The sequence below is a fragment of the Salmo salar genome, chromosome 03 (assembly GCF_965601325.2).
Source record: "Salmo salar chromosome 03, fSalSal1, whole genome shotgun sequence".
NCBI classification, from domain to species: domain Eukaryota; kingdom Metazoa; phylum Chordata; class Actinopteri; order Salmoniformes; family Salmonidae; genus Salmo; species Salmo salar.
The window spans coordinates 68,479,596-68,692,422 of record NC_138293.1 but is presented as its reverse complement, the minus strand read 5'-3'; the positions used below and the strand labels follow the sequence as shown (position 1 = coordinate 68,692,422).

The following is a 212,827-nucleotide window of genomic DNA, read 5'->3' as shown; positions in this document are numbered from 1 at the left end:
GCTCTATCCTCTTCTCTATCCCCTACTCTATCCTCTTCTCTATCCCCCTGCTCTATCCTCTTCTCTATCCTCTGCTCTATCCTCTTCTCTATCCCCCTGCTCTATCCTCTTCTCTATCCCCCTGCTCTATCCTCTTCTCTATCCCCCTGCTCTATCCTCTTCTCTATCCCCCTGCTCTATCCTCTTCTCTATCCCCTGCTCTATCCTCTTCTCTATCCCCTGCTCTATCCTCTTCTCTATCCCCCTGCTCTATCCTCTTCTCTATCCCCCTGCTCTATCCTCTTCTCTATCCCCCTGCTCTATCCTCTTCTCTATCCCCTGCTCTATCCTCTTCTCTATCCCCTGCTCTATCCTCTTCTCTATCCCCTGCTCTATCCTCTTCTCTATCCCCTACTCTATCCTCTTCTCTATCCCCTGCTCTATCCTCTTCTCTATCCCCCTGCTCTATTCTCTTCTCTATTCCCTTCTCTATCATCTTCTCTATCATCTTCTCTATTCTCTTCTCTATCATCTTCTCTATTCTCTTCTCTATCATCTTCTCTATTCTCTTCTCTATCACCTTCTCTATTCCCTTCTCTATCATCTTCTCTATCATCTTCTCTATCATCTTCTCTATTCCCTTCTCTATCATCTTCTCTATCATCTTCTCTATTCTCTTCTCTATTATCTTCTCTATTCTCTTCTCTATCATCTTCTCTATCCTCTTCTCTATCATCTTCTCTATCATCTTCTCTATTCCCTTCTCTATCATCTTCTCTATCATCTTCTCTATTCTCTTCTCTATCATCTTCTCTATTCTCTTCTCTATCATCTTCTCTATCCTCTTCTCTATTCTCTTCTCTATCATCTTCTCTATTCCCTTCTCTATCATCTTCTCTATCATCTTCTCTATTCTCTTCTCTATCATCTTCTCTATCATCTTCTCTATCATCTTCTCTATTCTCTTCTCTATCATCTTCTCTATCCTCTTCTCTATCCTCTTCTCTATCCTCTTCTCTATCCTCTTCTCTATCATCTTCTCTATCCTCTTCTCTATCATCTTCTCTATCCTCTTCTCTATTCTCTTCTCTATCATCTTCTCTATCATCTTCTCTATTCTCTTCTCTATCATCTGCTCTTCTCAGAATACACAGTCTATTTACAGTATCTATACAAATGGGCACAATTTGGACCTCTTAACCTTAGAGAAGTGGTCAGGCATTTTGCTCAGCAGATGAAAAGGTTCAGAGTGGGGAGGACTGGTTTGTAGCTTCAAGCCCTGAGGCAATACCACTTTATTAGTTAGAGAGTGTGTTCTCTGGGGTGGTAAAAGTGAGGGGGTGGGCTACATTCTGGCTATAAGAGTGGTTTGGGGCTCATACCAACTCTATTGTGCATTGTCTCCAAATGGAAAAACTTGGACTCAACAGTGACCCATTGTGTGGCCTTTAACTCTCCATTACTATGCTAATTATGGGATGTGCCTGCCTCCATCATCCCCTTCCCCTCCTTTCTCATTCTCCATCTCTCCTTCCTGACCGTCCTCATCTCTCCTTCCTGACCGTCCTCATCTCTCCTTCCTGACCGTCCTCATCTCTCCTTCCTGACCGTCCTCATCTTTCCTTCCTGACCGTCCTCATCTCTCCTTCCCGACCGTCCTCATCTCTCCTTCCTGACCGTCCTCATCTTTCCTTCCTGACCGTCCTCATCTCTCCTTCCTGACCGTCCTCATCTCTCCTTCCTGACCGTCCTCATCTTTCCTTCCTGATCTCTTCTTCCTCTAACCTCCTTCATCCCTCACCCATCACCATGTGCCGTATTTTCATGACCCTATTCAAGCGCTTCCTGCTGTTCCTCTCTGTCTTTACTTCTTTCCGGGCGTTCTGTCATTCCTCGTCTCTCTATAAAAGTATTTTTGCCTCTCTTCAGTCAGTATTTACATTGTATTTTCAAACACATTAGACTTTTAATCTGTCCATTTATCTCACTCTTGCATCATTCACTTTTCATATTCCCTCTTCCTCTCTCCCATACATTGTCTTAAAATGTCAAGCTTGGATAAGAGCGTCTGCTAAATGACGTAAATGTAAAAATGTAAATGTTAATAAGATGTATGTTCAGGCATGCCTTTCACTAAGAACTATTTTGGCACATTTCCCATCTGTCTCAATCTTGCTATCCTCTTTCACTTGCCTCGTCCTTTCACCTGAGGTACTCGGTTAGAGGTGTAAGGTTACAGATTCCCAAAAGAATTCCTCCCAGGGGGGAACTAGCTTTTTCCCAGATGAAAACGACAAGTCTAAAGCTTCTCTTTTTCTTATTAGTCAGTCACTAATACACTACTACTGAAGCTGATGTTACAAAACATATTTCAAATAAAAAACATGAGCTGGCGCGCACCCAGAGAAAATGATTTAGTGTAGAGGTGCTGACTAACGGAGAATAAACTGGAAGCTACAAAAACAAAGAGAGTCGCACACTCCATATATATAACCTCCCAGTAATATATTAGGTAAAAAACATCACTGGTAGCGAGACATTGGTGGTATCATAACCAGTGGACTACTGGTAGGTACATAACATATTTCAACCAACTGATGTGACTTGGTGTGAAATCTAACCTATCCCCACTGTGTTTCCTGATCTAACACAATGTCACAGCCAGCTGGCAACCAACAAATCACTCATCTGTTTTCTCCATGATTCAACAAGCGCGTCCAAATGATCCAAGAGACGGAGTAGAATAATAACCCCTCTCTGGTACATAATGACCAGGATGCACTGCATTAAGTGGGCTTCGTACAAACTGGGTTTTGATTGCAATGGGATTTCAATGTCATAACACATTTGTTCGTGTTACATCGGGGTGTTACATGTTTCTGTCCCCGGTCTGCATACACAACAACGTCACATTTGAAGACAGCCTGTAGTATAAACGTTACTACCCCAAGGGAATCAATCTAATATTGATTGATGATGAACACATACAACCTGCTGTAGCAGCACATTTCTCCCTTTCCCTTGTACAAGGAGTCTTGTGTCCAGCATGAGTTCATCGAAATGGATTCACACTGATGTTATTTGACTCCGGCTCTGGTCTGTTTACATGTAATGGGATTACATCCAGTGTGCCAGTAACGGAAGTTAAACTGACGAGACCTCAATCACACATGACTTCATCAACTAACACAACTCATCACCTGGGAAACTGAGTGTTGCTGTCTATCAGCTGCTGTATCAGTAGATCATCTGTATCTAGGTTGCATCATATGGACACATGGTTTGGAGGGAGTCTAAGACTATGTCTGTCTGTGTCTGTGAGTATGTAGCTCTGCTGTGTGTGTGTGTGTGTGTGTGTGTGTGTGTGTGTGTGTGTGTGTGTGTGTGTGTGTGTGTGTGTGTGTGTGTGTGTGTGTGTGTGTGTGTGTGTGTGTGTGTGTGCGTATGTGTGCGTGTGTGCGTGTGTGCGTGTGTGCGTGTGTGTGTGCGTGTGTGTGTGTGTGTGTGTGTGTATGTGTGTGTGTGCGTGCGTGCGTGCGTGCGTGCGTGCGTGCGTGCGTGCGTGCGTGTGTGTGTGTGTGTGTGTGTGTGTGTATGTGTGCGTGTGTGTGCGTGTGTGTGCGTGTGCGTGTGTGTGCGTATGTGTGTGCGTAGTGTGTGTGTGTGTGTGTGTGTGTGTGTGTGTGTGTGTGTGTGTGTGTGTGTGTGTGTGTGTGTGTGTGTGTGTGTGCATGTGTGTGCGTATGTGTGTGCGTATGTGTGTGCGTATGTGTGTGTGTGTGTGTGTGTGTGTGTGTGTGTGTGTGTGTGTGGGTTTCGTGTTTGAACCCTAGCTCACATGGGCAGAGTGAGGGAGGGCCGCAGGGTGAGGAGGCTGCTCCCCATCTCCCTCTCCTCTTTCATCTCTCTCTCCCGGCCTCCAACAACGAAGTCTTTCATTCGGGCATCTCTATGGTCGCCCTCAGACCCCCCCGAGGCCCCCACCCTTTCACGCTGCTTAATTCAATGTTCCGAGAAAAACTCATGATTGGAAAGTGACTCTCTTTTTTCTGTATCCACCCCACCATCCTCATCTCCCTGCTCTTCTACTTTCTGTGTTTTCGCCATCAAAACAACATCTGCCCTGATGCACAGGAAGGAATGGGACACATCATCACCGGTGGCAACAGTATTGTCATGTGGTCAGAGAGTGTGAGAGCATGGAGTCAATGACACAAGGGTTAAGAATAGGTAGCCAAAACACAGGTCAGATATGTGTCTAAGGAGGGGGAGAGGGCAGAAGGGGAGGGGGGAGGGAGAGAGGGTAGAAGGGGAGGGTGAGGGGGGAGGTAGAGTGACATGCCGGGTGATTGATCAAAGGGATGGATAAAGACGACTCAAAACGAAAGATGAAGAGGGAAGACCCGAGGGAGGAAGGGGAGGGTGAGGGAGAGATTGGCATCTGCCCTCACTACCTGAGAGTCTTCCAACAAATCACGCAGTAGACCCAAGACCACTGCTGCTGGCACCACAGGCGATGCATGATCACATGAGCAAACAACCTGGCTTCTGTCTGTGTGTTCTACACGGAATACAAATCAACACTCTTTGCAATTATTTTTATGGTATAATAACACATAACTTAAGACTGAAGAACACCAATGATTAAGAGGGGGGACGCCTTTCCTCGTCCACCTCATGCACTATGCTCCAAATATATTTTTAACTACACATGTAGTACGACCAAATAAGAGCAAAACAAGAACTTCAAAAGAAAAGTGACCAAGCCAATCGCTCCGGCTGACCAAGATGAACCTGCAGTAGCGGTGCCTGGGTAAAGTCACTGGGGATGTCACGTCCTGACCATAGAGTGGTCTTATTTTCTATGGTAGAGATGGTCAGGACGTGACTAGGGGGTTTATCTAGTTTATTTTTCTATGTTCTAGGTCCTTTTTTCTATGTTGGGGTTTTGGTATGATTCCCAATTAGAGGCAGCTGGTCATCGTTGTCTTGGGGATCATATTTAAGTAGTTGTTTTTCCCACCTTTATTTTGTGGGAGATTGTTTTGAGTTAGTACATGTTGCACCTCTTCGTCACGGTTTGTTATTTTGTTTTATGGTTTATTGTATGTCTTGCATAGTTTCACATTTAAATAAAATATGTGGAACGATACCCACGCTGCGCTTTGGTCCATTCCTACACACAAGCGTGACAGGGGAAGGACTAAGCTAAATATCATGTGGCTGTCCATGGTACTGATTTATGTGTGTCTGCGTGAGGACAAAAAAACACGTTGAATTGGATTGCCAATGAATTGGATGCCAATGCCATCCTCCTCTCTTTCATGTTGCCGAAACAATCCATGACTCTGTCATACAGTACACGTTTAAATTTTCCTACGCTATCTGGCTAAAATGCTTGCTCGCTAGCCCAACTTCTTCTCATGGCCAACGTTAGCTAGTAAACATTAGCCTTCTACATCTAGCTACATATTGAACTTCCATCCTCTCAAGCCAGAGGCACAATGTATGAATTTATGGTTGGATCAGAATCTCTATTATAATCATTGACCAGTAAAGAGAATGAAGTAAAACCATAAGTCCAAATCACAATCCTTGTCCATGGCTAATTTAGGAAAGGAACAATTTTAGCTAGCTAACTAGCCACCACAGGACAACAACACAAGGAGATGCAACAATAACAAATGTTTTCTGTCAATGACGTTTGACGTGATGTGATTGGTGTGAAGCCATATCCAAACTGGCTTCCCTTGACACTTTTTTTGGTGCGCCAGGACCATTCACAGTTGAGCTCACTCAGTTTAACTCAACGCTGATTGGCTATTATTGTATATTTTTTTAATCATGGGAGGTCAAATGCTCGCTGGCTTCTCTTGCATCCAATGCTGTGGGGGCGGCAACAATATCATACCCTTTTTGACCAGACAGCATCAGATAGATGGGCTACACATACAGAGACAGAGGGGCGCTGTTTTGCTCTCTCGGATGCCTTCTATCCAGTCAGATACGTTCAGCCTCTTGCAAATTAAAGGAAAATTATGAAACACTGAGAGATGAAAGATAAATTATTTTTTCTTTTTTTCTTAGTACATTTTTTGGGGAAGCCTGGTTTCCCTTGGCAACCATGAATACACACCACTATGAACATGAGCACATCTTAGGCCATAAAAGATGTTGCTTTTCCACTGCCATGATTGATCGACTATTAACTGCACGAACTTCAACTAATTGGGAATAAACGACTGCTTGAATGTCCTTTGTCAGAGCCTTTATCTTAATTATCGTGTTAGAGGCTTCCTTGAAAGAGGTGGTTTCATCCCCACAATGTCAGAACAGTAGTCGTTCAAGGCAGAGACAGATGCAACCCCTGCTACTTGTGCATGGGCCACGGCAATCAAAGTTTAATTCCCTGCTCGAGGCGTGTTAATTACGCGAGGTCGCGAGGATCACAGCGGGCGAGTAATTACCAAAATGGATGTGAAGCTTGTAGTCTAGGCAGAGGATCAGTCAAACACACAGACTCCTTCTCACACAGTTTACACTGTTATTAAGCGGCCCCTCCAGACCCTATCTGTTCACCTCTGTCTCTCGCCCCTCTTCGTCTCCCTGGAGTCACAGTCACTTCAAAGCTGTCGTCGTGCTTGATGACTTTGATTGACTTTTGACTTTGTATTGTCATTAGTTTAACATTAGCCTTAAAATCAAGTGTCAACTTTCTCCATCCAGGACATACAGCAAATCAAACACACCTTTAAAAGCACAATCCAGGACATACAGCAAATCAAACACACCTTTAAAAGCACAATCCACAAATGCACCATCTGCTACTGATTAAATACAGGCCTCAATACCTCCAAAGGTAATTGCTCATTAACAGCAATAACTTCTGTAAACAATATGACAGCTCATAGATGAGCAATTGCAGATTGATAATCACTTGTCTGTACACCAGCTTGTGAAACACATAGTATGCTTTTACACATGTAAATATTTTGTGTATGGTTTGTGATTTGCAGGCACACGCAACAATTCAGCAAAACTACAAACATTTCCCCTGATACTCTCCTAGTTGGCTGGAAGATATGTGGTAGGAATATTGATCTTGTATAGGGACCAAATGGCCACGCCTGAGGGAAGCCAAGACCATACACAACTGAATATTTTCAGTGATGCAAATGACTCTGACCCCGTTCCAGCCAGCACCCAGACAGCGACATGGCGACAAAGGACACTTTTGTTCTCTTCCAAATTCTTGTGCATCATTTTCTGCAAATTACTGAATTTCCTCATCCCTCGCCTCTCATTCCACTCAATTAGCATGTTTGTGTCTTACGCCCCTCACTCAGGGATGGATAAAACTTTCCAAATGTTATCACATAATACACACACACTATGTTATGTGGCACTGAGGTGACGCAGAGAGATGGAGATAGTGGTGACAGGAGGTAAAGAATAGGTGATTGGTTTTTCTCCAGGAGACAGGGGGAATGGTTAGGAAGGACACAAGGCTCCATTGAATGCTTTCTCACTTCCTCCTCATGCGTCTCCCCCAGTTCTCTTGCATCTCCTCCTTTCTCCCACAGCTGCAGCAGTCCTCATGCTTTTGTATTAGAGGAGGGGAGAGAGAGCATACTGACAGAGAGAGGGAGTAAGACTGAAAAGAAAGAGCGAGGGAAAGATGTGGAACGGGATAGCGGCCGTGGAGTGAACTGAAATTCAAGGAATAAAGAAAGTAACAGTTAACCTCAAGTCTGTTGTTTGTAAAGATGTGTATAAAGATGGCAGAATTTAGATACGATGTCATTGTTTTAGCACTACCCACTGAGTTTGGAAACTACGGCACGTGACATGGTTCAATTTGCCAATAAATCAACACAATCTACCTTTTCGGTTTTTCAAATTGCCGGCGTCTTGAAACTAAAATTGGGATCATGTATACGGTGGTAATTACCAAAAATTGTAGTGGAGAGCAATGAACAATACGTTGAACAATGTACGGCGAACTTAGCAAAACAAGGAATTTGTGGTAAGTGCATTGGGGCCACCATCTTTATGCACCTCTGCTGTTGATCAATCTTTCCCAATTACACCTGTTTCATGGTAAATACTGGGACTTTGTCACGACTCCCACCGAAGGTGGCTCCCCCTCGGCTGGTCGTCGTCACCGGCCTACTAGCTGCCACTGATTCCCTTTTGTTTTCCCCTTTCCGTTATTGTTTGCACCTGTTCTGTGTTGGGTTGATTAGCGGGGCTATATTAGCCAGTAGGCACGCATGCTCTTTGCGCAGGATTGTTTCTCTATTGTATTGCTTGTGTACACGCTGTTGGTGTTTTGCGCTAGTGCGTGTTTTTGCGCCGACTGTGTTTGCCCCCTGTGTTTGGGGCACTTTGTTTTGTGTGCGCTCATATTGCTATTTTGGGTGGCTTGTTTTTTCGCCGTTGGGCTCATTAAAAGCCATTACCCTATATCGCTGCTTCCTGCGTCTGATTCCTCTCCCACAACGCTCAAGCCTTACAGAATCCCACACCACTATGGAGTCAGCAGGAGCAGCTGCCAACCCCCTTCCCTCGATGGAGGAACGCGTGCTCCATCACACCTCAGTCCTCCATCGGATTGGATTCGCGATGGACCAAATGATGGAGAGGATGGACCGATGGGAGAGGAGTGGTCTCCTCTCTCCACCTCCGGCTCCTCCGACTCAGCCACATCCTCCTGCGTCTAGCTCCGGCGCGCTGCGTCTTGCGCTCCCGAGGGAGTATGATGGAGCGGCGGCTGGGTGCCAGGGATTTCTGCTCCAGCTCGAGCTGTACCTTGCCACCGTAAGACCTGCTTCCTCGGGGGAGGAGAGTGTGAGTGTCCTCGTTTCCTGCCTGACGGGCCGAGCTCTGGAGTGGGCCAACGCAGTCTGGAATGGTCCGGACTCGGCGAGGGATCACTATCCGGAGTTCACAGGTGAGCGGCTGTTCCACCTCAGGCAGGAGACGAGGAGCGCGCAGGACTTCGCGCTGGAGTTCAGGACCTTGGCCGCTGGGGCGGGGTGGAACGACAGGGCCCTGATAGACCATTACAGGTGTAGTCTCCGGGCGGACGTCCACAGGGAGCTAGCGGGTCGGGACACCGCTCTCTCCCTCGATGAGCTGATCGACATGTCTATCCGACTGGACGATCTGCTGGCTGCCCGCGGGCGTTCGGAAAGGGTCCTGTCCGTTCCACCTCCGCGCACTCCCGCCCGTACTCCTATGGAGTTAGGGGGGGGGCCGTGCCGAGGGGTACCGGAGGAGGTGGCTCCTCCTGCACCAGCTGTGGTCGGAGAGGACACACGGCCGACCGGTGCTGGAGGAGTCAGTCTGGGAGTCGAGAGGGCAGGCAGAACACTTCTCGGTCACCCCAGGTGTCAGCAACAAACTCACCCAGAACCCCCTGTTGGTCACATGTTCGTATTAATTTTGTTTTCTGATTTTTCTCCCTCTTCCCAGCATAAGGCGCTAGTCGATTCAGGCGCAGCTGGGTACTTTATGGATTGCGGACTCGCCATCAAGCTGGGCATTCCGCTAGTGCCGATAGATCCCCCCTTCCCCGTGCACTCCCTAGATAGCCGGCCATTAGGGTCAGGGCTGGTCAGGGAGGCCACGGTTCCACTGGACATGGTAACGCAGGGGAATCATAAGGAACGGATTAGTCTCTTCCTTATCGATTCGCCTGCATTTCCGGTGGTGTTGGGTGTTCCCTGGCTGGCTGATCACAAACTCCGGATTTCGTGGAAACAGGGGGTTCTCCAGGGGTGGTCAGAGGAGTGTTCAGGGAGGTGTATAGGAGTTTCCATAGGTGCCACGTCGGTGGAGAGTCCAGACCAGGTTCCCACCGTGCGCATTCCCCCTGAATACGCAGACTTGGCGATCGCTTTTTGTAAAAAGAGGGCGACCAAATTACCACCTCATCGACAGGGGGATTGTGCGATAGATCTCCAGGTTAACGCTGCGCTTCCCAAGAGTCACGTGTACCCATTGTCACAGGAGGAGACGGTGGCTATGGAGACATATGTCACGGAATCTCTGGGACAGGGGTACATTCGGCCCTCCATTTCACCCGTCTCCTCGAGTTTCTTTTTTGTGAAGAAAAAGGAGTGAGGTCTGCGTCCGTGCATTGATTACAGAGGTCTAAATGCTATCACGGTGGGGTTTAGTTACCCGCTACCTCTCATCGCTACGGCGGTGGAATCATTTCACGGAGCAAGATTCTTCACAAAACTGGACCTCAGGAGCACGTATAACCTGGTGCATATTAAGGATGGAGACGAGTGGAAAACCGCATTTAGTTCCACATCGGGCCATTATGAGTACCTCGTCATGCCGTATGGGTTAAAGAATGCTCCAGCCGTCTTTCAATCCTTTGTAGATGAGATTCTCAGGGACCTGCACGGGCAAGGCGTGGTCGTCTATATCGATGATAATCTGATATATTGCACCACCCGCGCCGCGCATGTGTCCCTGGTGCGCAAGGTGCTTGGGAGACTGCTGGAGCATGACCTATACGTCAAGGCTGAGAAGTGTGTGTTCTCCAAATGAGCCGTCTCCTTCCTGGGTTATCGCATTTCCACCATGGGGGTGGTGATGGAGTGTGACCGCGTTAAGTCTGTGCGTAATTGGCCGACTCCAACCACGGTGAAGGAGGTGCAGCGATTCTTACGGTTTGCCAATTACTACCGGAGGTTTATCCGGGGTTTTGGCCAGATAGCGGCTCGCATTACCTCACTGCTGAAGGGCGGGCCCGTGCGTTTGCGATGGTCGACTGAGGCAGATGGAGCCTTCAAAAGGTTGAAGGTGCTGTTCACCGAGGCACCCGTGTTGGCGCACCCGGACCCCTCTCTAGCATTCATAGTGTTGGTGGACGCATCCGAGGCGGCGGTGGGTGCCGTGCTATCACAGCGCTCGGGTACGCCACTGAAACTCCGCCCCTGCGCTTTCTTTTCGAAGAAGCTCAGTTCGGCGGAGCGCAACTATGATGTGGGGGACAGGGAGTTGCTAGCGGTGGTAAAAGCCTTGAGGGTGTGGAGACACTGGCTTGAGGGGGCTAAGCACCCCTTTCTCATCTGGACCGACCATCAGAATCTGGAGTATATCCGGGTAGCTAGGAGACTGAATCCACGTCAGGCAAGGTGGGCCATGTTCTTCACCCGTTTCAGGTTTACTATTTCCTATAGACCAGGCTCCCTGAACACGAGGGCTAACACGCTGTCCCGTCTCTATGACACTGAGGACCGGCCCATCGATCCTACTCCCATCATTCCAGCTTCTAGGCTGGTGGCACCGGTGGTATGTGAGGTGGACTCGGACATCGAGCGGGCGTTAAGGGTGGAACCTGCGCCTTCACAGTATCCCGTGGGTCGCATTTACGTGCCGCTCGATGTCCGTGATCAATTGATTCGATGGGCCCACACACTTCCCTCTTCGGGTCATCCTGGTGTGGTGAGGACAGTGCGGGGTCTCAGGGGGAAGCACTGGTGGCCCACCGTGGCTAAGGACGTGAGGTTTTACGTCTCTTCCTGTTCGGTGTGCGCCCAGAGTAAGTCTCCTAGGCATCTCCCGAGAGGGAAGTTACAGCCCCTCCCCGTTCCACAATGGCCATGGTCTCACCTGTCAGTAGACTTCCTGACAGTCCTCCCCCCGTCTCAGGGGAGCACTACGGTTCTGGTTGTTGTGGATCGGTTTTCAAAGTCCTGCCGTCTCCTCCCGTTGCCCGGTCTCCCTACGGCCCTGCAGACTGCGGAGGCTCTATTTAGCCACGTCTTCCGCCATTACGGGGTGCCGGAGGACATTGTCTCTGATCGAGCTTCCCAGTTCACGTCCAGGATATGGAAGGCGTTTATGGAGCGTCTGGGGGTCTCGGTCAGCTTGACCTCTGGTTATCACCCCGAGAGTAATGGGCAGGCGGAGAGGGTGAACCAGGAGGTGGGCAGGTTTCTGCGGTCGTATTGCCAGGACTGGCCAGGGGAGTGAGGTACATTCCATGGGCGGAGTTGGCCCAGAACTCACTTCGTCACTCCTCCACTAACCTGTCACCCTTTCAGTGTGTTTTGGGTTACCAGCCGGTTCTGGCACCTGGCACCAGAGCCAGACCGAGGCTCCTGCGGTGGAGGAATGGGTGCAGCGCTCCAAGGAGACTCATCAAGGAATCTCTGAAGCAAGCCAGTGGACGGCAGAAGAGGAGTGCTGACCGCCACCGCAGTGAGGCCCCCGTGTTCGTACCGGGGGACAGGGTCTGGCTCTCGACCCGGAACCTGTCCCTCCGTTTGCCCTGCCGGAAGCTGGGGCCGCAGTGTGTGGGGCCCTTCAAAGTCCTGAGGAGGATAAACGAGGTGTGTTATAGGTTACAACTCCCTTCCTATTACCGTATTAACCCCTCGTTTCATGTGTCTCTCCTCAGGCCGGTGGATGCTGGTCCCCTGCAGGAAGGTGAGGTGCAGGAGGTCCCTCCGCCCCCTCTGGACATCGGGTCCCCGGCGTACAGCATACGGAGGAGAGGTGCTGGGTACCAGTGGAGGACGTCTTTGACCCGTCCCTGTTGAGGGATTTCCATCGCCTCCACCCGGATTGCCCTGCGCCTCGCCCTCCGGGTCGCCCTCGAGGCCGGTGTCGGCGCGCTGCGGGAGCCGCGTGTCGGGGGGGTACTGTTACGACTCCCACCGAAGGTGGCTCCCCCTCCTGCTCGGGTGGCGCTCGGCGGTCGTAGTCACCGGCCTACTAACTGCCACTGATTCCCTTTTGTTTTCCCCCTTTCCGTTATTGTTTGCACCTGTTCTGTGTTGGGTTGATTAGCGGGGCTATATTAGCCAGTAGGCACGCCTGCTCTTTGTGCGGGATTGTTTGCGCTAGTGCGTGTTTTTGCGCCGACTGTGTTTGCCCTCTGTGTTTGGGGCACTTTGTTTTGTGTGCGCTCATATTGCTATTTGGGGTGGCTTGTGTTTTCGCCGTTGGGCTCATTAAAAGCCATTACCCTATATCGCTGCTTCCTGCGTCTGATTCCTCTCCCACAACGCTCAAGCCTTACAGACTTTCAAAGGGTGCCTGATTTTTGGAGGAGGTCAGTGTGGTGGAAAACAATGGCTCCATTCACACTGATATATGCAAAGTCTTTATTGATAACAAATCATCTCAGCATGATTGTACTTGGCTCATTCTGAATCCATTGTCACTTCATGGTCATTATTGCCTACAATTGACCCTTGGTCTGGCAAGACTGACTTTACATCAATATATAGATAATAAAAGACTGACTTTACATCAATATATAGATAATAAAAGACTGACTTTACATCACTATATAGTTAATAAAAGACTGACTTTACATCACTATATAGTTAATAAAAGACTGACTTTACATCACTATATAGATAATAAAAGACTGACTTTACATCAATATATAGATAATAAAAGCACACCTGTGCGTTACTGTTTAGTTAGTTGCCTGGAAATCTTAGCCACAGGAAAAACAAGGATAGCAAAACATAGATCCATGCACATTATCATCAAAACTTTACAAGCAATCTGCAGAATATTATAATAAAGTATTTGTTTATGGTTGAAATGCTATTGATAACGGCAGGATTCTCAAAATGGCTGCAATGGCAAATGAAAGGTTATAGAATGCCACCGAAGATCAGGCAGGTAACTAAACTCTCGCTATTTTTACCTCAGACTCTAACTCCACAACCCCTTATCAATTTCCTTTAGATGTCCCCTCACACAATTGAAGTAACTAGATTCTTCCCTTTGGCTAGCTAGTGTAGATATGAACCAGGACATACAATGGGCCATTCATGGTGCTTGCAATACATTGACCCATACCCCTTCCCAGCACCACCACACCCCATCCCCTATTGCCTCCTCGCCCCATCTCTCTCTAGCATTTTCTCCTGCTAAACCCCCGCCCCACCCCACCCCACCCTGCTCCCCAGCTGCATTGAAAGCCTGTCCAAGTTCTATCCCCCCTCCACTATTACCACCCAACCAACCTACTCCTCCCCCCATCACCACCAGCAACATTGAAAAAAAAATAACACAAAAGAATAGGAAATTCAGTGGTAGGAACACAAAGACAGGATTCATGGCAAGCCACAGACACTCAAGAGGGGGACCTATTTAAGCGCCGCGCAGCTGCATCAATTTATTAAAAAGATGGCTGAAAAGAAAGGTCAGAAGGTCTCATGGAATGCTGAATTATTTTTATTAAGCCTTTGAAGATTGCCTGACATTTTAATGGGCTTTAATCATTATTTATCACAATCAGTGAGGCATTTCTGTGAAGGATTCCATTCAGTCATTGTGATAGCGTAAATGTAAGGAATCTTAAAGAGTTCAACTCTAGGAGTGCTGAGTGTCTGTGAACTTTGGTTCTATGACGCGTAAGTGTTAATGTAAGGTAGTTGACAACAGATACACTGGGAGTCTACGTTCGAAGTGAAGAGGGACTGTGTGATATCCTTGTGCTCACCTGTCAATAACTACATACAAGAATGGCGGTTCCATTTGTAATCAAACTGGACTTGGGGGGGGGGGGGGGGGGGGGGGATCTCCAGCTCTTCAAATGATCACAGCCCACAGGATGATTGCAGCAGCTTTAACTGACCTGCTGCAATGGGAAATATTTGTGCACCTGTTCGATTTTGTACAGGTGCAAAATCTGTTACCGCCTAACAGCTTTGAGCAGATCCCATATTTAAGAGTGGGTAAACTGAATGTCTGGTCTGTGGGCCATATCAGAAATGAAAAGCAAACCCCAAGAAGAGTATGGTAAAGTTTGCAGTCTGTAACTTTTCAAGTGGATTCCAAAATATCCATAACAAAGCCAGAGATACATTTAAATTAAAGTAAATTACTTATTGTTCTGTAATGGACCTCTGCGTTGTTTGCCTAGTCCATCTTGTCCACTGCAATCCATCTCAGCTGCCATTGCTCAGTGCCAAAATTAGGATTATGATGAGGAAGGGTTTGGGTGTTTACTGGGCACCTTATTCAAGTGATGGATGGCAGCAGAATTCTCCCCATCCCAACAGAAATATGAGATCATTACACTAAGTCCAGTCATTTTTACCACTGCCCTCTCTCTCCCTCTCCAGCTCTTTCTCTCCCCCTATCAGATTGCATCCTGCATTCTCTCCTTTTGTGAGAATGCAGGAATTCCCCCAGGAATTTTCTCTGCCAGCACACAGACAAAAGGTCAACCCTTCCCTCACAGACACAAAATGATAAATACATTTGCTCTAGAAAAGTCTGGTCTTTCTCTCTTCTTCTTGTTCTTCTTCTATCCCTTAAGTGTTCTTGAAATAAATTTGATCCAGTCTAGTGCCACCTGATGTTGTTGATATCTGTCCCTGTTGTGACCAGGTTAATGGAAGAGCCCCCTCAGGTAGTGTCACAGTCACAGAACCATGAATCCCACATTAGCAGTCTCCCCCTGGTCACAGGCCTGAGTTCCAACTGTTAACCGTCACAACTGTCTATGGCTGCACAACAAACAGCATCATCAGTGTCACATGTCAGGTCGCTGCCACCACAGCGGATTTATGGGAAACTCAGAAACTAAAGAGACAGTTTCAACATTAACCACATTTCTATGTTGAAGGAAACAATTAGCAACATAAGTCACAGTAAAAAGCACTAAGTTCAACGTTTGTACTTTCCATTTTTTTCTACTTTCAGATAGTGATTTAAAATGATATGATGAAGGTTTGTGAGTAGAAAATGTCCCAATACTGCTACATATTCCATTCTAAATGAACAAAGCTAAACAAATAGCAAATAAATCCTCATTATGAATCAACATATAATAAATGAATATTCAATAAGTAAGAGAAGTCTCATTCTAATAAGTGTTCTTATTCCTTTGTCTCTTAATATTTATTTCAATCAATACCATAATTTTAATGATTTGTTCTATTGATAACTAAATAATTTTACCCTATTTTTAATTCTCTACCTCTGTAAATGTCAAGACATTACATACAGTTTAGCACAATATTAAAATATTGGTTCTAAGGACACAAAAACAAAACAGAGCAAATATATTCACCATTTTACATTTTTAAAAGGTTTACCACAAAGTTGGACGCTGTTTTATCATATAGAAAAAAACATATTTATTAATTAACAAGCGAAGTCAGAGGGTGAAGGAATTAGGCTTCTGAAATAAAATATATATTTAAAAAATGTGTCTGACATTTTGGGCTTTCGAATTTGGGCTTTCGACATAAATGACATGTTAGTCGTTGTATGGAACCAAAATTGAAAAGCCAAATGTGCATGACTTTATAAATATTTTCGTTACATCAATGCTTCCTCTAATATTCTGATAAATTAGTCCTAATGTAAAATTGAGGAAAATGTATTTATCGTCTTATTCTGTCACGTTTGCTGCCTTTAACAAAAACAATAGTCTGACCATTTTGTCCTACAACAAACTCAGTAAATGACGCTCTCCACACATCAGCGTTCAGGTGGAGAGGTTAGGAGGGATGTATGCCAATTAGGAATGAGGTTGATGATTAGACGGATTAGACGCGGAGTTTTCATAAGAGTTTATCTAATAGTGAAATTACTTATTGTTAGGCCTAAAAGCAAACCAACTAAAAAACATTTTAAAAAATCGCATTGATAATAGTTAACCTGATGTTATAAGCGAATCGATTATAACGATATAACCATGTCTAACTGTTGAGTTATTTTGAACTACGACCTTCTATTAACCTACTCCAATCGTCTAGGCTACTAAATGTTTACACAATTGAGAAATCAGCTAAATTAAACTTTAATGTTAGGCTAATCAACCAAGTTGCATGGAAGCATATTATTTGTTAAATACCTAATTGAATACATTTTTCCTTTCGATAAAAGATTATAATTTGCCTAGAGGAGAACATAAAAGGTAATGTCATGACCGTGCAGTTAAAAAAAATATTTAAACAACAACGATTCGACACATGCGACCACAGATATGTTCATCTGGCTTTTCTCTCCCTCTTAATTAACTTCAATAAATCACAACACAATCATACACAAATGCTGGGCCCTTACGGGATATTGATTTCGATAAAGAAACACTAACCACGTACATGAAGTGTATCTTTCTGAACTTTTTGCATTACAATATCCTTAGCTTATAACAAAAAAACGTATAATACATAATAGACATACCAAACACTGAGGCTCAGAAATGATACGAATCACACTTATTTCTCAAATATTCGCGCCTTACAAAATGTAGGCTAAATATTGACATGAAAAGAGCAGTAATAGGCTTGTCTTTCCCCCCCAAACACCATTAATTCCTGATGTTCTCCCAACCTTCTTTACTGCACACTCACAAAAACTCACTTCAATGTTGCGGCCAGGCCACAAATCCTGAAGGACCAGCCAGTCCACCGGAGTTGCATTTTTAAGTTTCCCCCTCTCAAGAGCTGGACAGTGGGACAGAGATCCATAAGCAAAGTAGAGGTCCTGGAGCATTTTCCCCTATATGTGAGCGTTTGCTGAGACCCAGACAAAGAGACGCACTCTCTTTTTCATATACACAGAACTGTTTTTTGTTCTCATTTTTTCATTTAAGGGGATAATGGAAGGGGGGTGTTCGTTTGATCACATGATTACAATTCACCTGAGATAAAACAAAGGGCGCAAAGAGAAGAGGAGAGAGGGAATGAAAGGGCGAGAGAGGGAGAGAGAACCAGACAGAGAGATTCACTCATGGTTAGGATTCCCTTATCACAGTCAACATTAATGGATAATGAACAAATGAGTGATTTTTTGGGATGAGGGGGTAGTGTCGGGAGAAGGAAATACAAGGGGTCATTGTTGAAAAGAACAGCGCATGTATTTGTGTGCGTTCGACATATGATATCCCCCCATCTCTGCTTTCTATATTTTCTCCAAATGCTGTTTGGTTTTAAAAGTGTGCTCTGTGTATCTAAGTGACTGCGCACTGATGCAATTATAAAACTCACACATAGGATGAAGTAGCGCAGTGTTCGCCTTGGAATTATATTTAATTCCGACAGTCAGTGGCCTGCACTGGATAGTCTACTGTAGGCCTACTTTGATGCTCTATCCAACAAACCAGTGTCAGTGCAATTTAAATTAATCTACAACAAAATATCGAGAGATAAATGCCTATAGGCCAACTGTTCACTTAGCCTAGTTTATGTGCGTAAAACGTGCGTAAAATCGATATCTAAATTAGATAAATATTTAAAAATATATACATAACACATGTAATAAACTTGGACTGTATTGAAAGAGACAATAACGATGTCTGGTAGTTGCTCATAGCAGGTGCAGCAATATAGCCAAGAATATAGGGGATATCTAAGAATGTGGAGTTATGTTCGTGCGCCCCCCCCTCTCGTCTCCAAGTGACAGAGAGGGACTCTGATATGAGCGTGCAAAAACAAAGCATCAGTGTGTTCTCCTGAGACCTCGCTGCTAATTTAGATGATGTCCCCGGACATCACTTCAAACAGGATAAAACGAGACACATCAAAGTCAGTTGTTGACGCGTGTATCCAGTGATGCGAGTGACTGGCTGCTGGACAAGATCATGTTGGCCACACTACATCAAGTAGCCTATCATTCAAATCAAATGCAAATTCACACCACCAACAGGAAATGCAGAAACAGGCAAATATATTCAATTTGATAACATCAGAGAATAGGCCTAAGCTTCTTCTATAGAAAAAATATGGCTTATAATAATAATAATAATAATAATAATATCAATAAGACGAAAACATTTCTCCATGGGAACGCGTTCAAGCATATTGTGGAGTTTAGTACATATCAATGTTGTGATTGCGTTCACATTACGCTATGTTTACCTCATGCTTAAAAGCACATAAGGCTAGCCGGTAGACCTGTTTATAATACAGGCCTTATGAATTATTCAGAAACCCAAATCATTTTAATTTGAAATTGAGTGATGGCTTATGTTTTTAAGGTCTCTTTTTGGTGTGGCCCTATAAGAGTTTGCAAATGAAAAGCTCTCAGTAAAGGATTGCGCATGCCGCTAATATCACTCTCCAATACATTTAACATGAAAAATATCATAGTCAACATTGCTCTTTTATGATTTGAGCATTATATAGATATTTAGGCTATGCCTACATTTAGAGATGGAATCCCTAATTCTAAATCAATAATATAAAACATCCAGCACATTAAATCATTAAATCAAAATCTGCTACCCAATCTGTAATGGCTATAATTACGTATGAGAATAACATGGATCAGAAAAATCACAACGTAGACAAAATTATATTTCTTACGGAATTATAGTTTTTAATCTTAATAAATGTTCATAGAAAACTGATATTTTTCTGTTCCACATTGGAATTGCCCTACTCTGATCACCACAAGAGGGTCAAAAAGTAGCACACCCCAAATATGGATGATATCACATACATTTTCCCAAAAGAAATAATTTTCCATAGGCTAGATATTGCTTTTGAGAAGTCTGAAATACCCAAACCCAAATGCAGCATCTCATTCCACAGAATCTGATGGCACTGCTGCCTAGAAATAGATCAGTAGCCTACCTAACCAAAACAATCGAGGCGTCTCCACATTATTCAGGTAGGCATAATATTGATGCTAATTTTGACAGTGAGATCCTGCCCTGCAGGAAACTGAGAAAAAATAATAATCGACCAATCACATTGATTGCCGGTGTTGCATGCGTGTAAGTTTGCTGCTCCTTTAAGACTTTTCCCCCCACTTTTTTCTCTTTCCTCACACAACGGAGCTCTTTAAGCCCCGGCGCGCGACACAGAGCAGGCATTCATAGAAGGGCGAGCGAGGGGGCTAGGGAGTGAGCGCGAGCGTCACTTTGGAAACTCGGGAACACACGGACTCTCGTGCTAAACGGGCGACCTCATTTTTCATTACTGAAGTAAGGCGCTTAGCATTTGAAATACTTTCCTGTCTCTGCTGTTCTCTCTCTCTTTCTTTCATTTGTCAAATAACCAAGCCATAAAGTTCATCTAAATTGTGTAGTTAGAAATTATGTATTACACCTGCATCTTTCTAAATCATTGTTTTATTTAAATTATTAGACTATTATTATTAGGCTATTATCATTATAACTATTATCATATTATTATTGTTACATTTAAAATGTCTCTTAGGATAATCCTGCTGTGTAAAGTGGGCATCGCCTGCTCTGTTATAGGAGGAAATGATTATCGTGACTGGCAGGAGAAATACATGTTTAATACGCATCACAGCAAGATGTTATATATATTTGTTGCAAGTGTATGCTACAGACTATATAGGTTAATACAAATAGGCCCACTGACATACAATTTCAATTATGAACCAGCTTCAAAGTTATGCATTCCGTTTAGATTTGCCTTGTCGTAAACGGTCCTTTCGAAGTTATACAATTATTTCTAGACCAGTGAAAAATATAGTTTTAGATATAACGTCAGGGATTGATCGAGTTCAAGTTGAAATCAACGAAACTTTTCCCATTAAACAGCAAACTTTGACTCCGTAATTACATCTACTATCCCAACATTCATGACGCATGGAACTATTTTCAACGAGATGAGGCATTTGACAGTATTATGCCTATTTATTCGTGAGTATTTACAGGTTGACTGATATACTCATTCATTGAGAGAAAGTTAGTCAACAAGATCATCCATTTCATAATGCGTTAAAAGCTGGACGTGTTCTCGTCATCTCTGATCAGTGGTTAGTGCCAACAACCTGTTCAATGCATACAATATTCTAGACCTGCATCAGAACTCAAACTCAAAGGCCAAATTCACGATAAAACTCAAATAGGTCATAGAATTGTCACGTTTTAGTCAACTGTTTAGAGACAATTGTTTTGGAATAAAAAAAAATCGCACATTCAGATAGGCTATTTCACATGTCTGGATATGTTCAAGTTTTTTATTTTATTATAATAAATGAACACGTTATAACTAACTAAGGGAAAGAGACTACAGCATCAATCATGGGAAAATATTTTCGTAAATCAAGGGCAATTTATTGTTAGGTCAAACGATAAGAAGGGCTTTGGAGTCCACTTCTTTCATGTAAATTAATGACGGTTGCTATAGAAAAAGCCTAATTGATGGAAAGTTAGACATCATAAACACAATTTAAGAGGAATGTAGAGAACAATCAATATACTGTAGGCTACATAATATATATATATATATATATATATATATATATATATATATATATATATATATATATATATATATATATATATATATATACAGTAGAGCCTATATTGACAATAAATTAGATACGAGTTTTCAATGTGGACGAGCATAAATTGGCATTTAACTCCTGTTTTAATAATCACAGGACAGACAAACCGTGTGTCTTTCATAGTTCTGAACTAATCTTAACAACCTGATGAAAATACTTTCTTTGTAAAGAAATGTGCTAATTGAAAAACAATTGTAGCGATTGAATCACATTGGAACTCTGTTCTGGCTGCAACCAACTCGAATGGGCGAGCGCACCAAGACCGGAGTTGTCATCAATTATTGTCGCCTTATATGTCCATCACAAACCCGTTATTAGCCTATACATACACTACATGACCAAAAGTATGTGGGCACCCGCTCTTCAAACATCTCATTTCAAAATCATGGGCATTAATATGGAATTGGTCCCCACTTTGCTGCTATAACAGCCTCCATTCTTCTGGGAAGGCTTTCCACTAGATGTTTGAACATTGCTGCGGGGACTTGCTTCCATTCAGCCTGGCTCGCAGTCGTAGTTCCAATTCATCCCAAAGGTGTTCGATGGGGTTGAGGTCAGGGTTCTGTGCAGGTCAGTCAAGTTCTTCCACACCGATCTCGACAAACCATTTCTGTATGGACTTCACTTTGTGCGCAGAGACATTGTCATGCTGAAACAGGAAAGGGACTTCCCCAAACTGCTGCCACAAAATTGGAAGCATAGAATCATCTAGAATGTCATTGTATGCTGTAGCGTTAAGATGTCCCTTCACTGTAATTAAGGGGCATAGCCCGAACCATGAAAAACAGCCCCAGACCATTATTCCTCTTCCACCAAACTTTACAGTTGTCACTATGCATTCGGGCATCTTCCAAACCCAGTCCATCGGGCTGCCAGATGGTGAAGCGTGATTCATCACTCCAGAGAACACATTTCCACTGCTCCAGAGTCCAATGGCGGAGATCTTTACACCCCTCCGCCTATGCTTGGCATTGTGCATGGTGATCTTAGGCTTGTGTGTGGCTGCTCAGACATGGAAACCCATTTCATGAAGCTCCCAAAAAACAGTCCTTGTGCTGACATTGCTTCATGAGGCAGTTTAGAACCCCGTAGTGAGTGTTGCAAATAAGGACAAACGATTTTTACCCATTCTGTGAGCTTGTGTGGTCTACTACTACTTCACCAATGAGCCGTTGTTGCTCCTATATGTTTCAATTCCACAATAACAACACTTTCAGTTGATGACCTGGCAGAGCAGACATTTGAGGAACTGACTTGTTGGAAAGGTGGCATCCGACGACGGTGCCACGTTGAAAGTCACTGAGATCTTCAGTAAGGTCATTCTACTGCCAATGTTTGTCTATGGGGATTGCATTGCTGTGTGCTCGATTGTATACACCTGTCAGCAACAGGTGTGGCTAAAATAGTGAATCCACTAAATTGATGGGGTGTCCTCAACCTTTTGTATATATAGTGTATAAAGCTTCAATATTTTATTCTAAGTAGCCTGTGTGAGTGTCCTCCTGTCATATGAAAAGTAGGCCCATAGCCTCATATGCGGACGCGCAATTGGAGATCGTTTGTTGCGAGCGCAGTTACCCATACGGACATAGGCCTATTCAGATTAACATCCGTGCCAGAGACTTGTTAATAAGCTTCAACGTAACAGACATATGGTCCAACTATTCGAGAAAATACTAGGAGGCGCGCTATTGCTGGATGAGAGCCACGAAAGGCAACGTCTAACCTGCATTGTGGTATTATTCAAAACCTTATTGACTAAAACGCACCAGTCAAATCTCTTTGCAAGATCACGGCGTTGCAATGCGATCCATTAGGCCTAATACGGCTGTAATTAAACACTGTTGGGCCGTGGCAAAGGAAGCATCATCACCCCACCCCACGCTGTTCTCCCTACTGACCAATGTAACACTATCATGGGGGCAACAGCTATGTGCGTGGACAGGATAACAAATCGGGTACAGAAAGGAGAGGGGGGGGGGGGGTAATTGTTACCACCAGGTGCACAACAGGACGTGGTTGAGGTACAAGATGAGATGGCTCAGTCCCGCCAATGCTCTGATAATTCACCACCATTGCAGTGCGCATGTCAGTGGCATCCAAATGTTACAAATGATCAACTGGGTACCAGAGAGACAAGCATTATGAATTTAACTTCTACAATATGACTGATTCAACGATTAAATCAATTCCAAAACAAATAGCCTATAGTTTGTTATTACAGTTCACAAGTTCACTCAATCAAAACGTTAAGGTCGTGTTGGCCTACATAGGGCGTTGATTCTATGGACAAAACTACACATTTGACCCCAATAGGCCGCATACAGACCCATAGCCTATACTTTTTCAAACAGACAGTGTCCAATTCACACGCGCATACACACGTACCCACTCGTTTTATATTTCCAGCGCCAGCCCATGTTTATCTAAGAGCTCCGAGGTATAAATCGAAGCCCTGTGCTGGTGCGGGCTCATATTATTCCAACACTTTCTCCCTGGGGAGCTTGCAATAAGTGCCTAACCTTAAACAGTAGCTTGTTAGCAGGAGTCGAGGCCTGGGCTAGAATAACAGACCGTTTGCACTAACTGTATGGGCTTCAGATTCGCTTCTATATGATTGCAATTTTGCACTTTTCCTAATCATTTCTATTACATCCTTTATATGCTAATTAAATGTAAGTATTCTGAGCAAACAAGCTACAGCCTAGCCCTATTAGCTACCTGCCTGTTCATATCCCACCTACACAGGCTTAGCAGCCAACAGGCTATAATTAAGCAATATCTTATGAGGGGCTGTGGTATATGGTGAATATACAACAGCTAAGGGCTCTTCTTGCGCATAACGCAACGAGGAGTGCCTGGATACAGCCCTTAACGTGGTATATTGGCCCTGTACCACAAACCCCGAGGTGCCTTATTGCTATTATAAACTGGTTACCAATGTAATTAGAGCAGTACAAATACATGTTTTGTCATACCTGTGGTGGCATATGGTCTGATATACCAAGGCTGTCAGCCAATCAGTACCCAGTTTAATAATATGTTCTATATTTCACTCACTCACTAGGGTATTGTTTTCTAATACATACTCTACTTAATGTCCTTTGCAGTATTTAGCTCAAGGACTACAATTTCAAAGACTGCAAGGGGGAGGACACTGTTCTACTGGAGCAAGAGGTGGGAATCAACAGGTAAACTGGGATCCACAATACGCGCTCAGCGGAAGATACCAGCATCACGGATGGAAAGAACTTTGATGAGGAATCCTAACAGAATTTTAGAACGTAGACTGAGAGTTGAGACTGACTGGGAGTTTATATAAAGGAGACCTCGAGTGACAGAAGCAATCCTTTAGTTTTAAACAGGTATAGTTTATATTCCTGAAAAAGGGGTGAACTTCTTCATTAGGTCAGATATAGGGATAGGCCTAGGCTTAGTAGAACACCCATAGGCCAAGAAACTATACCCTGTACACTTTCTGTTACTCACCTGAGGGAGGAAGCTTTCTTGGAAGAGGGGAAAGATGTCGGGAGAGGAGCAGAGTTTATCTGAGTTAGAAATGAGTCCGGGGGTCTCGGACGACGGTCACTCCTTGTCACCGGGTCACTCCTCCAGTGCCGCAGGCGGAGGAGACTCACCCCTGTCCGGTCCGCAGCCCCAGCTGACAGGGGTCGGCGACGACGCCCTATCCGATGTAGCTGGCGGGATTTCCATCAAGTCCGATGAAGACGACGATCGCTTTCCCATTGGTATCCGCGAGGCAGTGAGCCAGGTGCTGAACGGCTACGACTGGACGCTCGTGCCTATGCCTGTGCGTGTAAACTCCGGCAGCAAAAGCAAGCCGCACGTGAAAAGGCCTATGAACGCCTTCATGGTGTGGGCACAGGCCGCACGGAGGAAACTGGCAGACCAGTATCCCCACCTCCACAACGCTGAGCTCAGCAAAACCCTCGGGAAACTATGGAGGTAAGGGAAAGCGTTTATTACAGCGTCGGTCCGCTTTGATAAACAACAATAAACATCCAGGGTTACACAAGTTCAAATGCGTTCTTAGTCACATCCTGGGTAAAAAGTTCAAAGGACACTTCATGCTACAGTAGACTTGAATTATGGACCCATAAAACATAAAAACAACTTAAAAAGTCATAGATTTTATATTTTTCAAGGCAGGTTCCCTTCTTTACAGCAATACGTTTCTCAATCAAATTAGCTGAGATATGTTAAAATAATATTCTACCAGCTCACAATAAAGCTTGTTAGAGAGTTGCCCCACCAAGGAATGTTGATTAAAGCCCTATAACCTAAAACAATTGAAATAATTATGTTGATTATGTAGCCTACAGAAAACAAAAAACATGTAGTTATGCGTTTTTTTGTATTCACATTATAGTGACTGGATATGCCCAATTTCATAACCCACTTTATTCATGGTGGTTTAGGAGGGAGATGGCTGCAGTGGGAATTACTGAGGTTTTTGTAATCCCCTCGTCTATATGTTTTAAAGCACAGACCATTATGGCAGATATACACTTTTACAGCACTCTCATTTGTAATTGAGAGTGCCATATTAAAGAACCTACTATGTAAAAAGATATCCAAGAGTTTACTGGTCAACGGGTTGAATGACTAGTTCAGTCAGCCTTTAAAACACAGATATGGAGGACTGTTGCTAGGTCAGACAAGTGCGTGCTGATGGGAAGGCCCAGAGAGGCTAATTCATTAACCTTATAAGGAGGCAACATTAATTAGATAAAGACTTGACCTTGAGCCCGCGCATGATTGTATAATTGGCCAAGAAACATGCTGAACTGGGAGTCTCAAAGGTCAGTGTTTTCTCATGCCAGTCCCCCTGACTCCACCATCAGTAATATGGATTTATGTTACGTGCACAGGATGCATCTTTAGCCTGTGTCTTAATTTCATTTCAGTCCAGCTGAAAATCCCCTAGTGTGGGCAGGTTTTCTGATGCAGCTGTACAGACGGTGGATCTGGTTTAGAACGAGATGAAAATCCAGTGAATGGTTCAGAGGCAAAACTGACGGTAGAAATAATCTCCACAGTAGATATAGTCAATTGTTGTTTTCTAAAAATGTTTTAATGCTTAACAAGGGGAATAGCAGCATTTCCAATGAGTGTGTTGCCATTACACCAGTTAGACGTTTTTTAAAAAGTAAAATACTAGAATACTTCGTAGGTTGAATATAAAAGGTGATATGTCCCAGTTGACACAGACCACCTGCTAAATAAAATGTAATTATTCTTCTATTGGAGTTGGACAAGGTTATTGACCTCTGGGATGTGGAGGTGTCAAAGGAATCAGCACTGTGTCACTGTTATCTTAACACATATTATGGTCATCATGTTAACAAAATACATGCTGTAAAATGTTCTCAGACTACTGTAATTTCCTCATTCAAACAGAATGGAGTTTGGAGCATTAAAGTTCGACACATGCATCAAATCAGCAGCACAAAACACCTCTACTTTAAGTTCCTCCTGGCTGAAATTAAAATGTTCTATCATTGTTATTTCAAAAACGATTTTCTCCCTCATAGGCTCTTGAATGAGAGCGATAAGAAGCCTTTCATCGAGGAGGCGGAGAGGCTGAGGAAGCAGCACAAGAAGGACTACCCGGAGTACAAGTACCAACCACGCCGCCGCAAGAACGGCAAACCCGGCTCGGGCTCTGAAGCTGACGGCCACTCTGAGGGTGAGGTCAGCCATAGCCAATCGCACTACAAGAGCCTCCACCTGGACGTGGCTGCCCACGTCGGGGGGGCGGGGTCTCCTCTGGCTGATGGACACCACCCACATACTGCAGGTATGCCACAGGGTCTGACCAGCCCTATCGATGCAGTTTGTCACACATCCCCATTCTAAATAATATACCACAAGCCAGGCTGACAATAACTCTGACATCTCTGCTTTGTGTCTCCCCACAGGCCAGAGCCACAGCCCTCCTACACCACCCACCACCCCCAAGACGGAGCTCCAGTCTGGGAAGTCGGGTGATGGGAAGCGGGAGGGCGGTGGAGTAGGGGGCTCCCGTGGGGGAATGGGGGTAGGAGCGGAGGGTGGCTCTGGGTCAGGGTCAGGCAAACCACACATTGATTTCGGCAACGTGGACATCGGTGAGATCAGCCACGAGGTGATGGCCAACATGGAGCCCTTTGATGTGAACGAGTTTGACCAGTACCTGCCCCCCAATGGGCACCCGGGGATTGGACAGAGTGCTGGGTCAGCGGCAGCAGCAGGGTCCTCTGCATCTCCCTATTCCTATGGTATCTCCTCTGTCCTGGCCGCGGCCAGTGGACACTCTGCAGCGTGGCTATCCAAACAGCACCAGCAGCATCATGCCTCACCTCTGGGCTCCGACCCCTCCAAGGCCCAGATTAAGAGTGAGGCCGGCTCGGGGGGACACTTTGCCGAAGCATCCTCAGGGGGTTCCCATGTCACCTACACTCCCCTCAGCCTGCCCCACTACAGCTCTGCTTTCCCCTCGCTGGCCTCCAGGGCCCAGTTTGCAGAGTATGCTGACCACCAGGCCTCGGGATCCTACTACGCCCACTCCAGCCAGGCCTCAGGGCTGTACTCTGCCTTCTCCTACATGGGGCCCTCGCAGAGGCCCCTGTACACAGCCATCACTGACCCGTCCAGCGTGCCACAGTCACACAGCCCCACGCACTGGGAGCAGCCTGTCTACACCACCCTGTCGCGGCCCTGACAAAGACCGGGAGCAGAGGGCTCTGGTGCAGATTTGGCCCCAACGGCAGACCCACAGAGCGGAGGAGACCTGGGTTGGAGGCAGTGGGGAGATGGAATCCCCTTCTGGTCTGGCCCAGATGCAGGAAGGCCAGTAGGGTCCAAGGAGGAATGGAGATCAGATGATTTTATGGGGTAACGTGTGGTGTATAACTTCAATGTTGAGTACTCAGAGGGTTGGATAAGAGAGAATAAATCAAATCTGTATTCAAATCTAGAGGCTTATCGTTGAAATAGTTTTATGATGTAAAGATGTCAACAGTACAGAGTGCCACTGTTTGGCTAGCCCATCCATCTACATCTCAGGCATGTTGAAAACAGATTAATTACATGATGTAACACAATATCCAATATATAATCAATGGCATATTCTGTGATTGGCCTAGAGGCATATTTCTTAGAATTTCTTGTATCGACAGAACCGCGTGCATGTGTGCATACGTAAAATGTATGCTCACATGACTGTAAGTCGCTTTGGATACATGTGTCTGCTAAATGACATAAAGAATGCGCTTATAAGTTGCCTATGTTGTAATTGGAATATACTGTATGTGTATAACAAAGTGCATACAGTCCAGAAAATCTGTTTCTACAAATGTTTTATAAATGAAAATGACCAAAGTTTTGAAACCAAAACTTTACAGACAGAAAAATATTATTTAAGTTGTTTCTCTCCGTATGACACTGTATTACAGTACTACATTGATGTTGAATTAAGTACAACACATTTTTTCTGACCTGATTACAGCTCTTTGGTGACATACCTTCAACACTATATTGATTTATCAACCTCAATATTTTTTTCCATGGCACTGACTATTATGTTGATTCAGCATTGTCTCTTCAACACAGAACATTTCAAAACTGAATAGCGAATAAGAAGACAATACTACATAATGATTTTATATAATAATCTTTTATTAACCAAAATTGAGGTCATTAAGTATGTATCTTCAGTAGACATAATACATTATTTTCATTGTTATAATCTTTACTATTAATGTCATTATATTGTCAATGTTTTGCCATTACTACACTGAAAAGTCTGCACCACTGCCCTTACATTTTTCTTAATTGTTTGACATTCAAAACGTGTCTATACACTGAGTTTACAAAACATTAGGAACACTTGCTCGTTCCATGACATAGACTGACCAGGTGAAATCTATGATCCCTTATTGATGTCACCTGTTAAATACACTTCAATCAGTGTAGATGAAGGGAAGGAGACAGGTTTAAGAAGGATTTTTAAGCCTTGAGACAATTGAGACATGGTTTGTGTATCTGTACCATTCAGAGGGTGAATGGGCAAGACAAAATATTTAAGTGCCTTTGAACGGGGTATGGTACTAGGTGCCAGGCGTGCCAGTTTGAATGTGTCAAGAACTGCAACGCTGCTGGGTTTTTCATGCTCAACAGTTTCAGTTTCTCGTGTGTATCCAGCCAACTTGACACAACTGTGGGAAGCGTTGGAGTCAACATGGGCCAGCATCCCTGTGGAATGCTTTCGACACCTTGTAGTCCATGCCCCAGCGAATTGAGGTTGCTCTGAGGGCAAAAGGGGTTGCAACTTAATATTAGGAAGGTGTTCCTTATGTTTTGTCCACTCAGTGTACCGTGTTCAGTGTAAAATGTTAGATTTGTAGATAGTTGTTGTAACATTTTTTGCTACCTGTTTATGGCTTTTCTGAAATGCCATCATAGAAACACGTTGCCTGAGATTGAGTGAGTAATAGCATGCATGAATGAGTTGTCGAGTCTACAGAGGGTAATATCTCAAACTGGCCTTTATGTAATGAAATACCAACCCCTTTTTGCAACAGAATAGCAACAATCCAAGGGGTTATTTTCTAAAGAGAGGTACCAAGAGACAACTCCAAAATAACAGTACCTGTTGTTAAAGTTGGATGCCCCTTCATCTTGTAATGTGAAATAATACCTTGTATGTTTACTTTATTCTAATATATGTGATTTCAATGTTATTATTTTAAATAATGGTAGTGCTTCCTTTTGGCCCAGAACTACTTTTGGGACGTTTTTGTACATTATGTCTTGAGTGTTAGAAGCACATGACATTTCATTTTAAATCCTACGTCTTGCTTTAGGAATTGCTTGTTCTTATGAATATTACAATTATTATTTATATTTGCTGGTATTATGTTTTTATGTGCTGTTAACAGGTTTTCTTCACCGTGTTGAAAACTCTTGACTGTTATTGTTTTCTCAGTAAGTGTTGCCAGCCGAACAAAACAACCTGTAAATACTAGCGGAAACAAGACCTTAGCGACGTGATGACTAATGAATTTCTCTCACACTAAATAAAACTGTATTCTTTCTGCTTTTGTAAATGTCTGTCTCTACTAATGTTTTTATACCGGCTGCTTTGACAAAGGTAAGATGACATTGGACAACAAACAGTGAATTCCAATATACCATAAATGCTACTTGCCAAAGTGAATTATTTTCAAATTTTCCTCACATTACATAATTAGGCCAGGGTCAGGGCTTGGGCTAGGCGATGCAACAACAGCAGTTATGCACAGCTTGCAGTGACTCATTCATTGTTTCATACACTTGACAAAAGCAATTTCAGCGAATGGATCATGGCTAATTCAGTTAGGCTGAGTATGATTACAGAATATTGAAAACCATGGCAGCCCTCATCCATGAACTCTAGGCACAGAACCCTTTTTCTGGATATTGCTGTTCTTTGCACAGGCTACACAGCACCATACAGACAACACTGAACCCCATTATGGTCCACTGCTCTGACTGGTCCCACTACATGCACTCCAGCAGTTTAAATCATGTGTGTATATGCCTATGTCCATGCTTGTGTGTGATTGTGTGTTGTGGGTTAAGCCTGACTCTAATTCCCTCTATTTAATCGGCTGTGTGATACTTTGGTAAGACAAAGAGAGCCATTGAGAGGGAGCAGGGAGTGGAGGGAAACGGGGCAATGAGGGAGCCATACCCGTAACTGCCTGGCCTGTAGCTCGCTGGGATACAAAGGGACTCTCATACTGGCTGCACAGTCTCTGCACCCCCACCCATCCCCAAACTCCCCTCCCTGCTCAGGTTGGGACTGTAATGGGATTAAAACATTCCAAAACTGGAGAGAGATAGAGATGTGGGCAAAATGCTTGTATGATGGAGGAAAAGAGGGAGGCTGCAGGATATTCAAATGGTGTCGTTTCGTGGAATGGGTATAAAAATGGACAGAAGTTTCCAAGCAGAGGTGAATGGGGAGACAAGAGAACACAGAAGGAGGGTGTTAGATAAGTGTAGGCCCAGGGCAGAGGACAGACATTAGGCACATACACAATCATCAGAGTGGATCTACCCTAGTGATGCCCCCTTTTCTGTGGTTGAGGAAATGGTCATGTGAAGATCTTGGGTCCCACATGAAAGGAATGCCATGTCATCCTCAGGCAGGGGATTCATTGCGACCCAAAAAAACAAGCAAAAAAAGATACCGCCAATGCCATTCCCCATTGTGGACCTCTTAAATCACGCTAAATATAGCTAAGAAATTAAATGTGGATGGTTGAGCGAGGCTAAAATTAAATGGTTTCCTATAAAAAGCGTCACAGGCCAGAAACTCCACAGCACTGGTTGACTAAGGTAGAGAAGATCTATTTTCTTCCTGCTTGACCTGGTCATATCCCTCATCCGCTTTCCAACAGCTTTCCTTCTTTCTACTCCTTCGGCCTGTAGGAGAATGTCGGCCCACTGTAAGGACTAGAGTAAAACTAGACTGGGGTGTCACGGCCCCTTACACCAAATCTGCTAATTGGGCAAGGGTCCCTCTTCAGCCCCCTCTCCCAACCTTGGATAGGGATCGTTGCCTCAGTAACAACCCATTTCCACTAAAACAATGAACTGACTGTGCTTGTCTGTTTGAGTGTGTGTAGATAGAACAAGTAAGAGGGTGAGAGCTATGTCAGTTTCAGTATCTGTCCCTCATTGGGAGGTATGGGTACAACTTTCATGATAATATAAAAGAGCTGTTTGACTGTGGAACTCAAACTGGAGAAAGAACACTGACTGTTGTGAAAACATACCCATGCAATTAGGGGTGTTGAGTTGGATAGGTGTTTTATCTGTACTAAGTGTACAATTCAGAAGAACTAGGTGCAAGAGCTTTGTACGGTACAAAGTAAAGGACACAACTGATACAGTAAAATCCAGCGCAACACACATTCCTTCAGTCTATAATTGTGTTTGGGTCATGTCAGTGTGACTAAGTACTTCAGCCTCCAAGAAAAACATATGATGTTAATATCTCAGAAATAGGACACAGATTTCTTAGAAATCTCAGTTCTTGGGAGGATTATTTAAAGACGTTTTGCTCAGAGCATCGTTGAAATTGTTTCAGCAAGTTATTCACTCAAATTCATTTGTGAATTGCACCATTTGTAGCAGATATTTAATTAGATGTTTCGCAATTAACACTGCATGGAAAAAAATTGAAAATACTTTTTTTGTTCTAAACCTTATAAAAACAGTCACATATTGAGACCTGCATGCAATAAATCAATTGTGTTGGTAAGAAAAATAATATAAGTACTTTCTTACAAAACAATTTAAATCACAACAATAAAACAAAGAGCTCTTTCACAACAACTGCTCTCCCCCGTCATAAAACTATTCATAATCACAATTAAATTTTTACCTAACACAATGTAAATGTAGACATGAGTTACAATTCTCCCTTGTGAATGACAGCTGTAATAACAGTACATAGCTTTTAGAAGCCCTACTTTCACTTCATAGTGTGTATATGCTTCAATGCTTTCAAAATAAATGGAGATACAGTGGGAGAGGTCACAGGCCTAAAATGTAAAAAGTCTTATTAATTGATGACTTCACTCTGCAGGTTGCCTGTAGAGCTGGTTGGCCCAGTGCAGATGTAGGTGAGGTTATAGCAAAGGACCAGTATGTATGCAGGCTTTTGTTCCAGCCAAGCAGTAACACACAAGATTTGACTAATCAATGAATCATAGTCTTAAATAGACCCTGACTAGTTAAATAAGGTGTGTTAATGCTTTCTGGAACAAAAGCTTGCACTCACACCAGCCTAGTGGGTTGCGAGGTGGTCTGGCCCTGCCAGTCCGGTTTGGTCTGGCCCTGCCAGTCCGGTTTGGTCTGGCTCAGTCTGTGATGATGAGCTCGTCACAGCCCCAATCTTCATAACTGCCATCAGGAAGGTACCGCCGGATGATGATGGGGATCTTCCTGCACCTGTAACGGTCACAGAAAAAAAAAAAACACACTCAATCATATACTGAAGAGTAACAGGCACTCTCCAAGTATCAAACTGTACAGACTCCTTCCATCAGAAACTAGGAAAAACTATGAGATTAAGCATAGCTTACTTTAGCTCTTTCATGGCAATTTGCAGAGGGTCTGTCTCTCCCTCCAGCTCCACCATGACTGGGGCACACATCCTATATCACAGAGAAAGTTATGAATAGTGACAGAGACAACATGACAGAGAGACTATACATTCCTCCACATACTCAGCAGATCACCGGTCTCCAACTAAAGCAGCAGTTGACACCTGAGGTAGAGAATATGGCAAGAGCACAAGGTGAGTGGTATCTGTAGTAGTGGCAAAAAGAAATATCTGTTGTAATACTCTGGGAACGTGGCATCCACATGGGAGATTCATCGTCCGTGTCCACTGCTGTCATTTTTTCCCTTTGTTGTACATCTTGTCAGCCATGCTGTAGGCACCAAGCTCCTTCAAACATTACGGTGTAATGTGATTCACGTTGGCTTTGGAATGTTTTGTTGTAATTCTTTATCAAAACAGCTAGCTTTATCTTCGTATTTGATCACTTAGAATGCAGTCAGTTGTCATGTGTATTATTGTTGTTTTCTTAGCTAGTTGAGTTCTAGTTTCTCTGTTTCAATATTGATATTCACCTTTAGACAAATGACTGTCTTGAGTAAAGGCAAGACATGGGTGGAATCATACATATGCATTACATCCATGTAAGAGACAAAGGTCATCTCTGTATCATATTTGAATTAACTTCCGAAATGCTCATTTGAGAAACCCATAGACGGTTACTTGCTCTCAGCTAAGAGGCTTGACACGGGCTCTTTTTAATAGACCATATTCACAGGGACTCAAGGGCAGAAAGACATTTCTGGAAAGAAGCGGAAGTTTCACTTTCCTAGCATATTGCAACACTGCTGAGGTGTACTCACGCTATCTGGAGGGCGCGTGTCCCCAGCACCCTGGCCCTTTCATATTTGGTCATGTATTGGGTTGTGATCCTCTTCTGGTTGGCCTGCGATCCCTCCCCTGCAGGCAGGATCTTCACATTCTCTTGGTCCTCCTAGTAACAGATCAGGACAACAGGAAACAGACAGAGCGAGCGAAGAGGTTGGGAGAATTTTTATAAATTGAGTTTGAATTGGTGAACATTGAATAGGTTACAGACAGTAATGGATTGATTGTAGTGAAATAAAAAGCATCAGAGGAATATGACAGATCACAAGAGATCACTAAAACACTATAAATCTGTCCAGATACAATGATGCGTACTATATAACGTTAAGAGTTAATACCTTGCTAACTAGGAAGAACAAATAGGTGGCAAACTCACATCTTCAACGTTTTCCAGGTCATCCAATCCCTCATCCTCTTCGGCGTCATCAAAGTCTCCATCATCAAAACTGCAGAGGTAACAAGAGGAGTAAAGTGTAAAGAATAATACACGAAAAAAATTAACAGTGGAGTGTTGAGGCAACGTGAGCTAACTTAACCAGTTAGATTGGTTAAGTACAATAAATGTGGGTCGTATGTCTTTTTAGGCTCTCAACGTGGGAACCTTTCATGTTCTCCCAGTGATTCATGTTCTCACTGGGAGAAAAATGAAAAGGTCACCACGTTGACCTAAAATCACTGGGAGAACATGGAAGGTCCCTACGTTGAGTCTAAAAAAAACATGGGACATACATCGCTGTGCTTTTCTTTTTTTTTTTAGATAACAATATTCTATATACTTACTCTCCTTCGTTGTCGGACATGTTCCCTTACTTTAGTTTGGTAAAAAAAAAACGAGTGTTTTTTTATAGCGAATTTCAAGACGCTGTTGTTAACATCTAGACATAATCCGTTTAACCGACTTCCGGTCGAGTAGTGCGTCGACTTAATTGGTAGACTATCAACTGCACTATATTATATAGTTCCGCAGAGCGACTCAACACATGAACGAGATATACAAAAAAATAAAAAATATAAAAAATATATATATATATAGTTAAAATATATATATATATATATATATATATATATATATATATATTATATATAGTTACAAATATATATTTAGGTTTATTTTTCCAAATGTATTATACTAACTAAACATGTATTTTTTTTAGATCGTATAATGTAGTTTTGAGCATGATAAAATACCTATCATCAAGAAGTGGTTAATTCCCACATTGGCGAGACATAAATAACAAAGATCTGAATACAGTGTGAATCTCAATCTCACAAAGACCTTGCCCAATAAATCAGACGGAGTAGCAAAGACCCTGTTTAGCCTGTACTATTTTCTTGAAATATACATTAGACAAGTGTATGAGGTACATTTGAAAAAAACACATTAAAATTACATTTAAAATCGAAACATTATCAAAAGATTATGATCATACAAATGCATTCTGTTCATACAAAGTACAATGTTTTATTAAATATAATTTAACAAAGTTGAACTACAAAAATAAATCCCATTAGTGAATGATTCTATGCAGCAACTCATCATAGGCTGACTACGGCTTTACTGAATGCAGGAGCAATCACATCTTGTGCAAAAAGTGCAGTGTAATGGGGAGGTATAATGGGGATATTTTTTTTCACTTGGGAAGAAAATCCATATACTCTGCATCAGAGGCTTCTCTTAATTCTTATCCACTCTCATCCACAGTCCAAGAGTCTTCATCTCTTACCCGTAATCTTCATTAATTTATTTGTACAATTATGAGACATTCCATTGTGGCTCAATGTGTATTTGTTAACAAATATAAACCTATTTGTTCCTTCCTTATAGGGTGAGCCCGAGTCCAACTCAGTTCTTCTTTAGAGAGCCTTTGCTCTTAGAGTCTTTATGACTCAGCATCTTCAGCATCTTCATGGGCTTGAACTTTGCTCTTAACGTCTTCAGGTCTTTCCCAGACTCTTTTTTTAAATCTGAGGAGGGAGAAATAGTGATACCATGATCAAATTCTGAGAAATGAAGGAGTCTGAGGTGTAGTATTGAGGGAATAGGAATGAAAGAGAGTGTGAACAGACATGAGAAAACAGGAAAGACAACAACAAAATAAACACTCTAGGAAAATACTTTCCCTCACCTTTCTTCTTGATCATGGAAAACAAAACATCTTCTTTTTCCCTGAAAAAGACAAACCATTGGTAGGTATGAGCAAGAGCATCAATTATCTGCTTAATGAAATTTGTCTGAATAAATGGCCCTCGGTATTCATCTATGAGTGTTTCATGCACCTTTGCCTGTCCTGATCCAAGCTGTTGATGATGTGGTTCCTCTGTTCAATGATGGTGACAAGCTCCTCCATCAACTGCTGGTCCCTATAACGGTCATCCTTACTCCACTTACACTCTGGGGGGGGGGATGATGATTGAGGAGGAGATGAGGAGAGACAAACAATTAGATTAGTCAAATAACAACACATAATTAATAATAGCAGACTGATAATTGCTGAGGAGTAGTAAATAATTGCGGGAGGGTCGTGTGAAAACTGGCCCCTCACCTGGTTTGTTGAGGAGACATCTCAGTTCATATTCCACGTCTGCCTGTTTCTCCTCTAAATTCTGTTGCTTGGCCCTTGGAGTGCACATACAAATACATCAGGTCCATAAATATTTCATTTACAACACCGTCCATATGTTGGGAATGATAAAAGAAGCAGAGATAATAAAGGTGTTATGAAGGTGCTGTCTTGCTTTGATATTATTTCAGGTCAGTGCACTTACATGTATACCAGCTCTGCGTCCCTGCGCACAAGCATGTGTTTGTCATGTATTAGAGTGAACCAGTCCACCAACATGTCCTCCTCTTCCTGGTCTGAAACAAACAGGTGAATGACACTAGTCTTCTCAATAACAATTCATCTCTAACAACAACACTTTATATCATAACCGGAATAATTACTTGGATGTTAATAACAAGCACACTACAGACACTCACCATTCTGGCAGTCTCTCAAGCTTCTCTCCATCTCCACCCCTCTCAGCTCCAGCCTTTCCATTTGTTTCTCCAGCTCCCCCAGCTCCACCTGCAGCTCCTCCACTGGAACATAGTTGTCTGTCTGCACCTGAGGAGACATGCATGTGTACTAGGGTACTATTCTGATTTGGAGAAAACACTGGATAATGGGTTAATTTCATTATACTGAGATATCCTCTCACCTTCCTCTTGATGAGGGGGAAGCCATGTCCAGGGGCAGCCTTGGATTTAGGGAACTCAGAGGGGGAGACTTACATACCTGCTAAATTGGAGATTGAAGACATTTCTGGGAAATCCACAATTGTAATATTCAAGCACACACAGTCCAAGCAGCTATCTCGAGTAGGCTATAACCTACAGTATAGGGACGATGTTGTTATGCAGGAATCTTAGAAAAACATGTCTTTTATGTTAACATGTTGGAAAATAGTTTCAGTCTGAAACTCACTTAACCTGATATCTTTGCATAATATGTATGTGTTGTGTAATACAAGCTTATATGTTCTGTATTTTGGGCAGGTTGAGCAGTGACATAGATATCATTGTAGACTAAAGAGCAGCATTATACCTTACTGTGAGAGGGGGTGGGCACCAGGCCAGAGTCACTCACTTCAGACACACTAGGGAGCGATGTGGGTCTGAGCAGGGAGGGACTGGCTGCTGCTCCATTGGTTGACAAGGTTGGTGGGGGGTGGCTTTGAGTACAGACTGAACTAGTGGAGATTGCTGGCACAGACACACTTTTGGGCAAAGAGAGGCTCTGGGCTATATCTGATTTGCCAAGAGCACTTGGTGCTCCAGTTACCCTGCATATGCTATCAGCTCCAGCTAAATTAGACACACTAAGTGAACCGGCAGAAGCTTCAGAAACACCATATGAACTAGCTTCTTCAGTTAAATTAGATATGTTAGGTGCACTAACTGCTCCAACTAAACCTCCTAACCCATTAGCTCCAGCTAGATCAAATACACCGTGTGATCTGGCTACTTCAGCTAGATTAGATACATCAAGGGAACTAGCAGCCTCAGCCAAGTAAGATGAACTTGTGGTTTTAGCTACAGTCAAATTAGACAAACCAAGTGAACTAGCTGCTTTGGACAAGTTGGTTGATTCTCCAACTCCAACATCTGCTAAATTACATACATCAAGTGCGCCAGCTGATTCAGCCATGTTAGCTATCCCACCAACATCAGCTGGCTCAGATATACCAATTGAACAAGGTTCTTCTGCTAAATTAGATACAGGAAGTGAGCATCCTGCTTCAGCTAAACTTTCTACCTTTGGTGCATTAGCAATTTCAGGTACATTTACTGCGTCATCCACTCCAGCAATACTAGACTTGTCAACTTCTCTGGATGTGTCCTCTAAATTAGCTTGGCAATGTGAGCTGGCTGCTTCAGCTAACTGACTGGTACCACACCATGTCTGGCTGGTTACCATTGAGGGCTGTGCTTGGCCTTCAGCATCACTCATTGTGTTCCCTTCCCCAGTGTAATCATCATCAGCCTCCTCATCCTCAAACTCCACAAAGGGGTTGGGAGGGGGTTCTCTCGCTCTGTAACAACTCCCTCTGAGGGAGGGTATAGAGCCTGAGCGTGGGGGCTTGGGCATACTAGGGGGCGGGGCAGGGGGCAGCTTTGGCCAGGGCCCTGGCTGGACAAGCTCCAGCCACGGTGGGTCTTTGGGTTTACGGGGCCCACTGGGTTGGCCAAACCTGATGTCAAAAGTTAAAGAAATAAATAGGCATTCATTGGACAATTCTACTCAAAGTTACATAATGTGTTATGTCTGATACATAATGTGTTATGTCTAACTTACCTGTGAGAAGGATTGGGTAAAGTTTTATTATCAACTGGGTAACCTGCAGAGAGAGGGAGATGGACAGAGAAACATTTAGTGGATATGTTTCAAATGAGGAGAAGATGGGGAGTCTACACAGAATTGAGTGTACTGAAATATTCTGATAACAATGACATATTCTTCATACAGTCGTAACGTGAGGTCAGAATTGAGAATCTGGAGTGGGTGGTTTTGTCTTACTCACCAGAAACAAGGGGGCTGTCCATGGCTTTAGGTGGACGGGTTCTGGGTGCAGGACGAGGAGGGGTGGAGTCTAACACCCGTCTGGGTGCAGGAACTGGCCGTCCAGGGCTTGCAGAAGCCGAACCGCTGTCTGGTGTTACAGTGAGTGTTTCTGTTGTCTGAATGGGCCGTGTCCCTGCTTCTTCAAGCTTTCCCTCTTCTACAGTGGGCCTTGGAGGACAGGGTGGCCTTGGCTTCTTAAGTGTGTCATGCCTTGTCTTTCTCTCACCTCCCTCTGTCTCTGTCTGTCCTCTTCCAAAAATAACTGTCTCACCTGAGTCTGTTTTTCCAATAAAATCAGAGAGATCGGGGTTGTCTGTTAATCCACCCTGAGATAGTGTCACCTCCTGCTCATCTAATTTGGGCAGATTCTCTATTGATCCAGTTTGTTTACTGTAGTCGGGGTGGGCATTCTGACTGGCTGTCAAGTGGTGGGTGCAGACCAAGGAGCCAACTTCACTCCCCTCTTTGTAACACCCTGGTAAGAGAGTGCTGCTGCACACACTGCATCTGAAAGAGAAACACAGGATGACATGAGAGGGACACAAATCACAGATTATATTTCACTGTCTGCAGATAAGGATAAGCTAGCGTTGCCTTCTGAGCAGTGGTGTTACCTGAAGCAGCTGCGGTGGTAGAGTTTCCCCTCAGTGACATGTCTCTGCACCAGGTGGACGTGCTTCGTGCAGGAGGTACAAATGCTGCATGGCCTGCCACTGTTGGATCGCTCCTCTGTCCTTGACTGTTGAGCAGGGGAGGTCAGCCAATGGCAACAGTAAAGAGGAAGAAATATGAGAATTTGGGATGAAAGAGGAGATTGAGATAAATAACTTTGAGTTGAGATTAAGTAATAAAAAATTCAAAATAAAAATGGCTTCATAACAACTTTATTACATTACCTTGGCTGGCTGCAAACTTCCAAGAGAGTCAGGTTGTGTCTTGGAGTGACTGGAGCACTGTGCGACACATGGCGTCTTCAAACTGGCTGGACTGGCTGCTTAGTAAAGATGAACACTTTGAATACACACACATTTGACCAACAAAGAAAGGTGGAATCAACCATGTGCTGTTTTCCCAATTTGACTATGACACAATTTAGCCACACACCATGAGACTTCTTGTTGAAGCAGTGGTAGTAATGGGAGAGGTAAGTGATGACACTTAGCCGGTCTGGCAGCTCTGTGGACACCATGTCCTTAGCATCCAGCAATTCAGGGATGCCCAGCTTTGACTGTGCGACCTCAAATGCCTGGTAGGAGACAGGGATCAATAATGAAATGCCAGACAGATAGGACAATATAAATAGATGTAGTGCAATGTATTAGAGGTCGACCGATTAATCGGAATGGCCGATTAACTAGGGCCGATTTCAAGTTTTCATAACAATCAGAAATCGGTATTTCTGGATGCCGATTTGGCATTTTTTTACACCTTTATTTAACTAGGCAAGTCAATTAAGAACACATTCTTATTTTCAATGACGGCCTAGGAATGGTGGGTTAACTGCCTTGTTCAGGGGCAGAACGAAATATTTTTACCTTGTCAGCTCGGGGATTCAATCTTGCAACCTTACGGTTAACTAGTCCAACGCTCTAACCACCTGCTTTACATTGCACTCCACGAGGAGCCTGCCTGTTACGCGAATGCAGTAAGAAGCCATGGTAAGTTGCTAGCTAGCATTAAACTTATCTTATAAAAAACAATCAATCATAATCACTAGTTAACTACACATGGTTGATGATATTACTAGTTTATCTAGCCTGTCCTGCGTTGCATATAATCGCTTAGGTACACGTTGCTCCAATGTGTACCTAACCATAAACATCAATGCCTTTCTTAAAATCAGTACACAAGTATATATTTTTAAACCTGCATATTTAGTTAATATTGCCTGCTAACATGATTTCTTTTAACTAGGGAAAATGTGTCACTTCTCTTGCAACAGAGTCAGGGTACATGCAGCAGTTTGGGCCGCCTGGCTCGTTGCGAACTGTGAAGACTATTTTTTCCTAACAAAGACAGCCGACTTCGCCAAACGGGGGATGATTTAACAAAAGCGCATTTGCGAAAAAAGCACAATCGTTGCACGACTGTACCTAACCATAAACATCAATGCCTTTCTTAAAATCAATACATAGAAGTATATATTTTTAACCTGCATATTTAGCTAAAAGAAATCCAGGTTAGCAGGCAATATTAATCAGGTGAAATTGTGTCACCTCTCTTGTGTTCATTGCACGCAGAGTCAGGGTATATGCAACAGTTTGGGCCGCCTGGCTCGTTGCGAACTAATTTGCCAGAATGTTACGTAATTATGACATAACATTGAAGGTTGTGCAATGTAACAGGAATATTTAGACTTAGGGATGCCACCCGTTAGATAAAATACGGAACGGTTCCGTATTTCACTGAAAGGAAAAACATTTTGTTTTCGAGATGATAGTGTCAATGGCGTCGTAAGGATTGGACCAAAGCGCAGCGGGTAAAGTGCTCATCATCTTAATTTATTTAAAGAAAACACTTAAACAAAATAAAATAAAACAACCACCCACAAAACACAAGTGAAACAAACCTCAACTAAATATGGCCTCCAATTAGAGTCAACGACAACCAGCTGCCTCTAATTGGAGGTCCTACCAAAAACCCAACATAGAAATAGAAAACTAGATTTAAACATAGAAATAGAAAACATAGAACCTAAACCAAAAACACACAAAACAAACACCCCCTGCCATGCCCTGACCAAACTACAATGACACATAACCCCTTTTACTGGTCAGGACGTGACAGTACCCCCCCCCCAAAGGTGCAGACCCCGAATGCACCTCAAAAACAAAAACCCCACAAAAACAACCCCAAACTTAAAGGGAGGGAAGGGAGGGTGGCCATCGTCAATGACGGTCCCTGTGCTACACCCCCCCCTTCCCAATCCTCCCACTACGGAGGTGGCTCTGGGCGTAGCTCCCGTTCAGATGACCCTAGGCTGGGGAGCGTCGCTGGAGGCTCCTGGCTGAGGGGCGTCGCTGGAGGCTCCGGGCTGAGGGGCGTCGCTGGAGTCTCCGGGCTGAGGGGCGTCGCTGGAGGCACCGGGCTGAGAGGGCGTCGCTGGAGGCCCCGGGCTGAGGGGGGGCGTTGCTGGAGGCTCCGGGCTGAGGGGTGTCGCTGGAGGCCCCGGGCTGAGGGGCGTCGCTGGAGGCCCCGGGCTGAGGGGCGTCGCTGGAGGCCCAGGGCTGAGGGGCGTCGCTGGAGGCCCTGGGCTGGGGAGCGTCGCTGGAGGCCCAGGGCTGAGGAGCGTCGCTGGAGGCCTCCTGCGTGGAGCTGGGACCGGTTTCCCCGGACTGGGGATACTTACAGGAGATTGGGTGCGCAGAGCGGCACAGGGCACACTGGGCCGTGGAGGCGCACCGGCGGTCTGGAACTCAGGGCTGGCACACCCCGTCCTGGCTGAGTGGTCACTGTAGCCCGGCACGGGCGGAGCGCTGGCACAGGGTGAACTGGGCTGTGCTGGAGAGTGAGGCCTGCCGTGCGTAGAGCAGGCGTAGGGTAAGCTGGACCGAGGAGACGCACTGGCGGTCTGGAACTCAGGGTTGGCACACCCCGTCCTGGCTGAGTGGTCACTGTAGCCCGGCACGGGCGGAGCACTGGCACAGGGCGAACTAGGCTGTGCTGGAGAGTGAGGGTTGCCGTGCGTAGAGCAGGGGCAGGGTAAGCTGGACCGAGGAGACGCACTGGTGGCCAGATGCGCTGCGCCGGTGCACTTCTCCCTGGCTGCCGGCCAACTCTCGCCCGGCAACGCTGCGGAGCACTTACTGCCCGCACCGGACTGTGCGTGCTTATGGGCGACACCGTGCACATTTCTGCATAGCTTGGTGCTCTCCTCGTCACCCGCTCCCCACGGTAAGCACAGGGAGTTGGGCAGAGTCAGGGTGGAGTCCTGAGCCAACTCCCCGTGCTTACCGTGGGGGGGGGCTGCCTCTCGCACTTGCCTTTGGGCCTATACAGCACCTCATAATAGCGCCGCTCTGCCTTTGCTGGCTCCAGTTCCTCCTTCGGTCGCCGGTACTCCCCAGCCTGCCTCCAGGGTCCCTTTCCGTCTAAAATCTCCTCCCATGTCCACGACTCCAAATATTTCTCCTGCTGCTCCTTCTTCCGCTGCTTGGTCCTTTTTTGGTGGGTGGTTCTGTCATAGGCGTCGTAAGGATTGGACCAAGGCACAGCGGGTAAAGTGCTCATCTTCTTAATTTATTAGAAATAACACTTAAACAAAAGAGACAAACAACGAAACACTCCCATAAGGTGCACAGACTATACAGGAAATAACCACCCACCAAAAAACAAGTGAAACAAACCTCAACTAAATATGGCCTCCAATTAGAGGAAACGACAACCAGCTGACTCTAATTGGAGGTCCTACCAAAAACCCAACATAGAAATAGAAAACGAGATTTAAACATAGAACCTAAACCAAAAACACCGAAACACACAAAACAAACACCCCCTACCACGCCCTGACCAAACTACAATGACAAATAACCCCTTTTACTGGTCAGGACGTGACAGATAGTTTCCGGATTCGACCATATTAATGACCTAAGGCTCGTATTTCTGTGTGTTTATTATATTATAATTAAGTCTATGATTTCATAGAGCAGTCTGACTGAGCGGTGGTAGGCAATGGCAGGCTTGTAAGCATTCATTCAAACAGCACTTTTGTGCGTTTTGCCAGCAGCTCTTCGCTGTGCTTCAAGCATTGCGCTGTTTATGACTTCAAGCCTATCAACTCCCAAGATTAGGCTGGTGTAACCGATGTGAAATGGCTAGCTAGTTAGCGGGGTGCGCGCTAATAGCGTTTCAAACGTCACTCGCTCTGAGACTTGGAGTAGTTGTTCCCCTTGCACTGCATGGGTAACGCTGCTTCGAGGGTGGCTGTTGTCGATGTGTTCCTGGTTCGAGCCCAGGTAGGAGCGAGGAGAGGGACGGAAGCTATACTGTTACACTGGCAATACTAAAGTGCCTATAAGAACATCCAATAGTCAAAGGTATATGAAATACAAATCGTATAGAGAGAAATAGTCCTATAATTCCTATAATAACTACAACCTAAAACTTCTTACCTGGGAATATTGAAGACTCATGTTAAAAGGAACCACCAGCTTTCATATGTTCTCATGTTCTGAACAAGGAACTTAAACGTTAGCTTTCTTACATGGCACATATTGCACTTTTACTTTCTTCTCCAACACTTTGTTTTTGCATTATTTAAACCAAATTGAACATGTTTCATTATTTATTTGAGGCTAAATTGATTTTATTGATGTATTATATTAAGTTAAAATAAGTGTTCATTCAGTATTGTTGTAATTGTCATTTTTACAAATCCCCCAAAAATCGGCTGATTAATCGGTATCGGCTTTTTTGGTCATCCAATAATCGGTATCGGCGTTGAAAAATCATAATCGGTCGACCTCTACAATGTATGAACATAAACATACATTGAGACAGTTATGCATGCATGCAGGTAAAACATAATTACGTAAAACTCACCATATGGTTGTTTTCATAAACATTATCTTTGGAGAGGGAGTTGAAGTCTCTGGAGCAAAAGCAGAATAGTACTACGTGATACAAATGATGGGCCATCACAGACCCCTTAATAATAATTTGACCAACAACATTGGGATGTAATGAAGAGGAGGGAGGGAGGGATTGTTTTTTTTATTAGGATCCCCATTAGCAGTTGCGATAGCAGCAGCTACTCTTCCTGGGGTCCACACAAAACATGAAATATTACACAATACAGAACATTAGACAAGAACAGCTCAAGAACAGAACTACATAAATGTAAAACATCACACACAGCCTACATAAAAATACATACACAATATCTAAGTCAAATAGAGGAGAGGCGTTGCGTCGTGAGGTGTTGCTTTATCTGCTGTTGTTTTTATAAAAACAAGTTTGCTGTTCACTTGAACAATCTGTGATGGGAGTTCCATGCAATCATGGCACTATATAATTCTGTACATATTCTTGAATTTGTTATGGATTTGGGGCTGTGAAAAGACCCCTGGTGGCATGTCTGGTGGGGTAAGTGTGTGTGTCAGTGCTGTGTGTAAGTGAACTATGTAAACAATTTGTAATTTTCAACACAATGTTTCTTATGAATACAAGAAAGTGTCTCTCCTCTCCTTTTAGCCAAGAGAGACTGCCATGCATAGTATTGATATTAGCCCTCTGATTACAGTTTAGAGCAATGTTCTGGGCCAGCTGCAGTTTTTCTAGGTCCTTCTTTGCAGAACCTGACCATATGACCGGGCAATAATCAAGATAAGATAAAACTTGAGCCTGCAGGACTTGCTATGTGGAGTGTGGTGTAAAAAAGTAAAACATCTCTTTATCGCGGACAGACCTCTCCCCACCTTCACAACCATTGAATCAATGTGTTTTGACCATGATCAGTTTACAATCCAAGGTAACTCCAAGTAATTGAGTCATTATCAGATTCAGCTGAGGTCTAGAATTTATGGAGTGATTTGTACCAGATACAATGCTCTTAGTTTTAGAGATGTTCAGGACTAGTTTATTACTGGCCAACCATTCTAAAACTGACTGCAAATCTCTGTTCAGGGTTCCAGTGATTTCACTAGCTGCGGTTGCTGAAGCATGAAGGGTTCAATCATCCGCATACATAGACACACAGGCTTTGTTTAACGCCAGTGACAGGTCATTAGTAAAAATAGAAAAAAGAACAGGGCCAAGAGAGCTGCCCTGCGGCACACCACACTTTACATGTTTAACGTTAGCGACATTTCCATTAAAGAATGGAGGAGGGAGAGGAAAAGATAGAGAGGCAGATTAAGGAGAGTTAACTTGGAGCTTAGGCCATGCTGTGGTTCCGTGTATCAGGGCAGACAAACCCACTGTGACAGGATTCAGGTCCCTGCTACAGCTACAGATTAGAGTTGGCCAGCCGCTCTGGATCAGCATAAGGACAGGCAGGAACTGAGTCTGACTGTGCGTGCTATAGGCCTACTGTCAACAATGTACTCACATACAACACACTGACTGGGGCAGAGTAACAGAGGTAGGATTGTGTGGGAGACTTGGGTGCCAGTGATGGCCCACAGTAGTAGAGAGGATGGGGAAGCTCACAGGAGAGTTCACATTCCTATTCTAATTTATTTTATATACTTACATCAAATCAGGTCGGTGTTTGTGGATAATGGCACAAAACGCCAATCCATCTCTGAATGAAGAAGACATGTTCCTTATCTCCACATTGGGGTAATTTTCGCATTTTATGCCACACCATTCTTGTAAAGCGTTCAATGTCCCCATGATAGAATTTCATTCTCCCATGTTAAATTGAGAAAGTCAACAACCACTTCAACCTCAACCTGTCAGATCCTGGATATTCAAACCTGTTTAGCACACCCACTAGCTACGTTAGCTTGTTGGCTATATTTGTCGACCAAGTCAAACCAAGTTCAACATTGTTTTTACTGAGAAAACCTATGTGACTTCACTGTCACTTGCTTCCAATGTGTTGTTCCCCAAAATTCTCTAATATCAGCGAAGTAGATCCTTGATGTAAAAAATAGCGAGCAACGTCCACTTTCGCGGGATGATTTGCTGTAAAATGTTGACACAACAATAAATCTCTTTACTCAAGTATTTTTTTTCGTTCGAATCACTTTTGGGTTACATTTTAATAAATGTGTTACGTTGTTTAGCGATCGTGGCTTTCCGAGATAATGTTCTATCCCGAAGAGGTGCTCACACAGAATAAACACCAAAACAAACCCGTTACTGTACCACACGGTAACTGTACTGACTACACACATGTACAGCAGTACACCTTTGTGCCGCTAGAGGGTAGAGAAAACCGGTAGAAATCTGAAACTGGTTGCACTGTCTGCACAGGTTTGCAATAAACAACTTCAGTGTGATCGAGAAGGTTCATTAGAAAGTATGATAACCTTTTTTCTGTGTTATATATTCTTATGCGCCGGTGCCAGCTGCCATTGCGTTCATCATCCACCCATCACTGTTTGAGAGGTGAGAAGGGGAGCTCTCACATTTGTTCCTCGCGAGCAGTGGCGGTTCTAGACCATTTCAACTGGGGGGGGGGGGGGGCAAGCTGGGGGCCAGTTGTACTGTTAGAGGGGCCAGTTACATTAGACGTTATTGTTGTCATATCGTTTTGCATGTGGTACGATACTGTTGTGTTCCGCCTAAAGCCGTCCCTCTAGAAAATGTGTGGGTTAAATTAGTGTTCCGCGTTGCCACTGTCTAATAACGGATGTAAAAAAAAAGGAACGATAGCAAAAATTATTTCATACTCCACATTTAGGGGGCCCAAAATTGTTGTCATCCGGGCACTCCCCTCTCCCCCCCCCCCAGAACCGCTAGTGCTCGCGAGACACGTTCATGGTAAAGATAATTCTCGTAGTGATGGCGGCGCCGCCTGACACGGAGAGTTTGGAGTCACGTATCAGTAAGTATTTTTAAAAGTTATTTAGGTTGTATTGAGAGCTATTGGAGCATGCATCCTTGGAAAAATAACCGTGTCGCAGTCGACCGAGATGACAGTTTAAGCAAAATCAAGGTGCAAACTGAGAGGGACTATGACGTTAGACCTCTCATAAACAGCAAGCTAGCCAGCTGTGAAGCTAACGTGAGATAACTAGCTATCCAGATAGATTCCCAGAACCATCTAGACTAGAGAGAATGCATCGAACTCTTGCTAGATACGGGAACCAGCAAGCCGCCTATCGTGAATTCATATCCTGCCAGTGACTATACGCTTAGCTATGTGACAGTGACAGTGCTGTGAAATGCAGGAAGCCTAGCTCACTAGGTCAGTGGGAGAACTGGAGTTGGAGTCCCTTACAAAGGCGTGTCCAAAGTACTGTTGGAAGGCTAAAGTATTCAGATGAACCTTTATTTCCCCTTTTCCCAATTTCCTTCATTCTCCCATTAGACAAGGCCACAAACCCACTAAACAGAGACACAGATTGGGACAGCATCCAGGCCTTCTGTGACCAGCTCAACAATGATTTGGAGGGGTATGTGAATGTCATAACATGTACACATCTTAGCACTTTCACCTCTCAGGAGTAGCTGTACTGAGTACATGCTTGTTACTTAAAGCTACAATATAGAACTTTTTGGGCTATGTCCAAATTCACATAGGAATGTGAGTTCTAGAAATCTGTCATTCTCATTGAAAACAAGTCTAAGAAGCGGTAGATTTGTTCTTTGTGTGTTATTTCTATGCGGCCCATTCCCAATTTTCGTTTTTGCGTCTTACTTTTGGTTTTGTACGCCAGCTTCATACAACTGAAAATACAGTATTTGTAGTTATTTATAATATATTTCAGAGGTTTAGATGGTACAATGATTGCCTATACTACACATTGCTTGTTTTTCCACATAAACTGAAATTAGGTAAACTATTCAAATTTTTGCAAAAGGAAATGGGGGAGCGATTTCTTCATATTCCCCATTTTAAGATTTCTGACACTGACCCTGTGCTGACATCTGTGTCAGTCAATAAAAAACATGGTGTTGTCTAGAGTAGAGGGAGAGGTAAAATTGCATGTCATACAATAGTCAATGGTAGATTGATGTGGCTGAAGTTGGCAGCAAATCAAACTCTTTATGTTCCATTTCAGACCCCAGCTGGCCACCAGGCTACTGGCTCACAAGATCCAATCACCTCAGGAGTGGGAGGCCATGCAGGCACTCGTGGTGAGTTGAGTGATGGCAGTGTGTTGTAATAGGAATCAGAGCCAATACAATTGACAGCCTTCTGTCTAGTGTGTGTACCTACAGTCATATTGAATAACTTAATTGTTTGACTCACTTGTGATGTGTGTACAATCAGGTGCTGGAGATGTGCATGAAGAGCTGTGGGGAAAGGTTCCACAGTGAGGTGGGCAAGTTTCGCTTCCTCAACGAGCTCATCAAAGTGGTCTCTCCAAAGGTAATGATCGGCTCTGTCTGTGCCTTTCACTGAGCAAGTATGTTAAAATTGGATAAGCTCTCACTCAGCATGCTCCTGCTCTCTCCCTCAGTACCTCGGCACCCGGGCTCCAGAGCCAGTGAAGAAGAAGGTGTTGGAGCTCATCTATAGTTGGACACTGGGGCTGCCTGACGAGGCAAAGATCGCTGATGCCTACCAGATGCTTAAAAAACAGGGTGAGCTGCAGTGAAGCTATGATAGTGATGGACGCACAGTTGTTGTTTAGGTAGTTGTTCATGTTTTTTATTTTTAACCAGGCATTGTCAAACAGGACCCTGTTATTCCAGCTGACAAACTCCTCCTGCTTCCACCTCCCAGACCAAAAAATGCCATATTTGAGGACGAGGAGAAGTCAAAGGTAAGGCATTGTTAAACAAAAGAAACATACAACTATTTTTTTCTTCTTCAAATTTTGCATTACAAATGTGATTCACCATGCATTCTCCACTCCATTTACCTCCCCTCTCCCTAACTTTAAATTCTTCCTCCTCCCTGGTGTCTTGGTAGACACTGACTCGCCTGTTGAACAGCACTCACCCTGAGGACCTGAAAGCAGCCAACAAACTGATCCAGGAAATGGTGCAGGAGGTAGTCTCTTTTCTGAAGCTCACCTAAATGTATGAATAAAGTGTATTATATATATATATTATAGGCTGTTACATTACAGTAATACAGATATGTACATCGCACAGTGTGAACAGTATTATCTGGTCTGTGTGTGTTAGTATGGGAGAGAAAGTGAATGCCTAAGTGCTTTAGTATTATACTGTCATGTAAGGGGACTGAGTGAGAAAGTGGGTGCTCTGCCCTGAGGGTTGTCTCCTTGTCAGAATCATTCAGTGCTTTCATGACTCCTTTAGTTTAGGGACAAAGGATCCTTTTCTTCCCCCTCCTCCCTCCCTGGTTTCTTCTTCCTGACCTGTGTGTGTGTTTCAGGACCAGAAGCGGGCGGAGAAATTGTCCAAGCGTGTGAACGCCATCCAGGATGTGAACGAGAGTGTCAGCCTACTGACTCAGCTGCTGGAGGACTATGACAGGACCACCAACCCACAGAGCAATGCAGAGCTCATCCAGGTCTGTGGCACCTTTACACAAGCAACACCATGCTATGACAAACCAGAGACAACTCCCACAGTGCCATAACCGCATCACCTATATATGATGTATACAAAGCACTGCATGCAGATACAGACATTTGATAGTGTGTATTTGTGTGTTAGGACTTGTACCAGCGCTGTGAGAAGATGAGACCCACATTGTTCAGACTGGCCAGTGATACAGAGGACAATGATGAGACTCTGGGTGAGGTTTCAGACACTCCTCAATGTGTTTAAGTGTATGGTACACAGAGAGAAGAATATGTGGGTGACGATATACGGTATATTACAATTGTGTGTGTGGGCGGGCAGCGGAGATCCTCCAGGCCAACGACAACCTGACTCAGGTCATCAACCTGTACAGGCAGCAGGTGAAGGGAGAGGTGGTGAACGGGAACAACTCAGCTAATACACAAAGGCTCACAGGTGAGCAACAATGGGTCAATGACACATGCATCCATAGGGACGATAGGGTCACTTGACACAAGCTTGGTAGGAGGGGACTAGAGTATATGATTACATGCATGGGCTAAAGATTTCCTCTCACTGTACACTTATCTCTTCCAGGAAGTAGTGCGGCGCTACTTGATCTATCGGGATTGGACACGTCACCTCCTTCCTACCCAGAATTCCCCACTCCAACAGACAGCCTAAATGCTCCCTCTCAGGAGATGGGCATCAGTCTCCTTGACGATGAGCTAATGTCACTGGGTAAGGGCAGACAGCATTTTACATCAAGTCTTCCAAGACCTCTGCTACTTCCATGTTGTGTGTGTTAATTGTGGGTGACTTTGTGCCTATCTTTCCCAGGTTTGAGTGAGGGGACACATGCCTCCAACCTGGCCTCCCAGCCTGAGGACTTTACCGCATGGGACTCTTTCCAGGTGAGGGGAGAACTGAGCACTTCACACAGGGAGACATGATGCAAAACAATGCATAATATTCACAGTTAACACCAAATCCATTGAGTCCCTTTTAGCTTCTCTACCAAGAGAATTCTCTTGGATTATGATCACAGTCGTGTACATTCCCACCCAAGCAGACACCTCGACGGCCCTGAAAGAACTTCATTAGACTCCATGTAAACTGGAAACCACATATCCTGAGGCTGCATTTATTGTAGCTGGGGAATTTAACAAGGCTAATCTGAAAACAAGGCTCAGTAAATTTTATCAGCATATTGAATGCGCGACCTGGGCTGGAAAGATTCTGGATAATTGTTACTCTAACGTCCGCGACGCATACAAAGCCCTCCCTCGCCCTCCTTTTGGCAAATCTGACCACGACTCCATTTTGTTGTTCGCAGCCTATAGACAGAAACTAAAACAGGAAACGCCCGTGCTCAGGTCTCTTCAACGCTGGTCCGACCAATCTGATTCCACGCTTCAAGATTGCTTCAATCACGTGGACTGGGATATGTTCCAGATAGCGTCGAACAACACTGATTCGGTGAGCGAGTTTATTAGCAAGTGCATCGGTGATGTTGTACCCACGGCGACAATTAAAACCTTCCCTAACCAGAAACTGTGGATTGATGACAGCATTCGCGCAAAACTGAAAGCACGAACCACTGCTTTTAATCATGGCAAGGTGACCAGAAACATGACCGAATACAAACAGTGTAGCTATTCCCTCCGCAAGGCAATCAAACAAGCTAAGCGTCAGTGTAGAGACAAAGTAGAGTCGCAATTCAACGGCTCAGACACAAGACGTATGTGGCAGGGTCTACAGTCAATCATGGATTACAAAAAGAAAACCAGCCCCGTCGCAGACCCCGATGTCTTGCTCCCAGACAAACTAAACAACAACTTTGCTCGCTTTGAGGACAACACAGTGCCACCGTCATGGCCTGCTACCAAAACCTGCGGACTCTCCTTCACCGCAGCCAACGTGAGTAAAACATTTAATCGTGTTAACCCTCGCAAGGCTGCCGGCCCAGAAAGGCATGCCTAGCCGCATCCTCAGAGCATGTGCAGACCTGGTGGGTTACGGACATATTTAAACAATACGTATCCTAGTCTGCTGTTCCCACATGCTTCAAGAGGGCCACCATTGTTCCTGTTCCCAAGAAAGCTAAGGTAACTGAGCTAAACGACTATCTCCCCGTAGCGCTCACTTCCGTCATCATGAAGTGCTTTGAGAGACTAGTCAAGTATCATATCACTTCCACCCTACCTGACACCCTAGACCCACTCCAATTTGCTTACCGCCCCAATAGGTCCACAGACGACGCAATCACACTGCACACTGCCCTAACCCATCTGGACAAGAGGAATTACCCTCCAAACTCATCATTAAGCTCAAGACCCTGGGTCTCGACCCCGCCCTGTACAACTGGGTCCTGGACTTTCTGACGGGCCGCCCCCAGGTGGTGAAGGTAGGAAACAACATCTCCACCCCTCTGAGCCTCAACACTGGGGCCCCACAAGGGTGCGTTTTCAGCCCTCTCATGTACTCCCTGTTCACTCATGACTGTGTGGCCATGCACGCCTCCAACTCAATCAACTCTGCAGATGACACTACAGTGGTAGGCTTGATTACCAACAACGACGAGACGGCCTACAGGGAGGAGTGAGGGCCCTCGGAGTGTGGTGTCAGGAAAATAACCACTCAACGTCAACAAAACCAAGGAAATGATCGTGGACTTCAGGAAACAGCAGAGGGAGCACCCCCCTATCCACATCGACGGGACAGTAGTGGAGAAGGTGGAAAGTTTTAAGTTCCTCTGCGTACACATCATGGACAAACTGAAATGGTCCACCCACACAGACAGCGTGGTGAAGAAGGCGCAACAGCGCCTCTTCAACCTCAGGAGGCTGAAGGAATTTGGCTTGTCACCAAAAACACTCACAAACTTTTACAGATGCACAATTGAGAGTATCCTGTCGTGCTGTATCACCGGCCTGGTACGGCAACTGCTCTGCCCACAACCGCAAGGCTCTCCAGAGGGTAGTGAGGTCTGCACAACGCATCACCGGGGGAAAACTACCTGCCCTCCATGACACCTACACCACCCGATGTCACAGGAAGGCCAAAAAGATCATCAAGGACAACAACCACCCGAGCCACTGCCTGTTCACCCCGTTATCATCCAGAAGGTGAGGTCAGTGCAGGTGCATCAAAGCTGGGACCGAGAGACTGAAAAACAGCTTCTATCTCAAGGCCATCAGACTGTTAAACAGCCATCACTAACATTGAGTGGCTGCTGCCAACATATTGACTCAAATCTCTAGCCACTTTAATAATTAAAAATCGGATATAATAAATGTATCACTAGTCACTTTAAATAACGCCACTTTATATAATGTTTACATACCCTACATTACTCATCTCATATTTATATACTGTACTCTATACCATCTACTGCATCTTGCCTATGCCGTTCGGCCATCGCTCATCCATATATTTATATGTACATGTTCTTATTCATTCCTTTACACTTGCGTGTATAAGGTAGTTGTTGTGAAATTGTTAGATTACTTGTTAGATATTACTGCATGGTTGGAACTAGAAGCACAAGCATTTCCCTACACTCGCATTACCATCTGTTAACCATGTGTATGTGACCAATAGAATTTGATTTGATAGATTGCCATTACTTAGGCAGGTTCATGATTTTACCTTAACGACAAGTGTCACAACTGTGTCTTACACATGGTATCGCTTTCTTTGCAACAGTCTTCCGATAGTGTGGATATTACTGATATCCCAGCAGCGCCTAGTGTACTACTGAGTCCAGATCCGCTCCCCTACACCCAGCCTCTTTCTGCTGGAGCCACGTCTGGAAGCTCAGCCTTAGATGAGTTGGATCTGCTGGGGAAGACGCTGCTGCAGCAGTCCCTACCTCCAGAGGGCCTGCAGGTCAAATGGTAACTAACCCTTCACTATGGGATGGTTTTACAGCGCAGGAGATGTTTGTGTCAAGTATTCGTGTTAGTCTGCCAGTTATGTTGCTGCTTAGTACAGTATTGATGGACCACTGTGTTCATTACGATTTGAAGTCACTTCAAGTGCTGTATAAGCAAAACAATATATGAAGAAGCTAAACCATATATGAAGGACCATGAGGCGCTGACCATGAGGCGCTGACCATGAGGCGCTGACCATGAGGCGCTGACCATGAGGCGCTGACCATGAGGCGCTGACCATGAGGCGCTGACCATGAGGCGCTGACCATGAGGCGCTGACCATGCCAACTTGTTATAACAACATGACAGACACTCAGCAATATTATTCAACCTTTTATGTAGTACCTTTTATATATTTTCAGGGACAAGCAACCGTTCAAACCTACTCTACGAGATCTCCAGAACAAATCTGGAACTAATCCTACCCCGGCCTTCTCCCCTGAGCACCCGGTGGCTCTCCTAGGTGATAGGTTGTTAGACGCCTCTCCGGTTCACACAGTCATTCCCCCTATAGAAACGACCCTGACAGATGTTTTTGTGCCGCTTGAGTCCATTAAGCCCAGTAAGTATCTATAATATTTCTAGTATCTACTTGCTATGCTAATAGTGCATCACAATTGAACAGTGTTTTAAACTCTGTTGTATCCAGGCAGCCTGTTGCCTGTGACGGTGTTTGATAGCCACAGTTTGCGGGTGCTCTTCCACTTTGCACGTGACTCTCCGCCCTCTCTTGCTGATGTGCTGGTGGTGATCATCTCCATGCTCTCCTCTGCCCCGGTTCCCGTCAGCAACATCCTCTTCCAGGCCTCTGTCCCTGACGTAAGACCTCTTCTCTCTTCATCTGCCTTTTTCACCTTCAGTTCCATTGTCAGTGTAGGGTTGACATCATGACCTCTGTTGTAGACAATGAGAGTGAAGCTACAGCCCCCATCAGGAACGGAGCTTCCAGCCTTCAACCCAATCCTCCCACCTGCAGCCATCACACAGATCCTGCTGCTGGCCAACCCTCACAAGGTACTAGACTGTGTAGACACTCATTTAAGGCTTGTTATATACCCCTGTGGCATCCCCAACATTAACATTTTCTTGTAACTATGAAGCCAAATAGACTTCTGCAACCCTCAATTCTCTTCTTTTCCAGGAGAAGGTGCAGTTGCAATACAAGCTAACCTTCACGCTAGGAGAGGAAGACCATGATGAAAGAGCAGTTGTAGAACAGTTTCCACCTTCAGACACATGGGGCAATCTTTAACATTCAACAGATTGACAAGATTTGGCATCTCACTCAGACACTGCATAAACCTTGCTTTTTAAAAATGCTTCTATTTCCTTGCTTAGCCAATCTCAACTGTGTGTTCCCTTTATGCTTTGGAGTAATGTTCTCTGTGCAGCTTTACAGAACTTTATTTGGCTGCTTTCAAACATACATAGTACTATTGCACAGCAGACAGTGTGTCACAGCCATGTCTTGTTTTTAACAAATAGGTTGTCCTTCATTCATAGAATTTGTTTCCTTTCATGCAATGGGCCCTTTGGGAAGTTGTCTTTATCTTTGAGTCTTTTTTTTGTTTAAATAGCTGTAGACTATGCTGTTGAATTAGTTGACGTTGCGTTTACCCCACCATGCTCCCAGGTTTGCTGACTGTGATAATGAAGGATCATTCTTCCTCTCCTGCACGGAGAATGGTTTGCCTGATATCCTTGTCATGTAGAATTAGACATTCTAACACTGAAGTCCTATTTAATCTGCCATTTGTGCCTATTTAAGGATTGTTTTCACTATCAAGTCCCTTTGGATGGTTTGTTGGTTTTACCTGTTACTCGGTTGATCCATAAATCTTTTACTCCTCGCTGCTTCATAGATTATCTTTCCCGGGAAGAAATGTTTTAAAGAAAGATGAATGTATATCAAGTTGTCTTGCTGAATCACTATTTCCTCAAAGGCTTGAGTCTCCCAAGCTCATTCCACCAATGGAACTTATGTACATTTGCAAAGAGAACGTTATTTTTCTTGGGGTTTAAACTGTAGGAGTCTGACAATCTTAACCAAGCTCATTCACACTGGTAGTTTTAACAGCACTAGTTGGAGCACCATCAATACCTCACCTAGTGGAGTACAGAAACAAAATGTTAAGACACACTTTAAACATTCAAAAGCTTTATTGAAACCTGAAAAACAAAACCAGACAGTAAAAAATTGATTTTACAGGTTGGTCTTGTCTACATACTAGAATGGACAGAGAAGCACAAACCTATACATCCCTACACTAGGAAGAAACAAGCATGTGTGACAGGTTTACAGAGTTCAATAGAGAAACAATATCCCAAGACCATGAAACAAAAATGAAATCATATGGTTCGGCTACCGAGGGGTTGGAATGATCCCACAAAATAAACAATTAAAATAATGTAACCTACATAAGTCAAATAACTACCTCATGACAGGAAATGTCAACCCATATTTCAAAATACTGTCCTGGAACTGAATTACTGATCACCTTTAACAGAGAAATTCTAAATGGGAAAATAATCACGTATGTACAAACTAACTAAAGCTGAAAAACAACATGAAACAAATTTGACGGCACTTCAAAAATGCTTTCATCACCTTTCAGCACAAACGTGGTCGACCTACTCAAAGGACAATCTGCATTTGTACAGCTATTTTAATGCTTTAAAAAATCCTTTCAAAGCACTAACTACTTGTTAGTCAGGCAAGTTCATTATTGGAATGTTGAACGTCCACAACAAATCGGCTGACTTTATTTTTAACGCTCACCAATCTAACACCTCTGGATTTATGTCAGCTAAGGCCAAGATTTCAAGCACAGTACTCCAGAATCTCAAAACAACTGACTTTTCTGGTTGATGTTGGGGATTGTATGCATGTGTGGTGAGGGCTAGCCCCAGCTTTACTTCCTCTGTGAGGTTGGAGTGGGTGGGGGAGCAAACTGGAAAGGCGAGTGCCCCATTAATCCCATCATGGGCTGGGTTGGGGTAAACTTCTGGGCCATGAGGGGCTGCGGCCCTGAGGGGGGTGGAGGGGGCTGACTGGACCTGCTGACTGAACTAAACTGTCCCGCTGACTGGTCTTGCCCCCCATTGCTGCTCCCGGACTTGTACTGGTTGTAGGAGGAGCTGGAGCCATAGCTGCGGCTGTCCCTCCTGTCCCTGTAGGAAGAGGACGACCTGTCCCCGGCGCGGCTGCTCCCTCCATCTCGGCTGTCGCGGCTGAAGCTGCCGCTGCTCCCCCGGCTGTCCTTGCTGCCTACGGTGCGCATGCTCCGGTTGCACTCATCCTGATACATCAGGTTGGGGTTGTTTGCGTTGGAGCCGTTGCCATGGAAACGTGACCTGCCTCCTGCATTCCAAAGAGAGATTAAGTCTGAGTTATAAAATTCTGCAAATACCTGGACACACACTATAAAAAACTAGCTTGTTCAACGTACAATGAAGAAACCTCAAGTCAACAGCCCACTGTCAATCACTTCAAAAAAATCTAGAGGGGCAACTCTTTCCCCCCCAGACATTTCCCTTGAAGGCTCTCCCTCATTCTCCCACCTCCTCCACGGCCAGTGTTGACCAGTTGCAGCAGCTTGGGGTTTATGGCCTGCCGGGCCTCCTCTAGCACACGGATCAGCTCACGGGCCTGACGAAGGTTGCCCGGGGTGAAGAATGTGTAGGCCGTACCCTTGTTGGTGCTACGGGCCGTACGGCCGATACGGTGGATGTAGTCCTCAGAGGAGTTTGGGTAGTCATAATTGATGACAAATTTGACATCCTCCACATCTTGGGTTAGGAGTTGGGTAGGGAGGGTTAGTCAATGGGGAGGGAGAAGAGACAAGGACAAGTTAGGAAAAGCAGCATTGATTGATAGAAACATTTCACAACAATATGCCACCTGTGGAAAGGTCGGGGAGAGGAATGGAGAGTTCATTCATTCCCATTTTAAGATGTTTGCTTTGTGCACCAAGCAAAACTAGAAATGTACTTGGTACAGACAATAACCATAAGACACAGATCAAACTCTGAAACCTCACTTACCTGTCTAGTGAACACTGTAATTCGTACATAATGCAGAAAAACTTAAATCCTACTTACCCCAACATAACTACAATACTGTTAATATTATTTGTTAACCAATACACTATGTTCCTTGAAAAATACAATGGGCTCCTCAGTATCCCAGCCAGTATATATTTCAAATGCTTTTGGTCAAGCACTGAATATACTGCTTCTTCGTGACCAAAACGTTACAATAACAGCCAATCAATACCAGATAGACTAAATAATTACAAATAGGGTTTGAACATCCCCATTTTGAGTGGGGCTGAAACTCCAAATAAATAAATGGGGTATATCTGTATCCATTGACAAAACTGGCAAATGGTAAGATTTCTTTAAAGGGTGGAATTTAACTTTTTTTAAAGTCTGTTTCTCATTACAGTTGACATAGGGCTCTGAAAACACTGCTGTGGGTTAAAAATGTCTCCTTTTTCTTACAGACCGATGAGGTGGATGGGAACAGGGAAGGTGGGGTGAGGTACTTACCCCGTATTAGAGATGACTTACAAGGTTAGTGCCCTCTGTCCCCCCTGACCAGTCCTGGGAGGTCTGTCGGGGTAGGAGAGTGAGGAGGACAACATGGGTCCTCCCCCCTCCCATCACTCCTCCACACATCCCTCCCAACTGGAGTGGCAGAGCCAGAACCCAGGCTGGACTGGATTTGACACTACACCCTTGCTCTGCCTCTTCACGTCATCAGGGGCATGAATAGGGGAATTTGGGCTACTGTTTCTGTACTGTTGGGTACTTCAATGTGACTTCAGGGGTCTAAATATGGACTTACTGTAACTACCTGTATGGTAAGCATCCTCTCCTGTTTCTAGCGAATACCTGATGTTTAATTCTAGTTTGGGGGATATTTTCTGGGGTTGTTGTTGAGATTATCCAAGGTCTTTGGTAGAAATCTGTGCAGAGGAGACAAATGGAAGAGACCCAGGGAAGTCCCCCCAGGTCCTTCCCAGACTGACAGCATGTCCAGGAGCCCAGGGGTTCAAGTGCAGTAACAAGAAACAGACACTGGGATGGCGATGTAGAGGTTTTGGGGAGCTAAAAATACTCAACATTAAGGGACTTTGCCAGGGAACAGTGAGCATTTGAAGAGGGGTGAATATAGAGATGTTGTCAGGACATGATTCTGACTGGGGTTTGCTGAGCACAGGTAGAACGTTTCCATTTTTCTGAATCTACAGGTCTGGGTTGTCTTTGCATGATGCACACAAAGAGTCATTCGATATTTGAAGTAAAGAGATGAAAGCATGAAAGATTTGGGAAGAAGGCCAAGGTAAGAATAAGCATAGGGCGAGGTAGAAAGAGAATGTATCTCTAAACAGTGGACTATAAACAGGTAAATGGACAGTGTAAAGTGTGAGAGATTAAGGGGTGGGCAGAGAGAAGGAGGGATAGACAGAGAGAGGGGGGAAATATAGAGAGGCTCCTTCAGGCCAGGACTCCTGCCAGCCAGGACCAGACATGACGCCCGCAGAGGGAGAGGCCGGCACAGCCAGTGGTGGGGGTGTCAGGCTGCATAGGGGGCTGCAGGGGCAGTTTAGAGGGGAGCCTCCAGCAAAGCGACAAATACTTGGCCTGCCGCCTTTTCCTGTCTTCTTGTAACGCACCACTGTATCTATTAACCTCTGGGGAAATGATTTGTCTACATTTAAGACTAGCTCTACTGTATGGTAGAATTACTTTAAGAATGTTTATGGCAAACTACTTATCAATCAATTGATCTCAAATGATGCCAAACCTCATTTAGTATCTTCAAAGATGTCTAACTAGGGCTTTTTGAAAATACTCCATATTAGCAAAGGGCATGGGGAAATCCTTTGAAAACTTTAAAGCTGTTTCGCGAAACAAACCTGCTTAGCATTGTGTAGCTATATTAGTGGAATTTATGAAAGGAACTACATATGGTGCGTTACTGTTGGAGGCTGATGGCATAGCCTGTGGGAGGCCGCCCCCCTCTTGGCCCTCTGAGCTGATCGCCCCGCCCCAGTTTAAAATTTGGAATCCCAGCAGAACCCCCACCCCCCCCACCCCCCCCCCCCCTGTCATCCAGGCAGTCAGTTTGCTGGAAGGGGGAGAGTTTTTTTGAGGGGTCTGTTCTGGGTTTTCTGAGAGATGTCTGTGTCTGGGATTGATAAATCAGGCCTCCTCTCCCCTGTGTTTCTCTCCGCAACTCAGGCTCGATTAGTCATGCCTAGGTCCGGCTGCAGGCTCCAGTGGGCCTGTGCGCTTCTAGTGCCGGAAGAGAGACTTGGAAACAAAACAAAAACAAAATGAAAGAAAATAAATGAACACAGAAACAAAACAAAATTTGGTTATAAAAAGGTATTGCCATAAGGGGGTGCATCACTCTCCATACCCATTATTTTAAGTTAATATTTCACACACTGATAAAAGGTAGCTCAAATTACTATATGCTTTTAGATCTACTCAATGGTTGGATGTTTCCATTAGTCAAGGGACCTGGCATTCCACAAAGGAAAATTAGTTCCAGAAATAAGGCATACTTCTTAAATACATACTCTGTATCTAAGAAGTACTACTGACAAGAAGCCACACTTCATATTAAACAAAGTGGCAACAGTACTCACAGAAATCTGCTTCAATGTGTTTTGTGGAGGTCATTTCATGAATTCAATAAATCTATACATTTCTTGGGTTTCTTACATGCAATGTGGCTAGTATACTGTACATCTAAGCACAATTAGGTGTCCTACTCATAGCCCATTGAAGGAATATGTCTGTGTTTGTATTCATGCCGAGGGACTGTGCTTTTATTCTGAGCACACAGTACATACCCAAACCACGTGAGGCCACATCAGTAGCAATAAGAATAGGAGCCTTGCCACTACGGAACTCTATAGAAGGAGAGAGGAAATGCCAAGAGATCAGCTGAGGGACACAAAGGAAGGCGTCACGACAACAACCAATACCAATTAGCCCTATACTAGCCCATATAATACTCGTAATAAACCACGTCTTACCTGTCAGCACCCAGTCTCTCTCCGGCTGAGTCTTGTCACCATGGATACACATCGCTGGCCACCTGAGGAGCAAACCAACCTGTCAGCTTGATCAGAGAACTGGGAATTGTTATGAAGTAGTACAACCCAATGACCAGAAGTATTTTATATTCAATAAATTCAATTCATTACTCCCAGTGTGTGTGTGTGTGTGTGTGTGTGTGTGTGTGTTCCTTTCCCTCGCTCACCCATCGCGTCTCATTCTGCGGGTCAGATCATCGCAGCGTTTCTTGGTCTCCACAAAGATGATGGTCTTGTTCTCCTTCTCAGCCATGATCTCCTCCATCAGCTGGAGCAGCCTGGGGAGAAGGAGAGCGAACATGTTAGCCAATGAAAGCTCTTTGGAGAGTTAGTTACATCGGTCTACGACCAAGCCTCATCAGTTTACATCAACACAGTCCCATTCACTAACGCTAATGTTTCAGCGGAGTAGAGTGAAGTATTAGCCTCACTTGTTGTCCTTCTCAATCTCCGTGCACACGTCCACAATCTGCAGGATGTTGTGGTTGGCGCTCAGCTCCAGGGCTCCCACGTTGATCTGGACATAGTCCTTCAGGAAGTCCTCTGCTAGCTGCCGCACGTCCTTGGGCCAGGTGGCACTCCACATCAGGGTCTGCCTGTCAGGCTGGGATGAGAGCAGCATTAGAAACTCTTGATAAAAAACGTAAGCACATTTTGCAGTAGCTAGCAGCAGTATCAGATGTTTTATTACAGTATAGCAGCAGTTTGGGGATATAGACTAGAAACCACTAGCCATTTGGAATAAAGAATTTGTAGTAGTCCATCTACTGAAATATACACCGAGTGTACAAAACATTAGGAACACCATCCTAATATTGAGTGGCAACCCTTTTGCCCTCAGAACAGCCACAATTCATCGGGGCATGGACTCAAGGTGACGAAAGCCTTCCACATAGAATCTAATGTGTTAAGTTGGCTGGATGTCCTTTGGGTGGTGGATCATTGTTGATAGACATGGGAAATGGTTGAGCGTGAAAAACTCTACAGCATTGCAGTTCTTGACACACTCAAACCGGTGTGGCTGGCACCTACTACCATACCCCATTCAAAGGCACTTAAATATTTTGTCTTGCCCATTCACCCTCTGAATGGTACACATACACAATCCATGTCGCAATTGTCTCAAGGCTGAAAAATCCTTCTTAAACCTGTCTCCTCCCCTTCATCTACACTGATTATAGTGGATGACATCAATAAGGGGTCATAGACTGACCAGGTGAAAACTATGTCATGGAAAGAGCACACTCCATCACTGTAAGATGTGATACTGAAATTGTATATGGTTATATTATGTAAAAGATAATAGTGCAACACTAATAAATCTATTATTTTTTTTATAACAAATGCGCTTTCTCCCGTGTTGGCTACAGTTACTGTCCACGGTTCTGAAACGATCTTCAGTGCGCTGTAGAATCAGCACCTTTCCCTATGTTGCTATGTGCATAATAGCAAAGTTAACCAGCATATTGGGATTGAGAACAATGCGGCAGATGCAGCAGCAGCAGCAACGAGGAAACAGCCTTAACCTGATTGTCTAAGAAAATTGAGGAAACCCCAACTTAATTAGGTCTATAATCAATAGCCTAACTGTTAAATGTGCCGGGCTTTATAAATCATCCATACATATCTACAGAAATAAGACCGATCTTGCTTCTGTTGCCTGTTGGAGTGTTTGTTTCATAGCCTAATGATTCCATTAGCACCAAGCCTCATGCAATGGCAAAATGCCAGATAAAGCAATTTCACAGATTCGGCTGTTTTTAATCTTTGCTATGCTATAATAAAGGCGTTACATTTTCCCCCCATTAGAACAGACTGGTATTACTTATTTAGTGTTGTTTACACTGTTCCGAAACAGGCAGAAAAATGTGATTGTAATCTAAAAGCACCTGTTTGTCACATAATATGCACGCAGCTCTCACCTCGATACCCTTCTTTTTATTGATCTTCTTATTGATATTACAATTATTAGTAATGTCGTTATCATTAGTAGGATTTGTATAACCACTATCGAACTGTAGGCTTAAGAGCGCATCCTGTTTAGTCTTAACACCGTAACTTACTTAGGCCTATATTTCAATATATAGGCTACTGTATCAATCAATCATTCATGCCATCACACAGCATATGATACACTCCTTTTTTGAAATGCAATCAAGCATTTTAGTTTTCAAATTAAATAACAAAGGGAGCTTTGAATAATTAGCCTAAACAAGAAATAAAACGCAATTTACGAATGCATGAAACTTGTTTTAGTCTGCTGTAATAAAGGCTTTATATATTTTTCCCCCGTTAGAACAGTTTCTGTTTACACTGTTCCAAATGGTCAGAAAAGGTAAAAATATTGTAATTTAACAGCAACTGTTATAATCAATTTATTGATGTGAATATGATAGGCTATAGGTCAGGCCCTATTGGTCACATGCATGCGATGCTTACATGTTTCACTTAAATAAATCTTCTTAGGGATCGGCATCATGCAGCACCTTGTGTCACCATCGCAAATTTTAGAGAGACAACAAATGTCGGTACATATAAGTGTCTTATATCAGCTGAAAGCTTAAATTCTTGTCAATATAACCGCACTGTCCAATTTACAGTAGCTATTACTGCAAAGGAATGCCATGCTATTGTTTGAGGAGAGCTCCTAACAACAAAACACTTTTCACAGCGAAAGGTTTGATAAATTCATCTCTGAAGGTGTAATGTGTACTTACATTCTGAAATCTTGCTCTGATTTATCATCCAAAGGGTCCCAGAGATAACATGAAATGTCGTTTTGTTAGATAAAATCCTTTTCCATATCCTAAAAAGGTCCATATAGCATGCACGATCGAGTTTGTATTTCCACTCGTTCAATTTGCAAAGAAAGGAATCTGAAAATCTCAACCTAAATGTTGTTTCAACCAGTCAAATCGCGTTTGTATGTATTCCTCAGAGATCCTAGAATGTAACGAAACTTCACTAAATAATTAGGGGTGTAGTATATCCTATAGGACACCATATTTGGTCAGAGAGCGATGCCTTCATGGCATGTCGATGACGCAGGCGGTCTTCACTTGAACGACTCTAACTTTGTCAAATAAATATACAACAAAAAAAATACAAAACAGAAAAGTGGTGTGTGCATATATACTCACCCCCTTTGCTATGAAGCCCCTAAATAAGATCTGGTGCAACAAATTACCTTCAGAAGTCACATAATTAGTTGAATAAAGTCCACCTGTGTGCAATCTAAGTGTCACATGATCTCTGTATATATACACTTGTTCTGAAAGGCTCCAGAGTCAACACCACTAAGCATGGGGCACCACCAAGCAAGCGGCACCATAAAGACCAAGGAGCTCTCTAAACAGGTCAGGGACAAAGTTGTGGAGAAGTACAGATCAGGGTTGGGTTATAAAAAAATATCCAAAACTTTGAACATTCCACAGAGCACCATTAAATCCATTATTAAAAAATTGGAAGAATATGGCACCAGATCAAACCTGCCAAGAGAGGGTCGCCCACCAAATCTCACAGACCAGGCAAGGAGGGCATTAATCAGAGGCAACAAATAGACCAAAGATAACCCTGAAGGAGCTGCAACGCTCCACAGCAGAGACTGGAGTATCTGTCCATAGGACCACTTTAAGGAGTACACTCCACAGAGCTGGGCTTTACGGAAGAGTGGCCAGAAAAAAGCCATTGCTTAAAGAAAAAATAAGCAAACACGTTTGGTGTTCGCCAAATGGCATGTGGGAGACTCCCCAAACATATGGAAGAAGGTATTCTGGTCAGATGAGACTAAAATTTAGCTTTTTGGAAAATCAAGGAAAACGTTATGTCTAGCGCAAACCCAACACCTCGCATCACCCCGAGAACACCATCCCCACAGTGAAGCATGGTGGCAGCATCATGTTGTGGGGATGTTTTTCATCAGCAGGGACTGGGAAACTGGTCAAAATTGAAGGAATGATGGATGGTACTAAATACAGGGAAATTGTTGAGGGAAACCTGTTTCAGTCTTCCAGAGATTTGAGACTGGGACAGAGGTTCACCTTCCAGCAGGACAATGACCCTAAGCATACTGCTAAAGCAACACTCAAGTTGTTTAAGGGTTAACATTTAAATGCCTTGGAATGGCCTAGTCAAAGCCCAGACCTCAATCCAATTGAGAATCTGTGGTATGACTTAGATTGCTGTACACCAGCGGAACCCATCCAACTTGAAGGAGCTGTAGCAGTTTTTCCTTGAAGAATGGGCAGAAATCCCAATGGCTAGATGTGCCAAGCTTATAGAGACATACCTCAAGAGACTTGCAGCTGTAATTGCTGCAAACGGTGGTTCTTAAAAGTATTGACTTTGTGAATAGTTATGCACGCTCAAGTTCTGTTTATTTGTCTTATTTCTTGTTTGTTTCACAAAAAAATATATTTTGCATCTCCAAAGTGGTAGGCATGTTGTGTAAATCAAATGATACAATCCCCCCAAAAATCTATTTTAATTCCAGGTTGTAAGGCAACAAAATAGGAAAAATGCCAAGGGGGCGAATACTTCACAAGGCACTGTATGTAGTAGATTTTTTTTCAAACAAATAGGGTGTGTGTGTCTATATATGGAAAAATAAGTTTAAACATTTCAACCAATCGATTGGTCGAAGGAACAGGACGACTCTCGTCAACCAATATTTTTTTTTTGTGAGGGACAGCCCTACTCAGTGTATATGGTCTTAAGCAGGCCTGAAATGCATCAATGTGTAGCTAATGCATTGGAAAGAGATAAGGTTATAACAGCTGTAAAATGAGGGTCACTTTGCTTGAGTGACTAGAGAACCCTGCTCACCCTAATCTGGTCAACAATCTTGCGAATCTGTGGCTCAAAGCCCATGTCCAGCATTCTGTCAGCCTCGTCCAGCACCAAGTAGGTGCAGCGCCGTAGGTTGGTCTTCCCTGCCTCCAGGAAGTCAATGAGACGACCCGGGGTGGCGATGCAGATCTCAACACCTGGGAGGGAGAAAGAAAGCAGTGTAGGTTTCTCTGGTTTAGACAGACATGCGTAATGGAAAAAGAGTATGGATTTTCTTCAGCATATAGGTTATAGTGACTAGTGTGTAGGCCTTTTTCCAGAGGAGCCTCCTTACCTCTCTCCAGGTCCCGGATCTGGGGTCCCTTGGGCGCTCCCCCGTAGACACAGGTGCTCTTGATGCGTGATGACTTTCCGTATTCATGCGCCACTTGCTGAACCTGCTGGGCCAGCTCTCGAGTTGGTGCCAGAACCAAACACTGCACAGGGATAGAAAAAAAACACTCCCTGAATATAATACATTTTGGAAGTGGCTGATATCCATTCATATGAACAATTATAGGAAACATGCTGTAAGATTCATCCAAAATGGATTACTTACGATTGGTCCGTCTCCTCTTTCTAGGTAGGGCTGGTGGTTAATGTGCACAATGGCAGGCAGGAGATACTGAGGAGATACAACAACAAGGGGATAAACACCCCACATCAAGCAGGAGAGATTAATAATAGAAGGAAGTAGAGCCCGATCAATTCCACTATAACACATATTCAATGAATAGGATGAAAAAAGGGACACTTGTGGACATTCTCATGATGTGCCATTACTGTCACAATGTAAGAAATCAACATTTGCAGCATATTTCTTAGACAATTGCTCTCTTGGATGGCAATTTCTGAAGTCAGTGTGGAAAATGTTCACATTAATTTGTCCACTGTAAAACAGTATATCTGCAGGTATATCATATTGGTACGTTTTGTCCCCCTCTAAAAAATCTGAATCGGTATCAGACCCCCAAAAACACATATCGGTCAGGCTCTAGAAGGAAGACAAGACAACTGAGGATATTGTATGGCAGTCAACACAGGTGTATGTGTAAAAATGGGCAGAAAGACAAATTAATAAAAATGTTTACAGATATGAACACTGTGCATGCTGCTATTGTTCCTAAGTGTTGCTGTAACTTTTTGTTCATCCTGTTCTGTTCTTGTGAATGTATGCAGACGGAGCTACAGCTGCATCTCACCGATAAGGTTTTCCCAGAACCTGTCTGTGCGATGCCCACCATGTCCCTGCCACTCAGGGCCAGAGGGAAGCCTTGTGCCTGGATAGCTGTGGGCTCCTTAAAGTTCTGCTGTATCAGCACATCCATCACATACTCTGGTTGAAGTGGAAAAGAACATCTTATAAGCATAACTAAATAACAATTAATTGCATTGGTTACCAAAACTAAGGTTCAATTGGCCACATTACCTGCCAGAATAGATGTTTCCCCAGAGGTGAAAACAATATGCATATTCACAATGACGCCAGGGCAGTTAAGTTGTACTGAAAAGTGTTTGTACTTACGGGGAAAATGGGCCTGGGAGAAGCTACTGACAGGTTTCGGGCAGCCTGACCCCCTGATAGTGATTTCCTTCTTCCTGCGAAACTCCTCCAAGTCATACTGAAAGACAGAAAACAATATCTGAGACAATAAGGAAAAAAAATAACTGTCCACCAATAGTGTCAAGGGTGGCACATCTGGCAACAACTGCAGACTAAGTCAATAAGAGTGTAGGGCAGCGCTGTTCAATCTTAGTGGAGACCAAGAGTGTGCAGACTGCCCAGCACAAATAAACCAGATTCACTAAACATCAAACCCTTGATTAGTTGAATCAGATGTCATAGTAGGTCTACTGGACTGTGCAGTAAGAAATGCACACACACCTGTGGTTCTCCATGACTGAAGCACACTGGTGTGGGGAAATACCTGGCTCATGCGCTGGACATCTGGATGTTCATTGTAAAAGTTCTTCTCAAACTTTGGAAGCTCGTTTAGGTCCCATTTCTTCTTGCGCAAACGCTCCCCTGGGTTCCCAAACTTCTTGTTGGGAGGGGGACCTCTGCTAGACCCAAAACGAGGACTCCTAACAAGATGACAAATACATAGATCAGTATTTGATTACCTCAAGCTAGACTCACTGTACACAACATTTGCCAAGGACAGAAAGAATTGGAGGGATCACATTTTGTCCATTGGTCCCAAAGGGTATGAAGAGGATTACATAGCTGTCTAGCTAAGTAGCTGGTCTTTATAGATTCATTGTAGCTATCCATCTTGGGTTAGATATTCTTATTACCTTCAATGCTGCAGGAATGTTTTGGTACCCTTCCCCAGATCTGTGCCCCAACACAATCCTGTCTTGGAGCTCTACAGACATTTCCTTCAACCTCATGGATTGTTTTTTACTCTTGCATACACTGTTAACTGTGGGACCTTAGAAAGACAGATGTGTGCCTTTTCAGATCATGTCCAATCAATTGAATTTACTACAGGTGGACTCCAATCAAGTTGTAGAAACATCTCAAGGATGATCAATGGAAACAGGATGAAAATGGCTACCCAGTTTAATGCAAATAAACTGGGTAGCCATTTGCATCCTGTTTCCATTGATCATCCTTGAGATGTTTCTACAACTTGATTGGAGTCCACCTGTAGTAAATTCAATTGATTGGACATGATCTGAAAAGGCACACATCTGTCTTTCTAAGGTCCCACAGTTAACAGTGTATGCAAGAGTAAAAAACAATCCATGAGGTTGAAGGAAATGTCTGTAGAGCTCCAAGACAGGATTGTGTTGGGGCACAGATCTGGGGAAGGGTACCAAAACATTCCTGCAGCATTGAAGGTACCCAAGAACAGAAAGGCCTCCATCATTCTTAAATGGAATAAGTTTGGAACCACCAAGACTGTTCCTAGAGCTGGGCGCCTGGCCAAACTGAGCAATCGGGGGAGAAGGGCCTTGGTCAGGGAGGTGACCAAGAACATAATGGTCACTGACAGAGCTCCAGAGTTCCTCTGTGGAGATGGGAGAACCTTCCAGAACAAGAACCATCTCTGCAGCACTCCACCAATCAGGCATTTATGGTAGAGTGGCCGGACAGAAGCCACTCCTCAGTAAAAGGCACATGACAGCCCGCTTAGTTTGCCAAAAGGCACCTAAAGGACGCAGACCATGAGAAACAAGATTCTCTGGTCTGATGAATCCAACATTGAACACTTTGGCCTGAATGCCAAGCGTCAGGTCTGGATGAAACCTGGCACCATCCCTTCGGTGAAGCATGGTCGTGGCAACATCCTGCTGCGGGAATGTTTTTCAGTGGCAGGGACTGGGAGACTAGTCAGCATCAAGGGAAAGATGAACAGAGCAAAGTACAGAGAGATCCTTGATGAAAACCTGCTGCAGAGCACTCAGGACCTCAGACTGGGGTGAAGGTTCACCTTCCAACAAGACAACAACCCTTGGCACACAGCCAAGACAACGCAGGAGTGGCTTCAGGACAAGTCTCTGAATGTTCTTGAGTGGCCCTGCCAGAGCCCGGACTTGAACCCGGTCAAACATCTCCGGAGAGACCTGAAAATAGCTGTGCAGCGACGCTCCCCATCCAACCCGACAGAGCTTGAGAGGATCTGCAGAGAAGAATGGGACAAACTCCCCAAATACAGGTGTACCAAGCTTGTAGCGTCACACCCAAGAAGACTTGAGGTTGTAATCACTGGCAAAGGTGCTTTACCATAGTACTGAGTAAAGGGTCTGAATACTTATGTAAATGTCATAACTTTTTTTATATACATTTGTAATAAATTAAAACCTCTTTTTGCTGTCGTCATTATGGGGTATTGTGTGTTGATTGATAAGGGGAAACAAACAATTTAATCAATTTTAGAACAAGGCTGTAACATAACAAAATGTGGAAAAGGTCAAGGGGTTGGAATACTTCCCGAATGCACTGAACCCACAGTAAAGTATAATAAAATCACCTTATCAAAACACATGCAGATTTATATCACCTGTAACGTGCCCAGAACCATGTATGCTTGCATGGCGTGCATGTGTAACTGGTGTGAAATGGCTAGCTTACATTTAGTGCAGTGACACGGATCACTGGTTGATGCGGAAAAAAAGGTCAAAAGGGGGGTGTGTAACCGGTGTGAAATGGCTAGCTAGTTAGTGGGGTACGTGCTAATAGTGTTTCCATCGGTTACGTCAGTCGCTCTGAGACCTTGAAGTAGTTGTTTCCCTTGATCTCCAAGGGCCGTGGCTTTTGTGGAATGATGCTTAGTGGGAGGCAGTTGTTGATGTGTGCAGAGGGTCCCTGGTTCGAGCCCAGGTAGGGGCGAGGAGAAGTAAGGAAGCAACACTGTTACACATGTATTTTCATCTTGTGCCCATGCTTCAGGTGATAGAAATCTGAACGCACTACCAAAGCTTTGAAAAGTTGAATTAATTAGCGTATGCTTTCCTGTGGATATATTGTCGACTCTCACATTCCTACCTGCAAAAGAACCAACCGGTAAATTCTGGCTTGCAGAGGTCGTATGAGGAAACTTTCCTGATTCAAACGCAAATTTATGCTGACGTAGAAATCAATGCAATTAATCTTCGGGTTTCCAGGTAAATAGCTAAGTTAGCTGCCTGACTTACCCCCTGTCGCGACCACGGTCCCTGTCCCGATCTCCATACGACGAACCGCCCCTCATTTTGAAAACCACTCGACTTCTACCTAGCTAGTTAGTTGGTTAAATATATATATAAAAAATATATTTCTCCGCTGGAACAGGGCCAAGTTTTTGCAGGCAAGCCTTAGATTCTCGCGTTCAAAACGGCAAGCTATCAACGTTACAGTAACTCTAGCTAGTTAAGGCCCTTATTGTGTTAACGTTAGCTGGCTAGCGATACAAAAATGTGAATCTGAGTCTAAATTGGTTTAAATATTATTGAACGAACGTGTATAAAGTGTTATTTCGACAAATGAACAAGTAGCTAGTTTTGGTTTTTACTACAAACCAACGCAAACAGGTGGTAGCTAAACGTCTCGGAAACTGCAGCCAAATATTTATATACGCTGCAGCGAGTGTTGTTATTAACTTCAGCTAGCTAGAGTTCTTCTTCTATGGTATTACGGCGGTCCACAAACAACGTTAGAGGTGCATGTCTCCACCTACTGGATGGGGTGAAAACTGATAAGCTTTAACCAAAAATAATAGGGAGAAGGGAAGGGTGAAAAAAATATACTTATAATATTCAAATGTAAATAAAACAAACTGTACTCAAACAGTCAGATTCAAATCTATATTTAGATCCCTACAAAGGTTCAGTATATTCATTCAGTATTCCCTGTAACATTTTGGCTGTAAAGTCCTGGAGATCCAGAAATATGTTTGCCGTCGTCACAATGAAGTCTAGTTTCTTTTAATAAAAATAAAAAAATAGTTTGTCCTGTGCAATTTGCACAATAAACACAACAAAGTCCACCTTCTTCACTGTTAGTGTTTCGGGATCCTTCTCCTAAACTGCATTCACTGCAGGCTGTGGGGCATCCACTGCCATCTCGTCTACACTCGCTCATCCAGGAGACCTCCTGGATAGTCCTGATCCTAGCTACTGCGACCGCCTTCATCCTTACAGGGCACTCCAGGAACTTGGGAACATGATTCCCATCACAATTACAGCAATGTGCTTCATCTGACTCTTCAACTACAACATATTTATTCCTTCGACAAACACTTGTCATGTGTCCAATTTTCTTTTACAATTGTAACACTGTAGCAGCTTCTGTAGATACAGTCTCACCGCATGTTTCACATACCCAAGTTTTACATGAGTCGGGAGAAACGCTTGATCAAAACACAATAACAATAGGTCTTTCCTTTCTTTCAATCTATCATTTGGGTCAGTCGGCGTACGTCTACCACTTCAGGTGTCCTACTTGGAAAATCATAGCTTTCCACATCATACGTTGATAGTTTGTAGAGCCACAGCACTTCCTCCCTTTGTTCTTGTGACACACACAAAATCAACAACATACCACTTCTGGTCCCTCTGACCGACTCCACTTTTTCCAATGCGTCCTTTACCATCGTTGAGACCACAAACGGGTTACCCAAAAAACATCCTTGCTGGTGAAACGCACTCCAACAATAAATGTATCTTAATTTCCAACTAGCCCTTTTAGCTCCATTCTTCTTTCTCACCATTGTCCACCTATCATTCTCACCAACTCCACTCACGCCAACAAAATCAAACATTGCATCCGCTTCTGGCGTTACACGACCTGCCACCACTAGGATAGATTCTAATTCATCCATCCACCTTCCATATTCCTCCACTCCGGGAGCCTTTGTCCTTCTCGTCCTCTCATTATAGCTAGCTAACATCGGCATTCCCTCAAGCCCTTGTCCTTTTTCTTCCAGCTCGACAGCCAGATCCATTGGAAACAAATTACCCCTCATTGACTCTGCTTCCCCTGTGCTAGCTAGAGTTCTTCTTTAAATTTGTATTGGCGGATCGCAAACAACTGAAAGGTAAATACACCGCCATCTATGGTACTGGATTGTGAGGCCGGTCATGTCCTCCCTATTCATCTATTTCTCTTATCTAGTCCTGTGTTTCCGCCTACTGTTCTGGAATGTGAGTTCATTACACTTTGTGACACAAAAAGACATGGGGAAAAGGGAAGAGAAATTGCCCTACTAACTAACTCTACTCCCATTAAAACTTCACCACTTTTTCACTACTTGGCCCGATCTGATCCTACACTAGGCCGGCAGCCTGTGAGGACGGGACACTTCTGCAGTAAAATCTCGTACACTGAAGTACTTCTCTGCAGCTGCCACCACAACATCTATTTTCTGTGATTTACATTCCATTTCTGTGGTACAGTTGATTGGCAATGAACGCTAAGAAACCAACCATACTGAAGCACGTTATTCCTATCACTCTGTATTGGTCTCAGCCTACTCACAGGGACTCTCTTAGGATCACTCGCCCCGATCTCTTTACCTGCCTTTCTCTCCCCGGACACTTCTGATCTCCAGCACCATGTGTACCCTTACAGGTAACACACAGCTCTTTCCACCAATACTACACATTCCTTTGTTTCATGCCCTCCTGCACACTTTTCACATCTAGGAATCTCCATCCTACACACGGCTGCAATATGACCATGAGCTTGGCACCTAAAACACCGTAATGGGTTTGGGAGAAAAGCTCTCACGGGATAACTACAGGTTATCTACAAGTCTCTGCTAGGTAAAGCCCCGCCTTATCTCAGCTCACTGGTCACCATAGCAGCACCTACTCGTAGCACGTGCTCCAGCAGGTATATCTCACTGGTCACCCCCAAAGCCAATGTCTCCTTTGGTCACCTTTCCTTCCAGTTCTCTGCTGCCAACGACTGGAATGAACTGCAAAAATCTCTGAAGCTGGAGACTCATATCTCCCTCACTAGCTTTAAGCACCAGGTGTCAGAGCAGATCACTGCACCTGTACATAGCCCATCTGTAAACAGCCCATCTATCTACCTCATCCCCATACTGTATTTATTTATCTTGCTCCTTTGCACCCCAGTATCTCTACTTGCACATTCATCTTCTGCACATCTACCATTCCAGTGTTTAATTGCTATATTGTAATTACTTCGCCACCATGGCCTATTTATTGCCTTAACTCCCTTATCTTACCTCATTTGCACTCACTGTATATAGACTTTTTTGTTTTTTCTACTGTATTATTGACTGTATGTTTTGTTTATTCCATGTGTAACTCTGTGTTGTTGTATGTGTCGAATTGCTATGCTTTATCTTGGCAAGGTCGCGGTTGCAAATGAGAACTTGTTCTCAACTAGCCTACCTGGTTAAATAAAGGTGAAATAAAAAAATAACTGACACATCCTAACTTGACTTTGTCGGGTAAAGACACTTCTTTAAAACTCAGCAGGACAGACGGTGTCGTCTCTGTTTCACCATGCTCTCCACCAGGGCTGCGTTGCACCAAACGGTGGGCGTCCAAGACACCAGGAATCTTCCATTTCAGTTGATCCTCCTCAACACTTAACGCCACCCCAGTTATCACTCTTTTCAACAGTGCCCTGCTCCGGAGAGCAAAGCAAATCACCGTTCTTATCCCGAGGAGCATGTTGCAGAACGCCCCATCCCTCTGGGCGGAAGACACACAATCATCACGAGTCCACTTCAAGTTACTTGCACCAATTTTCAAGTCCCCAACCTCTTCTCCACCCAACTAGACACCACATATGGATCAGCCAGAAGGCAAGGATCCATTCTCTCAAAATCTCACTTCCACTAGGCCAGAATACCCTTTACCATCATCGGACGAGGCTAGAACTTGCCGGTCTTCACTGCACCTGCCACCACAGGTAATTCATCCTCATTCTAGTCATGTTCAATGTCTTAGCTACTGGAGTATGTTTTTTGTTTTTATACTTGGCGCCAATCTTCCTCACCACACCGCTTCCCTCTTCACTCAGCTCTTTTCCGTCTTCCTCGCTGTCCATTTCCACGCTCTTTCCACTCCTTCATTCGCTGTAGTAGCAAACTATTCGAATGATTCTTGTATCTTAAACTCCATCAGGGGGGTTTTCTGAAGAGGACTATAGACTACAACATTGTAGGGTTTCATACTGGGTTTTTGTTCAACAACCTTCCTTGCTGGTGATCATACTAGACCAGCTCCATCTCTGCTTGATCTGCTGAGCAAGAAGGACCTTGGCCAGGGAGGTGACCAAGAACCCAATGACCATTCTGACATAAGTAATTCCTTGGCTGAGATAGGAGAACCTGTCAGAAGGACAACTGTCTCTACAGCACTTCACCAATCTGGAGAGAGTGGCCAGACAGAAGCCACTCCTGAGAAAAAGGCAAATGACAGCACACCGAGTGGTGTTTTCAAAAAGGTAAGTGAAAGACTGACTAAATAAGGAAAAAGATGCTGTGGTCTGACGAGACAAAACATTTACTTTTTAGTCTGAATGCAAAGCCCAGCCAACAGAGAATTGCAGTAGTCTAGATGGGAGATTCCAAGATTCCTGGATTAGGACCAGCGCTGCTTCCTGTGTGAGGATAGGTCGTACTCTACGGATGTGGTAGAGCATGAACCTGCAGGAGCAAGTCAATGTTTGCAGAGAATGACAGGGTGTTGTCCTGGGTCACGCCAATATTCTTTGCACTCTGGGAGAGGGACACCGTGGAGTTGTCAACGTGATGGAGAGGTCTTGGAGTGGGCAGGCCTTCCCTGGGAGAAAGAGCAGCTCAAAACCAGATTTGTCCGTCGGACTGCCAGATGGTGAAGCGTGATTCACCACTCCAGAGAACGCGTTTCCACTGCTCCAATGTCCAATGGCGGCAAGCTTTAAACCACCACTTGTTTTGGGGTCTCTTACGCTTATAATTTGGTTGTTATATTTGAAAAAAAAACTATTTTGGATGAAGCAGTTGTTATCTAGAATAGTAACGCTAATTTACATAATAGGCTGTAGCAAAAGCTAGCCAAAAATACATTTTACTGTTTAAGTGTTGAAGTTTAATGCAGTTGATTTGCGATGACGACACACGCAATATATTAAGCAAGACATTTATACGTGCCTTAAAATCCAATTATAATCCAAAAGTAGTGTGAAATGCACTCATAAGCAACATGTAAATAGAGGCGTTTTTTCTGGCGTTCTATAAGAACTTCCCCGTCTTTCGACACCAACTTGCACGCATCGCCCTCGTGCGGCAATGTTTGCAAACACATGAAGGGGTCTATTGTATCAGTATGATCAAAATGTATCAGCGCTCGAAGCCCCGTATTTTGTGCTTGCCATTCCATATAGACATTAAAATACTTACATTAATTTGAATCTATTATATATTTCCGTAATTTTTAACATCTATTTACCTGTTGTTTTGAGCTTCTCCTCCAGAGATCTGATAGTCATCCTCATGTTCTTCATCTCTGTGTTACAGTAATGGGATAGATGTACATACAGATGTAGGATCTTCATTTTAAAGTGTGTAGTGTATTTGAGGTTTAAAAAGGCTTTTAAAGTTTGTAATTTCCACTTTGCAATGTCAGACCTGATTTTCCTCTTATGAAAAATGTATGGACTCTTACAAAAATATTTCATATTTCCTGTTGCTGAAGGATTATTTTCCTGCTGTAGCAAACTGGCTAAAATGTAAGATCCTACATCTGTACATGCAAGTATGTACTAGTCCTATACCATCTATCTGTGTTCCCTATCGTTTTCTCTACAGCCTGAAGCAGAACTTGCACCTCTGAGCTATGGCTTAACTCATGATATCGCCCCCTGCATTTTTGGATTGTCTCCCGACTGCTTTCTTCTACATATTTTCTCTTGGCTCTCTTGTTTGTTTTTTGTGCTTCAACACAACCATAAAGTCATTGACCCTTGAACTCAGTATATTCTGGATAGTGTCTTACTTTCTTTCATCTTCATCAGTGAGTTGAGCCTGTTGAGGTGCTCCATACAGAGCAGGCAGCTCCACCAGAGTTACTACGCGTCTATCTACCTTTCCCTGTCTCTTCATACAAACTGAGCAGGAGGTTCACTCTGGGCTGGACTTTGTCTGACCCAGGTGGCTGTGTAGAAGTCTTCCAAGCTCCTCTTTTCCCATACAGCACCAAGTTCACTATTGCAGACATTGGGAAGAGAAGATAATCAGATCATATTTCTAATTTACACGATTCATTTGGATTACTTTACAAGCTACTGAAACATAACTAAGGGTACCATCTTTGCTAAGTTCTACACTCTTTGGTGAGACAGTGCTTCACAAAGTAGGTGGGGCCATAGTATCCTTTTATCTCTCTATTGGTATTTTTTATAAAATGTCACTTGTTGCATTTTGGAGACTTACTGACGATGTCCCCTCTTGCGGGTGTATATGACACATTTAAAAGGTTTGGTTAGTGTTTTTCCAACAAGGATGTAATAGTCTACACAAACTCATAGCTATGAAGAATAATTTCATAGCAGCCCTACTCTAGTCCAGGGGGTATGCGGATGAGGTACTGCAAGCCAGATCAAAAAGATAAAAAAAGTAATAATTAAATATTACTAGTAAAAACAGATTAAACGAATTTGGCCAAGGGTTCTGTCGAACAAGTTTAGAGGATACAATATTATTAATCTAAAATATAGGCTACCCTGAGATGCACAACGTGGCCTGTGAGGCTCACCAGGATCCACAGTACTCCATCAATGATAGTGTTCAACTCAATACTTCTTGTATTCCCTAAAAATGCTGTTTTTCATTGTAATTTAGGCTTTAAAACGGTTCAAATGTTTCTCTGCCCCATGGGAAAATGTGTAGAGTTGCAGGAAATTAGTTTTAAACCTGCAAAATGTTCTGATTTGAGGGGATCTCTGATGAATTTGCTTTCGCAAAGGGGGTCCCCAGCTCCAAAAAGTTTGGGAATCCCTGCTCTAGTCCACTCAATAGATTTCTTCTGAATCGATTAGTCGAAACAAAACTGAAATACAATATCTTAACGACACATTAAAGCATTGGCATGGTTGTCTGAATAAGACCTGTATGAAATACACTCACCATGTAAAGGGCTTCGGGAGGCCATATCTTAATGTCCCCAAACTGCTATTCAACTTCTTTGCTAAAACTGAACTTGAACTTCAGTTCTTATTCCCTTGTTCTCAGTTGTTTTCTTTTCAAATCAAAGTTACCAGGACCAGAGGGAGAATATTTATTTTTAGCTTCCTACAGCCTTTTCTCTGAAAAAGGAAGACATTCATAATTCAAACCACTGTTACTACTACTGTTACTTTTTGAAATAAAATAGTTGTTACTTTACAGTATTTTCTCTGAGGCTTCATGCCACAATGACTACCGTCCTGTAGCACTCGCATATGTAATCATAAAGTGCTTTGAGAGGCTGGTTATGGCATACATCAACTCCATCATCCCAGACACCCTAGACACACTCCAATTTACAGATCAATAGACAACGCAATCTCAATTGCATTCCACACTGCCCTCACCCACCTAGATAAGAGGAATACCTATGTGAGAATGCTGTTCATACAGCTCAGCATTCAACATCATTGTCCCCTCCAAGCTCGTCACCAAGCTTAGGACCCTGGGACTGAACACCTCCCTCTGCAACTGGATCCTGGACTTCTTGAAGGGCCGACCAAAGATAGTGAGGGTAGGCAACATAACCTACGCCACGCTGACCCTCAGCACAAAGGCCCCACAGGTGTGTGTGCTTAGTCCCCTCCTGTACTCGCTGTTCACCCACGACTGTGGGCCACGCACGACTCCAACACCATCATCAAGTTTGCTGACAACACGACGGTGGTAGGCCTGATCACCGGCGATGATGAGACAGCCTACAGAGAGGAGGTCAGTGACCTGGCAGTGTGGTGCCAGGAAAACAACCTCTACATCAGTAAGCCCGAGAAGCTGATTGTGGACTATGGGGGGGTTTTGCAGTGGAGCAGGTCGAGAGCTTTTAAGTTCTTCGGGACTCAAATCACTAAGGACTTAAAATGGTCCACACACACGTGCAGTCGTGAAGGAGGATCGACAGCGCCTCTTCCCCCTCAGGAGGTTGAAAAGGTTTAGCATGGGCCCTCAAATCCTCAAACCTTTCTACAGCTGCTCCAGTGAGAGCATATTGACTGGCTGCATCACTGCTTGATATGGCAAGCAGTGATGAACAGCTTCTATCCCCAAGCCATAAGACTGCTAAATAGCTAACAAAATGGCTGGTCAGACACAGATCTGAATTGACCATTGTATTTATTAAACATTTTGCACTGTCTCTATGCACACTCACACGCCAACACACAGAACATGCACACACTTTTATACTGACTCTACACACACACTTACATACAATCTTCATTTACGCTGCTGCTACTCTGTTTATCATACATACTGATGACAAGTCACGGTATCCCTGTGCATACAATATCTACCTCTATCACAACAGTATCCCTGTACATTGTAAATATGGTATTGGCACTGACCCTCTATATAGTTTCTTACTTTCTCGTGTTCTTATTTCTATTTCTCGTGTTTTTGTTCTACCCTGTTATTTTTAGTACTACATTGATATTGATTACTGCATTGTTGACTTTGGAGTTTGCAAGAAAGGCATTTCACTGTACTTGTGCACGTGACGAAACTTGGCGTCTTAACAGAACAACTATATTGTCTGGTAGCATCATACATCTCTGAACCAGAAGACTGTAGCTTCTCTGTATAGGGAAGTGACCAGCTCCTAAAAGTAGTACTTTAAGCTTTTTATGCAGCCAACCTAAAAATTAACAAACGCAATATCAATCAATCCCACTGACTCTCCTCTCACTCTGTAGTCACTCAACACAAGGACCAAATGAAAATAATCAATTGTCTGTCTTTTTATTTTGCGGTTGTTTAAACACCACAAAGACAAAAAAATTGCATCAGAATCTAGAAAGCAGAATAATACCAATATACAAATGAACACAAAAGTATGAAACAAAATAATATAAGGATTATGGAGCAAAGACGATACAGAAGTAAGTATTCTGTGCTTTATCATTATTATACCCACCAATAACCATATTCCATTATCTAGTTCAACTTTATATACAATATCCTGTCTTTTCAGGAATAATATATTCATTTTAATCAAAAGACACAGCATAGGGCACATCATTAAAACAATCACTTAAGTGTATGTAGCCTATACTTAACATTCAAACGTATGAAATATACAGTACCAGTCAAAGTTTGGACACATCTACTCATTCCAGGGTTTTTCATTATTTTTACTATTTTCTACATTGTATAATAATAGCAAAGACAAACTATGAAATAACACATATGGAATCATGTAGTAACCAAAAAAGTGTTAAACAAATCAAAATATAGCCACCCTTTGCCTTGACAGCTTTGCACACTCTTGGCATTCTCTCAACCAGCTTCATGAGGTAGTCACCTGGAATGCATTTCAATTAACAGGTGTGCCTTTAAGTTAATTTGTGGAATTTCTTTCCTTCTTTAATGCATTTGAGCCAATCAGTTGTGTTGTGACAAGGTAGGGGTGGTATACAGAAGATATTTGGTAAAATACCAAGTCCATATTATAGCAAGAACAGCTCGAATAAGCAAAGAGAAATGACAGTCCATCATTACTTTAAAACATGAAGGTCAGCCAATCTGAAAAGTTTCTTCAAGTGCAGTTTTAAAAACCATCAAGCACTATGATGAAACTGGCTCTCATGAGGACCGCCACAGGAAAGGAAAACCAAGAGTTACCTCTGCTGCAGAGGATAAGTTCATTAGAGTTACCAGCCTCAGAAATTGCAGCCCAAATAAATGTAACAGACACATCAACACCAACTGTTCAGAGGAGACTGCGTGAATCAGGCCTTCATGGTCGATTTGCTGCAAAGAAACCACTACTAAAGGACACCAATAATAAGAAGAGACTTGCATGGGCCAAGAAACATGAGCAATGGACATTAGACGGGTGGAAATCTGTCCTTTTATCTGATGACTCCAAATTGGAGATTTTTGTGTGTCTTTGTGAGACGCAGAGCAGGTGAATGGATGTGTGGTTCCAACCGTGAAGCATTGAGAAGGTGGTGTGATGGTGTGGAGGTGCTTTGCTGGTGACACTGTCAGTGATTTATTTAGAATTCAAGGCACACTTAACCAGCATGGCTACCACAGCATTCTGCAGCGATACGCCATCCCACCTGGTTTGTGCTTAGTGGGACTATCATTTGTTTTTCAACAGGACAATGACCCAATACACCTCCAGGCTACGTAAGGGCTAATTGACCAAGAAGGAGAGTGATGGAGTGCTGCATCAGATGACCTGGCCTCCACAATCACCCGACCTCAACCCAATTGAATGTTTTGGGATGAGTTGGACTGCAAAGTGAAGGAAAAGCAACCAACAAATGCTCAGCATATGTGGGAAATCCTTCAAGCATTCCAGGTGAAGCTGGTTGAGAGAATGCTAAGCGTATTCAAAACTGTCATCAAGGCAAAGGGTGGCTACTTTGAGAAATATAAAATATAAACAAATCTAAATATAATGTAACTTTTTTTGGTTACTACATGATTCCATATGTGTTATTTCATAGTTTTGATGTCTTCACTATTATTCTACAATGTAGAAAATAGTCAAAATAAAGAAAAACCCTGGAATGAGTAGGTGTGTCCAAACTTTTGACTGGTACTGTATTTATTGGACCCTGTAAACCAGGGTTTTTTAACCCAAAGTGGGCCCTGGGAATGTGAGAGGTGGGTCGCGAGTTATGAGAATACATCCATAATAACACACTATTTCTTCTTAATTTGGGTCGTTAGAGGAAGATTTGAGTCACGGGAGGACAGTAAAATGTATAATTTGGGTTTCGAAATGAAAACGTTTAAGAACCCCTGCTGTAGAAAAACACTTCCCTCAGGTATTCAAATATGGGTAGTGTTCCTATTTACATTTTTTTGTAAAACTGCAGCTTTGGAATTGACAGTTCAGTGAGAGGTTTTTTTTTTTATGAGTAAAACGTTTCAAAATTATCTGTTTGTGTGTTGTCTTCAGCAAAAAGACCTCTCAAAGGAAAAATTAATGAGGAGGCAAGTGACACTAAGCAGCAACATAGCAACCCTAACAAGACAAGAAAACAGCCATGATGAAGAAAACAGGTATATTCAGGCATAACTGACGTATATTAGTGCTGAAGATAGCCAAGCCTTGCCTATGTATTCAAATAAACTATTTCTGCTCAACAGGCTCCTCCCAGAGGCTGGGCTGGAAATCTCTCTGCCTCTTGCCACCAGGGGGAAGAATTGCTTGGTCCCCATACCCTTTGACAACTTCACCGAGTTTCTAAACCCAGAGGTGCAACATTGAAGTCTTCCAGGAACGCTTGTGAAACAGACCAGGCTGAGGTTTGAGATGAGAACAGTGAACTTAGTTGTTTATTTTCTCAATCTAAAGACACAACCTAGATTCGAGCCACTGTCTTAAGTAGTTGAAAATGTTATTACTCCAACCTCCTCAAAGTGACATTTTCATTTTCGTCCAAAAAACATCAAAAGACATCATTTCATTAGACGGTCTGCACATGCGCAGTTCGGCGCGATATGACCGTTAGACCAACGTGATGGTAAAAACATGCCTGATCTGTACCGCACATAATGCCCCAATTACGGGATTATAATCCTGTCTGCTGTGGCCGGGTCCAGCTCTGCTAAGAAGCCCGTTCCTCTTTCAGCTGTAATCCGCGTGAGTGATGTTAGACGTCCACACCAAAACTCTGTCAACAGCTGTTCCCTCAATACGTCGTCAACAACAACCATAACATTCCGGGAGACACCCGAAATGACCCCCAAAACCCCCCAATTATATTATCCTCACTGTACCTTCCTGTTCACGCCAACACACACTAACACACATCATATAATAATAACCTCCCTTCATAATAGATTAGTTTAAAATGAGAAGAATACCATCAGGTCAATAAACATCAAAATATACAGTGATTTCAGGGTGTCTTATCCAAGTCACTCTGAAATCTAAATCTTAAGTTAGAGAGGGTCCTGCTGACCAAGCGGGATCTCCCTCTATTTGGCAACATTTCAGCAAGAGGCAGAGCTGGCAGGAGGGTGAGGGGGGATGCTGTATAATTGACAATATTTCAATTATACAGCAGTGGGTGTTTCTCTGTGTGGAAGGCCTTTGTAGTGTTAACACACAGCCTGGAGACACCTGGGAATGGTCTATGCACGGTGTGTGTGTGTGTGTGTGTGTGTGTGTGTGTGTGTGTGTGTGTGTGTGTGTGTGTGGGGGGATCTGTATTGATCCATATTGGCAGTGGTATGTGGCAATGGACCTCTGTAGTAGGTTGCTTGTATTGTCAATATAGACTGAGGAATATGAGTACTATGTTCATGTACGCAATGAAGTGGATCAGCCAAAGGACTCAAGCCTGTCGATTTGGTATGGCACTATAGTAGAGTCCATAAAGCCCCTCCCGTCTCCACCCCCCAGTAGTACCACCGGTCGGTGTGTAGGGGGGCTCAGAACTCATCTTCGGAGCTGAGCAGCAGGGTCTTCTCGTTGTCGCGGGTGCTGACGTTGCTGTGGCTGCGGGACACCGGCGCCCCTCCGCGTTGCTCAAGGGTGGACTGCTGTGTGTACTGCTGGTAGGCTGGGGAGAAGTTGTGGATGGCGTCCTGCACCATGTCTCCGGGGTTCATGGTCTCCTTCAGACTGCTGGAGATGCTCTTCATTGGGGCGCAGCGACCTGCCGGGAGAGGATGGAAATAGAGGGAGGATAAGGGATAATGGAAGGAAGAGTGGAACCCTACAGTGAGCAACCTGAATGCCATGAGTAAACTAAATGGAGGATCACATAATACTACTGAACCAAACAGACAAACAGGCAGTGGAGCTCCTAGTGCATTGCAAGGGGTGAACTCATAAACACCACAAAATAATATATTGATAAAAGCAGCACATACTGTACAATAATGGCAATACAAATGTATGACAGCACTTAGGATGCTCAAAATAAATTGTTTGTACAAAATTAAACTCTATATCTCAGAAACAGTTAAAAATAATAGAATAACAAAATATGAGCACATCACAGAAATGGAGTCAACCAGAAAGTACTGTGGCAGTGAGAAGCCAAACACAGCTGAGCTAGTGGTAGACCTACCGTACTGTCCATAAATAGGAAAGGACCCTTATAGTGCAGCACAGAGAGAGACAGATAAAGAGAGAGAGGAGGGACATAAGAAAATATACACGGATGAATATTGAACAATAAAAAAGATGGTCGAGAGAACAGAACAGCAGAATAAGGAAGAGATGGAAGATAGATGAGAGGGGAAAAAAGGATTCAACAACAGAAAAATAGAGTAAAAAACCGAGGGAGTGGAGAGGAGAGAGAGGGAGAATAAAAGAAAGGAAGAAACATTTAGAGACAGAGAGAGCAGGTCAGTGGAACAAAGTCACTGAAATAGACTTGAAGAGCAACCATGGAGAACCAGTTTCCTGAATCCTCACTGAACACAGTTCCAGAAACATAAGCAACTGCTTGTGTCAGGAATACACACTAATATGCTAGTGATGACTTCTTTTTACTTAAACAGTTATCTCTAATCTGCATGGATAGTCCCTCCCTCTGTATCCTTACCGTAGGAGTCCAGCCTCTTGTCCATGTAGACCTTGTAGGTGAAGGCGTGGCGCAGGGCCACAGCGGCAAAGAACATCTCAATGCAGATGATAAAGTTCTGGTAGCCGGCGGCGACCGTGCCCTCCCCCACTGACACTTCGGGAGAGTTGATTTTAGGGATGGCTCCACACTTCTCCAGGATGGCCAGCAGCATACCTTATCCCCCAGAGATAGAGGGAGAGAGAAATCGAGGATGGAGGATCAGAGTCCTATCAAATCACAATGTGTGTATTATCTGGGAGAGAGGGTCAGCACACTTGGATGCAGTATTATCTATGATACATTGCGTGTGTGTGTGTCGATCGAGAGGTTTCCTTACCCTGCCAGAAAGAGAGGAAGATGACAGACTTGACCATGAGGAACTTGAGCATGGGGCTGTAGGGGACCAGCAGGTTGCGGGTGGCGAAGTAGAAGAGGAAGAGGGCGTAGAGAGACAGGCTGACAGAGAAGTTATAGATGATGGTCACATACAGGTACCCACTGGCCACACTGGAGAGAGAGAGAGAGAGAGGCACAGCCAGCTATCAGAACAGTGTCAACACATAAGTCTGTGCTAAGACATCCCTATTTTAGAGATTAAGTAATATAATTCCTACTCTGAGATGCTTGACAACTACAACCCCAACATTTCGGTGAAAACAGATTTATAGCCAGAAGAGTGTAAATGTAAAAATCATCTGTGAGAACAAACAAATAACATTTAAACTGTTCATACAGAAAAGTACAGACTAGTAAAGATATTATAGACAAACATGAATCCTCTGTGGCTTTTGAAACAATTCACTTTGAGGTCAACACAGGTTAAGCAAATACTCTGATATAGTATAGAGTAGAATGAGTGAGTGTCCCATAGCCCTACGTACTTGAAGTCTCCGTCTCTGTACTTCCCAAAGGCCTGCAGGATGACCGTGATCATGGCCATCAGAGGCTTCACCACACAGAACTGTAGAGTGGCCTGAGAGAGAGAGAGAGAGAGAGAGAGATAATATGTAATGCTGTAACAACTCTGTGTTCATATGTAAGGGTTTCTCACAAATAATGTGTGAGAAGAAGGCTTCCACTATACCTGTTTGCAGAATCGGAGGAACCCAATGGAGTAAGTCCTTCCCCAGAGACAGCAGGTTCCGTACACACAGCTGGACCTGTAGACAGCCAAGACACAAGCATTTGGTAGTCTGTGTTCTCAAGATCCAAATGGCATGAAAAGAGGTTCAAACCATACAATAAAGTATTGATACACATTACTATTCTGCAGTTGTGGGATGTTTGAATGACATTCTTGGATTGTATATGAATTGTCTTCTTTAATTTTTATAAGAGAGGACAAAGAGCGATAATAGAGAGAGACTCACTCAATGGGCTTTCCTCTGATCTCAGCCATGATGGCGCTCTCCCCTCCAAGGTACTCATAACACAGGCTGAGGAAGTTGTAGATCACAAACGCTGCAGAGGAAACACACACAAACACATGTAAGCAGAGTCAGAGAGTTAAGAGAATATGGGGGTAGTTGCCGCTATGCAACTACAGCAGTCTTTCGGTTAACCCTGCAAAGCTTTCATATCCAAAATCAATCCCCCAATCAGTCTGTCTGTGTGTATTTGGTCTGTTTGGACTCTGGGCATCCCTTGAGGCATTGGCCATGTTCCTCTCTACAGTATTAAGGCCATGGTCCCTATTTCCCATGAGCAGAATGCTGATGTGCTGTGTCAGTGCAGAAAGCAAAACAAGATGAGAGACTGAGTCATTGTCCCCAATGGCCTCTGGCTAAACCGCCCTCCATTCTAGCTTGGATCAACATCGTTCTGTCCCACTGTGTGTGTGTGTGTGTGTGTGTGACGTGTATTCCAGAGATTCCCATATATTGATATCCATCCAGCTGAATGTTTAGTCCAAAATTATTCAGTTACCATCCTATTTAACAACACATGTACAGTACTGGTATAATCTAATACGCACCTGTTTATCTGAATCCATTCATTAGCATAAATTATTTATCTAAGAGATTTGAATGGTTCATAGAGATTTCAATTGATTTGGAAATTAAATAAATTGTTTCAAATGAACAGAGCACAGTGGTGGGTCCCGACTCCTTGGGACAGACGGAGAGTTGAGGGAAAATCCTCTCCAGTTGACTGAATCACTTCCAGTTTGTCAGGGCAGAAGAGGCTGCAGGACTTCTCTCTGTCTCTCCTTTGGCTGCGAACACTGTTGTTGGTGTCATTGACTGGGAGGAATGTGGTTTCAGCTGCTGTCCCAGGTGTTCAGTCCATGCTAATTTGAGGGTGGTGAAGCAACTACAGGATGAATCAATCCTGAAGCGTTGCTGCTCTTTCTCCTGTTCTGTCTCTTTTCTGGCATTGGAAACTCCAGCCATAAAGGACCTATTCCATTTGCTTTCCTTGTATATTGTATTTGCACACATATCGCTGCATAGAGGTCTGAGTAGACAATAATGGGAATCCCAGTGCCATCCTTATGGTAATGACTCCTGCTATTCGAATGTTTGCAAGCATGCATGTATAAATATTCAACATCAGTGTGTGTACTTTGCTGTGTGTGTGTGGTGTGTGTGTGTGTGTGTGTGTGTGTGTGTGTGTGTGTGTGTGGTGTGTGTGTGTGGGGGGGGGGGGGGGGAGAGAGAGTGTGTAACTTTATGACAGCACTGGGACCCTCTATATTTAGCAGTGTGGAGCCCTGGGGCCACAGCTGCTGCCTGTGCGGTGTGCCATGTGCTGGCAGGGAGAGCCCACTGTGTGCAGCCTGGCTGAACTGTCAGCTCCCCTGCCATCAATCCATGCGCTCACACACATCATACAGTACACACACACACACACACACACACAGCATTCTCTCACGCATCATAGACTCACACAACTCTCTTTGACACAAGGTAGACAAAATGTGCAGAGCAAAGCACTCGTTCATGCATTGAGCACACCTTCGCACTGAGGTCCCCTTTTCCCCACAAACAGACATAGGGTTGTACATTGTACATACAATAGAGTTTGTCAGGCATAATTTGATGGCAGAGACCGGTAACCAAGGGGCACACCTGTCTGTATTATGTAACCACTGTAACAAAATGCTAATGCCAATTTCTGTTGATATTACTTCTGGTGAGATACAGCCGGCTGGTACAGAACAGCCAGACAATTTATCTGTTCATAATTGAGTGGTTTCTAAAACTCTTCTCACGGCTTCAGTCGTTTGCATACTGTTGCTAGGGAACAGGCTTCCCCTCCCCAGCAATCCCAGCAGGCCTTGGAAACAACAAGAGAACAAAGATGACCACTCTCGTAAAGGCAGAGAGACCGCAAAGGCCATCTGTCACTGGGGACAGAACAGATTCCCACACACTCGTTACTACGACCAGGGGTTGGAACCAGTTCAGAGAACAGAACTGAAAACCGGAAAAGAACGTCATTTTTCAAGGAACAAAATCAGAACCGGGAACGAAAGTGATCTATTCTTCTCTGGAACAGGACCATTATTTTAAAAGCATGGTGACCGGTTAATAACGTTCCGGGCATTTTTCTTTTAAAAGTCCCACAAAATAAACAAAGTGCCTATGCAAAGCCCTCCCTCTGTCAATCAGAAACTTCTTCCAGTGTCGTCCTGCTAGAGGTGTGCCGAGTAGTCGGACAAAACGAGTATAGTAACAGATATGGGACATTTTCTGGATACGACTTGATCAGAGTATTTTTTGTAATTATCTCAAGTGAGGTGCTACATGGTCTAAATAACTCAACTGGCCAGCTTGCCTGTCTGTAAAGAAAAGGGTGGGCTGTACATTGATCCTGCTACTCTAATTGGATAGAGTGAAGATGTATTTCGCTGTCCACTCGCTTCATAATTTCACCCGATCACTTTCACTTCTCTTTTGGTCTGATCATTCAGACTACTGCTGCTGCCTCCTGTTAGCCTGCTACTATGATAAATCAAATGGAAAGGGAGTTTGGTATCAAGCTATCAATGTGCATAATATTTAACAAGCGGGGCAAGGTTAGGGGAAAAAGATGAAATGGAGTCTTATATCTCCCTCTCTAACTTAAAGCATCAGCTGTCAGAGCAGCTTACCGATCACTGTACCTGTACACAACCAATCTGTAAATAGCACACCCAACTACCTCATCCCCATATTGTTATTGATCTTCTTGCTCTTTTGCACCCCAATATCTCTACTTGCACATCATCATCTGCACATCTATCACTCCAGTGTTAATGCTAAATTGTAATTATTTCACCTCTATGGCCTATTTATTGCCTTACCTCCCTACTCTTCTACATTTGCACACACTGTACATAGATTTTTCTATTGCGTTATTGACTGTACGTTTGTTTATGTGTAACTCTGTGTTGTTTTTGTCGCACTGCTTTGCTTTATCTTGGCCAGGTCGCAGTTGTAAATGAGAACTTGTTCTCAACTGGCCTACCTGGTTAAATAAAAGTAAAATAAAAAATGCTGACGCGCATTCTGATTGATAGCAAACTTGTCTGCCCGCTACAAATTGAGGACACACAGACACACCGCTCCTAATCTGAAACTTGTTTGGTCTATAAACATACAGGGAGATAAGTAGATGTTGGCAAAATACCTAAGCATATTAAAACTTCTACGTTTTTTCCGATCACTAGTATCATCCGATCCGACTATCAACTGTAAATTTATGGATACAAATACGAGTATGGCCATGTTGGCACACACATACTGCCTGCCAGCTGAAAATGTTTGCCAGTGTGCATGTAGGCTACTTGCCCCTCCCCCTCCGAAGCATACAGTTGAAGTCGTAAGTTTACATACACTTAGGTTGTAGTCATTAAAACTCGTTTTGTAACCACCCCACAAATTTCTTGTTAACAAACTATAGTTTTGGCAAATCGGTTAGGACATCTACTTTGTGCATGACACAATTTTTCCAACAATTGTTTACAGACAGATTATTTCACTTATAATTCACTGTATCACAATTCTAGTGGGTCAGAAGTTTACATACACTAAGTTGACTGTGCCTTTAAACAGCTTGGAAAATTCCAGAAAATAATGTCATGGCTTTAGAAGCTTCTGATAGGCTAATTGACATCATTTGAGTCAATTGGAGGTGTACCTGTGGATGTATTTTAAGGCCTACCTTCAAACTCAGTGCCTCTGCGTGACATCATGGGAAAATCAAAAGAGATCAGCCTGAACCTCAGAAAAGAAATTGTAGACCTCCACAAGTCTAGTTCATCCTTGAGAGCATTTCCAAATGCCTGAAGTTACCACATTCATCTTTACAAACAATAGTACGCAAGTATAAACACCATGGGACCACGCAGCCGCATTACCGCTCAGGAAGGAGACGCGTTCTGTCTCCTAGAGAAGAACGTACTTTGGAGCAAAAAGTGCAAATCAATCCCAGAACAACAGCAAAGGACCTTGTGAAGATGCTGGAGGAAACAGGTAAAAAAGTATCTGTATCCACAGTAAAACGAGTCCTATATCGACATAACCTGAAAGGCCGCTCAGCAAAACCGCCATAAAAAAGCCAGACAATGGTTTGCAACTGCACGTGGGGACAAAGATCGTACTTTTGAGAGAAATGTCCTCTGGTCTGATGAAACAAAATTAGAAGTTTTGCCATAATGACCATCGTTATGTTTGGAGGAAAAAGGGGGAGGCTTGCAAGCCGAAGAACACCAAGTACGGAGGTGGCAGCATCATGTTGTGGGGGTGCTTTGCTGCAGGAGGGACTGGTACACTTCACAAAATAGATGGGATCATGAGGATGGAAAATTACGTGGATATATTGAAGCAACATCTCAAGACATCAGTCAGGAAGTTAAAGCTTGGTTGCAAATGGGTCTTCCAAATGGACAATGACCCCAAGCATACTTCCAAAGTTGTGGCAAAATGGCTTAAGGACAACAAAGTCAAGGTAGTGGAGTGGCCCACGTCCGACCCAACCCAGTGGGCGCTGAGGGGCGGCGGGGCCTCAACCTGCCGCGGGGCCATCAGAACAGCATCCGGCCCGCCCAGCCGCCCCCCACCCACAAAATGTCAGTTGCACCTCACGTCCTACACTTGTCTTTCCATCAAGCATGTAAACAACTCACTGAGCTATAGCTTGCCCGCTCCATAGTAAGTTGCTCTATCCATACTGCATAATTGGTGAAGTAATTTAATGTTGAGTTAAATGTAAAAAATATACGATTTCAGGGGTTTAAAAAGGAACAGAAAGGAACAATATAAACCTGTCGGCTTTTGGGGTCGAACTTGTTCAGAAATGTATTTTGCAGGTCGAAAATTGGAATAAAAAAATAAAATTAAAAAAAGAATGGTTCTATTCAGAACAAAACGATTGTAAAAGGATTTTGTTTCCAAGTCCTGCTACGGGACACAAAACAAGTGCACATGCAAAAACACAATCATCGAACGTATGTCCACCAAAAATGTGTTGTGAGTACTTGTGCATCTCCGATGGAGTAGAAAGTACGTGTGTGATATTGCTTAAAAAACACAGAACATGTAGTAGCACAGCAGAAAGGTTTTGGCCGTAACAGTGTACTGCAAACAATAGAATGCACCTGTGCTTAGCGCAAATACATTTTTCCATTGCAACATCAAACCATAGACCAGCAGGATGAGCAACAGACCACAAACCATGTCTATCACAGCTCTATTTGAATGTATAAGGAACAAAAATATAAACACAACATGCAACAATTTCAAAGATTTACAGTTCATATAACCTCTTGGGGCTAGGGGGCAGTATTTTCACGGCCGGATGAAAAACGTACCCAATTTAAACAGGTTACTACTCTGGCCCAGAAAATAGAATATGCATATTATTAGTAGATTTGAATAGAAAACACTCTGAAGTTTCTAAAACTGTTTGAATGGTGTCTGTGAGTATAACATAACTCATATGGCAGGCAAAAAAGCTGAGAAAAATTGAATCAGGAAGTGGGAGTAATTAGAAATGTAGTTTTTGTTTTGAATCCCTTGGAAAAACTACAGTGACATAGGATTTACGTTACACCTCCTAACTCTTCCATTGGCTGTCAACAATCTTTAGGAACTGGTTTCAACCGTCAGCTGTTACCGGGCAGATCATTTTGGCTCAGTCAATCATTGGCCAGTCTGAGGAGAGGTGTCTTATGATGCACATGCACTTGACGTCATCGTTTTTATATTTTTCTTCTGGGATGAATAGCTATTGCCCGGTTGTAAAATTATCGCAATTTTACGTAAAAAAATACCCTAAAGGATTGATTGTAAACATCGTTTGACGTGTTTCTACAAACGGTAATGGAACTTTGAACATTTCGTCTATGGATTTGCGTCCACTCCACATGGCATTGTAAAGTGTTCTGGATGGGTCAAAAAAACGGACGTATTTGGTCATAAATGATGGACTTTGCAGAACAAATTAACATTTCTTGTGGAAGTGGGTGCCCATCCGAGTGCATTCCGCCGAAGTTCAGCAAAGGTAAGTAAATATTTAGAACATATTGTTAGAGATTTGTCGACGCCGAGGTTGTAGGCTAACTGTATAGCTTAGCATTGAAGGCTAAGTTCTGTACTCAGAATATTGAACAATGTGCTTTTTCCGTAACGTTATTTTGAAATCTGACAAAGTGGTTGCATAAAGGAGTAGATTATCTCTAATTCTTTAAATAATTGTTATACATTTTTTCAACGTTTATGAGTTCTTTTGTAAATTAAATGTGCCTATTCACCGGAAGTTATGGGGGGAAAAGAAATTCTGAATGTCACGCGCCAATGTAAAAGTTGGGTTTTTGGATATAAATCTAAACTTGATCGAACAAAAAATGCATGTATTGTCTAACATGATGTCCTAGGAGTGTCATCTGATGAAGATTGTCAAAGGTTAGTGCTTAATTTTAGCTGTATATCTGGTTTTGTGATGGCTATCGTGCTTGGAAAATGGCTTTTTCTTTTTTTTTTGCTGAGGTGCTATGCTAAAATAATCTAATGTTTTGCTTTCACCGTAAAGCCTTTTTGAAATCGGACAATGTGATTGGATTAACGAGTAGAGTATCTTTAAAATGCCGTATAATACTTGAATTTTAATTTTGAGATTATTTTGTTTTGAATATCGCGCCGTGCTATCTCACTGGTTGTTGTCCAACCAATCCCGTTATCGGGATTGTATCCTCAAGAGGTTCATATAAGGAAATCAGTCAATTGAAGTAAATTAGGCCCTAATCTATGGATTTCACATGACTGTTGGTTACAGATACCTTTAAAACAATGGGTCTCAGGATCTCGTCACGGTGTCTCTGTGCATTCAAATTGCCATCGATAAAATGCAATTGGGTTCATTGTCCATAGCTTATGCCTGCCCATACAATAACTCCACCGCCGCCATGGAGCACTCTGTTTACATCAGCAAACCGCTCGCCCAAACGACACCATACATGTGGTGTGCGGTTGTAAGGCCGGTTGGACGTACTGCTAAATTCTCTAAAACGGCTTATAAGCGCTAGAACAAATTAACATTCAACTCTCTGGCAACAACTGTGGTGGACATTCCTCCAGTCACCATGCCAATTGCAAGCACAGTATCTCTTCGCTCTAAAACAAATGTACTTGTATGTACTTGATGTTTCTCAAGGCTTTCAGTCTCTATGGGGGTGCCACAGGGTTCAATTCTCGGGCCGACTCTTTTCTCTGTATATATCAATGATGCCGCTCTTGCTGCGGGTGATTCTTTGATCCACCTCTACGCAGACGACACCATTCTGTATACATCTGGCCCTTCCTTGGACACTGTGTTATCAAACCTCCAAACAAGCTTCAATGCTCCTTCCGTGGCCTCCAACTGCTCTTAAATGCTAGTAAAACTAAATGCATGCTCTTCAACCGATTGCTGCCCACACCTGCCAGCCCACCTAGCATCACTACTCTGGATGGTTCTGATCTAGAATATGTGGACAACTACAAATACCTAGGTGTCTGGCTAGACTGTAAACTCTCCTTCCAGACTCATATTAAACATCTCCAATCCAAAGTTAAATCTAGAATTGGCTTCCTATTTCGCAACAAAGCCTCCTTCACTCATGCTGCCAAACATACCCTCGTAAAACTGACCATCCTACCGATCCTTGACTTTGGCGATGTCATTTACAAAATAGCCTCCAACACTCTACTCAGCAAACTGGATGCAGTCTATCACAGTGCCATCTGTTTTGTCACCAAAGCCCCATATACCACCCACCACTGCGACCTGTATGCTCTCGTTGGCTGGTCCTCGCTACATATTCGTCGCCAAACCCACTGGCTCCAGGTCATCTATAAGTCTTTGCTAGGTAAAGCACCGCCTTATCTCAGCTCACTGGTCAGCATAGCAACTCCCATCCGTAGCAAGCGCTCCAGCAGGTATATTTCACTGGTCATCCCCAAAGCCAACACCTTCTTTGGCCGCCTTTCATTCCAGTTCTCTGCTGCCAATGACTGGAACGACTTGCAAAAAAACCCCCCAAAAAACGCTGAAGTTGGAGACATATCTCCCTCACTAACTTTAAGCGTCAGCTGTCAGAGCAGCTACCGATCGCTGCAGCTGTACACAGCCCATCTTTAAATAGCCCATCCAACCAACTACCTACCTCATCCACATATGTTTTTTCTTTTCTGCTCTTTTGCACACCAGTATTTTTACTTGCACATCCTCATCTGCACATATCACTCCAGTGTAAATTGCTAAATTGTAGTTACTTCGCCACTATTGGCCTATTTATTGCCATACCTCCTTACTTCATTTGCACACACTGTATACAGATTTTTCTATTGTGTTATTGACTGTACGTTTGTTTATTCCATGTGTAACTCTGTGTTGTTTTTGTCGCACTGCTTTGCTTTATCTTGGCCAGGTAGCAGTTGTAAATGAGAACTTGTTCTCAACTGGCCTACCTGGTTAAATAAAGGTGAAATAAAATTGTACAAATTATATTCATGCCAATACATTTAAAAATGCTATTTTAACAGGTAAAAAGCATACACCATTGACAGGGTGGGAAGGTTCTCACCTTCGTAGCAGTCGCGGACCGTGTCAAAGTAGACGTAGTACTCTTCGTTAGTGAAGAAGAGGAGGCTGAGCCACGAGTCAAAGGCGTAGATGGGAACGATGAAGAGGATGCGAACTATGTGCCTCTGCTCATTGGGAGAGCTGTAGTAGCGCAGGTGCATGTAGATCTATCAAAGGGAGAAAGATAGGGAACGATACATAGACAAGAAAGAGAAGGACAGTGAAGAGGGCATCATTTAATCTCAGCTCCTAAAGGACCTCGCTAGATTATAATGTACTTCATTGTAGGAGAACAATTTAAAAACTATAAACGTGACAGTTAAATAGACAATGGAGTGAAAGGAGGGTAATTGTGTTTGAATATTCAACAGCTTCCTTCTCCCTCAGAGGGACCACAGCTCTGTCAACGTGAGCTAGCTAAAAATGGGCTAGCTGAAACAAGTATCTCATGAAATCAATGTGTTTTCACTAGGGCTCAGTGACTGTGACTTTGTGGTCCTGCCCACATCTTGGGGAGAGCAGTCGACATCATGCGTGTGTGTGATGAGTGGATCTGTGTTGTGTTTTTCCATTCGGATGAGTAGGCTCTGTCATCAGTACCTTTTATCTACTTCATCCTGTCCCAGGTTCCCACTTACACAATGCTACACCTATCACCTTTCCTGGCCTGGGCACACACACCTTTGGTAAAATAACAAACAGTAGGGCGCTCGCACACAGAGAGCACCGTACCCAGCTTTGTTGCTAGGCAACAGCCCCCGCTCTCTGATGTCACTGCAGAGCTAGGTACACCTGTTGTCAGAGCGACGGCTCATCTTTAACCCAGGAACACACAATGGAGAGGAATCATTAACCTGGGCTTTTCAGTAGCTCTGAACCTACAGGAGGTTAGTGGTCTGCAGGCAACATGAATACATATTGAAGACCTGCCACAACTACTTTATCATGGCTGAACAGCATGAGGTGTTCCACGCTGGGTGTGTTCCAGAGTGCATAATCAACCTGGACTTGGCAGGCATGAGGAATCTGAAGGGAATCCTTGATATGCTTCTGCAGTTTCTATCTGCAATTTGATTTGTGCATACTGAGAAAACTACTGTAGGCGCTAGGCATCCATCTTATGCAGTAGTGAGACCACACTAACATATGATTTGAGTACACACAGTTGAAGCATATGTTAGATGCAGCATGCAGAAAAACATAGGAGTGTGTATGTGTTTGTGTATGTATGTGTGAGAAAGAATTCATTAGCCCCTTACCTGGTGGCAGGTTATTAGCAGGGCTGTCCAGACAAAGAACCCTGACACGGTCTGGGCAGTGGAGGTCATGAGGAAGTATGGTTCCTCAGGGGTCACCAGGGGGGTGTCTGGCACCCAGGAGGCGTTGGAGCCCAACGGGGCCGCTGTGGTCGGGGACCCTGGGCCAATATCGGCTGGGGAGTCATTTTCCATTCGATCTGACAGGGGCATGCCACGTCTCCACTGCTCCTCCATCATCTGGAGGGTTTTCCGGATATTCACAATCACATTAACAGAAGTAGCTAAATATGTAGAAAAGGTGGAGCTCCATTCAGGAACAGTGTGCCTCCCAAGGGACCAAAAGCCTAGTTTCTTTCAAGGTTATCGAACACATCACATGTGGATGGTTGTCTCGTGCATACCAATAAAAACCTACTTCTTTATTCAATTGAACAATTAAAGCTGAAACTAACATCCTAGTGGACAGAGAAAATCTGAATAAGATATGGAGAGGAGAGAGAAAGAGGGGAACCAGAAGAAGCTGAGTGAGGGGAAGAGAGGGGAACCAGAAGGAGCTGAGTGAGGGAGAGAGAGGGGAACCAGAAGGAGCTGAGTGAGGGAGAGAGAGGGGAACCAGAAGGAGCTGAGTGAAGGGGAAGAGAGGGGAACCAGAAGGAGCTGAGTGAGGGGAGAGAGAGGGGAACCAGAAGGAGCTGAGTGAGGGAGAGAGAGGGGAACCAGAAGGAGCTGAGTGAAGGGAGAGAGAGGGGAACCAGAAGGAGCTGAGTGAGGGGAAGAGAGGGGAACCAGAAGGAGCTGAGTGAGGGGAGAGAGAGGGGAACCAGAAGGAGCTGAGTGAGGGAGAGAGAGGGGAACCAGAAGGAGCTGAGTGAGGGGAGAGAGGGGAACCAGAAGGAGCTGAGTGAAGGGAGAGAGAGGGGAACCAGAAGGAGCTGAGTGAGGGGAAGAGAGGGGAACCAGAAGGAGCTGAGTGAGGGAGAGAGAGGGGAACCAGAAGGAGCTGAGTGAAGGGGAGAGAGGGGAACCAGAAGGAGCTGAGTGAGGGAGAGAGAGGGGAACCAGAAGGAGCTGAGTGAAGGGAGAGAGAGGGGAACCAGAAGGAGCTGAGTGAAGGGGAGAGAGGGGAACCAGAAGGAGCTGAGTGAGGGTGAGAGAGGGGAACCAGAAGGAGCTGAGTGAAGGGGAGAGAGGGGAACCAGAAGGAGCTGAGTGAGGGGAAGAGAGGGGAACCAGAAGGAGCTGAGTGAGGGAGAGAGAGGGGAACCAGAAGGAGCTGAGTGAGGGGAAGAGAGGGGAACCAGAAGGAGCTGAGTGAGGGGAGAGAGGGGAACCAGAAGGAGCTGAGTGAAGGGGAGAGAGGGGAACCAGAAGGAGCTGAGTGAAGGGGAGAGAGGGGAACCAGAAGGAGCTGAGTGAGGGGAAGAGAGGGGAACCAGAAGGAGCTGAGTGAAGGGGAGAGAGGGGAACCAGAAGGAGCTGAGTGAGGGGAAGAGAGGGGAACCAGAAGGAGCTGAGTGAGGGGAAGAGAGGGGAACCAGAAGGAGCTGAGTGAAGGGGAGAGAGGGGAACCAGAAGGAGCTGAGTGAAGGGGAGAGAGGGGAACCAGAAGGAGCTGAGTGAGGGGAAGAGAGGGGAACCAGAAGGAGCTGAGTGAAGGGGAGAGAGGGGAACCAGAAGGAGCTGAGTGAGGGGAGAGAGAGGGGAACCAGAAGGAGCTGAGTGAGGGGAAGAGAGGGGAACCAGAAGGAGCTGAGTGAGGGAGAGAGAGGGGAACCAGAAGGAGCTGAGTGAGGGTGAGGGAGAGGGAAGTTGAGAGAGAACACAGGGACAGAGTGAATCAGTCAGACAGAGCGAATTGGCGTGACATGGGCTGAGGGCCCACTGACCCAAATTCTCCTTCTCCTCTCCTCCTGGTTTGAGAGCAGGGGCAAGCGTAGGAGAGCCACAAATAAATCTCTATGGAGCACAGTGAAGGACAGACTGGGTATATCAGTGCCAGTGGGACATACAGTTGAAGTCGGACGTTTACATACACCTTAGCCAAATGCATTTAAACTCAGTTTTTCACAATTCCTGACATTTAATCCTTGTAAAGATTCCGTGTCTTGGGTCAGTTAGGATCACCACTTATTTTAAGAATGTGAAATGTCAGAATAACAGTAGAGAGAATGATTTATTTCAGCTTTTATTTCTTTCATCACATTCCCAGTGGGTCAGAAGTTTACATACAGTCAATTAGTATTTAGTAGCATTGCCTTTAAATTGTTTAACTTGGGTCAAACGTTTCAGGTAGCCTTCCACAAGCTTCCCACAATAAGTTGGGTGAATTTTGGCCCATTCCTCCTGACAGAGCTGGTGTAACTGAGTCAGGTTTGGCCCTTGCTCGCACACACTTTTTTCAGTTCTGCCCACAAATTTTCTATGGGATTGAGGTCAGGGTTTAGTGATGGCCACTCCAATACCTTGACTTTGTTGTCCTTAAGCCATTTTGCCAAAACTTTGGAAATATGCTTGGGGTCATTGTCCATTTGGAAGACCCATTTGCGACCAAGCTTTAACCTCCTGACTGATGTCTTGAGATGTTGCTTCAATATATCCACATAATTTTCTTCCCTCATGATGCCATCTATTTTGTGAAGTGCACCAGTCCCTCCTGCAGCAAAGCACCCCCACAACATGATGCTGCCACCCCAGTGCTTCACGGTTGGGATGTTGTTCTTCGGCTTGCAAGTCTCCCCCTTTTTCCTCCAAACATAACGATGGTCATTATGGCTAAACGGTTCTATTTTTGTTTCATCAGACCAGAGGACATTTCTCCAAAAAGTACAATCTTTGTCCCCACGTGCAGTTGCAAACCGTAGTCTGGCTTTTTTATGGCAGTTTTGGAGCAGTGGCTTCAGTAAAACGAGACCCGTTTCCTTCAACATCTTCACAAGGTCCTTTGATGTTGTTCTGGGATTGATTTGCAGTTTTCGCACCAAAGTACGTTCATCTCTAAGAGACAGAACGCGTCTCCTTCCTGAGCGGTATGACGGCTGCGTGGTCCCATGGTGTTTATACTTGAGTACTATTGTTTGTACAGATGAATGTGGTACCTTCAGGTGTTTGGAAATTGCTCCCAAGAATGAACCAGAATTGTGGAGGTCTACAAAAAAAATTCTGAGGTCTTTGCTGATTTCTTTTGATTTTCCCATGATGTCAAGCAAAGAGGCACTGAGTAGGTAGGCCTTGAAATACATTCACGGGTACACCTCCAATTGACTCAAATTATGTCAATTAGCCTCTCAGAAGATTCCAAAGCCATGACATTTTCTGGAATTTTCCAAGCTGTTTAAAGACACAGTCAATTTAGTGTATGTAAACTTCTGACCCACTGGAATTGTGATACAGTGAATTATAAGTGAAATAATCTGTCTGTAAACAATTGTTGGAAACATTACTTGTGTCATGCAAAGTAGATGTCCTAACCGACTTGCCAAAACTAGTTTGTTGACAAGAAATTTGTGGAGGGTTGAAAAATGAGTTTTAATGACTCCAACCTAAGTGTATGTAAACTTCCGACTTCAACTGTATAGCTAATGAGAGGAATTTATTTAATGACAGAATTTTTTTAAACATTTATGAGATTGGTTTGAGTCTTTTAGCCATCAGCAGCACATGTTCAATTCTCTAAGTCAGCAAGGTGACTGACCCCTATTGCTCATTAGGTCTGTAATACTGATGTATTGCAAAGTAGCCAGATAGCGTCGGGAAACTGTAGGCTAAGTGGCCATTAGAAAGATGGACAGTAGATTCTCCACACCCTTGTACTCAATTCTGGCATTAGTGATGCTCACTAGGTAATGTGATCGCTAGATGCATCAGTCTGGAGTCCAATGATGGCAATAACCTAATCATTCAGAATAAAACTGATTTAAAAGGGGATTTAATTAATATGCATGGCTAAATATAGGCGGGTCGTGGCCATGGGTGACTCACGCTGCTGGACGAAGCCTGCTCTATGTATTATATTTGAGGGGGCAGTTACATTTGAGTGTCACACTCGTTTCCTTCAAGTTGGGTTTCTCAAGTAACTATTGGTTCGTGATAAGCATAGACTATTGACTGATGACTATTGAGGTTGAAAATCAACAATATGTAGGCCTATTCTTTATAGGCCTAGAGAATAAATGCCTATTAGATTATAATGTGATTTTTCCATGACACAAATGCTTAATTATTCAAGAAAAGGGGAAAGGGTTGAGACAGTAGTAAAGAATGAAAGTATTGATGGCTTCTAAAAACAGCATACATGTTACATTGATAAGGTATACTGATGTTCAGTTGTAATTGAGAGCCATGTCTGGTGCATTTCGTTTGGTTTAATGACCAGATAATTCATATAGACACGACAGGGGTGACTCCATCAAGTCCTGCTGACTGAACCTGAAGGTGTATTTCATAACATCTGTTGTACTTTGACCTAAATCCTATCAGTCATCCAATATCGGCTTTTTGACATTGATGCCAAAATGAAACGAGATACATTTTTGCAGTTTTCCTCTCCAGATATACTAAAGGCATAACATACTAAGGAAAATATATGGCGTTGTAGTGAGAATAAATGAATAACATAATTTCCATGCAAAGACTACATTTAAAAAAACATTAAAACAATAACAGCTGCTCATTTCCTTCCATAATAGAAAAAAAAGGCAACCAAAACCTCTTTATGGATGATTTCATTATGAAAATTGTCATTGTACAACAAAGTGAAAACAGGAGCTGAAATTACAGCTGTGTCATCAAGCGAAAGCTACATTCGTCGTTCGTTTGGAAACAGTTTCTTTCCATCCATTCCGAACACAAAAACACAGCGCGAGCGGTGGCTTACCTGCCTCTGCTGCAGATGTTTGATTTGTGTACACACTGCGGCTGTTTGAATCCAAGCATAAATGTATCCTAAATACGTTATCTACCACAGACACACATTCATAAAATAATAATTCATACTAAATTAAAATTACTGCAATATAACGTCAAGTGAGAAACCAATTTAAACCATGTTTACAGTTATATCTAGTTCGCTAGCTAACGTTAGCATAGCTAGTTAGGTAGCTGCTCGCAAACTCTTCAAAGCCTAGGCAAATACAAACTTTTGTCTGTACTAATAGTCCATCTCATGTAGAAAAACTTTATTCAGTCACTATAATTTCAAAATAGCATTATCGGGGAACGCTCGTGAATTCGGCTCCGTTATTCCCCTGTATCTCTCCTAGCGATTCACTACGCTAAGATTTTACAGTAGCAGAATAGCGAAACTCCTCCACCGTTTCTGCTTTCACGCAGGCGCAGTAGCTTCATTGCCTTGAGCCACTTTCCCATGATGTAACCGTACATGCCAGCTGGTCTTGTATTGTTGTACAAACCCAGATTTCAAGTATTTGTGTTTGTGTATGAAGAATTTACCAGGTAGTATAAAGTTAATTCATTCGGTAGCTTTGTTTTCATTCGAATAATATTACACATTTCATTGTAAATACATATGTCTTATTAATTAAATAAAAAACGCAATTAATTAGCTAGCTCCAAAATAACTTGTCACAAAAGATTTGGATAATAGTTTGCCCATTTTAAAGTTGATTTGTATATCAAAGTGAAAGAAATTAAGGGGCAACCAAACTTTCTTCCAGTCAATTTCACTAATATATCCGTACCCGAAAATGTTTACTTTAATATTTATTGAAATCTATAGAATTAGTCAATGACGAGGACAATATTTTCTTACATAATTTCACAAATGTAAACCCTGATCCTTTTAAAAATGTATCTGCAAATGGAATGTAAAATGTTCATTATTCCTGACATCTTCATGTATTCAAGTGTAGTGACTTATTTTTCAATCTGTAAACATACAATAAAGTATGTACTGAGATGTCGCATTACTGTAATGACAATTTAATTTAAATTTTGAAAAAAAGCATTTCAGGCCCAGTCACTCCTCCAGTCTCCTCAAATGGTCCTCTTTTAGATACAATAACATGTCATTTCCCAAATGCAGTGTATAGTTATGGACAAAAGTTTTCAGAATGACAAATATTAATTTCCAAAGTTTGCTGCTTAGGTGTCTTTACATATTTTTGTCAGATGTTACTATGGAATACTGAAGTATAATTACAAGCATTTCATAAGGGTCAAATAATTTGGGTTTTTGTTTGTCCACCCGCCTCTTGAGGATTGACCACAAGTTCTCAATGGGATTAAGGTCTGGGGAGTTTCCTGGCCATGGACCCAAATATCAAATGTTTTGGTCCCCGAGCCACTTAGTTATCACTTTTGCCTTATGGCAAGGTGCTCCATCATGCTGGAAAAGGCATTGTTCGTCACCAAACTGTTCCTGGATGGTTGGGAGAACTTGCTCTCGGAGGATGTGCTGGTACCATTCTTTATTCATGGCTGTGTTCTTAGGCAAAATTGTGAGTGAGCCCACTCCCTTGGCTGAGAAGCAACCCCACACAAGAATGGTCTAAGGATGCTTTACTGTTGGCATGACACAGGACTGATGGTAGCGCTCACCTTGTCTTCGCCGGACAAGCTTTTTTCCAGATGCCCCGAACAATCGGAAAGGGGATTCATCAGAGAAAATAACTTTACCCCAGTCCTCAGCAGTCCAATCCCTGTACCTTTTTCAGAATATCAGTCTGTCCCTGATGTTTTTCCTGGAGAAGTGGCTTCTTTGCTGCCCTTCTTCACACCAGGCCATCCTCCAAAAGTCTTCACCTCACTGTGCGTGCAGATGCACTCACACCTGCCTGCTGCCATTCCTGAGCAAGCTCTGTACTGGTGGTGCCCCGATCCTGCAGCTGAATCAACTTTAGGAGATGGTCCTGGCACTTGCTGGACTTTCTTGGGCGCCCTGAAGCCTTCTTCACAACAATTGAACTGCTCTCATTGAAGTTCTTGATGATCCGATAAATGGTTGATTTAGGTGCAATCTTACTGGCAGCAATATCCTTGCCTGTGAAGCCCTTTTTGTGCAAAGCAATTACATACACACGTGTTTCCTTACAGGTAACCATGTTTGACAGAGGAAGAACAATGATTCCAAGCACCACCCTCCCTTTGAAGCTTCCAGTCTGTTATTCAAACTCAATCAGCATGACAGAGTGATCTCCAGCCTTGTCCTCGTCAACACTCACACCTGTGTTAACGACAGTCACTGACATGATGTCAGCTGGTCCTTTTGTGGCAGGGCTGAAATGCAGTGGAAATGTTTTTGGGGGATTCAGTTCATTTGCATGGCAAAGATGGAAATTGCAATTCATCTGATCACTCTTCATAACATTCTGGAGTATATGCAAATTGCCATCATACAAACTGAGGCAGCAGACTTAGTGAAAATGAATATTTGTGTCATTCTCAAAACATCTGGCCACGACTGTACAGCTACAAAAATAAACAGTACACAACAAGTGCATAGAACTGAAGTAGAAGAGCCATTTCAACAAATTACTAAAGAGTGAGGAAGTTTTATTACGTCATAAAATATACACAAATACTGTTGTAAATAAAGTTAAAGTGTGTTAAAGAACTGTACAAGATATCGGTACACAATACATAAAGTGTATACTCCCCATAACCTGACCAGCGCTATCCCTCCCCGTAGTTACATTGCCACTGGGTCACACTGGCTTGCCAAAGGGACACGTCGCAAACACAGGTCATTACCAGAAACTGTGACATCACTGTGACTGCATCCGAGTCCCAGTTATCAATGACAACAAGGGTGCTGGTAAATGACATCCAGGGACCTCTTATTTTGCAATAGAAGGCTCCGATGACATCAACCCACTGTCAGCGTCTCCTTTTTCAAGAGTGCTTTTTTTGTTTTAAAAAGAAAAGTAGACAGCCCTATATTAGGTCCTTGGTGGAGAACATGGACAGCCTCCAGGAAAGGCTTTGAGTAGAGTGATGGGGAGAGTAGTGACAAATTCTCAACAGGCTATGAACAACCTGCTGGGAATAAAATAGGAAAAACAAAGTGCAATACTTCAAGAGTTCTCATACACAAGTGAAACAAAATGGAGTTTCAGAAAAAGAACAGCGAGATGGACAATCTCAAATAATGAGGCATGAGAAATGTATAGCCTGCAGTTTGTCCCCAGCAGCCCTGTGATCTCAACAGGGGACCTATGGAATTCTCAGAGTCCATGCACCAGAACTTCACTTCTGATGACACACACACACGACCCAGTTGGCGATGTAAAAGTTTCTAAAATCCTTCCCAATTTAGTACTTAATATTTAAAAAAAATTCTGATCCCCAGCTGCAATTTATGCATTTAGTATGTATTTTTCTACATTACACCTTAAAAACAACCAACCACATTTTGGCTTTACACAGAAATAAAAAATATTTACAGTGAAGTAAAAATAAAAATAATAAAAAAGCCATGGCACTTGATGCGCCACCCCCCCTTCAAGAACAAAGCTCGTCCATTCCCATCACACCTACAAAAACAAACACATTCAAATAAAAAAGTTGACGTTAAGAACAATTATGAAAATCATAGCCACCGTCATTTTCCAACTTGTTCATCGCAGTCTCTGGTCAAATACCCATGTCTTAAGAGTGTTGCACAGTCTTAAAATAAGCATGGTTGCTTTGACCTTACCGACCTACCAAATATTATGACCAAAGAACACAAATCAAAAGGAGAATAAAGTGGAGAATTAGAGTGGAGAAGTGGAGAATTGGCAATTCAGTAAGAGGTAAAGTAGGGGAAAAGAACCCAACATAATTTCAGCTAATATTCACTTGCTCTTCCTTTCTTCTCATGGCTTCATCTACCACCCACCCATCTCTCCATCCTTCTCACCATTCCTTCTCTTCAGCTGTACCTTTCCTTTCCGAGTTAAAACGTCAAATAAGAAACAAAAACTGCCCAAGCCTCAACAGGACCACCATCAAATGAATATGATCTAGTCACAAAATATGCACAGTAAATCATACCAATGAGTACAGCCCCTTACTATTCTATAAATGAACTGGTTAAAACATACATGGGTACATTTGTGTGTGTGGTCTTTGCGGTGTAAACAGAAATGGCTAAATCCACACAAGCTCAAATTTCGAGTTGACCTTTTCTTGGTTTGGAACGCGTTTGTGCCCGCAACTATATTTGGCAAAGGAGCACCCGCTTGTCTTTTTCGACCCCCAAATCAGTCTTCTACCTCTGCCAGCCGCCCAGAGAATAGTGGGGGAGGGACAAAGGTGTGTGGCAGGGGGTGCATGATCCAAGCTACCATGGGGTAAATAGGTCAGTGGAGAGGAGGGTGTTATTCACTATCTTATCCTTGTACTATTATAGGCCAGGTTTATCCCATCAAAGTTAGGGTGGAGGGGAGAAATTCCTGCAGTCCTTGACCAACTGTCATCAGTGTATGATTCTCTGTCCTTTCCTCCAAGATCCACTTATTTGTCCAATTGGCAAAAATTCACAACAGAAACAAAACTGGGACAAAGGATCTCTTGAAGCCCTGCAATGGAAGACTGCGTATTTAGTCAGATGTGTAGATAGTGTTTTTTTGTTATTTATCACCTGTCTGACAAACTAGGTACATTTACTTAAGTCCTGCACGTGTCAACTTAGGGAAGAGACATCCTCACCTGTCAGTATCCAGTGCATGTGGAGCTGAAGGTTTCACTTCCCCAGGTGCTCAAATGGCATGCTGACCTGCAGAAAGAGAAAAGGAGGGGAGAGAACAAATGACTTCGAAAATTGGAGTGAAAATAAGAGGGCGATCAATTGAGTGCTGCAACTGTGGCACAAAATAAAAATTATAATCAACCCACTGCATGCTACATAATATAAAAGCTAAACACTAATAGGAAGTCCTCTGAAACTTGGACAAGAAATGTAATCTTGTTCTGGAAGGGTGGACATTTTTCCAGTTGATATTCCCCGTCAAAAAGTTGGTCGTAGGAGTTGGGCTCAGGTGCATGGCACCTGGATTGTAGGGTTTGTGATGATGCATGATGGGGTAGCGTTAGCGTACCTGCGATGTGGAAATTCGGGATTGGTCAAGACGGGCTGTGAGGTCAGAGGATGACACGTTTGCGGGTGCTCCTCGGTGGAGCCGCATGCTCACCTTCCGCTCACGCTCAGCGCGAGAGATAGCCCGCGGCGACGTGTTCCCTGAAAGAGGAAGAATACAAGGGAGAAGGTCATTTAGAAATAGAACTGTTGACGGCAAACCATCATTTATGTCAATGTGTTTACCAAATTATTTATCTATATCAAAAGTTATTTCATTGTACCCCACAATCCAGCATTTACAAAATTACACTGATTGGCAGAAGGGAGCTATAGTAATTAACTGAAATGTGTTAGTCACACACACTCTCTCTCTCTCGCTCTATTGGCCCTTATGGATTATTGGCCCTTATGGATAATTTCCTAAATGTTCCTATTCCATTCAACTATAGCTCTAGTTAAAAAGAGCACAGGTGTGTGCTCACCAGACTGCTGCACCCGTGAGGCGGGGTTAGAGATGGCCTGCTCTGGTCCATTCCTAACTCTGTTGGCGGCTGGTGGGTTTGGCCCTGGCGGGAGACCCCGTGCAGCGGATCCCCGAGGGCCTCCTACGATACGCTCGTCCCTTTCGTCAGCTCCCCTCCTCTCACCGTCTTCTGCTGTCCTACTGGCACCCTGAGAGGAGACCACACAGGTTACAGCAAACCCATACCTCTACATAGAACTACATCCAAATCTTTCAGAATCATTCTGATTATGTGGACACTATACCACTGCTTTACAACCCTGTTTTTGGAGAGCTACCCTCCTTTAGGTTTTCGCTCCAACCCGTTGTAACAAACCTGATTCATCTTATCAACCAGCTAATTATTAGAATAAGGTGTGCAAGATTAGGGTTGGCGTGAAAACCTACAGGACAGTAGCTCTCCAGGAACAGGGTTGGAGAGACCTGGTGTACAGACAGAATGTAGTACTTAGTTCCTTGTAAAGAGTAAGAGCTTTGGTGTGGCAAACTCACAAATTTGAGCATGTTCCAGTCGAATACGTAGTCATAGGAGAAGCCTTGTCTGTGGAACAGATTCCTGAAGAGCTGACGAAGGTATGAGTAGTCTGGCTTGTCGTCAAAGCGCAGCGAGCGGCAGAAATTCAGGTAGGTGGAGAACTCGGCTGCAGACAAGCGATGCCAATAAAAAGGGTGAGCAAAAACCCAGGATTGAGAGACTGGTATATGCAAACGTTTATTACAACACAATGGGGAAGAAAAATAGTTGTCCACACACATTGATACAAATGTCACAGCCCAGACAGATACTAGCAGTCACTTACAGGGGTGTCCTTTGCAGAGCACCTCGATGGGGGTAGACATTTTTTTCTCACTGATGCGTTCGTACTTCTGCCTCTTTGTGGCGGCTTTGAGGCCTTGCCAGGGCAGAGAGCCCAGGTTGAAGTACATGAGGACATATCCCAGAGATTCCAGGTCATCACGCCGAGACTGCTCTGAAGAACGGGAGACAGGTTTGAATGATTTGCTACTTAGGACATAAACAGGATCGAGTTCTATCAAAATATGTAAGCTAAGGACAAGGGGTCAATAGTCACTACATCTCAACACTAGGCATGAGCATTGGAAGTAAAATGAAATCACATTCAGAAAGACATTTCAGCCAAACAGGAGGAGGTGATTTATAAAGTCCCTTACCGATGCCCAGGTGGGTGTTGATGGATGCGTAGCGTGCAGTGCCCGTCAGGTTCTTGTTCTCCCTGTAGGGGATGTGCTGGTGTGTGCGGGCGTCTCTGTACTTCTTGGCCAGGCCAAAGTCGATGATGTACACCAGGTTGCCCTTCTTCCCCAGCCCCATGAGGAAGTTGTCGGGCTTGACATCGCGATGGATGAAGTTCTTGGAGTGGATGTACTCGATGCGACTGATCTGGAGAGGACAGAGGGGGATTCAGAAGAAAAGGACAAGCGAGACAACAGAAAGCTCTGCTGGCATGGTCTGTAAAAGCCTTGAAACCTTACTGTAAGCTAACAGTAATTTAAACCCTCCAACAGCCAATGCCTTTCGGGGACACAACATCGGTAAAAACAGAAACAATAAGTAACAGAACAAATCTGAGCAAAAGGAAGAACAACGAGGAGGACAGGAAGTGGAGAAAGGACATCCAAATACCATAGAAGAGTAATACGACTACACAGCAAAGTTATGAGAAAAGGATGACACAGCAGCACAAGCAAAGTTAGGACAGCAGACAAGAGTTAGTGGTAAAGGGTATAGAGGACAAACAGTACAATGAACGTTGAGGAGAAAAGATGACACCATAAGAGTTCTGTACCATCTGGTCTGCCAGCAGTAGCACCGTTTTGAGGCTGAACTTGCGGGAACAGAAGTTGAAGAGGTCTTCCAGACTGGGGCCCAGGAGCTCCATCACCATGACGTTGTAGTCTCCCTCTGCCCCGCACCACTTTATCGAGGGAATCCCCACTGTCAGGCAGGCACAAAGAAGTAGCTTTTAGTGTATATCTAATCATAGTTACTTGCGCATACATCCTTTACGGCTAATGTTATACAACAACAACTTCAGCAAAAGAGTGTTTCAGTGCTCAACACATTATTTTGGTGAACATGATACTTCTGAAATGAAATAAATGCAATAACTGGGTACATTTGACCATTTATGATAGTCACTACTTACTGATCCCAATACACACATAAGTGTCAATATGGCATTTAGTAATGCTCCTTCTCAGTCACACCCCCCCCCCCAATTCTCCTCACCTCCTCCCTGCATCATCTTATAGAACTTGCTCTCGATGTGCAGCTGTGGGTGTTTAGTCTTCACACATTCCAACTTAATGGCCACCTCCTCACCCGTGGCAATGTTGGCACCTGAGGAAGCACACACAAGGGCTAGACTCAGGAGCAACTTGTGAACCATGAACATGGAAAGAAACTCCGGTTGAACACCCAGGGAATGGAAAGAAAGTCTAAGGCTAAGAGGAGGAAAAAGCCAATATGGGGACTAGGCCAGTAGACAGAGACAAATGGAGAAAAGGACAAGGAAGAAGAGAAATGCCAACAGAGGGAGATGGAGCACTTCCACTTACCAAGGTAAATGTCTCCAAAGGAACCACTCCCTATTTTCCGTCCCAGTCGGTACTTATTCCCCACTCTCAGATCCATGGTGTTGAAGGTTCACTATGGACACAGAAGACGAGAAGAGGCCAAGATGTTACGAGGCAAGCATGACCGTACAGTGTTATATTTTATACTTAGCATAGACTAATTTGCAAATGAAAAGAAACAGAAAGGATGCAAATCCAACAGAATTCACTAGACCTCGAATCGAAGGCAAACTTTGACTAATGGAACATTTCTTCCTGAACCAGCGGTAGGCCGTCTTACAATGGTCATTTTGCACATTCCAATAAAGGATGGCCATTAACTGCAAACAACTAAATTAATTGAGTGAGGGTGTAGCTTGAGCGGGTTGATTAGCAGACAGCTGTCTGGATTCCAGCGATCGGCTACACGATTACATTTGTAGGGCTACTGAGGAGAGGTGGTACAGAGAAAGTGGGAAATACAGAGGAAAATATGGAAGATGAGGCCTGAAAGAGAGACAAGAGAAAGAGCAACAACATATCTGCCTGGAAGGGCCCGGGAGAGCTCTCCAGAGTCAGCTGGGGCCTGGATAGTAGAAATTGGCAGACACGAGGGAGGGAAGGAAGTGAGTCTTCTGAGCCAAACTGCACGTGACAGTGGAGTAGGATCATCACTTATTTAGCACCCTCAACCACGCCATATTCTGCAGCCACTGCAAAGGCGCTGCTGCGTGGGCTGTATGTGTGTCAAAGCCCAGAAAGGAATCTGTGCAATGAACTTTAGAGCAAGACCTGGAGAAGGATGAGGCATAATTTATAGAGCGCCACACCAATTTAGGTGGCCTAAGAAAAGCATTTTTTTTTTTAGTACAGACAGATGGGAAGCATGATTCTGTCAGTTCTCATTACTAAACTACTATAGAGCTTTTCATTGTATGTGTATGACTTGTCATGTTTTTCCTATGATTAGGCCATCCTACAACACTGACCACATTATACCTCACCATGATTACAGGTCTACTTCCTCTCAACATAATACTTTGGAAATGCAAGTAGCTCATGACAGAGCAGAACGAGGAAGAACGAGAAGAAGCATTCTCGGACAAACTCCGTTTTGTGTGGCAATGGGCATACCAATTCGGGAATGGAAAAAGTCATCAATTGTGCAGGACTAGTTGTGCATATTTAAACTACCAAGGGGGACCAAATATCTTTCCGGAAATGATTCCAAAAAATTGGCATGAGGTTCTTCCCATTGCCTGTAGTGTTGTCAGAAGAGGCATCAGGTGACAGACAGAAATACAGATGTGATGGTAGTAGATGGATTAGGGTTAATAAAGGGTTAGGTTTCATTACAACACGAGGGTTTCAACTGTAGAGACCCAGTTCAGGCCTAACATTAATCAGGGCCCATGTATTAAACACCATAGATGAATTGCCTTGTCAGAAATAGTGACATTTCTTTATATCACACATTGCTCCGTGCATGACATTCAGCTATGGAATACTGCCAAATCTAGTGTGTCACAGTGCAGAAAATCACAATGGTCTACCGCTGGATATTCAGTTTGTAACATGGGACTTGTGATAATTATTTAGCAGTTGATTAATCCTACTGGGTCATGTGAGAGGTTTTATCAATAGATCACAGTTCAGAGCCAGGCTTTATATTTTGGTAGGAAACGATCAGGACCTGGTAACTACAGTGTAAACCGTACACTCCGGCACCATGTATTGCAATAGTCAACCATTACCACGAAACCCTACAGAGTATTTACTGACTTGAATCATTTCATCAGTATGGGCCTGTAACCTACATAGAATTACAATGCGTTCGCTTTAAAGAGGAATTCTGTCTTAACAAAAAACTAGGAGGATTTCACAACCACATGAAGAGAGACAATTTTTTCAGAAAAAAATACAACTAGGCCTACATAATGCCAGTCTATTTCACCTAGTGTTAATGTATTTGCTAGGTACGGCAACGTGAAATGTAACATTTGCATGGACAAAATCCTTACGGTTTTGAGTATCATCAACCCAACTAAACATCTTCTTACGTCACCTTTTAGAAAGCTGTCGCTGCGTTGGTAACAATCAAAAGGGAAGCATCTCAACTAGGTTGAATAGTTGTGACATTTACGATCACTCAAAAGTCGAACTGGTTACAATAATAATAACAACAACATTTACCGTACACTTCAAACAAAAGGTTGCTACTGTGACAACACCAACTGACCGTATACAGCAGTGGTTGTGCATAGCTAGTAAGTAGCCCGAGAATACGCTTGCCGCTTCAACCATGTACCAGTCATTCACACCATTTTGAATACCATAAAGCTTCACAAATAGTTGACAGTGTATACGATCATGTAACAGTTTGACTTTATTCTAGCCGCACCCTTACACTGGGGTACCTACCCTATGGTCTCCAGTGATAGCCATCTCTATTCGCCCCCTCCCCCTCTGCGACGCTCTGAATACAAGACTCCGGTTCGGTCGAATCAAGTTCCCTGTCCCCCCTGGTTTCGTCGGTTCCCCAGTACACTACTCACACGATATTAGGTTTATTAGAGAGGTGGTTCAGTGGCGGTGCTGATCCGAAGGTTGTCAGTCAGACTGGGCCCCGGGCAGCGAAGGATGGGAACGGATTCTGGTGGCTCTCATACCCCAATTTTCCTTTTGCATCGGCTATAGTCCCTGTGAAGCTTCAATACGAATGGCCGTCTCTATCAGAGTTCTGTCTCCCCCTCTAGTTACTTGCAACGCACCATTGACAACATCGATGATGTCAGAAGTACCCGGATTGCCTTAAAGAAATAGAACAGCTACAACTGTAGACATTCTTAAATGTTACACATTTGAGGAATAGGCAGCCTCAGAAAATAGATGCAACTGAATTAGTGAAAATAGGCTGCATTTACACAGGCAGCCCAATTCTGATATTTCTCTCACTAATTGGTCTTTTGACCAATCAGATCAGTGCTGAAAAAGAGCTGATATGAAAACATCAGAATTGGGCTGCTTGTGTAAACGCAACCATAGAGAGTTGGCTTTTGTTCAGTTATTCAGAGAATAGGCCTTTGCAGGATGATTCGATTCTTATGAACATTGTTATGAAGGATAATAGAGTGAAGACAAGAGCCATCATAACAAATAGCAATGGTTCTGGTTTAGAGATAGTGAAGATTCCATCCAGACATTCGTCCTCATGCACATTACCAAAGGGTTCTCCATAGCCCTGCACCCTGGAGTTTAGACACAAGCAGCAGAAGTGAAAGAACAGCGGAGGTCCCCATAAGGTACCTCTAGACCCTGATGGTTTTGCACAGTGATGGGCAACTGGCAGCCCCCCCTTTTGTGGAACTCAGTTGGGGTCTAAACTTGATGTTGAAAGTCAGAATAGTAGAACACATGGTGCAATTTCCAAATTTGGTAAGGCAGCAAGTTTTTTTTGTTACGTCAGTCACTGACAGTCACTCAATTAGCCCAATTAATCAGCTAACATTTTTTAGATTGGTTAATTAGTCTAGCCAGCTATCTAAACTTGTAGTAATCATGGTCAAATTACCGATTAACAAAATCACTCTCATATTCAAAACTGCAAACATTTCTCTCCACTCTATGACAAAATTGGTAAAATTGCAGGAACTGTGTTATAAAATTGCAAAATCTATTCCCCGCCCCATGGCAAAATGTTTTGTTCGCAAGGTGGGGTGCCCAACAAAGTTCCCCAATTGGCTCGGGCCGGCTCTGACTGCACATCTGGCTATGGATGTTGGTATTCAGACCCGCTAGCCACTGCAGCCACGAGTTCAGATTTTGTGGCCCCCACCCCCATCAAAGTTGCCCATCTCTGTTTTTTCACATACAGGATTTAAATACTCAATACTGTTATACTAATTGCACCGCAAATGATAGATCGCTGGAGAAGTGCATGCTTCTTACAGGCTGTGTGGCTTGTACAGTAAATAGGATTGGTTAAGATGGCATAGCAGATGGACACCGGATTATTTGAGTGTGTGTGACGTGGAGTGGACACAGGAACCCGTGTGTGAACGGTGTTGGGACACCTGAGGATAAAAGGCCATTCTGTATAGATGGACAATTCTCAATGACCACAAGACAAGTTGAAGCCAATACTTTCATCTTTATTAGTAATCTTGTTCTGTTTAAATACATTTCTTTGTAAAATCTCAAAACGAAACACTGAACAGGAGTGTTAAAGCCTGTCTTAATTTAAAACGATACACAACAAAACATATAAACGCACGGTAACTCTTTTCTGTGTCTTGTAAACAACCCCCCACCACTCCACAGTTTGATAAGATTTGGCATGTCCTTTTTCTTAATACATATGCCTTCAGCTCTTTGTGTCATTAAAAGTTTTATTATTGCAGTTCGGACAATAAAAAAAAAAAAAAAGTCTGCAAAAAAAATATTCTTAAAATGAGAGAAAAAAAAAAAAAGCATTAGTGCCAATGTTCTTGAACACAGTCAGCAGTTTACCGAATGCACTCAAAACATATTTTTAGACCTTCTGTAAGCAGCCTCGCACACTAATCATGACAGGCAGTAACATGCACACTACATTATCCTCACATTCACACAGGGGTTTATCACTTGGTCTCATTCTCACTCATACACACCGAGTATTCCACACACAGTATCCCACTCTCTGAGAAATGCAATGTTGCCTCATACTGCCAGAGTTTCAACAATTATCATAGTAACAGTAACAAACGTGATTGAGAGAAAAACAACAGTAGGAGGTCAGCATTTGAAAGGAACAATTACATTTCAGTATTCCACTGTTCAAAATAAAAACCACCATACAAAACAGAAACTAACATACACAATAAGATACAGTTGTCATCAATCAGAGCAGTGTGTTTGCACATGTTTTGATTCAGTCTCCATAAGGGACATGAATGGAAACTGCAGGTTGTCCTGCATCACGTAGTTTTCCTATATGACGCGAGTAATGCTGTTACAGTGCCCATCTGTCCGAAGGCTAGTTTGTATTTGGTGTGTGCATGTGTATATAAGTCTGTCATCAAATCACCTACTAAGCACAATGCAATCCAGCCAGTCTCTCAGACCGACAGACTAATTTTTCAGGTTCAAGTCTAGCAGTTGAAATCTTCATCTGTGGAAAAAGGCCTTACACGTCTAACAGTCCCTGCATTTGTTTATATAATAGCTTAAGTCTGGCCATGAGAATGTGTGTAAGCATGTCTCACATTTCTGCTTACGTGGTTATGTGTTTACGTGGTTATATTTAGTAATTTATATATGTATTTGTGTGTGTTTCCCAGTGTATGTCGTGTCAGTGTGTCTAAATATATACTTATGTGAAGGTGTCAGATGGAGTCAGCCCCTCCTCCCAGCAGGTCACCAGGCAACAGGGCAGCTGGGCTGCCCATTTGGTGCCTGTCCTCCATTTGGGGTGCACCCCACAAGGTGCTGCTGGAGTAACCTGGGGTCACACCACCCCAGAGCCCAGACCTCCCTGCCTCTACCCGTCCCACCCCACCCCCCACCCCCTTCCCAGCCCCGTTGGTGCTCCACTGAGCAAAAATACCAAGCCCAGGACCTTGGGCTGAGGTGGCCTCTGGAGAGCTGCCCGTACCGTCCAAACTTTGCCAGCCGGAGCTGGAAGGCCCCACACTACCCAGAACCCCTCCTCCACCGCTGTTTCCACCCAAATTGTTTCCTGCTCCTATTGCTGCTCGTTCACTCCCCGGGGAGCCCCCTCCGCTGTTGCCCACCGCTGTGTGCGTTCCTGACGAGCCCTGGGCCGCCCCTGCCCCTGGGCTGGCCCCCTCCACACCTCCAACCTGGGAATGTACAAAATAGCGAGCCACTTCCTCCTCACTCACAAACTCCGCCAGGATTGTGGTGTTCCCCAGAACACACCTGTAGAAAACAAAATATGTCAGTGTCCTTTAGTAAAACAGGTGAAGTAGTAGAAATTGTACTAACTGAATGGCCATCAGGCTCCAATTCAGCATTATAATCTTAAATAATGGTAAAATAAAATAAAAAACATGTTGCATGGAGCTAACATTAGGGAAAATGTGTAAGTATTTCATTACAGGCATTTAGCATTACACTTGGCAGCAGCACAGTGTTTGTTAGTGTGTAGAGGGGTAGTAGCCTACATGTGCAGTGCACCCTGGGCCTTGGCTGCTTCCTGACGTGTGCTGTAACGAATCAGGGCGCTGCCCTGGGTCAAGCCGAGGTGAAAGGTCAGTAGGGGGCCGTGCTGCATACAGATAGTCCGTAGTGTGGAACCGTCAATCTGTAGGAGAACAGAAAACTTAGTGGGATATCAGTGTGTCTGCGGTGGGGAAGTGTGAGACTGTAAAAGGGTGGGCAGTAGAATTAAGCATTTCCCCATTCTGTTTTTCCCTTAGCAGCCCTTTCATGCCAACGTCATTCATGCAATCCTTAATTGATTAAATGGATCAGCCAACTTCACAATCCAATTACACTTGGGTCACGCATGACATCAATGGGTCAGAAAACATAAAATTCCAAATCACCCACAACATAATCCCTAGGCCCTCTTCCCCCCCCCATCCTTCTGCTCATTCCCTCCCTGCTCATTGGTGCTACTGCTAACATCTTTATCAATTCTCTCCATCTGTACCTGAGGGGTGAGGTTGCTGAGCAGTAGCCAGCAGCTGCCTCTGGAGGCCACACCATCATTCCACGCTGAGCCTACGGAGAGAAAGAAGGCAGTCAGAAACAAAGGGTAGTCTTTCAAATCTTTTTTCTGTTGTAAAGCCGGTATCTAATAAATATCTTACTACAATGAGTTCTGAAAACCCAACAGCTATAAATGGTTTCGTATCAAGTTGGCCAGGAAACAGTTAAAATCGCTACAGGGTTGATCCAGGTATATAATATTACCTGTCCCAAATCTTGAATCTTGACTGCCCCCGCCCTCTCCCCAGCCCCTGGTCAAACGCGGGGCTCCGCTGCCCCATAGGGATGTCGAGGCCTGTTTCTGACTGGTCAGTCCAGGAGGGGGGCGTGGCAGCTGGGAACTGACGCGACTGGTCTTCCACGGCTTATTGTGTCCGATGGGCTCTGGGGGCCAGCTGGGTTTGTACTCAGAATACTTTGCTGAGGAAACAAGCACAACTTTCAACACACCAAAATAAATGACCAAGGGAAACAGCTAATTTCAATATATCATCAATTTACAGAGCTTTGGTTAGCAACTCATTCTCTCAAATATTAGACTAGACCTTAAAGCTGTTCATATATTAGAGAATGTCACTACCTGTGCTGTGTGCATTGCCAAGGGGGTTGTCTGAGGCACTGTAGGGCCAGGCACCTGGTGAAGGCAGCAAGGTGTTGAGGGAGGGGTTTGGCCCTGCAACAGAGATAGGATGTGTCAAGAAATACTGCAATACAACATATGGTGTGCCCGTGGCGGTCATGAAACTTGGTCAGCCGGTGACTTACAATCAAGTAACTGTCGGTCTCACAGTAATTGACCGTTAACTAAAGAACACATTTAGCATCTCCTGGCTTCCACACATAGCCTACAAGCTACCATGCGCATTCCTGACGAGCCCTGGGCCACCCCCCGTCGCACCTCCAACCTGGGAATGTGCAAAATAGCGAGCCACTTCCTCCTCACACAAACTCTGCCATGATTGTGGTGTTCCCCAGAACACAAGGGAAACATACCTAATTTCAATAAATTATCCATTTACAGAGCTTTGGTTCAGCTCAGTCTCAACTATTGGACTAGACCTTAAAGTTGTTCTTATTAGAGAATGCCGCTACCTGTGCTGTTGCATCCCCAGTTGTGGGGATGCGAACTCCCTCGCTGCTCATGTATGCCAGTTAGACTCTACACCCCTTTTAAAGCAGATTAATGTGCTTAATTTGAAGAAGTTATTTGGCCACTTTAGTTGTGATACAAACCTTATTAAAACATTTTCACAAGTGATCATTTATCATTCACAAGTGATAGGCTAATATTGTCACGAGGGTTGCACATTTTGGGGAATATATGCAAATGAATTTTAATACCATTTAAATGTATGTGTCATGACGTGGCCCTTTCTGGGTATAGATCGTGGCATCTCTCGCTCTCCTACATACAGGTTCTGTTATCTCAGGTCGTAAATTCCCGGAGGAGACTCTCCTCCTGGCCATGCAGTATGTATGCATGTATGTATATATATATATATATATATATATAGAGAGATAGAGAGAGAGATAGAGAGAGATAGATAGAGAGATAGAGAGAGAGATAGAGATAGAGATAGATAGAGAGATTGAATCTCTCTCTCAGTAGAACAAAGGAACTTCTTCTACATCACAGAACAATATCCATGTTTTGGAGAATGTGTAAACAGTCGGTGGAGAAGCCAGCTGCGACCCAGTCTGTTTTGTTTCATGTTTGTGACCTCATGAAAGACAATACAGCCACATTACCATAACTCTGTTTATACAGGTGCCTCCGTTATGAGGTTTGCGTCTAATTATTGTATAAAATGAATGAGTAAAGATGAAACCATTTGTGAAATGATGTAATGCTATGTTAATCTGTTAATGTGAGAGAATTGTATTCCCTTTAAAAAGTTTAACTAAGCCATTGGCCCGCCGCCATGAGCAGACATGATCTGGCTCATGGAACAGCTTTTTTCTACTGTTACCAATAAAACCCCCACCTGAAGAAATCCTCTTCAGACCATGCCTACCTCGGTCAGCTGAGGGGGCAAAGGTTTGAGTAGAGACCACAAAAACCTCCGTTTAAGCTAAGGTTGTAATGGTTGTTGAATTTCTAACCATACCACGTGGAGCATTGGCTACACGGCAGGAAATGGTTAAACTCAGACTATCGATCCTGACAGATTAAAAACAAATCTTAGATACTAATTACTAGTCTGCAGCTAGAAATTGTGTCAACCTGGGATGCGAAGACCGACAACTGCCAAAACATCTAATCTACAAGAACATTTCTGAATGATACTCTGACGTATCCATTCTAACCACGAAAGACTTCAGGGAAGAAGGGACGTTCGGATGAACTTTCCAACAGAAGGAATGACGACTCCAACAGAGATCACAATGACACACTGGGAGTAAATATATATTGATTGCAATTATTCCCAAATGAGTGTGCGTTCATGTGCAAAGGATTAGCATTTCAATTAATATAATTATCAATTGTGTAGTGACTTTTTGTCTTTCCCGCACTTCAGTCCACACCCACTTCCCTTTGTCCACCAAGCCGTCATATCGGCTTAGCCCACTAGGAAACCTCCCCTATCATTTCCTTGTAGCCATTTCTAATGTTTGTTTATGCATTTGTGATTTTTTAGCTAGTTAGTAAATAAATAATTAAGACAATTGGTGTATGGATGATTCATATTAAAGGCTGGGTTCGTGCAGATAACCAACAATTTACGACGTTTGGAATGACACTAACGTGAGGTAAAGAATAATTCATTAATTAGAAGACTGATTAGATATAATTTTCCTAATATAACTCTGCAGATATTGTAACTTTATAATCTGAAGATTATCCTTGGTGCCCCAACTTCCTAGTTAATTACATTTACATGATTAGTTTAACTCTGTAATAATAATTACAGAGAATTGATTGGATAAAATAGTCTTCAATCTAAAGATACCAAAGGCACGACACTTTTTTTAAAAATTGGATACATTTACCATATCATATGTAGACAGAAACAAACCTTACCTTATCATAAGTAGACAATTGTAAATTATTAAATCCTTTCAATAGAAATACAAAAGTTTAGTTACGAATTGAAGTTTAATTCAATTAATTGACTCTTCACATGGGATGTTTTCACTGAACAACAAAAGGGACTATTGAATGATCCTCAATGATCCATCGCATCTCCCAAAAACATTTTCAACATACATCTGTAAAATGATAGTCTAGAAACTAAAGCTTTGGTTGTTTTCCATGTCTTCTCCCTGGACCTCCTCAATGTCCATCTCTTGAACAGACTCAGGCCTCATCTTCACTGTCACTTTCCAACCTTGAGGATGGCTCATTGTCAGGCTCAAAAAGGCTCAAATTTGCCCGGATGGCCACCAATTTTTCAACTATTGTATTGGTCAGCCTGTTGCGTGCTTTGGTGTGTATGTTCCCAAACAAGGACCAGTTGCGCTCTGAGGAGGCTAATATTGGTAGGATTTGCAGGATGGTGGAGGCAACAGGGGAAAGAGCCTCAGATCCACAAAGTCCCTTCCACCAGGTGGCTGATGAGATATGTTGGCACAACTGCCATATTGCATCTCCATCCCAAAGCCCTTGCTTGGAAGTGTACTTCGTCAGACTGCCAAGAATCTTTCCCTCATTCAGGCCAAGGTGGCGAGCCACGGTAGTGATGACACCATAGGCCTTGTTGATCTCTGCACCAGACCGGATGCTCTTGCCAGCATACTTGGGCTCCAACATGTATGCTGCGGCGTGTATGGGCTTCTGGCAGAAGTCTTCACGCTTTTTGATGCATTTCAGAACTGCGGTTTCCTCTGCTTGGAGAAACAGTGAAGTGGGCAGGGCAGTACCCATTTTTTCCTCATAGTACCTATTTTTTCTCATACATCTGCAATCAGAGTCCGAACATCAGACAGGATGGCATTGTCTCCCTCAATCCACGCAATGGCTACTGCTATAGGTTTCAGGAGTTTCAGGCTGCTTACCACTCTCTCCCAAAATACATAATCCAGGAGGATCCTCTTGATGGGGCTGTCCATATCGGCAGACTGTGATATGGCCATTTCTTGGAGACTCCTTCCCCTTCAGGAGACAGTCAAACATGACGACACCTCCCCAACGGGTGTTGCTGGGCAGCTTCAATGTGGTGCTCTTATTCTTCTCCATTTGCTTGGTGAGGTAGATTGCTGCTATAACTTGATGACCCTTCACATACCTAACCATTTCCTTGGCTCTCTTGTAGAGTGTGTCCATTGTTTTCAGTGCCATGATGTCCTTGAGGAGCAGATTCGATGCATGAGCAGCACAGGCAATGGGTGTGATGTGAGGTTAAGACTCATCCACTTTAGAACAGGCATGCTTCATGTTCGTCGCATTGTCGGTCACCAGTGCAAATACCTTCTGTGGTCCAAGGTCATTGATGACTGCCTTCAGCTCATCTGCAATGTAGAGACCGGTGTGTCTGTTGTCCCTTGTGTCTGTGCTCTTGTAGTATACTGGTTAAGGGGTGGAGATGATGTAGTTAATTATTCCTTGCCCAAGAATATTCGACCACCCATCAGAGATAATTGCAATACAGTCTGCTTTCTCTATGATTTTCTTGACCTTCACTTGAACTCTGCTGAACTCTGCATCCAGCAAATGAGTAGATAAAGCATGTCTGGTTGGAGGAGTGTATGCTGGGCGAAGAACATTCAGAAATCTCTTCCAATACACATTGCCTGTGAGCTCAGAGGTGAACCAGTTGCATACACAGCTCGAGCAAGACATCCATCAGCATTTCTCTGAATACGTTCCTCCATTGAGTCAAAACAACTTCTGATTCCAGGAGGACCATGAGCTGTTGCTATCGATAAGGTATCTGATTCATCATTTTCACCTTGAATAGATGTAGAGGTACTTTTGTCAGAGGTTGCTTGTGAGCAGTGAGGGAACTTTATGCACTTGGCCAGATGATTCTGCATCTTTGTTGTATTCTTCACATATGATTTGGCACAGTATTTGCAAATGTAGACAGCTTTTCCTTCTACATTAGCTGCAGTGAAATGTCTCCACACAGATAGTGCCCGTGGCATTTTCCTGTGAAGATCTGGGGAAAAAAGGAGTAAATAAAAACAAATACAATTCCATGTACAGATAAATAAATAGTTAAGCAGTTAGATTAAACAACTCCTTTGTAAGATAAATGTTTTAAAATGAAACATGTATGGAAACAGGTGAATTAACACTCCTCAGTTAGCAGGCTCAAGCAAACTAAACCCCACATGGAAGCAAAAACGAACTAGCAGAAATTGTTAACAAGTTAGAAATGATTTAAACACTTTGCTCTAGGCTACTACTTACTAAAAAAAATATTTATGTCATAAAATATATTCACCCCACCCAGTAATGTAATGAAAACTTACCAGAAAGCATGTAGTCCATGGCTCGGACAGTGTAGTAGCAAGATCTTGAGAATCAGCTGTACATGTGATGGAAGAATGCACTGTGCATGCAGAGGGTTGCAATTTCATTGAATTGGGGTAGTTTAACCAAAATATGCCACAAGACCTACAATTGCCTTATATGTATCCTACAAAAAAAGGTTCACTGTTATAAGCAAACTTTTTTGATGAATTTAAGCACAATTCCCCAAATTCCAGGGCTCAACTTCCCATGGAAAATGTCTGTACATTTATAGACCCTTTGCAACCCTAATTGTCCCCCATCAGACCATTCTTGATTTAATCTTGTCTTTACATATACTAAATAATATATTTTTGTGAAATTTGTTTTGATTTAGAACGGACCATTGTCGTGCACCTGTACCAAAACAGGGGCAGCGGGATTTTTTTTAATGTCATCTATGCACTTAAATAGCAAATGGAGGATGCTTTTCCCACCAGGCAGTTTGACTGCCCTCGTGACCGCCAGTAATATGGTCACTGCAACAGCCCAAGGTGTGCCAATAGGTTTAATCTCATTCAATACTTATACAGAAGCAGTGATTAAACAGTGAGTACCTGTATTGTCTCGCAGTAACTGGTGGTCAGAGTCACTGAGGCTGGAGGGTCCATGGGAGCCCAGTACACTGCCAGGGGTCATGTACGGGTCCGACTCCGGGTCGGCACTCTGGATGCCTTTCCAGGGCACTCCAGGCTGGAACTCTGTCACCGCAGAAACCACAGGGAAGACTACTGAGCCTGGCAATATTGACATGTTTTGCCACCTTTCATGTGCATTTCAAAATTGTGCATTAGGCACTTGGGGTACTGAAAGCAACTTACCTGGGGGCCAGCTGGATGTCCCAGTCATGGTGGCCATCTTGCTTCCAGGGGTACGGTGCCAGTTGTCAGAAGGGCCCTGAGGGGGCATTCCCAAACCATCAACCCCGAGCAACTCATACTGTGAATATGGGGAGCCCTCTCGAACTTTCATGGCCATGGGTAAAGGACCTGCAATAGCACACAAGACAAAAACAGAAATACAAATCATTTGTCAGTTTGACATGACTTTTCCTTTTATGGCTTTATATAGGTATGATCATTCATGTCATTAGCAAGAAACTGGATTTTAATGACTCACCATTCTTGTGATGGGCTGTATCTGGGGGGGAGGGGGCCGGAGAGTGACCCTCCATCATCCATTTGAAGCGGGACTGCTGCCCTCCTCCTCCATCCTTAACCCCCCCCACCATGGAGCCCAGCTCCAGCCCAGACAGATTGCCTCCGGGAGCAAGACCTGAGATACCAGAAAAAAACATGGTCAGATGGTTCATTCAATGCAGTCATGAGCAAAGATGGCTGTGTTGATAAAACTTGGGCCAGTGTAATCCCCCTGAAATCGAACATCACGGAATAGCTGCTAGGTGATTTAAATGAAAGACTTTCGTCACGCAACAGTGATATACGAGCTACTGTTTACACAAATTAGTTGGATATGATTTAGTAATGGTTTGCCTTTGACGTCATACTGAGTAGACTGCTCTAAACTGACAGATTGGACTGAGATGTGTCAGAGAGATAATAACGAAGACCAAACCTAAGCAACTTACCAGAGTACATCCCCTGTGTTTTGGCATGAAGATCTGACAAGGGCCCACCCATACCAGGGTGGGGCATCGAGTCTGCCATCGGCTGTTTTGGTGCCCCTCCAAGAGATGGAGACAGTTTGGAGCTCCCACTGCCTCCGCCTACCACTCCCTGTTGTTGCTGTCTCTGTTGTTGCAGAATAGCCATGATTCTAGCCAGCTATGGAGACATAGGGTAAGAGAAAAGATAGAAAAATATGTACACAAACACTGCATCAAGAGACTAAAGACAAGCTGGCTAGAAAGCTACTACATACTGAAAGTCTAGCACAACTATTGCATCTAATATTTAAATTAGTCCGAACTGCTATAGGTATAGTGATAAGGCACTACACTACTATGGGACGTTCAGTACCTGCTGTGGATCAGTCTGCTGGCGTATAGGCTGAGGCAACTTCCTCTGGTTCTGCAGGAGCTGCTGCTGCTGTTGCTGCTGCAGAAGGAGCTGACAAGCCTGGGGGGGGGGGGGGGAGGAAGGTATGGAGTTGGCAGGCACAAAGTAGTTTTACTATTCTATTCCACTGAGAGAGCTAGTGTAGTAGCAGTTTTACAGTTGCAATTACTTGATATCCAATCAATACAAGATTATTTGAATTACTGAGCAATTTAGAAAATTGTGATAAATGGTTCAGACGGCCTGAACCACAACACCGAGGCGGAGACGATATTTACCAGGTGGAATTGCTGCACATGAGGGTAAATGTTACTAAGCACGGCAAGTTGCTGTGGTGAGAGCTGAGGTGGGAACACCCCTCCTCCGACACCTACTCCTCCAACACTGCTGCCAGGAGAGGGTATCTGCTTTAGCATGGGGCCCGGCACCTGTGACGTGAAAAAAGCATCACCATGTGTATTAGCATTGTGGACACTGGAGAAAGAAAAAAAATGCTCTCTGGATATATTATTTTCCGGAACTCCAATTTGAGCAGCAGCAGCTGAAAAATGAGCTCCTACAAATATTGAAATTTACATGGTTTTTAGAGTGAAGTACATCGGAAAAAGCAAAAGAAAACTGCAAGACTGAATAGGAGAAAAAACAAGCAACAAACAAAGATAGGCTTTTGAAAAATAACTATTTTTCATAAAATTGTAGTTATCTTAGCTAGCTGAAATGTTTACCAGGTGCTAAGCAGTTGCTAGGGACTCTTTTGGAAGAAGCTAGCTAGCTAACGAAGAACAACAAAGAATATCTAGTTAACAGAAGAAAAGAAAGAGAAAATTAGGACAGAAGAAAAAGGATATCAAAGTGAAACAGTTCTCTAAAGACACAGGAGACAATAATACAAGAAACAACACTTCTGTAGCTTGTCAACTATGTGTCTGTCTATCCCTGTTCTCTCCTCTCTGCACAGGCCATACAAACGCTTCACACCGCGTGGCCGCTGCCACTCTAACCTGGTGGTCCCAGCGCGCACGACCCACGTGGAGTTCCAGGTCTCCGGCAGCCTCTGGAACTGCCGGTCTGCAGCCAACAAGGCTGAGTTCATCTCAGCCTATGCTACCCTCCAGTCCCTAGACTTCCTGGCGCTGACGGAAACATGGATTACCACAGATAACACTGCTACTCCTACTGCTCTCTCTTCGTCTGCCCACGTGTTCTCGCATACCCCTAGAGCATCGAGCCAGCGGGGTGGTGGCACTGGAATCCTCATCTCTCCCAAGTGGACATTCTCTCTTTCTCCCCTGACCCATCTGTCTATCTCCTCATTTGAATTCCATGCTGTCACAGTTACCAGCCCTTTCAAGCTTAACATCCTTATCATTTATCGCCCTCCAGGTTCCCTTGGAGAGTTCATCAATGAGCTTGACGCCTTGATAAGTTCCTTTCCTGAGGATGGCTCACCTCTCACAGTTCTGGGTGACTTTAACCTCCCCACGTCTACCTTTGACTCATTCCTCTCTGCCTCCTTCTTTCCACTCCTCTCCTCTTTTGACCTCACCCTCTCACCTTCCCCCCCTACTCACAAGGCAGGCAATACGCTTGACCTCATCTTTACTAGATGCTGTTCTTCCACTAATCTCATTGCAACTCCCCTCCAAATCTCCGACCACTACCTTGTATCCTTTTCCCTCTTGCTCTCATCCAACACTTCTCACTCTGCCCCTACTCGGATGGTATTGCGCCGTCCCAACCTTCGCTCTCTCTCTCCCGCTACTCTCTCCTCTTCCATCCTATCATCTCTTCCCTCTGCTCAAACCTTCTCCAACCTATCTCCTGATTCTGCCTCCTCAACCCTCCTCTCCTCCCTTTCTGCATCCTTTGATTTTCTCTGTCCCCTATCCTCCAGGCCGGCTCGGTCCTCCCCTCCTGCTCCGTGGCTCGACGACTCACTACGAGCTCACAGAACAGGGCTCCGGGCAGCCGAGCGGAAATGGAGGAAAACTCGCCTCCCTGCGGACCTGGCATCCTTTCACTCACTCCTCTCTACATTCTCCTCTTCTGTCTCTGCTGCTAAAGCCACTTTCTACCACTCTAAATTCCAAGCATCTGCCTCTAACCCTAGGAAGCTCTTTGCTACCTTCTCCTCCCTCCTGAATCCTCCCCCCCCCTCCCCCCTCCTCCCTCTCTGCGGATGACTTCGTCAACCATTTTGAAAAGAAGGTTGACGATATCCGATCCTCGTTTGCTAAGTCAAACGACACTGCTGGTCCTGCTCACACTGCCCTACCCTGTGCTTTGACCTCTTTCTCCCCTCTCTCTCCAGATGAAATCTCGCGTCTTGTGACGGCCGGCCGCCCAACAACCTGCCCACTTGACCCTATCCCCTCCTCTCTTATCCAGACCATTTCCGGAGACCTTCTACCCTTCCTCACCTCGCTCATCAACTCATCCTTGACCGCTGGCTACGTCCCTTCCGTCTTCAAGAGAGCGAGAGTTGCACCCCTTCTGAAAAACCCTACACTCGATCCCTCCGATGTCAACAACAACAGACCAGTATCCCTTCTTTCTTTTCTCTCCAAAACTCTTGAACGTGCCGTCCTTGGCCAGCTCTCCTGCTATCTCTCTCAGAATGACCTTCTTGATCCTAATCAGTCAGGTTTCAAGACTGGGCATTCAACTGAGACTGCTCTTCTCTGTGTCACGGAGGCTCTCCGCACTGCTAAAGCTAACTCTCTCTCCTCTGCTCTCATCCTTCTAGACCTATCTGCTGCCTTTGATACTGTGAACCATCAGATCCTCCTCTCCACCCTCTCCGAGTTGGGCATCTCCGGCGCGGCCCACGCTTGGATTGCGTCCTACCTGACAGGTCGCTCCTACCAGTTGGCGTGACGAGATTCTGTCTCCGCACCATGCGCTCTCACCACTGGTGTCCCCCAGGGCTCTGTTCTAGGCCCTCTCCTATTCTCGCTATACACCAAGTCACTTGGCTCTGTCATATCCTCACATGGTCTCTCCTATCATTGCTATGCAGACGACACACAATTAATCTTCTCCTTTCCCCCTTCTGATAACCAGGCGGCGAATCGCATCTCTGCATGTCTGTCAGACATATCAGTGTGGATGACGGATCACCAGCTCAAGCTGAACCTCGGCAAGACGGAGCTGCTCTTCCTCCCGGGGAAGGACTGCCCGTTCCATGATCTCGCCATCACGGTTGACAACTCCCTTGTGTCCTCCTCCCAGAGTGCTAAGAACCTTGGCGTGATCCTGGACAACACCCTGTCGTTCTCCACTAACATCAAGGCGGTGACCCGATCCTGTAGGTTCATGCTCTACAACATTCATAGAGTACGACCCTGCCTCACACAGGAAGCGGCGCAGGTCCTAATCCAGGCACTTGTCATCTCCCGTCTGGATTACTGCAACTCGCTGTTGGCTGGGCTCCCTGCCTGTGCCATTAAACCCCTACAACTCATCCAGAACGCCGCAGCCCGTCTGGTGTTCAACCTTCCCAAGTTCTCTCACGTCACCCCGCTCCTCCGCTCTCTCCACTGGCTTCCAGTTGAAGCTCGCATCCGCTACAAGACCATGGTGATTGCCTACGGAGCTGTGAAGGGAACGGCACCTCCATACCTTCAGGCTCTGATCAGGCCCTACACCCAAACAAGGGCACTGCGTTCATCCACCACTGGCCTGCTGGCCCCCCTACCTCTGAGGAAGCACAGTTCCCGCTCAGCCCAGTCAAAACTGTTCGCTGCTCTGGCACCCCAATGGTGGAACAAGCTCCCTCACGACGCCAGGACAGCGGAGTCAATCACCACCTTCCGGAGACACCTGAAACCCCACCTCTTTAAGGAATACCTAGGATAGGATAAAGTAATCCTTCTAACCCCCCCCCCCCCCCCCCCCCTTAAAAGATTTAGATGCACTATTGTAAAGTGGTTGTTCCACTGGATATCATAAGGTGAATGCACCATTTTGTAAGTCGCTCTGGATAAGAGCGTCTGCTAAATGACTTAAATGTAAATGTAAATATAGAATGTAGAGTTTTGTTAGACAACCTGGCCAACATTCCAAAATGGTAATCTAAAGACAAGCTAGAAAATATACTGCTCCAAAAAATAAAGGGAACACTTAAACAACACAATGTAACTCCAAGTCAATCACACTTCTGTGAAATCAAACTGTCCACTTAGGAAGCAACACTGATTGACAATAAATTTCACATGCTGTTGTGCAAATGGAATAGACAACAGGTGGAAATTATAGGCAATAAGCAAGACACCCCCAATAAAGGAGTGGTTCTGCAGGTGGAGACCACAGACCACTTCTCAGTTCCTATGCTTCCAGGCTGATGTTTTGGTCACTTTTGAATGCTGGCGGTGCTTTCACTCTAGTGGTAGCATGAGACGGAGTCTACAACCCACACAAGTGGCTCAGGTAGTGCAGCTCATCCAGGATGGCACATCAATGCGAGCTGTGGCAAGAAGGTTTGCTGTGTCTGTCAGCGTAGTGTCCAGAGCATGGAGGCGCTACCAGGAGACAGGCCAGTACATCAGGAGACGTGGAGGAGGCCGTAGGAGGGCAACAACCCAGCAGCAGGACCGCTACCTCCGCCTTTGTGCAAGGAGGAGCACTGCCAGAGCCCTGCAAAATGACCTCCAGCAGGCCACAAATGTGCATGTGTCTGCTCAAACGGTCAGAAACAGACTCCATGAGGGTGGTATGAGGGCCCGACGTCCACAGGTGGGGGTTGTGCTTACAGCCCAACACCGTGCAGGACGTTTGGCATTTGCCAGAGAACACCAAGATTGGCAAATTCGCCACTGGCGCCCTGTGCTCTTCACAGATGAAAGCAGGTTCACACTGAGCACATGTGACAGAGTCTGGAGACGCCGTGGAGAACGTTCTGCTGCCTGCAACATCCTCCAGCATGACCGGTTTGGCGGTGGGTCAGTCATGGTGTGGGGTGGCATTTCTTTGGGGGGGCCGCACAGCCCTCCATGTGCTCGCCAGAGGTAGCCTGACTGCCATTAGGTACCGAGATGAGATCCTCAGACCCCTTGTAAGACCATATGCTGGTGCGGTTGGCCCTGGGTTCCTCCTAATGCAAGACAATGCTAGACCTCATGTGGCTGGGGTGTGTCAGCAGTTCCTGCAAGAGGAAGGCATTGATGCTATGGACTGGCCCGCCTGTTCCCCAGACCTGAATCCAATTGAGCACATCTGGGACATCATGTCTCGCTCCATCCATCAACGCCATGTTGCACCACACTGTCCAGGAGTTGGCGGATGCTTTAGTCCAGGTCTGGGAGGAGATCCCTCAGGAGACCATCCGCCACCTCATCAGGAGCATGCCCAGGCGTTGTAGGGAGGTCATACAGGCACGTGGAGGCCACACACACTACTGAGCCTCATTTTGACTTGTTTTAAGGACATTACATCAAAGTTGGATCAGCCTGTAGTGTGGTTTTCCACTTTAATTTTGAGTGTGACTCCAAATCCAGACCTCCATGGGTTGATCAATTGGATTTCCATTGATTATTTTTGTGTGATTTTGTTGTCAGCACATTCAACTATGTAAAGAAAAAAGTATTTAATAAGATTATTTATTTCATTCAGATCTAGGATGTGTTGTTTAAGTGTTCCCTTTATTTTTTTGAGCAGTGTATATTGTTATTGACTTTTGGAGCACCTGCTATTACACAACGTGGAACAACACAGGCAACGTACCTGCGCAGACAAGAATTGATGAGGGACTTGTCCGCGTAACCCTTGGGAGGGGTTCATGGGATGCATCCCAGACTGGCGCATTCCCCGAGACTGAGGCATCCCACCGCTGCCACCAAATAAACCATGACCACCCATCTGGAACGATATACAGAAGAGTACAGTTAAATATGAAATTATAAAAAGGAACAGTGAGAGCTGAGAAAAGGAAAATATCTATAAAGTTAGTTGACAAAAAAAGCTAGTTGATGTTAGCTGGCTAGCTAATGATAGGGTCAACATATCTAGCCTCCTCCACCTAGGCCAATCGACGGACCATGCAAACATTGCTTAGCACAGCTTCAAGGACACCTTGAACCCTTTGACAGGAGTATGACTCTCTTACCTTGTCACTGTAAGGCCCCATGTCTCCAGGCCCCATGTCTTTGGAACTGGGCATACGGTAGCCTCCGCCACCTCTTCCTCCTCTCCGCATTTCACCGCTGTAGTCATTCATCCCTCTCTTATCTCCTTCCAACTTTTTATCAAGACTCAAGTCCTCGCCCTATTAAAAGAGTCGGAAGCTTGAGTTTTTACAGAGTGATCAAAGACTTAGTCATGATCTGGTTAACCATTACTACAAACACGGTTATGTTTTACCATTTTTTAAAACATTTTCAGAACATCATCTTGAGAATCTATGCTACCTAGCTAGTTCCAGTTGGCTAACGTTAGCTACTAGCCAAGCTAGCATGTAATTACATTCCAAATCATGGTGAGATACTATGTGCATCCACTAATAAGAAACCATATAAATTCATGCCAAAAGCTGCAACGCCTCTACTCCTGTGTGTTTGGTGGAGTATGGGAACCGTGCGCACATCTACTGTATGCAGTGCTCATTTCATCCCGGAGGACTTCAATGGCTTAGTATAACCAGTGGAAGGCAGGATTTGGAATGAAACCAGGTGTTGTGCCGAGCGTTATTTGTGAAGCCTGCAAGCTCCATTTCAGGGTTCCCCAACTGGTGGCCTTATTTGGGCCAAGTTCTGTGTGCAAAAAATAGTTTTTTTTATTTTTTATTGGTTCATTGTTGGGGCATAAGACTGTAAAAACACCAATAAATAAGTTAAGTGATTTTTAATTTTGGAAATCTGTTCCAAGTATTCCCAAGCATTATAAAAAGACATGTGATTGTATAAAAATGTAAGCATTGTTTTAGTCAAACATATGGGTTTGGGCTTATCGTGGATAATTTGCAGTCTACAAATTATTTGTAATTATGTTCAGGCCCCCCAGACCGTCCACTCAAGAAAAAAAAAAAAAAATCGTCCCGTGACTAAATCCAGTTTACCATCTCTGCTCGATTTCCTACTGGTACATCGAGTGTCAGCAGTGATGAGATAAACCATGTAAATTCAATGTGGATTTACCACACTATTGGATTAGCATGCAGACTCTCCCTCTGAAGTCCTCTCCTTGGCTCTTTGACTTTGGTAGCTTACTCAGCCGTAAATTGTTGCCAAAATTTGGTTTACTTTAATGTAGCTGTAAGCTAGGTGTTGACAGCAACTGGCTGACTCAAGCAGTGCTAACCAATGGTCCCTCTAAACTGCACGCATTCCACACAGCTCCCCGGGACTGCCGCACAGAAATATCAACCCACAGAGAGATGCATAAGATTGAGCTTCACTGCTCTAGAAAGTTCAGTGGTCACCAACCGGTCAATCATGATCGATCAGTTGATCGTGAAGGGATTCCTAGTCGAACGCCAAATAAAAACCTAACGATAAAGCAATGTGTTCCTATTTTTACCACTGTTGGCGGTAGGCGCACCCAATTCAGCTGCCCTGTGCGCCGGGTAGGTGAACTGTTGCCATTTTTAACCATTTCGTGTGTCTTAAGGCACAATCTCTGGCTTCCCGGTGGGCCCAGAGAGCAAATCAAGTGCACTATAGGTCTACCACTGGCCAATCGGATGGCTCAGATGACCGTGTCTGCAGTAACGTAGCAGGCATAAAAGGAAGCTACAGCAAAATTGATACTGTGAGTTTTCAAAACCATGACTAGAGAGACCCAACGAATACAGCAGAGATTTACTGAGTGGGTTCAAGTTTAACTCAGCGCTGTCAACACTTTTAAAAGCCATGAAATGAGAGTTCATCCCATTTCCACTCAGTGCTACAACATGCACTGCAGCAGTAATGAATGAGTAGGGAAGTATCTATAGAGAGTTGCGTTATTAATAGCGGCTTGGGTCATTTTAATAGAGGAATATTTCCCTTTCTCTGTTCATAGGAGTAACATGAATTTGTCCAATAATGCGGTGCAACTCGAGTTTTGCAATCAGCTGGAAGACTGTGTCCCTTTTTGGTCAGTGAAGGAAAGGGAGAACGGAGGGGTGTTAAGAGGCAGTCTCTGTATGCTGCTCCCTCCCTCCGCTGAGACTGAACATCAGATGCCGGCCCCATAAGAACAGTAAAATAAAAAACGAATTATTTAAATGTATGCTCACGCAGCTATGTCTCACAAGTAATACAACAACGGCTCTATTACCAGTGTGATCATATAGCCTACCTCAAACTTTGAAAAATAAATATATACATTTTTTAAAATGGCCTGAACAAAAATGCATTGGCAGGGCAATTCAAGCAAAGCTAATATGTGGTGATAACGTATTGGGCCTATAGCTTACTGCACAAACCTGATCGCTACAGTACTGTTTTCAACTGGTTAATGTTGCATAGGTTGTTTTAGGTAGGTAAAAAAAAAAATCTGAGCAGTAGGTCTCAGCTTTCATTTTCACTCAGAAAAGGTTGGTGACCACTGTTCTAGAGTTTCTTGTTAACACCATCAACTTATCCCTTTACTGTGGCAATTGTGATCGAATCAATGCAATATTAGCCACTTTCAATGTAGCATACCGAAACAAAAACTACGCAAGAAATGTTTATGTAGGCAGAACGCATCGGAGTAGAATTCTATTGCATTGACACTCACTACTCAGCCCGTACGCTACACAGTCCGGTGCGGCATAAACATATCAGCGCTGCAGTAGCTCTATATGCAAATAGACCATTGCCATATATGGATCTGTGCCATTTACTTTGAACTGGACTGTGTTTACAGCATGAGCGGTCATGAGCAAATGGGGTTGGTTTGAGATCAAAGTGAGAGATGCATGTTCTTTATTTCACCTTTATTTAACCAGGTAGGCTAGTTGAGAACAAGTTCTCATTTACAACTGCGACCTGGCCGAGATAAAGCAAAGCGACACAACACAGAGTTACACATGGAATAAACAAGCATACAGTCAATAATACAATAGAGTTAAAGTCTATATACAGAGTGTGCAAATGAGGTAAGGGAGGCAAGCAATAAATAGGCCATAGTGGCAAAATAATTACAATTTAGAAATTAAACACTGGAGCGATAGATGTGCAAAAGATGAATGTGCAAGTAGAAATACTAGGGTGCAAAGGAACAAAAAAATAAATAACAGTATGGGGATGAGGTAGTTGGATGGGATATTTACAGATGGGCTATATACAGGTGCAATGATATGTGAGCTGCTCTGACAGCTGGTGCTTAAAGTTAGTGAGGGAAATATGGGTCTCCAGCTTTTTGCAATTCGTTCCAGTCATTGGCAGCAAAGAACTGGAAGGAAAGGCGGCCAAATGAGGAATTGGCTTTGGGAGTGACCAGTGAAATATACCTGCTGGAGCGCATGCTACGGGTGGGTGCTGCTATGGTGACCAGTGAGCTGAGATAAGACGGGGCTTTACCTAGCATAGACTTATAGATGACCTGGAGCCAGTGGGTTTGGCGACGAATATGAAGCGAGGGCCAGCCACCAAGAGCATACAGGTCGCAGTGGTGGGTAGTATATGGGGCTCTGGTGACAAAACGGATGGCACTGTGATAGACTGCATCCAATTTGCAGAGTAGAGTGTTGGAGGCTATTTTGTAAATGACATCGCCGAAGTCAAGGATCGGTAGGATAGTCAGTTTTACGAGGGTATGTTTGGCAGTATGAGTGAAGGATGCTTTGTTGCGAAATAGGAAGCCGATTCTAGATTTAAGTTTGGACTGGAGATGCTTAATGTGAGTCTGGAAGGAGAGTTTACAGTCTAAGCAGACACCTAGGTATTTGTAGTTATCCACATATTCTATGTCAGAACCGTCCAGAGTAGTGATGCTGGTCGGTCAGGCGGGCAGCGATCGGTTGAAGAGGATGCATTTAGTTTTACTTGCATTTAAGAGCATTTGGAAGCCACAGAATGAGAGTTGTACGGCATTGAAGCTCGTCTGGAGGTTAGTTAACAGTGTCCAAAGAAGGTCCAGAAATATACAGAATGGTGTCGTTTGCGTAGAGGTGGATCAGAGAATCACCAGCAGCAAGAGCGACATCATTGATGTATACAGAGAAAAGAGTTGGCCCGAGAATTGAACCCTGTGGCACCCCCATAGAGACTGCCAGAGGTCTGGACAACAGGGCCTCAATTTGACACACTGAACTCTATCAGAGAAGTAGTAGGTGAACCAGGCAAGGCAGTCATTTGAGAAACCAAGGCTGTTGAGTCTGCCGATAAGAATGTGGTGATTGACAGAGTCGAAAGCCTTGGCCAGGTCGATGAATACAGCTGCACAGTATTGTCTTTTATTGATGGTGGTTATGATATCTTTTAGGACCTTGAGCGTGGCTGAGGTGCACCCATGACCAGCTCGCAAACCAGATTGATAGGTCTTTTGCAGTTTGGGTCTAGAGTGCCTCCCCCTTTGAAGAGGGGGATGACCGCAGCAGCTTTCCAATCTTTGGGGATCTCAGATGATACGAAAGAGAGGTTTAACAGGCTAGTAATAGAGGTTCCAACAATTTCGGCTGATAATTTTAGAGAGGGTCCAGGTTGTCTAGCCCGGCTGATTTGTAGGGGTCCAGATTTTGCAGCTCTTTCAGAACATCAGCTATCTGGATTTGGGTGACGGAGAAATGGGGGAGGCTTGGGCAAGTTGCTGTGGGTGGTGCAGGGGTGTTGACCAGGGTAGGGGTGGCCAGGTGGAAAGCATGGCCAGCCGTAGAAAAATGCTTATTGAAATTCTCAATTATTGTGGATTTATCGGTGGTGACAGTGTTTCCTAGCCTCAGTGCAGTGGGCAGCTGGGCGGAGGTGCTCTTATTCTCCATGGACTTTACAGTGTTCCAGAACTTTTTGGAGTTTGTGCTGCAGGATGCAAATTTCTGTTTGAAAAAGCTAGCCTTTGCTTTCCTAACTGATTGTGTATATTGGTTCCTATCTTCCCTGAAAAGTTGCATATCGCGGGGGCTATTTGATGCTAATGCCGTACGCCACAGGATGTTTTCGTGCTGGTCAAGAGCAGTCAGATCTGGAGCGAACCACAGGCTATATCGGTTCCTGGTTCTACATTTTTTGAATGGGGCATGCTTATTTAAGATTGTGAGAAAAGCACTTTTAAAGAATAACCAGGCATCTTCTACTGACGGAATGAGGTCAATAGCCTTCCAGGATACCCGGGCCAGGATGATTAGAAAGGTCTGCTCGCTGAAGTGTTTTCGGGAGCGTTTGACAGTGATGAGGGGTGGTCGTTTGACCGCAGACCCATTACCGAAGTAAGCAATGAGGCAGTGATCGCTGAGATCCTGGTTGAAGACAGCAGAGGTGTATTTGGAGGGCAGGTTGGTAAGGAAAATATCTATAAGGGTGCCTGTGTTTATGGATTTGGGGTTGTACCTGGTAGGTTCATTGATAATTTATGTAAGATTTAGGGCATCAAGCTTAGGTTGTTGGATGGCCGGGGTGTTAAGCATGTCCCAGTTTAGGTCACCTAATAACACGAGCTCTGAAGATTGATGGTGGGAAATCAATTCACATATGGTGTCCAGGGCACAGCTGGGGGCAGTAGGTGAATTTTTAAAAAGTAGAAGCTCAAATTGTTTGGGCACAGACCTGGCTAGTAAGATAGTTCTATCTTGTCAGAAAATGTTATAGTTAGGGATGGAAATTTCAGGGTTTTTGGTGGCCTTCCTAAGCCAGGATTCAGACACAGCTAGGACATCTGGGTTGCAGAGTGTGCTAAAGCAGTGAATAAAACAAACTTAGGAAGGAGGCTTCTAATGTTAACATGCATGAAACCAAGGCTTTTACGGTTGCAGAAGTCAACAAATGAGGGCCTGGGGAATGGGAGTGGAGCTAGGCACTGCAGGGCCATTTATTAGCCCAGTTATAGAGCATTTGTAGTCAGTAATAGGGGAGTGATTGCTTCCTACAATAGCACAAAACATGTACATTTCTAGAGAACTTTAAAAGACGAGTCAGGTAAAGAGCTTATTTGTCTTAAAGGGGCAGTGTTGTATTTCGAGACAGGCTTGAATAAAGCTATGTAGCCAATTGGCAGAGGGCTTGCATTATAGGGAATAGACTGGCTTGCCGGGTCCTCCAATATATGTCACACAGCGCAAATATTTTTTCTGGCATTCTGATCAGTTTTATGTAATAACTCGAAAAATTGAAAAGTGAGGTGCAACTTTGTATTGGGACTTTTGATGAGTATTCTAATGCAAATCCATATTTTACATGTGGTTACGTTTATGCTACCTACCCTTCAACAGAAAATGCATTGTCACCATCCTTTCTTCTGAGACATAATTAATAGGGCTTACCATGAGTCCCATATTTTGGAATTGTCGTGTCATTGGGTTCATCCAGTTGTCTCCACCTCCACCCTTTAGGGAACAAACAGAAACCTGCAATGTAGCTAAACATAATCTCTCAATCAGAAAGATGTATTTCATAGTTCAACAGTTTAGGATATAAAAACAAAATTGAGCAAGCAGACCCTAATCACAAAAATACCTTGATGTTGCCTCTCTTTCCCCCGGGGCCTTGCCCCCAGCCACCAGAGTTGTAGTTGCTGCTGGTCTGTGAGCCTGTGCTGTTCCAAACTCCACCAACGTCCTCCTCCTCATCCCAACTGGAGTGTCGAGAGGCTGGAACCGGGCCCTCTCCTTTGCCCCAGCTCTCTTGCACTGACTTTGAACCTATGGGACATGCAAAAAATTGTCATGCAATGTCCTAAAGAGTAACAACCAACACATTTGCCTTACAATGAAAACTCGAAGTGTCTTACCAGATTTAGATGAGGGGTTTCCCCAACCAGCAGCTTTGCTTGAGTTATCTGGGTCTCCCCAGCCAGATGGTGCATCAGAAGTCTGCCCCCAGGAAGCAGTGCCATTATCCACAGATTGTCCAACGAGGTTGCCACCCCCTCCCCACATACCTGGGCCTGGTAATACAGAGAAGATCGGATTAAAGAATTTGCCAGAAATGCAAGTTGTTGGCCTTCGAAGGAATAAATCGGGCATAGCTTACCCATTCCAGGTGCATTGCCAGGGTTTGAGTCCCGGTTAGCTGGGATCGCAAGCTGTCTCCTTGGTGGTGGCTGTTGTATGGATGTAGGTGGACCCTGTTGAGTTTGGCCTTGAAGTGGCGGTGGCTGACCAGAGGGGGCACTGTTTTTATCCCACAGGTTCACATTCTTGCTGTTGTAGCAGGTGGGATCGCCCCAGGCTGAAGTGCCATCGTCAATCTCCATCTTGCGGCTGATGGACTGAGGGGAGGGCTCCTCCCACCCGCTGGACTCAGGGGCCTCAGCAGGCCCAACAGGGATCTGAGGGATGGGGCCAGCAGTCCAGCCCGAGTTTTGGTTCTGATTCTGGGTAGGAGGACCTCCTGACCTGCCCAAGCCTCCTGGTGGCTGTTGGGTCTGTGATTGATGTTGCTGTTGATTTGGGGCTTTCAATGTTGCCGCTTGGCTGTTTGGTATCTGTGGTGAATGCGGTTTCATGCACCAGTCCTGGTGCGGTTTGCCACCCATGTCACCTCCACTTCCCCAACTCCTCTGTGGGCCTCCCTCATCTATGTTACCCCAAGATCCCTTGTCCGTGTTGACTTCACCTCTGCCCCTCCCTTCCCCCCAGCCTCCACTGACTGTCTTGGGTTCACGCTGCGCCCAGTTGCCTCCCCCTCTTTGTCCCCATCCACCTCCCTCCCTCCCCATCTCTTTCCAACCCCCTGCAGTCCCCTTCTCCTCCTGACCACCTCCCCAGCCACTCCCTCTTCCGCCACCCTGTTCTCCGAAATCTCTCCAGTTACTTCCTCCGCCCCCTCTGCGGTCTCTCCCCTCCTGCTCCTCACTGCCCCAGCCTTTGCCATGGCTCTCTGAAGTACTGACGTCGCCCCAGGCTCCACTCGTCTTTCCCTGGCTGCCATCAATATCTTCCACTGGCATCCTGGAGGCAGCAGAATTCCGCATGTTGGATGGTGGAGCACAATTTGACTCGTCATCCCAGCCACCCTTTGAAGGTACAGGGCCAGGACCAGTGTTCATAGTAGGCATATGGGCCCCAGCAGATGGATCAGTAGTTATTGTGCTGTTGCTTGCGGGGTAAGTAGATGCCCGACCAGTAGAATTAACGGCTTGAGATGGAAATGCAGGGGAACTGCGTCCCTCATTTTGACTGGCTGCTCCTGTATCCAGGTCCCAGGCCACATTCTGTTGTACCTGGGTCTGCCCCCATCCGGTGTTGGACAGCACCCTGGGATCCAGGTCCGACCGGCTGAGCATGCTCTGTAAGGCCACTTCAGGGTTGGGGGGTGGGTTGCTGGAGCGGTGGCGGGAATGCTCCTGGTGCCGATTGTGACTCCCAGCCCTGGACCCTCCTCCACTGGAGGATGAGGGGTCTCCACTTCCTCTGCCACCTTGACCTGCCCATTCCCCCACAGCATCAACCCCTTTCTGATTGTCCCAAGCTGTTGTCATAGTAGCAAATGTTGGTGAGGCAGAATCCTGGGATATGCCACCACCACCACCACCACCGCTACCTCCACTGCTGCTGCTGCTCTCGCCTCCACCGCTACTTCCTATTGCTGGGTTGCTGGAACCCCTGACATCTGTCGACCCCTGTGTACCGCCCCAACCCTCCTCTGTAGCCCCATCCCATGCTCCCTGAGATACCACTGGGGTATTTGAGCTAACATCATTTCCCCTGACCCATTCCTCATCTCCTGCCAACCCAGCTTTCTCACCTTGGCTGCCAAAGCCCCACACATTTGCCTCCTCCCCCTGAGCTGCATCTCCCCCTACTCTGTCCCACCCGTCAGTCTTAGAGGCACCTGTGTTGAGGTTAGAGGGGGGATGCAAGGCTCCCCGTGAAGAGGAAGAGGTTGTGGAGGAGGATGACGAGGCAGAGAGATGCCCGCTCCCTCCAACAACCCCACTGTCCACAAGGTCTCTGCCTCCTTGATTTGGTCCTTCTCCAAGCTCCGGCCCCAAGCCCCCCCAGTCCCCATGGAGATGTTCTCCATCCCTGGCAGGCATTTCATGGAGTTGGTGCTGATGGCTAGCTTGATTCACAGACGAGAGTGGATGAGTATGGGTGGCACTGGCAGAGAAGGATGTTGTGATGGATGAGGGCACAGCTTCGGTGGTAGCTGCACCAACCCCTGTCGTTCCATCCTGCACAAGGGCAGGCCAGGCTGAAGGGTTGGCATTAGGGTTGAAGTTGGCACCAGGAATCCCACTGTTCACACTAAGAGGGCTCTCCTGAGTCCCAGGAAGAAAGGAGACTTTGGAATTGTTGAGCACTGGCCCCTCTGCTGTTGCGGCCACTCCAATTCCAGGCTGACTGGAAGAGCCCCACACGACACCAGACAGGACACATTCAGTGAGTGATGAGGGGGAAGAGTGGGGTGGGCAGGGACTGTCTGAACTCCCAGCTCTTGCTCCTCCTGTCCTCAAATGCTGTTGGATGCATTTGTCAGTCCGTGAGGCACTGCTGTTGTTGGGGCCATCCAGCTCTGCTCCCTCGGTACCCACTCTATCCCCACCCACAATGCTGGGCCACTCTTCAAGGTCACTCCCATCCACTATCACCTTCTCCCAGCCCTGAGAAGGGGGCTGGCTGCCAGAGCCCACCCCCCATGTGGAATTTGCATAAGTTGAAAAAGCAGCGACTGAAGATGAGGGTGAGGAGTGAGGGGGTGAAGGAGAAGGTGAACCCGGATTGGGATCTGTAGATAATGAGCAAACATACTTTGTTAACTTGAGGACCGAATTAAGGAGGTTAAAACAGCATGTTAATTACACTTGGTGCTGACTTCAGATCCAAACCACATCCTTTCCTTTCAATGTTGACCCACCTGTGGATCCAGATGTGGTTGCATTGGGGGCATCTCCCTGTGAAAGAGGGGGTGCGTCTCCCCTACCGCTGCCTCCCCCCAGCAGCATGCAGGACAGTGGTGGCTGGCCCCTCTTCAGAAGCACTTTGTGGTCCTGCTGGCAGCGGAATCGTGGGGGCACCTCTCTGGGCATATAGCGCTGAGTTGCGGTGGGGGGCTGTCCGTTGGCCACAGCCGCCCGGTTTGCATTGTTCCCGCCCGGAGGAACAGCGAACCCAGCTGCAGGGCAGGGGGACAATGGTGGAGTGGGGCCAGGGCTGGGAGACACAGAGCCAGGAGTGGCTAGTGACTGCGTGGAGCTGGCCTTGGTTGATTCTGGCACTTATGGAAAATGAAACAAGTCAATAAAGTCAAAGCTGGAATGCTTCCTAATCATAATGTTATGTAACATAATATAAACTTGGCTATTTCCTCTCATCATTATCTTGTTTGATGAAAGGAAGGGGTGTTACAGATGTACAGTACCAGTCAAAAGTATGGACACACCTACTCATTCCAGGATTTTTCTTTATTTTTTACTATTATCTACATTGTAGAATAACTGTGAAGACATCAAAACTATGAAATAAACACATGGAATCAGTAGAAACAAAAAAATAAATTATATATTTTTATATTGGAGATTCTAAGTATTTTTTTAACCTTTATTTACCTAGGCAAGTCAGTTAAGAACAAATTCTTATTTTCAATGACAGCCTAGGAACAGTGGGTTAACTGCCTTGTTCAGGGGCAGAACAACAGATTTTTACCTTGTCAGCCCGGGGATTCAATCTTGCAACCTTCCGGTTACTAGTCCAACGCTCTAACCACTAGGCTACCTGACGCCAAAGTAGCCACCCTTTGCGCAAAGCTATCATCATGGAATTCTCTCAACCAGCTTCATGAGGTAGTGACCTGGAATTAATTTCAATTAATCGGTGTGCCCTGTTAAAAGTTATTTGGTCGAATTTCTTTCCTTCTTAATACATTTGAGCCAATCAGTTGTGTTGTGACAAGGTAGGGGTGGTATACAGAAGATAGGGCTATTTGGTAAAAGACCAAGTCCATATTATGGCAAGAACAGTTCAAATAAGCAAAGAGAAATGACAGTCCACTGTTACTTTAAGACATGGTCAGTCAATAAGGAACATTAAGAACGTTTAAGTGCAGTCAAAAACCATCAAGCGCTATGATGAAACTGGCTCTATTGAGGACTGCCAGCGTTACCTCTGCTGCAGAGAATAATTTCATTCGAGTTAACTGTACCTCAGATTGCAGCCCAAATAGGAGGAGACTGTGTGAATCCGGCCTTCATGGTCGAATTGCTGCAAAGAAACCGGCGTAAAATTGTCCCAGTGTCGTCCGGGTTAGGCAGTCATTGTAAATAAGAGTTTGTTCTTAACTGACTTGCCTAGTTAAATAATAATTAATATATATCGTTTTTTATTTTTTTAAACACTACTAAAGGACACCAATAAGAAGAAGAGACTTGCTTGGGCCAAGAAACATGAGCAATAGACATTAGACCGGTGGAAATCTGCCCTTTGGCCTGGAGTCCAAATTTGAGATTTTTGGTTCCAACTGCCGTGGCTTCGTGAGACGCAGAGTAGGTGAACGGATGATCTCCACATGCACGGGTCCCACTGTGCATCATGGAGGTGGTGATGTGATGGTGCTTTGCTGGGGACATTGATTTATTTCAAATTCAAGGCACACTTAACCACCATGGCTACCACAGCAATACACAATCCCATCTGGTTTGCACTTAGTGGGACTATCTTTTGTTTTTTAACAGGACAATGACCCAAAACACACCTCCAGGCTGTGTAAGGGCTATTTGACCAAGACGGAGAGCTGCATCAGATGACCTGGCCTCCACAATCACCTGACCTCAACCCAATTGGGATGGTTTGGGATGAGTTGGAGCGCAGAGTGAAGAAAAAGCAGCCAACAAGTGCTTAGCATATGTGGGAACTCCTTCAAGACTGTTGGAAAAGCATTTCAGGTGAAGCTGGTTGAGAGAATGTCAAGTGTGGAAAGCTGTCAGAGGCAAAGGGTAGTTACTTTGAAGAATCTAAAATATAAATGATATTCTGATTTGTTTAACACTTTGATTACTAAATGATTCCATGAGTTATTTCAGAGTTTTGACATCTTCACTATTATTCTACAATTTAGAAAAATAAATAAAAATTCTTGAATGAGTAGGTGTGTCCAAACTTTTGACTGGTACTGTATATACATGACAAAAAAAAAAAAAAAAAAAAAAAAAGGGAAAAAAAGAAATAAACGTACCTTTGACTTTTTGTTCAGTCACCTGAAAGTATAGAAGACCGTCAGTGCCATGAAACAGCCAACACGTTATTGTAACGAATGTCAAGTGCTAATACCACAAGCAACTATGGTGCGCAGGCCAAGTAAATCATTATTGCTGTCACGACTACAATTAAAACACAGCCAGAACAGTGTGGCTCTGACTTTCAATGGGCCACGAAACTGGATCAAACACCAGACAATTCTGTTTTGAGGAACATATCAGAGCATGTATATATATCCAAAAGTGGATATTATATACCTTCTGGGAAGCTTCCCTTTTCTTTTTATCCTCTTTCTTCTTTTTCTTGTCTTCCATGAACTGCTGTTCCCTTTCCTGATTCTCCTATCTGGACACATTTAAATGGATGTGGGCATTGATAATGGGTGAAAGGCATCAACATCAAGTTACATACATTTGCTGCGACTTGCCTAAAAACGTTTTATCAACAGTTTATTAAAATGAACTCTTACACAATTAGTTAATGTTGTCATAACTATAGTATTAAGCAGACAACCTTGGCAACAATCTGTGGTAGACATCCTGAATTATTCATTTTCAAGCAAACGATTACAACTCCAAACAACATGTAACACACATCAACAGAGAGGAAATGTAAGACTGGGCAGTACCTGACTGGTAGATAAAAGAACCCGTTTGCTGGTAGAAATATTTAATTATCACGTACGTCAAGCCCTAGCGAGCTAGTAGAGATGGCGAGAAGGTGAGTGTGTGCAGGATAGAGCGAGCGAGTTGGCTAGATGGGTCAGGTATCACGGGGTGGCATTTAGTTTTAGTCCCCCTGTTTGACTCAGCTTTACAAAAGCCCTCCACTGAAAACGCTAGTAAGCTGAAAATGTGGGGTCTTTTGATTGTATGTATGGGAAACGTAAACAAAGCAAATTTGCGCTATGGGAGGCATTTTGGACAAGAGCTTGTCCAAATTGCGAAGTAGTAGTCTAGTCTGTAAATACAATTTAAGGACAGCAGTCAAATTAAGCCGCTCAAAATGGTCAGATTAAGAACAAGCTAGCAAGCAATCTAATGTTCGCTTTTACTAGAACTATTTATTGACTAGTTAAACTGTTATGTGGATCTATACGCGGCATTTAATGAAAAACAATTCCCATAATAGTTAACGTTACATTATACTAGCTAGTGCCACTTAATACAAATCAGCTAGCAGACGCTTGCCTGGTGGTATCACTCTGACGTTTGCAAAGGCCTATTTCAGCCTCGAGCTCGAGTACAGAGTAGCCCCAAGCTGGACACCCGGTGACGGTAAACTTGAAAAAAACGGACGAAACAGACTCCGCGAGAACAAAGTCACGCAACGACACAAACGTGTGTTAACCTATCTAGCTAAATTGTCAAAATAGTATTGACATTAACTAGCAGTAAGATAGCGCTTTCGTGCGAGCGACTTTGACGTCGTTAACTGCCGCTCAAACGGTAAAGCCTAGTAGGGAACACGACGTACAGCTGCCGGCTTGCTAATCAGCTCCCATAGCTAAGCTCCATACATAGTTTAAAAAAAAAATCCATACATATCAGCCACACATATACTGTTGATTAGCTGAGTACTCCGTGGTAATCGAAACTAGTTAATAGCAATGTTAACTGAATTGATTGCGTTTCTCAAATTATTCATGCATATATATATATATATATATATATACACTAGACAATACTGCTTCATAGTATGACTTGTCTGTACAATCAACTGTCGTTTTTGGACTGAAGTGACTGACAAGGCCAAATAAGCTACGATAAAACTTCAGTGACGTTCTCTGTAGCTAATTTAGCTGACTGGCGTTAGCTAGCTGTCGCTTATAACTTAACATGGATAGACAAAAATAGCACACACATTTTACAACATTGTAATGAACAACTTAACGTTACATCGTGTGAAATAATGTTTTAGTTACTCACCTCAGGAATCACAAACATAAAGTACTTTGTGAAATTCTTGGAGACCGATTTAGCTAAAGCTAGTTTAGCAATCTAACGGTTGTTCAAGGCTAAACCAAATAAGAAATAACATCACCAAAAGGCGAAATGTTAACAATCGAGAAATTCAGTTAACGTATATCCTTTCGTACGAATGTAGTTTTCGCTGTAAACTACACATGCATAACCTCTTGGTGGTTGCAAAGCGCTGTGAGGTCGGTTAGTTTACTATCGGCCATTTTGCTTCTCTGTGCAGCTTGTGTTGTTGACCAGAGGGAGGGGGGCTGAATGGATATCTGCACTCTGCAGCAAGGGGCCGTATTCTCGCCCAAGAATGACGTCATTTACATCCAATTAGCCAGAGTGTTATCAGAGATGACGCTCCTCGAGTTTGGTAGAAAAAGTTGTAAGCCAAAGCAACGGTACAGAACCATAACTAGACAGTGGAAACTGAACAACCTCTACCATAACTCAGTGAACTTAGATATTGCGAAACAAAAACTCATCAATAACCTAGTCCGTTCTCATTTTTGGTTTACAGTCAGCACCTGAATGAGATAATAATAAGTATAAGCAATGCATCCCCCCTCTTCTCTTCGTCATACCTTTTCCAGAACACAATGTATTATCTGTATCATAAGACTGACCTCAAAATCCCAGCCTCATTTGACTGCTTATTTATACCCTCTTGTTATGTAACATTTCCAGCATGTTGTTGTTTTTCTCTTTTGTTGCCTAGTGGCGTCCGCATGCATCCCAGACGGAACCGTTCGTGTATATATTATGATTACATTTTGTGACGTTTTTGTTTGTTTTGGACTTCGGCATGTTTTTTTCAGCAGTTCGGGCGGAAGTCGGTCGATGAAGTCTACGCCCCCTCGTCGGCGATTGGTCAACAGTAGGGATACTTCAATGATGTGCGGTCTCAAAGAGAAACTCGGCAAGTCACTTGAGAAATACTGCACCAAATATCATAGTCAAATGCAAAATCGCGCGACTAAAATATCCTTAACAAAAACGTCAACATTAATGAAAAATGTATTGACTTATGCGGTGTTCAAAATAACTGGTAACTCGGAAATCTCCTACTTCCCACTTCAGTCCGTTGGAAACAACTGGGAACTCGGAAAAATAGATTTGAACGGTCATCCAACTCGGAATTCCATCTCGTGAACTCGGGCCTCTTTCTAGAGCTCCGACTTTCCACCCTTAAAATCACTGACGTCATGATTTGACCTCGTATTTTTCCGAGTTCCTAGTTGTTTTGACCTCGGCATTATTATACCTCTGCCGTATCACCACGCTTAATCCGAAAATGTGGTCTGAGGGGGGGAGGGCAGTTCTAGATATACACAAACACACTTTCTTGACAACTGCCTTCACAACAGCTCTGGGCTGCTCTGCAAAAAAATATGTTTGCTCTGACTTCTGCGGAGGCCGCATCGCAGTAAATACTGTATTGTCAATGCAGATTACGTATAGACAATGCAGCGCCTTTAAGCTCTCGTTTTTGCCCGAGTTTCCAGTTGTCTTGAAAGCAATATTCTAAAGGCCAAAGTTTTTCCTAACCATAAAGCAGTCATGAGTTTTAGCTTTATTTTTTATAAGAACTTTCAAAAGCTATTGTATTGTGTCTAGTGGCCAAAGGCAAATGTAGGCAAACCCCAACTACTAATATTCATGTCTTTGGGTGTTAGAAAAGCGCTATACAAATTCCATGTATTATTATGAATTATTCAATCATTAAAAAAGATGCTCTGTTAACTAATGAAGGTTGTTTAATGCTGATGTTTAGCATAGGTAGACAAGAAATACAACATTAAAACATAAAGACACGTTACTACTGAGCTTGTAAGGTTTAATTCATCATATGAACATGAAACTTCATATTTACTGTGGTAGAACTAGGTATCTAAATGGGTGTGTGTGAAATGTATCTTTAATTATATCAAATTTAGCTTAGTAAAACAATAAAACTGGGTGAAAACATTGGGATCTATTGTAGCCTTTCCAACTCAACCCACAGCAGTGCCTTCTGCTGGCTATGGATGACATTGCGTATGGCGAGAAGCAGATCCTCGGTGCAGCTCCAGGTGCTGGGTTCCAAAGTGTGGTAGAGCAGGGGCAGGGTCTCCAGCTGCTGCTCGTCCGCCTGACACACCTCCTCCATCACGCCATCCTCCCCTCGCCTGGTCAGCAACTTCCTGTAAATGAGGCGAAATAGATAGACTTTGTAACTACTGTTTATAAATTGGATTAGAGAACATACAACTACAAAAATAGAATAACTTATGATCTAAAAGTGTATTGTAAATACACACAAATACAGATAGTCAGTCAGGCACCTACTTTAGCTTCTTGTGTTTTTTCTTCTTGGGTCGGATATTAATGACGATAGGGTAGACCCCCTGCCTCAGGAGGCCCTCCACACTACTCAGGCCCAGCTCCAACAGACAGTGCTTGTCCTGAGAGACAAGACACAGAAACCTATATGGGAAAGGTAACCCACTGGGCACAGACAGTTCAACCTCTAGTTTTGATTTACATTAGGTGTAGTTGTCAACTATCATGAATTCAATGTGAAATCAACAAAAACATTTCACCTTATCATTGGATTTAGGTTAAATGTTTGATGAAAAGAATACAAAATTCCCTTATGTTGATGACTTTTTTTCAAATCCATTCAGTTTCCCACGTCGATTAAACATCATTACATAACATTTTCTTGTTGAAATAGCGTGGAAGCAACATTTTGGGGCTCCCAAGTGGAGCAGCGGTCTAAGGCACTGCATCTCAGTGCTAGAGGCGTCACTACAGACCCTGGTTAGATTACAGGCTGTATAACAACTGGCGGTGATCGGGAGTCCCATAGGGTGGTGCACAATTGGCCCAGCATCGTCCGGGTTAGAGGAGTGTTTGGCCGGGGTAGGCCGTCATTGTAAATAAGAATTTATTCTTGACTGACTTGCCTAGTTAAATAAAGGTTAAATAAAAAATACAAATTGACACAACCAGTTTTTGCCCCATGGGAAGTGTTTGTTTGTTTGTGTGTGTGTAAGAGAGAGAATGAATGAATGAATGAATGAATGAATGAAAGAGTGTATACCTGGCTTATTACATCCTGAATAGACTGCAGACTGATTCCAAGAGCCTGCTCTGGGGTGGAAGCATCTAGCAGGAAAACACTCTCATCATTTCTCTCTGTGGCCTGGATTGGCTCTGAAATACATCACTCCATGAGAAGCGGTAGAGAGACAACATATCTACAAGTAATTACTTTAAAACACAGCCGATCATGCAAGGACAACAAGCATGCAACTAGTGCTTCTGAAATTTGAGTGTGTAGTGACACTATGTAAATAACCATGTGTGTCTGCATGTGTGTGTGTGTACCTGGTTGGCAGGTGTTGAAGTCCAGTCCAGACTCTGCTGGCTGAAGCAGTCTCTCAATGAGGCCGCGAGAGAGCAAGGAGGGGGAGAAGATGACAGGCCGTTTGGTCTTGACCTGTATTGGCTGGACCATACTGTAAGGAATCAGGTGCTCCTCATGACCTGAGCAAAGACACCACACACACACACACACACACACACACACACACACACACACACACACACACACACACACACACACACACACACACACACACACACACACACACACACACACACATTTAGGTTCATGCATTTTTATCTTACTATAGTCTTCAAAGGACAAACCAAAATATCAATAAAGTCATATGGGAGGAGCTTACGCTTGCTGAGTGTGTAAAGGACCTGTGGGGTGGAACCAATCCCACGACAGCTGGGGGACACAGCCTTGACCAATCGCACACGCTCAGAGCCCTTCTTGGATACCTACAGTGAGGAATGGAGGAATCAGTAGTCTGGTTATCCTTGGTTACCAGAGATTCACACACAGTAGGGACAAGAGGAGTCTTACTTTTTTTTTGAAATCCTTCTGCTCCAGGGCTATGGTACGTAACCTCACCAATAACAGTTGCTGGGCTCTGAGATAGAGAAAGATTTAGAGGGACACACATTTATCACTACGTGTCCCATGCAGTCTGTGAGTGCAGTCTAACAAAGCTAAACATTTGCACAACTGTCTGTTATAGATGAATGGAACGTTTAATCTTCTTCTCATGCTTATTAAAATGTCTTACATTATATAACCCGTTCATTTGAACTCTGTCACAAAGGTATTATTACAGTACATGGCACCTCTCCCTTACCGGTTGTAATTGGGCATGACCCCCGCCTGCAGGGGCTTGGCTGTGCGGGGGTTCACCAGGGTGCAGCGCCACTGGTACTTCCCATTGTAACGGGTGTCAGTGACGTGTATTATGTCATCACAGCGCACCCCCAGACAGGGCAGGTCGCTATGAGGGTCCAGGTCCAGGTTGACGCGCATGTAGAAGGAGTCAGCACCGTAGAAGGTAGGAGAATTGAGCTGGGCACATAACTTGGAGTAGGCTGAGAAGAGGAAAAGGGGTGGGCAGTTAGTTACACACACTATTCTTTTATCTTTTTTGGTTCTATAAACAGTCTGACGCCTGGATAAAGGCCAAGACCATATACTATAAAGGTGTACTGTACTGAAAAAGCACATCAGTCAAGGAAAACAACTGTAAAAGCTGTCTCAGAACTTCACCCCCTGTGTTGGTCTGGTGTTTGAGAGAAGAGGGCTCTGTCCACCACTGCAGAGAGAAGTGGGCCACCTCTCCAGTGCACTGGCCCATCAGCACACTGCCCCCACCAAACAGAACCTTCTCCAGCTGGGCAGGGAGGAGAGAGACAGTTATACTCAGACCTGTGTGGATGTTTTTCTACTACCTGTTTGCCTGTCCATCTGTCTGTATGCCTTTGTTTCTCACCTCCAGTAACTCACTGCCCTCCTTCAGACCACACTGCTCAGCAGGAGAACCAGCTCTGACGCTGCTAACAAAGATGCCTGTGCGGTTGCCCCCAATGATGGTGATGTCATCTGCCAGGCTGCCTCTTCCTCTTTTGGGCGTAGTGGGGGGACTAGGTACAGGGGACAGGGGCTCGAAACTGAAAGAGGAAGTGGAAAGAAAGATGGTAATTACACTTATCAGTATACAGTTAAGATTATATCTCACACCATAATGGGTTAGCAAGTGTACCTACACTACGTTGGATTAGCTGTCCTGATGTAGGCAGCACAGAGATGGAGACATACCAGAGACTGCTGTAGTTGGGTTTGTGAGGTGGGACAGGGGGCAGGTTGACGAGGTCAGGGGGGAAGAGGTGAGAATGCAGGGAGCTACAGGAGTTCGACAGGGAGACCTCACTCTGGACTCCTGAAATACAACATAATTAGACATCACTACACACATCTATACTTAGCAGGGGTTACAGGTAGCTACAGACTTAGACAGGAGGGGATGTACTGAACTAAACCAAACCTGTGAGGTTCTCATTCTCATCACTGCCCCAGGAGTCCAGGTCAAACCTGTAAAGGGATAAGATCACGATAGAGGAGTTTTCATCATCATTTATTTAGTTTTAAATGCATTTACAGCATAACATGGGATTTAAGAGAGTGATATCTCCATATTAGAGAATAATCTAAACGTTGATCTGCTATGGTATGACCATAGATATCCTATTAAATTAATAATAACTCTAATTCCTAATTCTATGGGTATGACATACTCTATGTTGACCCTGCGGTTGATGGAGTTCATACAGGGAGGGAAGGGGAAGATGGAGAGCCTGTTAACATCCCTCTCACTGTCCACTGTCTGTAAAACACACAGGACACAAACAAAGAGTGAAATAGAGAATGACTAAAGTATCGATGCAGGCCCACAATTTAAACCTATTCATCATCTCCTTGACAACTTGAAAAAGTTGATTAATTATTCAATAATCCACATATACTGTGTGTATTCACAGCTACACTGTTCAGTGAGAAAAATACATTTGTTAATATAATATAGATGAACGCAAGATGAGACATGATGCTTTGATATGTCGGCATGTCACAAAGTGTTGTGGAGTAATGTAACAACTCACTGGTGTCAAGAGATTCTCCTCTGAGTTTGAGCGGGAACCTGCAGACAAAAGAAAGTATTTAGAAGTCTAAGCCTATCCTCTCTCATCAAAGTTGTACAAATAAAAACATTTGTTTTGGCCATGCCTATTTCTACCATGTCTTATTCAAACAGTAGTTCAAATACAAGGTTTATCCTTCATCAGCTACAGTGATGTAAAAATTTAGAATAAATAAAGCAAACATGAAAAAAAGAGGGATTAACTCAGGAATGCTCTTTTCTTCAATGCTATCCTTGCAAAACCCCAATCCCCTAATCCAGTGGTTCCCAACCTTTTTCCGTTACTCTACCACCAAGTATATTTTGCTCTGCCCAGAGTACCCTTAAAGTATCCCCTCGTGTGCATTTACCAGTAAGCCTATGGTCTCATGAGTCTTCTCAAGTACCCCCTGTGGATAGGCCAAGTACCCCTGGTTGGGAAACACTGCATTCATCTCAACTCTACTCCCTGTATATAGCCTCGCTATTGTTATTTTACTGCTGCTCTTTAATTATTTGTTACTTTTATTTCTTATTTTTGTTGGTATTTTTCTCAAAACTGCATTGTTAGTTAAGGGCATGTAAGTAAGCATTTTACTGTAAGGCCTGTTGTATTCGGTGCATGTGAAAAATAACATTTGATTTGATTTTAATTGAATTGAAATATAGGCTTACCTTGGGAGTGGTCATGGGTTTGGCCTGTAGAGGGAGACTGTGACACAGAAATGAAAACAGAGACATCATCAACATCTGTTCACTGAAAGGTATCCTACAGGTACCAACATGCTGACAGTTACACAAATTCCTCTCTGGCAACATCAATTCAATTCAATTCAAGGGGCTTTATTGGCATGGGAAACATGTTAACATTGCCAAAGAAGTGAAGTAGGTAATAAACAAAAGTTAAATAAACAATACATAAAACATATCTCTAACTCTATGCAAAACAACAATGCGACCTAATTAGCACACAGGAGTTGCTTCACCCTGATCTAAATATAATATTCTCTGTAAGTAGACCATGAATAACCATGGCAAGTAAAATGATCATTATTATTATGGGGATCAGCTCAATGGTACCTACTTAAGTACAACTCTGTGAATGAGTCAAATGAAAAGACGGGTTGGACAGCAACACTGCCATACTCCTCAAGGACTATTTATTACATGATTATGAAGAGATAAATGTTGTGGCTGCTGTTGATGGTAACACTATAATGTTGCTAATATTCTAGCTGCTGCCAATGAAGATGATAAGATGGCGATGAACTCTGACCTTGTAGAGCAGCTGGTGAGTGCCGCTGGGTGGAGGGCTGAGGTCTAGGGAGCAGCAGGGGCCGTAGCACTGGTCCTCGCTGAACAGAGACAGGTGAGACTAGGAGAGGGACAGAGAGATAATCACATTAGAAGAGTACAGGAGAAGGCTAACAGGTCCACACTGTAATTTGATTATCATATTTTTGTGAGTGTGTGAAACTGTATGTCTGACAGAATAGGGAAAACACACTTGTGTTGTGCAAGTATAATCAAAAGTGTGTACACAGAATGTGTGTACATACAGTAGCTGAGACTCACACAGTGCAAACAGGGGGAACTCTGCTCCCTGCTCCTGTCCTTCTCTTTCTCCAGCTCTCTCTGCTGCTGCTCTAGATTGGCCTGAAGCTCTGCGATGCGTTTACGCAGGTGGTTCTTGTCCAATAGGCAGTCAGTATACTCCAACTGCAGGCTGTCTCGACTGCGCAGAGCCTGAAGGATATACAGTATCAGAGGGAGGAGGAGAGAACATGCCAGAGAGATAAGTTATGAGGAGACAGACAGACACAGAGTGGGGGAGATACTGAGTAGTGGAAACCCCTGTATGACTAGACAAAAATGATGTATTACGGTGAGTAATGGGGCAACTATGCAGAGAAGGGCCTTATATTATCCAGCAAAAAGGCCTCAAACTCAACACTCCGACCTCAACATTCCTCTGTGCATGTGCATTCAGTGTCCAAACAGCCATGAACTATTTAAACCAACAGAAACAAAAACCTAACCATACACTGATTCGTTGATTCTAACCCATATCCCTACTCAGACCTACTGACCTGGTCCCTCTCCTTCTCCAGCTCCATAATCTGGTTGAAGTAGGAAATGCTCCTTTTCTGTTCTGTCTCCCAGTCCAGCTGGAGAGTCCTCACCTTCAGCTGCAGCTGCTCACACTGAGACTCCAGCTTCACAACACAACACACCATACCATCAAAGACAGAATAATACAATTGTGTTGATATACAAGAGGCATGTTTTAACACTTTATGAAACCTGAACAAAGACAACTTGAAAAACTGTCACCAGCTCAGTGACTTCTGAGAGTGAATCACTGGACAGAACGGTGTGAATAGGCTTTTTCTCTGCTATCACCTTGTCCCTGAAATCCTCAGAGCTCTCCAGCTCTCCCTGTACTCTGGCAATGTTGCCACACAGCTCGTGTCTCTGCTCTGCTGCCTCCCTGCGGTCCTGCTTCAGGATGTCCAACAGAGCCTGAGGTCAAAATGGAACAATACAAGAGTTAGAGCAGCACCGTCGGAGCGGGAAAACATCACGAACTCAGAGGGTGAATTAGATTCCCTCTGAGTGGTGGCTCTCACCTGTGTTTCAATGTGACCTGACTTCTGAATGTCAATGTGCTGTAGTGGCTTCTCACTCTTCTCCGGAACCGCGGGGGTGCCGTTCGTGCGATGGGTGACACTACTGTTCCTTCTGACTGGCGCCGTAGAGGCAGGGCTACCGTCAGTCTCTTTCTCTGCCTCCATCAGTCTGGTCTTCAGCTGCTCCATCTGTAGAAAAGGTTGAGTAAGAATATTACAAGGGAATCCTACCAGGGAAAAGGCTTCCTATAAAGGCATGTCCCAACAGCTCTTTAAAAAACAATTATACCCTCCACCCATCCTTTAATCTTTCTCCAGCTGCTTTCTTCTGTCCCAGTCACACTCCCTCTCCTTCAACAACCCATCAGACCCTTTGTCCCCCTCTCCTCTCTATACCTGTTCCAGTAGCTCTCTCTCACGTGCGGAGGCCTTGGCCTGATCCTCCAGGGCACGAGAGTATTTCACAGCCTGTTCCAGGTGCCTGTCCTTCAGCCGGCCCAGCTCCCTGCTGCCTGCCTCCCAGTCCTGACGCAGCCTGTGGGAGACACATTCAGCCAGCTCTTAGTACACTGGACATAGAAACTGTACATCCCTATTAAAATGTTTTATGACAGCCATGGACCATGGCTCATCATGAATGTAGTTTATGTATATCATTCTCGATGTTTCAAGTTCCAGTCTGAATACTGTCATTCACTTTGGGTGTAGTGCACATTGTTGGGCCCTGTGGATAACAACCAGATGTTTGTGTGGTTTTACCTGTGAAGTTCAATTAATCAAACTTTAATGCTTCTCATAGTGTCATTTGTCTCCCAGTGCTTTAAGCCCTGAATGTGTGGTTCTGTGTGGAGTACCTCTCCATCTGCAGCCGGTCATGTCGTAGGTCCAGTGTCTTGCGTTCAGCCCGGCTGCGCTCCTCCTCGGCCACACGGCAACGCTGGGACAGGCGACGCTCACACACGCGGCTCCCCCGCAGCTGCTCCCTCAGCTTACGCACCTCGAGCAGCAGGAACTGAGTCAGGCCCTCTGGACCCTCCTCATCTGGGGGGACACAGCAGTGGAGGTAAATGGGGGATGGGGAAACACTGGTCATACAGGAGTGGAAGGGGGATATTTGGGGACAAATCCTTACCCAAGATGATGGAGCAGCGCTGGGTGGGCTGTTGTCCAGTGAGCTGAGTGTATTGCTCGGGGTGGTAGAACTCCAAAGACTCCATGAAGGCCTGCAGGCCACGCTGGCCCCGCCCATGCAGGATGTCAATCAAACGTCCTGATAAACAGTTAGGACATCATTAAAGTTTATAAGATGAAGACGACAATACATCCTGAAGATGGAGACACTCACTGTAAGTACTGTACTGACACAAGTGTGAAAGCTGCTCATGTTCCAGGTAATCCCTTTGTCATCTTTTCCTCTCTAACCTCATCTCTCTGTTTCTTCCTCTCTCCCCGTCCTTTTCACTCCCCATTTGTCTACCTCCTCCTTTATCTCTCCCTCTCCTTTACCTAGCTAGTGGCCACCCCTTCATTCCTTTCATATTGATCTCCTGCCTCGTTTCTCATACCTGTCTCCACTCCCTCTGTCTCTCACTCCCCTCTTGCTATCCTTTCTAACCACCTTTTTCTCACACGGCACAAACCCCTACTTACCTCATTCTCTCCGACCTACCTCCTCTCTCCCTGTCTCCTCTCACTTACAGTTGAAGTCGGAAGTTTACATACACTTAGGTTGGAGTCATTAAAACTCGTTTTTCAACCACTCCACAAATTTCTTGTTAACAAACTATAGTTTTGGCAAGTCGGTTAGGACATCTACTTTGTGCATGACACAAGTCATTTTTCCAACAATTGTTTACAGACAAATTATTTCACTTATAATTCACTGTATCACAATTCCAGTGGGTCAGAAGTTTACACACACTAAATTGACTGTGTCTTTAAACAGCTTGGAAAATTCCCAAAAATTATGTCATGGCTTTAGAAGCTTCTGATAGGCTAATTTACATCATTTGAGTCAATTGGAGGTGAACCTGTGGATGTATTTCAAGGCCTAGCTTCAAAGTGCCTCTTTGCTTGACATCATGGAAAAATCTAAAGAAATCAGTCAAGACCTCAGAAAATAAATTGTAGACTTCCACAAGTCTGGTTCATCCTTGGGAGCAATTTCCAAATGCCTGAAGGTACCACGTTCATCTGTACAAACAATAGTACTCAAGTATCAACACCATGAGACCACGCAGCCGTCATACCGCTCAGGAAGTAGACACGTTCTGTCTCATAGAGATGAATGTACTTTGGTGCGAAAAGTACAAATCAATCCCAGAACAACAGCAAAGGACCTTGTGAAGATGCTGGAGGAAACAGGTACAAAAGTATCTATATCCACAGTAAAACAAGTCCTATATCGACATAACCTGAAAGGCCGCTCAGCAAGGAAGAAGCCACTGCTCCAAAATCGCCATAAAAAAGCCAGACTACGGTTTGCAACTGCACATGGGGACAAAGATTGTACTTTTTGGAGAAATGTCCTCTGGTCTGATGAAACAAAAATAGAACTGTTTGGCCATAATGACCATCATTATGTTTGGAGGAAAAAGGGGGAGGCTTGCAAACCGAAGAATACCATCCCAACCTTGTAGCACTGGGGTGGCAGCATCATGTTGTGGGGGTGCTTTGCGGCAGGAGGGACTGGTGCACTTCACAAAATAGATGGCATCACGAGGACGGAAAATTATGTGGATATAATGAAGCAACATCTCAAGACATCAGTCAGGAAGTTAAAGCTTGGTCACAAATGGGTCTTCCAAATGGACAATGACCCCAAGCATGCTTACAAAGTTGTAGAAAAATGGCTTAAGGACAACAAAGTCAAGGTGTTGGAGTGGCCATCACAAAGCCCTGACCTCAATCCTATAGAACATTTGTGGGCAGAACTGAAAAAGCGTGTGCGAGCAAGGAGGCCTACAAACCTAACTCAGTTACACCAGCTCTGTCAGGAGGAATGGGCCAAAATTCACCCAACTTATTGTGGGAAGCTTGTGGAAGGCTACCCGAAACGTTTGACCCAAGTTAAACAATTTAAAGGCGATGCTACCAAATACTAATTGAGTGTATGTAAACTTCTGACCCACTGGGAATGTGATGAAAGAAATAAAAGCTGAAATAAATCATTCTCTCTACTATTATTCTGACATTTCACATTCTTAAAATAAAGTGGTGATCCTAACCTACCGAAGACAGGGAATTTTTACTAGGATTAAATGTCAGGAATTGTGAAAAACTTAACTAAAAACTAAATGTATTTGGCTAAGGTGTATGTAAACTTCCGACTTCAACAGTACCTTTTACACTCTTCTCATTCCCTTCCATAATTTTTCTCTCATTCTCCCTCTCTTTTTTGCGCCCACACATTCCCTCCCTCCCTCTCTCTCACCAGCCTTGCTGATACGTAGTGGGTACTGGGTGGAGTTGAGGACCTCATCCTCATCCTGCTCGTCGATGACCTTGCACTGCCTCAGGTAGGGGGTGAGCTTGGCTGGGTTCAGGATGCGGGTCAGCTTGTGCCTCACCCCCTCCACCCGGGCCCACAGCTCCTCACAACACTCCTCAGAGAACGGGGACACCGGCCGCCCCTCTTCCTGTCCAGTGTCATAATCCTTCACCCATACTGTGATGCCTGGTACAGAGGAAGCATGTTAATAGAGGACTGGTTTGAACGAGTAGCCAACATTCTGTGTATAAGAACAGCAAAGGTAATCCAATTTTTCTTATAGTAAATCTGAGTTTGGTGAGTACCAAACTTGGTGGGTGTCAAAATAGCTAGCCTGTGATGGCCGGGCTATCTACTCAGAATATTGTAAAATGTGCTTTCACCAAAAAGCTATTTTAAAATCGGACACCGCGATTGCATAAAGGAGTTCTGTATCTATAATTCTTAAAATAATTGTTATGTTTTTTGTGAACGTTTATCGTGAGTAATTTAGTAAATTCACCGGAAGTGTTCGGTGGGAATGCTAGTCACATGCTAGTCACATGCTAATGTAAAAAGCTGGTTTTTGATATAAATATGAACTTGATTGAACAACACATGCATGTATTGTATAACATAATGTCCTAGGAGTGTCATCTGATGAAGATCATCAAAGGTTAGTGCTGCATTTAGCTGTGGTTTTGGTTTTTGTGACATTATATGCTAGCTTGAAAAATGGGTGTCTGATTATTTCTGGCTGGGTACTCTGCTGACATAATCTAATGTTTTGCTTTCGTTGTAAAGCCTTTTTGAAATCGGACAGTGTGGTTAGATTAACGAGAGTCTTGTCTTAAAATGGTGTAAAATAGTCATATGTTTGAGAAATTGAAGTAATAGCATTTCTAAGGTATTTGAATATCGCGCCACGGGATTCCACTGGCTGTTGACTAGGGTGGGACGCAAACGTCCCACCTAGCCCAGAGAGGTTAACAGGTATGTCTTAAGTTAATTTGTGGAATTTCCTTCCTCCTTAATGCGTTTAAGCCAATCGGTTGTGTTGTGATAAGGTAGGGGTGGTATACAGAAGACAGCCCTATTTGGTAAAATACCAAGTCCATATTATGGCAAGAACAGCTCAAATAAGCAAAGGGAAACAACAGTCCATTACTTTAAGACATGGTCAGTCAATATGGAAAATGTCAAGAACTTCGAAGGTTTCTTGAAGTGCAGTAACAAACCAAGCGCTATGATGAAACTGGCTCTCATGAGGACCTCCACAGGAATGGAAGACCTAGAGTTACATCTGCTGCTGCTGATAAATTCATTAGAATTACCAGCCTCAGAAATCGCAGCCCAAATAAATTCTTCACAGAGTTCAAGTAACAGACACATCTCAACATCATCTGTTCAGAGGAGACTGCGTGAATCAGGCCTTCATGGTCAAATTGCTGCAAAGAACCCACTACTAAAGGACACCAATAAGAAGAGACTTGCTTGGGCCAGAAACATGAGCAATGGACATTAATTTGTCCATTGGTCTGGAGAACAAATTTTAGATTTTTGGTTCCAACCGCTGTGTCTTTGTGAGATGTGGTGTGGGTGAACAGATGATCTTTGCATGTGTATTTCCCACCATAAAGCGAGGAGGTGTGATGGTGCCTCCCTGTGGCTCAGTTGGTAGAGCATGGTGTTTGCAATGGTGTTTGCAACGCCAGGGTTGTGGGTTCGATTCCCACGGGGGGCCAGTACGGAGAAAAAAAGAATGTATGAAATTAATTGAAATGTATGCATTCACTACTGTAAGTCGCTCTGGATAAGAGCGTCTGCTGAATGACTAAAATGTAAAAAATGTAAATAAAGAGAACAGGCTCAAACTATGTTGATAATACAGTTTATGGGCATTGTCTGCTGCATTTTGAGAAGGAGCAAAAGGAAGTGCTTTTCTGGCTGTGCTCCAAGGAAAGCTGGAGGGGATTATTTTGCATTTAACATACAGAGCATTCAGAAAGTATTCAGACCGCTTGACTTTTTCCAAATTTTGTTACGTTACAGCCTTATTCTAAAATGTATTAAATAATTTGTTTTCCTCATCAATCTACACACAATACCCCATAATGCAAAGCAAAAACAGGTTTTTAGAAATGTTTGCTTAAAAACAGAAATACCTTATGTTGGATTCAACATTTTGAACATTGAGATATTAAATAAATGATAGAGAAGAAGCATAGAATAGTGAAAGAGACTGGGCTTTATGTCAAAAGTTAATGGTTCTCTGTAGAAAGACAGATGGCTTTGGAATGTGTTGGGTGGATGGGAGGAGAGCAACATGTTGATGTAGGGGAGACAGATGGACATCTGTGGATTAGGTGAAGATGGGGCTGAGGTCAGGAGGTGAGGTCAGATCCCCTGAGGGGAGTAATAAGGGTTTAGCTTCCTGTTACTCTTTTCCTGTAGAACCATAAGATGTAAGGATTGGAGAGAAGTGGAGGAGTGGAGGAGTGTCTTAAGTAGGATATATATATATATATATATATCTGTGATGGGAGAAATGTTGGGTTGTCTGAATTAAAGCTGTACAGAACCTTTGGGAAGAATTAAACTTGGTTAAAGCTTATCTAATGTCCTTGAGTTATTTACTCTCAAAAATAAGAACCTAACACTTATTTACGTAAGTATTCAGACCCTTTGCTATGAGACTCGAAATTGAGCTCAGGTGCATCCTGTTTCCATTGATCATCCTTGATATGTTTCTACAACTTGATTGGAGTCCACCTGTGGTAAATTCAATTGATTGGACATTATTTGGAAAGAAACACCTGTTTATATAAGGTCCCACAGTTAAAAGTGCATGTCAGAGCAAAAACCAAGCCATGACGTCGAAGGAATTGTCCCTAGAGCTCTGAGACAGGATTGTGTTGAGGCTCAGATCTGGGGAAGGGTACCAAAACAAATCTGTAGCATTGAAGGTCCCCAAGAACACAGTGACCTCCATCATTCTTATATGGAAGAAGTTTGGAGTCACCGAGACTCTTCCTAGAGCTGGCCACACAGCCAAATTGAGCAATCGGGGGAGAAGGGCCTTGGTCAGGTGGGTGACCAAAAACCCGATGGTCACGCTGACAGAGCTCCAGAGATCCTCTGTGGAGATGGGAAAACCTTCCAGAAGGACAACCATCTCTGCAGCACTCCACCAATCCGGCATTTATGATAGAGTGGCCAGATGGAAGCCACTCCTCAGTAAAAGGCACATGACAGCCCGCTTGGAGTTCGCCAAAAGGCACCTAAAGGACTCTGACCATGAGAAACTAGGTTCTCTGGTTTAATGAAACCAAGATTGAACTCTTTGGCCTGAATGCCAAGTGTCACGACCGGAGGAAAACTGGCACCATCCCTAAGGTGAAGCACGGTGGTGGCACCAACATGCTGTAGGTTTTTCAGCATCAGGGACTGGAAGACTATTCAGGATCGAGGAAAAGATAAATGAAGCCAAGTATAGCGAGATCCTTGATGAAAACCTGCTCCAGAGTGCTCAGGACCTCAGATTGGGTTGAAGGTGCACCTTCCAACAGGACAACGACCCTAAGCACACAGCCAAGACAACGCCGGAGTGGCTTCGGGAGAAGTCTCTGAATGTCCTTGAGTGGCCCACCCAGAGCCCAGACTTGAACCCCGATCGAACATCTCTGGAGAGACCTGAAAATAGCTGTGCAGTGACGCTCCCCATCCAACCTGACAGAGCTTGAGAGGATCTCCAGAGAAGACTGAGAGAAACTCCCCAAATACAGGTGTGCCAAGCTTGTAGCATCATACCCAAGAAGACTCCAGGCTGTAATCACTGCCAAAGGTGCTTCAACAAAGTACTGAGTAAAGGGTCTGAATACTTATGGAAATGTGATAGTTCTGTTTTTTTTTATACATTTGCAAAAAAATTCAGAAAACCTGTTTTTGCTTTGTTATTATGGGGTATTGTGTGTAGATTGATGAGGGGAAAAAACGATTTAATTGATTTTAGAATAAGGCTATAATGTAACAAAATGTGGAAAAGTCAAGGGGTCTGAATACTTTCCGAATGCACTGTATAACAGGCTGTAGGATTAACTTCCAGTACTATAAACACATTTGATGGTGCATTTAACTGCACCAATGATTTACTCAAGTTTTTCCTGGTGTTGCACAAGGTTGGTTGGTGGGTCGTAAACAATGATAGGGACGACATTAAATCTGTGTCAAAGCTCAAGAACGCAAACACTGGTGTGATTCATATCGCACACTTAAAAACCTACTGTGATAGCAGACAAAGACCTCCTCAACTACTGAGGAGCAGTTGTGCCAACTCCCTGGACTAAGAAAAAACACATTCAATTGAGACTCTCGACACGTTTAGTAGTACAGATCAGGGACCCATGATCTAATTCCGTTACCCGGTGTAAATCCACTTCACTTACTGTAGTTCAATAACCAAAATTGATTTTTCCCAACTCAAGGTGCCGTGTCATAGCTGACACCCCCTTTTTTCTGCAAACTCTGAAGCAACATAGTATATGTTTTAAAGTTAGCTATTTACCGACAATGAGGGGTAAGTAAGTGCTCCATAATCACGCCCCCCTCGCTCAAATATAGGCCAACAGACAGACAGGTCAAGACACATCTGTGTCCTGTGGAATCTTTTCCTGTCATCTCTCTTTTTCCCATGCAGGCTACTCATGTAGTCAATGGAAAACATGAGATACTTTTTATCAAGAGCAACTTTTTCCCAGAGCAGTGTCAACATCTCAAAATAAAAATAAACACCCCTCAGACTATTTGGCAGTATGAATATTTACTACATTAATTGACCGGAGCTTACAATACTAAAAATAACTGTGACTGACAAGACAATAAGGAGATCGAAGTGTCATTCAGTGCCGCAACTTTTCACCCCGATTGAGTCATCTAACTTTTTCTGAAAAAGTCAGGTAAGAAATGCTGTAATGCCATCTTGAAAAAAATTATTAATAAATAAACATGACAAGAAGAAATCTTAATTTCCCACTTACCACTCATTGTCAAGGATTGATCGTGTTGTAAGCAAACTCCTCAGACAGATATTCCACTTTTCGTTTTGATCAATCATAAAAGGATGAATGAGTCCATAGAAACGTAAACTACTATTCCACTATGGCTATGCTATTGCGTTGAGAAGCTGGTTGTGTTGTACCTGGGACGCAGTATCACACCCCTCCCCAACTTTGCAGTCCCGCCTCCTCACAATTGCCTGCACATCCCATATTCCACCAATCAGCAATTGTTCACAACTGTCCTGATCATTCCAGATGACCATACCAGGATAAGTTTCCAACAACCGGATGTATCCGGTTTTCAGGGACACAGCTAATTCAACATAGGCTTCCTTTTCTGATGAAAACCAGATTTGGTACTCCTCTCAGGCGTTTTCTTTTAACCTGCTACTTTAGGTTAAAGCCAGGTTAACCCAAATACTGTATCTCTGGTTAACGCAAGGGCAACATTTTCTGTTTGAAAATTGAGAAAGTGGAGGAGTTGGACCGTTTTCATGCCCAAAGTCGACCGTTAAAGCTAATTTCCTGCAATGAAGTGGCCTTGGTCTTTGGAAATCGACATTCCTGTGCACACAGTGTATGGTTAACTTTAAACAAATGTTGTTAAAAAGGAAAGCCTACCATAGTTCAAATGTAACCAGCAATCAGTAGGCTAGAGGACAACTTCCATTTCAACAGGCCATACAGATCTAAGATCATGAAGATCAGTCATTTTTGCTGTTGAACTTTTAGAGTTTACTCCCTTCAACTCAATTAGGTATTAAAGCTGCTTTTGAAGAGGGGCTTGAGAAGGGCTTTTCCACAAGGTGGAGCAATCCACCCACTGCTTTACAATGTTGCTCAGTTTAATTTACCTTTCTTTCTTTCGTCAATATCTTTGGAAGTTCCATTGCTCACACCAATAACACCAGTTGTTTTTATTACATCTTTGATTAATTCTATTGAATATATAGGACAGTTTTGTCCTATGTTATGTTTTGTTAGATAGCTATACCATGGGGCTCTTGCCCAGCATGTAACTCACCCTGGCCTGGTCCACTGAGCACTGACTCTCTTTTACTACAAGATCTTGAATCATGATGAAAACCTATTACCTAAAACTGTCTACAATAGAGGGAACACATAATTTCAATATTATGTAATTGCTTTTGAAAGGCTGCTGCTACCTTAGAAATTATATTTAGATAAGCCCACTTAACGCGTACCGTTAAGACTGATAGTGTTTTAACGCTTACAATTCGACAGATACTGTGTAATTACAACAGAAGTCAGCAGTGACATTGCAGAGGCATACAGGCTGGTGCGTCTGGCCTGAGCACAGAAGGGGGGTTTAAATTGGGAAGGTGTTAACTCCCTGTACTCTATCTGTGTGGTGCACTTTGTTTTGTTGTCTGTGTAAACCCTGATCGAATTTTTTAATACAATTCTAATAAGAAAGATAATTACAAACAAAGGCTCAAAAATAACATTTAATAATAATAAATAAACAGGGAATGTGTCTCTCGGTTACAGTGCAATGTGAGACAGGAAATATGGTGTGCCTGGCAAACGAATGTGTCTTTCTCTTGACACACTGAAAGGAAATGTCAACCTATCCTCGGTCCCTGGGCCTCCCCTGAATAAACAAGCAGACCAGTGTCTCAGAGCTGCTGGACTAAAGAAGGGCCTACAGCACAGAAGCCAAAGCAGTGGGGCCTACAAACAAAAAAACATAAATTACTTGGTTTTTAGATATTCTTAATGTTCAGAAATAGATGTTTGAAACAATTTTAGCACGTCCTCTCCCCCCTCCCCATCTCTCTTTCGTTCTCATATTTTCTCAAAGCCCTCCCTTGCTTCTCACATTCAGAAGCACTACGGCCACAGGCCAGGCCCAGAGGGGACATCATTCTTGTCATTTCTGAGGTGACAGAAACAGAGAGGGCATTGAGAGGGCTCCAGAGCCCAGTGCTGCAGTGGTGGAATGCGTTGTCCCAGTGCAGCACAACCACACTGGCCTTCACCCAGTAGACCCACAGCCCCATCTCTGACTTGGGCCTCACTGTCGGCTCTGCTGCAGCAGAATCAACCCTTTGTCCCCACAAAGAATGTGTCTTTCCTCACTTTTTGGGGGATAACAGAGAACAAAAGAGGGATGGGTGGTATGAGTAAATTCAAATCTTGCTCTGCAATTTATTCTCCTCTAATTGTCCCCATATGATGTGGAAGAGATTATGCATTTTCCTGTTTTAGATTCAGATCAACACAAAAGATGCAACAACACCAATGAGGATCCAGAGTGTCAGAGTGTAAGGAATTGTTTATTTAAACAAACAGAAGTCTGAGGAAAAACAAAGAAGAGAGAAAAATAGGATGCATCTATACAGAGAGAAAATTACTCAGCCCGTCAGAGGAGGCTCTCTTTGGGCATTATGCACTGTTTTCAAAAGTTGGAGGGGCTCTCTTTCAATGGATTCACCCTGATTTATGATTCAAATAAGTCAGCTGGGTAGTGACGTCTTTCAAAAGCCATTAACTCTCAGATAGAGGCTGATGATGAGGGCAGGGCCCACTGTGATGGTCAGGTGTCTCAGCAGCCGCTCACTCCAGTTCAGATAACACAGCAGCTTCTAGCATTCAGGCTGTCGCCAAGCTCAGTCAGTCAGAAAAATAACGATTTCCTGGAGACACAGTGACTGCTCCTCAAAAAACGGCAATGCACTTCACTAAGGCATGCGTGCCTAACTGTGGCAGCGCTGAGAGTAAACAGGAAAGGAGCAGGCGTTTCTCAAGATCCTGTGCTGGCCCCTCTGCATTTCTAGATGTCTATACAAAGTTGGAGTGAGAGAACACAGCACTGTGAAATAGGTTAGCACTCTCACTTAACCCACATTATTTCCTAAGTCCTATAATTAGTAACAATTATAGTCTGTATAGTTTTTTTATGATTGGGCAGGTCTCACAAGCTCAGAGGAAACAGGATGTTTGCTGAGGGGTGAGTGACTGTCACTGGCAGCTTCTTTGTTTTGCTTTGTCAACGGCTGCTCAGCCAGCAATTACAAAGCACAGATATACTTCACACAAATGAGTTCAGTCCACTTTCTTGGCAACAAGGTCCAACCCTGTGGTGAATAAATAAAAAAATAAAAAACAGGGTTACACACTTAGAAAATAGGTTTCCTCAAGGATTATTTGGTAAGGGTTTGTGCCCTTTAATGGTTCTTTGCAGTTCAGGAAAGGGTTTGTTTATCTTTTTGTGATAAGTAAAATGTAGTGGTGGCAGTTCATTTGAATATTTTGGGGTGTGGTTTTACCGTGAGTGAGAGTGTCATTCCAGTTGATCTAACCTGTTGTGTTATGTTTCTACATGTTAATTATGACTATGGCCAATGACGGTGTCTTGTGAAAGACTCACGTATGGCCTTGTGTCAATTGAGAACTGTTGACTAAATCAGTTGTTCTCAATTCTCCCCTCAGGGACCACTAGGTATTCCAGAGCTGGCATGCCTGATCCAACTTGTCAAATAACACAATAATAACACCTATGGAATTTTAGTAATATAACATGCCTAACCAGAATAAAAAAAACTTGCATGGTTATCCAAAAGCTTCTTTGTAGAACCTCTGAGATTGAGAAAGGTTCTTTATATAACTATTCTCCATAAAGGTTTCGCTATGGTTCTTTATAGAACCATTAAAAAGGGTTCTATCTAGCACCAAAAAGGGTTATAACCATAGCTAAACTCTTTTTGGTGCTGTATGTATATGAGTATGGTTCTTTATAAAACCTTAAAAAAAGGTTCTATATACCACCAAAAAGGGATCCACTTTGGTTAAAATCCAAAGAACCCTTATTTTGCACTATATATATATTTTTTGGTGTGTGTAGGTCATAGAACTTCCATTAGAACAGTGGCTCCTTTAGAACAGTGTTTGAATGAACTGGTCAATCACCAAAGCACTATTAAGAAGCCAATAGCTGCCAACAGAAATATAAAGGAACTGGCAACGGATCAGAGACTTTGAGCCAGCCAATGTCAAATTGTTTAAAAACCACAAATAGATGAAAGGATGCAATTAATTTAAAACATTTCAGTGAATACCAAAGGTAATCTGTATATGTCCCACTACTGGCAACTGAGTGAGAGAAGAAAGGTTTGAGAAAGGTTCTTTATATAAGAACAACTTCTCTCACTCTCCTTCCATGGTTCTCCTTTTTCAGTCAGAAAAAACATCCAACACCATTAAACTCAGCCCATTGTGTTTTGTAGATCTAGTAACCATTCCAGGATATTCCCTCTCTGCTAACCACGGAACACTATACTGGGATCTGGGCACAAAGCCATGGGTAGCAGAGCAGCCACATCCACAGACCTGCCTGTGTTTTCCATCAGGCCCTGTGTAGCGCAGGACGCAGACTGTAACATAAAGCCCAGTTAAAAATGGAGCATATTAGCATTAGCGGTTCAGTTTGCGTAGTTATAGAATTTGCGAAGAGGTCATGGGTTGAAATTCGAGACCTTATTTGTCTTAATAACTCCCTCACTCACACTTAGAGACACACCTAAAAGAAAACAACCCTCTACCCAAAATGTACACACCTTGCACATGCACACAAATGCACCACCCAACATCACCTTATTCAATACTAGCCTCATGCCAGCCATATCTTTATCACTTACTTTCCAAACACATGTGGTTGTCATTAACCTTTAAATTATAGGATGTATGTAGCATGCATGGCTATCTAAATGTAAGCACTGCCACACATATGAACTGCATTTATAGACAGCTTTGTTGACCACTCAGACTTCATAAAACATTTCGATTTTAGAATGTGCCTTTTCATGTTTTCATGTTTAGTGTTGTGTTAAATGGGTTTAGGTACATTTGAGAAAAAGCACACAAACAGAAATGGAAAGTTGTGGCAAGGCCACATACAATAAATACTGACATTTTTCTCTTTCCTATTAGAGGGACTCCCTGTAATGTTGAAAATGGAACAGCAATACCTGGCTGACCAGTTACAGTCGCATCTGAAATTATTGGCACATTTGATAAAGATGAGCAAAAAAAGACTACTCAGCTATATTGTATGCTCCAAAAAATTGCATGAGATTGAAGAACACATTGGGAGGAATCTTAGACCATTCCTCCATACAGAATCTTTCCAGATCTTTGATATCCAACAGTTTGCACTTATGGACTGCCCTCTTCAATTCAAACCACATGGTTGGTGTTCAAGTCCAGAGACTGAGATGGCCATTGCAAAATGTGGATTTTGTGGTCAATTAATAATTTCTTTGTGGATTTTGATATGTGCTTAGGGTCATTGTCTTGCTGGAAGATCCACTTGTGGCCAAGTTTCGCCTCGTGGCAGAGGCAACCGGGTTCTTTGGCTAAAATGTCCGGGTACTTGGTATAGTTTATGACGCCATTGACCTTAAAAAATTCCCCAGGACCAGTGGAAACAAAACAGCCCCTTAACATCAAACATCTACAACCATATTTCTTCCTGCATATGCATCCTTCTTTGGCATGGCCAAAGAGCTCTGTTTTCATCCCATCTGGCCATAGCACCCAGTTCCAATCCAAGTACCAATGCTGTTTAGAAAACTCCAGTTGTTCACATTTGTGTGCGTGTGTGTATGTGTGTCAATAAAGGCTTTTTATGGCAGCCCTTCCAAATAGCCTATTGGCATGAAGGTGGCGTCTAATTGTAGATTTGGAGACTTGGCAACCCCAAAATGCGACCAAGTTCTGTAATTCTCCAACTGTGGCTCTCAGAGATTTATTTCCCTCCTGAACCATCTTCCTCACTGTGCATGGGGACAAGATACACTTGGGTCCAATACCAGGCAAGTTCACCACTGTTCCAGTAGTTTTAAACTTAATTGTTGCCCTAATTGTGGTAAGTGGTATACAGTGGCTTCAGAAAGTATTCATACCCCTTGACCTATTCCACATTTTGTTGTGTTACAACCTTAATTCAAAATTGATTAAATAGATTTTTACACATAATAGCCCATAATGACAAAGTTAACATATTTTTTGACATTTTAGCAAATGTATAAAAAAAATTAAATACAGACATATCTTATTTGCATAAGTATTCACACCCCTGAGTCAATACATGTTAGAATCATCTTTGGCAGCCATTACAGCTGTGAGTCTTTCTGGGTAAGTCTCTAAGACCTTTGCACACCTGGATTGCACAATATTTGCACATTATTCTTTTAAAAATTCTTCAAGCTCTGTCAAGTTGGTTGTTGATCACTGCTAGGCAGCCATTTTCAAGTCTCGCCATAGATTTTCAAGCCAATTTAAGTCAAAACTGTAACTAGGCCACTCAGGAACATTCAATGTCGTCTTGGTAAGCAACTCCAGTGTATATTTCGCCTTGTGTTTTAGGTTATTGTCCTGCTGAAAGTTGAATTTGTCTCACAGTGTCTGTTGGAAAGGAGACTCAACAGGTTTTCCTCTAGGATTTTGTCTGTGCTTAGCTCTATTCTGTTTTGTTTTATAAAAAAAAAACTCCCTAGTCCTTGCCGATGAAAAACATACCCATAAGATGATGCAGCCACCACCATGCTTTAAAATGTGAAGATTAGTACTCAGAGATGTGTTGTGTTGGAATTGCCCAAAACATAACGCTTTGTATTCAGGACATGAAGTTAATTTCTATGCCACATTTTTTTGCAGTTTTACTTTAGAGCCTTATTGCAAACATGATGCATGTTTTGGAATATTTTTTGTTCTTTACAGGCTTCCTTCTTTTCACTCGGTCATTTAGGTTAGTATTGTGGAGTAACTACAATGATGTTGATCCATCCACACTTTTCTCCTATCACAGCCATTAAACTCTGTAACTGCTTGGCCTCATGGTAAAAGCCTTGAGAAGTTTCCTTCCTCTCCGGCAACTGAGTTAGGAAGGACACCTGTATCTTTGTAGTGACTGAGTGTATTGTTACACCGTCCAAAGTGTAATTAATAACTTCACCATGCTCAAAAGGATATTCAATGTCTTGTTTTTACCCATCTACCAATAGGTGCCCTTCTTTGCAACCTTCCTGGTCTTTGTGGTTGAATCTGTGCTTGAAATGTATTGCTTGACTGAGGGATCTTACAGATAATTGTATGTGTGGTGTACAGAGATGAGGTAGTCATTCAAAAATCATGTTAAACACTATTATTGCACACAGAGTGAGTCCATACAACTTCTTACATGACTTGTTAAGCACATTTTTATTCCTGAATTTATTTATGCTTAACATAAGAAAGGGGTTTAATACTTATTGACTCAAGACATTTCAGCTTTTCATTTTTATTAATTTGTAAACATTTCTAAAAACATAATTCCACTTTGACATTATGGGGTATTTTGTGTAGGCCAGTGACACACAATCTCAATTGAATCAATTTCAAATTCAGGCTGTAACACAACAAAATGTGGAAAAAGTAAAGGGGTGTGAATACTTTCTGAAAGCACAATATTTTTTTGTACCCATTGCCTGGTTAATGAAAGTCAATGACCATTTGTCTCTTTTCATTTGTGATTTCTTTGCCTTTCCTAATGGTGATGGATGACAAATGGATTTTACATGCATGTTACCTCTTTTTTATATCCCAGTGAAAAAGGATGCCATGAAATGCCACTATACAGTTCCTTAAACTGAGATTAATTTGAAAAAGTAGAATGTTAATGCAGATAAAATGTTGTTTTATCTGCATTAACATAGGCAAGACCACAGTACTTGCATATGAAGCAGCAAGAGGAATTGCCCTGCCCTATCTTAAGGTTATGCTCAAACCCTACATCCCAACCCGCCACTTCGAGTCTCTTTGTCCTCCCACCCCTATGGGGGGAAGCTCCCACTGAGCCCAGTCCAAGCTCTTCTCTGTCCTAGCACCCCAATCGTGGAACCAGCTTCCCCCTAAACTAGGACAGCAGTCCCTGCCCATCTTCCGAAAACATCTGAAACCCTACCTCTTCAAAGAGTGTCAGAAATAATCCCACAGCAGTGAACTTACACTCACACTTAACTTTTTCACCCCGTACTAGCGCTGACTTTGCTGATAGCTACTTTATTGAGGAAAAATGTACTTACTATGACTGTGATATGTGGTTGTCTAACCTAGCTACAGTTGAAGTCGGAAGTTTACACTTAGGTTGGAGTCATTAAAACTCGTTTTTCAACCACTCCACAAATTTCTTGTTAACAAACTATAGTTTTGGCAAGTCAGTTAGGACATCTACTTTGTGCATGACACAAGTCATTTTTCCAACAATTGTTTACAGACAGATTATTTCACTTATAATTCACTGTATCACAATTCCAGTGGGTCAGAAGTTTACATACACTAAGTTGAATGTAAACAGCTTGGAAAATTCCAGAAAATTATGTCATGGCTTTAGAAGCTTCTGAGAGGCTAATTGACACCATTTGAGTCAATTGGAGGTGTACCTGTGGATGTATTTCAAGGCCTACCATCTTTGCTTGACATCATGGGAAAATCAAAAGAAATCAGCCAAGACCTCAGCAAAAACATTGTAGACCTCCACAAGTCTGGTTCATCCTTGGGAGCAATTTCCAAATGCCTGAAGGTACCACGTTCATCTGTACAAACAATAGTATGCAAGTATAAACACCATGGGACCACGCAGCCGTTATACCGCTCAGGAAGGAGACCCGTTCTGTCTCCTAGAGATGAACGTACTTTGGTGCGAAAAATGCAAATAAATCCCAGAACAACAGCAAAGGACCTTGTGAAGATACTGGAGGAAACAGTACAGATACAAAGTATCTATATCTATAGTAAAACGAGTAAAATGTCCTCTGGTCTGATGAAACAAAAATAAAACTGTTTGGCCATAATGACCATCATTATGTTTGGAGGAAAAAGGGGGAGGCTTGCAAGCCGAAGAACACCATCCCAACCGTGAAGCACTGCGGTGACAGCATCATGTTGTGTGGGGTGCTTTGCTGCAGGAGGGACTGGTGCATTTCACAAAATAGATGGCATCATGAGGATGGAAAATTATGTGGATATATTGAAGCAACATCTAAAGACATCAGTCAGGAAGTTAAAGCTTGGTCACAAATGGGTCTTCCAAATGGACAATGACCGCAAGCATACTTCCAAAGTTGTGGCAAAATGGCTCATGGACAACAAAGTCAAGGTATTGGAGTGGCCATCACAAAGCCCTGACCTCAATCCTATAGAACATTTGTGGGCAGAACTGAAAAAGTATATGCGAGCAAGGAGGCCTACAAACCTGACTCAGTTACACCAGCTCTATCAGGAGGAATGGGCCAAACTTCACCCAACTTACTGTGGGAAGCTTGTGGAAGACTACCCGAAACGTTTGACCCAAGTGACCCAAGACCCGAATGTGATGAAAGAAATAAAAGCTGAAACAAATAATTCTCTCTACTATTATTCTGACATTTCACATTCTTAAAATAAGGTAGTGATCCTAACTGAGCAAAAACAGGGAATTTTTACTGGGATTAAATGTCAGGAATTGTGAAAAACTGAGTTTAAATGTATTTGTCTAAGGTGTATGTAAACTTCCGACTTCAACTGTATATATTTATATATATCTTTGGAGCATACAATATTGCTCAGTATTTGTATTATTTATTTTATATAGTATTTTTCTGCTCATCTTTATCTAGGGGGGCAATCTCTTTATCAGAGATAATATGCCAATGAGTGTCTGTCTGTTACTGTGTGTGAGCACGGGCATACACACGCATTTGCGCGTGCGTACTGGATAAGCAAGACATAGAAATGTCTCCGAGTGGTCTAGACCCTCAGTCACAGGTCAACAGTTAAAGGTCACACAGGGACATTTTTCACAACTCTTGGCGGCAAACATGCCCCTCCTCACATTCCCTTGGCCCAAGAGATTCCCCCTAAATCTGGAATAAAGTCAGCAAACAGGCACAGAAGTGTCATCTCTCATGAGGATCATAACAATGGGAAGAGTGTGTTGGGGACAGGATGGGAGGTTGCAGGGTAACAGCAGGATATGCTGTTGTATTAGTGGTGTGTGCATTTTATCTGTTATAATTAGGTGAGTGACACTATTTAGGAATTGTGTTTGTACGTTAATGTTTTAGACAGACATATTTTCATACTTCAGTATACTGTGTAGGGGAATGTCTCACACAATGAACCACATGTAATGGTCGTCGTACGTAATGGACCAAGGCGCAGCGGGTTGAGTGCTCATCTTAACTTTATTTGAACACGTAACAAACAAAACGATCGAACGAACAGTATTGCAGGCTAACACACAGCAGTGCAACAACAACTTCCCACAAAGGGACAGGTGAAAACAGGCTACCTAAGTATGACTCTCAATCAGCAACAACGATGTACAGCTGTTCCTGATTGAGAGCCATACCAGGCCAACAAAGATATACACAACATAGACAGAACATAGAAATACGAAATAAAGAACATAACCCAAAAACTCCGGAATACTCTAACCAAACACCCCTCTACATAAACACATATACTAACAAACCCCGAACCACATAAAACAAATACCCCCCTGCCACGTCCTGACCAAACTACAATAACAAAGTGTGCCTTTCAAGACTGTTTCGTTGTTCATAAGTTCGTTTTGTTTTGTTGTTTTGGTGTGTTCATTCTGAGTTAATAAATGTCAAGATGAGCGTACACATACCTGCTGCGTTTTGGTCCTCCATTACCAACTACAACCGTGACAGAATCTCCCACCAACTAAGGACCAAGCAGCAGAGGAAAAGGGATTTCGAGTTGGACTGGCGGGAGAGATGGACCTGGGAGGAAGTTCTGGACGGGGCTGGACCTTGGCACCAGGCTGGGGAGTACCGTCGCCCACGGGAGGAAATTGAGGCAGCCAAGGCAGAGAGGCGGAGGTACGAGGCCTTGGACGCGCTGAGGGTGAAGCACGAGAGGCACCCCCAATAATTTTTTTTGGGGGGGCACATGGGTAGTTTGGCTAGGCCTAGGAAGAGCCGGAAGCTAGCTACCCGTGGTTATATGGAGGAGCGTATGAGGTGGAGAGCGCCATGTTTCGCTGAGGAGCGCACTATCTCACCCATACGCACGCACAGTCCGGTGCGCATTATTCCAGCCCCTCGCAGGTGCCGTGCTAGAGCGGGCATCCAGCCTGGTAGGAGGATGCCTGCGCAGCGCATCTGGTCGCCGGTACGCCTCCAAGGACCAGGCTACCCAACTCCCGCTCTACGCACGGCTACCATCAGGCCCCTGCACAGCCCAGTCCGCCCTGTACAAGCACCCCGCTCGTCTTGGGCTACTAGTTCCATCCAGCCAGGACGGGTTGTGCAGGAGGTAAGATCAAGACCGCCTGTGCGCCTCCATAGCCCTGGGTTTCCAGCTCCTGTCTCTCGTGCGGACCCGGAAGTGCGTCAGCCCAGTCCGACTCGTCCTGTTCCCGCTCCCCGCACTAGCTTGGAGGTGCGTGTTCCCAGTCTGGTACGTCCAGTACCAGCACCACGCACCAGGCTTCAAGTGCGTCATCCCAGTCCGACGTCGCCAGAACTGCCCGTCAGTCAAGAGTCGCCAGAACTGCCCGTCAGTCAAGAGTCGCCAGAACTGCCCGTCAGTCAAGAGTCGCCAGAACTGCCCGTCAGTCAAGAGTCGCCCGAACTGCCCGTCAGTCAAGAGTCGCCCGAACTGCCCGTCAGTCAAGAGTCGCCCGAACTGCCCGTCAGTCAAGAGTCGCCCGAACTGCCCGTCAGTCAAGAGTCGCCCGAACTGCCCGTCAGTCAAGAGTCGCCCGAACTGCCCGTCAGTCAAGAGTCGTCCGAACTGCCCGTCAGTCAAGAGTCGCCAGAGCCGCCCGTCAGTGAGGAATCGCCAGAGCCGCCCGTCAGTGAAGAGTCGCCAGAGCCACCCACTAGTCAGGAGCTGCCAGAGCCACCCACTAGTCAGGAGCTGCCAGAGTGGCCAGACTGCCCGGAGATGCCAGAGTGGCCAGACTGCCCGGAGATGCCAGAGTGGCCAGACTGCCCGGAGATGCCAGAGTGGCCAGACTGCCCGGAGATGCCAGAGTGGCCAGACTGCCCGGCGATGCCAGACTGCCCGGCGATGCCAGACTGCCCGGCGATGCCAGAGTGGCCCGACTGTCTTCCGGGTCTGCCAGAGTGGCCCGACTGTCTTCTGGGTCTGCCAGAGTAGCCCGACTGTCTTCCGGGTCTGCCAGAGTGGCCCGACTGTCTTCCGGGTCTGCCAGAGTGGCCCCACTGTCTTCCGGGTCTGCCAGAGTAGCCCGACTGTCTTCCGGGTCTGCCAGAGTGGCCCGACTGTCTTCCGGGTCTGCCAGAGTGGCCCGACTGTCTTCCGGGTCAGCCCGAGTGGCCCGTCTACCTGGAGCTGCCGGGGTGGGTCGTCTGCCCGGAACTGCCTGAACCAGAGCCACCTCCAGATATAGGTGGGTTGGGGAGGGGGGGTGTAGCACAGTGCCGTCGTTGACGGCAGCCACCCTCCCTTCCATCCCTTTAGTTAGGGGGATTTTTTTGTTGTTGTTTGGGGTTTTTGTTAATTTGAGGTGCTTCCGGGGTTAGCACCTTTAGGGAGGGGGTAGTGTCACGTCCTGGCCAGTATAAGGATAAATTGTTATTGTAGTTTGGTCAGGACGTGGCAGAGGGTATTTGGTTTATGTGGTTCGGGGTGGTGGTTTTTCTAAAAAGGGCATTTGATTTATGTATTCCGGGGTTTTTGGGCACTGTTCCTTGTTTATGTAATTCTATGTTTAGTCTAGGTAATCTGTTTCTATGTTGAGTTAATTGGGGTGGACTTCCAATTGAAGGCAGCTGTGTGGTGTTGCCTTTGATTGGAAGTCCTATATTAGTTGGGTGTGTTTGTCTGTGTATTTGTGGGAGATTGTTTCTTGTTTTGCTGAGTGTGCCTTTCAAGACTGTTTCGTTGTTCGTAAGTTCGTTTCGTTTTGTTGTTTTGGTGTGTTCATTCTGAGTTAATAAATGTCAAGATGAGCGTACACATACCTGCTGCGTTTTGGTCCTCCATTACCAACGACAACCGTGACAGTATGACTCTCAATCAGCAACAACGATGTACAGCTGTTCCTGATTGTGAGCCTTACCAGGCCAACAAAGAAATACACAACATAGACAGAACATAGAAATACGAAATAAAGAACAGAAACCAAAAACCCCGGAATACTCTAACCAAACACCCCTCTACATAAACACATATACTAACAAACCCCGAACCACATAAAACAAATACCCCCCTGCCATGTCCTGACCAAACTACAATAACAAATAACCCCTTTACTGGTCAGAACGTGACACCACAGTGCACTAATGCATCCATCACAATGGTTGAAGGACTGTTTTGATGTGTGCGTGTCTGGACCATGAATGTGTGCATGTTTAGGCGCACAATGGGCTGTTTCATACAATGGACTGTCTCGACCAGACATCCAAATATAGAGAAAGGGAGAGGGTATCATCCCCTGTGTCTCTATGACTCACCCATGACTCAAACTGGAAGACTCCACTCCACTATTGTCCCCTCTTTTCAACTGGGTTCCTCTGACCCCGTCCGTTCAATCCCCCCCCCCCCTTCTTCCACCTTTGACTGGTGAAACCTGGTTCTCTAGTTTCTGTGGTGTGTTAGTAAAACATACACTACCGTTCAAAAGTTTGGGGTCACTTAGAAATGTCCTTGTTTTTGAAAGAAAAGCAAATTTTTTGTCCATTAAAATAACCTCAAATTGATCAGAAATACAGTGTAGACATTGTTAATGTTGTAAACACCAGTCTTAACGTCAACAGTGAAGAGGCAACTCCGGGATGCTGGCGTTCTAGCCAGAGTTCCTCTGTCCAGTGTCTGTGTTCTTTTGCTCATCTTAATCTGTTCTTTTTATTGGCCAGTCTGAGATATGGCTTTTTCTTTGCAACTCTGCCTTGAAGGCCAGCATCCCGGAGTCGCTTCTTCACTGTTGACGTTGAGACTGGTGTTTTGCGGGTACTATTAAATGAAGCTGCCAGTTGAGGACTTGTGAAGTGTCTGTTTCTCAAACTAGACACTAATGTTCTTGTCCTTTTGCTCAGACACTCCTCTTTCTATTCTGGTTAGAGCCAGTTTGCGCTGTTCTGTGAAGGGAGTAATACACAGCGTTGTACGAGATCTTCAGTTTCTTGGAAATTTCTCACATTGAATAGCCTCCATTTCTCAGAACAAGGATAGACTGACGAGTTTCAGAAGAAAGTTCTTTGTTTCTGGCCACAAATGTTGATGCTCCAGATACTCAACTAGTCTAAAGAAGGCCAGTTGTATTGCTTCTTTAATCAGAACAACAGTATTCAGCTTTGCTAACATAATTGCAAAAGGATTTTATAATAATCAATTAGCCTTTTAAACTTGGATTAGATATCACAACGTGCCATTGGAACACAGGAGTGATGGTTGCTGATAATGGGCCTCTGTACGCCTATGTAGATATTCCATTAAAAATCAGCTGTTTCCAGCTACAGTAGTCATTTACAACATTAACAATGTCTACACTGTATTTCTGATCAATTTGATGTAATTTTAATGGACAAAGAATTTGCTTTTCTTTCAAAAACAAGGACATTTCTAAGTGACCCTAAACTTTTGAACGGTAGTGTATCTGTTGATTGGTGTGTTAAAGTGAGCATCTCATACTATAAGTGCATATGAGACTATTTACCTTTGATAGAGAATATGTCTTTGAAAGAGTTATAACTTTTAGAAACCCCCTGTTTGGTTCTTTGAGGAGCCCTGACTACAATTTATGCCTAAATTATGGCTGAATTTCCTTGGAAAAATGTGTCTAAAAGGAAGACGTACTGGAAGAAGGAAAAATAGTGTAAGTGAAGGATTGGAGGATACCTTGAGGGCTCGATACTGTGCCGGATCATCTGTCAAGTCATGTTCAGTGTATCACCTGACCCCGGAGACACACAGGGCTATATATAGCCTGGCTCGTAAAAACACAGAGGTGAATTTCAAAGTCTCACAGCCTCTCAGTGTGTGTGAGTGAATTTTTCAATGGGTGTCTCTGCATGAGTGTGCATGTCTGAGTATATGTGTATTTGTGCGCACTCAAGTCAGTCTTCCTGTTTTAGCCTGACAGAAGCGGTGGCTGGACAGCACAATGATCCATTGTCTCTGAGCCAAGCATGGCTTCCTGACTGGTCAGAATTCACGGAAATAGGGGTGCAGTCCAAACAAAAACAAAGGGCGGAGACTTTGACCCACAGTCCCTTAGTATGTACCCCCTAACCCAACCTTTCCATACATGACCCTTTCAACCACAGACACACACACACACATGCACACACACACACATTTGTTTTACTATCCTTCTGGGGACCAAACAATTGATTCCCTTTCAAAATTATATTTTCCCTAACCCCTAAACCTAATTCTAAACCGTACCCTTAACCCTAACCCTAACCCTAACCCTAACCCCTAACACTATACTTAACCCTAACCCTAAACCTCAACCTTAACTTTAACCCTAACCTTAACCCCTAAAACTAAACTTAACCCTAAACCTAAGCCTAACCCTAACCCTAATTCTAACCTTAATTCTAACCTTAACCCTAACCCTAACCCCTGAGCCTAAAATAGCCTTGTTCTTTGTGGGGACCGGCGAAATGCCCCCACAATTTTCCTTGTTTTACTATCCTTATGAGGACTTCTGGTCCCCACAAAGATAGTAAGACCAAACACACACACACATGCACACACACTGTCTCTGTCTGGATGGGAGTCAAACTGAGGAGTTCCTCTTCCTTCTACACAAAGAGGACAAATAAATCTGAAGGGGAAATGTATGTGACACAGTGAATGGGTTCATATACGCTAGTACTAGGAACCTTCAGTATACCAGAGACCAATTGAGACTGTCAGAGCTATGATCCCCCTCTTCCTATTTTACCACAGATGTACAATGCCATCCCATCCACAGTGTGGTTATGGCAGAACGGTAGCTGCATAATTCTTAGACCCTGCAGGGAAACCCTTGACTCTGGGTCCGAAGAGACGCTGCCCCAATGGCACCACCATGGTCTCCCTGAATCCCCCTCGTACATCCCTCCCCTCCCCTCCCTGGCTGTCCCCTACGTTCCAGGAGAACATCTGGGTTTCATAAGGGATTCTGACTCCAGCCCTGCTCTCCACAGCTCTCCTAATGCACTTTAATATCACGCCTGGCAAGGTAGCTCTGGAAGAGTGGCAGAGGAAAATACAGAAATTAACCATTTGTATTTGAAAAATATGTTTATGTATTTTTCCATATCCCACCAGCTTTGTACTGTATGTTTGATTGACTGTTCTAGATACAGGATAGTGGCTAGTTTTAGTAAGGGCTGAAGAGGCTTTGAACAGACCAGTAGGGGACTGAAAAGCATGCATAGACCCACATTATGCCCCCTGCCCTTGACCATGTTTCTCTTGGCCCATGCTGTACTAAAGTATATTCTTGGTATTGTTTTGTTTGGCCACCTAAAGAGATGGTCGATGCAACATAGTTCAAAACTGTTTTCATTCCGGTGATCACACACGAATAATTCATCTTAACTGAGGGATGAGGTCTGCGGAGTGGTGACTGATGCATACTGGTCTGCCACTTCGATTTATGCTCTGGGTGCAGTGGATAGATGATTGTATGAACATAGTGCAGCATCAGCACAACTACTCTACAATATGACTTTATTAAAGATAACCCACTAGACATAGACGTCAGTTCAAAGTTGAGATTTGATTAACATTTAATTGAATTGTCATCTAATGTGAATTCAACGTAATATCAACAAAAATGTTAAATATGTAATTGGATTTAGGTTAAAAGTTTAGGGAAAAAAGACAAACATTCCCAAAATGTCTTTGCGTTTATGACTTTTTGCAAATTCAATCAGTTTTATCAGTTTTACATATTGATTCAACGTCATTGCATTGAATTTCATTGAAATTATGTGGAAACAATGTTGATTCAACCAGTTTGTGCATAGTGGGAAAGCACTTTTTAATGTCCACAAGTATTTTGATGTACCTGCAACAGTGAGCACTCAATTGGAAACATGTGTGGTAGAAATGAGCAATACTGTACAGCATCACACATTAAACAATAACTTTAGTATGACAAGCCAAATTAAGTCAGAGTAGTTGTTCCTATTACAATCAACTAACAAAACGTTCATATCTTACAATTTAGCGTATTTCTACTGTAGTAAAACCATATACAGTAAGCTACTGAAAGTGTTTCTTGGCAGACTGTAAAAACTGTGTGAAAGTCATTTCCTGAGGAGAAATCCTTTTTCTGTCTGAGAGACTTCTCATCCTGTTTTACTAGCCCTCCTTCCCCTCTACCTCCCTCACTTTGCTCCTCTCATGCATACCCAAGGCCTCCCCTCCTTGTTGCTCTATCTTCCTTCATCTTTTGCTCTCCACGTCTCTATGTCCGTTCATCCTCTTTTTATGCATGTCTCTTGGCTCTTCTTGTTTCTCTCTCATCTTTTTCTCCCTCTCCCTCCCTTGTTTCCCTCATTTTATTTAGCTCATGTGGCTCCCCTTAAAAGAAATGGAACACTGGTTGACAGAATTCCGAGCTTTCTTTTGGATGTGAAATTTCTGCTCAGCTCCAGCTCCAGCTCTCTCTCTTTCTGTCTGTGTGACTGGCATGGGTCCAGCTCTAAACCTCCTCTAGTTTCAATCTAAAATGGATAAATCTCAACAGGAAAACAACAACAGTGTCAGCCTGAGGGCATCAAAGCAAATCACTCTTACAAACAGAGATACTCAACACTGTATACATTCCCATGTGTGAGTGCTGTGTACGCAGTGGCGACTGTGGGTGTATATGACTACAAGCGGATCCTATAATAATAAGCAGTTGTGACTGTTCCCAGGCCAGTGTGTGTGTGTGTGTGTGTGAGTGCGTGTATATGCTAGTGCATTTGTGCATTTGTGTGCATGTGTGTATATTTTATCAGCCTATGAAAGTGAAAAGCCCCCCAGTCTCTGAACTCGGCAGATTCCCCTCTTAACCTCGGAGCTTCTGGTGTGAAGAGGGCCTGCTGTTCCCAGGCTGCATCTGTACTCTCTGCATCAGGGTGTCAGATGACATCACATTGCTCATTTGTCACCAGCAATCCCCTTCAATCCCTTCGATTCTAGGGTCTGTCACACTTCAGGTGGTTTGTTTAGGGGATGCATGCAAATGCACACTCATCTCATTACTGTAAATCATGACAAGACAACTGGTATTGCATAGATACCTCATCAAAACATATTTTGCACAGTAAAACATATCGGCACAGAACTCACGTACAATTGAAAGGAAACACATGCATCCATGCATGCACACAAACAAGCACACACACACATTCCCACACTCAAAAGCCGCCAGTGGAGCTTAAACATATATGATCCCCTAAGTGGTCACAAAGGAGCCATCAGTCCTTTTCAACTCCTCTCTCATTCCCACTGTGTAAACAGTGTGTGTGTGTGTGTCTGTGTGCGCGTGTGTGTGAGTGTGAGTGTGAACTGTGGAGATCATACTCCATTAGTACCCAGCCACTGTAGGCTACTCTGAGGCAGATCTAATGAGCCACAACATCACACAGAGTGTATGAAGAAAAGCATAGATGTGTGGATAAATGACTAAACAAGGAGTCCAAGAGAATACCACTTCCTAAAACAGGAAAAGGAAGGAATAGATAGAAATGCAAAAGGAATGCATAGACATGCAGATCAAGACCCTTTATTCTGTATAAGTTGACTGATCTATGTATCCATTTACCATGTGTTACTACTGTATGTGTTATGTCTTATTAAACTTGACTGACCCTTGACTGACTTCAGTTGCTTCTGTAAGTGGTTGATTGGATTCTGGCCTGCTGACTGGTTTATGAGTGAAGTGGGTCAAGTGGGAGCACCGATATCATCATGAGGGATCAGGACCTGAAGACCATGGGGACAGAAACTTCACAGCCACCAAAAACTACACAGAATCAGTCAGACCTCACTCTGTGACAGTCAAGTCTACACTCAAAACTTTAAAACAACAGTGCTGTATGTGCCAATGCCTCAACCAGCATACAGGGCATCCCATAAAAACGGTCCTACAAGTTTGCCAGAATTTGCCACTATACAAAGATATCCTGGGTGATTCTGAACATCCCAACGATGTGGATATTGTTTGTTCTCACCCTCAGATCATCAGTTCATATTTTACTTCAACTTTGCACCAAGGCTTCTGGGGTTCGTGGATGTGCCTGTGGTTTCACTGACGCCCACTTCAGGAAGGCCTGGCAGCTGGAGAACTGAACAAATAGAGACTAATGGCAGGAGAGGCTTTCATAGTTGCCTGGGAAATAAGTGATCAGTGGAGAAATCCATTTCCCATGAAGGGGAATGTGCCGGAACCTCAGAAGCTAATAGGGAGGGAGGGATGGCGAGAGGGAGGGAGAGGAGGAGGAGTGGGTGTAAAGGATGGATTTGGGGGCTGATGAGGTCAGACAAACTTCTGTAAATGTATGAGGACTACCAGGTCCTGTTGACAACAGCTGCAGAACCTCAGTATCTCTAATTCTGAATGAGAGCATGGAGGGGAGAGCATGGAGGAGAGAGCATGAGAAAAGGTGATTAAAAAGGTGAGGATTAGAGAGTTGAGAGGGTACAAAAAGAGAGGAGAACGATGGAAAATGGAAAATAGTGTGTGAGGAATTAACTATATGTATGAGAAAGTGTGAGAGGGAGAAAGAGTAAAAGAGGGGGTTGTAATCTTGCCTTCCTTTAGGGACCAATGTCTGTCCAGGGTCCAAAACTGTCATGCTCTTTTTTGTTGAAGAACCGGCATACTCAGCCCAAGGTTCCAAACTATGCCTCATCGTTCTGGTCTCAGAGTGTCTTCGGTGTCTGACATCCTTACACCCCCTCTTCTTTCTGCCTTCTAACTTCAGCCCAGTGGTATGTGGTTTTGTGTTTTGGGAACAGACATGAAATGCAGCACATTGACCCCCAGACACTCCAGAGCTGCCTGCCTTCATGCTGATCGCCTGATGGTTTGAGAAACAGCCAACAGCCCAGGTCACCAGGACTCAAGGAGTTTTACAAGATTAGCCCAATCACTAACCACGTTGGAATTTGGAAACTATTTGCTGGCACATCAAGGCTTTGTCAATTCTTGGGCATTCCTGACGAGGCTGTATCCTTTTGGAGTGTCCAGCAGTGCAACCCCCCGCCCACCCCCCCTAACCCCCTCCATCTAACTCCCTGTTCCAAGCTCTTGCTGGCTGGGATGGATGGCAATACTATGTAGACATCAAGACCTACAATCTAGGGAAAAAAGGGTTCCAAAAGGGTTCTTCGGGTGTCCTCATAGGAGAACCCTTTTGGATTCCATGATGAAACCTCTGTGGAAGGGGTTCTACATGGAACCCAAAAGTGTTCTACCTGGAACCAAAAAGGGTTCTTGAAAGGTTTCTCGTATGGGGACAGTCAAATAACCATTTTAGGTTCTAGATAGCACCTTTTTCAAGAGTGTACAAATAATTAGTGGCACGTTTTTGTATTGGCCTAAAAAACATCCTAACTTCAGGAATTAAAATAAAGAGAAGGTATCAACTGAATTTAAAAGCCAGAGTTGATTAACAACCACATTCTATTTGTTAATTAGAAAAGAAAATACAATTAATTTATGCATCATAAAGGCGTTTGCTGCTGCAACAGTACAGCGATTGCTGTGCATAAAAGACTTCCAAGTCTCCTCCCCATTTATTTCTTACGGTGAACGTTTGTTGAAGGCGTCATTCAAATCCTGATTTGACAACTGTTTTGTCACTCACGTTCCTGCGGCGCAACTCTGTCTCTCCATCCCATCTTCCAGCGAAACAATTTCTAAGCAGCATCGCAACACCTCTGCACAGCACATTATGGACTTTACTGGAAACATTTTAATACATCGAAACATATCAAAGAAGACAAGGGTGGCACACATTGAAAATACTATTTTCTATATACCTTTTCCCTTCATAGTTTATGGAGCGATAGCGAACTTTCAGCGGATTTTATGGTAAGATTACATCGGATAAATTATTACATAGTCTGTACTTCGTATGGAAATTACTTTATTCACATATCTTTATCCTAACTGCTGATACATTATTATTGTAGGCTAATGCATAAATAAACTGTAAAGTAAAGACAAATTGAAACAATTTGTTTTCAATTTAGTTGCTGATGGTGGGGGCAATGTACTGGTATAAATCACGTTGATCAGTCCCTTAAATTTTGTATCAAATCTGTAACGTATAGTAATTTTCTACATCGAGACAAGGTAGAGTGTCGGAAATTCTAGACAGGAGTTGGGACCAGTGAATGTTCTCAGTCCAGTTACCAAAATATCATTAGAAATTCACATTGTTATTGTGTTTCAGTGATTATAATTTCAAGTAGGCTACAGGAAGGTAGGCTAATTATTTTCGAGTCTGGGACCATCATCTCTTATGCATTAAGGTTTTATTGTGTCTGTGTGCGCGCTCGTGAGTGCGCTCGTGAGCGTGTGTGTCACCAACAAGGGAAGCTCTGGAAATCCAATCTCTGCGGGAGATAACGTTGTGTTTGTGTTTTGATATTTTCTTTCTCTAATCCAATTTCTGGCCCCTTACATACTTACATTCTCAACATCCCCAGGTGCATGCTGTAGAATGAACCTAAAACCAGACCACTCATCTTGGCTGCATGTACATGTTTAAGAAACTGTAAATCAGATTTAACTTACAAAATGAGGTCCAAGTTGATTAACATTGATTGATTTCCTCTGAATGCGTGCACCCCTACATCAGGAAATGACTACCCACTGCCAGTATTCAGAATGATGTGTAAATAGAACAAGAGTAACCAAAAGCCTAATTCATTGTCCTGTAACGCATCGACTATGTAATTTAAAATCAATGCTCTCGCTCATATAAATTCTATAGGGGTTAATTATTTCACAAACAGGTGTCTTAAAACCTCTGCGGCTTTCAATTGGACCCCAAGAAACCCAATACTTCGAAACAGTGAAATCAATTGGCTACTGCTGGTGTGTCATGGCACAACTGTACTGAGATCCTGCCAGCATCACAGGCCAGTGAATAGTGAGGCTTACCTCACACAATCACTCTGCTAATAACTGATCTGAGTGCAGCAAGAAGGGAGCAGCAGCAAAACACTCATCATAAGAGGTTCCCTTATAGCGACATTTCTGATGGTATTTCTGTAAATGGCCTCTACTGATGTTTGCTATGTGGAAGTTTAGAGAGCAAACACTCTCTGGTCTGGTGGTCTAACATGCTATTGAAATGGAATAGGGATGTATTTACACTCCACTGTTGTTCTGACTTATTGCCCCTCTGTTGTGTTAACATACAGTAAGTATGGTCAAGACGACACTGGTTAATGACGAGAGAAAGTGTTGGGAAATGAACATCTTTGGAGATTTATTTGAGCATTAGGCAATGCAGTGTTAAATTGTTGCAATGTACTGCATCAAGGGAATTATGGGGAGGGAGGACTATGTACACACACACACACACACACACACACACACACACACACACACACACACACACACACACACACACACACACACACACACACACACACACACACACACACACACACACACACACACACACACACACACACACACAGACAGTCACCACACCACTAGGGGACCTGGCAGACCTTCTATAGCCACGTCGCAAAAGTAGATCCTCGTAAACTAAGTAACAATATTTGGAGTCATGCGTCTTAACCCACAGCCTGGTGGTGCAATGCTCTAAAGCAGGGATCATCAACTAGACACTGCTGTGGGACGATTTTTTCTTGAGCAGATGTATATTTTTGGAATAAAACAAAATCATTTCAAACAATACTTACATTTGTATATGATCACGTGTCTCTCTATGATGTATGGGAATACCTGCAAACAGATTTCCAAAATTAAAATCACTTGGAGCTGATTTCCTCCTTTTTTATGTCCAACAATTATTTTTTTCTTCATAAATCTTGGGGGGGGGGGGGGGGGGGGGGTGAAAACCCGTGGGCGGGGTTGAAAGGGACCAGGACTCTCCAGTGGAAGCAGCCTCAGAGCTGACCCACTGTGGCAGAACCGTCATAGTGCAGTGCTCAGTTCTGCAATTTGCGGGCTTTGTGGTACCAGCTGTTCCTCTGAAGACTTAAACCCATTTACTGGGCAAGCAGGAGGACACAGAGAGGGGAAAGACGAAAGAAGAAAGAAAGAAAGAAAGAAAGAAAGAAAGAAAGAAAGAAAGAAAGAAAGAAAGAAAGAGGCAAGGAAAGAGTGACGAGAGAGAAAAAAGAGTAAAGGGAGACAGAATGAAAACATTGACAAGAAAGGGAGATTAAAAATGTTTCCATTCAGAGCTTTAGGTCCTTTATTTGATTTAATGAAGCGTGTCCGGCTGTCTTCCCCTCACACACTGCTCCCATTAGAGTTTCAGATCGCCATGCCTCCCTCCCTCCCTCCATAGTTTAGATACAATCAGACAGGCTGCCCTCGCCAGCCTTGCGGCATAACTCATCTTGTTTACGGATGTGCGCCGGTACAATTAAACAATAAATATAATGTTTAGCAGAGCCATGCATCTCCCTGTGCGTCTTTAACCAGTCCATGTACTGTATAAAGAGCCTGCAGTGGATTCCTGATCTGCAGTAGAGGGTTTATGAGCACAGAGGCATCTAAAAGCTCACAGAAAGTTGTGGAAATACTGATAAAGAGAGGGAGAGATGGGACCGTGTAAAATGTCAGGGTAGGAGAAGGAGGTAGCCATTTAGTGTGAGATTAGGAGAGCTTGCAGAGGTGCTATAAGAGACAGAGACACCCACTGTGAACGATAGGAGTGGCAACTAGCCAGGGACAGGCATCCCTTACAACAGATTGGTTTTGACGCAACAGGCAACCAGCCAGCATCGACCGTCCCTCCTCCCTGCCACTCGCACGCTACCGTCGCAGACGACTAATCAGCCTCTTAATTGAATTGCAGCTAATCGTTAATGAGAAGACGAAACAGTACAGGCGCCAACGACAAACATCCTCAGTCCTCCTTCCCCCTTTCCTTCCCCCACTATCCTAAGCCCGAGTAGCAGCAGCCACAGGTCCCTTTACTCCAAATGAGACACCACGTCACACTGACAGGCCATGACACTAATCCTCAGAGACGCTGTGGAGCAGTTAGCCAAAGCCACATGGGGCAAAGTTAGGTGTTCACTTCCTCAGCATGCAGGAAGAACATGGCAGACTAGAGTAGGCCTACATAAACATGGCTACCTTGTACCTACACAGTCCTGAAGTGCCTTAAATACAGTTAGTGGTGTAAAAATAAAGGTACATTGTAACTGTAGAATACAGAATTATGTCATTCCGCATTCTTCCTAGGGTGTCAGTTTAGTTAAGAGGGTTTGAGACAAACCTGACAATTAAACAATTAAGATTCTATAAAGCAGGGATCATCAACTAGATTCAGCCGCGGACTGATTTTATTTCTTGAGCGGATAGTCAGGGGGCCGGAACATAATTACAAATCATTTGTAGACTGAAAATTGACCACAAGAAGCCTAAAAAGATATAATGTTTGACCAAAACATAATCACATTACATTTTTATTAAATCACACATCTCTCTACTGTGCATGGGAATACTTTGGAACAGATTTCCAAAATCACTTGGAGCTGATTTTCTGGTGTTTTTACAGTCCTTTATGCTATGCTTTTTTTTCTTCTCAGAAAACGGGAGGACGAATAAAATCACCTGAACCCTGCTGTAAAGACATTTGTGAGAAGTGGTCTTGTTGAAATGGATATATTGCATTTGGAGTCTGACAATGACATGCAAGGCTCTCTAAAAATGTTTTGTGGTGCTCTCTTATTTTGGAAAACAACTCACATACCAAAGAAAATCCATTTTATGACCTGTTGGCCGTTAGAAGTGACTCATGAGCCAAAACTGGGTGAAAAGAAGCATTCCCAAAATAAGTCAATCTAGATGTTCAGCAACCGGACACATTTATGTGACCCCATTTATGTGTCCTATTAATGGTTGCCTTTTCTCTAACTCTGTAACTCTTTGTGAAGTCTTCTCCAGGCAGCCCTGACGTGGTCTGAATGAAGAAAGAGAGAGGAGCCACTTACCTGTATCTCAAAACACTATCTGGATTGTGGGAGGCAGAGAACGAGGGAGGAATGGAGGGAGGGATTATAAACTAATCCAGGACACAGCCAATCCCAGAGGAGCTCCTTTTCTTCCAAGACACAGACAAAACAGTCGCACGGATTACTGCACTTTAGTGTATTGCCTTTTTTTATAAAGCATTATCCCTTTTGTATGGTGTTTCATTGTCTCTAAATGCCTGGTGTCCCGGGCCTGTGGTAAATTTGCTGAACTGTACAACAAAGGATAAAAGAGGACAAAAGTCCCGGTGAGAGGGAAACGAAGTGACAGGATGTCCCATGGACTGTGTGGTGCCACACGCAGATAAAGCGCTTTAGTGGAGACGACATGTGTGAACGGACCCACTGCTCTTTCTGCTGGGTTTCAGAGGGACTGAAAGCTGACCACCCCTGTGGACGGTACATTCAAGATCAAACTTCTATGAGGGAATACTAAAACGACTGAGTGGCTAGTGAGTGACAGGTTGGAGATATTTTAGTTTTTGATTACAGGGGAGTATAAGGTGAGGTTGCTTTCAAAGCAGGATTACAAATGAGTTTCTGGAAACACTTACTGTATCTGAAGGGAAGAAGGACTTGATTGAGGAGACTTGCGGCAGCCTAGAAACCTCCATCACTAACTGGAAGGATCTGAGTTGTCAGTTAAGTGACTAAGTATCAAGTGTGTGTTTTGGTATTTGAGTGCAGTGTGTTCATGTGTGTAGCTGCATTAGAGAAGATTATTAGCTGACAATCAAAGGTGTCAGCCTATTGAGTCACTCCTCAATAAGCCATATCTAAAGTTACCTGGTTGGTGAGAGTTGTTGTCTTGGTGTTGTCTTCGTGTTGAAGCCTGTAGTGGTAAGAAGAGACAGCACTGGGTGAGAGTGAAGTGGTAATAAAGTGTGTTTTAAAGCTGACACAATCCCATTACAGTTCCTTAACAAGTTATTTATAATCTCCAACAAGTTTATTGGACAGAGCACACAAGGCCAAGCAGCTTAAACATAACCACTTTCAGATGTATAACACAGCCTAACTCCTATCTACTGTACTGTACCAAGTCGAGAAGGAATTTTAACTAGGTTTACAGAAAACTAACTATTTCTTCTCATTTTACGAGGATCTCGTAAACCTCTGGCAAGGTGATTAGTGTCTAGATGGGTGGGATGTTGGTTAACTGTTTGTAAACAAGACCTTGGATGGTTTTCACAGAAAGGGGTCTCTAGGTAACACTGCTGGCAGTCCAGCCTTGACAGAAGACATTGGTGCTCATTTTAAAGGAAATAGGTATAGACTTCAGTTTGGACTGATCCTAAAAAGAGAAGAACAAGAATATTTTTTTTGTAAAGCCTCATTGCTTACCTTTGAGAGAGAAGTTTAAGGACCTGTATATTTTTGTTGCTGAAGGGAAAGGTGCGTTTAAGTGACATAATTATAGAAATTGTTATGCACGTCTAAGATTGATTTAGCTCTAGAAACGTTCACAGGTCTGAGCTTGCCAACAGAGAGAGCATGATAGTTATATTGTTAGTGTTCATAAGTAGAAACACAAGTTCAAAATAACAGTCAGGCACTACTCCAATCCACAAAGAGTGAAATGTATTTTGTCTGATGGACAGAATATGAGCATCTCTTGGTATTCTCTCACTCTTTCACTGCACAAATACTGGATGAGTTATCTTTCACTGTCATTTTATATTTGGAGCTGCAACTGGATATATTTTCTGAACTGACATTCAAAAACCCACCGTCTGGAAAAAGCCTAGTGGATCCCAAGCTCTCAGACCACATAGGCTGTGGTTATTCCAGAATCCCTGGGATGTGTCAATCCTCCTCTTTTTATTCCTCATGACTGAAAGCTGCTGGGAAGGAGGACAGGATTTCTTTGAGGCTGGAGTCATTCTAAAGCACAGAATTGGCCCTGAGAGAGAAAGCTTTGAATGTTGACTGACTCCAATAGATAACCATCATTCAGCTGAAAACTTCAGTGGGACTTCCTAAAGCCAAACTGCAGGCTTACGCTCGATGAATAGCTGGCACTTGCTGCCGTGTGGAGAATGTATTCTACACACATTCTCAGCACATCATTTGTGTTTTTCGTTTTTTTAAGGATCCAGAAAGTTGTTTAAGTGTCTTTTAACACTCATTTTACATTGGAAAAGTTGACTGATTTCTTACTGGATTTTTTATCCCCCTGATTAATTATATTTAAAGGGTATTCATCTCTGCTACCATGAGTCTGGGAAAACTGCCAGGGATTAAAGGCCTAGTGTCGGGCTCTCAGGGGAAGAGGCGCTTTAAGAGTGAACTCTCCGTGGACATGATCAGCCCACCGCTCCCAGATTTTCGCCACACCATGCACGTGGGCCGTGGTGGCGATGTGTTCGGAGACACCTCCTTCCTTAGCAACCATGGGGGCAAAGGGGAACCAGTGAGCCCCGATTCAGCCACCAGCAGCACGAAGACCACCCGCTTCTTTTCCCGCACCCTGAGGCATGTACGCCGGTCCCCTGTGCCCCGTGCCAGGATTGGTTCCCGTGACCTTTCACCCCCACCGCCTCCTGTCTCACCCATCATCAAGAACGCCATCTCACTGCCCCAGCTGAACATTGACATGCCCAACGGCTACCAGAGGGTGCTGTTCCCCAGCTCAGTGAGCTCCCCAGATACCTCCCTCTACAGCTACGGTAAGAACATCTGTAATGGGAAAAAGCACATACTGTATTGGACACACACACACATGCATGCACGCACACACACACACACACACAGGTTGCCATTTCCTCTTCTCAAACCTCCAAACAGTCAACAAACAGAGTCATCTGCAATTACCTTGGTTACACCTGTGCATAATTACGCCTATAAACACTAACAAACACAGCTGGGGAGAGAAAGATACCGAGAGGGCATTTCCTGTCATCTTTTGTGTTTGTGTGCTGCTTGACTGCACCGCATAAACCCAACACTCATCATCTCCCTTTTAAAGGTTTCGCTGTACCACAGTTTCACTGCTGGTACAGCGAAACTGTGTGTTCAGGGGTAGGGTTTTTTAGAACAGTATGTGGGATGTCTGGAATTCCCCCCAGCCACTGGAATAGTTACCCAACTCAGATGGAATGTACCCAAATAAAGAGAACCAACAGAAGGCACAGAGAGCTAGATGATCAACAGGTTAACTCACACTGTACCACCCCTTACTGTGATGTACATGTTCATTTGTATATTCTGGTCATTTCTTTAGCTCTTCTTTCTTTCCTCTCCTGTCCCATTTTCCTCTCATTCCTTTTCTACTCTCCACGTCATCAATTGTTTTTAACTTTAAGTTCCTTTCTCTTTCCCACTCTGTTATCCTCTTTATATGTCTTTCTGGGTCCTCCTCTCACTTCTCTTTCAGTAGCGGCTGAGAACTGTCCACTATGCATAAAACCAAGCCCCCCACCCCACCCCAGGGAGCATTCAGAACCAGGAGCCAGTGAAGTCATGGCGCTGTGGAATGTGTGTGGGTTGGGCTGGTGCTCTGAAAATACTAAACACCTTGCTTGTTTTATACTGTCACCCTCTGGCCAATGTGGCAAACTGCAAGGCTCCCTGACATTATTTTCAATGCGCTTCTTTGAAAGTTGGTTTCTCTGTCTAATGAAAGTAATTGGATATTATACTGTAGATGCATTAATAGAATCAACAATGGCCTTTTTCAAGGCATGAACTGTTCTAAAAATGTTTTACATGTTAATATGTTTTTCTCCTTCCTGTCTGCAGGTCTGCAGTCTGGTTTCGTAACACTACCCCGCCACTCCCGCCTTGATAAACACCTACAGGATGGCACCGGACTGTTCGCTCAGGACTTTAGCTGTGGCTCGCTCCCAGACAACGACGGCTTCGCGCTGACGCGCTCCGACTCCTTCAACTCGTTCACAGTGGACCTTGGCCCCTCCCTCATGAGTGAGGTTCTGGACATGATTGACAGCCCCAGTTGCCTCACTATGCCCAATCACAACTGGGAGTTGGGGGAAGAGGAGGAAGAGGAGGAGCAGAGCTCTGTGTTTGAGCTGGCTGTGCAGAGCCCCATGCTAAGCTCATCAAACCCTTCTATGTCAAGCACTCCTCTCAAAGTGAATGTGAACAACAGGGGGCGCTCTTGCAGCTCAGAGTGGCCAGAGGGAGAGGAGGAGGATGAGAGGTCTCTTAAGATGCCAGACGCATCTATGGGGTCTCCTACACAGGTAGAACCAGTTATGGAAGCTGAGAGGTTCCAGAGGGCAGCTGACGTGCTGGCGCGTCACTACGGAGGAGGCTCCTTCTCCAGGAGTCATTGCAGCGATTCTGCCTCCTCCTCCTCCTCACCCCTCAGCCAGCCTAAAGCCCCTTACGCCTTCCCTGAGGAAGAGGAGATCAAAGTCTGAAACATTTACCAAATGTCTATCATTGTGAGGAGAAGAACCCTTTTGATCATTAGACTACTTACTGGGTGACCTTGGTTCTGAATCCTTGCACTCAAGACCTTCAGAGGGACCCGTGTTTTTCTATAAACCTTTTACATGAATGATTTGAATTGGAAAGCTCCTCCTCATAATGATAAGAGCTCTCTTGTCTACCATCTAACAACTGGATCAGTACTGTCTCTTGTTCAGTTCTAGAGAAGCTTGTGTAGAGTTTCTCAGACATGATCTGACAGCAACATTGGACAGGGTACATATAAAAAACAACCTTTAAAACATGACAGGTTTCATTCTATCTTCATAAGAAATATACCTTATACTAAGCAGATTCCATTAAACTGTCATTAAATTCTGGGATGGAACAATCTCTTGATATTGCGCAACTCCGTGCAATAGCAGCTGCAGTACAACAGTCACACTAGACGCCGTACAACAACCAGAAGGAAGGACACAGGGATCATGAGCCAAGGCTGTGTCTGTCAAAACCCCTCATAGTGGTCATTCACAGACATGCCACATGGATGTAAGGAACATAATACGTTTTATTTTTAGAAGACAAAGGTAGGATTTCCAGCCTAATGACACACTCCTGTGAAAAAGGATTGAAAAGGGAAATAAAACATGACTATCTGCAAAACTATTTGTAACAGTATGTGGATACTAAAGGGACAATACATTTTGTTTTGTTTGATTTAGTTTCTATCCACCTGACCTAAATTGACATATCGTCAGTGACAAAATCATCTATGTTTTTTATTCAGAGTTCAGTGGTCACAGTTTTTACTTTCAGTTAGACCTAACACAAAGCCAGTTTCATAATTTATCATTTCCTTAGAAAAGTTTGAAAGGAATAAAGCTTTTCTCACTAATATCTGGAATAATATCTGAGATTGCAATGCATGCTAAAGTTGAAATGAAGGGTGTGCCCTGTAAAATGTATTTGGGTTACACAGCCCTATAATCGTTTAAACCTATAGCTGCCTTACAGTGATAGTTATTGTCAAGTACTTTTTCCAAGTATGTTTGTTCTCAGTGTTATGTTCATACATGTGAGTATACATTTTTTTTAAATAACAAGGAAACAAATGCATACAGGCACTCTACTTAAAATGACCAGTACAGACTTGTATGTGATGTCACATATGAATACAGTATGTATACGGAATGAAATACGACTGTATAATTTGATCCATTTACCAGTAGCTGTCGTAGCAGTCATATTCTTAATAAATACCGTTTTTTAATAAGCATGGTTCTGTCCTTTTTGACACATTGAGTAGATAACGAAAATATACAGAAACAAGCAACAGTGATTTTCAACCAGGAATGGATATTCACTATAGACCAGGGGTAACTTGATTCAGCCATGGGACGATTTATTTCTGAGTGAATAGGGGGCCGAAACATAATGATAATAATTTGTACACTACAAATTGACCACAAGTAAGACCAGATAGATATTGTATTTGGAAATAACATTATCATTTCATACCATACATTGAGACACTATCACGTGTCTCTCTACTTATTCAAGGGAATACTTGGGAACAGATTTACTAGATTAACATCATAATTTGTACTAAAAACTACATTAGACATACAAAGTATGCAATACTATATTGTCCCTTCATTCAGATGTAGAAGCTAAAACACTCAAATTCCACTTTCTGAGATCCCAATGACTAAGAATGAGGACTCCATGGCACCTGTTTTATAGGACTGGGCAGAGCTGATTTTAGTTCAGAGCTGAGACACTGCATCTCTTCCTCTCTCTCTGTCAACTACTTCCTGCACACACACACCTGAGGTTATCTTGGTGCAAGTAAGATGACATTCCACAAAAGCATTCACAGACAAGCACATGTATAAATACAAATGCACTTTTACATCTACCCACCACAGCCACACACACATAATGCTATGCAATTTCTCAGAGCAAACTAAACTCATTATCCTTGTAAACCTGCTTTATAAAGGTGAGTCATTCAGAACAAACTCTGTCTTCATCATGTGACAGGGTGGGGGTATGCATTCTCAAAGGTCTACAGTTGAAGTCGGAAGTTTACATACACCTTAGCCAAATACATTTAAACTCAGTTTTTCACAATTCCTGACATTTAATCCTAGTAGAAATTCCCTGTCTTAGGTTAGTTAGGATCACCACTTTATTTTAAGAACGTGAAATGGCAGAATAATAGTAGAGAGAATGATTTATTTAAGCTTTTATTTCTTTCATCACATTCCCAGTGGGTCAGGAGTTTACATACACTCAATTAGTATTTGGTAGCATTGCCTTTACATTGTTTAACTTGGGTCAAAAGTTTCAGGTAGCCTTCCACAAGCTTCCCACAAGAAATTGGGTGAATTCTGGCCCATTCCTCCTGAAAGAGCTGGTGTAACTGAGTCAGGTTCCTTGCTCGCACACGCTATGGGATTCTATGGGATTGAGGTCAGGGCTTTGTGATGGCCACTCCAATACCTTGACTTGTTGTCCTTAAGCCATTTTGCCACAACTTTGGAAGTATGCTTGGGGTCATTGTCCATTTGGAAGACCCCATTTGCGACCAAGCTTTAACTTCCTGACTGATGTCTTGAGATGTTGCTTCAATATAGCCACGTAATTTTCCATCCTCATGAAGCCATCTATTTTGTGAAGTGCACCAGTCCCTCCTGCAGCAAAGCATCCCCACAACATGATGCTGCCACCCCAGTGCTTCACGGCTGGCATGGTGTTCTTCGGCTTGCAAGTCTCCCCCTTTTTCCTCCAAACATAACGATGGTCATTATGGCCAAACAGTTCTATTTTTGTTTCATCATACCAGAGGACATTTCTCCAAAAAGTACAATCTTTGTCCCCATGTGCAGTTGCAAACCGTAGTCTGGCGTTTTTTATGGCGGTTTTGGAGCAGTGGCTTCTTCCTTGCTGAGCGGCCTTTAAAGTTATGTCGATATAGGACTTGTTTTACTGTGGATATAGATACTATTTGTACCTGTTTCCTCCAGCATCTTCTCAAGGTCCTTTGCTTTTGTTCTGGGATTGATTTGCACTTTTCGCACCAAAGTACGTTCATCTCTAGGAGACAGAACACGCCTCCTTCCTGAGCGGTATTGTAATGTGGTCTGTGTATATCTTGTGTAGAGGAGTCAGGCGCAGGACAGCATATATGAGTAAATAAACGTAATTTACTCAAAATAGACAAATATAATACAAAGAGGCGAGCCCACATAACGGACCGTCTTACATACAAACAATTACTCACAAACAAACATGGTGGAACAGAGGGTTAAATAATGAACAAGTAATTGGGGGATTGAAACCAGGTGTGTAAGACAAAGACAAACCAAAAATTAAAAGTGGATCGTGATGGCTAGAAGGCCGGTGACGTCGACCGCTGAACGCCGCCCGAACAAGGAGAGGGACCGACCTCGGCGGAAGTCGTGACAGTACCCCACCTTGACGCGCGGCTCCAGGAGCGCGCTGACACCGACCTCGGGGATGACCCGGATGACGAGGCACAGGGCGATCCGGGTGGAGACGGTGGAAATCCCGCAGCAACGAAGGGTCCAAGACGTCCTCCACCGGCACCCAGCATCTCTCCTCCGGACCGTACCCCTCCCAATCCACGAGGTACTGAAGGCCCCTCGCCCGACGCCTCGAGTCCAGGATGGCTTGAACAGCATACGCCGGGGCCCCCTCGATGTCCAGAGGGGGCGGAGGAACCTCCCACACCTCAGACTGCTGGAGTGGACCAGCCACCACCGGCCTAAGGAGACACATGGAACGAGGGATTAATACGGTAATCTGGGGGAAGCTGCAACCTGTAGCATATCTCGTTCGGTCTCCTCAGGACTTTGAATGGCCCCACAAACCGCGGACCCAGCTTCCGGCAGGGCAGGCGGAGGGGCAAGTTTCGGTTCGAGAGCCAGACCCAGTCCCCCAGTGTGAACACCGGGGGCTCACTGTGGTGGCGGTCGGCGCTCGCCTTCTGCCGCCTCACGGCCCGTTGCAGGATCACATGGGCGGCATCCCAGGTCTCCTCCGAGCGCTTAAACCATTCGCCCACCACAGGAGCTTCGATCTGGCTCTGATGCCAAGGTGCCAGAACCAGCTGATACTCCAGTACGCACTGGAAGGTAGAGAGGTTAGTGGATGAGTGGCAGAGTGAGTTTTGCGCCATCTCTGCCCAGGGGATGAATGCCGCCCACTCCCCCGGCCGGTCCTGGCAGCATGACCGCAGAAACCTACCCGCATCCTGGTTTACTCTCTCCACCTGCCCGTTACTCTCGGGGTGAAAACCTGAGATGAGGCTAACCGAGACCCCCAGATGTTCCATGAACACTCTCCAGACCCTGGACGTGAACTGGGGACCCCGATCAGAGACTATGTCCTCAGGCACCCCGTAGTGCCGGAAGACGTGAGTGAACAGGGCCTCTGCAGTCTGTAGGGCCGTAGGGAGACCGGGCAAAGGGAGGAGACGGCAGGACTTAGAAAACCGATCCACAACGACCAGGATCGTGGTGTTGCCCTGTGAGGGAGGAAGCTCCATCAGGAAGTCCACCGACAGGTGCGACCACGGCCATTGTGGAACAGGTAGGGTTTGTAACTTCCCTCTGGGCAGGTGCCTGGGAGCCTTGCACTGGGTATTTGAGTGCAGTGTGTTCATGTGTGTAGCTGCATTAGAGAAGATTATTAGCTGACAATCAAAGGTGTCAGCCTATTGAGTCACTGCTCAATAAGCCATATCTAAAGTGACCTGGTTGGTGAGAGTTGTTGTCTTGGTGTTGTCTTGGTGTTGACGCCTGTAGTGGTAAGAAGAGAAAGCACTGGGTGAGAGTGAAGTGGTAATAAAGAGTGTTTTAAAGCTGACACAATCCCATTACAGTTCCTTAACAAGTTATTTATAATCTCCAACAAGTTTATTGGACAGAGCACACAAGGCCAAGCAGCTTAAACATAATCACTTTCAGATGTATAACACAGCCTAACTCCTATCTACTGTACTGTACCAAGTCGAGAAGGAATTTTAACCAGGTTTACAGAAAAGTAACTATTTCTTCTCATTTTACGAGGATCTCGTAAACCTCTGGCAAGGTGATTAGTGTCTAGATGGATGGGATGTTCGTTAACTGTTTGTAAACAAGACCTTGGATCGTTTTCACAGAAAGGGGTCTCTAGGTAACTGTCACGCCCTGACCTTAGAGAGCCGTTTTATTTCTCTATTTGGTTAGGTCAGGGTGTGATCTGGGGTGGGCATTCTATGTTGTCTGTTTCTTTATTTTTGGCCGAGTATGGATCCAATCAGAGGCAGCTGTCTATCGTTTTCTCTGATTGGGAATCATACTTAGGCAGCCCTTTTCCCACCTGTGATTGTGGGATCTTGTTTTTGTGTAGCTGCCTGTGAGCAGCCCAGAACGTCACGTTTCGTTTTTCTCCTGTTTTTGTTATTTGGTGAGTTTCATCTTCATTAAAAGATGTGGAATTCCATGCACGCTGCGCCTTGGTTTATTTATGATAGGGAGTTTGAAGATAGTGAACGTGACAAAAGATACCACCACAAAAAGAGCAAGCAGCGTGCGCCTACGGGGAAGACGAGTTGGACATGGGAGGACATCCTGGACGGCAAAGGATCCTGGACGTGGGAGGAGATCCAGGAGGGAAGGGATCGCCTCCCATGGGAACAAGTGGAAGCAGCGAGGGAGGAACAGCAACGAGATCGGGAGTCACGGCAACGACGAAGCCCGAGAGGTAGCTCTAAAAAAATTAGGGGGGGCACACGGGGAGATTGGCGGAGTCAGGGTTGAGACCTGAGCCAACTCCCCGTGCTTACCATGGGGAGCGTGTGACCAGTCAGGCACCGTGTTATGCGGTGATGCGCACCGTATCTCCGGTGCGCATTCACAGCCCGGTGCGCTCGTTGCCTGCGCCCCGCATTTGCCGGGCTAAAGTGAGCATTCAGCCAGGATGGGTTGTGCCGGCTCAGCGCTCCTGGTCTCCAGTACGCCTTCTCGGTCCAGGATATCCTGCGCCAGCTCTACGCACTGTGTCGCCAGTACGCCTTCACAGCCGAGTTCGTCCTGTGCCAGCGCCCCGCACTTGCCGGGCTAAAGTGAGCATCCAGCCAGGACGGGTTGTGGCAGCCCTACGCTCCAGACCTCCAGTGCGCCTCCACGGCCCAGTATATCCTGTGCCAGCCCCACGCACCCGGTCTCCAGTGCATCTCCCCAGTCCGGTGAGACCTGTTCCGGCTCCATGTACGAAGCCTCCAGTGATGTTCCATGGTCCGAAGCCTCCAGTGATGATCCATGGCCCGGAGCCTCCAGTGATAATCCATGGCCCGGAGCCTGTAGTGATGATCCATGGCACGGAGCCTGCAGCGACGGTCCCCAGTCTGGAGCTTCCCGCGATAGTTCCCAGTCCAGAGCCACTCCAGCGACAATCCGCAGTACAGAGCCTCCAGCGACGGTCCGCAGTCCAGAGCCTCCAGCAACGGTCGGCAGTCCGGAGCCTCCAGCGACGGTCGGCAGTTTAGAGCCTCCAGCGGGGTTCCCAGTTCTGAGTTTCCGGCGATGATCCACGGTCCGGTCACACAAAAGCGGAGGGATCAGCGGGCGGAGAGGGGGCTACGCCCCGAACCGGAGCCGCCACCAAGGGTAGATGCCCACCCGAACTCTCCCCTGTAGGTTCAGCTCTGCGGTCGGGAGTCCGCACCTTTGGGTTTGGGGGGGGGGTACTGTCACACCCTGACCTTAGAGAGCCGTTTTATTTCTCTATTTGGTTAGGTCAGGGTGTGATGTGGGGTGGGCATTCTATGTTGTCTGTTTTTTTGTTTTTGGCCGAGTATGGTTCCTAATCAGAGGCAGCTGCCTATCGTGGTCTCTGATTGGGAATCATACCTAGGCAGCTCTTTTCCCACCTGTGATTGTGGGATCTTGTTTTTGTGTAGCTGCCTGTGAGCAGCCCAGAACGTCACGTTTCGTTTTTCTCCTGTTTTTGTTGTTTGGTGAGTTTCATCTTCATTAAAAGATGTGGAATTCCATGCACGCTGCGCCTTGGTTTATTTATGATCGGGAGTTTGAAGATAGTGAACGTGTCAATAACACTGCTGGCAGTCCAGTCTTGAAAGACGACATTGGTGCTCATTTTAAAGGAAATAGGTATAGACTTCAGTTTGGACTGATCCTAAATAGAGAAGAAGAAGAATATTTTTTTTGTAAAGCCTCATTGCTTAACTTTGAGAGGGAAGTTTAAGGACCTGTATATTTTTGTTGCTGAAGGGAAAGGTGCGTTTAAGTGACATAATTATAGAAATTGTTGTGCACGTCTAAGATTGATTTAGCTCTAGAAACGTTCACAGGTATGAGCTTGCCAACAGAGAGAGCATGATAGTTATATTGTTAGTGTTCATAAGCAGAAACACAAGTTTAAAATAACAGTCAGGCACTACTCCAATCCACAAAGAGTGAAATGTATTTTGTCTGATGGACAGAATATGAGCATCTCTTGGTATTCTCTCACTCTTTCACTGCACAAATACTGGATGAGTTATCTTTCACTGTCAGTTTATATTTGGAGCTGCAACTGGATATATTTTCTGAACTGACATTCAAAAACCCACCGTCTGGAAAAAGCCTAGTGGATCCCAAGCTCTCAGACCACATAGGCTGTGGTTATTCCAGAATCCCTGGGATGTGTCATTCCTCCTCTTTTTATTCCTCATGACTGAAAGCTGCTGGGAAGGGGGACAGGATATCTTTGAGGCTGGAGTCATTCTAAAGCACAGAATTGGCCCTGAGAGAGAAAGCTTTGAATGTTTCATGACTCCAATAGATAACCATCATTCAGCTGAAAACTTCAGTGGGACTTCCTAAAGCCAAACTGCAGGCTTACGCTCGATGAATAGCTGGCACTTGCTGCCGTGTGGAGAATGTATTCTACACACATTCTCAGCACATCATTTGTGTTTTTCTTTTTTTTAAGGATCCAGAAAGTTGTTTAAGTGTCTTTTAACACTCATTTTACATTGGAAAAGTTGACTGATTTCTTACTGGATTTTTTATCCCCCTGATTAATTATATTTAAATGGTATTCATCTCTGCTACCATGAGTCTGGGAAAACTGCCAGGGATTAAAGGCCTAGTGTCGGGCTCTCAGGGGAAGAGGCGCTTTAAGAGTGAACTCTCCGTGGACATGATCAGCCCACCGCTCCCAGATTTTCGCCACACCATGCACGTGGGCCGTGGTGGCGATGTGTTCGGAGACACCTCCTTCCTTAGCAACCATGGGGGCAAAGGGGAACCAGTGAGCCCCGATTCAGCCACCAGCAGCACGAAGACCACCCGCTTCTTTTCCCGCACCCTGAGGCATGTACGCCGGTCCCCTGTGCCCCGTGCCAGGATTGGTTCCCGTGACCTTTCACCCCCACCACCTCCTGTCTCACCCATCATCAAGAACGCCATCTCACTGCCCCAGCTGAACATTGACATGCCCAACGGCTACCAGAGGGTGCTGTTCCCCAGCTCAGTGAGCTCCCCAGATACCTCCCTCTACAGCTACGGTAAGAACATCTGTAATGGGAAAAAGCACATACAGTGGGGGAAAAAAGTATTTGATCCCCTGCTGATTTTGTACGTTTGCCCACTTACAAAGAAATGATCAGTCTATAATTTTAATAGTAGGTTTATTTGAACAGAGAGAGACAGAATAACAACAAAAAAATCCAGAAAAACGCATGTCAAAAATGTTATAAAACAATTTGCATTTTAATGAGGGAAATAAGTATTTGACCCCTCTGCAAAACATGACTTAGTACTTGGTGGCAAAACCCTTGTTGGCAATCACAGAGGTCAGACGTTTCTTCTAGTTTGCCACCAGGTTTGCACATATCTCAGGAGGGATTTTGTCCCACTCCTCTTTGCAGATCTTCTCCAAGTCATTACGGTTTCGAGGCTGACGTTTGGCAACTCGAACCTTCAGCTCCCTCCACAGATTTTCTATGGGATTAAGGTCTGGAGACTGGCTAGGCCACTCCAGGACCTTGATGTGCTTCTTCTTGAGCCACTCCTTTGTTGCCTTGGCCGTGTGTTTTGGGTCATTGTCATGCTGGAATGGCCCCGTCCATTGTCCCTTTGATGCGGTGAAGTTGTCCTGTCCCCTTAGCAGAAACCCCCCCCCCCCAAAGCATAATGTTTCCACCTCCATGTTTGACGGTGGGGATGGTGTTCTTGGGGTCATAGGCAGCATTCCTCCTCCTCCAAAACACGGTGAGTTGAGTTGATGTCAAAGTGCTCCCTTTTGGTCTCTTCTGACCACAACACTTTCACCAGTTGTCCTCTGAGTCATTCAGATGTTCATTGGCAAACTTCAGATGGGCATGTATATGTATTCTTGAGCAGGGGGACCTTGTGGCCACTGCAGGATTTCAGTCCTTCACGGCGTAGTGTGTTACCAATTGTTTTCTTGGTGACTATGGTCCCAGCTGCCTTGAGATCATTGACAAGATCCTCCCGTGTAGTTCTGGGCTGATTCCTCACCGTTCTCATGATCATTGCAACTCCACGAGGTGAGATCTTGCATGGAGCCCCAGGCCGAGGGAGATTGACAGTTCTTTTGTGTTTCTTCCATTTGGGAATAATCGCACCAAATGTTGTCACCTTCTCACAAAGCTGCTTGGCGATGGTCTTGTAGCCCATTCCAGCCTTGTGTAGGTCTACAATCTTGTCCCTGACATCCTTGGAGAGCTCTTTGGTCTTGGCCATGGTGGAGAGTTTGGAATCAGATTAATTGATTGCTTCTGTGGACAGGTGTCTTTTTTACAGGTAACAAGCTGTGGTTAGGAGCACTCCCTTTAAGAGTGTGCTCCTAATCTCAGCTCGTTACCTGTATAAAAGACACCTGGGAGACAGAAATCTTTCTGATTGAGAGGGGTCAAATACTTATTTCCCTCATTAAAATGCAAATCAATTTATAACATTCTGACATGCGTTTTTCTGGATATTTTTGTTGTTATTCTGTCTCTCACTGTTCAAATAAACCTACCATTAAAATTATAGACTGATCCTTTCTTTGTCAGTGGGCAAATGTACAAAATCAGCAGGGGATCAAAAACTTTTTTCCCCCACTGTATTGCACACACACACACACGCACACACGCACGCACGCACGCACACACGCACACACACACACACACACACACAGGTTGCCATTTCCTCTTCTCAAACCTCCAAACAGTCAACAAACAGAGTCATCTGCAATTACCTTGGTTACACCTGTGCACAATTACGCCTATAAACACAATCAAACACAGCTGGGGAGAGAAAGATACCGAGAGGGCATTTCCTGTCATCTTTTGTGTTTGTGTGCTGCTTGACTGCACCGCATAAACCCAACACTCATCATCTCCCTTTTAAATCACTGCTGGTACAGCGAAACTGTGTGTGTGTGTTCAGGGGTAGGGTTTTTTAGAACAGTATGTGGGATGTCTGGAATTCCCCCCAGCCACTGGAATAGTTACCCAACTCAGATGGAATGTACCCAAATAAAGAGAACCAACAGAAGGCACAGAGAGCTAGATGATCAACAGGTTAACTCACACTGTACCACCCCTTACTGTGATGTACATGTTCATTTGTATATTCTTGTCATTTCTTTAGCTCTTCTTTCTTTCCTCTCCTGTCCCATTTTCCTCTCATTCCTTTTCTACTCTCCACGTCATCAATTGTTTTTAACTTTAAGTTCCTTTCTCTTTCCCACTCTGTTATCCTCTTTATATGTCTTTCTGGGTCCTCCTCTCACTTCTCTTTCAGTAGCGGCTGAGAACTGTCCACTATGCATAAAACCAAGCCCCCCACCCCACCCCAGGGAGCATTCAGAACCAGGAGCCAGTGAAGTCATGGCACTGTGGAATGTGTGTGGGTTGGGCTGGTGCTCTGAAAATACTAAACACCTTGCTTGTTTTATACTGTCACCCTCTGGCCAATGTGGCAAACTGCAAGGCTCCCTGACATTATTTTCAATGCACTTCTTTGAAAGTTGGTTTCTCTGTCTAAGGTGGAACGGGTAGGGGTTGTAACTTCCCTCTGGGCAGGTGCCTGGGAGCCTTGCACTGGGCGCACACCGAGCAGGAGGAAACATAAACCCTCACGTCCTTGGCCAAGGTGGACCACCAGTACTTCCCTCTAAGGCAACGAACCGTCCGACCGATGCCAGGATGACGTGTGGGCCCAATAGATCAGACGGTCGTGGACAGCAGACAGAACGTACAGGCACCCAGCTTGACACTGAGGGGGAGTGGGCTCTGTGCGTAACGCCCGCTCGATGTCCGCGTCCAGCTCCCACACCACCGGTGCCACCAGGCAAGAGGCCGGAAGTATGGGAGTGTGATCCATGGACCGCTCCTCTGTGTCATACATCCGGAACAGTGCATCTGCCTTAGCGTTCTGGGAACCTGGTCTGTAGGACAGAGTGAAAACAAAACGGGTAAAGAACATGGCCCACCTTGCCTGGCGAAGGTTCAGTCTCCTCACCGCCCGGATGTACTCCAGATTGCGGTGGTCAGTGCAGATGAGGAAAGGGTGTTTAGCCCCCTCAAGCCAATGTCTCCACGCCTTCAGAGCCTTGACAACAGCCAACAGCTCCCGGTCCCCCACATCATAGTTTCGCTCCGCAGGGCTGAGCTTCTTCGAAAAGAAAGCACAGGGGCGGAGCTTTGGTGGCGTGCCCGAGCGCTGAGAGGTCACGGCTCCTATCCCAGCCTCGGACGCGTCCACCTCCACTATGAACGCCAATGAGGGATCCGGATGAGCCAGCACGGGAGCCGAGGTAAACAGAGCCTTCAGGTGACCAAAAGCCCTGTCCGCCTCAGCCGACCACTGCAGTCGCACCGGTCCCCCCTTCAGCAATGAGGTAATGGGAGCCGCTACCTGAACAAAACCCCGGATAATCCTCCAGTAGTAGTTGGCAAACCCTAGAAACCATTGCACTTCCTTTACCGTGGTGGGAGTCGGCCATTTACGCATGGCTGAAATGCGGTCACTCTCCATCTCCACCCCTGAAGTCGAAATGCGGTACCCTAGGAAGGAGACGGACTGTTGGAAGAGTAGACATTTCTCAGCCTTCACGTATAGGTCATGCTCCAACAGTCGACCAAGCACCCTGCATACCAGGGACACATGCTCTGCGTGTGTAGCGGAGTATATCAGAATGTCGTCGATATACACCACTACACCCTGCATGTGCAGGTCCTGGAAAATCTCGTCAACAAAGGCCTGGAAGACTGATGGAGCATTCATCAACCCGTACGGCATGACGAGGTACTCATAGTGCCCTGAGGTGGTACTAAATGCCATCTTCCACTCGTCCCCCTCCCGGATACGCACCAGGTTGTAAGCGCCCCTGAGATCCAATTTTGTGAAGAAGCACGCCCCGTGCATTGATTCAATCGCACTGGCGATGAGAGACAGCGGGTAGTTGTACCTCACTGTGATCTGATTGATACCCCGATAGTCAATACACGTGCGCAGACCTCCATCCTTCTTCTTCACAAAAAAAAAAAACTCGAGGAGGCAGGTGAAGTGGAGGGCCGAATATATCCCTGCCCCAGGGATTCGGATACATATGTTTCCATAGCCGCCGTCTCCTCCTGTGACAGAGGATACACGTGACTCCTGGGAAGTGCTGCGTCTACCAGGAGATTTATTGCACAATGCCCCCGTCGATGGGGTGGTAATTGAGTCTCCTTCTTCTTAAACTGCCCGAAAGCGGCGGGTGAACTCTGCGTAATGGTCCAACGCCGCGTCTCCTTCACTCCATACGGAGTTGGGCCACTCCAGGGCTTTGCCTAAGAGGCAGGAGATGAGGCCGGACACGCTCTCACGTCCCGAAGGAGCCGGGTGGACAGTCGCCAGGTAGAGCTCAAGCTGGAGGAGGAACCCCTGGCATTCGGCAGCAGTCCCATCATACTCCCTCGGGAGCGCGAGCCGAATTCCGCTGGGACCGGGTGAAGGAGGGGTGGACAGTGGGGTCTGCTGTAGTGGGGCTGGTGGAGGCGCTGGACGACCTCCTCCTCTCTCCCAACAATCCATCGTCTGCAGCACGTGATCCATGGCTCCTCTATCGCCACCGGGAGGGTGTCTGCTCCTGCTGACTCCATTCTTGGTGAGTAATTCTGTAATGTGGTCTGTGTGTAGCTTGTGTAGAGGAGTCAGGCGCAGGACAGCAAATAAACGTAATTTACTCAAAATAGACAAATATAATACAGAGGCGAGCCCACATAACGGACCATCTTACATACAAACAATTACTCACAAACAAACATGGGGGAACAGAGGGTTAAATAATGAACAAGTAATTGGGGGATTGAAACCAGGTGTGTAAGACATAGACAAAACAAATGGAAAATGAAAAGTGGATCGGCGATGGCTAGAAGGCCGACCTCGGCGGAAGTCGTGACAGGTATGACGGCTGCGTGGTCCCATGGTGTTTATACTTGCGTACTATTGTTTGTACAGATGAACGTGGTACCTTCAGGCGCTTGGAAATTGCTCCCAGGGATGAACCAGACTTGTGGAGGTCTACCATTTATTTTCTTGGTCTTGGCTGATTTCTTTTGATTTTCCCAGGATGTCAAGCAAAGAGGCACTGAGTTTGAAGGTAGGCCTTGAAATACATCCACAGGTACACCTCAAATTGACTCAAATTATGTCAATTAGCCTATCAGAAGCTTCTAAAGTCATTACATAATTTTCTGGAATTTTCCAAGCTGTTTAAAGACACAGTCAACTTAGTGTATGTAAACTTCTGACCCACTGGAATTGTGATACAGTGAATTATAAGTGAAATAATCTGTCTGTAAACAATTGTTGGAAAAATGTATGGTGTCATGCACAAAGTAGATGTCCTAACTGACTTGCCAAAACTATAGTTTGTTAACAAGAAATTTGTGGAGTGGTTGAAAAACGAGCTTTAATGACTCCAACCTAAGTGTATGTACACTTCCAACTTCAATTGTATATAACTTGTAAATTAGGTCAAATGTATACTGCATTACACAATTAATGAGTTTTGTTTCCCTACCACTCAAATAAAGGGTTGTGTGATAACACTTTTGATTGGGATTTGTTTCGCTGTTTGAAGGATCTACGTTCGTAAGTGCCATTGCATTGAGCGCAGCCATTACACTTGTAGTTTCCATCCGGTAGAGGCGTTGTGCAGGGGTATTTTGGGGTGGTAAAATCAGAGTTTAACAATTGTGCTCTGAGATTTCTGCCCCGTGAGAATATGTCAGAAAACACATTACCGATCTCAGAATGTGCCAATGTTTGCAAACGATGCCCCTTAATTTGTTCAGAGCTCTTTATTTTAACCTTTATTTAACTAGGCAAGTCAGTTAAGAACTAATTCTTATTTTCAATGGCAGCCTAGTGGGTTAAGTGCCTTGTTCAGGGGCAGAATGACAGATTTTTACCTTGTCAGCTCGGGGATTCAATCTTGCCACCTTTCGGTTACAAGTCCAACGCGCTAACCACTAGGCTACCTGCAGCCCCACTTTGAATAGCAGGTAGTAAGAATGCTTCTTTTTTTCTTTTCTTTTTAATCTGACCATTTTTGTACCCGCTCTCCTTTAATTTGCTTTGCATCTCAGCCATATTTCTGTCAAAATCTGATTGTTTTTTGCAAATTCTTTTGATTCGACAGAATTGGCTGCAGGGAAAACTGTTTTTCAAGGGAAGCGGGTAACAGCTATCAGCCCTCAACAAACTGTTATGATCAGTAGGTTTCCTGTATGGAGCAGAGTATAGAACATTATTCTCACATAAAATCAGAAGATCAAGGAAAAGGATTTGCCGTGTGCCAGACTGCATAGTAAATCTCAGGTGCTCAGAACAAGAGTTAAGAAAAACATGGAGTGCCTGGAGCTGTTTTTCATCAACCCTCCATAGAACAAAAATATCAATGAACCGTTTCCATTTAATAATGTTAGGCAATACATATTTGTTTTTAGTGTTGAGTACTGTTTCACATACAAATTAGTATAGTTAGGAGCCATAGGGGATCCCATAGCAGTACTCTTGGTCTGAATAAAGAAATCATTTATAAGCATTAAATAGTTTCTAAACATGTGTGAGTACTATTTCAGTAAATGTTATTATGCATGCACTGGAAGGTAGTTCATTAGGGTCACGTGCAGAAGAAGGACACATGTCCATGGAGGAGGTTTTACGCACATCCAAAATAATAACAGGAACTGGCTAAAATAATGTCCAATACATAGATAAAAAGGGAATGTCCGCTCACTGTTTTGCTGCTCACAAACATGGTTTTAATAAATCTTTGGTGATTAAGATGTACAAAAAAATATATCTTTACATGGGCATTGCGCCATGGCCACCGCTGACAAAATCCATGCTGTAATCATCTGCGTTTGGGAAAAGAGGTAATTTGAGTGGATCTCAAATGTCCCCACCTGCCACCCCTCCCACCCCAGCGCAAACGAGCTGATGTTAGACAGGTAAATTGTCAAACCTGGTGCAAAAGGTGGAAAATGCCAGAGCGCCAGTTTTTACAAGCCAAAATTACTAACTAACGTGTGTTTAACAATAACCGCCTTGGCACCAGCTGAAAATAGAGCCAACAGAATCAATGTCACCAATCAATGCAATTATCAGGTGTGTCACAAAAATATAGTGCATAATAATAAGAGCAATTTAGAGAACTATCTCTAAATCAAAGTTATACTGTGAGAATTAAATGAGGGTTGACTAAAACGCTCCCACCTATCTTACTGCTTTGTGGGAAATTAGAAGAAATTGTTGTGATGTCTGTCTTTTCTTCATCAGCCTTAGTTGTCTTGTCATCCTGTTGGTCGCTGTGTTGACTCTCAATGTCTGTGATGTCAAGGGCCTCAGGCTCCAACTGTAGAAATAGTTGTAGTGGATGAATCATTATCATGGGAGTATCAAAATACATATCTGGATTACATCATTTGAGTACAAACATTTCTACAAGTATTTTGTTATAGTTACTGTGTAAATTAAAAGGTAGTGATCAGATTACATTTACTTCAAACCCAAGGTTTCACCAAAAAATAACTCGACTTTTGGGCTATTCATCACCCTAAAATTGCCACTTTCTATACTTTGCCGAAATTACAAAAGAATGTTACAAAACCTCCAGGGCGAAATTACACAAGAATGTTACAAAATCTCCAGAGCGTCCTATTGTGGCGGTCAGTGATGCAGTAACGGCCCCTTTATCAACTTGTGTTTACTTTTTTTATTTGACCATTCACGAACAGCTCCACCCTCAACAAAGTCTGGTTCATATGCGTCGGTGCATATTAGTTTTAATTCTGGCCATGCATTAGTCAAGCAGCCTATCAATAAAATGTTTTCAAATTGTCTACTCATCAGAGTGCCTTGAAATATTTTGGAGGTTTTTGCCCGCATGTGTTTGTATAATTCACACACTGTACCTGCACCGTTACACTCAAAAGCCACTGAATTGGTGGAACTTTTGATTTCACCTAATTTTAACATTGTCATAAGAAGCACATGTTCAACTTAATAAAAAAACGAGTTTTTCCATCTCAAGAGGTTATCTTGTGACAGGGGGAATGGAAGCTTGTTGTGTGTAACAGGGAGTGTCAATTGAATGCAAGCTTAATATATATATATTTTTAGTTAACAATTCTAGCCTATCAATGGGTAAAGGGTTGATGTGTTATGCTCGACCTGCTCAGTTTGACCACAAAACACAGAAAATGGCCAAAAAGAGTAGAACCAGTTCACCTGCTTTTACACTATGATTTGACTATGATTTTCAATGTTTCTTTTTAAAGAAATTATATTGAAAAAGGAATAATTTCATCATATTAAAATGAGAGTTTAGTTCCTATAACAGGGACGTAAATTAATCACTAATCACATGAAATAAATAATAATATTCCGAATGTCACGTTCTGACCAGTAAAGGGGTTATTTGTTATTGTAGTTTGGTCAGGACGTGGCAGGGGGTGTTTGTTTTATGTGGTTCGGGGTTTGTTGGGCTATGTGTTTATGTAGAGGGGTGTTTGTTTAGAGTGTTCCGGGGTTTTGGTTCATGTTCTATGTTAGTATATTTCTATGTTCTAGTCTTTCTATTTCTATGTTTAGTTGATGGGGTTGACCTTCAAGTGGAAGCAGCTGCTCTTCATTGCTTCTAATTGAAGGTCTTATTTAAGAGGGGTGTTTTTGTCATGGGATTTGTGGGTAGTTGTCTCCTTGTTTAGTTTCTGAGCTGAGCTGAGCTGAGCTGAGCTGAGCTGAGCACAGTTAGTGTCGTTCATTGTGTTTGTATACGTGTTTTGTTTGTTTTTCCTTCTTTTTACCAATTAAAGAAGATGAGTATACACGTTCCCGCTGCACCTTGGTCCAATCATTACGACACCCGTTACAGAACTACCTACCACCAACAGACCAAGCAGCGGGGGAAGGAGCAGCAGAGGAACTATGTGGAATACAAGGAATCATGGACATGGGAGGAAATTCTGGATGGGGCTGGACCGTGGCACCAGGCTGGTGAATACCGTCGCCCACCGGAGGAGATAGAGGCAACCAAGGTGGCGCGGCGCCGGTATGAGGCTTAATACGCGCCGATTGGGAAGCACGAGAGGCACCCCCAATACATTTTTTTGGGGGGGCACACGGGTAGTTTGGCTGGGCCAAGGGTGAGCCCTAAGCCAACTCCCCGTGCTTATTATGGGGAGCACATGGAGTGGAGAGCGCCGGAGTATGCGGAAGTGCGCACGATCTCGCCCATGCGCACGCACAGTCCGGTGCGAGCAATCCCAGCCCCTCGCAAGTGCCGTGCTAGAGTGGGCATCCAGCCTGGAAGGAGGATGCCTGCGCAGCGCATCTGGCCACCGGTGCGCCTCCTAGGTCCAGGCTACCCTATGCCTGCTCTACGCACGGCAACCATCAGGCCTCTGCACAGCCCAGTTTGCCCTGTGCCAGCACTCCGCTCGTGCAGGGCTGCTATTACCATCCAGCCAGGACGGGTTGTGCAGGAGGTGTGCTCCAGACCTCCAGTGCTTACCCATGGCCCGATGTATCCAGTTCCTGCTCCTCGCACTAGCCTTGGGGTGCGTGTCTCCAGTCTGGTACCTCCACTACCAACCCCACGCACCAGGCCTCCAGTGCGTCAGCCCAGTCCTGCTCCTGCTCCTCGCACTAGCCCTGTGGTGCGTGTCCTTAGTCTGGCACGTCCTAAGCCAGCCCCACACATCAGGCCTTCAGTGCGCAGTCCCCGTCCAGAGCTTCTGGTGACAGTGCCTCGTCCAGAGCTTCCGGCGACAGTGCCTCGTCCAGAGCTTCCGGCGACAGTGCCGGCGACAGTGCCGTAGAGAGACGGCCCTACAGTCCGGAATCGGTGCAGCCAGAGTCGCCCAACAGTCCGGAATCGGCGCAGCCAGAGTCGCCCAACAGTCCGGAATCGGCGCAGCCAGAGTCGCCCAACAGTCCGGAATCGGCGCAGCCAGAGTCGCCCTTCAGCCTGAGGTCTCCAGCAACGCACATCAGCTCGAGGTCTTCAGCGACGCGCCATAGCCCAGAGACTTCGGGAGGGGTAATATTTAATGGGTATTTAGCGGGGGTGGAGTTAGACAGGTTAGGTTGGGGAGTAAGGCCGAAGCCTGATCCACCTTACTCCCCAACCTAACCTGTCTAACTCCACCCCACTCCATAGTAGGTGGGTTGGGGAGCGGGGGTGTAGCACAAGAACCGTCGGTGACGGTGGCCACCCTCCCTTCCCTCCCTTTAGTTTGGGATTATTATTATTTCTTTTTTGGGGTGGTTATTTTTGTGTTTATTGTTTAGGTGCATCCGGGGTCTGCACCTTTGGGGGGGTGTACTGTCACGTTCTGACCAGTAAAGGGGTTATTTGTTATTGTAGTTTGGTCAGGACGTGGCAGGGGGTGTTTGTTTTATGTGGTTCGGGGTTTGTTGGGCTATGTGTTTAAGTAGAGGGGTGTTTGTTTAGTGTTCTGGGGTTTTGGTTCATGTTCTGTTAGTATATTTCTATGTTCTAGTCTTTCTATTTCTATGTTTAGTTGATGGGGTTGACCTTCAATTGGAAGCAGCTGCTCTTCATTGCTTCTAATTGAAGGTCTTATTTAAGAGGGGTGTTTTTGTCATGGGATTTGTGTTTAGTGTCTGAGCACAGCACAGCACAGCACAGCACAGCACAGCACAGCACAGCACAGCACAGCACAGCACATGACATGACATGACATGACATGACATGACATGACAGTTAGTGGCGTTCGTTGTGTTTGTATACGTTTTTTTTTTTTTTTTTTTTTTCCTTTTTACCAATTTAAAGAAGATGAGTATACACGTTCCCACTGCACCTTGGTCCAATCATTATGACACCCATTACACCGAAATGACTTTGTCAAAGCTACAAAATAACTAGGGCTTTACAATGATGGTGAGCACTTTGAGAAATGTTGGGGTTAAGTGGATTAAAATCTTCCTAGAAGTCACAGAGGGTGCATGGAGGGACATGTCAAAATGCAGAATTTTGGCACTTTAGCAAATCTTTATTAATATTCCAAAAAATCTGATTTATTGCATTCTCCATGTGGTCTATATGAAAGGGCACTTAATTTAATATAAACGGCATATAAAATGCAATATTAGTGCACAATTTCTACCTAAAATATCAAAGGGTTATGGCACTTTTTGTGGAACGACCCACCTGCATACTTAATTTCGCGTGTTCAAATATCCATCCCATTTTCAAAGAACGCGTCTCGTCCGATTACCAAAGCCACGCTCCTTCAAATGTATTTAAATTTGTCAGTCCTAAAATGCCATATCAACGGCAAAAGTATCTTGCCTACTGAGAACGTGCCTCGCACATGAAATACAATTTATAAGAGCCTTTTTATTTCTGGAGAAGTGCGACTGATGTGTAAAGACATGTAGACCTACATGTTGACGCCAACTAGGACAATGTGGATTGCAAATAACATATTTAGCAAAACTGTATGCATTTTATTGTTGCTATTATTTGTTACTGTATCAATCCACCTACAATTTATTTATTCATCCAAACCCTGCACTTTTGTGTCACCGCCAGCTATTGAAATATTTCTGCCACACCCACAACTTGACAGCACTGCGTGATTGCACTGAGTTGCCATTGTTAGATTTGTTAAAATAGAACCATGTGAATATTAAATCTTGATATGTCCTAACAAAAAACAACTCTCCTGCCTCTGTCTATACCTAACAGACATTGAAAACGAAAGCGATGATTTGGTGGAACGTTGTGATTAAACTTTAATCGCTACTTGCACAATTCCTTCGGCTCATCAAGATCAAGATACCATGGTTCACCTGGATCACTTTACTGACACCCATATTTCAAGAAACGTGGATAATGTTGACACAGTGAGCAAAAAAGCTGTAAGAAATATTGCAACAGCAGTGTTTATACTATTGTTAAACAATGGGGGGTCGGTCATTGAAATGTTCAAGATAAGTGATATTGTATTTCCTGTACAAGTAAGGTTAAACCTCTTTCAAGAATACTTGGAAATTTGGACCAACATCTCTCAGTAGTTAGAGCTTTTGTGTTAAAGCACTGCAACTATTTCTACAGTTGGAGCCTGAGGCCCTTGACATCACAGACATTGAGAGTCAACACAGCACAGACAATCAAGACTGATGAAGAAAAGAAAGAAATCATAACATCTTCTAATTTCCCAGAAAGTAGTAAGAAATTTACATTTTAGTAATTTAGCAGATGCTCTTATCCAGAGCAACTTACAATTAGAAGTAAGACAGGTGAGATTGTTTTGGTCAACCATAATGTTATAGCATTGTAAGTGATTTACAGCTACTAACTTACAGTATGTACATTTAATTGTTCTTATAATCATTTTTCAGCGACACCTGTTCTGACAATTGCATTGATTGGTGGCACTGATTCTATGTAGATTGAATCTGGAAATCTCCTTCTTGGTCAAGATGATCTACCAGCAGCAGAACTCTCACAGATAACACCCAGGATGTATGATCTACCAGCAGCAGAACTCTCACAGATAACACCCAGGATGTATGATCTACCAGCAGCAGAACTCTCACAGATAATACCCAGGATGTATGATTTGCCCAGTCATTGTGTCTCTGTTATCAACATGCTGGGCTTGCAGAGTTCTGAACTTACCCAGGAGAATCACATAGGTCTACTTGTTCATAAGCAGGGTATCAATGCTGTCCTCTTACTTCTACCATTGGGTCAGCATATTGATGAATTCAAAATGGGAGTGGGGTGGCTGGAAAGAATGCTTGGAGAGAGAGCCCTTGCCTTTACAATAATCGTCTTTACCCACAAGAATGGGCAAGACTTTGGGTTGGGTGATCTAAAGGACAACAATGATCTGATGGATCTCATAGAAATGTGTGGAAATAGGTATCTCACCTGTAAAAAGAGTATGAATGATCCAATCGAGATTTCAACATTACTTGAATAGATAGACCTCATGGTGTCTGAAAATGATCCATGCTGCTACACAGGATACATGTATGATGAAGAGATCAGGAAACGGCAACTGAAAACAGATTGGGGTGACCGATCACAAAGCGAGGAGAAAACTGCATCAGATATGTTCTCAATGCATTTCTTACAGCAGCCGTAGGAGGATTTTCCCCATCTTGACAGGTGGCTCCGTCTACACAAACTTACCCCGATCGTTGATGATACCCAAAAACTGTTTTACGGCCTATATTTCGCATATTAAGAAAGGCAGAGTGTGAATTATACCGTGACATTCGAGGGGGGTCTATTTTTTCAGAGAGCACTCACACCATTTGATAAATGGAAAGAGACATCTGTTACAAAACACCAAAAAGTGTAATGACATTTGGCGATTGTCATTGACCACGTTTACATGCAAATCAAATCAAGCTTTATACAGCACATTTCAGAAATGGAATGAAACGCAATGTGCTTGACAGGAAAAAACTATGAAAATAAAAGCTGCAATATTTACTACACAACAAAGATAAGGTAAAAAACAAAAGAATGACACAAACTGAACAACTACAAAGCACCCTAAGGAAAAGCAAAGCTAAAAAGATAAGTTTTAAGATCTATTTGAAATATGTCCACAGTTTCAGCCCCCCTCGGGTTCTATGGGAGGCTCTCCATGCATCTTGGTCCTAGACTTTGGGGTAGTTAAAAGGACAGTGCCAGAGGACCTGAGGGACCTACTGGGTACATAACTTAAAAGCATGTCTGACATGTATTGGGGTGAACAATCGTGGATTGATTTAAAAACCAAGAGAAGAATCTTACAATTAATTCTAAAACTCACAGGCAGCCAGTGCAGAGACCTTAAAACTGGTGTAATGTGTGCTCTCTGTCTGGTCTTGGTCAGTACCCGTGCTGCAGCATTCTGTATGTTTTGCAGTTGACCAATGGCTTTCTTGGGTAGACCAGACAGGAGAGCATTACTGTAGTCAAGCCTACTTGTAATAAAAGCATGGATGAGTCTCACTGTATCAGCCTGAGAGAGAAACGTCTGCACCTTGGCAATGTTCCTCAGGTGGTAAAAAGCCATTTTGG

At 44.2% G+C, this 212,827-nt stretch overlaps 11 protein-coding genes across 20 annotated transcripts; 3 read left to right on the top strand and 8 right to left on the bottom strand.

Annotated features, from left to right (window-relative positions):
- Nucleotides 1–19,780: 19,780 nt before the first annotated feature.
- Nucleotides 19,781–30,365, top strand: LOC106601220 (transcription factor SOX-10). The gene is made up of 4 exons (XM_014193250.3): nucleotides 19,781–19,915; nucleotides 24,366–25,221; nucleotides 26,811–27,076; nucleotides 27,198–30,365. Exons 2-4 carry the CDS (start codon nucleotides 24,779–24,781, stop codon nucleotides 27,977–27,979), a joined length of 1,491 nt encoding a protein of 496 aa, XP_014048725.1. The 5' UTR covers nucleotides 19,781–19,915; nucleotides 24,366–24,778; the 3' UTR covers nucleotides 27,980–30,365.
- Nucleotides 30,366–32,416: 2,051 nt separating this feature from the next.
- On the bottom strand, nucleotides 32,417–35,190 carry LOC106601222 (DNA-directed RNA polymerases I, II, and III subunit RPABC2). Its single transcript, XM_014193251.3, has 5 exons — nucleotides 35,042–35,190; nucleotides 34,638–34,707; nucleotides 34,237–34,367; nucleotides 33,396–33,467; nucleotides 32,417–33,261 (listed from the first exon to the last, which is right to left on the bottom strand). The coding sequence occupies exons 1-5, from the start codon at nucleotides 35,059–35,061 to the stop codon at nucleotides 33,171–33,173; spliced, it is 384 nt and encodes a 127-aa protein (XP_014048726.1). The 5' UTR covers nucleotides 35,062–35,190; the 3' UTR covers nucleotides 32,417–33,170.
- A 517-nt stretch (nucleotides 35,191–35,707) lies between these two features.
- Nucleotides 35,708–37,527, bottom strand: LOC145871539 (MICAL-like protein 1). Its single transcript, XM_082971410.1, has 7 exons — nucleotides 37,463–37,527; nucleotides 37,242–37,368; nucleotides 37,028–37,118; nucleotides 36,805–36,878; nucleotides 36,539–36,653; nucleotides 36,388–36,428; nucleotides 35,708–36,226 (listed from the first exon to the last, which is right to left on the bottom strand). Exons 2-7 carry the CDS (start codon nucleotides 37,300–37,302, stop codon nucleotides 36,105–36,107), a joined length of 504 nt encoding a protein of 167 aa, XP_082827536.1. The 5' UTR covers nucleotides 37,303–37,368; nucleotides 37,463–37,527; the 3' UTR covers nucleotides 35,708–36,104.
- Nucleotides 37,528–37,551: 24 nt separating this feature from the next.
- Nucleotides 37,552–47,236, bottom strand: LOC106601223 (MICAL-like protein 1). Its single transcript, XM_082971409.1, has 8 exons — nucleotides 46,559–47,236; nucleotides 44,908–44,956; nucleotides 40,471–40,612; nucleotides 40,263–40,357; nucleotides 39,981–40,105; nucleotides 39,326–39,873; nucleotides 39,100–39,142; nucleotides 37,552–38,995 (listed from the first exon to the last, which is right to left on the bottom strand). Exons 1-8 carry the CDS (start codon nucleotides 46,699–46,701, stop codon nucleotides 37,843–37,845), a joined length of 2,298 nt encoding a protein of 765 aa, XP_082827535.1. The 5' UTR covers nucleotides 46,702–47,236; the 3' UTR covers nucleotides 37,552–37,842.
- A 52-nt stretch (nucleotides 47,237–47,288) lies between these two features.
- On the top strand, nucleotides 47,289–56,249 carry LOC106601224 (ADP-ribosylation factor-binding protein GGA1). 3 transcript variants are annotated; one of them, XM_045715153.2, is made up of 17 exons: nucleotides 47,289–47,421; nucleotides 48,347–48,431; nucleotides 49,041–49,116; nucleotides 49,253–49,351; nucleotides 49,443–49,566; nucleotides 49,648–49,748; nucleotides 49,898–49,978; nucleotides 50,327–50,464; nucleotides 50,611–50,692; nucleotides 50,800–50,913; nucleotides 51,055–51,198; nucleotides 51,298–51,371; nucleotides 54,166–54,356; nucleotides 54,758–54,957; nucleotides 55,045–55,214; nucleotides 55,299–55,409; nucleotides 55,537–56,249. In XM_045715153.2, the coding sequence occupies exons 1-17, from the start codon at nucleotides 47,367–47,369 to the stop codon at nucleotides 55,645–55,647; spliced, it is 1,956 nt and encodes a 651-aa protein (XP_045571109.2). In that variant the 5' UTR covers nucleotides 47,289–47,366; the 3' UTR covers nucleotides 55,648–56,249. The 3 variants fall into 3 exon arrangements, with proteins under 3 accessions (XP_045571109.2, XP_014048733.1, XP_045571110.1); XM_014193258.3 differs by lacking the exon at nucleotides 47,289–47,421 and adding an exon at nucleotides 47,644–47,860; XM_045715154.2 differs by lacking the exons at nucleotides 47,289–47,421; nucleotides 48,347–48,431 and adding an exon at nucleotides 47,655–47,860.
- Nucleotides 56,250–56,536: 287 nt separating this feature from the next.
- On the bottom strand, nucleotides 56,537–71,455 carry ddx17 (DEAD-box helicase 17). Its single transcript, XM_014193259.3, has 13 exons — nucleotides 70,982–71,455; nucleotides 68,266–68,422; nucleotides 67,863–67,959; nucleotides 67,540–67,673; nucleotides 66,897–66,962; nucleotides 66,633–66,774; nucleotides 66,335–66,495; nucleotides 61,942–62,114; nucleotides 61,678–61,788; nucleotides 61,451–61,512; nucleotides 61,265–61,324; nucleotides 57,957–58,184; nucleotides 56,537–57,756 (listed from the first exon to the last, which is right to left on the bottom strand). The coding sequence occupies exons 1-13, from the start codon at nucleotides 71,035–71,037 to the stop codon at nucleotides 57,308–57,310; spliced, it is 1,896 nt and encodes a 631-aa protein (XP_014048734.1). The 5' UTR covers nucleotides 71,038–71,455; the 3' UTR covers nucleotides 56,537–57,307.
- An 8,275-nt stretch (nucleotides 71,456–79,730) lies between these two features.
- Nucleotides 79,731–101,171, bottom strand: LOC106601226 (transmembrane protein 184B). 2 transcript variants are annotated; one of them, XM_014193264.3, is made up of 10 exons: nucleotides 100,728–101,171; nucleotides 95,855–96,091; nucleotides 94,597–94,762; nucleotides 85,919–86,009; nucleotides 85,633–85,708; nucleotides 85,430–85,521; nucleotides 84,886–85,055; nucleotides 84,528–84,722; nucleotides 84,048–84,074; nucleotides 79,731–83,630 (listed from the first exon to the last, which is right to left on the bottom strand). In XM_014193264.3, the coding sequence occupies exons 2-10, from the start codon at nucleotides 96,089–96,091 to the stop codon at nucleotides 83,404–83,406; spliced, it is 1,281 nt and encodes a 426-aa protein (XP_014048739.1). In that variant the 5' UTR covers nucleotides 100,728–101,171; the 3' UTR covers nucleotides 79,731–83,403. The 2 variants fall into 2 exon arrangements, with proteins under 2 accessions (XP_014048739.1, XP_082827534.1); XM_082971408.1 differs by lacking the exons at nucleotides 84,048–84,074; nucleotides 100,728–101,171 and having other exon boundaries at nucleotides 95,855–96,480.
- A 2,175-nt stretch (nucleotides 101,172–103,346) lies between these two features.
- On the bottom strand, nucleotides 103,347–111,802 carry LOC106601228 (casein kinase I). 3 transcript variants are annotated; one of them, XM_014193266.3, is made up of 11 exons: nucleotides 111,394–111,802; nucleotides 108,976–109,066; nucleotides 108,647–108,757; nucleotides 108,204–108,352; nucleotides 107,569–107,797; nucleotides 107,196–107,366; nucleotides 106,888–107,036; nucleotides 106,355–106,544; nucleotides 105,892–106,031; nucleotides 105,503–105,569; nucleotides 103,347–105,372 (listed from the first exon to the last, which is right to left on the bottom strand). In XM_014193266.3, the coding sequence occupies exons 2-10, from the start codon at nucleotides 109,049–109,051 to the stop codon at nucleotides 105,537–105,539; spliced, it is 1,248 nt and encodes a 415-aa protein (XP_014048741.1). In that variant the 5' UTR covers nucleotides 109,052–109,066; nucleotides 111,394–111,802; the 3' UTR covers nucleotides 103,347–105,372; nucleotides 105,503–105,536. The 3 variants fall into 3 exon arrangements, with proteins under 3 accessions (XP_014048741.1, XP_082827532.1, XP_082827533.1); XM_082971406.1 differs by having other exon boundaries at nucleotides 111,530–111,802; XM_082971407.1 differs by lacking the exon at nucleotides 111,394–111,802 and adding an exon at nucleotides 111,212–111,230.
- Nucleotides 111,803–113,102: 1,300 nt separating this feature from the next.
- On the bottom strand, nucleotides 113,103–144,212 carry LOC106601229 (trinucleotide repeat-containing gene 6B protein). Of its 5 annotated transcripts, none has more exons than XM_045715149.2 (21): nucleotides 144,003–144,212; nucleotides 141,667–141,754; nucleotides 141,387–141,408; nucleotides 139,074–139,427; nucleotides 136,245–138,944; nucleotides 136,003–136,158; nucleotides 135,729–135,913; nucleotides 135,536–135,598; nucleotides 129,263–129,421; nucleotides 128,881–129,015; nucleotides 123,438–123,587; nucleotides 123,121–123,219; nucleotides 122,730–122,925; nucleotides 122,261–122,416; nucleotides 121,963–122,130; nucleotides 121,699–121,842; nucleotides 116,267–116,359; nucleotides 115,891–116,106; nucleotides 115,628–115,698; nucleotides 115,137–115,276; nucleotides 113,103–114,891 (listed from the first exon to the last, which is right to left on the bottom strand). In XM_045715149.2, the coding sequence occupies exons 2-21, from the start codon at nucleotides 141,721–141,723 to the stop codon at nucleotides 114,336–114,338; spliced, it is 5,820 nt and encodes a 1,939-aa protein (XP_045571105.1). In that variant the 5' UTR covers nucleotides 141,724–141,754; nucleotides 144,003–144,212; the 3' UTR covers nucleotides 113,103–114,335. The 5 variants fall into 5 exon arrangements, with proteins under 5 accessions (XP_045571105.1, XP_045571104.1, XP_014048746.1 ...); XM_045715148.2 differs by having other exon boundaries at nucleotides 139,074–139,433; nucleotides 144,003–144,210; XM_014193271.3 differs by lacking the exon at nucleotides 144,003–144,212 and adding an exon at nucleotides 143,338–143,912.
- A 903-nt stretch (nucleotides 144,213–145,115) lies between these two features.
- On the bottom strand, nucleotides 145,116–160,793 carry LOC106601230 (caspase recruitment domain-containing protein 10). Its single transcript, XM_014193272.3, has 24 exons — nucleotides 160,547–160,793; nucleotides 155,475–155,717; nucleotides 153,174–153,311; nucleotides 152,896–153,082; nucleotides 152,438–152,576; nucleotides 152,042–152,230; nucleotides 151,815–151,934; nucleotides 151,502–151,627; nucleotides 150,987–151,157; nucleotides 150,688–150,786; nucleotides 150,087–150,123; nucleotides 149,395–149,432; nucleotides 149,032–149,120; nucleotides 148,782–148,828; nucleotides 148,556–148,676; nucleotides 148,230–148,407; nucleotides 148,007–148,130; nucleotides 147,588–147,828; nucleotides 147,296–147,362; nucleotides 147,108–147,210; nucleotides 146,749–146,907; nucleotides 146,462–146,574; nucleotides 145,705–145,820; nucleotides 145,116–145,559 (listed from the first exon to the last, which is right to left on the bottom strand). Exons 1-24 carry the CDS (start codon nucleotides 160,551–160,553, stop codon nucleotides 145,352–145,354), a joined length of 3,060 nt encoding a protein of 1,019 aa, XP_014048747.1. The 5' UTR covers nucleotides 160,554–160,793; the 3' UTR covers nucleotides 145,116–145,351.
- Nucleotides 160,794–181,379: 20,586 nt separating this feature from the next.
- LOC106601231 (cdc42 effector protein 1) lies at nucleotides 181,380–191,465 on the top strand. Its single transcript, XM_014193273.3, has 3 exons — nucleotides 181,380–181,637; nucleotides 185,702–188,466; nucleotides 189,539–191,465. The coding sequence occupies exons 2-3, from the start codon at nucleotides 188,013–188,015 to the stop codon at nucleotides 190,180–190,182; spliced, it is 1,098 nt and encodes a 365-aa protein (XP_014048748.1). The 5' UTR covers nucleotides 181,380–181,637; nucleotides 185,702–188,012; the 3' UTR covers nucleotides 190,183–191,465.
- Nucleotides 191,466–212,827: the final 21,362 nt, after the last annotated feature.

What these genes read in the sequence shown, in the direction of transcription:
- LOC106601223 (XM_082971409.1), bottom strand. Translation starts at nt 46,701, where the DNA reads ATGGGGACATTGAACGCTTTACAAGAATGGTGTGGCATAAAATGCGAA. An exon ending in CTTCAACAAGAAGTCTCATG is followed by an intron (nt 40,358 to 40,470) that starts GTGTGTGGCTAA and finishes TTTACTAAGCAG; the next exon opens with CCAGTCCAGCCAGTTTGAAG. An exon ending in GGACAGCCCCCTTGTTTCTG is followed by an intron (nt 39,143 to 39,325) that starts GTGAGTAAGACA and finishes CTCTCTCTGCAG; the next exon opens with GTTACCCAGTTGATAATAAA.
- LOC106601220 (XM_014193250.3), top strand. Translation starts at nt 24,779, where the DNA reads ATGTCGGGAGAGGAGCAGAGTTTATCTGAGTTAGAAATGAGTCCGGGG. An exon ending in ACCCTCGGGAAACTATGGAG is followed by an intron (nt 25,222 to 26,810) that starts GTAAGGGAAAGC and finishes TCTCCCTCATAG; the next exon opens with GCTCTTGAATGAGAGCGATA. An exon ending in ACACCACCCACATACTGCAG is followed by an intron (nt 27,077 to 27,197) that starts GTATGCCACAGG and finishes GTCTCCCCACAG; the next exon opens with GCCAGAGCCACAGCCCTCCT.
- LOC145871539 (XM_082971410.1), bottom strand. Translation starts at nt 37,302, where the DNA reads ATGGAAAGGCTGGAGCTGAGAGGGGTGGAGATGGAGAGAAGCTTGAGA. An exon ending in CTTGAGAGACTGCCAGAATG is followed by an intron (nt 37,119 to 37,241) that starts GTGAGTGTCTGT and finishes TGTTTGTTTCAG; the next exon opens with ACCAGGAAGAGGAGGACATG. An exon ending in TTGGATCAGGACAGGCAAAG is followed by an intron (nt 36,429 to 36,538) that starts GTGCATGAAACA and finishes TGTCTTTTTCAG; the next exon opens with GGAAAAAGAAGATGTTTTGT.
- LOC106601229 (XM_045715148.2), bottom strand. Translation starts at nt 141,723, where the DNA reads ATGGAAGACAAGAAAAAGAAGAAAGAGGATAAAAAGAAAAGGGAAGCT. An exon ending in AACCACATCTGGATCCACAG is followed by an intron (nt 138,945 to 139,073) that starts GTGGGTCAACAT and finishes CATTATCTACAG; the next exon opens with ATCCCAATCCGGGTTCACCT. An exon ending in TGGGGCCTTACAGTGACAAG is followed by an intron (nt 129,016 to 129,262) that starts GTAAGAGAGTCA and finishes ATATCGTTCCAG; the next exon opens with ATGGGTGGTCATGGTTTATT.
- LOC106601222 (XM_014193251.3), bottom strand. Translation starts at nt 35,061, where the DNA reads ATGTCCGACAACGAAGGAGA. An exon ending in ACCTGGAAAACGTTGAAGAT is followed by an intron (nt 34,368 to 34,637) that starts GTGAGTTTGCCA and finishes ATCTGTTACTAG; the next exon opens with GAGGACCAAGAGAATGTGAA. An exon ending in ACACGCGCCCTCCAGATAGC is followed by an intron (nt 33,468 to 34,236) that starts GTGAGTACACCT and finishes TCTGTGATATAG; the next exon opens with GATGTGTGCCCCAGTCATGG.
- LOC106601230 (XM_014193272.3), bottom strand. An exon ending in AGAGAGAGCTACTGGAACAG is followed by an intron (nt 152,231 to 152,437) that starts GTATAGAGAGGA and finishes CCTTTTCTACAG; the next exon opens with ATGGAGCAGCTGAAGACCAG. An exon ending in CCCAACTACAGCAGTCTCTG is followed by an intron (nt 148,408 to 148,555) that starts GTATGTCTCCAT and finishes TTCCTCTTTCAG; the next exon opens with TTTCGAGCCCCTGTCCCCTG.
- LOC106601231 (XM_014193273.3), top strand. Translation starts at nt 188,013, where the DNA reads ATGAGTCTGGGAAAACTGCCAGGGATTAAAGGCCTAGTGTCGGGCTCT. An exon ending in TACCTCCCTCTACAGCTACG is followed by an intron (nt 188,467 to 189,538) that starts GTAAGAACATCT and finishes TCCTGTCTGCAG; the next exon opens with GTCTGCAGTCTGGTTTCGTA.
- LOC106601224 (XM_014193258.3), top strand. Translation starts at nt 47,794, where the DNA reads ATGGTAAAGATAATTCTCGTAGTGATGGCGGCGCCGCCTGACACGGAG. An exon ending in CCAGATGCTTAAAAAACAGG is followed by an intron (nt 49,567 to 49,647) that starts GTGAGCTGCAGT and finishes ATTTTTAACCAG; the next exon opens with GCATTGTCAAACAGGACCCT. An exon ending in GCAATGCAGAGCTCATCCAG is followed by an intron (nt 50,465 to 50,610) that starts GTCTGTGGCACC and finishes TTTGTGTGTTAG; the next exon opens with GACTTGTACCAGCGCTGTGA.
- LOC106601228 (XM_014193266.3), bottom strand. Translation starts at nt 109,051, where the DNA reads ATGGATCTGAGAGTGGGGAATAAGTACCGACTGGGACGGAAAATAGGG. An exon ending in TAAGATGATGCAGGGAGGAG is followed by an intron (nt 108,353 to 108,646) that starts GTGAGGAGAATT and finishes CCTGCCTGACAG; the next exon opens with TGGGGATTCCCTCGATAAAG. An exon ending in CAACACCCACCTGGGCATCG is followed by an intron (nt 107,367 to 107,568) that starts GTAAGGGACTTT and finishes CCCGTTCTTCAG; the next exon opens with AGCAGTCTCGGCGTGATGAC.
- LOC106601226 (XM_014193264.3), bottom strand. Translation starts at nt 96,091, where the DNA reads ATGATGGAGGAGCAGTGGAGACGTGGCATGCCCCTGTCAGATCGAATG. An exon ending in TGCTAATAACCTGCCACCAG is followed by an intron (nt 94,763 to 95,854) that starts GTAAGGGGCTAA and finishes TCCCTTTGATAG; the next exon opens with ATCTACATGCACCTGCGCTA. An exon ending in TCCTCCGATTCTGCAAACAG is followed by an intron (nt 85,522 to 85,632) that starts GTATAGTGGAAG and finishes TCTCTCTCTCAG; the next exon opens with GCCACTCTACAGTTCTGTGT.
- ddx17 (XM_014193259.3), bottom strand. Translation starts at nt 71,037, where the DNA reads ATGAGGGGCGGTTCGTCGTATGGAGATCGGGACAGGGACCGTGGTCGC. An exon ending in ATGTCCAGCGCATGAGCCAG is followed by an intron (nt 67,960 to 68,265) that starts GTATTTCCCCAC and finishes TCTGTCTTTCAG; the next exon opens with TATGACTTGGAGGAGTTTCG. An exon ending in GTTCTGGGAAAACCTTATCG is followed by an intron (nt 66,963 to 67,539) that starts GTGAGATGCAGC and finishes GTATCTCCTCAG; the next exon opens with TATCTCCTGCCTGCCATTGT.